Below are 278531 nucleotides of genomic sequence, written 5' to 3' on the forward strand. Positions count from 1 at the left end.
TGCATGACTCCACATGCTTTGTGTCTCCCAGTGCCCGAGCAGTCCCAGGCCATAGTGATTTACACCGGCTGGGAGCGCCACGCCCTGCTGGGCTCCGACATCCGGCTGTCCTGCTCCTTCTTCTCCTGGCGCTGGACCTCGGAGGACGTCACCTTCTCCTGGACGTACAGGCCCGATGGCTCCCGGGACAGCATCTCTGTAAGGCACAGATTCACACACACACATACACACACACACAGACTGCCTATTGATAACCGTGGTACTTAACAGAGGTGTACTGTCAGGTGATGATGCCCTCAAAATAATATGAAACAGTTGGTCACAGTGAAGCCACCTGTAGCAATCGCTAAATCTCTATCAAATCAGACGCATCCACTTTAAAGCTGCACTTGATGAGATCGTCATGGAGCAAACTTAATGTAAGCTCCACAAAAAGTTCATGTTTAAGCTCATTGTTTTGTTTTTTACAGCCCGCGGCTTCTCTGTTTCTATCCGCCCTCATCATGCGTGGTTGTCATCTCCACCTGCTCAGCACCAAGCAGATAAAGTTAGCGACTAGTTGGTGAACATAGTGGAAGATATTTATCTTTAGGATGGTAGATGGTATTGTCCTTATTTTTCCTAAATGATATTCTGTTGTTATGTACTCCCTCTTGAAGTTTTTTTCACATTCAAGAAGAAAATACAAAAGAATCTTTTTGCTGCAACAGAAATGCAGACTTGTCAACAATGGGCTGCGTCTTCTGCAAAAAGAAAACCAACCTGTTATTATTATTCCACCCTCTCCGCCCCTGCCAGGCACGCAGAGGAGGGGGCGGTGAGCTTGATGACACATCGTGGCGTGATTTCCGGATAGAGAGCTCCATGCAAACTATATCGTGCAAACTTGTTCTGTGCGCCGTTAATATCAGGTTCTGTGTGATTTCACCGGGGGCTGATCATTTACGCTGCCGGATTCATGAATTTTGAGTAATTTTTCAGAGCTCTCTAACAGAACAGGAGACTTGCAAATCATCCAAAATTGAATCCCGGTTTAATCCGACAAACACAGGACTGTGTGAACATCTGAAATGTCATCACACACTCGAGCGATACCCAATTTTCTTTTCTGACACACAAGTGCAGTAGACGTGCATTAACTCAGAGAAGGAAACAACAAGCGCACAGAAACTTTCTCTCCGATGTGTAATCCTCTCGCTGCCTCACCCGCCTCCTGCTCTTTAATTTCACTCTCCCTGCCCTTATCGTCCCGCCATCTCCCTAATCTCTCTATCTCCCCGTCCTGACTGTGCCTCCCTCTGTCCACCTCTTAATCTCCTCCTCCACAGCCCGGCCTTCTTTGTCCCTCCCCTCCCCTCTCATTACCTCCTCCCCTCACCTCCATCGCTTTCATCCGTCTCCCGCTGTGCCCTCACTTTGAAACCAGATTTCTCTTCTCTTTTTTTTTTTTCCACCACTTATCTTATGTCGCTCATTTCTCTACCCGCCGGGACGGATTTACGGTTTCATATGTCTATCTGTTTTCATGGTGCATTTGTCCTTTTCTTTACGACATTTTGTCCTTTAAAATGTCGTATTTGATTGCTGGCATGTTCATATCATGTTAAAAGGCTGTGTGTAATTCAGCTATGGCTCATGTAGGCCTCCAACCTTCGATCAGAAGTGTGCTGGACATTTCAAATAATCGTATTTGAATGAGGCGTTCTAAGGCAACAGAAATGTTACAATTAACTTTCATGAACTGAAAACGCACTGCGAAAGGTTTAAAGTTCTAAAACAAAATCATTGACAGACCGGACAACAACACTGTGGTAGAGACCTGTCAATCACAAGGTAGCCCCGCCCCTAAAGCATCCCCTGCTTCATGGTCTGTTTGACTCTAAACGGACCATCATTTACTAAATGAACATCATGCTGTATTGAAGAAGACTTGAAACTAGAGATTGAGACCATAAACTCATGTTTACAATGTTTACTGAGGTAATAAATCAAGAGAGAAGTAGAGTCATTTTCTCATAGACTTCTATACAACCAGAGGAGTCGCCCCCTGCTGGCTAAATAATGCAAGTTTACGTTACTTCCTCATTCGCCTCAGACCTGGAGGGTGCAGACTGACCCCTGCTCACCCCAGTTGTGCCCCTCGGCCTATTTCCCTTAAAATCAATTAGCTTTGTCCGTCATCTCTGAAGACTTTTGGTCGTGCTGAGCATCGTTCACAACTTGTCAATACTAGAGTCGGAATAATACTAAAACAATATTTTTTCCATCAACTCACTTGAACTTCTAAACTTAAGCAGCCACTTAATTATTATTTTATAACGACGTTTTATATTTACATAATATCAAATGAGTGTCATGTGAAAGTTGTTGCTCTTAATGTCACCTGACTCTTTTTTCTTTCAGCTCTAAGAAGTGTTTTTAGCTCATTGTTTTGGTTTTGCAGCCCGCGACTTTGCTGCTTTGTGTCACTCTTTGTGCTCTTTGTGCTCTCATAGCTTCAGTTTCAGCTGCACAAAGACTCATACACTCAACATATGAATCACTACAGGCTGCAGCAACCTATGAGCCTCCAGAACAGAAGCAACATTGACCTAAAATTAAAAACTACTTCAAGATAACCACAGAAAGGCACACTTTAAATGCACGCCATTATGGTGAAGACGCAAGCATTAACGATACAATGCTCGCTCTGTCCTTCTGCAGATCTTCCACTACACCAGTGGTATGGCCTATGTGGACAACAAGGGCCCCTTCAGGGACCGCGTGGAGTTTGTGGGGAACCCGGGCCGCCGTGACGGCTCCATCCTGATCAAGAACCTGGACTACAACGACAACGGCACCTTCACCTGCGACGCCAAGAACCCCCCTGACATAGTGGGCCGGCCCTCCAGCGTCCGCCTGCTGGTCTTTGAGAAGGGTGAGATGGGAGTGAGGGGGGAGGGTGAGGAGGAGGGGGGGGGTTTCCTCAGCAAAATCAAATTTCCCCGGGATGTAAAGTCTATAATTCCCGCATTGTCTTACATCTGTGTCTGCTCATTAGCTTTCCACTGAGCCCATATGGCATATTTTGGTGAATTTTCCTCATCAGAAGCCAACTGTTCTCAATTGTTGTTATAATCATTCCAAACTCTGAAATTAATCTCACTTTGCGCTGTGCATCAGACTAAAGCGAGTACTGTGTTCAGACTGGTCGGCGCGCCGCCTCGCTTAGAATTCCTCGCACCAGTCCCGTTAAATGGAATCAATTACAATTTTATCTCTTTCTCCGTTTGAGATCGCTATCGCTGCCTCCCTTTCACTTCTTTTCTCCCCCTCCTGCTTGCCTTCTCTTCCACCGTCTCCTCCCTTCCCTCACCCTCCTCCTCCTCACTCTCACCTTTTATTCTTTATTCTACCTTTCCTCCTCCCTCCTCTTCATCTCCTTCTGTGTCTCTACTGCACTTGTATTCTTCACTTTCATTCAACCTTTATTTTACCTTTAATCTCTCGTTCCTTTTCCGTCTAACTTTGTTCCTCGTCTTCCTCTGCGGTCCATTTCCTCCCTCCTATGACATCTTTTTCCTGTTTCTCTTTTCCCTCTGAACACTCCCAACCTCTCTTTGTCACTTCCTCCTCTTCACCCTCTGCTGTACCTTCTAACACTCCCTCCTCTTTCTCTTCTCCTCTCCCCCGCCCCACAGTGCCCATCCAGGCCGGAGTGATCACGGGGGCCATCATCGGGGTGGTGCTGGGCCTGCTGGTGCTCGTCGTGGTCATCTACTACCTGATGAGGTTCCTGGTGGCGCGCCGCGTCTTCAGCCTCAGTGTCAGGTCAGTGCCCGGCCTGTGGCTGGCGGCGCTCTGCCAGTCGGTCTTGTGCCAGGGACGGGAGCTGAGGCCGGAGCCCATCCCTGGCACCGACACCTGCGTGGCCAAGCTGGCATAGCCGCCATTCTGATTCAGTTAGGTGTTCCAGGTTTAGATTGGAAGTTAGTCGGCTGGAAAGAGACGGATAATGATCTCTCATTTAGATTTAATCTAAAAAATAAAACGTACGTCCAAAGCAAGATGATTAAAAGTAGTGAAGCGAAAGATCCAGAGTGGATAATCCACCCGATCATGAAGATGATGGGATCCATCATCTTGCTGATACCTTTCCAATCTTATGAGATCTTAACGCGTCTAGCGCCTGGGGACTGTGTTTGAGACGGGGGGCCACTAGATTAAGTCAATGTCGCGATGGCTGCCAGGCAATGCTGCCCCGTGACCACTGGAGGGAGAGATAGATTCGACATCCTGACATTGTCTTTCTTTTGTCCCCTCCAGCAAACATGGCAAGAAAAAGAAAGAGGGATCACAGCAGAGACAGGCAAGTTCTCTCCGCTCCCTTCCTGAACCCATCCCCTCTTCTTCCTCCTCCTCCTCTTCCTCCTCCTCCTCCTCCTCCTCCTCCTCTTCCTCTGGCTCCATCACATGTACACATCCATCTGACAACGGTGAACGCAACAGCTCGGTTTGCTGTCACATTCGGGCGCTAAATACTAAAACGACGTCCTTTTTTGAAACGATTACAATAATTCGGCGTTAGACACGTGCTGTCAGAAGGAATATTCATCCATTCTGTTGCAGAGCAGCCACACAATTGCACGCATCCGACATGACAGTGCATAACGGCACAGTGTTTTTATAATCCAGTCCAAGCAGCTCCAATATGTCTGCACACTTGGCCCGACTCCTCCTCAAAGCACGCACATCAACAACAAAACCACACGTCATTCAAACTCTAATAACTGTGTTCAAGCTGTTAGAATTCTAGCGCCGCCTCATCGTTGGAGGAGCTTTAAAGCCGGTGCCGTCCCTCCTCCAATCTCTCTCTCTCTCTCTCTCTCTCTCTCTCTCTCTCTTCCTGGTGGCCCTCACCCCTCCTTCAGCTCCCTCAGGGGGGCCAAACATCGCAGCGAGAGTAAACAGCCACGGGGCAACAAAAAAAAAATCAAACTACTGTGAAATGGCCGAGCAATGCTATTGCTTGTATTGAATGGGGAGTGGGGAGTGGGGACGGGAGCTGCTGATTTCGCTCACTGGGAGTCAAATGAAAATCACTGGGCCTATTATGGTCTGGACTGTTATCGGTAGGTTTACGCTGCTGCGCGCCAAGGATTTGGGATATATCTCCCCCCCCCCCTCCTTCCTCATGGGAGAGCGATAGCCTCAAGTGGTGGATTAATCAGACATTTTGGTGGCTTGTATTCCTTTGTAAATACAAGGCACCAGGGCAAGTCGTGTTTGATTACTCTGTGGTAATGTGGGGGCTGGATGGTTGCGGGGGTGTATTGTAATCGACTGCACGCCTTTGCCTGCTGATAATGGAGAAAAAAAAAAAAGGGAAGTCAAGGGATTTGGGTTCGAGGCGTTTTCCCTGAATCAAAAAATCTTTGAAATGAGAGACACGCAAACAGAAGATCACAGGCGTTCTTTTTTTGTGACAGCGTGTCATTTAGCCGCCGGTGTATGAGCGAACGTGAAGACGAGCGCTTCCGTCTTGCCCCCCTGTGGCACAAACCCAGAGGGCGACACCGGCGAGGGGGCCAACCTTTCCCTCCGGCCTCCAAGAAGTGCGTTCAGTCGCATCTTCCTCCCTCTTCCTCCCTCTGTCTCCTTCTTTCCTTTTTACTGTCGTGTGACTGTCAGGTTACTCTGGAGCTGCAGTCAGTTGCTCTCAAGTGCCTGCGGTGGGTGACAGTGCATATATGAATAAATAACTCGCCGCCAAAAGGACACTGGGATATTTGACAATGTTGTCATTTACAGTTACTCCTCCTGCAAGTCGTGGAAGACAAATCTTCCATCTGAGCTCACACTGCCTTATTTTATTTATTTATTTCTTACCCTCAGAGCTGATTTCTCCCTTGTACTGTAGCTTTGCCGCACACCGAGGGCTCGTGGGATTTCACAGCGCGCTCATAAGTGGTTGTTTGATCAAATAGCTCTTATTAGGAGGCTCTGCTGACACGACACAATTTTTCTTTTTTTTTTGTATCAGCCTCACCATCTTCGTTTCCTTCAGTTTGCTGGGCTTGCACTACAAATCTCCAAAAGGGCTGAGCGTGAGGGAGGGAGTGGGGGAGACAGAGAGACAGAGAGACAAAGGAACCCTGTGGTGTGTGCTACTCCCCATTAGGTGGAGTTGTGGGAGAGGAGTTCACCCCCGCAGCCACACACACACATACGGAAGCTCACACACACACACACACACTGTACCGGAATGATAATTGAGTGCACTCTGTATCGATCAGAGCTCTCACACACACACAAGCCACCCATTCTTCTTTCCATCCCCCAATTGCCTCCCCTCCCTCCCCTACCTTACTTCACTATACTTCACTCCCTCCTTCGCTCTCTCATTCATATTCCTTTTATCCGGTCCCCAGTCTCCCTCCCTCTCTTCAGTCGCATCCTCCTCCTCCTCCTCCTCCTCTCCCTTCCTTGCTGACCATGTGAAGCATCTATCTGTCTGTAATTCCCCCTGTCCTCTTCCCTTTCTACTTCCCCCTCCCTCCCCCTCCTCCTCCCCACCACCACCATCACCATCACCATCACATCACTCCCTTCCCAGTCTCTCTCCCTCCTCAGGTGTCCGGGGTTCTGATCAGCCCCGGTTCTGGACAGAAAATCACTACCTCTCACTCTTCATCCACCTCTCAATCTCCTCTTCTCACCTGTCAGCGTCTCTCTTTAGTATGCAGCAGGGGACGCAGCCACTTGCCTTCCCAATCTACCTCCCCACCAGTCCCTCCTGTTTTGCCACTGTACCCACATTCTCCTTTTTGAAGTGTGTGCATCCCCTGTAGCGATGGGGGGGGGGGGGGGGGGGGGCTCTGCATTCTGCCTAAGCAGGAGGAGCTCGAGTGTGTTTACAAGGCAGCCCCGTCATTAGCGTGGGGAGCTCTGCAGCACAGCAGCAACTGAGCCTACCGTGGGATGCATAATGGTAAACAATACGATGATGTATGAGAGGATGGAAGTGTGAGCGAAGGTAATGACACCGGATGGGCTGCGCAGCTGCCCCCGTCGAGCCGGATGCTAGCTGCGGCGTGTGCGCCTGGGCTGCCGTCTTATCGGAGCGCGTGCTGCTTTGGCTCAGTGCGTGATTAAAGATGGTACATTTTCTAATGCAATCAGTGGGGGGTTATTAGTGGGGGCTTCAGTGGCTGGGAGCAGCCTCGAGTGTGCTTTCCACCATTGACTAACCTGATGTATTTCAGTCTCCAAACAAAGCTCAGATCCAGCGTGCTCTCTGTTCACTGTCCTCCGGTGTAACACTTTGAAACAGTGGAGGAGTATTTAAAGTACGCGGTGTTGTGCAACCCATAGGAGTGAAGTGTCATTAGGCCCCATCAGAGTATTATCGTGCACTTATGATACTTCTCAATAGGTTAACTCGCAGGTTAATGCGCTGGAATACAGCTGTTGTAAAGTTAAGTGTTACCTTGACCTTATCTCCACTCTGTCCTGTCCTCCCTGATGGATTTGTTGTGCTCAAATGAAGCTTTACTTTACTTCTTTCCTCCTTCCCTTCATCGATTTCTTCTTAGAGATGTTTTTGAACAATATACAGAATGAGTGGGAGTGAATGGGTGAATTATATAAGAACAAGTAAGATGTACGGAGGCTGAATGTGGCACTTCAGGTCCATCACCAAGGCTACAGCAAAATGCTCTATAACGGATTCCTCTGTCATCCTTTAATTATTCACTAAATAGCCCATTTATATGATTTGTGAACAAATAATTCATGTCCAGGTGTAGTTCCCCTCTCTGAACGGGGACGGGTCACGGTAGTGAAGTGCAGCTTTCCTTTCTCATTTTCATGTAGATGTTGGCGTCAACATTTTATCCCAGTGTGTTGATTAACGGGACAGTCAGCATTTACAGCAGGTTGCAATAAGCTGCTGAGCTGCGAGAGATGAGCGTCTTTTCTCTCTTAGACAAGACAAGACACGGCATTTCCCTGCATTTAGTCAGCTCTGCACAAAAACACAGGAAGGAGAGGAAAAACAAACATAATCTGAATAATGATGACACGATCGTTAGTGCGAGGTTAGAAGATGAACTTAAAGCGAGGGCGACTTCGTTTCAAGCATGAAAAGGGCTGGATTTGAATAATTCAAATTATGGAATGTAAGCGTAGCGTTAAATCAGTAAACAGCCTTTTAATGACTTTATGTAACTCATTACACACTGAAATATAGTAATTCAAATGACGTTCAGACAATAATTAAAATGGAACGTAGCAGTTAACGGTTTTAACATTTTTTCATACAAATTGCTTAATCATCAAATCCCAATAAGAACCCAATGTGGTATACAGTGTGTGTGTGTGTGTGATTGTGTGTGTGTGTGTGTGTGTGTGTGATTGTGTGTTATTGATTAATTGTCACTCAGTTGTCACAGGTGTATGGAGCCCGTCTGCCACTGTGTCCCATCCTAACGCATGGTTACCTGTTTTGTCACTCCCTTACAGCTCTGGACACCGCCCCCCCCTCACTTGCTACCCCCTCCCTTAAAAGGACTGTCTCTCTACCTCCTCACCCCTTTTCCGTCTCTCTCTCTGCATGTCCTCCTCTTCCTAAATGTGTTTTTTTTTCTGTCCTCTTCACACAGCTCCACCTGCTAACTTCATCTCTCATCCTCTCATCTCTAACGCTCCCATCTCACCCCTCCTTCCCTCCGTCCTTGCCCCTCTCTCTATCCCCCCCCCCCCCCGCCCCCCCACGCTCCTTTCCTCCTGAAGTGACTCTCCTTCCCTGTTCTCCCCCCGACCCCCTTCTCCCACCTCCCCACAGGGCCCCGTGCCTCCCGCCGACCCCTCCAAGGTGAAGGCGGCCGCCTCGGAAAAGAAGAAGCAGGAGTCACGCAAGGATAAGAAATAGGATTCGGGGTTGGGCTGGAGCGGGCTCACCAGCCGTCTGCTTCAGCCCCTCCACCTGGCGGCGTTCAAGGCCCAGCCCAAGCAACAACAGCAGCAGAGAACCGTAGCCAGAAAGACAGAGAGGGAGGTGGGAGGAGGGGAGGAGGGCCGGGTGCTGATGACCATCGAGCTGGAGCTGACCCGCAAAAATGGGGAGGAGAGGCCCGGCGGCGAGGGAGGGATAGGGAGGTCCAAACCGCTTGGCTTCCTCTCCCGCCTCGCTAACCGGCTCACATTCAAAGAATAAAACAACTGGGAGGCAGGGGGCAGGGGGGAGGGGGGGAGGGAGCCGTCGAGGGCGAGAGAGAGCGGGGGGGGGGGGGGAGTCTACCTGAGACAGCAGAACCACAAAACCTACTACGCACCCACCGCACCGGCAACATGAGTCCCTGAATAAATGAGTCAAATCATATCTGCTCTTGCCACAGGCTGACGACTGCAGACGCAGCTCTGTGGGCCGAGATCTGAGATGTCGTGATAATCTCCTACACCAGCCGGCACCCCGAGTACTTTTGTCAGGTCATAAGATATGCCATTTGAAGCGAGACCCTGAAGACGGCTGGGTTTGATAACAAAATCTAAAAAAGCTGCTCCCCGGGTTTTGCCTTTCTGGTTCCTTTTCATTGTGATCCTATCCGCCGCAGAAAAAAAGCAACAAAAAAAAAAGCTTTCTCCAAGTGCGTCCGATACGCATCACGAATCCCAAGCTGCGGGGACAAGCCAATTTGCTTTTCCGTAGGCGACGTGTCAAACTCTTAACTTTCTCCCTCCACACTGATCTCCATTCTTTTTCCTTTCCAACCCCATCTCTTCCTCTTTCACTGTGAATTTTCCTGACTTTTCTTGTTAATTCAAATTACAGAAGTGATTTATATGCTAACTGCTCTATCCTGTTTCTCTTTCTCTCTCACTTCCCTTCCCTCTTTTTCTTCTTTCCTTCTCTCTCTCTCTCTCTCTCCTGTAGATAAAGGTCTGACTTCTCCATGACTGCTTCCACTCTAGTCTGCTCCCTCCTATTCTGCCCAGCCTGATGCGACCCCCATTATTCCCCATTATCTCTACTCTTTCAAGACACCACTAGCTGTAAGAACAGTCCTACTATATCAGTGGCAACAACGTCAAATTATATTTTACTACGGCTGATTGGAGATCCCCGTATGCACTCATTGGGCAAACTGTAAAACTGTTCGAACGCTAACAATGCACATAACTTCCTTAAGAGGAACCCAAAAGAATCTCCTGAATCCCCCCCCCCCCCCCCTCCCCCTTAATGTTTACGACTCAATCGCACACACTGAGCGGAGCTGTGAGTGCACTCTGGACTTCAGATAGAGAGAAAGGGGAGACAGAGAGTGATAGTGGGAGAGATATATGATTCCTGCTCTCAGCCGGCGTAGATGGAGGTTCAGGCCCTCGAGCTTCGGGGGTGATTCAATCCTCTCACATTTGAGCTAATGGAGGTTGTCGCTGTGTCCCTTGCCCTGGCTAAAGGGGCCTATTTCTGGCACTATAAGAGCACACGGCCTTACTGTAACAGCTGCACATTTTTCTGCTAACAGAGGGAGGGAGGGGAGGAAAAAGAATGACAGAGGTGATCAGGAGGGGAGGGGAGGGGAGGGGGGGGGGGGGGGTAGCCTGCTGTGGTGTTTGTGCCTGAGGGCCTGACTCCGCTTTTCACTCGACGGCCGGTGACTGACGACCTGGAATGACGTCACGGGCCTCGGGAGCCTGACAAAGAAGGGGGCTTACCAGGAGGAGGTCTCTGCTCTCAGTTATTTTAGGTCCAGTTAATCCGCTCGCACGTTTCTCCTCTCCAACCCAGGGCTAATTAGTTTAGCACGCACTGGTAACAGGATATATCTCTCTCTCTCTCTCTCCATCTTCCTCTCTCCTCCCTCCTCCCTCCCCCTGCTGTCTTCACTCCCTTGTTGTTCACTTCTTTCATCTCTGCATCCCATCTTGGGATTCATCTCCCTCTCTCCGTAGCCCCCTTGTTTCGTTCTCTCCGTCTTCACGTCTTCTTTGTCTCCTCCTCTTCCTGTCGTTTATAGTCTAGACTCAGCAACTGCATTATTCCCCCCCCACAGAAAAAAAAAGGGCCTCTACACAATCCACTCCACTCTTTAAGCCTCTCCTTATCTGACTGCCAGGCCTACAGCTCAATGCTCTGCTCCTCTCCGCTCTCTTCTGTCCTCCCTCCCTCCCTCCTCGTCCTTCTTCTTCTCTTTGTCAAACCCGATGACGGACATCTCTCTCCCCTCCCTACGGATCGCCCAATGATCGACGAACGCCCTCTCGCTTGCCCTTCAAAAGGCCTTCCCCTCCTCCCCCGCCCCCCAAAGGCATGTCCCCTGCCGGCCCGCCTTCCCTCTGACCTTCTTCCTCTGACCCTCCACTGTGTTGTTTCTGTTGGTTTCGAATGCCACAGCTCTCTCCTCTGCCCCCCACTGGCACAGGACCGAAACACACGGGCCGAAATCCGCCTATAGTTCTCACTGAAGACGCCAAACATTATAATCTAGCTAGCTCTCTTCCGGTCGCAGATACGACGCGTGTTTTATGTATATGTGTGTCTAGTTAAGAGTGCTAAAAATGAGATTTGATACAAAGCAAAACAAACAACAGTATGTCACCCTAAGTAAAGCAAATAATGTTTTCTGAGACATTTTTTACATGTGTACGAGAAAACACGTGGAGAACATGTTTATCGAGGCAGGGAGGAAATGTAATTGTATTCGATGGAATATGTCATTATATTTCTGACCTTGTGTGTTATGGAAGGTACTGTGTGGCTGTCTCTCTGGTGTACGTTTTATTTCCGAGACGATGGGAAAAGCGAGGTTGTCGTGCGGTGTCGGAGAGAAGATGAAAGTGTAGGATAAGAGTTTGGTTTGCCTCCGATTCAGCGCGATGTGGCTGGGGAGTAAGGGAAAAAAATTAAAATAAGGGGGGGGGGGGGGGGGGGGGAAGGTGCTTGCTGTGGGAGATAGCTTTGGAGGAGGAAGAGACTTATCTGGCGTGTTAAACCAAGCCAAAAATCCATATGTAACACCACAGATAGAGTCGGCTCTTCCCCCAGAGCTTTCTTTTAAAGGTGCTCCTTCCCCAACCCCGAGCCAAAGATGGATTGCGATCTGCGTGCTTGATATGCAGGGTGGATAGTGTAGACTTGAATGTTCCTTTAAAATTCATAACCGCAATGGAGGTGCTAGAATCCACATATTTATAACTGGAGATCTGTTTCACTAGTCGCTGTTTAGCTGTCCAGTCACATGGATTGGTTAGAATGTTTTTCTTCTTTTGCAGCAAAGCCACACAGACACCTGACAAAACAGCATTAAAATGCCTTTTAAAAAAAAAATGTTTTATATGTATTATGAACTGTATTAGTCAAAGTTGCACAATAACCCTCCTTTATTTGAAACGACTGCCGCTTCTTACATTTTTTTTTTTACATTTATTTTAATGCTTGTGATAATTCCAGAGCACTAACAACTTTTGATGACTCTGTATAATGTGTTGTAAAGAGAACGTAAATAAAAAATTAAGGCCCCAAGCGAGGCTGTTGTCAACAGAAGACAAAGTAAACCCAGCTGGAAATGTCTGCAGTCTACTTTCTTTCAGTTCTAGCATTGAGTACATCTGCCACGAATGCCTCTGCAGAGACAAACTTTTATGAACTTTTCATAAGAAAGTCCTCCTAAAAATGAGATATCCACCATTTTAAATATTTGAATACTCTGATGAGGCACGAGCCTTGTTAGCTATCTAAAGACATTTGCATACACAATAAGAACGTTATAGATGAGGTAGTCTGGAGGTTTTTATTGCTGAACAATGACCTTTTAAATTCAAAAAGGAATTCTGTTTTGATACTAAACTTTGAAACATTTGCTTCGTGGCAGCGGGTGAGGAGAAAAATGGTTTCACCTCACCATGCCCTTTGTTACCAAAAAAATAATGATGATGAACTGAAAATAAATGCTCAGTGACCATTTACAACCTTTTCACATTTTACAGGGTCACAAAATGAGGTGTAATTCAGAACGGCCTAATTTTTTCTGACTTAATGGGCAGGCTGGGTTCAGCGAGCATACGTAACCTTTTTCAGAAAGGCGCCGCTTCATATGCAGACTGTTCAGCACAACCACAGTCTTTATCTGGGGACCAGTGAACTGCTCATCTGCAGCACCTGAATGACTGACTGAGGCGGCGAAGGCGTGCCAGTGTCCCCTTTGATGCCACCACTTGGAGTCACTGAAGTCAGACATGTTCAAATCCTAAACTTAGAGACTTTGGAGTTACTTTGTGTAGAATTTATGTGATTATAGCACCCTTTTTTTTAAAGAAATAGTTTGACATTTTTAGGTTAAACATTTGCTTTCTTGCTGAGAGTCGGACGAGAAGACTGATATCACTCTTGTGTGTGTGTGTGTTAAGCTTAGCTTACTGGAAGCAGGGAGAGTCAGTAAGCCTGGTTCCCTCCAAAGTCCCAAAATATGCCTCGCAAAGCTCACTAATTAACATACTGGATCTTCTTTCTTTGTCTTACACACAAGCGGAAAGGTAAAATGATCATTTGTGGCTTTAAAAGGGAGATATGTAACAATATCTTGACGAACAACAGCCGCAGGCTGCCCAGAGTCTCATCGCCGTCGCCTGGCAACAGCAAATAACTCCCCCTAAAACCACAAGATTTAAAATCTCTGCATCTGTACAAATTACACTAGAAAGGTGCACTCAGACGGTCTGAAACCATCAATAAAAATGTTCTTTCAGAAAGTGTGACTCAGCGTCAACAAGAGGTTCTTGATCATCATAACTGAGCACTAAAGATTTGGTGCTGACGGGTCCAGTAGCTCTGCAACATTAGCCCTGGAAGAGATTCAAACAAAAGGAGGTGGCAGTCAATTGGTGCATCTACTGTATGTGCTGCACAGATATTTATGCTGCATTAAATTTGAACTGAATTTCCCAGTCGTACATTTTAAACTAGAACTCCACTTGAAGTTCGAAGAACTCTCCCAATACCCTGACCTGAAAATCCAAGATGGCTGCCCAGTAAAAAAAAGAAATCTGTTGTAATATGCTGTTTTTTTTTTATCACTTCCGTGTTACTTGCGTCCGTTCTGCCCAACTCCCCTCTGTTAACATGCTGCGTCGTTATCAACCGATATTGCTCATAGTACCTGGCTGGAACAAATCCCTATTTTTAACGTGGTTGTGACGTCATTGGCAGCTCCTAATTATGTTTTTTGAGGTAAGCAGCTAGTTTGACTTTGGTCATTTAACCGTGAGAATGTTTATCTGTGACATGTTGACACAGGACAAGTTGTAAAGAGTCATAGGAAGTCAGCAAACCGTCGAAACGTTAGTGACATCAGTGGCACAACAATGTCCAGAGTTAGCTAACATTAGCCACCATAAGCTACATCACAAATACAAACACCTGACCATGTACACTAACTGGTTTAGTGTACTTTATTGCTTATTACTTAGGAGGAATGTGTTATTTCCTCTTTTAAAATCTTTACATTGTTATACAGTAAGGTAAAGGCAAGAATATTAGCTTAGCATAATATTAGCTTTCTTGCTCCTTGACCCATTGAGGTCACATGACCTGTTTAATTACTTCTCCGGTTTCTGTTATATTTACATTTGTTCTTATCTCTGTGAAATAAGACACTTTGCATTTTACACGAAGGACATATGCTAAACTCAAGGGATAAGAACAGTGAAATAAGGACACAAACATATCCTTGAAAAAAATAAAATAAACCTTTAGTGGGAGAGTCCTTGAAAAGGAGACTCTACAGTGGCTCATACATACATCAGAGAACAGAGCTCATACAGGATTAGAGGCCTTGCAATGTGGGAAGGGGGAAATAAACTCTAAAAGCATTGCAACAAGGCATTTGGTACTTATCTGACACGGGATCCTTCACTGCATCTGTTGTGTGGGCGCAGTGTTTGATGACCTGCCTTATGTTCTAAATATGTTGGACTTTAAGCTAATCGCTGGCTACAAGTCCCTTTGAATTCAAGCAGGAGAAAGTTCATCTTTGCATATCAATTAAGAAATGATAAAAACCGGATTTATTTGCAGAACAGAGGATTCGGTCTGTGCTCAGAATCCGAATCGGCTGAACGCTCTTGCCTCCTTCACATTGCTCGAGGGCTAACGTCGGTCCCTCGTTATCAGGTTTGTTATAAATACTGTATGTTATGCAGAGTGCAAGGTTTCATTTGTTGTGTTGACGGCAGTGATTGATGGGATGTTTTTCTCTGTCAAACCCTGTGTGTGTGTGTTGTGAGGGGGGTGGGGAACATATTGAGCAGGTGCAGGTACAAACCTCGAGATTCCCACTGTGTGAGAGTGTTTTACTGGCGTGGGGGGGGGGGGGGGGGGGGGGGGGGGGCTGGATGCAGAGAGGCCCTCGGGATAGGAGTGTGGTAGTGGGGAGTTGCATGGCTCAGGTTACCCAGACAGGAGGCAGCAAGTAGTGAGGGAACGAGGGGGGTGTGCCAGGCCCCAAAAAAAGCCACCAATGTCTTCCACACGTGGGGGGCGGGAGGTCTCAGCTGTGGTGTGGTGTATGTATGTGTGTGTGGGGGGGGAGCGCTGTCCTTCACATTGTAACCTGCCGACGTCTGGACATCCAGCATGGGCAGAGGGGTAAGTTCTTTTCATTTAAAACAAACTTACAGAAATAGTCTGTTTTATTACTCTCCAACCGTTGCTTCCTGTTGTAAGTGAATGGATGAACGTGACTCGGTCTGTGTCCCTGCTGTGGCTTATATACAGCCACAGCATATGGCGTGGACATGCATCATGGAAAACTACTGAGATTTCTAGACGCGTCTGTGGGGCTGGAATTCTCACAATGCTGCTGCTAAAGACAGTAACATCTCAGGATGATAGCTTTTCTCCTCAATAGGCTTTGTTCCCGGCTTGCTGTTTATTTGGGTAATTACGTAATTTTGTTTTTATTCTCTCCATCAGGCCCATTCCATTTAGCTTTATGGTAGGACAGGCTGGTAATCTTCCTCGCGCACAGTGGGGGGAAATTGCTATGCCAGACACATTTCAGGCACTCCACCGGCTCTGTGCTCCCTCTTTGGCTCTTTTTGATTACTTTTTCACTGTGTCACTCGCTCACACTCTCCTCTCGGTCGCTCCGTGGATCTCTCCTTCACCGACATGCACACGTGCTGTTAAGAGGAGACTGACAGCAGCAGATGATTTCCATGATGCACCATTCTTCCAACTGTTCATGACACACACGCTCTCTCTCTCTCTCTCTCTCTCTCTCTCTCTCTCTCTCTCGCTAGCACAAATGAGGAACTCCCACTACGAGAAAAATATTTTTCCCCCCCATATTCAGTGAATGGTTTGCCAACAGTGCCAGGAGATTGAAATGAACCAAGTCCATTGTGCACACACTGATAGCTTGTAATACATGGCTGTGAATGTAAATAGGTAGGCACAATGTGGCTACAAGCATGTGGCTTCTCCCACTTATTTGTTGTATAGGTTCGGGATGATAGCCTACAGACCTGATGTATGGCAATTTCTCTTTTTCACCCCCCCCTCCCTTCCCCAGAATGGTGCCGAGAATGGAGGGAAGAAGAAGAGGAAGGAGAGGAACTTGGAGGAGCTGAAGAAGGAAGTGTCCTTGGTAAGAAAAAACAAGCTGTCACTGCTCCAGCCCACACTCACTCTGCACGGTGATTGATTCCATCGCTGCTGCTCCCAAATTATGCTACGCCAAAGACACCGGGTTATTTAACAAGGCTTTAAATGAAAACACTGGCCCGTAAACAAAAAGGCAATCCGACCTGCTTAGTGTAGTCAGTGCTAGATGAGTTCCAAGCCAGCCTGTCCCCTCCTATCTGTTCTACCACCCTCTGGCTTCTCGTCTTTGTACTTTGAAAGATACTGAATAATTTGTGGGCCACCAGCAGCGTGGTGCAGTGTTTTTGTCTTGTGCAGAGCTGTATCTCTTTGAGGTGCTGTCAAAACGCAGCCAAGCCATGCCCATGAAAACTGGGGTATGTTTTGCTGCGTGCACTCTCTCTGATAAAGCATCTCTTGTCAATTATCAAGTTGGCCTGCGACTGATTAAAGGAAAGAGAAAGAAAAAAGGATGCTGTCAACACTTAGGAGTAGTTTTAGGATTAAGTGTTGTGTTTTGCTTTCATCAGTCTGCTTCATGTACTTCTTCAGCTAGTGATTTCCTACATTTTCCCTCCAGAAATCCGTTAAACAACCACCAGACAATGGCTGATCAATATTGTGTGCAGGGGCATATAAATAAAGCTTAACTAGTGCTGATTGTGGCCAAATCGCTTGCAGCTACGTTTCAGTGTGGTCCTCAGAGGCGATCCCGTTGGTGAAGAAACTGATGGATTTCTCCCTCTCTTATGGGGGAGGGAAGGAAGTAGCCCTTCAATCTGTGAAGCTGACACCCTCCTGACAGCTGGTAGCTGGAATTCTTTGTCACTACTGTACCAAACTCCATTTCAGCTGCACTTGAAATATCTCAGCATTTGGCACAGGAATAACAATACGAAACTGCGACCAAACAACATAATGAACCCAGACAAACAACATACGTCGCTAAGCTCTCCTTTTTTAATAGTGAAAAGCGGTGTTTCACAGTTTTCAAGGGGTCACATTTTTACTTCTGGAGAACAGACATTTTGTTCACCTCTAGTTCAGAGCTGCTTGGAAATGCAGAGGGAGTGGCCATCATTGTTTGACCTCTTTGATCTGACATGGGGAATGAATCATAGATATATAAAGCCCCTGGATCCATGTCAGAAACAGAGAATAAAGTATTTCTGCAGTAAGATGGAGAAGTGTAACGCCTCACGATCTATTTGACCTTGGTCTGTTATTAAAATTCCCTTTACTGCTGCAGCCATGCGGCCTCGGTTCACACAACATTGAATGCATAACTGTAAAGTCATGTCTACAGTTTCCCATTCATGATATGTCAAAGACAAATTCCCGGAGAAATATTTGTAAAGGGCACTTAACGTGACGCTGTTTCTGTTTACCGTTTCTGTTCCCTGAAAGCACAAGTAGAAAAAGAAACTTTTTTTTTCCCCCTCTGCAGGACGACCATAAAATAACTCTGGATGATCTGGGAAAACGCTATGGAGTGGACCTCTCGCAGGTAACGACACACAAGCAGTCTCATTTACACACGCGCGCTCGCACACGACAAAGAGTCGCTGTAATATCCCCCCACGGAGACGTAATCTCTGCTCGTCTGTACCGGCGAGCAACATCCAAACTGAGACCAAACATTACTTTGGTCAAGTTGGATCCACCGCAGCGTCCCCAGCTCACCTTGAGCCTCATTCATCTTTAATCCCTCAATCACACACACGCACACACACACACACACTTTGATACCACAATCCCATACACAGACAGACACAAGCATATCACGCAAGTGTTTATGCTGTAAACACATTTGCTGCTTACCTTACGTTTGACATTGCGGGAGAAATGAAACAGATTGTTTTTTATCTTTTTGAGATAAGTAGAAGATGGGGAGCTCAACAATATCGCCGGCTGTAAAATTGTCAAAAACGTGCTGGATAAAGAGCCAATTTGTGTTTTTTCCCCCCAATATAATTAAATTATAGTATTTCAGGTACTTACATGGATTTTCTTTAAATCAGACCGTGACACTATTAGGCATTAAATAGTGACATTTAAAAAAAATAGAGGTTAAAGACATTGAACCTGAGACGAGGAGAGTGACCCGCTTCATTATACTCGTGGTGTTAAATAGGCCTGGCAGGAATACTTGATGTTCTGCAACTGTAAAATTGCTTTTTAAGCCGTGGTGAAAATGGGGTCGTTGTGTTGTAATAAGATTCACAGCGCATGGAAAAAAATAATAATAGACATTCATTCATGAAAATGACTCCCCCCTCAGGGCCTGACCAACGTCAGAGCTCTGGAGATTCTGGCCAGGGACGGTCCAAACTGCCTGACCCCTCCCCCCACCACCCCGGAGTGGGTCAAGTTCTGCCGTCAGCTGTTCGGCGGCTTCTCCATCCTGCTCTGGATCGGTGCCATCCTCTGCTTCCTGGCCTACACCATCCAGGTGGCCACGGAGGACGAGGCGCCCAATGACAACGTGAGTGTCTGCTTGTAAAACATGCACGCTCGTGTGGAGGCGCACACCTTACATATTAATCACACACACAGAGACAGCTACGGATACAATACAGGTACAGGGGAGACAAAAGAAGACAAACCTGTATGCATCATTACACTGTGTGTTTAAGATGGAGGTTTACATAGAGATACATCGGCATACAGAATATATTGTTCAGACATACTGCACACATGCACACTCCAACCATTCTAATCTTAACCCTACATCTGCTCTCAGATGGTTTTATTTCTTGCTGTTTATTTGGGTGATTTTGCTTTCCGCATTTGTGGCTTATTGTGTGTGATTTTACACCACTTTGTTCCAGTGAGAACTTGCTTTTAGTTCAGGAAAAACATCATGGTTGGGCTGTATTGTTTAGTTTTTTGTAGTTATAATGTCAGTTTGTATTGTTATTGCTTTTAGCGCTTTACAAATAAAATGGATTATTATTAATATTATTAAAATAAGTACATAAACTAAGGTAGTAAAACGTAAACGTAAAGTACAGAAAAGACGTCGCAAACATAACTACGTAACGTAACTTTGAGACTTTGAGACACAAACAGCTGTCTCCCGGTTAAAAGTCCTGTCTGTTTGACGCATCCACCTCCCCTCCGACCCACTATAAGTCGTCTTTTTTTGTCACTTTTTATACTACGTCACTCACTCTGACTACATGGAGTCAAATGACACACAAAAAGCAAGAATGCTGTTGCTATTGCACGCTTAATGACGTAAGTTGTCGTGTAATTCATACGCCATTTGGTGAGATCGGGCTGTTTACGCTTATAGATAGGTTCAATATCATAATATTAATACTAGTATATTTTCATTATATAATATACATTACGATATGCTAAATATATGCTAAAATCACATACACAATGAAGAAATCAATATTTATATGCAATGCACTGTGCTCTAATAGTCTGCATATTATCGAACAAAGCTATTGTTATAGCTATTGAAGTTATTCAAGTCGGTCATTGTCAGTTCCTGGGTTGCTGGTATTTCTTGATTCATCTCTTAATATTGGCATTTAAGTTGTAGATCAATTTCTCCAATTTATCTTCCATTTAAGGAGCATCTTTAGAAACCAAAAATATAAGGATCTTTGTAACTTCATGTGCATTCTTATCAGTTTAGCATTTATTTTGCACTGTCTACCTCAGCTGCTAAAATGCAGTGACGGTGTGAAAACTGCATATTGTATGTGCCAATTTCTGAATAACATTAAATAGATCGAGGAGCGTTTCAGCTCAGCGGGCCTCTTATTATCTCTAATAATGTAGCCCGTGTAATGTTGGCTCCTAAGAAAGATTAATCTTCCAAGATAAACAAATCTGAAATAAAATATTTGTTGTTAATTATATTTTCTGTGGAGGCGTTAACAAAAACAGAGATTTGTCAAACGATAACATCATATGATCATACAAGACAATATCATAATTACACTGAACGTCAAAAAATGGGAAGTGATTTCAAAGCCCTACACATATTAAAACAGATATTTTGAAGACACACTTGCTGTTCATATTAATGCGCTAACTTAAAGGGGAACTATGGGTCCTTTTCCTCATGTTTTTGTGTCTAAGTGACTAATGGACATCAAGTCCAGTATTGAGCTGCAATGCAATTCCTCACCGTCAATATTCTTATTTTTGACATTTGACAGGCTCAGCTTGTTATTATGGAAAGCACCCTACAGAGATATAAAACCTTTTTTCTTCACCTTTCGTCAGAATAGCCAGAAAAGCATGCTGGCTTGCAGTATACTGTGGCCAGATGTAGGAAAACATCCTGGGATATTTAGCATACTGAAATTGACATACTATGTATTGGGACATTGGGCAAAACTAAATGATTGGTGAGACACAATAACAAATGGACCGTTTTATTTTTCTGTAGGGTCCTTTCCATAATGCCCGAGCCTGTCAGAGGCAGAAACAAGCTCTTTCAGTGGACGTACATTGATGGTGAGGCGTTATTACATTCTAGCTCGTTTAGCGGCCGTCTGCAGCGCTCTAGTTTAATACTGGACCAATTTTAAAAAATGTTGTCCCTATTAGTCACTTAGACACAAAAACATGGGAAGAAAAGGGTCCAGGTGGAAAAATAGTGAAGTTACCCTTTACAATAAATCCTAAATCTAATCTTAACTCAAAGGTTAGGAGTCCAGAAAGTGTCACAATACTTCATTTTGGTGACTTTCCTTACCTTTCTTTTCCTGTGGGGAGATTTTTTTGAATATGACCTTTACTTAACCAGGATGGCCTCTCGAGAGCTTACTCTCCTTTTCCGAGAGTCCTGGCCAAAATGGCAACGCAATTAGGTCACTTGACCCAGCACAGAGCCGTCATTCACAGAAGGAAATAGAGTGAAGAAAGACAAGCGAAAAGACACTATCAAACATAAGGCCATTAAAATAGAATTGGGGAAGAAAATCCCATTAAAACCCACCATGACCCCCATTGTCGTCGTCCCCCCCCCCCCCCAGCCCTTTGAGAGTGTGATGTAAATTTAACCACCGACGCTGGAATCGGTCCCGGCATTAGCAGGGATAAAAAACTCAGACCACCCGCTGTTCAAACGGAGCCGAGCAGCCATCCATGCTGCACTTTATGTGTCTGAATCATTATGCAATTATCATCCAGCGCTCTCCCAACCCCAGACAGCATTAAACCCTTGCATAATATACAGTAACATACAGTAGATTGACACGCACATGCGCACGTGGTAATTTTAATCTCCCCCTGTTTAATCTCCACGTTCAGTACAGAGTGTGTACAGCTGGATGCTCTGCTGCTTCAAAAGCCCCGACTGCCTGCAGATTTGGCACTTTGAGCCTTTGCATAATGTACAAGCAGTTATTTAAGAGGAAAATCCACCCTAACAGGGCTGCACACACCTCTGTTGAACTTAATTTTGCAATATATTGATGGATTTATTGAGCCAAAAGATTGCGTTGTCTTCCTCGGGGTGAGAAAATGTTTTACCTTCCCCAGGCTGCTGAAAGCACAGCGGAATTTACATAATTTACTGCCATATTTTAGAATTTATGCTTGCAATCTGGAAGTGACACATTAATTATTTCAATCCTTTAAACTTTAGTAGATTCAAATGTGTCACCTGCCCGGACAGATGTCGAACCTACAATTCCGTACAAGCCGGTGAACAAGTGTCTCCCGAAGTGAGGAGAGACAAGAGAGCTGAGCTGAAATCTGAAGAAAAAACAAAACACGCAAAGACACAACCAGGAGCTGCGAACTGAACGCTGAGTCGGAAGCAAATGTCGTAAACACCGACAAAACATGCTGTTGTCGCTGTCAAATGAAAGCAGCACTTTCTAAAACGGGAAACTTTTCAAGGTTTCAGAATTTCATTTTCCAGGAGTCCAGGACGTAGCGTACAGTGCACCAGCTGGCAAGCGCTTTCATACAAAGTGGCTGCCTGTCTGCTTTGCATCAATGAGAGCTGCACCAATAACAGCGCTTTTCAACTGGTAGAACTGAATATATTCACAGGAAATAAACACCAGAATAAATGTTCCTCGCTTTCACACAGCCACGGGTCTGCAGAGCCGGGCTTCAGCTCAGAAAGCATCTCTTGGTGGTCCCGCGGATCAGAGTGTCAGTTCTCGTTTTTCTGAGTTTGGGAGACAGATGTTCACTTGGACTAACCGTCCAAGATGACAGGAATAGAACACAGAGAGTTCAGCTCTAGGACGGCTTCTTCCTTTTAAATCTCCCACTCAGACTGAGAGCTTCCCCAGGTTTTCTCTTAGCTATTCTCTTGCACTCTGCATTTAAGTTTTTGCCGTTTTAAAACCGTTTCCAGGTTTGTAAATCCCCTTTTCCTACGCTTAAACACACCTTACATGAACCTAACTAAGTCTATAATGACACCGACTCCCCCTGTGGCTTTTTCTTTTTTTTCCCCCTATGTTTCAGTTGTATCTGGGCGTGGTGCTGGCTGCCGTGGTCATCATCACCGGCTGTTTCTCCTACTTCCAAGAGGCCAAGAGCTCCCGAATCATGGACTCCTTCAAGAAAATGGTGCCACAGGTAAGATGATGCATTTGGTGTTTGGTGTAATCGCACAGCTTTCTGAGTCAATAAGCCGTCCCTGAAGTGGGGCTTACACACTCATCTGAGTGGAAACCTAATAAGCTTGCACAAAGGAAGAATAAATGTTTGAGCCAACTTCGGATTGTGAGTGTGTTTGTATAAAAACTCCCCTCGCGTTATCCACCTCAAGCACTTCGATTGCCTAATTCTTTAATCTATTTAGGCTCTTTTCACTCCCTCCTTGTCTCCTTTTTCCACTACCTGTCTTTTCCCTCTCTTTTTCCTTTACATCGCTGCATCTCTTCCTTTCACATACCTCAACACCCTCTGGCGTGTTATCGCTCTTCTTCCTCTGACTAAATCCTCTCTCTGTTCCCAAACTCTCGCTCTCTCATCCTCACGCTCCCTCTCCTCTCCCTTCTCGCCTCTCCCTTTCCCTTTTTCTCCATGCCAGCAAGCGTTGGTGATCCGGGAGGGGGAGAAGATGCAGATCAATGCTGAGCTTGTGGTGCAGGGAGATGTGGTGGAGATCAAAGGGGGAGACCGCATCCCAGCTGACCTTCGAGTGATCTCCTCCAGCGGGTGCAAGGTAGAGGAGGGGTGCTGGGCTCAGAGGGGAGCCTGGAGGTCTCAGTGGGATAACTGACTTTGGTTTTTCTATACTTTAATTTCAATCAATTACTGTTTGTCATGTTTACCATCTTAAGTTAGTGCGTGAGCATGCTAACATTTGCCAATTAGCACAAAAACAAAGTACAGCTGAGGCCGATGGGAATATCTTTGGAACTTTGGATAGCCTTCATGGGAATCCAGTGGCTACTTGTCTTCTTTTGATTTGGGGTTTCAAAAGGTGCAATGTGTAAGATCTGGCCCCATGCGCCAAACAAATAGGGGGCACTGGCTGGATGCTATAGTTGCTACAGCTAACCGTTAACTGAAGGTTCCGTCCTCCCGGCGAAGTAGTCTTCCGGACAAAAGTATTTTTCTTGTTTCTGCCACTTTTAATTTATTCTAATTAACAAACTATCAAAACGGACACGGACACTTTTACCTTCAACGAGACTGACAGTCCCTCGGTGCAGCTCTACTTCTTTGTCCTCCCATGAGGTCAGACTGGGCGCTACAGTGACTCACTATCGCCTCTCGAGGTATGTAAGTGGTATTACAAGTGATGCACAGGCCGGGGCTAGCTGGTTAGCGTGCTAATTTCGGTATAAATATCTCTGCAACACAATACATTGACGTCTTTGATGTGAACACTGTAACCTCTTCACATTCTGTCGATTATATTAGTTCACTTTTTGAATGTTTCAAAATTGTACGCATTGCACCTTTAAAAAATAACTGAGTGAAGCAGAATTCTCTTCATACTCATTAGGTAGTGATAGGGCGTTCACACATTATTACCTTTGAAATTTCAATATTTAACTCAATTTGTTTCAGTGCTTACTGATGCTACAGGATGTCACACTTTTAGCTAGAGTTTATTGCTCTGGATTCTGAAGCAGTGTGATACGACTGGTAATTAATTGTATGTCTCTACCTGTAGAGGGCCGCGGGAAAAATAACCAGGAAACGGTTTTGATATGACAAGTGTGTTGCACTTGTCACTGATGAGTGCCGCTGCTCTCATTTCCACCCTGTCAGTTTTAACACTTCACTCTCTCCTGTTACATCCCTCAGTCTCACAGGGTAACACCGTTGCTCTCCTCCTTTTCTCCCCCATCCCTCTGAAGGTGGACAACTCGTCTCTGACGGGAGAGTCGGAGCCTCAGACTCGCTCTCCAGAGTTCACCAACGACAATCCTCTGGAGACCCGCAACATCTGTTTCTACTCCACCAACTGTGTCGAGGGTCAGTAGGCCACATCTGGCCAAGATTGTCTCTAATCGCCTTTTTTTTGCCATCTGGAGATCAACTTAGTTTTGGCCTTTTCGACCAACCAAGAGTGTATTTCGGTGCGTTCCTCAGAACAGCCATCCCTCCATCCTACAGTAGTGTGTTGGTATTAGATTCTGAATGCATTGAGTGTTTTAACCGATGGGGATTTAATTTGTTTTATTAGTTGCTATCAATCATCGAAGGGTAATGCAGGAAGCATTTCAATGGGATCTTTATATTAGAATCTGCAACATCATCCAGTTTTAATCTAAATTCTAATGTAGGTTGACATATAACGTTTGTCTCTAAAGTGCATTCATCAGGGAAAAAACGTTATTAGTTTTAATAATAGAATTCATTATTTTGGAGGATCCAGTCTGTATTGTATCCAGCCATCATTTGTCAGTCAATGATTTAACTGATGTTCAAAGTTCATTCTTGATCTTGGAAACAGTTGAGAAAAACAAACCAACCCCGAGCTCCATTTAGTAGATGTTCAGGAGCTTTCAATCATATCACATCATCTTCATCAGTAGGTGTCATGACCTGTTTTTTTCTGAGCACTTTAACGACTTCTTGTCTGTGTTGACTTAATATCTAAGATTCAGGATTTAATTGCAACCGACCTCTAAAACCTCAATATGTGGATCAGTAATGAAAAGTATTTATGTGTATACGCTATATTTAGTCTGCTGCCTTATAGTCTATTTAATCTCTCTGTGTGTGTGTTTTGTTAAAGGATATAAAAGACATATTTTCTCTCTAGTGATTTAAGCAGATAGTCTGGCTTTTAATTTTTACAGGTTTTGAGATATCTCTCCCTAAAATTTCTGCTTCCAATCTAATATAATGGAGTTTTTTTTTTTTGTGGCACTCACAGCATTAGAAAAATACATTTTAATTACATTTCTTTTTCTGAAACAATGTCCCGGTTACTCTCTACATGCCACAGATCACTGAAGAAAATAATCCCTGTAAATTCTGCTGAGCTCTGTAGATCACATTATTTGTATTTTACGTGAGTCCGTTGCTGTCCTCACTCACTCACTCAGTCCGGCATATGATCAACCATCAATCACTGGCCAACGTCTGTAATTCTCCTCCATCCATCACCACTCTTTATCCAGCCCATCACCTCCCGATCAGCCAGCTGATGGCTGGACATTTGTTGACAGATCTCTCTTCAACAAAATAAAATAGACATCATTTTAAAAAAGTACGACATCTACCAGACAAACTGTGACAAACGGTGTTTTTAACTGACGCTTCTGTCCAGAGAGACTCACAGTGAATCGCCGCTCCTCTCTCAGGTACGGCCCATGGCCTCGTGATATTCACCGGGGACCGGACGGTGATGGGTCGCATCGCCACGCTGGCGTCAGAGCTCGAGGTCCGCCGTACGCCCATCAACATAGAGATCGAACATTTCATCCACCTCATCACGGGCGTGGCCGTCTTCCTGGGCGTGAGCTTCTTCATCCTGTCAGTCATCCTGGGCTACACCTGGCTGGAGGCCGTCATCTTCCTCATTGGCATCATCGTGGCGAACGTGCCTGAGGGACTGCTGGCTACTGTCACTGTGAGTTGTTTGTGTGTGTGTGTGTGTGTGTGTGTGTGTTTGTTCCTCATTGTTATTAGAGAGGCTCATCATCTAACGTTTTTACTAATTTTCACCCCAAAAAATATCTCAAAGGAGCACTTCACTTTACAAAAGCAAGGTCCCCTTGAAGCAAGGACAGGACAGAATATGCTTCTGGGAATAGTGAACAGAACCATGGCTGAAAGACATAAACTGGCTGCTGTTACATAAACAAACAAAGGTTAAAGACGCGTTGTGTTGAAAATGGTCATCTTTTTTTCTTTCTAATTACATTTTTACTTTGATAATTACATTTTTCAAAATAAGCTTAAATGAGCAATGGTAATGAGTCATGCAACTAATAACATGATTAATGGTTACACTCCATTTAAAGCTGTATTCATTGATTTGTTTTTGATTGATTTGGCACAGTAGCAAGCTGACACGCCTTTTAAAGTTATGGAGAACATATTAGGAAACTATTTTACACAATGTTTAAACATCCAGCACGCACAGAGCAACATGATGCGATACGATGAGGTACGCTACACTAAGCTACGATATGATACGATACGATAAGACACGGTACGATACGATATGATAAGATACGATACGATACGATAAGATAAGGTACGCTACACTAAGCTACGATGCGATGCGATACGATATGATGCGATAAGACAAGATAAGATAAGACAATACACAATAAGATACAATAAGATAAGATAAGATACAACATACTGAACAATATACCTAACTGTCTCCCTGAAGGGGCTTGTTTGCTGAAAAGTAGCTGACTGAGGCTGCAGGAAATGGGGTGGATGAGACTGGAGTTTGTCGGCCTAATAACCAGTCATGAGCTAAAAGAGGCTTAAAAGCTCCGTAGAACTAAAGGGGGGTAATTACAGAGTTGGGTGTTCTCCACAGGTGTGTCCTCTTGAGCAGCTGTTTTCTCATCACGTGCATAAATTTGATCTATTGTTAGCATCAACATATTGATTATTGCAGAACCGAGCCAGTTCGAGAGCCCTCATCTTGTGCCTGCTGGCTCACTGTCATGGTTTAGTGGCACACTCAATGTTATTAGTTATGCCTGTGCTTTTCCCAACACTACTTTACCCTCAGTGAATGTTAACTGTAGTAGCTCTAATGATACTATAGCGAAGCAGGTGATTTATTACCGAGTGTTGGAGTCGCTCAAATGTTGAAGTGAATCAAACTTTTCTCGCAACAATAAACAAAGTTGCTGCTGAGGTGGATGCCAGCTGGCATTTGAAAAGTCATCAGTCGACATTTCACTGGTCACAGAAAATAAATTAACTTCCAGTGACTGGTTTCTTTAGTTGCTTTCGCTTTGAACGCAACCGCGAGTTGTGTGTGGAAATGTTTGTGCTCGTCTGTGCTGCGATTGTTGCTCTGTGAGTAATGTGGTCAGCTTTATTTCATGTGCATTGATGTGTCTCTTGCGACATATGGAATGTGTCTATTCATAGTATTTTTATGTCCCTGTGCACCTGCTGTTAACCAGCCAACCAAATACGTGCATACAGACATACATGCACACACACACACACACGCACACACACAATATGCTGAAAGGCACCTGGACCACGCATGGTTTCACATGCACAAACACTTGAACGCACCGGTGCGTACACATGCTCTCTCCCCTCGCCGACTAACAATCATCTGTCCTCGCCTCCTATCTTCATCCTCCCTCCCTCCCTCTTTCTCTCTCCCCCTCTCCTCCCAGGTGTGTCTGACTCTCACTGCCAAGCGAATGGCGAAGAAGAACTGTCTGGTGAAGAACCTGGAGGCCGTAGAGACTCTCGGCTCCACCTCCACCATCTGCTCCGACAAGACTGGCACGCTGACCCAGAACCGCATGACCGTGGCCCACATGTGGTTCGATAACCAGATCCACGAGGCAGACACCACCGAGGACCAGACGGGTGAGACAGAGGGAGAGGCAGAGATGAAAAGAGAGGGAGGAGTAGGGGAAAGAGAAGGAGTGGAAGGAGAGAGCTTTGGGGAAAGATGGAGAGACTAAATAATAAGAAGGGGGTGATAGAGACTGTGTGGGAATACTTAGAGGGAATGTGATTACCTGCTGAAATTCAACCGTCCAAAGTTCACACCGCCAACCGACGTCGCTGTTTGCACTACCTCTTGGATGAATTGAGCAGCGGTATGCAGTGTGGGCGGCACAACCACCAGCCACAAACATGTCCTTTGCCAGAGTTCCTGAGCAAGACGTCTGCTGCAGAACCAATCGGATTCCTGTCTCCTACCAAACAGCTACAAACCGAGCCGGATTTCAAAGACGCATTTTTAGCAATAACCAAAAGGTTTTGGGAAATAAGTAAAAAACAAACAAACAGGTGTTCTATGCATACCAATGAGTATTGAGTTAGGCAATCATACAGTGAATAGCTAGCAGTGCTGACAAAGGCCGAACGGTTGAAACAGTGAAAGCGCTAAAGGAAAAAAACACAGTGTATTCATTTTTCAGCAGTACAGACTATTTTTTTTGCAGCTGTTGCAAGTTTTGGAGCCTTTCGCGTCCCTTTTTGTCAAGTACAACAACTCCAGCTGCAGTTTGCCACTGTGTACCTGCTGTATGTTGCATGATGCTGTTATATTCTCTTTGCACAACAGCAGGGACAGTGGCCACTCTCTCGTCTGAGCTAAAATAAAAAATGAACGCAACAGAGTGAGAGTCCTTTTCAGTTCAGAACAGGTGGGAGGGATGGAATTTGGATTCGAAATTTCCAAACAGCTTTTACTTTTTGAGACTTTCTAGTTAAAAATGAATGCCATTTTCCAGACTGGGGAATTGAAAAATCACTTCTGTCAAGGAATAAGGGATTGCTTTGTTATTGAGCTACAATATCCAGTGCTACTCTGTGAACCAAGAGTTAAGTCAGTAGCATAAATACTGCATGCACCCCACTTTAAAATAAAGTCTAACACAGCTCCCTCTGCTATTCTCCCAGGTTTGGGTTTTGACAAGAGCTCTGCTACTTGGACTGCTCTGTCTAACGTTGCCGGCCTCTGCAACAGAGCTGATTTCAAGGCCGGACAGGAGAGCTTCCCCATCCTGATGGTATGATTCTCCACCCTACACGAGACACCACATTGATGATTCAGACTCATGAATTATCTGTACTCTCTAAAGCAGTGGGGCGTAACAGGTTTAGTTTGATCTAAGTACATTATAAGTAGCATCTTTTTACATTTGGATCAAACAATGCATGCACATTATTCATGCGACGGGATTTTTGCATACACGATTTGCTGATAGGGTGAAGTTAACAACATCACACAAAGATAAGCAGCGGTGGTATTTAAATAGTTTACTGAAAGTTACTGTGAGGAACTTTTAACTGGTTATGAAACTCTCAATCAAATACCGATGCCTCTATATGACCTACATAAGTAAAGCAGACCATCGGCGAGAAGATTGGCTATTTCTATGTAGTTATTCTTAATGCTTGTCAATCGGACTCACCGGGTTGGATTCCGTGCAAAATCAGACGAAATGATGCAGGTTCACCCGGAAAGTCCTTCAGCTCAGACTCCAAAAAAAAAGCTCACAGAGGACAGACCCAGATTCAGCTTCGCTGCCGCCTTTGAATAATACAGACCTGCAGTCAGAGCTCTTGGGAGGTGGAGCGCTGCGTGCCAGGAGCAGAGCTTCACCTCGCTGCTCCACCGGTCCCCGCTGGGAGCCAACACCGACACCACGCTGCTGGAGGCCCAGGATGTTGGCTGGGCTCGCTGGAGGGAAGGGAGGCACGAGAGAACCAGAACCAAGACTGGGTCGAGCAGACTGCCAGACCCTGCTGCAGTGAAAATGAGACGTTTTAGAAAAGGACTCCGGTGGTTAGTACCACTACCGCTTTTTTCCACTGGGACCGCTAAAATCAACACAAAATTAAAGTTCCTCGTAGGAACATTATATTGGAATTAACATTTGCAGAATGCTAAATTGGACTAAATCTATAACAATGTATATTTTATAAACATCTTAATCTGAAAAGTAACTAGTAACTAGTCATATAAATGTAAGTACAATATTTCTATAAAAGTATAGGTATAACATATTTATAGCTATATAATGTATCTATAATATTCATGAATATACAGCACAGTAGTTGAATAATATACTTAGTTACACCACTTCTGTCGCGAATACAACAAGTAAATAAAAAAGATGGTTTTCAATGCATCATGTTTTATAGATGATCAGCCTCTAAAATAGAGTGAAGTATAATGCATTATAAAGTAGCGTAACACTCAGCGTAATACTGTAATACTGAAAATGTTAAGAACTTCAGAATTATAGACGGTACCGTACTTAAGTAAATATACTTTGCATTCTCTTCTGTGGCCAACCAAGCCTCACCCACATGGCACCCACAGAGGAAAAACAATCCGTAAAAATGATTCATCAATACAATTTGACACAGGTGCACTACACACACACACACACACACACTGGCTTACACGCTCAACCTCCCTCTCTCTCTCACACACACACACACACACACACACACACACACACACACACACACACACACACACACACACACACACACACACACACACACACACACACACACACACACACACAGAATAATCCAAAACACCCCTGGAAATAACTCCCCCACACTGATACCCAAACTTACACACTGCTGGGTGGGTAACTCAATAATATTCCAGTATTCTACCAACTGCTCTCCTCTAACCTGTGCTATATTGACCTGAAGAAATTCTCCGTGTGGCTCACAGCGACAGGGATTACCGCTTCTTGAACCTGCAGCCTCTCTGCCCCTTGAGGTGCCCGGGCATCCTCCCTGCATTAAGTAACAGCCACGTCTCCTGACAGTGCTCAAACACAGCAGCCAAGGCTCCACTACCATTACAAGAACAAGTCTATGTCTTCACCCGAGAGAAGAAAACAGAGCAAATGGAATTTCCTTGATCTATTCATTCATTCATTCATGAAAAGACTCACACAAGGACAAATATTGCAGAGCGTGCGTCCTTGTTTCGCAGCTGTTCATGAATGAATAAACAGGAATAAAGAGGAATCTCATGTCTTGGTTCGGCCCCCGTTGGTATATCGGTCAATCAGCTCATAATGGATTTTAATAAATTGTCTCAGAGAGCCGGATGAATTGCAGTGATCACCATGGAATTTTTATCAAGAGGGATTTCACAGGTTATGAGAAGGTGATTCAAGCACCACACAAGCAAATTTGTCACACATGTTAAAGCCGGTAAACCTGCAGAAAACACAAACAAAGCTGTTCTGCCAAACGGGGATAATTCAATACTGAGCCTTCCAAAATAGGCCTCCTTACTGTCTGTGTGTTGTGTGTGTAAGTATGCTTTCAAATTCATGGATTTCACCTCTGCTCCCCCAAAAGGTGTCAGTAAAAGACTTCTGCACACCACTTTAAAGATGCTAAATTCCAAATTGAGAGCATATGATTGAGGCATTGCCTCCATACGGCTCTCAACATGGCAACAGCTGAGCAGCTAATGATGCTAACAGCACAAACAGTGTAATCAACAGCAACAGTGCTGACAGAGCTAACAGTGTTAACCTGGGGGGGGAAACCCGAGGGTGGGCGTTACGCTTCTGGACGGCGTTATCAGCGGTAACCGCTGTATGAGTGCCGGGCAGAGCGGCGTCCATTAGCTAGCTAGTGGGGCACAACAGAGAGACTCACATGCACTAAAAAGCACGCCTGACAAAAGACAGTGACGCTCTGATTACAACACAAAGGAGAGCGACTTCATTCTCTGCTCAGGTAGACATTACGCCACTATATCTTTACGTAGCACGTAGTAGTTTGCTGCTATATTAATGCTCTGAATTAGAAATTTTGCACCTTTCAACAAAAATAGACACACATAACATATTAAGCAGTTTAATTCCTTCAAGCATAATTTACTACATCCTGAGTAACCACTTTTCTGTTGATTATTGGCAATGGTCTAATGTGTTCCAACAATATTTATTTCCAACATGGTTCTCCAACTCCTGTGTGGGCCTTTATACTTACCCTTAAAATATGCCCCTTAAAAACGGCATACATGGCAAACTAATCTTTCTCCCGAAGAGATTGAACTGCTTTAATCAAATTACTCTTCATCCCCCTGAAGTGAAAAAGAAAACTCAGTTTTGCACTTTCATTACTTCTACATTAGATTGTTACATAACTTTAAAAACAATGTGGCCTATAGTGTTTGTGATGCAGATGATGCTCAGCTACCTGCATCATTAATGAGACCCATAATGGAAGGAAAGAAAGTCCTCTCAGGTGCCGCTTTAATTTGTTAAAGTTCCCTTCCACCGCGGCGTGATAAACACAGGCAGGGAAACACTCGTTTGTTAATATGCATATGTGAGTGACTGGGCTAACGTGCGGCTGTGTGTGTTTCCCCAGAGGGAGACTGCGGGGGACGCATCAGAGTCAGCTCTGTTAAAATGCATCGAGCTGTGCTGTGGGGGTGTTCGTCAAATGAGATCTAGAAACCCCAAAGTGGCAGAGATCCCCTTCAACTCCACCAACAAATACCAGGTACTGCATGGGACTGATGTTGCTGCAGACGCAGGTCTACAATAAAATGTTTAATATTTGAAGTAGTTGTTTTAAAAATAGTGGATTTTGTTTTATTCATAAATATATTTTTGAATTTATTTCTAACTATTGAAATATTGTTTAGAAATCTTTTGTTTCTTAATAAACTTAACTTTGTATTTAATGTATTCTTTGAGATAATTCTGTTAGTGCTTTTAAATTGGCGATATTATGTTTTTTCTAAAAAGAAAAGAGGGAAAATGCATAGGTGTTATTAATACTTTAAGAGACCTTAAATAAAATTGTCAAAGCATAAGAAGCTCTATCATTATATCATTAGACAATAAACAAGCATGTTATGCCTGTTGTTTCCTCATCACAGTCGATGTAGAATCACATGGTGAACAGTTATAAATGTTTTTAAAACTGTCTTAGATAGAACAACAGGCACTCCTGAAGAGTCAAAGTCATTGAACTATGAAAAAGTCATCAGACAAAGCTTTAAAGGGTGACTTCTGTATTGTTTCAAGCTTCCCCTGTATATGTGTGTCTATGTAACTAATGGGGCCAACACTTTTTTAAATTGGTCCAGTATTGAATGAGAGTGCTGAAACCGACAGCTGCGAAAAATTGCTGCAATGTGATCGTATCGGGCAATTGTGCACCAGAAACGTCCACTAGGCTCGGTTTTTTTATTAAATTTGTCCGACACCGTTACTGAAAGCACTCTTCAGAGAAATGAAACTTTTTTTCTTTACCTTTTGTCTGTCAGTCATTTTGTCTTACTAAGTGTAGCTCAAGGAGATATCTTGTTCTAAAATCTTGCGATGTGACTTGTTGTCGGAGTGAGGAGTGCAGAAAGCTTAGCTTAGTCATGTCTAAAAAAGTGTCAATGTCATGACTAAATATTTAGCTGATTTCAACAATGTGGAAGGGGGGCAACTTTCTCGTCAGATTTCAGAATAAGACTTCTCCTTCAGCGAGACTTAGACAAAAACAAACAAGCAAGTGAAAGGTAAAGCAAAATGTTGTATTCCTCTGTGGGGTCCTTTCCATAATGCTGTCAGACATTTATAATAACAATCTGAGTCAGAAAGTGTCAAAAACAATCACTTCTAGTGGACGTACACTGACGGATTACATCGCAATCCGTTTTGCAGCTGCAGCGCTAAATACTGGACACAAAAACATGGGAGAATAGAATCCAGGTTGAAAAATACCCAAGTTACCCTTTAACACCTTGCTCAAGGGCACCACAGCAATTACGTTTTTCTGCTTTCTACTCCCAGTCTTTCCCATCGTGTCTAGAGATTTGAACCAGCGTATGAATAACACAACAGTGATGTTGAAGCATACAAAGGACTTCCTGCATGCATTTTGTGCACCTGTTCTCCGATTTAAAATAGGGACGTCTGTGTTGAGAAAAAAAAAAGCAATTTTGCTCTGGTTTTCTGAGATTAGATATGCTGTGACTCAGATACAAATTACCTGGGGGAGTGTGTGTGTGTGTGTGTGTGTTTGTGTGGGGGAAGGCGTGAAACCACAGGAATACATGTGAGATTGAATGCTCCTTCAACTCAGGTGCAATACATGTGACTTACAATGTGCACTCAGTCAAGTCCGCTTCGATGAGACTTTTATTTCAAACCTCTTGGAAAAATATGACACAATAAATGATTTCTGGTACGACCATGAAAGTCATTGTTGTCCTGAGCCTTTTTACTTACAGGAGAATGAAACATTGTAGAGCAGCAAGAAACAACTAGCCATAAACTACATGTTGCAGCTTGTTTCATAATAAATCTTGTCATGTCCTCACCAGTCTTCCAATGTCCTCCCCCTTTTTTCTTTTTTTTTTAAAGCTCTCTGTCCATGAAGTGGAGGACAATCCCTCTGGTCATATTCTGGTCATGAAGGGAGCGCCAGAGAGAATCTTGGACAGGTTGGTCAATCAATAATGGATCGATTATATGTCTCCCAAGTGAGGTGGCACAGAATTTGTACTTCTTTTTCATTTAATTAAATTTCTTCCTTCTCTTCCAGGGATGTAGTGAATAGAAACTACATTGTCCTTAAAGGCTAACAATATTTTATAATCATATAATAGTTTGTTCTACGACAGCCTTGTCTAATGTGTTATAAACATACCTATAATCTGTAATAATCTACTTATAGCACAGTGCAATAAAGGTTGTAAGCACTCGAAAATATTCATAGTGCGTCATATCAATAATCATAACACATTATAAAGCATTTTATAGTGACTTATAAGGTCAAGTATCATGATACTTTATAATTGCTCGTCGTTTACTGACGTTTTTTTGCAAGGATCATAATGTATTTTCTTGTAATCATATAACCTATTCATAACACGCATTATAATGCAATATAAATATGGGCATGTGAGAAAGTGGAACTGTTTTTTATTATTGTTAACAACTTTGAATCGATCCAAGAAACAAATATTATCTGTGTATCCAAAACCTGAAATAGCTTATTCCTTTGTGCCGTGTACCTCCATTGTTGACCAAAAAAACTATTAAAAACAATGTAGACAATATAGAAAGAATGTTCCTTCATCACCATGAACATGGGAACTGTAGTTTTGAAACCGCTGAGAATCACTACACTGGAGCACAGCTGTGTATTAATACACTGGTGAAAATAGTCCCCAACACTATTCACTCCTCGCCTGCTGTTTTAGAAAATGAGTTACCCTTTAAAAAAAAAACAATTAAACTATGAAGTCGTGACCTTTTTCAGTCGGAACTAATGGAGAGCCTGAGATAGGGTGGTAAAATCAGAGTATTGGGAGAAACACAATGATGGTTTGATGGATTTGGTCCTTTCAGGGAATTTGTTGAAAACCGCAGTCGTATCCGTCAAATGTTTTTGTTGTTGCATATTAATTGCATGAGTGCTTTGATTGAGATGCTGAAGATGTTTGGTCAGACTGTCACAGTTTTTATGAGGTCACACTTACATCACTGTTGGCCCTAGTCTGGCCCAGTTTTCCCAGAATGTGGACATTTTTGCAGTTGGGCGGAGCAAATGAGCGACGCAGTGGCCGTTATTGAAAATAACATGAGATCATAACGAGTATGAAGAGGGAGAAAGTCCACAGAGAGCGGGAGGAGTGATGGATGTGTCAAACAAACAAAAGACCGCTGTTTGTGTCCCGTGTGAAAAGTAAATGTTGACTTTTCACTTGTTACGTATCATTGGGATGCTTCTTACATATAACGCTCGGTAAGAACGTCTGATAAGGGCGGGAATTACTCATTTGCACCAGTTATGTTGTGCCGGTTGTTACGTTGCGTCGTTAGCATATTACTTTTACACAAACTGTGATCTTTTTTTTAACCGTGTAGTTTTTTTGCCGAACCCTAACCAATCATTTCACAATGTTAACCCTGTTGTCATTGTGCGTGGTACGAGGATACAAGACGTATTTATAAAACGTGTTTTTGGTTCAGAAAAGTTAACATTCAATGTGTCCTGAGTTTGTATAAAAGTGCAATGCCAACCTTTTTTTTTTTTGCAGACTGGGTTAGTTTCCCTTCTGGTCAGCCCAGAAACTCATCTCCTTCAACCATTATCATTGACACGATATCCTAACACGATTGCTATGCAGATAGAGATGATATTATTAGCTTTGGAAGCAGTAAGAGTATTATGAACAAATGTTTTACAGGTGCAGCAGCATATTGCTCCACGGCCAGGAGCAGGCACTCGATGAAAACTGGAGAGATGCTTTCCAGAATGCCTACATGGAGCTGGGAGGACTGGGAGAGAGAGTGCTTGGTATGTTTTTCGTTGCGCCCGCTATTATCGGCCTGGGAATAGGTAGTGGAGAGAAGCAGTTGGACACAGCACTTACCTTTTATTATCTCCTTGGTAAAGAGAGCAGTTTAGCCACATGTCCCTGTAAAAGAGTGGACTGTTTTAATTGCAACAGCGTAAATAGAAACGGAGGTTCTGGCACTGCAGTGTTGTAATGGACTGACATGAAGTAAAAGCTGAATTGACCATCGTTACACACAATGTTAGAGGTATGGCTTTTCTGTGTGTAATGTTCTATGTATTATGTTAATGGTCTGGCATTCAAATCATTCCCCCGAAGTTCAACTTTCAATATCTCTAAAGTGTTCAGCATCCAGACTCTGCAAATGTCATCATTGTGACAACCAAGGAAAAAGAAAAGTTAGCTGGCATCTGTTTTAAAAAGTGCCATCGGTAATACTTCTGTGCTATCATCGCTTTTTGTTGGAGTCGGTGTCACTTTTTTTTTTTTCACAACAGTGAAATGTGGAATAATGCAATTTTTGGAGTGAAACTCCTGGACTCATTATTAATAATTAAATCCCAGTCATGCCTCGGGTGATGATGATGATGATGATGATGATGAGCGCTGTATTGTGCTTTACTCTATAGGGATTCAAGAGATGCTTATTTCGAGGGCTGTGGGTCATTAATAAAAGTGGCGGATTCAATTTGTCCAAATCTAACAAGTGATTTGTATGCATACTGTTAGGTAAAGCAGGGAGCACAATGTATTTTCTGAAGATGTCTTATATTGTAAATATCAACAGCAGAGTGCATCCTTATTGTTTATTGGATGTTTTGGACTTTAATCAGCCTAGGGGTGATTAAAGTGCCAGATAAATTATCAGAGCACCGTTAGTTGCAGTGTACTTTAAGGTGTCAGTCAGTTCTGAGCGATCACCTCACGGATCCGTCTTCTTCTGCAGGATTCTGCCACTTGAATCTGTCTTCGTCCCAGTTCCCTCGAGGATTCACCTTCGACTGCGACGAGACCAACTTTCCCACCGAGAAGCTCTGCTTCCTGGGTCTCATCTCCATGATTGATCCGCCGCGTGCCGCTGTTCCTGACGCAGTCGGTAAATGCCGCTCCGCTGGCATCAAGGTAATTGGTTCCACCGACTAAATTTTCATTGTAGTTCCTGCAAAGCCTTTTTCCCCCCGGCTTCATTCATCGGACATTTTAGAGAAATGATTTGCATGTCTGACATCTTTTCAAATCCAAAAGTGCACGGACCACTCCAAGTGGGCCCTGATGGATGATAATTGATGGATGAATAAAGTTCTATAGCTCAGAGGAAACTGCTGATAACATATCCAGTGCAAATACTTAACACAAAGGTAGCCAGAAATGAGTGAAATTACTAAATCTTAAAGCTGCAGTGTGAAGGATTTGGAGGATGCAGTTTGCAACCAACGGAAAACTCTCCCGTTTGGCAAGAGTGAAGGAGAACTACGCTGGCTGACCCCAAAACACAAACGATCCTATCTAGAGCTGGTGTTTGGTTTGTCCGCTCTGGGCTACCGTAGAAAGACGGCGGCGTAACATAGCGGACTCCGTGTAAACGGCTCATTCTAAACTAACGCAAACACAATGATTCGTTATAATAAATGCTACAAACTGGTTTGTAGAGATCCCAGTTTTTTATGTGAAAATAAAAACCAACAGGAGATAAAGGAGGAACTCGGTATATTCCACTAACAATTTAGCAAAATGCGGATTCAGTGCATTTGTTTTCATTATATGTTAATCAACTGCAAATACGCACATAAGCCGGGCCGCAGGAAGGTTAAACAACATGAAATGGATAATGAGTAGAATGAGTCGTTCTAATTTCGTCCAAAGAACTACAAATATGGGAAAAGGATTTTACACATTTCAATTTCAGGTACACAAGTTTATCATGCCTCCTTTGATAATGAAGTTTTGATAGACACACTGTAATTGGCTTAAAGAACGAACTGGCAGAAGTGAGTGAAGATGTTGCTTAAGGGAAGTAAATGGTTGAGTTTATTCTAAAGAAAAAAGGCTACGAAACTGATGACATGTCTGATAAAATGTCAAAATCACAGTAAAGTTTTCTGAGAGTTTTAGTTATAATATATCAGCTTTGTTTGGACTCAGGCGTTGTGTTAACTCTAAATTATGCCATGTCTTTTTTTGACTTGACAAACATCAGACCGAGACCAAAACATTGTCTATAAATACATTTGTAGTCAGAAATGTGGGCAGAATGTTACGAACAGGCAACATTGATGTGTGCTCTTTTATATATATATATATATATATATATATATATATATATATATATGTGTATATTAAACACCTAAACTCATAGCTAAACTAGGATTATAGTTGATATGATTTTAAGAATATTTTTCTCTGAAAATGATATCATTTCACTTCCTGTGACGAGGCGCGTCAACATGCTTCATGTAACTGCTCGGTATCGTCAGACGTTAAGTTCTGTATCGCTGTTCTTTCTGATTGAAGTGGAAGAAGACAATTTTGGACAAACACACATCCTCACCAGAACAAAGCCGCCGTATTTCCTCGTAGCTGAGCCCAGGAGGAAACTAGAGCTCCTGGCTCTAATTACTTTTTATTGGATGTAGTGCTAACGTTTCAGTGAATTGTGCATCCTCGGTTCACAGCATCAGTCTAAAGGCTTTAGTGCAATATATAGTGCTCTCTGCGTGTTGCACCTTCCTTCAGCTCGTGTGTGTTCTGCTGTGGATCATGATGGTGCTGGGGATTTCAGCAATATACCCCAAAAACGACTTTACTTACCCTTTCATACGAGGTTCAGATTCAATAGATATTCAAAATAATGTATTCCTTGCAGTTTATATAGATGCAGGTATGCAGGTGAACCAAAGATCTTACTCTCACTTATAGTTCAGGTCGATGAGTTACCACCAAAAAAGAAAAGGTTAAATTCATAAATGTCCCAGAGAGATTTGATCTGATGTGAGATTTTGGAGAAACTGAGATTGAAACCCATGATACACTACGCTCTGTTGTCAGTTATGGGATTAAAAGAAAGGTTTTTAGTTGTGTGTGTGTGTCAGAAAGGCTCAGCAGTGTGCAAAGTCAAACTAAAAGCACTTGAAACTACTAGGGCTGTACTGAATAGTTTGAAGCTTGACATTGCTGCGCAGCCTTTCATTTTTATTTTTTTGTCTTTTCATAAGATTTAGAATTTGTATTTCTGCACCGTTGCAGATAAAATCAGGCAACACTAATATTTGTAGTATTTGTAGAATTATATCCCCGTGGTGGCTGCGATCCAAACATCTCCAATAACCCAAAAGCGTTTATATTTATTGAAAGAACAACATATTTTTAACGAAATATTCCGCCTCAAACCATATTTGTTGGTGTTTAGCCTTTCAAAAGCAACATTTTCACTGCGGGCATAAACGCTGTTTGCTCGCCGCACACAGAGGGAGGCTTGCACCCGTATTCACAGGGCCGTCCAGCAGCAACATAGCACCACAAACAATTACATTTAGTCATAAAACATGATGCCAGACATTTGAAGTTTCATTAAAAAAAAACACAAAAAGCTTCAAATATAAAAGAAAAGAAATCGGTACAGCACTATAGAAACTAGGAAACATTGTTGAAGGGAAATGAAAATTGCTGTTGCAGGTGTACTGGCTCACTTCTTCGATGAATGAAAATGAGCAGATATTTTGGGAAGCTTTAGCCACCCTATGCAGAGTACAGTTCTTGTATTGTTTTTTTTTCTTGTTTTTGGACTCACAAACCCTCATGTGTAAAGGGATTTTGTCCCAATCACACTACATGGGCGATGGGAACCCACCAATCAAGATGTTTGTTGGAGTGTACTGACAGATTTGAACCCTTAACCCCTAATAGCGCCGCTCTTTTCCCGGTGTAACTACACAACACATTTGGATGACTTATAGGCCCTTAAGGCCCACACTGCGCTGTAGCTCAAGCATGCCGTGATACATGACACACAGATGAGAAACAGAGGGGTTTAATGTGATAACGCTCTGGGATTTATGGGACCTTTCCCTCTGCCGTCAGGTGATCATGGTAACAGGGGACCACCCAATCACGGCCAAGGCCATCGCTAAAGGTGTGGGCATCATCTCCGAGGGCACGGAGACGGTCGAGGACATCGCCGAGAGACTGAACATCCCTCTAAGCCAAGTTAACCCCAGGTGTGTGTCTGTGTATCTGCTGCTCTTAAAGCTAATCTCAGCACCCACTAAAGATATTATGATATTATGTGTAAATCTCTTAAAAGGTCATGCTAAAACAGGCCAATTTCTTTGGGTCATGGCCTACGCGGCAGCTTAAAAGATTACCATTCATATGTCAACCTAAGTTGTAAATCTGTCAGACTAATATTAAGATGTAACAAACAGAAATCGACAGAAATGGTATAATATTGTTTTCTGTGCCAAGAGGTTAAGAAAGAGATAATTTCACTATATTCAGTAGACATCTAATGTTCAAAACAGTGTGATTTATATGCTCAGGCCAGATTCTAGTTTATCTTTAAAAATTCAACGTATTGAAGTTTGGTCACCCCACGTCTACAGGATGTGTGTGCATGTACTCTCACATCTCTCTGTTGAATATGACGCTACAGCCAACAGCCGATTAGCTTAGCTTAGCATGAAGACTGGAAAAAGGGGGGGGGGGGGGAAACAGCTACAGCTTGGCTCCGTCCAAAGTAAAAAAAATCTGCTTACCAGCATCTCTTCCTCCTTAACATGTTATATCTGTTATGAATATTAAGCAGATAAGTGATTGAGCTCTGCCATGAAATGATGTGGTACATACTGTTAACAAGACAATCAGACTATAGCTGTTTCCCCCATTTCTATTCTTCATGCTAAGCTAAGCTAATCGGCCGCTGTCTCCAGCTTCATATTCAACTGACAGATAAGAGAGTTGTAGTTATGTTCTCATCCAACTCTGCATAAAAGTAAACAAGTTTATTCCCCGAAATGTTACGACAGAAAGCATGAAAAAGTCTATTTTGTGCCTGTGTGTGTGTGTGAGAGAAACTTGAGCAGAAAGCAAGAAAATGTCAACTCCTTTGCATAACGGTCCCCGGTGTCACTGACTTCTTACTGTGTGTGTGTGTGTGTGTGTGTGTGTATGTGTGTGTGTGTGTGTGTGTGTGTGTGTGTTTATCTTTGTGTCTCCCAGGGATGCCAAGGCTTGTGTGGTGCACGGCTCGGACTTAAAGGACATGAGCCCCGAGTACCTTGACGACCTGCTGAGGAACCACACTGAGATAGTGTTCGCTCGCACCTCCCCTCAGCAGAAGCTCATCATAGTGGAGGGCTGCCAGAGACAGGTCAATGGACAGGAGTGTGTGTGTGTGTGTGTTTGGGTCTTGTTCAGCTGAATAGCAATGTGTATGTGTTCATATGTTTGAATGTAACCATGTGTGTGTTTGTGATAACGTCTGTCTGAATGCTTGAATGTGTTTGTTTACTTAAGTGTGGAGGAATGGTTGAGTGCGCGTGTGTGTGTGTGTGTGTGTGTGTGTGTGTGTGTGTAGGTGTGTGTCCCTGCCATTTAAGGCTGAATACAGTTTACTGTGTGTGTAACTCTTTGTTAGTGCAGGAGGGTGAATGGATGAATACAGGCTTTTGTGCATGCGTGTGTGTGTATATTTGGATGCGTGTGCAGGTCCATTTTCACTATATGGTTGAATACGAGTGCATATCTGTAAAGCATATTATCTATATAGTCATATATTACACCCTATAGCCTATATATGCCTTAATGTTTAGTATGTGCTCAGCATTCGTGTGTGAATGGTTGAAATTAGACGTGTATGCACTTGCACACAGCCCCATATATTGAGGTCACGCTACAATACACCCTGACTTATTCACTCTCACCCCGTGTGACTGAATGATCGCAACTCAATTCCATTTTTTCATTTAATCTCCCCAGAGCTGCTTTGAAAGGACATTATTAAGACAGAAGGGGTGTGGGGAAAGAGAGGGGAATGGAGAGAGAGAAAGCTTTAAATCACAGTACTTATCGTTCTCTTCTTGACACTTTTTGTGTTGCCGGTCCTTTGCGGGTGCAGGGGGCGATCGTGGCTGTGACGGGCGACGGCGTCAACGACTCGCCGGCCCTAAAGAAAGCCGACATCGGTGTTGCCATGGGGATCGCCGGCTCTGATGTGTCCAAGCAGGCGGCCGACATGATCCTGCTCGACGACAACTTCGCCTCCATCGTCACCGGAGTGGAGGAGGGTGAGTGGAGGGGAAAGAGGATAAATAGGGGAGGAAGGAAGAAAAATGAGCCAGAGGAAGACGGAGGGAGGGGCGATTTAAAAACTTTGAAATTAAAACATTTCTGCCAGCAAGCTCATTTGTCACCTAGACACTGGAGATAATTAGTGAATAAATACCGTACAATTGAAAATGTGATATGAGTATCATTGTGGCTTTCACACAGTATTCAACAGAACTGTAGACGTAGAATGAAGAACAGCAGTGGATGTGGTCACCGTGATGTCTCACATTGTTTTGTGGACTAACGCTTTGAAGCCTCAAGATCAGCATTTGGGTTGTTTGTAACCAGAAGTGACACGAGAAGGTGGAGCTAAGACTGTATATAAGAAGTGGACTGCTGCTGTTATGACCTGTATGAAAGCATACGCTGCTTTATGGTCTATTTGACTCTAAATGGACCATCATTTACTAAATGAACATCATGTTGTATTCAAGTAAACTTGAGATTGAGACCATAAACTCGTTTATTGAGGTAATTTATCAAATGACAAGTAGTTTCTTATAGACTTCTAGACAATTGGACTTATTTTTGCAACCCTAAAGTGAGGCACTTCCACATTGGCTTCACTTTTCTGAACCGGAGGTTGTCTGTAGAATTGTGACTTCAGTCACATGAATTTGGACATCACAGACGAGGCGACGAGGCGAAGGTGCCAATTGTTTTCTCGTGCCTTCGACAGGCCCACAGGACTGCTCTACTTCTTCGTCCTCTGATGTTGGACTGAGGGCAGACTGGACGCTACAGTGACTCACTATCGCCTCTCAGGGTATAAGTAGTATTACAAGACAGGACGAGGCTAGTGGTTTGCGTCCTCCATTCAGGAGATATGTCTGCAAAACAATACATAGACGTCTTTGACATAACGGCAACGCTGTAACCTCTTCACATTCTGCTGAAAACATTATTTAATTTGGTTTCAAGCTAAAACGCTGTCCAGATCCTCCACATTGAACCTTTAAATCTTGACTGACTTGAGACTTGACCTCCTAAAGACTCGTTTACAGATTAGATTTTAAAGGAAAATCATTCAGGTCTCATGTTTTGAACTGTTAAAAACTGGGACAATAAAAATCAATAAGACGGCAACTAAGTGGGGCCTACATATTTTATTTGCATGCTTATGTAATGAAAGGACTTGGTCTCACTCAGCGAAGTAGAACAAACTCTCTCAACAACTTTGAAAGTAAGGGAAATATTCAAATGCTGAACTTGAATCTTGACCTGTAATTTGCTTATTAAGACTTGTGAAGTGAAATTGCTCTGCCCTCAAGGACTTGACGTGAGAGTTACTCTGACAGATTTGAGATTTGACTTGAGGCTTGCCACAAGAGACTGGTATTTAATTAAAGTGTGTGTGTGTGTGTGTGTGTGTGTGTGTGTGTGTGTGTGTGTGTGTGTGTGTGTGTGGGGGGTGCTAATAAGGTCTGAGAAAAAAAAAAAACATTAGTAATGTGGAAATGCTGACACAGCAGTCAAAGTCATTTTTTATTTCAGCCAGTCTGGAAAATTAACGTTAACACGATGAAGCATCAGAAAAAGACAATATGGTGGTGGGTGACCAGTACCCCATCCACAATCTGCACGTCTCCCCTGATGATGTATTTGTATACACGTATCTTGCATCCTTAAGGAGAATCATTTCTCTTCCTTTCATTTCTGATCGCTGCAGGTCGTCTCATCTTTGACAACTTGAAGAAGTCCATTGCGTACACGCTGACCAGTAACATCCCAGAGATCTCGCCCTTCCTCCTCTTCATCTGTTTGAGTGTTCCTCTTCCTCTGGGAACTGTCACCATCCTCTGCATCGACCTGGGCACTGACATGGTGAGCTTGGGGGGGGGGGGGGGGAACAAACGCTCACCTCTCTTTGTTCAGTCCTTCAATCCCTTTGTAGACATGCTGACAATAGTGTTCTTGCATTATGTTAATCAATACGTTTGACTAAATTCCCAGAAAGTCACCACTTTATGTATAGAAAAAAATCCAAACTATCCCTTTAAGTGTATGCTTAGAGGGAGAGTTTCCAGTGTTTGTATTTGAAAAGTTTTAGCTTTTTAGGCAACTACTCAGTTTACAGAAGTTTGACAGGAGGGACGTACGGTTTTAGATTTATCTTTTTATTTTTTGGGTTGCATTCCAAGCACTTTCAAGTGTTCAAAGCTAATTGTTAGCTAATTGTAGTGATTCGTCTCAGTCAGTGGATGCTAATTGTTAGCATGTTGCATGGCTACGGGGAAGCTAGAGGTGACATTGAGGAAACTCCGGTTAATATCGGTGTCGAATATGAGTGCCCCAAGGTAAAAAGAACAAAACATTTGGTTTAATTTGTTCTTTCTGTTGGTGGGAGAAATTTGCTTTTGGCTCACCGCCGACATCCATTTGTTCGAGCAGAACAAAGGCCGGGTGACGCTCACATACAGATTTACATTTCACAGCTCTGCCATTTCCAGATGCCCGTCTCTCCATTGTATTTCCAGCAGCAACAAAAAGAGTTGCTGGCACGCCGCTTGCCTGAGGGGCGTAATCCATCATTGCGAAAGAAAGGAAGCACAGGATGAATATATTCAAAAGGACTTGTTCTGTTGTGTTCATTACTGTAACTTTAATTTTTCCTGCTCTCAGCCACCAGACAGTAACATGCGGCTGAAACTGGTTCTTATACATCTCAGTGTGCCGAAAGCAAAAACCGTAGTAATGAGGTACAGGCATCATGATGGCCTCATATCCAACTACCAAGAGGCATTTCATGTCCCCACAGGTTAAAGATAGAGACGAGCAGCCGGCTAACATTGTTGATAAAGCAGTTCCACTTATTTCACCCAGGTGACATCAAAGATGAACTTCTTTGGTTTTCTAGCGGCGGGACAGATTTGTTCATGTTCACAAATATTTACTTAACTGTCTGAGATCACAGGGACGGTGCATTCTTTATTGGCTGGATTTCTCTTCAAAGATGTGATGATTGAAGTTTAAAAGCACTGTATTTTTGCAACTGTTTTGCATATAAAAACGCTTCCCTTCAAAGTAACATGTCTGCATGTATTTAATAACCGGAGTGAACAGCTGGATGTCTGCTTTGAAGAGTAAGACCCAAAACTGAAGAACATATTTAAATATTCAATAAAGTACCTAAAAAGTGTTTATAGTACAGTACACAAGTATAATTAGAAATTTCCCCATGTCTGCTGCCGAGGTTGTTAACAGCTTGTTAACAGCTTAGTTCAACTCCAGGCAACAGGCTTGAGGGCTCTGCTGAGATTTAGCAGTGACAAGCAGCACTTGGAGTCTGATTATTTTTAGCAGGAAGTGCCATGTGGAAAAGGACGGCTGCAAAAGATGTTTATCAAAGCAGGATGTGGCACATTTAAGAGTGCTTCAAATTTGGATATTGTGCACATACACACTCACACTGTTAGAGGTGTTAAAAAAAAGAGAAGAAAATCAATGCCTTCTCCATCTCCCTGTCTTTTTCAGCGGCTGTGGGTCAGGGGAGGGTAACGCCAAAACAAACTGGATTTGTACACCGCAGAGCATGTGTTCACTTTCACACAGTGCCAAGTCCCCACCTCAAATCCCACCTAAGTCGCAGAGATACCTTGCCCTAAGTCACACATATTGCTCCGGTGCTTACCTGGTAAAACCAGCCAATATAAGATCTTTATTACGTGCAGAGACCTTTCTACCCTCCTACTTTATGAGTGCCTTGAAATTCACTATCAGTCTCTCTCCTCTTGTCTCCTCTCTCCGCCTCTCTCTCTCTGTCACTGTCACTGTTTCGTTTCTTTTATTTCCGTCTCCTTGCCCTTTTTCTGTCTTTTCTCTCCTTCCACGCGGTGATTGAGTGCTGAATTATATTAATGGTGATGTGTCTGAGGTACCCCGTGTCTGGCGCTGTCATCGTGCCTTTGTGCCGTTGCCACCAAGACAAATTCCTGAACATTTATTGCAACGGGGCGAATAATGTGAGCTGATTCTGTGCTGTCCTCCCATCACCTCCAGGTCCCAGCCATCTCATTGGCTTACGAGACGGCGGAGAGTGACATCATGAAACGCCAACCGAGGAACCCCCAAACAGACAAGCTGGTCAATGAACGCCTCATCAGCATGGCGTACGGACAGATAGGTTTGTCCTCTTGTGGCTCATAACCTCTTTGGACCGCAGCTCTTAAACCCGAATCACTGGGACAGGTTTCTTGTAGGGAAGTTATAGTTATAATAAACATTACAGGCATAAAAACAATGAATATTGACATTTATCAGAAATGTTGGCATTTCCTACTGCCTTTGTATCTACATTTAAGGACAGTTAGGATAGACTCTCATGATTTTCCTCTTAATTGTTGTGACATTTACAGCAAATTAAGAGCATGAAGCTATTTCCTACTTCTTGGTCACGTTTCAGTGGTTGGACCCTCTCTTGAATGCATGCTTTTTATCTCTGGTTTTATATGTTTTGGGAATTGTGAAACTCAAAGGCTGGCCCAATTTTATGGGCCGTTAAATAGGTCAAAATATGGCAGGGCTTGACTGGATGGCATACAATTTGAAGCCGACCACGTTCCAAACAGCCAGCAACTCACATCAACTCACATATTTCTTCCAGGAAGACCACCACAGGGGGGAAACTTTTGCAGGTCACATCAAATTACATTTACAATCGGCTGTTCTGTCATTACAGCTTGAAGTCCTGAAGCATCGACAGTGAACGTCTAACTGATGATCTGATTTAGAGTGACACGCAACGACATAAGCGAAATAGAAGTAACAGCATCCTAAAAACAGATGCAACCAGCTGTGGGATCCAATATCCATAGTACCGGACTATTTAGTGTGCCAGAAACAAAATATTTAGTATGTCCCAATACATAGTATGTCAAATGCAAAAATAGCAGGGTGTTCTACTACATCCGGTTGCATTGTACAGTATGCAAGCCTGCATGCTTTTCTGGCTATTCTCACCCAGAATCCTTTGTGCAGCATATGTCTGTCTATGAGGTGCACTGTATGATTAAGTGGTATGTCCCATGCAAATGCATACTGCATGCACAAGTGCTTGCTTTGTAAAGGCAGCTGCAGTACGTACTGAAGGTAAACATTTAAGAAGTACTCGGTTGGGATTGCAGTGCAATTTTCTCCCTCAGAGATAAAGATGTTAACGTCTATTAACACAAACACTGGGTTTCATTTTAGCGGGATAATATGGGGGATTACTACGCATTGCCTCCATCCTTGATCAGTACTGGTGGAGGTTTAGTATATGTTGAAAGACTTTAGCTCTAACATAAGATGTCCATCATGTTGAAAATGTTACGCCCACTCTGACAAAACAACATCCTCAAACATGAAATTAAAACTCACTCCCGGCTATTATGGCAGTCCTGAGCTGTCTGGAGCCATTTACCAGAGGGCAGAGGGAGGAAGACGTAATCACCTGTGCTGTTGTTGAACCAATATTAAGTGCACAGCAGGTGGACTGAGGCTGAATGTCCAGAGTGTCAAAAATGAGCACTTTCCAGGTCAATTTATGTGTCACATTTTGGTATAACTCCTGTTAATAAGTGATGCAAAACATTGGACCACCGGCATTATTAGTGCTGCTGTCAAAATAGCTTTTGCCAAACGGCACTCATTATCTATAAATCTTGCTATTTTCCTACTTACTCTGCAATAAAACTGCCCCCATTGCTACACTGTGATGGGATACAAGAGATGAGTAAAAGAATCCAATCCAACGGCACACAATTTACTCAATGGTGTTGTAGCCAACCATCCATTAGTGTAGCAGTAATTTAGACAAAATGAATGTGATGACTGTTTAAGCAGCACTGAGATTAGTGTCTTCAAAATACCACAGAAGTAAAATGGGTAACATCTTACTATACATTTCACAAATGTTCCAATAAATTCTTCATAGCTTGCTGGTTTTATTTCATTGGTACACTTCTAAATGCTTTAAATGCTTTCATCAATACACAGCAGGTCCAGCGGAAATGCATAATATATATCTTTTCTACGGACGAACATGCAGTTCAACCGCAGTTATAAACTCAACACAAATAGCTAAACTCTAACTAAAATGACTGAACAGAAATGAGTGTCCAGTTTCCCTAAACTAGCACCAAATGACATGGTTCTTTACAAGAAACCTATTAAGAAAATTAATAGGAAATTACAGATCCGTAAAATTAAGTCTTGCTATAAAATGTAACATAATGTTTTAGTACGTCACTGACAACACTGAGAACAGATGAATAGATGACGTTTTGACTTTGATCCCTTGGCACATTTCTTGTTTGTTTCCAGGGATGATCCAGGCTCTTGCTGGTTTTTTCACCTACTTTGTGATTTTGGCTGAGAACGGCTTCCGCCCAGTAGACCTGCTGGGTATCCGCATCAGATGGGACAACCGCGAAGTCAACGACGTGGAGGACAGCTATGGGCAGCAGTGGGTAAGGAGCGGGGACAAAGACAAACCGGCACACCCGTTGAATATGCCCATGCTCACGCAGGAATGAATACAATCTGTGTTTCAACCTTGCAGACCTACGAGCAGAGGAAGATCATCGAATTCACCTGCCACACCTCCTTCTTCATCAGCATCGTTGTTGTGCAATGGGCTGATGTCATCATCTGCAAGACCAGGAGGAATTCCCTCTTTCAGCAGGGCATGAAGTAAGTGAGGGAGAGTAAAAGATAGATGGAGGGTTGTAAAAATCAAGGCGTGTAGTTCGGGAGGCTGATTCACCTTTAAGTCAGTAATTTGTGACTGTAACATTTGCTAAAGATTTCCGTTGATTGTTTTTGAATAGTTTGAACCTCTTTCTCTCCTTTTATTGTGTTCAACAGGAACAGGATCCTGATCTTCGGTCTGTTTGTCGAAACTGCTCTGGCCGCCTTCCTCTCCTACTGCCCTGGAATGGACATCGCCTTGCGCATGTACCCCCTGAAGTACGCTCTTCCTATGCAATATTCTCCACCGAAACCAAAAAATAACCTCCGAAAGACCTGATAGGCTGCCATTAGCCTGTCACTCTCGGCTTCAAAGGAAGTCTGTGATCCTACTTAAACACCATGTTGTTATCCTTAATATTCAAAAAATGTCCGCAATGAATGGAACAATTTGCACTCTGCCCGTGACTCATTGCTGCTCCGTTCATCCCCACCCCTGTTGTATCTCTCTTCCTCTCAGGCCCCTGTGGTGGTTCTGTGCCTTCCCATACAGTCTTCTCATCTTCATTTATGATGAGGTCCGTAAATTAATTCTGAGGAGGAGCCCTGGAGGTAAGCAGTTATTAAGAGAAGCCAAGATTAAAATGGTGCAACCGTCTTTGTCTTGTTAATAAGCTGAAAGGGGGAAAAAGTGATGGTGTACTGATTGACGCCCCTATAGCTCAGGAACCACATGTGGCATTTTCTATCAAGACCTTTTCTCCCGTCCTCTCTATACCTCTCCTGTCCTTATATACACATGTTTAAAAAAAAGTAGACTGTCCACTCCTTTAAGCACACACTGATTGACAAAGTCACCACAGCTCTGGTCTGCTGATCTGACCTGAAGTATCCCAGCATGCATTTGACAGATGGCGACAAGCAGTCGAAGATCAACTTCAATGTCAGTCGAAACAAGCACAAAAAAAACGATATAAAAACAACATAGAGCTGTTTTGAACGGAGATCAAAAAGGAAAGTACAGGTAGCAATTTTACAAAACAATGTTGGCAGTAATTATGGATGATTATTGATGACAATGTGAGCTTTGATGTAATGCTGAAAACATGGATTTAAAAACATGGGTTTTCAACCATGTTGGCCAGCTGTCATATCAACATCTCTTTCATTTTATTTATTTTTTTAGACAAAGTACACTATGCAAATTTTGCAATTTGCATAGTTTTTTCTGGCAGTTTCAAATGTGGCTATTGTCATTTTTGTGCATGTATTATAAAGCAGTAACTGTAATATTTTTCATTTAAAACGTATTATTAACCCCTAGCTTAAACCAATGCAGCTGAACACTATCAGGCTTCCAGCAAGCCAATCAATGCTGAACAATTCTCCGGCTCTCAAAGCTGCAGCCTCCGTAACACTTGACTGATTACTGTTTGTCTTCCAGGTCTGATTCCTGACAACATAGCATGTAAATGCACTGCTGTCTGGCACTTTGCTCAGGAATTCAGTTTAACAAATGAAGCATAAAATCACGGCAAATAAACAAGACAACATTCAGTGGTGAAAATCACACATGACTGAAATCTAATGTGATCTGATTCTTGGGCCAAAGGCTGCATCGGCACTGGATTTAAACCAAAGTCCTTAACCCTTTTTTTAAAAATATATCTTGCTAATGAACAGACGGGTGAAAAATGCAAGCCACTTCTAATTTTGTTGACGGAAGCAGTCAAGCAATATGATCATAGATTATTGCAAAAACGTTTAGTGATTCTCATTCTTGCCTTTAGGTAAAAATAGCAACCCGTAGCAGCAGGTGAAATACAACATGTAGGCAGCAATCTTAATGGACTCAGACAACTCTGTGAACGTGTGTTAAACTTGCACCAGCAAAGAGATTATACCTGTCCAACAGCAAGAGAAACAGTAGAGAATGATGAGAAAGGAAATTAAAGCAGGCTGATGAAGGCTCTTGAGATATGCCCAAAAAGATCCTACACATGATATGGACACACTTCAACAGCTCCAAATCTGTTCACTGCCACGGTGTTTCGGCTGATGGGGGCCAAGACATTGTGAGACAAATACAATTTATCGTGACAGCTAATCATTTCTGTTAATCTCTGTGTCACGGGCTGCTGATCAGACTCTTAGAGTTATAAGGGGATTCATTTGGAAATGTACAGAGACAAAGACAACGAGATGAATACAAATAGAGCGATACGGAAGGTTATTATGAAAACTGCTCGCCTGTCATTTTGGTCTCTGACACGTTCTCTCTCTCTCTCTCTCTCTCTCTCTCTTCCAGGTTGGGTGGAGCAGGAGACATATTATTAACATTCAGAAAATGTCGATTTGAGTTTGCGTGTCTGTGAGAGTGTGTGCGTATGCATACATGAGATATTGTGCGTGCTTGTGGGGGTAGAACTGTGTTTGTGTGTCTGTGTCAGTTGTAATATTGCATGGATCAGTTCACAAATCTGATTATCATAAGAAACAATACTGCTGAAAATAGGCTTTTGATTGTGCTTTGAGTTGACACCTACAGCATGTGCCTTAGATAAACTGTTACCAAAGGCTACAGAAGAACACCAAATGTCGCTCATGAGATGTACCAAATAAAATCTATTCCAAAATATTCCTGGCCATCGTTTTGTTATTCTGTGATTTTGCGGTCATCCTGTTTGGGAGAAGATATTAAACATCAATTCTAATATGTAGGATGCCACATGAATAACTGTAACGTTTTCCAAACCACTAGATCTGCCTTTAATAATGATTTGAATGACACATCAGATTTATATTGCACTTTTCAAAGTTGTCAAAAACGCTTCACTGTAGAATAAAATAATAAAAATGAAGGAAAAAAAAACATGCAGTAAAACTCAAAAGATGACAATAAAATGAAACTAAAATGAGGTAATTAAGCAAGCACCTCTTAAGAAGTGGGAAAGGTGGGTTTTGAGAGCCTTCTTTGAACGATGATAATGTGAGTGCATTTTTTATGTGGTTTGGTAATGAGGGGGGTGGGGGGGGGGGGGGGGGGACGTCTGAAACACCCTGCAACCCCAGGTGAGGTGCTTGGTCCTAAAGACTTGCAGGAGGTTGGCATCAGCAGGCCTCAGGCATCGGAAGGGGGCAGGCTGGTGGAGGAGCTCGGAGAGGTAGGGAGTAGGTTGTTGAGGGGCCTTGTAGGTGGTGAGTAGAATCTTGAAGTTTATCCTTTAACTGTGAGACAGTGGAGGTCATGGAGGACTGATGGGGTGATGTGATCACTCGAGTGGGTACTGGTCAGTAGGCGGGCGGCAAAAACTCTCTGCATACTGGAGTTTATGAAGTACATTGTTTTTGGTACTATAGAAGATACTGTTGCAGCAGTCAAGCCTGGATGTTACAAATGTGTGAGTGAGTGTTTCTGCAGCAGTAAGTGACGGTGAGGGTCGTAGACGGGCAATGTTACGGTGTGAAAGAAAGCTGTTTTGGTGATGTGGTTGACATGGTGCAGGAACCAAAGGGTGGGGTCATAGATGACTTCACGGTTGCGTTTTTGGGTGAAAGGGGTGACGATGGAGCCATCAATATTGAGTGTAAATAACCAAGGTGAGGCGGGTAAGGGAGTCTGGGCCAATGGGATTTTGGGGTTTCAGAACGTTTCTTTGCGTCCATGTTTTAACATCTATTAGGTAAGCGGTGAGGGTGTAGTGAGTTGCAGCAGTGATGCTCTCAGAGGAGAGGAAGAGTTGAGAATCATCAGTGAAACTGGAGGCTTTGGTGGCAGAGGATTTGGCCACCTAATTCACAATATGAATGGTTTCAATGAAACATGAGTAGAGAACATTTGTTCCTGACCATCTTTGCCTCCATTTCCACCTGTTAAATAATATATAAATGAGACTAAATTAATGCATTTTGATGGAGTTGACAGGCTATTTCATTATTTTCATTTCCTGTCATCATACAGAATGTACACCAGCCTTATAAGTAGGCTACAACTACCAGGTGTACTGCAGTTTTAAATAAACGACTATGCAAGAAATTCTGAAAATGTATTTGGCGACCATAATAAAATCTCCTGCGACCCAACTGTGGGACACGACCCAGTCTTTGGGAATGACTTATGGAGAGGATGAAGAGAAGGGGACCGAACACAGAACCCTGGGGAACACCATGGGAGACAGGAACTATGGTTGATTTAAAGTTGTTTGAGATGAACTGATGTCTGTCAGAGAGGTGGGACTGGAACCAAGAGAGGGCAGTGCCAGTAATACCAAGGGGGGATTTGAGGTGTGTGATGAGTATGGAACGGTTAATGGTATCTTGCATGTAACTTTATCAGTGAATGATACACAGGGCCACACCAAAAAACAGGAAAATCGGCAAAGGCAATCATACAGTATCAGTGTATATGCCAGCTAATAAGTACAGTAACGAGAAAATACCAAAGATATGACTGAGGTACTTTAGAAACTGTGTTGCCATTACATAGTTCACCAGAGAGAACTGACACTTGTATTGTTCAAGTGTAAAAAGCCTACATAATTCTTTAACACCCACATCCAAAATGTTATGCATTTATGTAAAACAATCGTCCAATTTATCATTATTTTAAAATGAATACTGGTGCCCCCCTCAGTATCAGTCAGGCTCTGCCTGCGCTCATATTTTCCTGATCCCATCATCCATTATGTATGTCCTTGTGTCTTCTATTCACTGGACACTCGTTACCTTATACTGTCAAAATCGGCAACAATAAAAAATCGGCAGGCAGCGGAGCGTTTCAGAAGCAATGTCAAAACTATTCTAAAAAAATGTTCGAGGGGTTTTAACTCTCATGTAACCAACCTTGTCTAATTTAAGTCCTACGTGGTCTCTTATATTATACTTTATGCAACATTAATATGGGACCAGGCCATTGGGAACCAGTCGAGTGCTGCTTCTGGGCATCATTAACCCCACTACCTAATATCTGGATGAGTGTGTGTAGATGTCTGATTGTGTGTGTGGCTCCTTTAAATAATTATACATTTATTTTCCCTGACAGTGTAAATGGGTGTTGCTGCATGTTTTCCTATGTTTACATCAACCATTTTATTGTTGCGTGCATGGCGTGAATAATAAAATTGGTAGTCCATCTTTGAGTTGGGTTGAATTTAATTTTTTGTCATCTAAAGATTTTCTTTTGAGATATACAAATAATAATAATAATGATATACATTTTATTTGTATAGCGCTTTAAAAGGTACTCAAAGACACTGTACATGGTAAAAACAGAAACAATAAAAGCAATTGCAATATAAACAAAATAGATGATATAACAGTAACTTCACAGGTGCAGTTTTGAATGTTTTATGGGGTTGTGTTGTTTTAATACACTATTCAAATGAACTCAAATATTTTCATTATTGATAAATGTGCTTATTTATTTTGTATTAATTGTTTGGTCTATCCCATTGGACAAAGGAAAACAGAAAATCCTCACAACCAGAGAATGTGTGAAAATGTTGCTATAAATATGAGGTCAATGATTATTCTATTGTCAAAATACTAAAGCTTTAAATGTTTGCTGATCAATTAACGGATGAATCAACAAGGCTAAAAGTTTCAGCTCTAAACTCATCTACAGCAATAATAACATGATCATTATTAATAATAATCATAATAGTAATTAAAATAGTTGTTTTAAGCAGAGAGTTATTTTATTAAAACTTAAATGTAGTATTTGTTTATCTTTAATTCAGCTATATTTGTTTATCTATTGCAGCTGGAAAGGGGAGAGATTTTTGAACTGATATAAGAAGTTTATAAATGCGAATGAGAAGAAAGGTGTTTGTGTTCGTCCTCAGCTCACTCTGACCAAGTGTGACCTTAAAAAACACCCATAGAAGGTTTCAGATAACTTTAGAGGAACAACAACATCCGGATACGTCACTTCCGTTCACTTCTTGTCAAACATGGCGCTCCTCCTAAGGTCAGTACGTCTGTGCTTCCCTAATGTTTTGGGCTCGGGGAAAGTAGTTTTGTCTCGTTTTTCTGAGTTACCATGTCAAAGCTGAGGAAGACACGCTCGAGTGTAACATTGTTTAGTTTGTTTATTATTTTTTATTCAACGTAAATATGGTGAAACTCAGCGCTAGCTGGCGTTTAGCTAGCCGCCCAACACTAGCGTTAGCTGTTTCTCGAGCATTTGAAAGCTAGCAAAGAGTGGACTTTGGCTCTTAGTATGATTAATGACGGACGTAAAAGGTGTCATTTGCTGCCTTTAGCCTTCAAATAGTTGTTGAATGTCCGTAAGCTTCCTAACCGGAGAGTTTGTTCTGGTTTAGCTTGGGGTTAGCTAACTAACTGACCGAATAGCTAGCTACATTGCTACTCCTCTGTGCCTTTAACAACGGTGTAATAACAAAGTAACGTGAGAGTCAAATGTTGGTCGACACTTCAAGTGATCAAAGCGCCTCTCGGGCGTGTGAAGCCAGTGTTTATCACTGTGATTATAAGCTAGCTCATTCCTTCTTTCTCACGATAGAGAGCATAGTTAAACAGGCACATTCCTCATCTCGTAGTCTTCTCCTCGATCAGATTGACTTGGGTTTGCCTGAAAGCCACAAAACTGTAGTTCGAATTGTTCTAGTCTCAGTTTAGGGCTGCATAATACAAGTAATTAAAAGGGTGTTCCAGAAATCATGCTGTCAGATATACCACTTTATAATTGGTTCTGTAATGTTGATTTTACTGTTATTTGTAATATTTTCAGTATAGTTTAATAGATGTAATTAGTTACTGAAATAGTTTGGAGCATTCCTACTATTACAATTGCCCCAGGTAAATTGATATCGATACTGTATGTTTGTATGCTTCTTCTATTTGACTGCAGACACAAATATCCTGATAGTTATTTTTAACACTTGCTTCTTGTGTTTAGGACGTTGGCCCGTCAGGGTGTCTGTCTCTCCAGACCACACTACAGTGTCTTCTTCAGACAGTAAGTTGTGTGAGTGTGTGAGAGAGAGAAACAGAGAACGTGGTTCACATAAATACTACTGCTCATAGTAATGGTACAGATGTATTTTAAATCTTACTATAAATTGTTCTCATGTACTCAAAGTATTTGTTCTGTCTACAGTGCTGCTCCAATGGGAACCACAGCTAAGGAAGAGATGAACAAGTTCTGGGCCAAAAATGCCAAATTAAGCAGACCCATGTCTCCTCATCTCACCATTTACCAGTACGTACTCTATGCCACGCCTCCGTTTATGTTGAATCATTTCTGCGTATTTTTTTTCAAAGAAACTAGAAAATATACTGTCGGGTGGTTATTATCCTTAAACCTGGAGTCAAGAAAACATTTTTATTCCGTATGTGCCTTTTTAATCTGACACTAGTTAACTTTCCCGGCTCAATTTTGTATCATTCTTATGGCTAATCTATGTCGGCGCACAAACTATTGGTTGGTTCTCTGATCTAGTGATTTAAATCATACTCTTTCACCTGTTTTAAATTACTATGGATAACAGCGTATCATTTGTAATATTAATAATACCTCCCCATGGCTTGCTTTTTTTTTTCTTTGTGAGTCTCGACCACTTTGAGTAAAATTGTTGCCTGCAGCTAAAAAAAACATCCCAGAGTCCTTTTTTCCTTTCTGTACTCTGTTGCAGTGATGCAACTTGGCAGCTTCAGCCTAACCTGAAATAAAACGGTTTTAAAAATTCAAGCAAAAGTGAGTGAAGGCTCAATGCTTTGACTTGTGCTGTGAGTGTGTTTCAACCACATACATCTGCCATCATAGTAAATGTGTGGCCTTTTCTTTGTGCTTCAGGTGGTCCGTCCCCATGATGATGTCCATCACATTCAGAGGAACTGGAGTGGGGCTCAGTGGAGGTAACGCATCATTTTTTTCATCGTCATCCTGACTAAATTTATAGATATGCTTCTAAATATTGTTCCTTCTGTAGTTATATTCATTCTTAAAATACCCACATTTTTCCACATTAAACAAATAAACCAAAACCTGCATGATGATACTATGTGTGGTCTTTTATGTTATTGTTATCTAGGTGAAGCTACTGCCTCTGTCAGCTTGTGATTGACCCTGAAAATCCCTCCAGGGCGTTTTAGTCCATCACTATTGATTTCCGCTAAGAGCGTTTACAAACAGAGGATGTTCAATACAATTCAACCTTAAAATCATGTCTGATGCTGGACTGCGAACAGCTTTCATTCATTTGCCCGGTGTAACGGTTGTGGCATCGTTCATCAGTGCTTCTGACCTTGATGAATGTCTTTGATGGATGTTTTACTATGTCCTGTCTTTCTATCAAAGTGGATTATCACTGAAATCCACTCTCTGGCTTCCTTGCAAAGAGGCTGGTAAATTAACACATTTTTTTGGCAATCCCTCGTTATTGTTTAGACAACCTGCCTTTCAAAGCAATTTTTTGCATTTTGAATTAAAAATTCATTTAAACAAAATGCAATGGAGGTTTGATTTTTGTGTTTACGTTGATGTTACACCTGCTGTGCGTTTCAACGAGGAGCGTCTCCTCCGCCGCGTTGCCTTTAATCACCCGGAGCGCTCAGAAAGAAAAGCTCAGACAAAACCATTTAGGCAGCGGCTGAGGAGCCCGTTTGATACAGAACCATTTGGCCTTCATTTAATTTAGTCAGCATAACGGAGACAGTCAGATGTTTAAAACTGACTGGTGGGGTGGGGACTAAGCCAGCAAAGAAATAAACGTCAGTAAGAAGTTTGTCCTTGGCTTATGTTGTATTTCTCACTTATTGTTTTCCTTTTTAAAAAGGCTTGCATGCGCAACACCCATTCACATTCACATCCACACCTTGTCCAAGCTCATCACTTCTGTCTGTGTCTAGCTATCTCAGCCGTTGCCTTGGCGGCGCTGGTATTACCGGAAAACTACCCCTACTACCTGGACTTGATCCACTCGCTCTCCGTCGGCCCCTATCTCATTGGGTTGGCCAAAATCGGCCTCACCTTCCCCGTGTCTTTCCACACCTTTAACGGCATCCGCCACCTGGTAAGACTTTATCATTTGATTTAGTTAGTTATAGCGAATGTTTGTCATTTTTTTTTGCCTAATGTATTTTAGATCCTTTGGTACTATGTTTGTCATGACCATATCTGATGTAGTGTCTGGATTCATCAGATTAATCTTTGCTCGTTTTACTGGTTTTCATAGAGGATTCATAAGATGGTGGTGTTTCTTGTGCTAAATGTTCTTCTCTTTCATTTTGTCCTCTTTGTTTATTTAAATCAGTTTTGGGACCTTGGCAAGGGCTTCAGAATCCCAGAGGTGTACCGCACTGGCTACACAGTCATCGGTCTGTCCATCATCACTTCTGTAGCCGTGGCTTTCTTCCTCTGAGCAGACGAGGAGAGGAGGGGAGGGGAGGGAGTCGAAGGGAACGTGGACTTGCATTCACTGTGGGAGTTTTGTGTATATGGCGTTGCCTACTGCAGGCACTGTTTCATCAAAGTATTAAATAAAGGATTATATTATACTGTATGCGGTAAATGTGTTGTGGTGTTTTGTCCCTTGGAATTAATTAAACTCTGACAGGCTTTGGGGTCATTAAGTGCGGCAAGAGTGCAAAATGCATGCAAATGTGACCCAGTTTATTTCACGCTTGTTCTCGGTGTGTGAACAACAACCGGCGTCCAAAATTAGACGTGTCCTACATGTTATGTCCTTACGTAACTTATCTAATGGAGCTGTGACGTCAGAGTCTTTAATCACCTTCCTTTGCCCTCAGTGCTCAGTCACTCGCCTGTCGGCCGTCTCTGTGTACCAGAATGTGCGTCTGTGTGCGTGTAGAGCGGCTGTTTACTGTGGGCTGTCATTCATATTCTACCTTCTCCACGGCCGCAGCTGCTCCAATACATTTTTTAACATCAGGAAAAAGAGAGGGGCTGAAATGTGGAGAGGCAGCCCAGTGGTGGAAGCCTTGTGTGCCTGCCTCAGGCCTTACCTCCTACTGAGCCACACAGAAGCTACACTGCACCTGAACAGCTTTTGTCCTGCAGTGTGAATAAAAGCAAGCAGTGATGTAATGTCAGATCCAACTCCATTTATGTAGGGTACAGTGCCAAGTGCACATGGGGAAAAAAAGCAACTGTAAATGTTCTTGGGAGGAGGATGCACCCATACTGCTTCGTACCGGCTCGTTGGAGGTAAACGCACACGGAGAAACAACGCGACCACTTGGTCTGGTTAGCTTCAGCAAAATCCGTTTATCGATTTGTTACCGGTGGCTCAAATGGGGGAAATGGTTGTCAACTTGTCGACAAAATTACATTTTGTTCTATGTATTTTTTTGTGAGCCACACGTGTGATCAAAACACATCGCTTATAGAGCACTCTGCACACTATACTGTATAAACAATAACTGTCAGTGTTTATAAAATACAAGTTAATTTAAAGCTTTTTTATTTATAGCAGGTGTTATATTCTCCTCAGAGCCATATCAGCTCTGATAATGGACCAACAACTCCACATTTAACGGTTGCCAGCTCCGCGTAATTGGCAGTGCAAAAACAACACTTGCAAAATGTCTCTCTGTTTGTGACTTTTTGTCTGATTGCAGTGAATTTGGCTTCTCGTGATTCCCAACATTGTGTCTAATCCATATTATAGCCACATTTCCATCTGAGCTAGAGATCCATTGGACTGTAATTTTCTATTGTGATGGACAGGGAAATTGCTCCAACTCTGCAGGGTTTTAAGACTTGATTAGACTTGCTTACAGTCTGCTCACACCAAACCCTAGACATATTTTATTTGTAAGTGTAAAACAGTAGCTGAGGTAAAAAACAAGGCCTGTTCCCTGCAAGGAGGGAGCGCTTTGCCTCGTACTTATTGATGCATTCACAATGTAAGATGTTCCATCGTTTGGTTTTGCACTGATAATATCACCCTTATGATGTTTTGACGAGATAACCCGTGTCTAAGCGATGGGGGATAGACAGCAGGCGCTCCCCTTCCTCTATGAGGCATGAGAGACTAATGGTTACGCCGCGGCAGCACCCCCTACCGGGCGGCAAATTACCATCCACGGGGCTGCGGTCCTGATGCTGAGGGATGCTGAGGATGATGCACGGGGCTGGGAGGGGGAGTATAAACCCGCTTTTGATCAAAAAAATTGTGGCTTAGTCTCTGTGGCGCAATGGAATAGCGCGCTGGACTTCTAATCCAGAGGCTCCGGGTTCGAGTCCCGGCAGAGATGTTGATAAAAGTATTTTTGGATGAGCGATATAGAGCTGTTGTTTTCTTGCTTCTGCAGCTACAACGTCTCTTACAAGGCTGCTCCTGATCCTGATAGGATAGATATATTCAGTCCGACAGTCTGAGATGTGTGTATGTCTGCAGAGGCCCAATGCACACCGAATTTGTCTCTTTTGTTTTTCTTTTGTTTTTCACATGGACGAGCCTTTTCAGCGCGCAAAGGTCAGCGCTTCATTATGCAGATTTCAAACGGGCCAAAAGCCTGGTGTAGCAGTCCCGCGCGCTCTTCCATACCAGCCTATACGGGCTTTATATACGGTCATCACGCAGCCACCGCAGGACCAGACAGCGCCTCGTCGTGTGAAAGTCAGTGGACACGCGTTTCGGGACCTGGGGCTGTTGACTCAATGAAGCCACAGCGAAAGCTTTTCTTATGCAGCGCCAACAACAAAAACATTTAGCGCCTTCCCCGTCCTCGTAACAAGTGTTTAATGACGCCAGATGCCGCATTCCGTCTCCCGTTTGGTTCAGAAACTGAACGACTCCGTTTCACTTTGAACATTAAATGACTCACAGGGCCAGAAAATGGGGTTGTCTGCAGATTTTGTATTGAAGTGTAGACTATAACAACAATGTGGCATGTACAAGTGGAGAATAAGGATTGCTATAGTCATTATGTGTTTTTGTTGTGTTTTTAATTGAGTGAAATCGGACTGGGGACCTGTCTGAAATCCTTTCAAGGGCCCCTGAAGGTGGACTCTAGTTTCTGCATTAAAAAAACATACATTACCCAAATCATGGAAGCCCAGAGCAGCACTAGGCCTACTTATTTTTTTCAGTGTGGAAAGCAGCTGCTTGCTTGAAGATCTCTCAAACGCCCCGACTCTAACTCCTCCCGGCTCCCCATGGCTTGTATTATTTTGTATTTTCTCCCCCCCCCCCCCCCCCCGTTTCAGTGTGTCACCACTGATTGGGCTGTCGTGCGGCTGCCGCCATCCATGTTTAACCCCATCATGCCTCCCCACACACAGACCTAATCCACCAGTAAAACTAATCCATAATCCTCTCTGGCAACAGAACAGCCCCCCCCTCCCCCCTCCCCCCTCCCTCCATCCCTTGGATCCTGACTCCCAAACGGTCAGAACTAAAATTGATAAAGTCTGTATGCAAAACCGGCCATTTACAAGGGTATAAACATTATTATGTATACACGCCATGAGGCTATTATACAAATTTTGACGTGATAAGAGATAAATAAAAAAAAGTCCCAATAAAGTCACTGTTTAACTCACAGATGGACAACAGTATTCTACGGAGATGGTGAAGTTACAATGACACAGAGAAAGTCCCACAACTCCGCCAGGCCAAGGACTCGGTATAACATTACCATATTGCAAATGATCAGGCCTGCGGGAAATAGCAATGGGCCTATCTGTGAGATAGGGGTAATAGCTCCATAATATCAACGATAAGAAACATTACAGGCTATGAGAACCGTGACAATCCACTTGAGATGACCTCTGCTGCTTCATTTCAGTAGATTCAGTTTAGTATCGGCCTAAACCTATGCTACAAATTAGGAGGGCCACTGGACCTTCTCGGTATCAAACCTTTGGATAAATTGAGCAGAGCTATTCGGGGGATCCTACAGTAATGTCCCACCACAGGAGATAATAAAATACCATTAAAGTACGATAAGGTCAGTTTAGACTCACTGTGGAGTGTACAGCGGCATTATGGTTATTTCTCACACTATATCTGATCCATCTCCTCCTTCATGTTGCTCTCAGCCAGTAGGCCCCTGCTCTGGCCCTGTTATCCCGATGGTACGGGCCAAATCGTATTAAAATCCCCTCCCTCCCTCCCTCCCTCCCTTGTCCCCTCCCCTCCCTCTCGTCTTTCAGACAGACTGTTTTTGCTGCAGTGAACGGCAGCCGTGGAGAGAGAGAGAGAGAGCGAGAGAGACAGAGATACAAACACAGAGAGAGAGAGAGTGAGAGAGTGTGTGAATGTGTGTGTAAGAGAGAGGAAGAGAGCGCGCGCGGAGGAAAAAACGCAAGAAAAACAAAGAGTCAGGAGAAGGAGCGAGGAGATACAAAAAAAGTCGATAAAAACAGACTGAGAGAAAGCTCCGGACAAGCGACCGCTGCGCATCAAAGGAGGGACCGTGCTGGGGACCTTTATTGGAGACCAGCGACAACAAAACCCGACTCCGGAGGCGGAATATAACGGTGTGTGTCTGTATGTGTGTCTGTGTGGTTATTACCATACATTGCTTTGCAGTTTATATTGTTGTCCAGGGTTAGGCTGGAGTGTGTAGGGCGGACAGGAGACACCTGTCAGGACTGACGCTTTTCCGTCTCCAGGAATGTGTATGTGTGCGCACTCTGGGTAGGTGGCTGTGTGTGTGTGTGTGTGTGTGTAATCTGTTATGCCTGCCCAGGGAGAGAGCTGTATAATCCCCCCCCCGTGTTTTATAATTTACTCTGAATATGCGTTTTGTTGTCGGGCTGCTCGCGCTGTACCCGACTCCTCTCCCCCCGGCTCTGTTGGCTCTATCGCTCTGCAAAAAAATAAGAAAAAGCATCACAACTGCGCGCGCTGTGTGAAGCGGCCACCTCTCCCAAGCCCTTCGGAGTATCTAGATATCATCCCAGATATTTCTGCAAGTGCGCGGAGAAGGTGTTGGAAAACAAGCTGTGACCGGAGAAACATCGCTCCGGTGGTCCGTCGCAGCGATGCAGGCCACCACGAGCCGCTATTATTGTTATTATAGTCACCGTCACTGTTATTACTCGGCCGCGTAATAAGAGCCGGCCGCACCAACTTGTTTTAAATCACGCCCAGAGTGTCCGGGTTATTTCCCATGGATGCACTTGTTCTAGTTTTGTTTTCAGTTCTCGCCATCACTCAACAGGAAGGGCTGGAGCAACAATAAACACAGCCTACCCCTCCCCAATCCCCATCTCGAGTGCCCCCCCCCTCTCGCCCCCCCCCCGCCAGCCCACTCTCTATCCCCGCCCTAGCTGCCCGCCCGTCCCGCAGGCAGCACTCATGCCACGGTTCTCTCTCAGCGTTGGCAAAGAGGGAGCGTTTCGCAGATGGACCGAGAGCTTACCTCTGCGCAGGCCACTGCTATTTTAAGGGTTGTGCGTGAGAGAAAACAAGAGAGCGTATTATGTGTTTGACAAAGAGAGAGATAGACAGAGAGAGAGAGAGAGAGGACGAGTATCTGGAGACGGACAGACGTGTAGAATAGCAGCTCAGTCTTGTGCAAAGCGCACCGTGTATTCTCAGCGGGAGATAGGTGCATCTTTCTGCTGCTGTTGTATGTGTGTGTGTGTGTGTGTGTTTTCTTATTTTCCTCTTCTCTGTTTTTTTTTTTTCACGACCAACTGGGGGATTGTTGCTTTGCGTTATTTCCAATTAGCGAGAATTACTTGGAGCTCGGTTATGGGCAGTCCAAACATTCGTTTTCCTTCCCTCCACATGCGCACCGCTTGTTAAAGTGGATGAATAAATTCCCAGTAATATCAACCCCCTCCTCCTCCACCTCTTCTTCTTCTTCTCCCCCTCATTACCACCTACACACCACCGCCATCGCATCCTCTCTGCTGTTCTTGGCTCTATCGCCAGCCTGCCCTCCCCTCACCCCCCGTCTCTCTCAATCGCCCTGTATGACACAAGCAGATCGATGAATACCCATAGAGCAACGCGTGAGCAACGGGTGGGCCAAGCGTTTATTCAGCGGCAGCCAACCAATGGCAGGGCGTGCAATTAATGGCCAGGCAGCCTGCCCCAGCTTGTTTTCCTTATCTCTCTCCACTGCTCTCCCGCTGCAGGTGACAATCCAGAGCTCCTCTGCCCTCCTGAGGATTCAGTGAGCCAGGCGGATCTGTGCGCCCGACCATGGCCTTCCCATCAACCCCTTCCGCGTTATGGAGTGTCAGCCTATTGACGGCACTATTCGCAGCTGCGGTTCACAGCAACATAATATATGGTAAGCACCTCTCTCTCTCTCTCCCTCTTTATCCACCAACAGCCTCCTATTCTCTATATCTGGCTGTCCGTCCCCGGGGCCCCTGACCTCCCCGACCCTCTCTTTCTGTCTCCGGTGGTGCCCCTTATCTGTTGACTTGAGTTTTTTTTCGTTGTTTCCTGTACTATGACAAGGGAATCAGACAGCCGTTAATAAGCACATGGGACACTACCACCTCCCCCGGACCCCAGTGGAATTTCTGCCGTTGTTTTTGAGGAATGTGTGTGACTTGCACGTGGGTGCAGGACTACACACACACACACACACACACACACACACACACACACACACACACACACACACACACATGCGTACTACAGGTCCTTGCTGGAGTAGCTCACTTGCCCCCTGGCTTCCTCCTCTCTTCTCGCTCAGTGACATCTTCGGTCACTTGTGTGGAAGTACAAAAGCAGGCACACACTCACTCACGCGCTAGAGTTCTTCTTTTCATGTTGACCTGCTCATCATCTGATGCTGCGCTTGGACTAAATCTGTTTCACAGGTTCATGCAACCTGGAGATGAGCAGTAATCTTGTGCTCTCAAATAGCAACACGGGAGTGTGCACACTTAACACACACACTCTTAACACACAGAGACACATGGCACTCGTCATGGCTGAAACTCAACATTTGATGAGCTGGGTGCGGCTTGAAAGCGGATGGTAAGAGAGGATTTGATGAGAGAAGCACTTTGTAATGATATCATCCCTGCTGTGAGCACCGTGAACAGGAATACACTGTCCAATGTGCTTTTCCAATTACATAACACTCAAGTGTCTGGCTGCCGGTAATACAGCCTTTAGAGGGCAAATCGTGCCGATGGAAAAGAAGCGCATCACGGTTGTCCCTGAATCCATTGAAAATTGATTGACTCAGGTGGAATCCTGCTGGCATGTTCTCAGTACAGTGAGGTTTTATTTGCGCAGAGTGTTTGGCAAAGAACTTTTAAGACGATACAGCAGGCAGGAAGGCTGCTAATAGATGTTACCTGATTTGCATTTGCAGTATACATTTTCAGAAGCCCCTTGCATTCGCTTGTGCGCTCCCACACAATTTGTCAAATCTGAATGCACGGTGCATGCACATGCATGGACACATGCACAGCGTACACGTGTATGCGCCCAGATATGCGAGCTCACGCACCGCATTTACTGTGCTTCCACTTCGTTTATCCACTCAGCTGTTTTTTTTTACTTTCTGTTGAATTATGCATACTTGTGTTTCTGCAAGTTAGTATATGAAATGTGGGGAAGTCAGCGTGAGCTCGCAGTGGTCAGTGCAGTAAAAAGTGAGAAACGATCGGGCTGTGCCAAGAAGCCGGGATGAGGTCACTGCTAAGCAAATGCAAATGGTGGGCCTGCCGAGGCCCCTGAAAGCTGTGAAGAGGAGAAAAGCACAAACAATCTCCAGATTGGGGCGCTGATGATGAAATATCAATCTCTCGTCGACCCCGGCCGTGTAGCTCGTCATTGAAACCCAGGCGGCGGGTCGTTATTTGGGTCCGAAAGCGATTTTGGCTCGCATTCAGACCCGCGTCACATTTGATTAAGGTGTGCTAGCAGGAGGCCCGACCATGCATGACCAATTCCTGCTTTGGTTTCACCTAAGAGCTGTTTTACATTATCATGTCAGTCTAGGAAAGTAATTAAGCCCGGGACGTCTGACAGTGTTTCGGGGATGAGAAAACACGTCAAAGTGTGCAATTGAGAGTAAAAGGGAAGCAGTGCTGACTTGAGTTTTGGTGCGCATGTTGTAAAACATTACGTTGTGGTCTTTTTGTCAGACATTTTTCCAATCAAGGCATAATTAAATACTAATATTAAATACACTGAAACAAAATAACATTTCTGCAGTGAAATCCATCAGAATTCAAATTACAGTTATTGTGCTACTTAGCAACATTAATAAGAATAAGAAGGGAGACTTTTCAGGCTCTTCACTGTCTTCCAGACGTGTGAGTAATGTGGCAAACGGTGGTGACTCGGTGTGCAATGTGGTGAGCTGCAGAGTCCATCGCTCTCATCTGCTCCGGTTCGTCTGAATGGCTGTTAAGTAGAAGATGAAGTAGGGCGGGGTGGGTAGTCAGATAATGCCGTCATAATGGAGATCTCCATGCTAAGAGGCCCTGGAACAGAAGGGTCTACTTAGCATAAATAATTCAATGTTATGTATCACAGAGGAAAAACGATTAGCTCAGCAAATCAATGCAGGAGCAGATGAGCAATCAGAGAGCAGGACTGACCGTCACTGCTGTACTCAGAGTACATGCTGAATGAAAAGCATGCAGGCTGTTTGTCCCCTGTCATCGTTCAAAGAGGGAAAGAGAGAAAAAGAGCTCCGCCCATGAGTTATGGGATTGATTATCATACAGCAACCCACAGGCTACATGCCGGGATGCTTAAATTCCCACCCAATCCTAGACTCCCAGCTCTCCTACTTCCACTGACCCATCTTCATTTGATGTGTGTCAAAGTCAGGGAAAAGGACTGCCCTAACTCTGTCTTTTTTCCTCTGCATTTATCTGTGACCAGGCTTCCTTAGAGCGAGTGAACGAATCGGGGAGACACTAATTGCGCGCCATTTGACATATCCATTTCCACAGCTGGATGTGCAGCCATGCGCTGCGGATGGAAAGTGCCTCTCAGAAGGGCACAGATTAGGCATGCATTTGGCCGGCTGTGCCCTGGTTCTGTTCTGCTGACCCAGTTACCTCGGGGGGGGGGGGCTGCTGTGGTGTGTGGCGGGTCCGTCGGCTTGAGCGCTTTTAGCAGACAGGGTGAAGGGCAGCGCTCGCTGTGGCCTCCCATCAGCCACCTGGCCCTCAACTCCACTGCAGCCTGATCCCAGACCCCCAGGAAAATCGTTGCATTGTTGACGAGAAAACACGCCTAATAGTTTATTTACCTCAGCGACTTCTGCTGGTCGGAACGAGTGAGCGCGGTGCTTCCAGCTGAGGCCAATAATGAATGAGGATTACTGGATGGGAGCAGCGTGGACCAATCGTTAGTGCGGTAAGATTTACAGGCGGGAGGGCTCCGCATGCGTTTGCCTCTGCCAGCGGTTCACTTTATCCTGCCACAAAATGGGCTCCTTTCCCCCCTGGACCAGCTCTTTCTCGCTGGCTCCATGCCCACTTCCTGTGTGTGCTGCTGTTGTTTACTGTTGACTTCCTGTGTGCCAAGATGGGAGAACACTTGGCTAATACACAGTACGGCTAACACACAATGGCAGTAGGCGGTTTGGATTGGAGGCCTCTGCCTGTTAACAAGGCTGACTGATAAGCGGTGACTCATTAACAAGCCGAGGTACACAGAGCCTCGGGGAATTACCGCCTAGCCACTGTGACATTAATAAGAGGCCTAAGCTATTTTTCCATTTGGCTCCACTGGCACCGGGCTAAACCAGTGGTTTTCAATCTCGACCCTGGCTATTTACTGGCTCCAGTGCTTTTCCATTTGTTTCAGCCACCGGTTACCTCGTCTGATTGGAGTGTGGCAGATCAGTATTGTCAATGTGGGGGTTGCACTTAATGACATCCGCTGCTTCAATGGAAAACAGACCGACTCATTAGTTTTCTGCCGATTCATTCAGAAACATCTGGGGAGGAGCCCAATTAATTATTCTCATGTTTATTACTAAGCAATGTGTTTGTTTTTTTTAAAGGAAAAAGACAGAATTCATATCCTATGCTTTTCAATCAATGAGGCTGATGATGATTGTGACACTATATAGATCCAATTAGGCGTCAAATTCCTCAGTGCAATATGTAGAAGCAACTGTCTTACATTTTAAATCCAACGCCACATGACTTCCATTGTCTTGCGTGTTTATTCTTCTCTGATCCTTTAAGTGTTTTGTCGTCCAGATCAGTTTTGTGATTATAAATCAGATCCTGATTGGCTGGCATTAGTTTGCAACAGATTCACATCTGGCAGAAAACCAATTATTTCTCCTGTTCATCATGCCGATTAATTAAGGCGCTGTGGCTGATTGATTAAACTCCCAGCAAAGATCCGACCATGAGCACCAGAGCCCCGGGGAGGATTTGCATCACACATTATGCACATTGCTGTGTCTTCATGTTATCTTCATATAGCTCCTCAGACACGCCGAAACATTACACATGCGTAAGCAACAAGCAGCGAGAGCTCACAGCTCAACAAGGCACAAGTGTTGATAAGTAATTTGTGGCTAAATTAAGCCGAATTAAAATGCAGTGGCTCGCCGGTATCATCGGATCTTAAAGGCATCAAGAGCGCCCAAACAAGACTCCCATTAGACCTCATCAATCTGAGGCAGATCTCATCCACCCTGGCCCACTCAGGCAAAGTGAGATTACGCCAAAACAGATCAATCTCACCTGCTGGCATCATAATAACAGCAAATGTCATTTAGAAACCGCAAGACAAGAAGTGCTCTTGAGATTTCTGCAAAGCGGCAAAACACACTCAGCTTCCTCTCAGGTGCTCTTGGAAGACGCGTCGCTCTGCGGCAACCGAGAGTCGTTAGAATTAGGGGTTCGAGCCTTTGCGGAGCTGTCGTCTATAAACCATCACTTCACAAAGACACCGGCGATTAAACAAACCCAACCACAATAACAAAGACCCGCCTCGGAATAAATTAATTTGCTTCATTTTTACAACAACAAGAGCCCTTATTATCACACTCCGTGCTCAACTGGATTTTCCTTTGATCAGGTCCCACGCTCTCACCAATCCCGACTCTGCCCCCCCCCCTCCCCTCCCCCCTTTTCTCCCATTACCTGCCGGAATTCTCCAACTGGTGTTTTAATTGATTGCTGCAGGGGGGTGGAAATCACCCATCATGTCATTGACGCACGGCTGGTCAGACCGAGGGCTTCCTGGAAAGGTGAATCTGTTTGTTGAAGCACATCACTGCGCTGCGTGAACCTCCCGACTATGATGGGGTGCCGGAAGACGCGAGTGCGTGGCCGTAAAGCGCAGCATTTATATTGATTGAGTCTGAGTGCTGAGGGTTCCCCCTGAGCGCAGGAGCTCCACCAATGAGAGAGCAGAGGTCTACTCTTGTTTATTGCCTGTTTTTGATGATGCCATCACTTCGGGTTGGTGGTAGGGAGTAGGTCTGGGGGGGGGGGGGTGAGGTGGGGGAGGGGATCTTATCGCTGATACCACAGCCATAAAGCCTTTTTAATTCACCTGCGTGCTCTCGTGGGAATTCTCCCGATCTGGTTTCTGCTGAGGATGTCGATGTCCATTCAGTGGATGCTGAGTCTTATCAAGCCTCTAACATAGTACTGTCACATATACTACCAGCGTTGCTGGAAAAGGTATTGTGAATATAACCTCCCATGGAAGTAATTCCCACTAGTATGAATCTTTGCAAAACGTCTGTGTTTACGTTTTATTGCATTCTTACTCCGAATACTTCTGAACATGCTGTTTTGCTGAACGCACGCGGCCTCTGTGTCAGCAAACCTGACACACGCTGCCATGTCACTCCCCCAACCCTCGCTACAATATAACTATAAATGGCTGTTTTGGGGAAATAATTTGTGATGCACTTCCCTGTTTTAGCGCTGCATTGGCCACAGTCGGAGGCAGAGTCTGGCACTTCTGCTTTACCAGCTCATCTAATGTCAAAGTGAATCAGCAGCCAGACGGACAGACCGAGTCCTCGAGGCCTAGTCCTGTCTTGGCACATGCAGCGAAGATTTTGAAAGCATCGACCGACTGATTAACAGTGAGGACGATTTAAACTGACTGCTTTGCAGCGTATCGAATCGGATACAAAGTTATTCTAAAAGTAGATTATTGTACTGAGGCAGTTTTGAATCTTGTTTCCTACACATAGCATATCTTTATTGTTACAGTTGGGAGTTTATTGTGTACTGCGATATGGTTTTAGCACTGATGTTTAGATGTTATTATTTAAGTTTTTGCATTGTAACACAGCCACTGCTCACTGGAGTTCATTTATGGATCCACGGCACTGCTGCACTCCTAATGCCTCCCAATCCCACTGAACCACACTGCTTAAATAGCTGATAGCTGCCATATACATCTGCGACTAAAAGGCAGTCTTTATTATGTCCTCTGAGTTTATACACTACCTGGCGTTTGGTGCATGTGTTTCATCATCATTTATGGCGGCATTGTAATTGGATCAAATTCGTCATGCACCACATGCAAAGGTGGGGAAGTAGTTTTGGAGGTTGCACTGTCAACATAACAAGCATGACGGGTGTAGGATCATTAGACCTGATGCTGTATGGCCTGGGTTTACTTTTCATCGAAGCGAAAAAGGTCGTCTTTTATGAGTCTTTCCTGGAAGGCAACAAAAATGATGACGTGTGGGTTTTTTGCTGCAGTTTTGCAAGTACTGTAAATGCTACGGAAGAGGCGAAGAGGCGAGAACTGGTGAAAATGGAGTGTGGTATACTGTAGGTGTCTTTGGAGAAGCTGAGCGGACGGCAAACTTTGGAGGGAGTTTAGACTTTTCTGCACCGTTTGCAAGATGTGAATACAAACCGCGTGGACGGTAGTTACTCCTGGCTGAGGCTTCATCTTCCTTTTAGGCGGTATAAAGATCGTAATGTGCATTTATCCGCTGTATTAGAAGTGGTTTCCACACAGACATCACATTTTAATGTACATATATTTTCTATCTGATATATTTTAATTAATCTGCTAAAAGGCGTAAATGAGGTCAGACTGCTAAATGTTTAAACAGACAGTGGAGTAAATAGCTCGTTATCTCTCTTCCACTCAACCCTCGCGTCTCGTTTGACATTTTTTTTTCCAGAGCTTTTGTGTGTTTGGTTGATTATGTTCCTCCATCACTGCCAAAGTACAGATGGGTACTCATCTAACACAATCAATATCTCCATTGTTTGAACATCTTCACCTTGGACCTGCTGAATACAGGGATTGTTACCTACTGTAGGTCTGCTTTTCCCAACTCTTCTTTTCTGAAATGGAGGAATTTAATTCCAACAAAGTAGTTTATTGATGAACACAAGAAGAAGCTTCGAGGCTTCTTTCAAGTACACCTTTTCCAGTGAGAATTGCATATATATGTACATATATATATATATATATATATGTACGGCCTTCCTTTTAAACATTTAAAAAGGTCAGGCAATCGATCAAGCAGTCAATCACTGTGATTGAAGTTGAGGCTTCAAACTCGCACACCGCCCGGTGGACAGGTGCAGCCTTGCCTTTTATTCTGCGTCTGGCCCTTGACACTGATCAGGGTATGATGAGCACATGATGAGTGGCTGTGGCTTCTGACGACGAGGCCATCGGCGCGCGGTGTAACCCAGCGCTGCTGCGCCGGTTGAAGACAAAGGCACCAAATAGGCATCTCTAATCTCCCTGCTGAATGAATCCGAAACAAAGAGAGGAGGAACGCAGACATAGAGGCTTGGACACACATAGGATAAGCTGATTACCAGGGAAAGGAGGGAGGGCGAGGGAGACAGAGGGAGAACGACAGAGGCGCGCACGTGAACACGAGAAATCCATACAGTAAGAGGCATGCGGGCCCAGAAGGAGAGGAGAGGGGTAGTCAGGGGAAAAATAAAGCGAGCACACACTAATGATGGGGTGCACAGACCGGAGAGAGAGGATGAAAAGACACAGTGCAGGGAGCGAGGGAGGGGGGAAAAACACACAAGAGAAAAAAGGTGACCGTTTAGAAGGGACGAGCTGTGGCGCTCTACATAGAGCATGCAATAGGAAAATTAATGGAATGCCTATTTGCCTGTGATATCCTCCGAAGGCACGCGACATAATCAAAAACGGGACATTATGCAAATGTCAGGCAGCTACGGCAATATAATCGCTACCTGAGTGATATCACCTGCTCAGCTCACTAGTCGCTATATATACAAACGGAATTACAGCCAATCCAGGTGTACGGGCTAAATATACAGCTAATTAAAATTAATGAGATTTACTTAGAAAAGAATATGCTCCTTCCCTAAGCTGCTTATCCCTGCATGAAAATCTACTACACACACACACACACACACACACACACACACACACACACACACACACAGACACACACACACACACACACACACACACTTACTTCTACCTTTGTGTGAGCTCTCAAAATACACTCACCTCGTTGTGATTCAGTCTCCTTCACTTCACTTTCTCACATCCTGCTAGACAGACTATTAAGAATCCTTGGTACACACACACACACACACACACACACACACACACACACACACACACACACACACACACACGATCAGTCTATCTGTCTGTTTTTCAGCCAGCTTCCCTCTCAAGCAGACTTAAGCATGCTGCTTGTTCAATGAACACACAAGTTCTTAACTGTGTGCACAACCCCCCCCCCCCCCCCCCCCCCCCCACACACACACACACACACATGCATGCATATAATAGATGATCATCCCCTGGGATTCTCAGAGATGCGCACTCACACAAATGTGTAAACATGATAACACACTCACAGAAACAATCTAAGAAAAAAAAAACACATGTACATATTTATGCATGAAGACACTTACACACAATCGTATTCAAATAGAGCTTTGAAGGCCTTCTAGTCTTTACTTAAACACAAATACCCCTGTGAGCCAAGCTGTAGACTGCCAGGCGAAAACATTATGTGTGTGTGTTTGTGTGTGTCCGCCTAGCTATCCGTGTGTACGCAAAACCATGTGTGTTTAGCAGGCCAGCCAATGCGTTCATATATTCCCCTCTCAGCGTACCACTTCTGTATATACTCAGTGTATTCGATATGCAACATTTTGCAAACTGCTTACAGACATATTTTTTTCCTCCTCCATAAGGTGGTGTCCAACCAGCGACGCTTCGTTTCCTAGCGAGCAAAGTGCTGAGTAATTAAACAGCTCTTCAAGGCCTCTCTGTTGAAGGAGTGGGGGGGGGGGGGGGGGGGGGGGGGATTAATCACACACTTTATTAACAGACTTAGGTTTCGGTGGAACGCTGCTTTCTCCACCTCACCACTTGGCACCCAACCAACTTCTGTCTCATCCGACCCCGCGTAAATCCTAACTAGCACGTACAGTATAGCCTACGCGAACACACACACACACACACACACACACACACACACACACACACACACACACACACACACACTCCTCATTTCCAACCCACCCGTCTTGTTCTATCTCCATTTCTCTCCTTCTGTCGCTGCTTCATTTCTCAGCCTGGTGAGTACTTGAATGTCATTATGACTTTTGTTATCAAAAGCAAGCAGCGGGGATGGATTGAGGAGTGCATGCCAGACCTCCCGTTTTTCGGTGTTTGTTTTACACGCTGAGAGTGCCGCAGCATGTCGAGTGCTATTTTGTTTGTTGCTGCTTCTCTTCAACAAATGGACAGGCCTCTTTTTTTTAAAGGACAGATTTATTGACACGGCTCCTGCTGCGAGGCTCGACCGGCCCACGTGGTCTAGTTTCTGAATGGAACCCCCCCCCCCCTACCCCCCTCTCTCCGTAGAGTTACAGTTCAATCGCTCTCCCTCGGCCTGCGTGTCAATGAAGATGACTCCATATCTACCGGCAAATTCGTCCCATTCGCGTAATGCATCGACAGACGGCACCAGTGAACGATATAATTGAGTTAATGAGCTACATGCCCTTATCTGCTGTTCATTCATACAGGAAGCCCGAGGCGTGACGACTATCAGCCTCTTACACAGGCTACTGTATGTTTGATGAGTCCCTTGAAGGGAGAATTTGATAATGCAGTCGAACCTCCTCAAGGCAAACTGTTTTGATGTGTGAAGCAAAGAAAAAGGAGTTTATCCCCTGCGTTTCTGTTTTTTTTCCTTCTTGTTCCTTATTCTACAATGAATATTTAAATATTATTGTGATTTATTTATCGCGGCTCAGTGTTCGGCTTCACTGAGCTATTTTCAGGTTGACATCTTCACTGGCAGGAGGGAGGGGAGGCGTATAGACTCGTACACGGGTGGTGTCACGCTTGACTTTGTGACAGCGCATCGGCGGCGTGCCTGGGAGAGCGTCTTTTTGTTGTTGTTTGAAGGGCTCTGTGACATTTTCTGGTTATTCCCCCACGGGGGCTGAGAGAAGCAGCGCTGGCCTGGTTTCATCAACCTCCCGGTACAATTCACCGAGGTTCTGTTCGAAAAGGACGAAGAGGGAAAAGGACGGGTCATTTACGTCATAGGGTCAGTTGCCGGTGGCAAGATGACTACATGCTGTCATTTCTTCGCATTATTGTGTGTTACGCTTCGGCGGAGAAAACATGAAAACCATGACAACCTGGTGTGACCTGACCACCCCAATGTGCAGGAGGAAATCCTATTTTAAGAATTCAATGGAAAAGGTCGACAGATAGGCATTGCAGAATCTTAAGATATCAATAAATCGGAAAATTTGTTTTGGAATATTTATTTCGCTTAACGCTGAAATTTGCAATCTAGGACATTTGCCGAAGAGAGATTTCATGGGTTGGAGGCAGGTCAAGTATTTGGGTCAAAGATTGTCAGACCAAGTCTCAAGTCAAGTTTCAAGTCCCTGAGGGCAAGTCAAAGTCGAGCCGCACATCTTCATAAGCAAGTTGACAATGAAGACCCAAGTCTGAAGTCTGACCGTCAACACAACACTTTCTTTTATTAGAGTTGTGCTTCTATGGACTTCTATACGATCAGACTTCTTTGAGCAACCAGAGGAGTCGCCCCCTGCTGGCTGTTAGAAAGAATGTAATTTTAAGGCACTTTCACGTTGGCTTCTTTTTTCAAACCCGCAGGTTTGCTCAAGTCTTAAAGTCGCACATCAATGTCGCACGTTTGAGCCCCACTGTAACCATGCGTCCTGTGAATGTGTCCATAGCCGAGGCGCTAGACTCCACTAGCTGCTCCGTCATTGCGTCATTGTCCTTGGCTCCGTTTTAGAGCATCAGTTAAATGGCCGACATGTTAAGATGTGCAGTAATTCCATGTTCAAAAATCCAATCATTTTTACTGGCATTTTCAGATTAACTCCAGCCCGCATGTCATAAATTGACTGGCACATATTCCCCTGAACAATAGAAGTCTGTCACAGCTTATGTAGACACAGCTACCAGTGGTTATAGGGGGACATGCTACCGTTGTGAAGGAGTGACAACAGAAGGCAGGAGGAGGCGATGTCGGTCTCTCGCTGAATTGTCACTCTGCCTCTTTCAATTTGGTTCATCCTCGATAAACTGCTGCTATCAAATTTCCTGTCAGCGTTGAATCACTTAAGTCCCTCCAATCAACTGATGCTGCGCTGGTCAAAATGAAAACTGAAAGCTTCACCTGAATCAAACTTGACTTTTTTTCAGTTTCAATGAAGAAATACCTGATAAAGGAGCATTCATCGGTGTGACACTGTCAAACATTTATATCAGCAATAGCATTGTATGCAGGGTCACACAGGAATAGCCAGCAGAACCCGTTTAGCTAGTCATAAATACCATTTAATATTCTCATTAGCTCCTCTCTGAATATACAAACACATGCTGAGATGTGCAAACAATCACACAAATATCCGATTAACAAAGCTACAGTGGCTCATGTACTCTATTTGAAAAGCACCTCTCTGTAGGGAGGAGAAAGAAAAAAAACACCATGCTTTTATTTGACAAACATCATGCGCATTATTCTTTCTCCTTTGAAAACACTCTGAAATAGGACCTTTTTAAAGCTCCTCTTGGATAATACTGTAGTAAGATAAATATTAATAATTCACAGTGCCAGACGTGATAGACAGTACGATAAAATAACTATTTATACAGCAGTTTCAAAGTGAAGTCACAAAACCTCTTCACTGTCAGAAAAGTAAATCCATTAAAAACTAGAAATGGAACGGTGATGCAACACCTGCCATTTGTCGGATGATTTGTCCCAAAGCGCCGCATACTCTTTTTTTTTGAGCGCTGGCGGCCCGAGGGGGAATCCCTAACCACGACAGTGTTTGTGCACAGATCTACCCACAGAGAGAGAGAGACAGGGATGCAGCAGATTTCATGCAATACATGAGTCGTTGAGGCCAGTAGAGGACGTCGGTCTTTTGGGTCTTTGCTTACCGAAATGACAGTAGTTCCTATCCAGAAGGGGAATATCCCAAGTTCACTGTTTCACCTGTCATCTCAGAGCCTTCAGCGCAGTTTCAAACATCTTCACAGTCAAATAGTAAGTTTCCTTTGGTTAACAGACAAGCACAATTGACATCTATATAATCTTTTATTTATCTTACACTCCTACTCTTGGTGTGATGGAGAACTTCGTTTACCGGCTCTCAAGTTATGACACACGGAATAATGTCTACCTAAAAGTATGTCCAAGGTAACTGGGCTGGATGTTTGTCTTCTGAGATGTTCCACCTGTCATCTGTAAAAGCCTTCAGGTCAGAGTTTGAAACAGGAAGTTAACCTTTCATTTACAGTACCATCATCTGTATGAATAAGAGTTGCCATAGACAGTGATTTCTCAAAATTCGTGTCCGTAACGTTTTTTTTCCTGACCTTAAAAGCCCGCACTTCATACTTGATGTGATAAAGAACTCAATTTACAAGGATAGGTTTTGTATTTGAGCTTTTGTACGACATATAGACGTTCACAGAAATCTGCTTTTCATGATTGAACAAGACTGAGAGGCAACCTTTTTGATAAAGTGCCATTTTGGACAGTTTCTTGTTAATCATTGTGCCGTATCAACATCAGGGTTAGCAATTATGAAACCACATCCCAATTTTAATGATTTTATTCCATCCTTATAGGCAACAAACATAGCAACATTTCCAAAAATACAAAAACATTTTTCTCCCATAATCAGGACATGGTCGTTATAGATGAGAGCACTATACAAGAAGGTTGCACTTCAACATTTCCAAGCTAAATGCTAACACCAGCATGCTAACATGCTCATGTTTAGCAGGTAAAATGTTTACCGCGTTCACCATTTGAGATTAACGCGTTAGCGTGCTAATATTTGCTGGTATTTGATCACAAACCAAAGAATTAGACAAAATTGAAAGTTCAAACCTGATGATGGCACCTTCGGGGGAACATGAACGTTGGTACCAGATTTCAGTTGTTGAGATATTTCAGTCTGGAACAACAGATTACCGCCCTAAATTAAAACTCAAGTAAATAAGAACCTTATTCTAGAAATGCCAGTGAATCTGAAGGACCAGCAATGCAAATACAATGATCATAAAACAAAGACCACTAATATTTGCGCTCATCACAGCAACATGTCGGCGTCGTCCTCCTTTCTCACTTCCTCCCTCAGAGTGTCAATCCCGCGCCCAAGCCAACAGACAGTTGACAAATTACCATTTGGAGCGGAACCCGGCTTCAAACGCGATTGGGCTGGATTTGAGTCTGCTCTCCCGGCTTTGGATTTGAATAGAATAGAGTCTGTCCTCTTCTTCTTCTTTTTTTTTTGCCTTCAGAGAGCAAGATTAGATAGAGGAAGGGATGGGAAGAGACACAAAGAGAAGGAGAGAAGCCGAGTCACAGGAGACAGAGGAGAAAAAGGAATACAGAGCAAGAGAGAGCATCCACGGGTCTTTAAAATGGCAAAAGCCTTAAAATAAATCTAAATTTAAGGCCTTGAAAAGGGTGAAAATGTGTGAAACGTCCGTATTAGAGGTCTTAATTTTCCACCACTCTATACGTTTCTTTGTCCTGCGTTTCTCTTCTTAGTTTATTTCAGACAGAGCGGGCCAGGGTTAGCAGTACAATAGGCGGTGTAATGTTTTATTCATAATTTCTGCTTTAGTAAACGAAATTGGACTTCATGTTCCTTAACAAATAATTTCATGTTACCCTTTTTTGGTACACCGGCCATTTATAATTTCCGAATTTTTATTAGCTGTTCTGAATCACAAATAAGTTGTGTTTGGCAGCTTTATAGTGTTCTCTTTGTCGCATTGTAAGATCCGTAAACTCTCGCCACATTTTGACAATAAAGTAATTACCGAGAACAAATGACACTATTACCAGAAAAGATTGTCAGCCTCCAAGGACCGCTGTGCTGCAGCGTCCCATCAAGTCAGACTTTGCAGTAAATCTACAGGATTGCTATCAACACAAAGAGATGATGATACACATTCATGTGTTATTGATCCGGATTTTTAGCTACATGTACGTTTTGGTTTGTCTGTTGTAATTTATTACGTTTATAATGTAGGCACACCACATCTATTCCCACCTGTCGGTCCTGTGGGAGGAATCCCTCCTCTTCTCCTGAGATTTATTTTAATTTTTTCCACCGTTGAGAGTTTTTCCGTATCCGCTGCGAGGGTTCAAGGACACAGCGAGCTGTACAGCAAAGCCCCCCGAGGCAAAGTTGTGATTCGTGATATTGGGCTGTACAAACAAAACTAACTTGGCTACATATTGATTTATTAATCTCATAGCGTTTACTTTTCAAATACCTACCTCACATTCTATAACTCTGTACATTGTCCATTCCACATTGCCTTGACATACTATTTATTTGTTACGACAGCGTGTGGCTGGTGTTGTTTTCACCTTGTGAAGTCTGTGTGTGTGCGTGTCGTCGCGGCACAATGATGTCCCGGGGACACCGACTATCGGATTCTATCACAGAAGTGGTTCTTAGTGCTTTGTCAGGTGTTTATGGTTCAGTCTGTCTGTGAGCAGATGGCGTCACAGCCGTGCACGATGCAGCCCTGAAACTTTACAAGTGTGGAGCTGAGATCAAAATGAGAGTGGTTCGAGTAAGAGTGCGGAAGTAGGGAAGGTAGAACGTTGGGAAGGGGTCATTGACCCCCCGCCCCCCTGGTCTGATTTAGCGTAGTGTCTGGTGTGATCCCATCGGTGAATCTTTTATTTCTATTTTTGATTCATTTAGATTTGATTTCACGTTGTCTGTCTTTTACTTTTCAACGTGCATATGCTATCTGACGTTCTTCTATTTCCAACAACTGCGTCCCAACTCTGTCCCCTTTCTTGTTATTGTTCAGATACACTTTTTTTTTTACCCCTAATTGGTCCCATCTTCAAAAGTGACATTTAAGTGCTTTTTTCTCTCCGAGCTTTGTATCTGTAAATTTACTCATTTGGTCGATGCTTTTGTCCAAAGCAACGTACAAATGAGGTACAAGCCAAGCAACAGTACATCTAAGAGAAGCCTTTAAGAATAAGTACCGCAACGCTCAGTTCAATGTTCCACCTGATACCAGTGCACGAAGTAACACATGAATGCAGGTTTAAAAGATTTAAGATTTAAAACCTTTCAATTTGTTTTACATTTGTTTTATTTGTTGACACTGAGACGGCAATTTCAGGTCCGCAACGCGTTGTTGCGACGGTCATTTGTCTTCATTTGTCTTCATTTGTCTACATTTTTATTTCCTACATGAGTGATCGACTAATCAGAACATAAGTGATGGATTAATAAAGATGAAAACAAAGGTTAGTTGCAGCCCTACATGTGTCACATTTAGAATAAACACAACAACATTTCATTTCACCCCCCCCCCCCCCCCCCCCGAGTGGCAGCAGGAGATTCATTTGCTCGTTAGCGAGACTCATTAGCCAGAAAGTGGCTTGACGTCGTGATCTCCGGTAATGTCGGTACTGTGATGTCAGTAATCTTTGCACTCCTCCGACCTGCTTTCCTGCCGGATGAGTCGCTGGTCGGCTCACTTCCTCTGGACATCTCGCATTGGTGTTCGTTTCTTGCACTTGTGGTTTGATTAATGTGCAGTTTGCCAAGAACATTTCCGGCCGCTGACATCTTGTTGGTTAATTAGGACAAATGTGGAGGGGTGTCAATACTGGGGCGCTCGTCTTTGCCGAATCAAATGAAGTATCTTGTGTTTTGGGCTGATGAGATGTGCACTCTTACATTCAAATATTGCCTCTCACTTAAAAAAAGAAAATCCTAAGTTATTCTTTCTGAAACCTGCAGAGAGCCTGCAGAGGTAGAGACAGAGAGACTGCTGTTGCGACTTGAGGTCTGGGTTATTTCAGGATGGTTGTCTAGCAGTGTAATGTGGTTTGGCCCTTGTGTGTCTCGTCAGGAGGAGATATATGGCTGAATTTGCCTTGAGTGGCCTGCTGGTTTCTGAATGCACGCGCTCTGGTTTTTCTGCTGTCTGATTGCTATTTCAAGACTTTTCTCCCATTTTTCTTCCTCATTTTCTCCTCCGTGTCACCCTTTGTCTTATCTTCCCTGCTTCTGCTTCTGCTTCTGATTGTGTCCTCCTTTCTCCTCCCTTAATTTCCCTCCCTTTCCCTTTGTGTTTGTTTTCCTCCTCTTTCCTTTCTCTCACAATTTCTTTTGTTTTTGGCCTCTCTGTTTCCTCTTTTTTTTTGCTATCTTTGTCTTTTTGAAGCTCTCGTCCCTCCTTTCTTTTCCCACTTTCTTTTTCTTTCCCTCCTCTCTTTGTTTCTTCTTTTCTTCCCTAACCCCTTGGTATTATCTTTTTCTTCCTTGCTTTCTTCCCTTCTTCCAGTCCCACTTCCTCCTTTCAACTCTTCCTTTCTTTCCTTTTTTTGCTCAGTGACGTTATTTATTTCTCTTTTTCTTTCTGTCTGCCTTCTCTTCTTATATATCTTTATTCCTTATATATTCTATATTTATTTCTCATCCCCTCTCATCACTTTTAAGTCCCTTTCTCTGTTTTCCTCTCATCGTCTTTTTCCCTCTCTGCTTTCCTGTCCTCCCCTTTTCTCTTCGTCTTCTTTATCCACATCTCTCTCCCATCCTGCTTCCTTCGCTGCTCTCTGTTTCTGTGCTTGCTGTTTTAGCATACTCTGCAGGGAGCGCTCCTGCGATGCCAATTATATTGACTGAAGAAAAGGAGAAAGAGAAAGGGGCGGAGGGAGGGTTGGAAGGCCTGTGCGTGAGTGCACAAAAACGCACAACTACACACATTCATGCCGACGGAGGGAACGAATAAGACGGGATGGAGGCTCGAGAGTACAGGAGAAGGAGGAAGGAGAAGAGGAGAAGGAGAGGAAGAGGGGGATGATGAAATAGGGCGAGAGCTGGGAGGAAGAGGACAGAGAAGAATTGGAGGAGAGCGAATCTGTCTGTGAGTGTAATAGTCTCCCGCTGTCGAACCCGAGGGAATTCACCGACTGCAGAGGGGAAGAGAGGTGGAGAGGCATAGATGGAGAGAGACAGAGTGAGGGGGAGAGAGAGGGAACGGGGGGGAGGAGATGTGGGGTGCGATCACAGCAGAGAAGCAGATAGAGAGATACACAGAGGGAGAGAGAGACCGAGAGAGGCGAAACAGAGGCAGACGTGCAGGAAAAGAACAATGACTTCAGTCCTTTTCTCTCGGAGCTCAGCTTGTAGCGCTCCACTCCAGGCAAATGTGGCTTGTGACATTAAATAAGATTCAGCGTCATGACTGAGTGTATGAATGGAGAGCACAAGTATATCATAGTAATGTGCTGCTGCACAGCGGCTCAGCCCGGAGAACTACTTGTAGCCTGTCGGTGCGCTGGATGTTTACACTGTATGCACTTAGGAATATTGTCACTCGTGTGTGAAAAGGGTCCGAACGCCCCCAAAAAAAACACCCGAGCTGACGAGCCGTGCAGATAGTCATCAGTACAGTGGAGGTGAATGGGATTTCATTTTTGGTTCTCACAGCTTTGAAAAATACTTTAAAATAAAATCTACAGGAGTGTGTCTTTCTAGAATAGTGTCCCCATTACTCTGGATAATCCACAGACCTCATTGTGAACAGTTCTCAATAGAACTACTTTACTCCAAAGAAGTTCCATTCACTTCAGTAGAACCGAGGTGGCAGCAGAAATCTCACAGATTGATGCGTCAAAACTGGACAAATAAATCCACAAACCATCAGCATGGTGAGATAACACGAGCGCTAAGTGAGAAAACATGTCTTTTGTGTGAACTGATCCTTTCACTAGCGCTGCGATAGCTGTGGAAGGGTTTCGTGCTCGTTTCTCAACTTTTGCAAAATTAGATGTAATCGTTGCAAACCTGTTTGGGGAACACAATCTGTTCTTTCGGCAGGTGCCCCCGAAACAACATATATGTTAACAGTCGGAGGACAAATGGTGTCAGTCTGCTGACAGGGGCGTCAGATCACATTTATTCGGTGGGAGCTTGTTGCTACATTTCGCTGCTGTAACACCTGTCGTGCGTTTATAGAAAATGACAGTAAGCACATAGTGTATACTAATGAGTGACAAATTAAATTTGTGCAGAAACCTGTTTCCATACAGAGTACGCAGGCTGACTGAATGTGTTGATGAGTGTGAAAATGATGTGAATCATATGCTATGGCCTTTGCTGTCACCAGTTTCTAAAATTGATGTGTGTATACATATATATATACATATATATGTATAGTTATGCAGAGACGGCGCTTGGCAACCGTTATCGTTAAAACGCCAAATGAGGGAATTTCTTTTAGAAGAATGGCGTTCAGAAGCAGAGAGAATCTATGACGGTGAGCGCTGAAGCTGAAGGTAGGACGAGTCGTTTTATGTTGTTCCCAGCCCCCCCCCCCCCCCCCCATCAGTTTATAAATACTTAGCAAGAGATGATGCACAGCGAGCCGGTCATTATGGCGAAATGAGTCTTGAAGGGGTCTTGAATCACCCCGAAGGGGTTCGCCTCGCAATAATGACCTACTGGCTGTACATTATCCCGCTTATTACACGGCTACTTACTAAAGATATCAATAATATGACACAAATTATTGACTCTAAAATAAAATAAATAAGATAGTCCGGAGATAAGAACTTTTCATAGCAGCGGTCTGCTGTGGAGGCAATCACAGCCCGTAGAGTGCCGCAATTGACCAATCAGAATCAAGCTGTGTAATAAAAAAGGATAACGGCCATTCCAAAGGAAAGAGAGACTCCTGGGATGGGTTGGAACATTTCAAGGAAACTTCTACAAAAACCCATCAGAAATATATCTAAAAAAAGTCCGTTCTGTCATAGTTCCTGACAGTTTTAGATTGGCTCACATTAGTTTTTTCGAATGGCATTGATGGTACAGTGCGCACACATCTGCACACGCTACCGTACATCCATCATGCATCAGTGCTTGTGCGCTACGAAGATGTAGTGGAGGAGGTTCTGTGTTTACTTGGCTTTTTAGCTTGACATATACCTATTATGATAGGAATTTATAGAGCACATTAGGGACTGGATAATAAATTGGACAGGTATTTGCCTTTTTATGCCAGATTTCAGGTAGTTGCTGCTGCCTGGATGATGGTTACTCCCCGTCCACAGCTGCAGAAAAATCTGTCTGGAATACCTGCAGCAAAATGTCAGTCTTGAGCATTAATTCCTTCTGTTTTGTGTTGTCAGAATACATTTACCATCTCAGGGTCTGGTACATCCCAGACTTCGGCCTACCGCTGGATCAGAGTAATGTGTCAACTGATCTTAGGGAGCTGCTCATAGTCTTATGGTGAGGAAATGACGGCTAGTGCTCCGTAATGGTCTAAAGTGATGCTTCAGAGGCTTTTACACCCTGGCAAGAACACAATTTCCACAGAAATACTGAACGGTGATGAATTCAGTTCCAAGACATTGTTTGAATAAATTACAGTTAGCAGTATCAAATGGATGTCAGATACATTAAGTCTTTTGAGGGATTAAAGCGGGGATTCTGAAAGCACATAGGTTACATAAGTGTTGCCTTGTCTCATGATTGACAATGACTTCATTCTTTACCCACCTATTCACTATGTTTACTGTAACATCACTACCGCGCATTATCCTCGGTATCTATAGTGTGTGTGTGTGTGTGTGTGAGCGCGCTACACCACTGCACTCGCATTTTAAAAATCATTAGGGTCCTGGGGTCGTTAATGGAGATTCCAGGAGATTTCTAGCGAACTCATAAGTGGTTTCATTTCACTATCATTTGCGGTTTATTAATCCGGATGAATAAGACTGGATATGCTGATCACAATGAGCATGTTTTCCACGCTAAAAAAAAGAAAAGAAGGAAAGAACCCGCTGCCATAAGTTTCAGCCACTTGTACATCCAAGTGCGACGATCCCATGCCCTTAATGGTCATCTCTCGTGTCAAGTAGGTCACCAGATGGTCACAGGGCCGCGCCAATTCTCCGATGTTGGCGGCCATGACAGTTAGGACCATGTGGAGTGGCTCTAATCATTCAATTAGCCCACGAGGGGCGCCCTGACGATGTCCGCTCCGCCACGCCACTCAGCGTGCACGCAGATAAAAAAACCCGACACTGTCCAGCCTCTATTGTTTCACTTGTCTATGTCTGCGCTGCCATTGTTGGAAGCGGCGAGGCCCCATCCCCCCTCCTCCTCTTCCTTGTATTCTTCATCTTCCATTCCCTCGCTTCGTTGTCCCATTGATCTCCATTGTCTTGATTGGGAGTGACAAACAGTGGGGGCCGTCTGAAAGGTTGCGTTCGTTAGTGGCCGTTCGTTTGTTACAAGATGTACACACATTCCTGCAGACATGATGGGGGGGGAAGGACAGGGGGGGGTTTACACACACTCTCATACACTGAAGGACACACATATTCCAAAAGTGGTCCCTGGAGAAGAGCGGCAAGCTAGGTTACGAGCAAGAGAGCATTCCAATACACTAACAAGTGGAAAGGCATCCTGCACACACACACACACACACTCTCACTATACTCCAATCTTTGGTCCACATTAAGATTTTCCTTCTCTTAGCCCCGCTTTGTCTTTCTGTACTTTTTCCAGGGAGACGCACACACACACACACACACACACACACACACACACACACACACACACACACACACACACTTCCAAAAACACTCTTCGTCCTTTCATGCCATGTTGCCGAGCAGTCAGAGACACAGAGAGGAGAAGAAAGGAGGTCTGCCTGTAACAAAACATCCAGCAGAACATCCAGTCTCATGTAACACTGCAACAATTACACGATGAGAAGAGAGAGCGCTTTCGTTTGCGATTTGAAGTGGAAGCAGCCAGGCAGGAGAGTTGACATGAAACCAAAGAAGCTGAGTTCAGTAGCACCTGCAGGTATCACAGTTTGTAGTGCGACTATGAGGACGGGCTTTTTTTTTCCATCGTGCAGGGAAAAACAACGTGACGTCTTTTCTGATCAAACCCGTGCTGACAGTAGTCATTAAGAGAGGTGCTGGAGCCGAATCAAACTAGCTGGTACGACGTGTTGTCCGATCACATCCAAAGTTAAAAGGGTTCACCTTTTCCCGAACGGTCCCACTCAAACCATGTGGGGGCAAAAAGCCTGTAACTGTAACCTCCTCCTGCTGCATCCTGATCCGTCTCCACGAGCTCTGTGTCTCTGCGTGTCTTTGTAGTCTTCAGGTGATGAATCGTATACAAATGGGGATAAAGGCGCACACTTTTCTACAGTCTCTCTTCAAAGGCTCGATGGAAGAAGTGGTTTGAAGACTGGAAAAACAAAAGGCTTTATATTTTTTTGAATAAGCTTCTATTATCCAGTATCAGTAGGTCTCTAGAGGTCGCGCTTCCTTTCACTCATGGTAAGGACCGTTCCGTGGTACTTTGATGTAAATGATCTCTAATTTAAAACCTTTCTAGTTCCTTTAATGAGGATTATGCGTCCTGTCTCTTACTGGAGGATTTGGAAACGTTGTTTGTGTGCTGACAGCGCTGACTCTCTCATTCCAGCTGCTCGTCTTGGACGTTGGACAGTTTTTGTGTTTGTGCTTCGCTAGCTGTTGATTTTGGCGAACGTCACCCATCAGCCACCAGACCTATAAAGCCCTGTTTTTGGTTGGTGCCGCAGGATGACTGAAGTGTGCGTGTGTTTACGCGTCTGCATGTGTGCTGATGGACGACGAGGGGCAACTCCATTTCTTAGGTCAGGCTTCGGGTCACCTCGGTTGCCCTGGTAACCCTGTTCTGGCTGGGTTGCTTGGCAACAATCCTCTTTTGTTCCAAATGATTTAATTTGAAGCATATCTTCCCTCGTCACCCTTGGCTCCCTGGCTCACCCTTCTCTCCCTCTTTCTCTCCCTCGCTCCCTCTCCTCCTTCATCCTCCTCAGCCTCTCTCGTTCCCTAAAAGCTTCAGGACTCTTCCTGCTTTTTCTAATCTTGGCCCTTTCCGCGGGCGTCGAGAGCGCTGTCCTTCTTGTGCCCGGTGTAGAAGTCTCTGCTGTTATCGGAAGGTTTTACGGCTGGATAGGTGTGTGTGTGTGTGCATGCTATAGAGCTGTAGAGGTAAACAGTGTGTGTGTGCGCCTCGCCTCCTTCAAGGTACAGAATGTGTCGTCTGTTGTGTGTTTGAATCAGATTTACAGCTGGACTTTATGGCAAAAAAACAATATCAAAGCATCTATATTCGAATATATATATATATATATATATATATTTGACACCTTCCATGACACCCCCGTCTATGATGCATTATGAACGTACCCATAATGCATCATAATCTGCTTACACTGGTCATTGTTTGCTTTAAGTAATGTGAAAAGATATCCTTAAATCTATACAAACACAAAACGTAAAAGTAATTATTACTTTACAACTACTTAACAATGACCACTTAAAGTAATTTACAATCATAATGTGTCATGCATATAATGCATTATAACATATAATGAATTACAACTGTGGGAATAATAACATAATAATAATAAATGTCAGTGCGTGAACAGCAATTCATCATTGACCTTATAAGTCATTGTTTTATAATGTGTTATGATTATCGTTATAAGTCATTATGACATTTAAGAGCTTCTACCTATAATTCATACAATGCTATTAGCAGATTATAGTGCATTATAGGTTTGTTATAATGCGCTATAGACATGGGTGTCATAGAAAGTTAGAACAAATACACTGCATGGCCAAACGTATGAGGACACACAGACATGTAATTGTTGACCCTGAAGTCCAAAACCCCGGGTATTAAAGGAATACCTCACCTTCAAAATGACTGTTTGTGTATCAGTTACTTACTGTGAAACCTTGAATTCAGGGAGAAAACGTTCTCGCATTTCTCCACGGTGAGCGTCCTTCATCCTTGATGAATTGAAGTAAAGGAGGCCAAGTTTAACGGCAGCAAAACTATCAAACTGTATCCAAACATCCGTTTGACAAAGTGTTTTTTTAATTTGAAGATTTGGGGCGAAATGTGTCTGGAAAGTAGTGAGTGAGCGTTCGACTGGATAAACACGACTTGGATTATACTGCACGAGTTGCGACAGTGTTCGTAAACGGATGCTTCGATGTAGTTTTGCTGTTATTAGACGCGTCGCCCATTTTCCTTTGTTTTTTTTAATCTCCGCTCACCGTGGAGGCATGAGAGAAAAATGAAAGGGAACGCAGGCCGAGGAATCGACATACAGATGGTCATTTTTGTGGTGGGCGAAGCGTTCCTTTAATCTGCCGCTGTAACATCCTCCTCGTCTTCTGGGAAGCCGTTCCCTCAAGATATACTGTAACCGGTCTGCAGGGATTTGCTCCCATTCAGCCCACAAGAGCATTAGCGAGCGCGACCGCTGATGTCGGGCACAAAGTGAAGTCCAACCGCTTGACCTTACTTTGTGCACAGAGGCATTGTCATGTTCGAACAGGACCGAGCCCCTTCTCACAGTGCTGCTACAAATTAGGAACCGCACGGTACTGTCTCCAATGTCATTGCACCCCTGCAGCATTACGGTTTACATCAATTAGAACTAAGGGGCTTAACCCAATCCATGAAAAACAGACAAAGCGTATGTATGATATGACATTTTCTCCCTCCCCAATGACTTTTGTTCTACTGTAATGCTTTACGTCATACATGTAAATCACAAAAAGAACAAAACAACTTCAATCATTAAGTTTCTTTGTTTGTAATCACGGTTTGTTCTGTGTCATTAATCTAGATAACTGAATTTGGTGGCATCAGGATATGATTCCACTGAAGAAACAATGATGATAATAAATTATCACCCAGAGTGCGCGCGTCACATTTCATGCTTCTGTGTCTGCGTGATTGTGTATTTCCCATAGAAACCTTTTTTTTTAACAGCCATCTCGTTATTATTGCTGTTTTGAAAGATGGGTGTTGTCTGCTCAGAGGTGGAGAGAGAGAGAGAGAGAGAGAGAGAGAGAGAGAGAGAGAGAGAGAGAGAGAGAGAGGTTCTCTGGTCCTTAGAGGATCCAGTGATCTTAGTCAAAAGGGCAGACTTCTGGTAATTGACTACTCATTTCTTTAAGTGGCCTATTGGCAGGGGCAGCCAGTGCATTTGCCAAAGCATTAAAGATTTCACTCTCTTTATCTTCCTCTGTGTGTGTGTGTGTGTGTGTGTGTGTGTGTGTGTTAGTGGTTGAGATGGACAGATAAAGCTAAAGTTATCTTTTTTTCGTATCAAATGATGATTTCTGGCTGGTGAGGTTTGGAGCCGTGCGTGTGAACTGGTAAAGGGATCTTCTCTTTGAAATCAAAAACATCTCTCCATCTCTCCATCTCTCCATCTCTCCATCTGTCTGTGTCCAATCCGTTCATTTTAAAAGAAGCTTAGCTGGCACAGCTGTCAAATAATGAGCAATAATACCAAAGCATATTTGTACTACATTACATTTACTGTACTATACAATGAATGCATCTGAGTATTTGGTACTCGACCGATTAGCGACCGAGTAAAGCATATCTGATATTTAGGTAGAGGTTCAGATTTCTTTAAGGTCTCAAGCAACACCTTCCTAACAAGACCTCGTTCTGTGCAAACGTGCTTTCGGAAGTTCATTTAAAGTTAATATGAAGCTTCAAACAGTCTTAAAGCCAAGTCAAGTGGGTGACTTTGCTCTGACAGTTGCATTTGTGTTTATTGCTGGTGAGTTTTGTCCAGCCACAAACCTCTCTACAACACAACACAACAAAATAAAAAATCAGATAATAATGCAGAACAACTCGATCGCCCGACAAGAGCGCTGATGGATGATACTGCAAAAACCCGGGGTTACATTCAATGCCAATTTTTCTTTTTTTTTCTCACTTTCTCTCCTGCATGAAAGTCGGACACCCATCCTTTCTGCCTCACTACAAACAGGCCACGCTATTTCTTGCGCCGGATGTAATCACGAGGTGCAGAATCGTCCAATGTGAAACTAACTCCCAGGATGCACCGGCTGTGCTGAACCGGCCTTACTTGATATCGTGCCTTTCGTGGTGCCACAAAAAAAACAATTGACATGTAGCGAATCTGAGGCTTTGTGGGCTGTGGGGTGTAACGCAGACTTGTACATGCCACTACCGGGAAGAATCCTGCCACGGATCAGCGAAGGGTACCGAGGGAAACAAACAGAGAGGGCGTTTCATACAAAGAAAGGCCTGAAATCTAGTAGATACACATTCGGTTCGACTGAGGAAGGCAGATTTAGTCGCCCATCACTAACAGTGAAGTCGCCTCACAAGGATGATCACCTCTGATATGTATGGAGAGGACTCAGCATGCTTATTGTATTAAGATGGCCTATCCTTTAAGTCTTATCAGCACTCACTGCTTGCTCTTTCTCTCCACCCCACCACTTCCACATCATGTTTTTTTCAATCTTTCCATCTCTCTGTCTCCTTTCTGACTCTCTGTCCTTCCACTCTGCTCTACTTCCCTCCATCTCGCTCTCATTGTTTTTTTTATGCTCTTTCAGTCCTTTTGCCCCCTTTTTCTAAGTCACCCTGTCATCTCTCCTCATTGGTCTCATCTATCTATGTATGCTTATTTCTGCTATGTCCTTCGCTCACCTCTCTCTTTCCCTCTGTCTTTGCTCTTTCTCTCTGTTTCTCCCCTGTGTTTTCCTCCATCTCTCTCTCTCTCTCTCTCACCGCCCCGACTCTCTCTGTCTTTCTCTCTCTGGCAAATCATTATTCTTTTTCTTTTGTCAGCAGTGATGCTGCTGCCCTTTTCTGTGAGCTGAACCCCTCCTCCCTCCCTCTCTCTCTCTCACCCCGCGCTCTCTTTTCTTTCTCATAGAGCTGTTCCAGTGGCAGGGTGGGGCGGCCGGCTTGGCGCCTCACTGCTACTGCAGAGATACTGCTGGGCTGTGATGGGAGTGGTGTGTGTGTGTGTGTGTGTGTGTGTGTGTGTTTGGGGGGGGGTCTAGCTGGTGGAGGATGAGGATGAAGAAGCAGTGGGGGAATTGTCTGAGCTCTGAGCTAACTATGTTTGACAGGCAGCAGAGGGAGGGTGGGGTGGCAGGGTTGGGGGTACTTGATGGGGAGCAGGGTGGGGGCTGTTTTGGGCTCCCAGAATCCCCCGAAAACCCTCAGCCCTGAGGAAAAGAAAAGGGCGGGCTGGAGGAAAAACTTAGGGCTAAGGAGTTTGTTTGTGCTAAGACAGCCGACGGGGGGGCGCAAATCCCAAATACACAGGCCAATCCCACTCCCCCCTGACTTCCCCACCCACCCACCCACTCACCCACCCTCACCTCTCAAAGATTATAAGTGATTTTTGTGGCGCCTAAGAATGACAATTGCTCGGAAATCAGGCAGAAAACAAAGAATTTCGCAACACCGGCTCCACACGGTGTTGCGAAATGTGTGTTGGTCTCAGTTAAAAAGTATGAGAAACATCTGCAATATGAAGCATTGCAGATGTTTCACGTTGTTCATTCATTCACTGGTCAAATTTTCTAAAATCTGTCTTGGATTTTCATCGTTTGACTCACACCAAGCGGAAAGGGGGTGGGGGTGGGGGGGAGGGAGGAATGGAGGGAGGGATAAAAAACAAAAAAGAGCGGGGAGCTTTTAGAGGGTAGAGGTGGGCAGAAGGGCACGCATACACACATATACTTATAGATACACACACACGCACACACACATTTACCCAGGGGGATGGGTGGTGGTCGGGGACAGCTGGGCCTAGATGGATGCTGTGGGGGAGGTGTGAGTGTGTCTGTCTTCCCGAATGTGTCCTCTTTGTGTGTTTGCTTCATGTTTCCACTGTATCTAATGTATTTTTAAGCACATGTTTGTGCGTATTGGTGTCGCTCTGTAATAGTAGCTGTTGTTTGTGCTTGAACATGCATGTCTTCCTGTCTGTATGTTTTATGAGCGTGTGTGTGCGATTCGGGGGCGCGGTGGGGTTGGGTTGGGTGAGGGGGAGTGCGGGGATTGTCAGCATGCTTGCAGTGTGTGCCAGTGGATGCCTCTGTGTGTGTGTAATGGTCTGTATCGCACCATGCCATATCAAACCGCACACTGTTGGCTGAAATTCCCATCAAATGTGTACAGCGTCGCCAGCACCATGACACATGGCTCTGTCTGTCACACACCACAGCGCCGCTCTCTCTGTGCCGCTGCAACAGAATATGGATGCACACGCACGCCAGCACACACACACACACACAGACACAGACACACACACGGACACACACACAGCCTCAACCACATGCAGATAAAAAGCATCTCATAAATCACGCAGATACTTCGTCCCACATGCTGCACAAACAGATAAATTCCTCCCTGCAAAACAAATACAACTGCATGCAAACACACACCCACACAGACACACGCACACGCACACGCATGCACGCACACACATCGATAACAAGCCACTTTAGACTCACACGCTCACACATGTGAGGAGACGTGTATGTACTTTACTAACATTGAGATAATTACCTCCTTGCAGAGCAACCTATACCCTTTTGTGCAAACACCAGCAAATACACACACACCAATAGCAATCTCGTCTCACACGCACACACACACACACACACACACACACACACACACACACACACACACACACACGTAGCCCAGACCTACATGCTGAAAGTGCACGTACACACACACACTTGTTTTACAGTAGATAAAGTTCATTAACCTGCCGCTAATTAGCAGCAACACTGTAAAGCTTCCCAGGGAGAACGAGGGAGGAAAAAAAGGAGGGAAAGAACGAATTAAGAATGCCAAGAAGTAAACGAGATTATCAGGAATGGGGGAGGAGGGGGGAGGAGGCTGGACAGAAGGGCAAAGAGGTGAGGGAGGACGAGAGGAAACCGAGCAGGACATTGGGGCAGATGGAGAGTAGGGGGGGGGGGGGGGGAGATGGAGGGAGACAGATGGAGGAGGAATGAAGAGAGGGGGACGTGAACATGGAGATGGTCAAGGTGGTTAGAATTGTTGTTCTTTTCGAGGAGTGAAGGAAGCGGTTTATTTTATTAAAGGAATAGTTCAATCATTTTGGGAAACACGCTCTTTTTGCTCTGTTCCCGAGAGTACGAGCGGAGGTGCAAATTTAAATTCCTTCTCGCCTTAAAATCTCTTTCCCCACAGGCCGCCTCAACAGATGTCTTTGAAACAGACAGGGCACCTCAAACTGCGATAAAGGTCCATTTCTACTCTCTCTATTATGCATTTCTAAACCATTATGGTTCAACGTTTGCAAAAGCTTTCCAAAGCTTAGAAAAGCTAGTTTTCTTTTTTTTATGCATGACATCATCCCGACATAAAAGTCTGAGCAGCAGGTAGCAGGGAGAAAAACACTCATTCGGAAGCAAACCAGGTAGCAGAGATTAATCTGCTGTTCGTTCGCTCCATTAAACATTAGAAAACTGTGAAAAGAGTCCATCACAACATCATCGAGCCAAGCGATTTTTAGACATGATCCAAAATGTGGGCGACTCAAACGGTCATGAAAAGAGAGAGCAGCAGTGGACTAGACGTAGACTAGACGTAGACTAGACGTAGACTAGACATAGACTAGACGTAGACTAGACGTAGACTGCACCTGCAACAATAAAACCGGAACTACTCCGCCAGGATAGAATGAATATAATTTGGTAACAGGAACCGAGTGGACCTTTTTAGTTTGAGCGCCTAATTCCGTCTAAAGCTACAAATTGTCGTTTCCGTTTTCGTTTGTAACCGACAAACGAGAACACGGTGTGATAATTAGATTTGTTCCCTCGTGATAGTGAAGGAACTCCTAATAGTCAGTGCTTTGTTGGTGTGTTTTCTCTCTTTGTACGGGTGTTACAAAGTGTTTGCCACCTGCATCCAATCTTAACGCTACATTAAACACGCCCTGTATGTATTCGCGCAGGCTTGAGATGGATATCGATCGTATCGTCTAACTCCCAGAAAGAAAGTAATTAAGCCTCTTCTTAAAAAAAAGGGGGATGAAACTATTCCTTTAAGTTTTTCCATTTTTCTCTCTACGTTTTTTTTTTATCATGTGAGGGCCCTCGAGGTCCTCACACTGGCTTCCTCCCTCCCGTTTTGTTCACACACGAACACTTTACCGCCTCATTTTAACACCCACCCTCCTCTATATACCCTTATCCATCCATCTTTCTCTCCCTCCTCCTCCTCCTCCTCCCTCCTCCTCCCTTGATTTCATATCCCAGTCAGCGCTCTACCCCTGCGCTCTCTCTCACCTTGTTGCCGGCCGCGGGAAAGTGTAAATTGTGTTGCTTTAAATACCCGTGTCTTCGGTGGGCTTACACCTCGAGTGGAGGGGAGGATGCGAGGCGAGAAGAAAAAAGAGCAAGCCACAGTGTTTAACTTAGCGTCTGCTAAGGATAGATACGTCTCCCTTTTCATTTTTGCAGTGTGTGTTTTAGCCTGTCTTAACCGTTCAAACTCTGGCTGAACTTCATCCCCCCTCTTTTAACTTTGCTCTTAAGTAGCTTCAACGGTAAGAAGAATCTGTATCTGAGGCTTATGGGGGGTCATGCAGCTGGGGAGTGACTCTGTAGTGTTTGAGTAAACCAGTATGGACCGGTGGATGGTTTGGGAGTTCCTTTAAGGACAGTTGGATGCGTTGTGACATTTGTCAACCACAGAGAATTTGATCTTATTTCAAACGAGCCAATTTAAATGCACGCTGCTGCTAACCCCCTTCTGGACATATAATGAATGCTTATGTTCATTTGAAATATTGCTGTCACATTTATACATTATCATGCAGTCAAATTCTCCAAGTAAATGAAGTTATCTGTGATTAATATTTGACCGACGGGCCTAACAAGGTTGCTACCACGCTCATATACTGTTCATCAAGTGATTTGTAAGCATTAGTGGAGCTTTAAATTCAAGATGCGGAGTGCTGTTTTATCATCATTAAAACATATTACTCAATAAGAGTGAGATTAACCTTTATTTATTAGCCCACATTAATTTATATAGAAACTTTTTGTGAGCCACTACACACACACACACACTCTGTTCTGTTTTGCCACTGAGCTCCACTGGGGATTAAAAGGCACTCCAGCTGTGGTAATGAACAAGCCACGAGTGCTGCAGGGTTTTTTCTTTGCCTGTTAGATTTACCCCTGCCAGTCCATGGATCGAATCTGCAATCTTCCTGCCACCTTCCCACTTATCTAACCTTTAGGCCCTCAGTGCCCAAGATCAATCATTTGAAAAGGAAATAAAAGACTTTGAAATGACCAAATCGTCACCTATTGCCACTGAATTTATGGAATCTATCCTCTCCAGCTCCTCTGGACCTGTGGGTGGGTCATTATTTATTACAAGGGCGAGCTTAGTTTAAGCCCACAAGACTTTATGTAATTTCTGGTGGTGTAAACATAATGCAAATTAGATGCAGATGGTGTTATGCAGCGTTGAACAAATGTTTTGTTTCTGCATACTTTGAGGATATCTAAAAGGAGGTAGAGGAAAATGGCAATGAGTTGAGCGTGGAGAAGGCTGTGTCTGCCATTCAGTCCAGTGATGATATGAACTCAGTGCTGGGATTTGCTGCAGATGAATATTACATATTCTGTAAAAGAGCTCTGTAAAAATGTGTCTACCTTTCTCCCGTACGTCACTGAAGAGCCACTAATTGACCACTGAACTTGCACAAGTGTCACTCTGAGCCTCCAACACAGGTTGTTCTTGGTCAGAAATGCCGGCTTCCTGCGGCGGCCCGGAGCTAAGACAGAAGTTTGGCTAACCTGTCGCCGCTCATTGCGGTTGGCTTGATGATTGATGCACTGGGACAGCAAGTTTAGCCAAAGTGTTCATGCCGAGAAGAGGAGCTCTTGCGATCAGCCGCAAGAATTAGCCCAAGACGCTATTAAAGGAGACACTAATCCTCGCTGCACTTGACCACACATTCAGCCCTTAGCCATCATGGTGCTTAGATAAACTAACCACAAGGTCAGGGCTGCAGTAAAACACCACAGAGGTGGAGGGAGTGACTTACTCTGACACGCAGCGCTCTGGAAGTCTCTGAGTGAATCCTGCCTCTGAATCCTCTCAGCCCAGAGGCAAGCCGCAGACTTTTTTTTTTCTTCTTTCTTTTCTAACAACTTGTGTTTTTCTGAGATTTTTGAACCGGCCATAAAACTGGCTTTAAAATGTCAAAGAAAGATACTAAAAGTTGCCGCCTGCCTGAGCTCATGCTCTGAAAATGTGTGTTTTTGATGCCGCATGCAGTCGGTTTGCTCGCCTCCACTTCTGCATCCTGTCGTCACACCTTTCATGTCTTGATGGGAGTTCCGCCCGAAACGCACTTAAACAGATGTTCTTCCTGCAAAAAAATAATAAAAAAATCAATTCCACCGCCGGTGCAAGGATGTGATAACGCTCCACGCCGAATATAAACCTGTCTCCCGCTTGACAATTTGGTTCCAATTAAACTATTTATACACGCCATATTTTCCGGGGTGAGGACACCGCTTTAGGGCATTTCTTCTTAGGAGATGTTCCCTCCGTTGGCTTGGTCTTGATGTCAATTATGCCATGTTTTTGTTTTTGCTTAAGATTAGGTTGAGCGAGCACTGGCACGTTTTGAAGCGAGCGGGAAGGGAGGGGAGAGCTCAAAGCATGGCTCTCATAGCCGCAATAACTTAACCCGGCAAAAAGCACAGTAAAGCGGCCGGGCTCGGCATTACTTACTAATACGAGGGGCTGCATATTTCAATATACATCCCTTATTCTGATTCACATAATCGTCTGCCACCCTCGCTGAATCCAAAGAGCGGAATTAGCCTGCACCGGCACCCGTTATCAAGGGAGCGCTGTTAAATACCATGATTTGAGCCAATTTGAATACTGTTACACACCCAGTTCACTGTTCAGTGGTTTTGTGGTGTTCCAGCCCCAGCCTTTAGAATCAATTCATTATGCTGGGTCATTTGTATTCTCTTTCTCTTTCCCTCTGACCCGCTCATTTCCATAATGCCTGTCCCGTTTGAGCTCGTGCTGAAGCGGCCGATACATATGCATGGCGTTAGGAACCGACACGGATATTGACAAAAGAGGGCTGCGAAGCCATTAAATGTATGAGACAGTGCTCTTGTTGTTGCTCTGACCTGTCGAGAGCCACTCGCCGCCGCCGCGGCCTCTTCATCTTTGCTGGTCCCTCAGGTCCCGCAGTCTCTGGGCGCCAGCGCTGCTCCTGACTCATCGCTCTTACATTGGCCTCGCAGACATACAACCAGATCGCCATTTGTCTGCTTTTTCTGTCCCTCTGACAGCATGTCCCTGTGCGTGTGTGCGTGTGTGTGTGTGTGTGTGTGTGTGTATGTGCGCACGAGTATTTGCTTTCAGGAAAGACAGATAGAGATGTATGGATAATCTGACAAGCGGAGAAAGAGACGGGCGGGGGGGGGGGGGGAGTTAGAGAGAAAGAGAGAAAGAGAGGGAGCGATGCAAGTAATGCATTTTGTGGGTTCATTTGATTTGTGTGTTGGTCTGTGCTACTCTTTTTGCTTGTGTTTTCATATAAGCCCAGTGTCTCTGACTTGCCTCTGTTTTGCAGTTATATCGCTCTGTTTTATGATTATTCACCCCCCCCCCCCCTCTCTCTCTCTCTCTCTCCCGTTACCTAGACGACGACCCCTTGCAGCCAGTGACCTCAGATGAGACGGTGTCCGTGGGGGGGACTGTGACACTGACCTGCCATGTGCCCGAGAGCGATAACTCCTCACTGCAATGGTCCAACACGGCACAGCAGACCCTGTACTTTGGAGAGAAGAGAGGTGAGAGGGGGGGGGATGGAGAGACTATGAAAGTTTCAATAAAGCAACCGCACAAAATACATTCATATACAACTAATTGGCTTTGTCAGGTATGTTCTGCTGTTAGAAAACTATTGGTTAGGATACGGACAAAGTTAAAAGTTAGCATCCCTTCATGTGCTTCATGTAAGTGTTAATTTTTTCAATAGTTAACAAAGACCACAATCTCTCTATTTATTGTTTAATCTCAGTAATATACTTCAATTTCCAGGAGAGAGTGAACAGCATGCAGATACTTTCAAAACGAGTTAACTAAAGCTCCATTTACACGTCAGTTCACGTGTCACATCTGTGTAAAATCCAGCTGCAATTTGATGCACTTCTGTTGACACTGAGCAGCATACCTGCATCCCTGTTGGCCAGATCACAGATCTGATTTCAATCGGTTTTGGTGTTTCCAGGCTACGTGCAAATCAACACAGGCCTTTCTCCAGTACTACGAGTGTTCACATGCGTTCCTTCATGCCCCCACGTATACAGAACATTAAGAGGTTGAACCAATCAGGGATCAGATGAATGTCACAACAGCTTGGTGCGCCTTCAGTGTCGTGTGTTAGAATCTCTTGAGCAGATATGACAGCTTGTTTCAGTGCCACTTCAGCTGCCGTTATCAGAAGGGATAGACCGTTTAGAGGCTATACTTCCACTTTACTGGGCAGAGTAATGATAATATATGCGTCTTGAGGAGACAGATTTATCATCATCTAGATGCAGTCACACTTTTGGTCACATAGCTATCCTCCAATCTGCCCCAGAAGCATGAAGCAACTACATGTAAAAACGGGGTCTATGTTGATAAAAAAAACATGTTTTCTACAAAACATATTTGCTAATGCACATCCGCTTCTCATGAATGTAATTGTCAGGAGACAGGGTTGCAATAAAGATGTTTTTTGCTTTTTCATCTTTTCTGAACAAGGCACTAACAACTACTTTGTACTCACTGGGTCAGAAGCTTTGTTCAAGAGAAAAAGCCCCGAACAAAGACATTAGGGAACTGAGAGAGCAAGCGACATGTAATATTGCATGATTCACAAAGTGCTCAATATGTGCAACAACTTTTAATGAAAGGATGAAAACAAACCTCAGAATCTGACGGACACAAGTGCTTCAATGTGTCCAATTCAAACAGCTACTTTTATTAAAGATAAAATGTCTCATTAATACATTTTTTGCTACCCGATGGACTTTAACTGGCTGTTAAGCCAAACCGGCTTTTAATGATGTTTTGAAAAGAGAGACTTTCCACTCCTTGGCTAAATTGTCCAGCATCACACAACAGACCCTGTATTTTAAAAAGAAAAAAAGATGGAAGGCTAGCGGTGTGAACAAAAATAAAAACTGACACTGTAAATGATGACTGACATTATAAATATGGCGCTTTGGTGCTAATGATTACTTTTGACTTGTTGGCTCAAACCCATGGTTCAAAACATTGTCAGGAGTGAAAAGAAGCATACACAGCACCCGGTTTGAGTGTAAGGACCAGGACAACATTACGAGGCTATGATTGCAATAAAAACACGTCTCCTCTTTTTATTTGACATGATGAAAAAAAAAAGATGCCCCTAAAGGGGGATATTTAAAATCAAATCATTTTAAATGTTAGCTCCAACTTTTTCTAGTCTGCCTCTTTTCAATAGTCCAACACCACACAACACTTGTGAGTGAAAAGAGGAGCGAGTGGTCCAGATGGAAGGAAGGATGGGTGGGAGAGTTGGAGAATTAGATACAAGGCCGGCGAGAGAGCTCGAATGACTCCCTCGTGCACGAATGCAACACTTAACAGCAGAAGGGAAGCGATGGAGTTAAGAAAGACGAGAGTAGACGGACACGGGCCGAGAAGTTGTCATTGCAGAAGGCCAACAGACGATTTGGAGCACAGAGAGGCGAGATAGAGAGAGTGAGGGAGGGAGTTGGGGAAGGACAAATGGAGAGATCAGCGAGTCTTTATTCCGGATGGAGCTTCAACCACAGTAGAGAGGAGAGAGGCACTTCTCTGCAATGATAGAACACTTAAAGGCTGACCTCTACTTTGGTGGGAATTGAGAAATGTAGTGGAGGAGGAGGAAGGGGAATGGGAGAAAATAGGAAGAGGAGGAGGAGGAGGGAGCAGAAACTCCCCACTGCAGTGGTCCAACATGCACAGCAGATGCTGTAGTTTGGAAAGCAGAGAGTTTGAGAGACTGAGAGGGGAGGGGAAGATGACGGGAGTTCAGAACTCAACCCTTCATCCATGTCTTCTCTTCTAAGAGCAGCATATGGAGAGAGAAAGAAGAGACATGAAGGTCTTGGGAGTAGATAGAAAGATAGTGGAGGGATGGAGTTGCGTACAGTACAAAACTGACAAAGGACAGAGAGAGAGAGACGAAGGAGGAGAATAATTATAAACAGAAGGCAAACATTTTTATAGGAAGAGAAGCAGATGGAGAAAATGAAGGAAGGAGAAAGAAGAGAGCGTTTTTCACTGTAATTAGCTGTTGATATAACGAAGAAAACCTACAGTGTTAAGATGAACCTGAAACGCAGCAGAGCATTGCAAAAATAATAAATATTATTTTGAGTTTGCTCGCTAGTTGCCCACAATTGCGGCTAACGTTAGCAGATGTTGGGGTCCGTACCCCCAAAACATGGGCGACAAAGGTCACTAACTTTTGGTTAAGTTTAGGCACAACATTTGCTTCAGGTTAAGAGAATCATACTTAAAAGAAAGAATCCTCACTTAAACCTGCATTCTTTGGTGGCAGCGTAACAAGCTCGAAGCACAAAACTGACATTTTATCACCTTTGGTAAACTGTTTTGGCGGAAGAGATGAAGATGAAGATGCAGATTTTTAGAAACAGAAGCAATTCCAATTTACAAATGTACTTCCAAAATTCCCTCTCCTTTCAGCTACATCTTGCTCTCCGCCCACTCCCTAGAGGAAGTATCCAACTCTTTAGCAGCTAGTTGCTATAACTCTTGTTTGCTGAGCAGGTAGCCGACAGTCTGTTTATTATATTAGTATATTTCTACTGGAAAACAACTGGCCTGTTATTGTTGGAAACTGCAGAGTTGGGGGATAATTCTCTGTGGATTTCTTTCACATTACACATAGAGATTTGATGTATTCTTTATATGAAAATAATGATTAGTGCAGCTTTAAATTGAGGTAACGATCAAGGTTGAAAGAAACCACCATTTACTGTCATAATCACAAATATATTTGTATAATGTTTGCTGTTTTAATAAGATTTGTTTATTTGCCATAGAAAGTCATTTTTCGAAAACATTCTGCTCGTTTGGGTTGAAATGGAACTTCGCCATCTCCCGCACATGACGCACAAAAATTCTTGCTCGTAGTTTACTGTAATTGTCCAGCCAAGAAGGGAAAGTCAAAGGAAGGACAGACAGATTAAGACGGTGAAAAATAAAATAGGATGGAGGGAATCGCAAAAATGAGGCAGAAGGAGGGAAAAGAGTGAATGAAAATCCCTCAGTGCTTCACTTTGGAAATGATGTATCGAGATGGAGAAGTAAATCTATGCAGTTGGCCCGAACAGCAAAGCACAGACAGTTTTTTGCTTCAGAGCGGCGGCAGCAAGAGATGGAGGGATGACGCTAGGGCACACTAGAACTGGAACAAAAAAAGGAAAAGAAATAAGCCAGTTGATTGTCGAGCGGAGGAGAAGAAAAGGAGAGAAATTAGGGCTCTTCTCTTTCTCTTCTTAACACTGCACAGCGTGCACTGCGCTTTGGAGAGTCGGGACAAAAAAATTGGAGGGGTGGAAGGGTCGGCAGGGAGCGAGGGAGGGACGAACAGCATGATGTGAGATAGCAGAACAAGAAGAAAATGATGAGTGACAACTCCTCACAGTGATGGCCTCCACACTGCAGAGTAGAGACTGTACTGCTGCGAGATCAGAGATGGCAAATTCAGAGAGCAGAAAGACAGGAGAGAGAGAGAGAGAGAGAGAGAGAGAAGAACCAAAGACAGAAGCCGAGTGCTTTTCGTCACTCATTAATTTAAACGTAATCTAAACAGATGTCCCTGTTAAACAAAAGAACTACATACATGGCCAAGAAAGTAGGATCATCATCACAGGCTTAGATAGAGAAGAAGAAGAAGAAGAAGAAGAGGAGAGGAGGAGAACGGGTGGTGAAGAGAATATTACATTACACTACAGAGAAGAAATCAAGGACAATGTATAAATGATGCAGAGGAGATACAGGGAATGAGAAGTTGGATTTAATTTATGTGTTAGAAAAACATTCGTAATCACAAAGAATGTGAAAAAAAAAACGCTGAAAGAAATCAAAGCCGTGGCTGTGATGTATAGAATGTTGATTTTGCTGAAATAATCACAGGGTCACATCGATTCCATCCAAATCTCCGTGGTAGATTGAAAGCTTAAACTGACTTTTATCATTATTCAGACAAGGAAAGCCATTGATATCAGTTTAATTTGACCCTGCTTTGCACAGATGAGATGCAGTACAGAGAGATGGAGGACCCAGCAGAGGAGGGAACACAGTGTGGGCACATTCTTAAGAGGCTTTTCCTTTTTTTACATGGAAGTGAATAGAAAGATTTAAATTAGAAAAAGAAAGTAAAGGGACATAACTGGCATAGAAATCCAGCCTGGTTCCAGTGGAGCAGAGCTAATGAGAGTTCTGCAACTATAACTGGCTAGATGAAGATAAAGCAAAACAGGAAATTAATTGTTAAGGGACACAAAGCTCAGTTGTGTTTATTAAAGCAGATACAATGAAAAAAAAAGAAGCATTTTACAGTTAATTCTGTCCTGTGTTAATCTCAGTGTGAACATTTACAGCGAAGAGAACCTGTCATTCCATGGCGAACACAAATGATCTGATAGCTGTAGCCAACACGGGATATTTTAATACGTTTTAAAGCCTTAATTCTGGATAATTTATTTTAAGACCCTTTTAAGGACCCACAGATACCCCGGAGGGAATGTGTGGGGGTGGATGGGTGGATGGATGAGGGGAGGAAAGAAAAGACCCAGTGCTGCTAATAGAAGAGATTAAACAGAGAGGAAAGCATGAAAACAGATGGGTTCCTACATTAATGCCAGACTACCAGGAGACAGAGAGAGAGACACATTGGGATAAAGAGATGGACGCGAGGGAGATAAAGACCGAAACTTAGAAATCAAGACAAGGAAAGGGAAACAAACAAGGGCATTACATTTACATATTTGGCTTTTAGCTGGTGCTCTCATCCCAAAAAACGACTGTCTTCTCAGGAGTCTCGATAGCTTCAGAGCGAGTCGGTAAGAACAAGTTTGAGCGCTAACGTTCCACTTAACATCGTGGTTGAACCGCAGGCTCCAGGGTGAGCTCGCTAGAGTAGTTAGCCCAGCCAGCAAAAATACTCATAAAAACCACAGAAGAAAACTGTCAGTAAAAGGAGATAAAGCATCCTGACAGACAGTTCTCATTCTCTATGCTTCATTCTGAGACTCTGACCTATGAGGAACACACCAGGGTGCCTTTGGCAACCCTGATTATTTTCCCGAGTAGTCGTTTTGTCTATAATATGTCAGAAAACTGTGAAAATTGTCCATCACAACACCAGAGCACAACATGATGTCTTTGTATTCCTCATCTTCATCGACCGGCAGTCCAAAATGCAAAGACATTCAGTTCACTATAAGTTCTAACAAAGCAAGAAAATGTTGGCACAAAAATGACATATAATTTAATATTGTAATCCCATTTCTAACGGGTGTGCTGTGTGTTGTACAATGGTGTCCTCTAACCGTATTAGTTTTATATTCTCATATGAAATGCCTGACTGAGGTTACTGCACTGAAATGTAGCAACAAGTTTTCCAATTTAAAAGACAAAATATGTTGTTTGTGATCTGACGCCGCCGTCCGCAATTGTATTCCAACCGTTTTGGGACATCTTTGCCTTTTCTCTTACGCAGCTCCCAAACAACTTCACAAAGATTAAGTTTCATTTTGTTAAAGTTTGAAGAGAGAAGCATGAAACTCACAAAGCAAAGAATCAGTTCACACAAAAGACATATTTTCTCACTTACCGCTCGTGGTATCTGACTGTGCTGATACGTTTACATGCACTTGTGCACAGTGTGTGTTTTGGTGAGTTAAAGACACCTTCTCCACCCCTGAAGTTGTATTTTGTTCTATTTCATAGAGACGTTTAGCGAATGAATTAATGAGCTAGTTATCATCTAATGGGCCAGTTGTATAAAACCCAAACTTAAGTTGTGAACCACATCCCTGTAGATGCTTGAGATCAATTTCTTTCTTTCTCATGACAAATGTTTGTCCTGATATGTAACATCAGTAACAATTTACTAACTTCTTGACAAGCCACACAACAGTAGGACAGAAGTGGACAATACGCTCACACCAACAGTACAGTACAGATGTCGACACTAAATATGGAGAAAAAGATGACTTTCCTCCGTTGTGAAAGGATTATGTGACAGTAGCACTAATTGGATGCTGTATATTCACTTGTTAGCTAACGATTAACTTTCAGCCGGAGAAATAATGATTAATAAAGATATTTGTTTTGGTCCGTTGCTCGTGATTAAAAAATGTGATCTTCAGGGAAAACTGGGTCAGAAACCTTTTTTTCATAATTTAAGAACCAAACCGACGTCATCAAGCTTTGAATCTACGTCACGTTTCCATCACACTTTCCTTAATTCTGCTAATCTCCTTTCTGTACGAGCAAGAACCATTTTATATACATTTTAAGCCGCATTCGTTCACTGAAATGTAATGAGTCCAGGAACACGTGTCTCACACAGAGAGGTGTAGTGTCATGTGCGTATTTTACTCAGTAAACAAGGATGAAAGTAGAATGAAACACTCACGATATGAGGTTTAGCAAACACAGCTCACTCGAAAAAGAAAATCTGGATATAAGCTTTCAGTCTGGCTATAATTCTATTCATTTGTCATGTTCCTTCCTTTCCATAAAAGTATATAAGCAGACATCAGACAGGCCTCAGTACGATTTAACAAGGTAATGGCTCTCTGGTGATTTATAAACCTTGGTGAACGGGGAAGCTCTTGCCTAGCGCGAGGATATTGAGTAGGCGGACTTTTACTGTGGTAAAAATGACTGTTGTTGTAAATCATTTTATTAAAAACCACGCAAAGCACTTTTAAAGTTTACGGTGTTGAGGACTCTTAAGTGAACAGGCACAAAAAAATATATTGAAATTGATGGTCAGATCCACACCGAGCCTCTCGGAGACCGAGACACTACTCCACATGCGGGGCGGGAGATGTGTGTTATTTTCTTTTGACATTTTCTGAAAAACTATTGATCCACGTCGCATCAGTCAAAGTTTTCTTGGTGTCTGGGAAGGCTCTCTGGAGAATGTATTAACAGCCATCACAGGATTGAAAGACTGCAGCAGAGACTTTTGAGATCTAACACCTGAAAGAAGGCTTTCTCTCCCTTATCCTCTTCGTATCACCTGAACTCTATATTATTCCAGATGTACTTAAAATAATCACGTGTAATGGTGGACAAGTGCAAGGACAAGAAAGAGGATGGAGTACAAAGAAATCAAAGTAAAAAAAAAAAAAAAAAAGGCAATTTATTTTTTGGGTTAATGAAGTAAATGTATGAAAAAGATCTCGTGTGATTCAGAAATTTGCCTTCTGCTGCTCACCCACAGATATAAAAATAGAAAATCACATAACCAGGCATAGAACAGGCATGCATACATTGCATAATACTGTATTTGCTCCACACAACCATTTATTCCTCATTTGAATTTTGAATACAAATACTGTGACATCATTCATCTGATGTTCAGCCTGCACATCACTTGAGTAGGTATTTCATTTTTTTCCCTCGGGCTTACTTGCTTTGTTGCAAATAATGCTTTGAGCGTGTCACACTGGCTGGCGAGGGCCGCTGCTCTGCACCGCGGTCAAATGGCCGTTACCGCCGATAACGCTATCCTGAGCGTCGTCACTTAGCGTGTGGCGCTCACCATCTGGTTCCCCCTCAAGATAAACACGGTTAGCCTCTGGCTCAGCATGTTGAGAGCCTTGTGGAGGCAATAGATTTCTAATTGAGCACCTTTATATTTCACCCATACAAAAACTGAAGTGTAAGCGACTTCCCGGAGTCTTAAAAAAAATGGACAGAGCCGTGGCAGCTGTTTCCCCTTGTTTCCAATCTTTAATCTAAGCTAAGCTAAGCGTCTCCTGGCTCTAGCTTCAAATCTACCGGACAGATATGAGAGTGGTATTGATCTTCTCATTTAACTCGCGGCATCAAAGCAAATTGGCTTATTTCCTAAAATGGCTAACTTTGTCTTCAAACTAGCCTCTTGTACAAGGGACATCCGGCCTATATAGATAAAAGAAAGAAAACAAGCGGCACACACACACATACCACACTGTCAAACAAAGCAAATCAAATCAAAGCGCTACAGGGCATTAAAAGATATCAAGAAGAGGTAGTGACAATATTTCCCTCTTTACTATGCATTAGTGTGAACTTGTGACTTGAAACATGAGCAGCGGAGTAAGTGATGGCACGCAGACAACCCAAAGCGGCAGAAAGAAGCAGCAGGCTGATAGTGACAGCCATTATGATAATTGCTTCTTTGGCTTCTTTTCACTATAAAGGTGAGGAAAGAGAAAATCGTCTGTGCTTCAGCATTATGCACTTTACTCTGTTATGCTTTCTTTCTAATCCTTTTTGCGCCAAGCAGAGCAGCCAGCATGAGCAGTGTCTTCTCCAGGTAATCTGGTTCTTAGGATGTGTCATCGGTCAGTGTTATTCGCCAGAAATCCCCAACGGACTTTCTTCTTTTTTTTTTCTTTCTCGCTGCTGTAAATACTACATGGCAGGATTTCATTGGCATGGTGCTTGAAGCTAATACACCGTTGGGAACATTTCTCTCTCAAGTTTCATCTGGAACTAATGCCGCCTTGCTTCAATTTGCACCACCGTGGGCAAAGTTTGGTTCATCTCGCTCCTTCCATTGAGTCTGCAGACATTTTGCGCTGCCGCCTCTAAATGATTATTTTTTAATTCTGTCTGAAGGAATAGGGCAAGAGAGATGAGTGGATTGAGAGGGAGAAGAGGGCGGAGGGGAAGGGGAAGGTGGATAAAACAGACAGAGGTGTGTGTTTATCAAGTGCTTCATAGTCGGCGCACTGATCCACGATCAATTGACGCTCTCAGATCAGTTGGGACGGAATGATCAAGGGAAGCCTGCGGTCACTGAACCCGGATCAGCTGTCGGAAAGGACGGATAATTAGGGAGCTGGAGAGAATATTCGCAAACAGATGGGAGGATGGAGGCGACATGTGTGGAGGAGAGAGAGAAGAAGAGAGGCTGTCTGTTTGGACGTGTGTGTCAGCTAAATGCCTAAAATGTAAAACAAAAGGAGAGAGAGACAGAGAGACAGAGAGACAGAGAGAGAGAGAGAGAGAGAGAGACAGAGAGAGAGAGAGAGTGATGAGAGAAGGAGGGAGGGGGAGACAGGAGAAGAAAGAAAGGAAAAAGAACAAAGCAGGAGTGGAAAAGACATTTGACAGTTGGATGCAAAGACAAATGGACAGAGAGGGAAGCAAGAAGGGGAGGTGAAATGCAGATTGAGGTTGAGGCAAAGAGTGAGACGAGGACATAACAGGATGCAGAAGCTAAGAGAGAGATAAAGATAGAAATATAAAAATATTGGCCTGTAACTGATTTACTTTGCCTCGGCAGCACAGGTTTCTCCCCCCCTCTCGTGCCAATAAGTCAAATTTCAATTTGAGCGAGTTCTCTGCACAGCGCGAACTTAGTTGGAAAGGCATAAGGAGGTAGGAGGCAGATGAAAAAGGAATATATGTATGTGCTCTCAGTATGTGTTGTGAGAGAATTCCCCCTCTTCTTGTATGTTTGAAGTTGAAAGAGCATGAGAGAGATTGAGGGAGGAGGAGGAGGTGGAGGAGGAAGGCGATAGGCGAAAATAGCTGCTGTGACCAGATCAACAGTTGGACCTTTGGGGAGTATCGAGTCTCGAGTTTGAGCTGCAGACAAGAACCGCTATCTGGCCAAACACACACACACACACATACACAGGCAACAGAGACATGCAGACACACTTTCAAACACCGACGTACAAAAAGGTTTGTAGGCTGATAAGCAGATCCTGTACTTGATATGTAATCAACGCACAAATGCTCCATCTCCTCAGCTCAAAGCCCTCCTGACACCACTTATAACCCTCTCACACGCTCGATCATATGCACACACGTAGAATTGCAAAGTGGAAGGAGACGTTGTTTGAAGAAGTTTCTCCTCTCGTGGTCGATTCCCATTTTTATCCTCACTGGTTCCTCAACGTAAACCCAGGGGTCTCCTTGATTACCTAACGGCACTATAAGACTGCCGGGGATGATCCACTGTCGTTCCAGCCAGTGTGTCAGTGTCTCCGAGGTGTGTTTAGCTGTGTTGCTATCTTTTAAGTGTTAGCTCTACCGTTACCGGAGCAGCATGCATCTCTGAGGCATGACATTTACTTGCCTATACTTTTAAACAACTGACACAAAATTAGTATTGACTTTGTCTTCGTGTACACAGAGTAGTTTTCTTCTCTCTGATTATCATGTCACGTTTCCCCCCAATGTTTGTGAAGCTACATTTTTATCCTGCTGAAATCCATCATTCAGGAATCAAAAATCAAGATGCGGGAAAGTGCAGCTGGTGTCTGTTACCGCAGCACTCATAAATGAGTTGCACCTGTGTTTTTAATTTTAAATCAAAACATTCTGCTTGACATCTGGAAACAATGTTTCAAATTTCGCGTTCCAGTAAGACGCTTTGTTTCTGAAAACCTAAAATTATTTCAATTTTGTTTTTTTTTTGTTTCTGCCTGGTGAGCAGATGGCGTTAAACACCGTGACGCCCATGAACCTCGGCTGACGTTGCCATGGAGGAGTCAGATGCACAAAACACACGATTCAAAATGCCCCGTTGTTACGAGCTGTAAAAAAACACAATACTACAGCTGCCGAATTCAACCAAAAGTGAACTTTTTTTAAACTATTATTGTTTTTGGGAACTTTGTCAGGTAGTAAAGGTCCACAGCCAGACTTGTGGTTGATGATGTGTGTTGTTATCTCTAATCGCTGTATTTTCTTATGCAGTTTTGTAGGAAGAGTTTAATTTCGACTTCCTTTTTTTATTAAGCGTGAGAAGAGGAAACTAGAACACAAATTTAAAATGGTTTCGAACGTTGAAAGTTGTGAACTGCAAACTTAGAAGTTTAGAGTTTCATGTCCATCCAAGCCTTGGAAGTGCTCCAAATGGCAGTCGCCTGACATGCTCGATGAGAAAATAAAAATAAACTACTCCCCTCTCTCTAGCCACACAGATACACACCTCATCGGTTAATCCAGTTTATCTCAATAATCAGAAATTCATTACATCCCTCAAGCAAAGAAACAAAAGCCAAACAGCAGAGTGTGACCTATTGGCGGACTATTTATGTTGCTCATATCGCAGGCTAAACAGCGCTAAGGCACATGTACCATTTTCAGGGGCGTCCCGATCGATTCGCCCCCGTAACTAGATATCATATCGTTTCTGAAAATCCATCACACCTGTACTCTCGAGCAATATACATCGTTTATAATGAAAAACGAAAGAACAAAAAGAGAAAAAAGCCTGGAGACAGAAAAGATTAGAAATGGGGGAGATGCAAGAGAGAAAGATGGAGAAGAACAAGAGAGAGGGAAAGAGGGGAGATGGAGGAGAACTGAGGGGAAGGGAATTAAGGAGACTGATGGTTGAGAGCAGGGTCCAAGGGGCATGGATAAGTGTGTGTGTATGTGTGTGAGTGAGTGAGTGAGTGACCGTATGCCTCACATACAGACACACACACACACACACACACACACACAAAGAGGGTTGCTCATGAAGACAAATGTAGTGACCTTGCTTAGTGATAAGTCATGGAGATAAAGTAGTGTTGGATGAAATAACTGAAAAACACCAACAGAAACAGAGGTGTGTGTGTGTGTGTGTGTGCGTGCGCGTGCAATAGAGATAGACAGGTGAACAGACAGATGGGAAGATGGAGAGACAGGGATATAATATTGAGACAGAAGAAGATGAGGAGACAAACAGACACAGATGTGGCTCAATACTGAGAGAGGCAAATAAACAATAAGATATGAAAACAGACAGCGACCACACACTATTAAACTACACACACGCCCACACATATTTGGACTCGTCCACACAATACACAAAGATTTTCAGAATAAGATGACATGTTGAGGAATGAGAAAAGAGCTGACGGAACTAATTTGCATTGAATTCTTTAAGAATTAGCCTGCTGGCTAGCTAGCTAAAAACATGATATTTTATTTGTCAGAAGGCTGTATTACTGTTGATAGAGTAGGAGAGGATAAAACCTTAAGCGCTGTTACAAGAAACAAAAGATTTAAAGCAAATTTGACAATCAAATAGACATCACACAAATGAAATACTGCAACAAGTCAGCTAGCGCGTTAGCTGACTTGTTGTCTCTGTTATTTCCAAAAAGCACCTTCTCTGGTTGTAGAAATAAATCAGATTGTATAGAAGTCTCTTGATTAAATGACCCTATTTTACAGCTGGGTTTATTACCTCAATGAACATTATAAACATGAGTTTATGGTCTCAATTTCTAGTTTTTGACATGTCACCACAGCGTTGTCTCGTCTGGGAGTTGTTTTCGTCTTTAACCCTTTCACAGTGTGTTTTCAGTACATGGAAGTTAATTGTGACATTTCGGTCACATAAACACGTCTTGTTCAGTGTTCGGTTGTACTCCACCCTCTTGTGTCACTTCTGGTTCCAAAAAAACAAGATGGCGACGGCCGAAAGGTCAAACTCGAGGCTTCAAAACTGTCATCCACCAACCAGTGGACGGTGTCACAGTGACTACATCCACTTTTTATATACAGTCTCTGACTGCAGCCGACAATACCTCAAATATAGCCGGATGCCAGGGAAAAGACTGAAATAATGCCCACGGTAACTTAAAACGACCGTGAATGTGCGAACAAATCTATAGAACTATTCACTTTACTTGACCCGCAATAGTTTTTTTTATAGGTATCTGCTTTCTTGTTAAGTCATTATTTGCGGGGAGCCAGCTCTGCACGATGGCGCCAGAGAACAAAGCTGAAAAGCTTTTACCGAGACAGACAGACAGACAGACAGACAGAGACAGACAGACAGACAGACAGACAGAGACAGACAGACAGACAGATAGAAGTCGAGATAGACAGACAGATAGGAGCGCAGGGAGACAGACAGCAATCACACCGCACAAACAACCGTAGAGGTCAATGCTATCACGGAAACGAGCGGGTTATTTCGTAGCATTTCATCATCATCTATCTCGGTCGCTTGTGCTTCTCTCTCCCCCTTTCATGGCTGGATTTCTCATTGATGACAAAGCCATTTATGTCTCTCTTATGTTTCTCCCCCGCCTCCCTCCTCCCTCCTCCCCTACCCATTCCCACTGCCTCTCCCTTATTCGCCTTGCTATTTATGCTTCCTCTGTTTTATTTTTCAGTTTTTTTTTTCTCTCACACTTTCTCTTGTCTCTCATTCTCAATTTGCGTCTCCTCTCTTTACTCCCCTCTCTGTCTCTCTTTGCCTTGTTCGCGCTCACATCTCAGCTATTTTTTCCTCCTCTCTCTCTCTCTCACCTCGTCTTCCTCACTCCTCCTCCTCCTCCTCCTCTCTTTCCCTCTTACATCATTTTCTCTCCAAACATCTCACCCCGCTCCCCCCCTCCTTTCCATTTTACCTTTCTCTTTCTCATGATTTAAATTCTGCACATCATCTTTCCTACTTTCCTCTTTCCCTCTCACTCTGCCCTCCCCAACCTTGGTCGCCCTCTTTTACATGCTTTCTTACTCTCTTCCCACCTCCCTTATTTTTTTCACTACTTCTCCTATTTCATGTCAATGTTTCTGTCTCCAACTTGCGCCTTTCAGATTCTCGCTAATCACGCTCCTTTATCATTTCTTTCCTTCCTTTCTTTGTCATACTTTCTCCCCCTATCCCCTCTTTTCCGTTTTCCCCCTTTCTCAGCCTTTCCCTCTCCTCCTCCCCTTTTCCTCCCTCTTTCAACCTTTTCTTTTATCCTTTCTACATCTTCCTCTTTCGCCTTTTCTACCTTCCAATCCTATCATCCCTTTTACCTCCCTACTGTCTCACCTCTTTGCACCCTCCTGTCATCTTCCTCCCTACTTCACCTGATTTCTTTTATCCATCCGTCATGGTCCCTTCCCATCTCTCTACCACCTTCTTTTATAAATCCTTACATCCTCTCATGTTTCCTTCTCATCTCTTTCTCCTTCCCCCCCTTCCTTCTTATGTTGCATTCCTTCCCCCCCCTGCACGGCTCTCTCCTCTATACTCCCCCAACTCCCCCTTCCGTCAAGCCCTCATCTTGTCCGCCACTTTTCGTTCTTTCTTTCCCCCCATCTCAACAATCTTTCTGTCCTTTCTACCTGACTCGTACTCTGCCTCCTTTCTCTGCCTCCTCTTGCTCCTGCTTTTTATTTTTCTCTCTCCTCTTTATTGCGACGAGACACCTGTACACGGCAAAATATGAGAAAACCATTAGAAATCCATTGTAATATTAAGAAAATGTAAAATGGATTACTCTGTAGTAAAGTTAGAAAAGTTAAAAGCAAAAAAAAAAGATCCTGAAAATCAAATCAAGTAAATAGATGAAATTTTTTTTTTAAACATACCTTATACAACTTAAATCTCTTATTCATAAAGCTGATCAATTATCTATGCACATTTCTAAATATTGATATGTTCCTCTTCTTCCTTCAGCGCTGCGAGATAACCGCATCCAGCTGCACCACTCGACACCCACCGAGCTTTCCATAACCATCGCCGACGTGCAGCTGTCCGACGAGGGCGAGTACACCTGCTCCATCTTCACCATGCCGGTCCGCACCGCCCGAGCTACTGTCACCGTGCTAGGTGGGTCACACACACACACACACACACACACACACACACACAGTACATGTTGACACTATCTCACACACTGTGCATATTGGTGGTGGAAAGCTGTTGTCTTGATGTTGCCAAAAACAGAGGTTGAGACTTTTCCAGACCTTGAAACGCACCCTGGACTATCAAGCATATTTCTACTTATTTGTAAAACTCCCTTTACTTTATTAATTATTTCTACCTCCTGTCTGTCCTTGAAGGAGAATCCCGCTCTCAGAGGCCCAGCCAGGTTTTCTTTCCTATGCACACTTTTCTAGAGAAATGCTCTCTGTTCTCTCCGAGGCCTAATGCTGCTGAATGATACCCTTGCCTTCCTTGTCTTCGTACTCCAGCGTGTCTCCTTTGGGACTGCTTGACGGCAGTACAAATCAGCTGGACTGCAGTCTATCTTGATTTCTCTCCCGAACCTGTTGGATTGTGACAAATCTAAATGGATGATTCAAAGCTTTTGGCATCTTTTTCTTATTTTCTCCTCACTTGTCATGTTGTTTATAACAATTTCACAACTATGGCCTCTTGTTCGAGTGGGTTTCCGACTACACACAGAAAATGTGGGCCCATTAAATGACAAGAGCAGTTTATATTTTTAGAATGATGAAAAGGTGGCTCACATTCACCTTGATACACCGCTGTGGCTTTGTGCTCGCCTGATCTACCCTGCAGAGTTTAGAGCAGAATGAGGTTTGACCCTCTGGATGGCCATTGTAACTGTGACATGCTAGCAGAGGCTGCCTGTTGGCATGAGGCAAAGTACTGCCACTCCAGCAGTTTAGTGCTGCACTTCTATTAAGTTAGAGGACTTATGAAAGACGGATTATAAAATAATGTCTGCAATCAATGCAACAATGGCTGAGATATCCGGTCTTGTGGTATAAAGGCCTTTAGTCACCGGAGGCTTCTTCTTGCCATTGATTTGCACGTCAATATATTTTTTTCCCCGCTGTTGTTTTTATCATGAATACTTTCACATGGAACACAAATATTACGTGTTAAAAGAGCAAGATAGTTATTTTTTGGAACACGGTTGATTTTTTTTTTTTTAGCTTTTGTTCCGCAAATAAAGGCATCAACCACGTTATGTGTAGCGGATATACTCACAGCTTACAAATGGGGAGGTTCTGTTGTTCGAACCAAAACGTCAACCTTGTCAAAGGCAGAGCGTACCGTTCTTACCTTTCACAATAAAAGCCCTAGACATATACAGTACACTATGTCATCTTTACCAGAGGGAACTCAAATCAAAGCATTTTGCTAAAAGGAAAGTCGATAAAATATTTTCCAGTAGCAAAGGCTAAATAACAGTTAACCTCAGACAGACTGCCAGACGCTGCTTTGGGTCAATGGGAGCCTGGTAGTTGGTACTTTGCCTGCTTGCATCTATTCAAAACTGTTATTCAATAAGTGTTGCAACTGTCGCAAATTCGCATCCATGCCGGTGTGAATAGTGTGAAACATTCGCAGGCGAGTATTTTGCCTTTTTGTCTCGTCTATTCTTCACGCCCCTGGTGTGCAAAAGGCCTTGAAGCTGCAAAATCACTGTATGCTTTATGTTTCCCATAATGTATTTCATTTTCATCTTTTTTGTTAGATCCCGTACTCCTTATGAAGAATAATCAGATTTTCATGTGTAAAATTGAGTTTCGCTTAAAAGTAAAAACTGAAGAGTCAGATTAATTGGATAAATTGAGAAAAATTAATTAAAAAAATATATATATTCCCAAAATTATCCCTTCTGTGGACCGTAACGTTATGACTCCATAGCCTTCCCTGTGATGCCTTCATCCAGTTTGATCCAGATCCTTTCTTACTGCCTTAACCTATGTGTAAGGGTGTGACCTCATATAACTCTTGTGTGGAGATGAACCGGCTCCACTCATCTTCTTTGGGATGGATGTTATTGCTTCCCCTGCAGCCTGCGATAAATTGTGGTCATCCTGTCAGTGGTGAGTGGGCCTGTTTATCGATTGGATATTGGGCTAATCGGCTTTGGACCCTCACAAACAATCTTTCAAGTATAGATTTTTATTAGTCGGGTTGTTATTGTGTCTCAGTGTGAGCTCATTCTGGCCATATTTTGTGGTTTTAAGATGAGATGTTTTGAAGATGAGAACAAAGCATTGTGCCTGGCAATCCTGTAATGCACGAGCTAATGGCCACACAACCACAATAGAGACTTACTGTATACATGAGAGACAGCTGGTGGGATATTCCTGGGAGGTTGCGGTGGGCAGATATATAGCCAACATTTCAGGGCGTCCAACGCCACTTTTAAATTACTCTGCAATGAAACTGAGTCATCCTTTGTGCTGCTCACGAAAAAACCTACATCCACATTTACTTAAACTCACCATATGATACAGACATAGAATACATTTGTGATATATAAGCTTATTCATGATATTGAGGAGGTATTGTTTATTCTGTGTCCTCTCAGCTTTTCTAAATGAATACACCATTATGTGCCGACATGTTCTTGGATTAAAAATCAGCTGCAGAGAGTTTCTACCTAATTCACTTGCACCAAGTGGAAACAAGAGATTAAAATTGTGATATTTGGGGTGGGGCCGGGTGGCTGACGACGGCTGTTCTGTAGCTGAACGGCCGCATTGTTGTTCCCCAAATTTGGGGTTTGTCTGTCCAGAGCCGTGGAAGCATACTTGAATAAATCATTTTGTTGATATTTACTCAAATGTTTTGGCAGTGCTGCAAAGTATATTGAAATTAATTAAATATAGTCGCCCTGGACAACGGCATTAGCAGAGCGCCTGAAATGTTAATGCGATGTTGTGTGTGTGTGTGTGTGTGTGTGTGTGTGTGTGTGTGTGTGTGTGTGTGTGTGTGTGTGTGTGTGTGTGTGCGTGGGGGGGGAAGGGAAACGTGTGTGTGTCGAAGCAAGGGTGAAGGCGGGTCTACATTAGCTCTTTAAATTCAAATTAACATCAGAACTCCTCCATATTGCTTCCAATTGTGCAGTAATTGTGAGTCAAGCTTTTTTTTTTTTTTTCATCGCGGTAATTGAGGGCTGTGTTACTGTATTCTGCGTTCAATAAATATTTCATGACCCCTGAGAGGAAGCAAAGCCATTAAAAATGTATGGTTAGATGTCTAAAAACGCATCGACCCCTATGGGAAAATCAGCTGAAGACATCGAGTTTTGGCACAGCAGCGTTCATGTGTGTTTTATTCTTGTTTTGACATGTGCGAGGTTTTGACAGACACAGACACACACCAGCGCATAACTGCTGAGCACGGTCAGTTTTAAATGCTTGTGTGTCTGTTGGTGTAAAATGTGTGGCATGCCTCTCCGCTCTCTCCTGAGCCGAGCAGAGAATAATTTATAATGGCTTTATTCTCTTTTATTCTCCTTGTAGAGGAAAGGGTCTCGACAGGGCTTCTCCAGCCAATTCTATATGTGCAGTATTATTCTCTCATTAATATTCAGCGCTCCTTTACTGCCAGAGAGCTTCCGCACACAGTGCACTACATCAAATACTGCTACATTAAAAATTGACCACATTTTTTATTTTTTTGATCTATACCTTGGTTATTTCACGGCATTTTATATTGGTATTTGGTCGGTTTGCTTGTCTGTCTGCAGGGAAAATATCATTTAATCTAATGCCACAGCAACTACAGAAACCCTAATCTATCCATCTATCCATCTATCTATCTATCCATCTATCTATCTATCCATCTATCCATCTATCTATCTATCTATCTATCCATCTATCCATCTATCTATCTATCTATCTATCCATCTATCCATCTATCTATCCATCTATCCATCCATCTATCTATCCATCTATCCATCTATCTATCTATCTATCTATCCATCTATCCATCTATCTATCCATCTATCCATCTATCTATCTATCCATCTATCTATCTATCCATCTATCCATCCATCTATCTATCCATCTATCCATCTATCCATCTATCTATCTATCCATCCATCTATCTATCTATCTATCCATCTATCATCTATCCATCCATCTATCCATCTATCCATCTATCCATCTATCCATCTATCCATCTATCCATCTATCCATCTATCCATCCGTCCATCCGTCCATCCATCCATCCGTCCATCCATCCATCCATCTATCCACTTCTTCACTTCCCTGAAAACTTGTAATATTGGAATTTCTGTTTTCTGGCCTGACAGAATGTCACACGTTTCAATAATTGGTACACCATCTTGTCAATTTAACTGAAAATATATCGGTTTCCCTCCTGGCATTCCTTCATGACTCGCTCTCCCTTCTCTACCTCTACATTTCTGTCTAACCCTCTAACTCTCTCGGTCTCTCTCTCCTCCCTTAATGGCGCTCTGCGGTAGCCGGCAAACCGAATGTTCATTATTTTCAAAAGCAGAATGACAGTAAACTCCGCCAACACTTGGAGAAAAGTGACGCCCACAACGGCTCCAGATGGAGCACGGCAAGAAAGGTTTCATTCTCTCCACTCTTGCCTGCGACCATGATGGTGGAGAGTGGATTCTGAAATATTTGGCAGACCGGAGTCGTAGATTCCTTCTCCCGCTTTTATATGCAACTCACGCTCCGAGTGAAAATAGCAATCAGGCTAAAATGTGTCTTATTTTAACCGACTGCTGGAATCTGGAAGAACACCTCTGTGAGAGGAAGATACATCATGATAGTTTGGTTTGGCTCAGTGCTTTCTGGTGGCTCACTTGGCTGAAGCCAGTTTGAATCTGACCTTTGTCTAACTCCTTCCCTCTGTCCTTTTCTCTTTTTCTTGCAAACGCTCACACAAGTGCCCCCCCCCCCCCAAAAAAACCCATTTAGTCCGACTGAGTCATTCTAACTCCCATCTTTGCTTTTAACTAATGAATTCTGGGAGTCGTATTTAATAATCTTTGCAATAAGTAATTTGCTTGACATTTTGGACTGACCTAAAGTACTGAGGAATGAACAGTCACACAATGCCACAGCGTTACGAGACTGACTTGAATTGTAGAAATGCCAAGGCTGTCAGAGTTAATGCAGAACTCATGTTCTTGGTTTTTACGGCATTATTATTTTTCTCATCGAATTAATTGCATTTCCATTTTCATCTCAGTTGGCAATTGTTGAAATGCTTGATATGAGTTCCACAAGCAGTGACATGTTAGGTTATGATTTTCTACATTTAGCTTCTGTTTATGTTTAGTTTTTCAAGTCTTACCAAAAATGTGCGTTATCTGGAGACTGATATGCACTTGTAGAATCTGAGCTTTTTGTCGTGCATTAATAAAGTAGTAGTAGTATTAGTAGAAACGGTGATGGTGAGGTTTTTAGGCGACAAAGCGTCTTGGTTATGTTAGGAGAAAACATCACGGTTTGGCACAAATTAACTATGCTTGTTACACAACTTAAGCTGCGGAGGTAACGTCTTCTGACTCAGTAATGCAGCGTCACATAACGTCGTCTGTAAAAATAATAATAGATATACAGAATATAATGTTCCCTGAGTATAAATCCTGTTTGTTAGACCCCTCCCAGCTGTCCTTAGTAGATATCTTTGCTCTTATTACAACGTCAGATGCTCTGAGCCCCTAATAAAAGGTGCGAATATGTTTACATTAGTGTTTGACTGAAGCCCGCTAAAGAGTGCCTCGTGCCCAGGCGTTGATATTTGACGCCTTGGGAGTGAACATGTGGCCGGCCCTTATTACAGTCAGCAGATCAAGTGTTGACAAGAAATAACCGATCCATATTAGATCTAGTTTCCTTGACACAGCAATCCAGCAGAAGGTGACATCTTTTTCCAGTGCCTTCGAAATCTGTAACAAATGACCAATAGAGAAATGATGACTGGTTTCTGAAATGCCAGCACTCTGCAAGGTGTGGTAAACAAACACAAACTACTGGGTTACAGTAAGGGAATAGATTGCGGTCATGCTGATATTTTGGTAGAAAACAGGATTCAAACAGCGCCCCCTAGTGTTGAATTCACAAACAGACCTCCTCCCTAAGAGGATTCGTGATGCTGTAGAAACGTTAAGCTAATTCCGCCTCTCCTTCTGAGAGACAATGGTAATTATTTGCACTGCCTTAAGTGGTTGTCAGCAAAACATAATAATATTCTAAAGCATCGGTCCTAATGGACACTGATGTTTATTTTAAAATAACATTTCGGCAACAAGGCAATCCAAAGCGATTTACATGACACATCAAAAGCATCGAGACAAAGTGCAAAGGAAACACATAATTAAAGTAAAATTAAAAACGATTAAAAGCAGTCATTAAAGAGCCAAGAGAATTACAAAAAACGGAAAAGTCTTCAGCCTTGATTTAATAAATAAAAAGTGAGAGTTGCAGCCGACCTGTAGCGTTCTGGGAGTTTATTCCACTTATATGGTGCATAGAAACTGAAAGCTGCTTCCCCATGTGTATTTGTGACTTGAGTGATGATTTGGGTCAACATAAAGCTTAACACTCATTAGAGCTGCTGTGAAATGACCATTTCTGGGGCTAACCATTGCAAGCCTGCATCATTATTATACCTCGAGCTGGTTTTCATCAGCGTTTCACAATTGACCTGATAAATTCAAGCTCATCTGCTGTATTGAGGATGCTCTATAAAATGTTGCTGTTGATATAACTTTGTATTTTTTTCCACAGCAACTTTGCAAAAACATGCAGCACTTGTTAGCGCAGCCGTTGGCCTTTCTGTTAAGCTTTCCTCTGGCTACAAGGTGAACCCTGCAGCATGAGAGTTTTCTCTCTCTCTCTCCTTTGCTAACTCTCCAACTCTTGCCCTCCCTCATTTTCTAGGTGTGCCCGGTAAACCTCAGATCTTGGGCTTTGAGAATGCCGTGCCGGACGGGGGCAAAGTCACCCTGACTTGCACCAGTACAGGCAGCAAACCCCCCGCCAGGCTGCGCTGGTACAGAGGAGACCAGGAGCTAGAAGGTGAGTGTGTGTGTGTGTGTGTGTGTGTGTGTGTGTGTGTGTGTGTGTGTGTGTGTGTGTGTGTAGGTGTGTGTGTGTGTGTGTGTGTGTGTGTGTGTGTGTGTGTGCATGCATTGCGGGGTCAGAAAACGTGTGTTGGACGTGTCTGTTGTTGTACTCTGGCTTGTACTCATGCTGGATCTGCGCGTGTGGTAAGACAGCACATTGGTGTGCTATGTGTGTAGGACAGTGTGTGTGTGTGTGAGAGAGAGTGTGCAGCTGCGAGCATTTTGTGTAATAGTGCAAGTATGTGGCTTGTGCTTGTAAACAAGTGTTTGTGTGTTTGTGTGTGTGTTTCTCTCTGTGCTTAAGTGTGTGTGTGTGATCCTGCAGTAATCAGTGTGAATGGGGATTTGCAAGTGTGTATGTTTGTACACAAGCTGGAATTTGTGCGCATATGGCTCACGTATGAGCATTTATATGTGTTTTTGTTTGTGTGAGAAAGTAGCTTGTGTGTGTGTGTGTGTGTGGGATCATGCAGTGTGTGTATTGTGTCCTTGCCACATTGCCTGCTGTCTCTCTGTGTGTCCTAAACCTGTGCCTGCATATGTGTGTGTGTTTGCACGTCTGAGAGCACGCTGCTTTTGTGCCCGAGTGCAGAAACATGCCGAGAGTGTGTTTGTGCCCTTCTTTCCCATCATTCCTACATGTCCCGATCCTGTAAATGTGTGCCTATGCATGCATCCAGGAACTGTGTGTGTGTGTTTGCTGTTATTGTGGTTTGAGCTTGTGTTGATGCAGAGTTTATCTGTGCAAGTGTGCTGTGCTGTGTGTGTCATCCGTTGAGCTGCAACATATCTGCTGTACGGGGAGTGACACAACGGAGAGCGGGAGATAGCGTGGGTCGAATCTAGCCGGGGATAACGACAGAATCCAGCAATGAAAGGCAGGGCGGAGGAGAGGATGAAGGGATGAGGTCGAACAGAGAAACGGAGATAGAGAGAGCTTTGCATGAGGGTCAGGCCGACTGCTTCTTTTTTGTTCCAGATAAATGGGAGAAATGAGCAGGGAAGGGAAAGGCAGAGGGAGCGCAGCGAGGATGTCATGAGAGGACAAATTAGCCGGCTTCTTTCTTCCAGATAAACTGAAAATCAAGGAGACGATTGGCAGCCTCTGAGTCACACCAGTGGTATTTGGCAGTGGTAGCGTTTCTCCAAATTACAGCCATGTTTCCCGTAATCCTCCCTGCCTCTTGTTGCTTCATCAGTCAAAGGTTTCCTGCTTTGCTTTACCGAGCAGAACAAACATGTTGGAAGTGTGGTTTCTGTCGCCCTTTTTGCTCCTTCCACCATCTGCCCTCACCAGAAGCTCTACAAGCTTTAAGCTGTGTTTGCGCTGGAAGAACAGCGCCCTCTGTCTGTCTGAGCTCTCCAGCAGATGTCCCGCTAAATCTGTGCACACCTACGGACAGGTAGAGCTTATTTGCAATGGGCTTTTCGACAGTAATCATATAATTATAATATTGTGATAATATGATAATGATTTATTGATGTGAGAATGCTACACTCTATGCACCTTTGTAATGCAAAAATGCCCATCTTGTGTCCTGGTGTCTTGGCAGCGTTGGTGTTGGCTATAATTATGGATTGAAATGAATCGAAAGAATGGACTGAAGCTACAAAGAGAAGCAGGAATGGGAGAGCTGCCCGCCGGAGGACAGATTATCTGGTCGTTTTGTTGCAGCCGAACTAGAAACAAGGGACTGAGAGAGAAAGAGGAGGCTGGAAATTCAGATTGGTGCTTTTTTAGAGATGATTGGATTTTGTGAGTTCATCCAAAATACAATAAGATACTCTTTACCTGTAATGATATCACGTCATGCAGATAGCTTGGTTTTATTTGTCCAGTTGTTGAGATATCTGTATTTTGGCATTACAGTATAAAGGGGGGGGGTGAATTCAAATGTCTCCGTGGTGCGCACCACTTTGACTTTGTTTTATGAAACAAAATGTGCAGAAATGTGTCTAATATAATCCACTGACCTCAGTGTGAAAAGCTTTCATAGGAAACCACTTCTGCTGAGGATTAATCCGTAAAGTCAGGAGACTCCCGTGGGACAGATGTTTAACAGATGGGCAAGATTGATCAAAGGCCCTGACGTTTATTCTCTAGAGTGGGTCAAGCTTCAAAAGCACTGGATTCATACCTAAAGCTGAGTTCACTCTGCACAACTCGTCTTATAATTTGTTGTGTTTTTCACACTACTACTATGACTGACCAGCGACAGCGGGGTCACACACTACCAGAACGTTTACCAGGAGGAATCGTAGATGAGTATTCCTGGGCTCCAAACTACGATTTGTCACAAAAAACACACGCGAGAAGTGACACGATAAACGACGTAAGTGATACCATGCATGTTGTCGTGGACACACATGTTCAGGAAATAGCCTGCTTTACACACGTCTTTACTGTTTATAGCCCGTTTCGTCTTGGTGCAGTAACAACTTTGGTTTGCGATGCCAAAAACATACACAGTAAAGTTGCTATTGTTACAGGCGACTCCTCGTGCCTTGCTCTCTCGTTGACTGTAGCTCCCCGACAAGTCCAGTTAGTTAGCCTGCTACATATCTAGAATGTGTCCTTTGAACAGTTCACACATGGAGCTTGAGAGGCGACTTGCAAGCGCCGAGCCAACACCGATTTGTCTCTGATCGGGCCTTTTGTCAGGGAGCTCCTGACAGCAAGTGGAAAATCAGGGCTTTAGCCGTGTAGTGTGAACACGGCATAATGCAACTTGACAGCGTCTTTCTTTAGACCCCCCCCCCCCCCCCCCCCCCCCCTCCCCTCTCCCCCAATGTCTCTGAAAGTCCATTCTTTTTGTTAAAAAGTTGTAGTAGCCCAAGTTGAGCTGTTTTCTCAGACTTTTATACCCTCAAAGTCACAGAGGACATTCTACAACTGTTTTCACAGGCTGAGCAGCACCCCTCAGGACTGTGTGCCCCTTTAAACGTAGCTTATATTCTGCAATATATTTCACATTTGCCATGCAAACATATTGCAGAAATGAATAACTTGTTGCCAGAAATCTTAGCAGTGAATGTTAAACAAAAAAACCCAGTCAATTGATGTAATCCCGGGTTTTGCTGAATCAACAATCTTGTCTGGGAAATGGGATGCATCCAAAGCAACGGGGACACTGGCTCTGTTTTTTGTAATTTGGGTGAACCGAGCCTTTAAAATACAGCGAGAACAGAGAGAAATAGAGACGGACAGAGAGCGATTTGAAGGACATCAACTCGATGTGAATGATGGTGTGTTCGAGGCCTCGCCCAGCCCGTCCTGACACCACACAACCCCGATCAGTCATTATTGGAACGGCACACACACACACACACAGTCACACAGTGCTCATCTCATCATAGTATGGTGCACGTAGGTGTGTGTGTGTGTGTGTGTGTGTGTGTGTTTGTATATGTGTGTGTTAGAAAGAAGAGACTTCTGCTGCTCACCACTGCTTCTCTGACAGCTTCACTGACAGTAAAAAGAAAGCAGCAAAGAGAAGGAGAAGGGAACGAGGGCGACACAGATGTAGAGAGGGTGTGTGCGAGGGTGAGGGAGGGAGAGAGAGGGTGAGAGAGAGAGAGAGAGAGAGAGAGAGAGAGAGAGACGCCTTGTATCAAGAAAGTGACAGAGAGGGACCGCAGAGAAAACAGAGAACAGAGAGGGAGTGAATGAATGAGCGGGTATGTGTGTGTGTGTGTGTGTGTGCATAAAAATAGCTGGAGCAACTGCGAGGATACTGAGAGGCTGATGGAAGCAGCAAAGAGAGAGAGAGACTGACGGAGAAAGAGAGAGCAGAAGGGGAATTAAAAAAAACCACAGAAGAAGAGGCGAGAAGGCTTTGCGGCTGAGTTGGAGCGCAGACTTTGGGGTAGAGGACGAAGCAAAGGGGGGTGGTGGTGGTGGTGGTGGGGGGGCCGTTTTAAAGAGGAGGGGACACTGGTGAGCGCAACAGGAGAGAGGGGAGAAAAAGGAGGGAAGGCTGACGAAACGGAGGGAGAAATCCGGAAAGAGGATTTAGATAGAGAGACGGGGGAGAGGAGGGGGGAGACGGAGAGCGAGAGCGAGAGTGCGGGAAAGGGAGTGGTAATTGAGAAGAATGAAAGGCTAAGAGCTTTGAAGACTGTATTAGTTGTACTGTGTGAAAGGGCTATGGATCATTTAGTGACATCGATGTATTGGATTGAGGATAATGGGGATTTATGGTGGCACTTAAGGCCATACGGGCTGAATACCGGCCCAAATTGTCATAATGCAGGACATGGGGCGGACGGCGAAGGGTACGTGGGCGTGTGTCCGCACGGAGCAACGGAAAGAGACATCAGAGGGACGGACAGCTGCGGAAGAAGATCCTTTCAGAATGCAGCGACAGCGTTAACATCTGACAAATAGTGAAGCAGAAGAAAATGCAAAAACACTGCGTCTCAAAGTTTACTTGGGTTAATGTCATTAGTCCTCCTCCACTGCTGGAGATACCGTCCTAGCAGCTACACACGTTCTCCTGCTAATCCAGTAACAGGACTACTTAACTTTCTTTCCAAATTAGATGACCTCACACGTACGCTCGAATCAGACTCGGACCGCTTTCGCCTGACGTAATCCGATTCAAGCTTAAAAGTGATGACCGTTTTGATTATTTTAAAACCTTCTCTTTATCCGGGGAAGGGCTTTTGCCGAGCATGCATGGCGGCGCTGTTAAGCCACGCATTGCTGCCTATTCACCTCGGAGACGCCAAGCAGAGCCAGAGTCTTCTACTTTCGGCAGCTCAGCAGCTTCACTGGAGTAGCTGGGCCTTAAGCGTCTTGTTCAGTTGGCAAAGTTGTTGAATATAATGAGTTTTATTCACTTTTTCCCTTTACCTTTCCACAGTGGTCCAACTGCTCATTATGTTATGTTATTCTGATCCAGAATAGGGCTGCAACTGGTAATACATTTAATAATTCATTCATTAACTTCACATCTATTTGACGTTTTGTCCATAAAATGTCAGAATGTAGTTAAAAATGCTCATCAACATTCACCAGAGCCCAAAGTGACGACTTTAAATGACTTGTTTTGTCCGACCAACAATCCAAAACCCAAAGATATTCAAGAACAAGCAGTAAAACGTCACATTTAAAAAGTTTTGTTACTTTAATTTGCATCAATGAAATGAACTAAGACAAGCTGCAGATTCTTACCTCTGAGAGGCACAGACGCGCTAATGAACGTCGTTTCTACTTTATAAAAGTTTTGAAATGGTAGCTTGATTAACAATATTGGTGTGGACTTTAGCAAAGATTGCAAAAAAGTTCTACTGCAATAAATCTTTTAGCAGCATTTACGGCATTAAAATTACAATTTGGATGGATAATTTCTCCCGCACATCAGTGTTCCAGCGTCTCACAAGATATCCCACAAAGCACCGGCAGATTCACTTCTGTGATTATTAAAACTACATTTTACATCTCGTTATGCGACTAAATGATTTGGGGTTCCAGCCACTAATTGATTATGTGATTCAGCTCTAATCCATAAACTGATGTCACAACAAAGCACACTTCTCCAGCCTTGAAGGCCCAAACAAGCTGGACTCACTAACTGCTGCATCCACTTGTTTGATTCTACTAATATGATCGTTTTACGGTGGATTGCACGCTTGAGGGTTGAAGCATCAACAGCACCGGCTCCTCATCTGCATCCCATCACCACCTTGGGGGGAGTTAGTCTCAGGGATGTGCCGGTTGCCCACCTTTTTATTCGAGGAATGGAAGTTTTAATAAAAAGTACAGACATCCTATTACATTTTTAGGAGTATTGTCGAACTAAAATATTTAAGAGGGAGAAACCCCCACACACACACCGCTAATGCTGGAATAATATACTTCATGATGTATCAGTAATTAATAACTTTACTTTGAGGATATATGTTTTTGTAATTATTAGCTATTTTTGTGAACTGTAAACTTTTGAACTGTTTTCGATAGTAATGAATCACGTGACAAGGCAACGACGTTAACCAATCATTGTGACTTGAGGATGTAGTTTACATTAAACTAAGTTCATTTACTGGGCTGTGAGCGCTCTAACAGAGGCATGTGTATAAAGGGATGACGTATTTTTGTAGGCCAGCCTGGAAGTTAGCTTCGCACTGGTTCCTTAGACAAAAAAGCCAACGGGATTCTTCCATTGGATTTTGGATTATTACATAAAATAAGCTCTGTTACTTGCACATTTTTGTTAAGCAACATAATCTTCACAAATTAACACTACTTTCATGATTTTTGAAGCGTAAATACAATCGCCAGGAGTAAAATGCTAACGTACGGCTATAAAAGAACTAACGGTCACATGACTTCACGTCACCAGCACTGAGCTACATGGTGTACCTCGTGTACCTCGTGTTCTCGTGTTCGTGGTGATGTTTTACAGTCTCGTTTAGCTACTATAGCGAGGGCCTTTTTTTTTTAGACACGTGAAAGCTTCAAAATTCACAACTCGGGTATTTTAAACGTTACAATCACTTAAGCTTGTGTTGACCACAGACCTTGTTTCGGGGATCCATTCACAAAACCCATTGACTTCGAGACGAGGGAACTGGAAGTTTAAAGGCTCATTCCTGCAGCTCTCTGTATCTACGCTTCTCTGCAGATGTGTCTGGCTTTTAATTTATGCTGACGGATGAGAGCTCCGTTTCTTTTATATCATTTCTCACAGCTTTTATTTTTACCTCCACAGCCTCACATTTTCTGTTGCATGGTCTGTTCTACAATCTGCTTGTCAACGTACAGACCTGTTCACCAGCGTGTACAGCTTTCTATATTTTGCACATTAATTGATTATTTGGCTGCTTTGGAGCAGCAGAAACCAGCTCATTCACATTCAATCAGCTTATACAGATGTCATATGAATGTCAAACGTGGTGCAGAAGCAAACTTTTGCCTAAATAGACGTCCAGCAGATAGGTAGCAGCATTGTCATTCATTTGGAGTCGTGGTCGTGAATGAATGCAAGTCCAATATCCACCGTCTTTCATCTCTGTTTTGGTCTTCAGGTAAATATGGAGCTGCTAAACGCTCCTCTACGTTCACCAGCTGGCCGTTAACTGTGTCTGTCTGCCGTTTGGAGTTGGACAGGTAGTGTGCAGTCTGCATATAAAAATGATTCTAGCTGCTTTTAATACCGTTTAAGGTTTTCAGTTTATTTGTCCAGGTTTTGACTTATCCCTAACACAGAGGTTTGATAATCGTGTTTTAGGCTCAAAGTATAAAAAAAGAAATAGACAAGAAATCAGCATCGACCTCTGTTTCCTGAAACAGCACCCTGATGACTCTGGGTTAGAAATGCACCGAAAACCATTATTATATTAGATAACAAGAGAGTACATTTATATATATTTATATATGTATATGTAATTTATTTGTTATATTTTGTTTTACGTAGTTAAGAAAGCATTGTTTAAGTCAAGCCTGATGTTGCCTTACACATAGAAGAATGACCCCAGTCTCTTCCACACAGTGAGGCACAGCTTGTTAATTAAACACTGGTATCGTATCGGCCGATACTCAAAGCCCAGGTATTTGTATCAGGACTTAAAAAGTCTAATCGGTGCAAGTCTACTCTGCGTAATCCACAAAACACACTGGGCACAGTTTTCTTTGGCACTACTTCTTAACAGAGACGTTTTTTTTAGTATGAAAAACTGTTCTCAGCCTGTTCTGTGGATTAAGTTATTAAAACACCGGGATGTGAGGAAAATGTCCTTTCCACTGCTGTGTGCAGCACAATTGAAATTTCATTCAACTCCATTTTAAATGCGTAGAGACGGGGATATCAAAGACGAATATCTGAAAACCTCGACGGGAAGAAAAACTGCTTTGGCTGAAACATGAATTTGTTTTGCAATTTGGATGAACTGGCCCTTTAAGAGAGGGAGTCTGTTAGTTACCTAATCCAGTGTGACAACATGTTGCTGCTTCCCAGCCCGATACGCTTGTTGCTCCACTTGCACCTGACATGCAAATCTACTCTTAATTATCGAATAATGAACTGAGGAAATGTAAATTATGAGGAAATGTGATCCACAGCTGTCATGTGAAAAAAATACACCTAAAGCGACTGCATCTTTTTTCTTTTCTCAGTCACTTCCATGACTTTTTTGACCTGAAAAACGTATTAAAAAAAAAAATACTGACAACAAACAGGATGTTTTATTCATTCCCAGGTCTGGTTTTAGAGATCCACGGTCTTTAATAAAGGCTGTATACTGTCTATGTTTGTGTGTGCAGAGAGAGAGAGAGAGAGAGAGAGAGAGAGAGAGAGAGAGAGAGAGAGAGAGAGAGAGAGAGAGACGAAAGGACTCGTCTGAGTGGCGTAGGATTATTGAAATGCACCTGGAAGGTAAACTAATTTTCTCTGCGGGTCAGAGGACTGGTTATGGTAATAAAACGAGAGATGTCATTAGATTCAGTGGTATTAGAAGAGTTCTCTGTAGGGGAGGAGGGTGTGTTTGAGAGTGCAGACAGAGGAAAAAGCGTGTGTTTTCCAATCTTCTCCCCTGCCATTATCTCTGTCTCCTCTGTGTATATGTTATTCATAAGCTTGACCTACATGTGCCCATGCTTGTGTGTGCAAGCCAGAGTGTGTGTGTGTGTGTGTGTCACTCCACGCAAGAGAAAGTGATAAGGTTCTGGTCCACTTTCCAAGATTCACCAACCACTTTCACGGTCCGACCACCCAGTTTTATGTTTTTTTTCTTCTTTTCTTACAATAGAGTGTGAGATCCGGATGACGGTCTCCGCTGTGTTTATGCTTTCATACTTGGTGTAACTCCGGTGCTGCCGCCCCACAGACCCGCTAGCACCTGCACGGTTCTTCCTTTTTTCCTCTTCCCCCTGCACAGACCGCTGTGGCTGCTGCCAAAAAATGCAAAGGGAGACGACATCAAACGTCTCAATGTGAAAATCTGTGCATATTATTACTTAACACTTACATCATAAAAGCAGACCTGTTTTATCGCTCTACAAAAGAAACAAGCGTGGCTGCAACAGATTGCCGTTAAGATGCTGTAGATTCTCGTTATTTGACCCAAAAAACAAAAATTCTGTGCTCGGGTTTAGTTGCTTCCTCGTACTCCGTGAACGAAATACGAGCTGTCTCCTAAGCAACAGCAAGTGAGTCCAAAGAAAGCTGGACTTAGCAACATTAGATCTTTGGCCTCTGTCGTCCCTTTGGTGTCCTGCTGCATGAAACATCACAGGCTGGCCTGGTTAGAAAACACGAGCGTGCTGTGAGCAGTTTACTGATGCTACATTACAGGAGTTCTGGGTACTGAGGGAACTGAAATTTTCAGCTCACTCTGGCTGCCATTAGGAGTTAACAACATGCAACATTGACTTTAGCAGCTTTGAAGATGCCATGAAAGAGCTTTGAGATGGACATTTCTCTGTACGTGTTTCCTCATGGACAAGGATGTTGTGGCAGAGTGCACGACTGACAGGATTTGATAACCTTATTGACCGTGTCAAACTGTTCTCACACAGTCTGGAGTTGTTATTCAGACCCTGTCACACGTGCGTACGTTTAAGTCAATTCGACCAAAATCCCAGCACTTTGGAAAATGGAGCATGTTATGGGCTGCAGCTAACGCTTGTCTCAAGATGAGCTTTTTGATTAATAGATTAATAGCTTAGGCTGTAAGATATCAGAAAAGAGAGGAAAACACCCATCGTAATTATTTCAGATCCCAAGATGGTGTTTTCAAATCACTTCAGTTCAAAAACCTACAGATATTCCACGGGCAATGATATAAAACGTGATGTGCAGTAAACACACACATTTAAGAGGCTGGAGGTTAAGCTAAATTGATAACTTTACAACACATCAATGAATTATAAAACTTGTTGATACATTTTATGTTGACCTACAACACCTCAGACCTCATGTGGCTCCTGCTCGTCCGAGTTCCCTTGAAGGCAAAGATGGACCTGCAGGTTTTATACGATGACTTATAGGGTCGTCCTGAAATCCGTGATGGAATTTTATTGGATAAAACATTTGTGTGTACACCATCGGATGAGTCAGCTGTAAGAGAAAAGGTGTGATATTGCTTTAGAAATGTGAGTAAATGCACTGCTAGACGCACAGAGTCTGTGGCATATAATGACAGATAGCAGCGCGAAACACCCAGGGGCACAAGGTAACCGCACAGAAAAGGCATTCTTCATTTAATTGGAACAAATGGGGGTCATTGCGGCTCTGCACAGTTCTACAACATTAAACCATCCTAATTACAGTAAAGGAACCTTATTCGGTGCCTTGGTGTACGTGCCTTAGTGTATGTGGGTTTTTGTGTGTGTGTGTGTGTGTGTGTCTGCGTTGTACTGGTGTTGATATTGTCCCTGGTTAAGATGCAGACACCTTCCTCTTGACTGTCCCTCCCCCCCTCTCTCTCTCTTCCCTCTCCACCTCAGGACGTCCAGACGTGGTGGAGTCCGTCCCAGACGATCCCACGTACAACGTGAGCAGCGAGCTCACCCTGGAGGTGAGCCGCAGCGACGACAACACCCTCATCACCTGCGCCGTCGACCATCCCTCTCTCGCGCCGGGGGACAAGAGGAGCGAGCGCGCTCTGCGGGTGTTGTGTGAGTCAACCGGTTGAAATTGGGGGAGGAGAGGAGACAGAGAGGATGCTGGGGGAGTAGAGGACAGACGGACGTGAGAGGGGAGATGCAAAGTTAAACCTCAAACTGCTGTTTTTTAACATTTCCGCCTTTACTATTCTCCTTTATTAGGCAGCGGAGTCACATTTTCCTCCTTTGCGGTTTGATCTCTGCTCCAGTAGTTTCACATCAGCTACCTGTAATACTGACCACGCAGGAATTTAACCTTCCTCTGCTGGCGCACCTGATCAGACTTGAGTCACTGTGAATAAGAGGAGCAGGTTTATTATCTGAAATGAAAACCATAAATGGAGCCACGTCGGAGTCTGTGTCGGTGCTGCCACCCTGTGGGCGAGGCGGCAGCACTGCATCGCTGAGGGAAGGTGATGTCGTTGTGTAAGGGGGGTTATGTCATGGTGGGAGGCAGAGAGACGGGGACGCCTACAGGATGCAGATGGGAGTAGATTTCAGACGGGGATGAATGAGACTGTCGGTGCCTGTCTGCGCGCTTATGAGTCCTGTGTTATGTAACTATTATGTCTGTGTGCGTGTGTGTGTGTGTGTGTTTGTCTTCTACTTACAGATTCCCCTAATGCGCAGATTGTGCCTGAGAGCAATCTGCCGAGAGAGGGGGAGAAGTTTCATCTTAAGTGTTCGGGCAACGCCAACCCTGAGTAAGACACACACACACACGCACACACACACGTACGTCTCATTCACACCATGTCTGCACACTTTCAAACACACAATGTAGACACCACATGCACACATACACAGTCTCCTGCCGACTGACAATCATTAGCTCGTGTTTTTTACTTCAATATAACTTCAGGCAGTTTGCGACATAACTAAGACGTTCTTCCTCTCATGCTCACGTTTCACTGGAGAAAGACGACCTAATAGTACACGTGGTACATTCTGTATGCCACAGTGGTTCATGTGGCAACTCTGTATGGTGAACGTTGCAAATGTAATTCACAATTGAGCTTCAGTGAAGTGTTTGTTTACTGGAGATTGACAAACACATCTTCCTACCAGTCCTACCGGCTCATACGACTCGGTTTTATTCTGACCTGCCACCTCCATGGTCACGGTCTGGTTTAAGCAACTAACTAACCACCTAAATGGTGAAGGTTTCGGGTCGCGGTTAGAAGAAATCGTCTTTGGCTGTTGGCGTCAAGGTCCCACATTTTAGTAGATGCTATGACATGCTACTTCCACCTTCGCTTATTCGTAGGACGACGCAAGGTCGGTATCTTTTGATTATTCAAACATGGCACAGATTTTTCTGGTGAGGACCGTTCCTGATGGACAGTCAGTTTAGGGTTTATGTAACTTGTCTTTCTCACAGTGCTTGTAGACTTTTTATCGCCTCTTCACGGCCCGTACTCATATCATCTCTCAATTCCATCTCTTGAACCACTATTGTTCGTATGCCTAGTGAATTACCCGATAGACCATCATTTATACAATGCCAGTGCTTCCTCTCTCACAGGCCTTTTTCGCTCTTACTAATGTACCGATGGAAGCCCTGACTCTTAATAAACAGAGCAGGCTGGGTGCTGCTGTCCTTGCCCCAGAGGGTGTCAGTAGATTTCCAGAGGCACTGTAGACCAGCATGTGAAGACGCAGACACACATGTAAACAAACCCACATTTAGAGACTGAAAAAATGTGTGGAATTACGCATCGCCACGTTTCGTTTCTGACATCCACTCTTGCAAGAAAGCAATTGTTCAAACATGACACGTACACACACACACACATGGGCGCCGTTAGCGGAAAAAAAAACATCTGCTTGTACAAGCTCTTGCGTGTTCACTGATACAGTGTGTACACAATAACTCCGATACTCACAGACACAACAACCTGCAACCCTCCCCGTCTTAAGTCCTGCCAACCCAAATGCACTGTTTCCCTGTGGCCTTTCTGCATTATAGATGAACCTTCAGCCAACCAGCCCTATCGATCCACTCTCCTCTCCCTACCTCCCTCCATCCCTCTATCATCAGTTATCTCTCCGCCGCCGTGTCACTCACGGCTCCTTCGCTCCTCTCCGTCTTGTCACGATGCCTCCTTGCCCTCCTCCTCTCCCCGTCCTATCCTATAACTCTGCTCTATCTCTCCTCACACCTTTTTCCCCCCCTAAACTCCCCATCCCGCCTCCTCCTCCTCCTCCTCCTCCTCTCCCTCCAGCTCTTCTCTCCTGTCACCCTCTCTCCTCCCCTCTCCCCTCTCTCCTCCCCTGTCGGCTGATCACAGGAGTGGCGAGGAAGAGGAATAGGACTAGCCGGTTAGTTTGATTGGCAGGTGGAACAGATAGGGGGCGGGGCAGGAGGAGGTGGCTGTCATGACATGAACGTGCTTTAACAGGCAATAAGGGAGTCGATGAATTATCGACAGCAGAAAAGCAAGGCGTGAACAGTGTGCCGCGGCCCGGGGTTCAATTCCCACGGGGACCACCTCTATGCTATAATGTGTTTATTTGTGATACACCCTGGATGAAAGTGGCCAGTGAATTATGAATGTTCTATACAAAATGTAGTCATGTTCGATGCTAATAAATGCTTCTCTGTAGTTCAAAATGGCCCTGACAGTGCCAGGGTTCAGCTCCCGCTGGGATCCCGATACACAGAGAGGTTTTACATAAAGTGTACACTGAGTGGCAGAGGCTGTATGTAGAAAGGAAAAATAAGGCTATAGAGAAAAGAGAAACTGTGAGATTGCTGCAAAAAAGAAATGACAAGGTAAGGAGAGGTAGAGGGGGAGAGAAAACAAACCGACAGGAGACAGAGAGGTGGAGAAAAGCGTGGGCGGAGAGGAGACGGAAAGATTTGGTGACAGGCAACGAATGACTAAGTCAGAGAGGGAGAGCAAACAAGAGAAAGCGTGTCTGTGTGTGCTTGTGCTAGAGAAGGGGAGCTGTGTGCACTGCCGCTTGTGGATGATCTAGTGTCCAATCAAATCAGATACAGGTTGCCCCACGGAGCTGTCAGTCAAAACCCAATCACCGCGACGACACCTTTCCACACGACACGCCCAGCCGCTCGGATCCCTCTCCTCCCCTCGAGCTGCCCTCCCCAATCAAACTCAGGGAACGTCACACTCTGTTCCGTGATACACACTATTTTCTCTCCGTGGTCACATCCTGTCAGGTTCAAAAGAATAACTTACCGTATCAAATGCAATACTGTGTTTCCTTGACGCCCGGCAGCAAGTGCTTTCTAATAGAAGAGAAAGGAATTTGTGCTCGACATTCTTTTTTTATATTTCCCGTTTATTCCATCAGCACCGCCCGGGAGTGCTAGCGTCACATGTCTGAGCTTGAATCATTTAACCGAGACGTTTCACATTAGAAGTTAAAAAGCCTGTGCATAAACGGAGATCTATTGCGTGCAAGCTTCCTCGTGCGAGCAAGGTCATGGCCGGGGTTAGAATACGGCAGGTGACATGTAACAGGATTACAGTAATCTGCAACCTGTAAAAAGATAAGGCCGGCCACATGCTATGTTTCTCTTGCTGTTAACAACTCCCACGAAGGGCCAAAACCAACAAGGACGGTGTTACTCACAAGTAGAGCTGTCACAATGTCAGACTTTCTCTAAACGATCATCGGAAGTCATGATACCGATATCTGGCTCAAAAATAATGATAATGCTACCAGTCATATTGATCTGGTCCTTTGTTTATGTTGTTACATTACACCCACAATACTAAAATAATGTGGAGAGTCTGTAATCATAACTGTATATGTAAAATGATTCTTTGTATGTGTATTATCAACATGATGTCATTCTTCGTTTTTAAATGTGACAGTTAAGGTCAATGCCGGTGTAAAGTCTGATGAAGTTTATTCTGCTCCAAACTCATCAATGAGCCACATTATGGCACTCGGTGATTCTTGTTATGATGGTTTATTTTGAGTCAAATGTACATCGGCTGTCGCTAGTGCAACCAAATGTGTGTTAATAATCCGCAGCTCAAAATAGTCCCCAACAAAAGCACTATTTGTACTCCTGTTGCTAGTTCTCAGCTCGTTTAAGAACATAGTATGCCCTTTTTTTGAAAACAACACATTCTATCACCTTATAAAGTTTTTATAGCCAACGAGTATGCAAACAGTGGCTTGTTTATTTACACAGCTGGCAGACACAGAGCAACATTAACATTAAACTGCTGGCTGTTAAAGCAAGAGCTGAGAAAAAGCTGAAACACTCCACTGAGGTGAAGCGCGGCGCCGGACGATTAGTCATTTCATCCATTGTTTTTATAAAAAGATTGATTGGAGCAGCTTTAAATATGTCCATCTTCCGGAACCAATGGCCTTGGGACTGAGTGGCTCAGACAAGGGTAGTAATGAGAGTTGGTTTGTTGAACATATAAGAAGAATATAACGTAATACCAGCGCCATCCGTTAATAACCTCTAACTGTAAAAAAAACCTCATCAGACAACAGATAATGTTGGTAGAAATAACTGTTAAAAAGGTTTTTATACGTTAATATAATTGAGCAAAAACACCCAACAGCGCATTCTTTACCGTGATAATAATTACAGCTGGGAGAGGGAGGAATATGCACCTCCAAAGTACCCATAATTGCAATAACGAATGTCTTCAAGCGTATCATGACTTTTGTGCAGTGTTTATTAATGCATGCGTGCTAATTGAGAAGCTTCCACCTAGGCAGAGCTCGTAGCCATGAATATAAACGCTGATTTTTTAGACACGCATGCATGGTGGGAGTCATCAGCGTGGTCTGACCAATCAGCTTCCCGCACTTAAACCACCTGCTGTAATACAGCGATTGACTTTTGAGCGTTATGTGTAATAACACTGCACCAGTTACAGCCCGTGAATGCGAAGTTAATTGTTCAGTTAATTGCGTATCATCCAACATTTGGAGGCGGTGTAATACAACAGCTGACTCCGTTTTATTGCAGGTAACCAGACGATGTAGCCAAACATGACCATGCCACGCTTGTTTTAAACTTCATGGCTTTAAAATGAATTTGCCTCAGGACAGCTAACTGAACGCTGAAGCTCTTTTTGTTCTTTTTCTTTTTTCTTTTTTTTTTTAGCATTGTTAGGATTTATATTCCTAAAAAAAGACACGTATTCAAAAACTTTGAGCTTCATACTAAGTCCACATTCTCCCAAGTGTTTGCTCAGCAGCAGGTGTCAAGGGAGCAGACGATGTTTCTCATTAGCTTTCAATTTTGCCCGGCAGCATCAACAGACAGAATTATTCGAATTTTTAGAAGCTTCCAACTAGAATTTAAGATATTGGTCTGAGAAGATGTATTGTTCGTGCCTTTCCAAGCACAAAAGGCCACCTGGCCCCCATCACGAGTCTACAGATTGCACCTTTAGGTGTCGCAGAGGGTTTTTTCCACGTTTCCAAGAGCGATTAATCAGTCCAGCCCATTCAGGTCTGTCCCCGTTTCAGTCTCCCCGTCATTGTAATTACTGTACAGCGCTTAAGGACTCGTACATTTACATAATTGATTCTTTTATCAAGACACGTCTCGCTATCTCTCTCATACACAATCTGTTATGCAGAATGGATTTTCTTTTCTCTTTTTTTGACGCAGGCTGATTTGAAATGCTGATCTTCGTTCTGTTGTCTTCTTCTCCCTCCATCTCTTTTAATCTCTTTTCTTTTTTTTCCAGCTGTGCCACTCCTCCCAACCCCGCCCTCCTTTCCCTCATTTTCTTCATCGTTCCTTTTTTCTCCCACTTTTTACCGTCTGCTGCTTTCCTCAACTCTGTCCATCGTTCATTCTCTCCCTCAGTCCCTTCTCTAGTTTCTTACTGCAACATCCATCTCTTTCTCTTATTTGTTATCACTTTCTCTCCTCCCCTGGTTTCATCTTTTCTTTTTTTCCATCTTCATTCCTCCAAGCCTCCCCTGACTTCCAACCATTTCTTTTCTTTCAATTTATACTTCACCCTTGATCATTTCATCATTTTTTTTCTTTGTCCTGCAGCGCTTGTCATAGCTCCCTTCTCCTCTCAGCACTTCGCCCTCTTTTGAGTTTTACTTTTACTTAGTATACTTTTTTCTTTATTTTTTTTTTGAATTTGCAGAGCATGTACAGTTCAACTCGGTACTCATTCTTTGTGTCTTCTCCTTCTCTCTCCTGTCTCAACAGGCCCACCTCCTACATATGGGAGAAGAAGGACGGAGAGCTCCCCCCGATGGCCAAAGTCGACGGTGCTTTCTTGCACTTCGAGAGGCTCAATAAATCAGATAATGGCGTCTACCTCTGCCTTGCCGACAACGGCATAGGGAACAGCCAGGGGGAGTACACACTCCTGGTGCAAGGTAATAATGAAAAGTGAACAGCGGGAAAGAAGAATGAAAAATGTGTGGTGGGGAAGAGGGGGGATGTCTTCTTCTTTTACTTTTCTTCATCACGTTTCTTTATTTCTGTCGTTTGTTGTGGCTTTTGCTTGTACTTCCATCTTTTTTCTCTTCTGATTTTCTTTCGTTTCTTTCCTCCCGTTATTTGTTTGTTTTTTTTGTTTTTTTTATCATCCAACCGCGCCACCATCACCAACGCCACCGCTTGCCATCCAACCGCTTTTGCTCGTTCTTGCGCTTTTTTCCCTTTCACTATTATGTGTCCCGTTCGTTCGATCCGTGGCCATTTTTGCGCTTTGCTTGCTCACGCCCACTCCTCCTCCTCCTCCTCCTATGCCTCCTCCTCCTCCTTCCAAGATCCCTTGGACCCAGACTCCCCAGACACCACCCTGTCCTTCATGGACTCTCCAACCTCTCCCTCTTACTCCACCTCCTCCCTCCCAACCTCCTCTCCTCATGACGTCTTCTCTAGCTCCAGCTCTGTTCCAACTTCCTCCTCCCCTCCTGACCTCTCCTCCACCTCCACTTCCTCCTCCCCTCCTGACCTCGCCTCCACTTCCTCCTCCCCTCCTGATCTCACCCCCACCTCCACCTCCACTTCCTCCTCCCCTCCTGACCTCACCCTCACCTCCACCTCCACCTCCTCCTCCCCTCCTGACCTCACCCCCACCTCCCCCTCCACCTCTTCCTCCCCCGACCCTGCCGCGGCTGACGCGTCGACCACCATCTCCGAATTCTCCACCACCACCCTCTCCAACGCCCTCTTCCCCGACCTGCCACTCTCTCCCTCCTCCTCCCCTCCTCCCCCTTCCTCCGCGAGCATCGCTCCGTCCACCGGCACTCCCTCCTCCCCCTCCCCATTCTCCTCCCTTACTCCCTCAGTTTCCGTCCGGCTGGATGGAGTTTACACTTTCACAGGTAAAACCATCTGAGTTTACACACTTGCACAGACACTTGCAAACAAAAGAGATGCGAGAAGCTTAGTAATGGAGTGGAAAAACAAACACCATTCAAGCTACTACTTTTCTTCTTTCTTTTTTCTCAATACACAAACTGTGCTTGCATCGTGTAGCAGTCAAGGATACTGGGAGTTTGTTTTACATTCACAAACACACTTGCAGACACAAACACATACTGAAAGCTGACAGCGAGAGAAGAATTGCAGAAGCACAATGAAGGAAAAGTGCATTCGTGTGCCCGTTTCACAGCTGTTTCATGTCTATTTTTTTTCTTGTTTTCCTCTTTCCTCCTGTTGATAATCCCTAACCCCACCCCGAACCCCCCAAACACACACTCCTCCACTCATCTCACCAACCATCCATCCATCCACTCATCCATCAATCTAAACATCAAACAACCCATCTACTCATCCACTTGAGAAGATGCTGCCGACAACAGTGCAGGTATAACTTTTCCACCAGTCATCTGTCGTTCTGACTTCCTGTCGTTCCCACTTTTCGTCCACCTGTCTGTCTGTCTGTCGACCTGTAGGTCTGACTGTCTGTAGCTCTGTCTGCTTTTGCTGTCACTCTGGAAAAAAAACACAAAAAAAAGGGACACTTTGAACTTCAGAGCGGAGGGATGAATATTTCAGACTGCTGCCCACGTAATGCTTTGTTGTTGCCCATACATGCAGGCTCAATACACACACACACACACACACACACACACACACACACACACACACACACACACACACACACACACATGCACATGCACATGCACACACAAATATTCAGATTGGGCACTAACATCTATCTACGCACACATGAGCATGACCCCTTAAGTGGTACAAGTCATATACACGGTGTTCCACTTCCTCTTTGTGTGTGTCTCTGTATATGTGCGTTTTGTCTGTGTGTGTGTGTGTGTGTGTGTGTGTGTGTGTGTGTGTGTGTGTGTGTGCTGGGTGGGGTGGGGGTGGGGGTTCCAGGCTTGGAGGTGTTCTTGGGTCTTGTCTGCTTTCCTTTGATGCTGACAGCAGGATTTATGGGCTCATTCTCAGTCTCGCCTCGTCAGCATGCCCCTCTCACCTCCACGCCGGCCAGCCAGAGTGTGTGTGTGTGTTTGACTTTCTGTGTGTGTGTGTGTGTCTCATTCTGACTGGTGCTCAGAGTCTCCCCTCTCCCCACCACCCCTCCCCTCCCCTCTTCTCTCTGTTCTCTGTCTGTGGCTGGCCTCTGGCTGGCTGTTGTCATGCCCCTTCACTTCGGTAACTGGCTGAAATGTGACTGTTTTCCTCCAAAATTGGCCGTTCAGTCCATCATTTTGTGTCCCAGCTGGTTATAATGTGTTCCTTCCCTCTTCGGTTTCAGTTCTGCCTTCATTTCTCTGCTTGTCAGTGCTGTTGGGTGTATAAGCTAGCTGTTTCCCCATATGCCCGGTTGAGTCCTTGTCCCTTCACATTGGTTTGACCCCTGAAACATTCACAGAGTGCAGTCTCTTCTTTCCAACTCCTTTTCCTTTACATTCCATCTTTAAAAAAAAAGAAAAAAGTCTATTTTTTACGGGATGACAAGTGCTGCTTTAGAGTTGTGCCTTTCAAAAATGACACCCAGCGTCTGATCCGGTTTGAAAAGTCAGGCGAAATAAATGATGTATCAAATTATTTCTGCATAGATTGCTTTCTCCTCTGAGGGGCGAGTAGCCAAAGTGAGGCAAACTGAAAATATCAAATCTCTGCTGTTGGGTGAGATACTTGCATCTCAGCTTTCTAGAGACGAGGAAAAGGGATCTTCTTTTCAGCTATACGTGTACAAGTATACACGTATGTTTCTACTAGTATAGAAGTATTATATTGACAATACATTTTTAGGTACTCCTTCAAAGTAAACATGCATTATATATGAATGCAGATTATAATCAAGTGAGACTTCTCTCCTGTGCCAAGCGAGTTTTCAGGTGATTATACACTAAAGAATACACATTTATTTATATTATTTTCCATCTCAGCCCCTAAATGCTACACACGGTTCCTTTTAAAGGATAGTGTGCTTTTTTTGGAACTCAACGCTTAAATTGTCAGACAAATACAATTTAGATGTTTGAAATTACAGCCTTTGATATATTAAGTACAACTTGAATGCTTTGAGTAGCACTATTTGTTGTTTTCTTCAGTACATCAAGTAAACCCAAATATACTAGAGTGTACTTTTTTGACACAATGTACATGTGTTCAAGTACTAAGTACATAACACAAGTGCATGCCGACAGACGGCTGCATTTGGGTTATAAAGCGTCACTGTGAAAGAACCAATCTGTCAATGATTTGTGAGCGTTTTGTGCTTTTGTATACACTAAAAGTAAACTAATTATACTTTAGTATGATCAAAAAAGATTGAAAATCCAACCAACTAATTATACGTTAGCATAATACTTAAGTCTAACACTAATACTAATCATACTTTATATTTAAACACACATTAAATGGGGCCTTTTTTTATTAACTACATCAGCAGTTTCCCAGAAACTTTAAACACAAAGCCATGGAAACTACATTTATTTTAAATTAAAAGTACATTAAAGTATATCTGCTTTCAGAAAATATTCTTGAGTATACTGTCTTTAAAATTTGGGATCCACCGTGGCTGGATTCAACTCGCAGACGATTGAATCAAATGCTCACAAAATCAGAATCGGGGGCTTTTGGGGTGCTGGAGCAGTTGCCCCACATTCCCTGGTTGCTAATCCAGCCTCGGATTCCTCTCGACTGAGTGTTTTCAGAGCGTCTCAGTCCTTAGAAGAGCACAAAGGGGGGCAGTGATTTCACCCGACATCAGCAGCCTTTGTTCCCACAAGGTCCTTACAAGTGCTCGGGACTTGGTGGGTCCACTTTGCAATCCTGTTGCATTTTAGTCACGAACAATCTTTAATGAAGGGTGACGTGGTGGCCCCCTATTTTCTTTCGCCTGGCTTTTTTTTTTTTTTTTTTTCATATCCTTGTCTTTGTCTTCTGAAGGTTTGCCGCTGTGCCGGGGTATTATATATTGACAAGTCTTCTCCGCTCCCCTGTTCTTTTCTTTTCTTTCTGCCTTCTCTCTGTCACTCTCCCCATTATTCTCTCTTTCTCTCTCTCTCTCTCTCTCTCTCTCTCTCTCTCGTTCTCTGTTTCTGCTGCCTTTCATCATCTGTCTCCCGTTTCCACCAATATTCATACGTCTCCCACCTCCTCCCTCCGCTCTAAATCTCTGTCTCTCTTTCCCTTCTCTCCCCTTGTTTATCCCTTTTTCTCCCTCATGCTCTTATCACTCTTTGTCTCTTTCTTTCTTATCGATTCTCCCCTTCCCTTATCTTTACCACACGACTGCCATTTCTCTTCTCCTTTCTCCTCTCCTCTCCCAAAAACCCTCTTCTTAAGACCCCACAGCCATGTCGACTTCTTCGGGTGTGGACCACGCCGTGATCGGAGGGGTGGTTGCTGTTATCGTCTTCATCCTGCTCTGCCTCCTCATCGTCCTCGGCAGATACCTCATCAGACACAAAGGTCACCTGCTCACACACCCACACAGATACACGGGGACGCACTCATGCATGCATGCATGAGCGTACGCCGAGATACACTGGCATAAATATGGATACATGTGCGTACCAAGATTGGATCTCACACGTACAAACATGCATATGCATACAAATGCACAGAGATGCAAATGCACTCATACCTATATGTGCATAAACCTATTTTACTCTCAAAGCATAAATTGAATGAAAGACAATAAGTGAATGTTTATTCATTGCCTTTTTATACATTTTAGTTCACAGCTTCCTGTGAGATACGATTTCCTGACGCGAGCGAGATTTCAGCAGCGTAGTTTACAAAGTCAAATATTGGGAATATTGGCTTCCTGTTCGTGATGTTGGTTAGTTTCCCTGTTGCTCGTGTGCTCTGTGCGTGGGAGACAACAACACAGTATTTCTTTTGTCTTTCGTTTCACTCTTATTCAGTTCTCAAAAACACCCTTTTTAAGCACGTAAACAAACAAGAACAAAGCTAATTCAAATGTCTCAGCTCCAGCCGGAGACAGGTGAAATTTAAAAGGCACTAAACGCGTTTCAGCTCCCAGGTGGCTCGGTTGATAAACACTCGCCCACCTCCCGCCGCCCCAGTGCGCCACAGCTGGTCCAGAATATTGAACACTTGGTGGCCAGTGTTCACAGATGCCAAGTCTGTGAGGGATCGTGTCCGCGTCGCTGCACCCAGTGACTCCCTCCAGGTTGGTTGATGCGCCCGTGTAGAGGAGGGTAGGATCTGGGGGGCGATAGCGTGAAGCTCCTCACTGTCTGGTGACTAAATGTGTACGAGTTTAGGGGCCAGCAGAGGAGCGAGCAATTACACGGACCATAGTACATGAAAATGGGTCGTTCCCTGTCATTTCATTGCCATTATGTGAGAGTAAATGCAGATAGTTCTCACTAATGAAGCATAAAAGCAATCGATGAAACAACTAACAATATGTGCACTTAGAGGATAGTCCTCAGAAAGCAATACTTTCCAAGGTTTTTACCAAAGTTTGGATTTCTTCAAAGGTCCCGTACTGCAGCAAAAAAAAAGACAGGCGCTAAAACAAAGCGTTTCAGACGGAGGTTTAATACAAGTATACTCAGACAAATAAAGTGTTTTATGAACATTGAAGCAGGTTAACACGTTCTATAACCCAAAATACAAGTATGAACATGAAAATAAGTATGTCTCCTTTAAAAATAGGTTGGCCAAATAATCAAACTCTTATTTCAAATGTCGAGAATGCCCTTTCATGCTCACCTAAAAAAGCGAGGTATAAATGTAGAAATATGATCACTGTGAACGCGTCTAGGTCGACTCGGTATGGATCGTGTTTGGTCACTGGTGGCTGTAAAAGCCTCCTGTAAGTGAGGACTGTTCGATGCTTATTCCTTTTAAAAGAATTTGAATTTCCCAGTTTGATTAAACTCTTCACTCGCCGACCAGTGATGAGACGTCACCGCTCAGTCAGAGAGAGTTTCATGTTTACAGGACTGGCTCCGCTTTGCTGCAGCCCATCTAGAAACAGCAGGAAGAAGCTGTGAAGTCGCTCTTTGAATCTTAGCAAGAAAGTCACCTGTAGAATATGGACTCCCTGAAACACGGGACGGGGTTTTACTTGGATGACAAAGGCTTGTCATTGAAACGCTGTGAAAACTACTGATATATTATAACCTATAGATGTCTAAAAATGTTCAGCCCAGTTTTTAATCTATCCATCTAAATGTCTGTGGACCTGCAGACACAGGATTGTCGAGTAAATAAAAAATAAATCATTTGACTTTAACTGACTTTTTCCTTAGTTATGACCAAAAAAAAAACCCTCTTCATGGACAAATCCTGTACGGTATCCAGATAAACACATTGTTTTTATTAGTTCTCTGGAGTTTTTGTGTCCTAGTGTTCCCACAAACTAGAGAAAACTTTACTACATAGTAATTCAACAACAATAGAGAAGAAAAAAGCATCAAAGGTTATCAAAAGCACCTGAAGTTATAATTTAGACATCATATTGGAACATCTCGCCACTCCACTGTTTATAACAATCCGTGGCCTTTTGTCTTTTTGTCCGTTTGACTTTTACTGCCTCGGCAATCTTATTTCTCCTTCCTTTGTCTCTCTCTCTCTCTCTCTCTTGTCTCTTCGACTCTCTCCTTCCACAGGAACGTATCTGACCCACGAGGCAAAGGGCTCGGACGACGCCCCCGACGCGGACACGGCCATCATCAACGCAGAGGGAGGCCACTCCGGAGCAGAGGACAAGAAAGAGTACTTCATCTAGACAGAGGACGGGAGGAGGAGAAGCTGAAGGATGTGGATTAGGGGAGAGGGCAGGAGTGAAGGGGGGGAGGGGGAGGGGGGAGGGCAGAAAAACAACCTCCATTTGTTTTCACGACGCTTCAGTTCTTCACTCGGTTGGAGGGATGATGGGAGGGGAGGAACTGAGGGCAGGATAAAGAGATGCGTTGAGCTTCAGCTGGTACGACCCTCTTTGCATTGATACAGGGAAGTGAGAATTTGCACTGACATACGGATGAACTGAAGTTACACTAACACACACACACACACACACACACGTATACATACACGAGTCAGTTTTGGGGGAAAACTCTTCTCACGCGGACTTGAATGCTCGTAGATGCCCAGATTAACAAGCACGAGCCTCCTTCTGTACTAACACGTCTGAATTCTTTCTGAATGACACGTTAACACACTTTCACACAAGTATCCTACTTCTAACTGTCAGCGCCTCGAAAAAGCAAAATTGTAACTCACATTCCGGCATCCCGGAGCTGATACTTCACTTGTCACACCTCGCAAAACCCGTCTCCTCAACATTTAAACCAAACCGACGCCGTCTTTTAACATTTTTGTTTGTCCTCATTCTTTCCATCTAACAAGGCAGCATCCCTCTGTAAACACTCTGGTGGCAGACAAATCCATCCTAAGTAAATTATTACTGACAAACATAATCTCTCCTCTCTCTCTCTCAGTTTAATCTTTTTCATGCCATCAAACCTCTTCCTGCATCACCACACCACCCCGGTACAAGCCGTTGACATTTCCCACAACGCAGCACCACACAACATGCAACACTCATGCAACAATAGCATTCCCCGCCTTGCGTTACCAAGCCAAGGGGCATCAGTATACATATATAAATATATATATATAGAATTATATAGCATTCTTTTTACTTGACAGAAAAATGTTTGGTGTGCTGTAAATACACTCTCTCTTCTCTCCTTCCTCTATCCCTCTTCTCTCTCTCTCTACATCTCCCTGTATCTCATACAGTCGGTTACTGCATTACAGTGACGTATATACTCAACAACAAAAAAAAAAAAAAAAAAAAAAAGCCTGCCTGTTTTTATTACATGCGTGGAAATGCAGAGTTCAAAACTATCAATATCTGGGAAAAAAAATTAATAAAAATAACAACGATGATGTTGCGATGAAAACTAACCTTAACTGCAAAATATTTGTACGAGGAATGTTTTCCTTCTTTTTTTTTTTGGTTTCTTTTGGTTTTCGAGACTTATGAGAGGTTTTCTCTCGTCAGCGTCTCGGTGTGTTACTGTCAAGTGTTAACAGTTTACAGTGTCTGTCGGTTCGTTAGTCCAGGAGTCCACACATCGAATGTTTCCGACTTGTGTTTTTCGATTTTGAGGTTCAAGTTTTTGTTGCTGTCTCTTTACTTTTGTTTTCCCGTGCGCCGCATCAAAGTGTCGAACACCCCCCCCCCCCCCCCCCCCCCCTCCCCCCTGCTTTGTCTGCCCTCTGCTCCCAAACACTGAACTGTAGCAAAAACCTCGGTCGAACGCGGCTTCGGATAAAAAAAAAAGGTGTCAAAGTGTTTGGTGTAGTTCTCCTGGAGTAGCACCGCCCCGGCGCACGTGGTCTTCCTTCCACTTGGCCCCGCTGAACGTGCCGCGCTCCACTCCGCCATCTTTATTTCTCCCCCCCCCCCCACACCGCAGCAGACCACTCGTCTTGACGAGGCCACCCGGCGCTGTATCCATTAAGCAGTGACATCATGACTTCCTCTAAGAAGTTGGCACCGTCGCTGCTTCTGGGAGGTGAAAATGCTCGCTTGCTTTTTCACTGCGGGGCCAAACAGGACTGCCTACATGCATTATAACGAACTTCCTGGCAAAAAAAACAAAAACAAAAAACCTTTTTCTTTCTCTCTCTGTGAGTGTGAGTGTTATTGCAAGCAGGAATCATTCGCCAGCTTAGCAAAAGGTTCCCATAAATGAACAGTGTTTTATTAAGGTTGGGAGTTCGCCTTGGCGCTGGCAAGCTCCACTTGGCCCGGTCATGGAAATTGATTGCAATCTAACTAAGAGGCTCTGCGCTCCAGACTGTACGCATGCCAAGGTTCTTCTTTGTGGGCCGGATGCCTGAGCTGGAGTCTGGGCAGCACTAACACTGAAGAAAGTCATTTAGGAACGTAAATGTCCTCTTCCTCTTTCTCTTTTTTTTCCTCCTTCCCTCCGCTCCACTCGTCCATTTCTTCCCATTCTTTAATCAATCATCTCGTCTGCGTCCTGATCCACCTTCACCCCGTCTCTCCTCCTCTCATCACTCCTTCCCCCGTCCCTTCATCTCTAATCGATGTCCGGTTCTCCTCGCCGGTCTCCGTCTCATTGCGGAGTCCGTGGACGTACGAGTAGCGGCGGCGTCTCTCGGTTTTTTGCTGGCGTGCGCTGAAGGCTCTCTGCGGCACTTTTTTTTAGGGCGGTGTTCTTGAGAGGAATCCATTTGCTGTTGTCAGTTTACTTGTCGACGAATCATGTCTGTGGTAGTTTTTTTTTTTGTACACCCCCTTTTTTTGGGAACGTTCAGGGATCGTGCTTTTCGTACCTTTCCCCGCATTGTTGTTAACTGCTACCTAGCTAGCTACTTTAAAAAGCAAGTGGGCCCGGCTAGTGTGTCTATAAGCTAGCTATACTACAAAGGGTCACGCGACCTGAAGCAGGGTCAGCTGCTGTATTTTGACTTTTTTCCCCCCTAGAGCTCTCGTTTGGAATTTGGGGGAGGGGCGACGCTGTCGTAAACTTGGCTTAACCCGTGTTCTGTTGGAGACTGTTTGCACCAGACAATTTGAATATTTCAAAGAATTCAGAACCCTGTTTATTCCCATGTTTGCGCTACAACACCCTTCAGCGTTAATAGCATTCTTGTCTGCAGACCAGAGGACATTTGGGCTGAGTCTCACAGAGCTCTTTGTCCGCTTTGAAGAGTGACCTTTGATTTGTATCTAAACGCCCAGTCTAATTCTGCTCCGTGACTGGAGAAAAAAGAAATACCTGCCTCATGCTCAACAAAGTGTAGTGTCTTTTCAAAAACTAATGGACCTGTATTTGCCTGTAATTTATCGTCCTGTCCTTCGTCTTAGTTAATGTGCTAGCATGTAGCTTGCATGAGAAAAGGTTGGAAGTGTAGATATAGCGTTGGAGATGAGGAGTGCCGACGAGCATCTCTCCTGAGACAAGAGCGGGGCGGTCTGCCCCGACTGACCTCTGATCTGCAAACATAGCCCGTGTCCCACTGGATGCTACTGAGGGAACTGAGGAAGTAGGACTCGCTCTGCTGCTCCCCCACCGACGCTGCATCAAACCGGTGTTAGGGGTGCGATGGCGTTGAAATTGGGACGTCTAATTCATATTTCACCGCGTCAGTGCAGTAATGACTAGCTGTCACCAGATGCCAGCAAACAGCAGCTTTTCTTTACCTCCCTCAGTCAGACCGAGCTCTCCTGCCCCACCACTCGACTCTCGCCTCCTCTTCAGGCAGTCGCACACTAGCTGCCAGTCATCTCTTTATTTTAGTATAAACAAATTGATTTTTAAATTATGTTTTGTAAAAGGTGTGCATACTCTTAAATGTATCACTTTCAGTTCAATTGATAATCATTGTCTTTCTTTTTTTTAAATTAGATTTTTCCAAATCTTGGAGGTTAGAACATTTGATTTTCGCATTTTATTGTTTCAACAACCATTTTTTTCTCTCTCTCTCTAATTTCATGTATATAGTGTTGCCTTTATTGGATACTCTTACAAGCGCAACCATACACACTTTGCGCACACACACTTTGGGTACATACACATCCACACACATATCTGGGTATGCACGGCAGGCATGACGTCTGTGACTTTGGTGTATTTGTGCATATGTGTGTGTATGTGTGTTTGTGTATGAGTGTGAGGTGTGTATTAATCGACCCAAACAGACCCCGGAGACACTCCTACGTGTGTTGCATTCACAAAAACGTTATCATTTCGATGACTAAAACAGCGTCTTTGTTCTCAGAATTATTATTTTGGATGAAAAGTCTTCCTTTTGAATAAATATCCATATCACATGAGAATAGTGCTGTCATGTATGTTAATTTGTACTATGGCTGATGTCATCAAGGCGAGACCCAACCGCATGCCGTGGTGGGTCTGCGTCTGTTGGATGTTCATACAGTATTTGTTTTTCTTGTTTGTTTTTTTTTGGTAAAATACCAGTTCAGTTGTTGACTTCAATAAACATGCATTTGGGTTAATTTCACCCGTCTCGTCATTGGTTCTTCGTGTTCAGGTTGATCGGTTTTCCGCCTGGATTGGTCCTTTTCTTGTTCTGTTTCTTGTTCTGTTCCAAAAAGAAACAACAAATCTCACTTGAAATATGCTCATCAATATCTCCAGAAGTCTGTGTGCATTAGTAATCTGGTATTGTTAATTAGTGTACAAAAGACTGTGAACATCATCTTTTCAATGAATAATGGACATGATAAATACTCTCACAAATCCACTAACAACTCAATGTAAGACTTTAAATTGGTAACAGGTTCTAAAAATCTATATGCAGTTAATGAAAATGTCCAACAGAGGGCAGTAGAATGCAAAAGTTCAAAGTCCCTTTGAAACTAAACAGGTTGGTTGGTTGATCTTATTATTTTCTAATGGTGATTTAATAATGTTTTCTTTCTCTCACAGACAACAAATATACATTAGTCTGTGGATGTTTCTGTCTTTCTTTCTTTCTCCCTGATTTCCTTAGTTCTTCTTATCTTTTCCTGCCTCCACTCCTTCAGCATGGACTGTGTTTGGAGAATACTGTTACTACAGGTTGATACTAGTCTTAAGGTTAATAATCAGACTTACATTGCGCACATGATACTAGAACAGCACAAACTAAATTCACTTGTATACAGACTCGATTTACAGCGCAGGAACACTCAATTAAACATAATACACAAAATACATCAAAGTCCTATAGATAGAAAGAGGTTTTTAAAAAAGTGAATGTTATTCACTCGGGACTTTTGGGGCTCTGTTATTGACAGTGATGCCTAATCCCTTTAGCTATGTGACAAGAAATGGTACTAACAGCGACTTCACTCAGAAGCTCTGGCTTAGGGGCCTCCTGAGCCCTTGGGCCCCTGGGCCCTGTAGGCTCTTTCGGTAATCCACCCATATGTGTAAATGGTCACAATCCTCATGGATACCCACAACTCAGTCCAGCTGTTTGAGGATAAAAGACTTGTTTTTGCACAGCTTGTTCTTGAATACCGAGTTATTCCATGCACAAAAAAGAGTTTGCTTATTGCTGAGACTTTATCAGTTTTCACCGAACCAAAGGGATCTGATTAAAACTGAACAAAATACGTGCTTACAAAAGTGTGCAGTGTCAAAACTGAACTCATTTGAGAGATATAGCACAATTTGGATTAAAACACTTATTTCCCCAAATGTATCTTCTGCAACATATTGCTATTTGCAGACTGTTAAGTCATCTGTAAGAACATAAGCGCTTGATTAGCATTTGATCTTTGACGTTTATGGAAAAGGTTTTATCTGATATCAAACTTCCCTAAAAAGAAGTCACTCTAAACACGCTATTGAATGCCGGAGAGTAAGTTCCTACCAAAAAATTATGTATAAAACAGTTTTATAGCAATAAAAAATATAGCAAAATAAAATCATGTAAGATAATAAAAAAAAAAGATTTAATATAATGACGATAAAGGTTAACTTAGTGATCTAAAGGTGTACAAAACAGTAGCGCTACAATTCAAAAGCCTGATAATAAAAACAATAACTGATTACTTTCATATTGACTGATGGGTCTTGTCATATAGCAAGTTATAGAATTTGTTAATGTCTCAATATTCACTTTCAATATTAACGACTTAATTAATAAAAAACATTGGAAAAATCTAAGTTTGGCAAGAGACCATTTTTTGAAAAAAAACAATTGTGTTGTATTTGTTGAAATCCCACTTACATCCTGACAGCAATCAATACATTTAATTTGGCCTGAATGTAATGATTGGACGGGCTACCTGGCTGTCTGCCTGCACGGAGTCTTCCGTAAGCTGCTAGCTTAACAGCTGTGAGTACGAAGGTGTTTCTTGTTTACGTTCATTATGATCATTTTGGGGGAGTGGCTACAGAGGGAGTCCTGAAGGGTTATATGACATATGATAATATACCTGCAATTTTCTGATTTGCCCTTTAATGTATCATCACTACAGTTTTGTACGAGAATTTATTTCAATCTTATAAAAGATTGACAATCTGCTCCAGAATATTCTATTTAAAGTGAGTTTAAAGCACTTGATGATTTCAGGTTTTTGTTTAGTTTGATATAATGAGGTGAATATTTATGTGTAGACCATATGTGATAAACATTAAGATCATCATTTTATTTATTTATGGAAAGGAGAAGGACCTTATTCCAACAATTCCATTACAAAAAAAATACAGTATTTATGTATTTAATTTATGTAGAATTTGCTGTTTATGTTTACTGTTCATTGTATTGGTTATTCTTGTTTCGTTTTCCAATTTGGCAATTTATTACATGTTTGAAATAAAACAATCGAATCATCGAATGATTTTAAGTTTCCATGTTTAAAACGCAGTTCTCGTTGCGCCCGCTGGAGCGCCCTCCTCCTCCTCTCTGTAGAGTCCAAAACGGAGATTTGGAGCGTGGAGGAGGTGGAGGAGGGAGGGGGGGTGTGCTACTGATTGTATGAGAGGAGGGGGGGCAGAGAAGGAGCGAGAGAGAGAGAGAGGGAGAGAGAGAGAGAGAGAGAGAGTGTGTGAGAGTGAGAGAGAGAGAGAGAGGGAGAGGATGTTTGAATGGGAATCTAAAGCGCAGAGAGGAAAAGGGACTCAGACAGAGAAACCAAGAGAGAGAACAGACAATAAAAAAGTGGAGACAGATTTATTTTACGCACGGGAAAAACAAGGAAACGAGTAGAGGAAAGGAGAGGAGGAGAGAGGAAGAGGTTTTTTTATCCTCTAAATGTGTCTTCTTTCACTCTCATGACTCTAAGAGGATTCCAGTTAAATTCACCCGGTCGGGAGGAATTGATGGTGTCTTTTCGGGGAAGCAGAGCCGTGGGGAGGAATCTGAATGCGCTCGGCTGAACCATGCCAGCCCTGTGGATCATAACTTTGGCGATCACTCTGAACCAAGGTAAGATCAGTGTAAACACACTCTGTCTGAACTGGGAAAGTTCTCTAGTTAATGTCCGGATTGTCTCTCCCTTTACCCTTCCTCTTCACCCTGTTGTGTGCGGGCGTCTGTGCGCTCTGTGTATTTCTGTCTGCTCTGGCAGTGCGTGTGTTTGTGCGTCTCCATGTCTGGCAACGCGCGCGCGCGCTTGTGTGTAAATGTGTTATGTTGCAATGGATTTATGCTGCCTGGACATCATCATCACAAACCAACAGGCGCTGAAGGGGGAAAAAAAGAGTCGCGGGGTGTTCAGGGTCTTTGCTCTGCTGGGGGAGAAAAAAAAAGAAGAAAGAAACGACATTTAGAGTTCAGACACACGCGAGACGCGTCGCGTTGATTTTTCTTCATTTTGCACGTTTGTGAGAAGAGATGTGGAGCATCTGCACACGACATTGCTTTGACGTGACCTTTGAAACGCATGAATAGATAGATTTGGATGACACAAACAAACGCAGTGTGGGTCAAAGGAGGAAGTGTTACAAGCACGCGCACGAGCTAGCACAAACACACAAACACACACACACACACACACACACACACACACACACACACACACTGCGCATAGCCTGCCAGCCTGGGGATGATTGATGAGGCGAGGATCCAATGCACAGTCTGGTCACCTGGCTTTAACATGAGTCACACCGGATCAATTTCCATCACACACACACACACACACACACACACACACACACACACACACACACACACACACACACATACACATACACACAAATACAAATGGCATGCACGCTCCAGGCACGTGCATTCCTGTAATCTCAATGTGTGAGAGTGAAATAGTGTTCAGTAAAGTGCAAGTGTCCCTCGAGAGCGAAAGTTGGTGTGTGTGTGTGTGTGTGTGTGAGAGAGAGAGAGAGAGAGAGAGAGAGAGAGGGAGAGAGAGAGAGAGAGAGAGAGAGAGAGAGGGAGAATAGAGATCAGGGCATCCTTCTTAGTATGCAGGTAGAGTCTGGCGTGCTCGTGCTCGTGCCCGTGCGCGCGGACCCGTTGCAAACGTGCAGGTGCCAAGAAAAATTCATATTATATCGTAAAGACGGAGACATATTCACTGGACTGGAGGAGAGCCCCATTACTAATATTAATGCCCCTTATTATCGATCACCTTGATAGATTTCCCTCCCTCTCTCTCTCTCTCTCTCTCTCTCCCTCTCTCTCTCTCTCTCCCTCTCTCTCTCTCTCTCTCTCTCTCTCTCTTCACACACACAAGCCTCAGTGGGAGAGAGGATGAGTGTGCGTTTGTGTTTGAGGGAAGTCCGGGCTCCAAAGACATAGATGATTAATTGAGGTGGCCTGATGTGAACAGTTCAACTGTGTGTGGGTGTGTCTGTGTGTGTCTGTGTGTGTGTGTGTGTGTGTGCGTGTGTGTGCGTGTGTGTGCGCCTGCCTGCCTGCCTGGTTTAGCACCTGGGTCCCCGGTGCCGCAGGCCGCTGGTGTGATAAACCGCAGACGGTGATCTGCCCAGACAGACAGTCCGAGGAGCTCCCAGGCTGGAGCAGGTCTGACCACCTGAGAAGAATATAATGGAATAGTATTAATGCTTTATTTATAAAGGTCGAATAGAGCGATGCACAAGGTGAAAAAGATCTGCTCAAAGTCTGAGCATCTTGGATTGAAGAACGGATGCTTTAGTCTTTTGATGAGAATAGAATGTGTCAAGTTAGACTGTCTGAGATAATCTATCAATGTGCTATAAGAGCTCGGATCAATTAGGGCCAAAGCTGCTGAGTATTGGTTGTAGCCGGCTGAAAGAGTAGAGCAGAGAGAGTGAAGTAGATTAGGAAAGTTTGATTATTCTAGCTAAAGAGAATCAAACAGAGCAAGACCAAGCAGAGCAGAAAGAGAAAAGAACAAGGCAGGAGAGAAGTGAACAAAAGAGAACAAAGCAGAACAGAACGGAGCAAAAGAGGAGAGATGAGAACAGGAACAGAACAGTGAAGGAACATAAACGCACAAAGCAGAACGGATCAGAACGGAGGAGAACAGGGCAGAAACAAAAAACAGAAACAGAGCAGCGCAAACGCGACAGAACAAATACAGAGAAGATCAGAAACGGAGAGCGGAGAGGAGCAGCAGATCAGTGTCTCCAGCTGAGCCGGTGTAAGCCTGTAAATGTGATCAGAGTGAATCCGTCCCCCCTACATGCAGCAGCCGCAGCCTAATGTGTGTTTAGCCCGTTTGGGGTCTTCCAGGTGTCTTCTGCCCGCGTCTCTCTCTGAAGAAGCAGCCCTGATTTACTGCTCGGTCCAGTGGTGCGCCATGGTTTCCCCAACGCAGGCCGACTACATCTCTGTGCGGTTCACTGCGCGTCCGCAGGCCTCTGTAATTACCTCTCTGCCCTGTATATGTATATGTGTGTGTGTGTGCGTGGGGCCGATGTGGTGCGTTGCCGCTGTGAGACGACACTGTGCTTGCCAGCGTCGCTCTGGCCCACAGGCGAGGGAGCCCGTTTCTCAGAGTCGATTCTTGAACAGCACTTTTGCTTGAGCTGAACATTTTCGCGGCCTGATCGTGCAAGCGAAGCAAGCAAAGCAAGCAATTCTTGCACTGCAAGCACCTGTCCCACCCCCCCCCCCCCCCCACCCCCCCCCCCCCCCACACACACACACACACACACACATACACATACACATACACACACAGACTTTCTTTTTCTCCCTTTTCTCCCCCCCTCTCCCCCTCCCACTCTTTATTCCCGTCACAAGAATGGAGCAGAGGCGCAGATGTAAAGAGACAGGCCAAAAGACAGAGAGATGGAGGCAGAAAGAGACGAAGAACGGAAGCGACAGCGGGGTTCAGTCCTAATCTGTTGACAAGAGGGGATGTTTGAGGATAAACAGAGGCAGAGCAGCAGCGCTCAGGAAGCAGGGAGAGAGAGGGAGAAAGAGGGAGAGAGAGGGAGAGAGAGGAGGCCCTATTGGCTTGAGTCTCTTCTTCAACAGCGACCCAGCTGGACCATCAATGTTTGATGGTTTACACCAGACTGGGCTCCAGGGGCCTCCTCTTCGAAATGCTCAAGTCAAAGGCAACTGGACTTGCTTTTAAATTCTTGAAAACGTTTCACTTCTCATCTTCACGTTGCTTTTTGACTTTGCACTTTTGAGAAATACCAGTCCATGACCTGGATGACCGAGAGACTCAACACACACCACGAGATTGATTTATTTCCACCAGCACAGCGACAGATTGTGTGAGATTGTCTTTGATCGTTAGTTTCCAGCTCCCCACTGATACGCCCTCAAACAGTTGTGTAATTCCCTTCTGAATCATCTCACAACAAGAATGTCCTCAGACGGAGTTTATGCGTTAAGTCAGAACTGTTTTAGCATTTACAGCATGTATAGATTCGGAAACATGCACAAGCATGTTTTTTATGTCTGTGTAATGACCCACTGCTTCAATAAACAGATATTATATATTATTGGACACATTAGTGTCTACAATGCACATTGAAAGATAAGAGTGATGATTTCCAGCTAGTGATCTGGGGATACCCAGTGTTGCATAGGCGGGATAACCTGTTTTTTTTCGACCCCGAGGCAAAAATGTGGCCCCTGTTGACACCTGCTCCCACTACCAACACTTCTCTCTGTGTATTATGTATGCAGCCTGGGGATTTAAGGTAAAACAATTAAACTGATGTGAGCCATTGGAGCACGATGTGCCATTTTAAATAGGGACCTTGTTTAAGGTCACGTTCCGATCAACAGTAGCCTTGCGTGGCGCATGAGTGGTGAAATGAGACAACCCGGTCTTTTTTTATTTTTTTGGGCTGCCTGGATCAGAAAACATTTGATTCAAAAAGCCATTCAGATTTGGCTCCCTCATATGTGCGAATGCTGGCTCATTAGAATAAACAGCCCTCCGTCTGAGTATCTTCAACCATGGCTTGAGAACTACCTTTTCAAAGATGCGTCACATTTTTATCACCGCCCAATCAGAGCAGACTTTTTCAGACGGGGGGGGGCTTAAAGAGACAGAGAGTGAATACAGGGTTAATCAGACAGACGGTGTTAGAAAGATAATGTGTTTTTTGAACATTAAAGCATCTAAACGTGTTCTAGTCGAAACCCAAAATGTAAGTATGAACCAGAAAATTAGCATGATGTGTCCCCTTTAATAACGCAGACCTGTTTCTGGTCTGAACGTCAAGACAATCAAAAAAATCTGTTCCAATTATGAGGTCATTTAGTGGTGGATTGTCAGAAAAATGTGCTGTTAAATTACAGCAAACAAAACACAAAGTGAACTTTGGGCTCCTGAAGGTCTGGGGGAGGGGCCTGCTTTGAAATGCATTAAAAAACTATTTTATCAGTAGACCAGATGTGATGGATGGTCAAGAAATTGAGGACAGAAGAAGATAAATATGAATTGAGGCCCCAAATTAAAAATTAAAATTCGTACTCTCATTGTTGTTCAATATACAAAGCAAGTGGACACGTTCTTCTTCCTGGTGGGTTTTATCATCTGAAGCACCACTGATGAGCATTTCTTGCATGAGCGGCTTCAGGATCAAACCTCCAACCTTGGCCATTAGTGCCATACTGTACTGATCGTGCCACAAAAGCAAATATAAAAGGCTGACTGACTCCGTTGCTCTAATTGGGTGGAGAGAGAAAAAGAAAATCCACTTCAACAAACGCTGTACTCTCAAATGAAGATAATTAAAAATGGCATGACAAGTCTTGTTTAAGAGCAGAGCGGAGGTTCAAACAACACGGCGGCGGCGGAGTTAAGTGTGTGTGTGTGTGGGCCTCATCCCAAAGCCCTCCAGTACCTGACAGATCTGATATCCTTATGGAGAGGGAGGCATAATCGGAGCTGACAAGGAACAGCAATTAAAATAAATAAATAAAATAACCGCCACAATTAACCGCCGCTTAATTCACCACGATGCCCCGATAATCTAGTAATCAGTTAAAGTGACATCGGAAAATTCCCCCTAACCTCTTCTGCACGGGCTGATGTGTGTGTGGGGGAGTGAAAGACCGAGGAGTACGCAGATCCTAACAGAGAGCGTCGGCTGGTATTAGGACTGACACCCATCAATCTGGCTGATATGTCAGACTGAATGAGGGAGGAGGAGGAGTAGACCGGGGAGGGAGAGGAGAAGACATGCAGAGAACTAGAATAGAAAGAAAGTAAAGGAAACGATGAGGCGAAAAGAAGAAGGAGAGAAATTCAGAGAAGTTAGAGGAGTGAAAGAAGAAGGGAGATGGAGTAACAGGCCAAAATGGAAAAAAAGGAGCGGGAGTAAGGGAGCAGAAAAATAGAGGAGAGGATGATGGGAGAGCACAAGAAAAGAGGAGAAGGGCAGGATAGGAATCCAGGGGAAAGGAGGAGCGGAGATGAGACAGGGAGGATTAAAGCAGGAGGAAAAATAGAGAGGAATGGGAGCCAACAGGAGTGGAGGTGGTGGAGGAGAGCCAGGCTGAAGAATAGGAAAGGGAGAAATTGGGTAGGAAGAGGGCAAAGGAGTGAAGGAAGGCAGCAGAGCAGAGGTCAGGGGGAGTGGAGACGAAGGGAGTAAACATTAATGCAGGGAGGGCAGAAGGAGCAGTAATGAAAAGAAATGAGGGTAGATGATGGAAGAGGAGACAAATAGAGGAATTCGAGAGGAGAGGCATTTGGGTGTGAAGAAGAGCGTGAGTAAAGGAGGACAAAGAGGAGCTGGATGGTCAGAGGAGGTGTGGAGGGGAAAATGGAGCATGAATGGAGGAGAGAGGAGATAAGAAGACAACAGGGAAATTTGGGTAGCGGAGGAGTGGGAGAGGAAGATGGGTAAAAAAAAAAAGCGAGATTAAAGGAGGAGGAGAGCCGGGTTGGGGAGATTTATGTGGCGAGAGTTGGAGCGCAGGAGCATGGAAAATAGAGGAGAGAAGAAAAGAGGGGGAGAAACGGGAGAAATTTGGATGGGTGGAAGAAAAGAGTTGAGAGTTGAGGAGGAGTTGAAATGGAGGAAGGAACACTAATGGACGGAGTGATGCAGTATAGTGTGGGAGGAGGAGTGGGCGCTAACTGGAGTGAAGGAGGAGGAGAGGCGGGTTGGGGAGCAGAGATTTATGTGTGGAGAGGGTTGCAGCGAGGGAGCAGAGGGAACCAGCCAGGCCTATTATAGATGGGGCTCTCCTGGGAGACCAGGGCCTGGAGTTTTCCAGACATTTCTAGCATATTTCACCGCCGTTCCAAGCGGCACGCTGCAATGCACAGAGCTCCGCCCCCGCCAGAGTCCTGGCTCTCCAAGGAAAAATAAAGTGGGTCTCCTTTCTCTGCGTGAGCATTCAATAAAAGTGATAAAAGGCTAGAAGGAGCCCTTCTTAGCTTTCTTTTTTTTTTTTTTTGGAAGGGAAAGTGAGAAACCAAAACTGGCCACCCTCTCCAAGGAGAAGCTTTCAAAGAAATGCAGACATCAAGCATAAAAGCATAAAAGCGCTTTCACCTTTTATATGAGGGGAAAGTGTCAACAAAAAAGGTCTGCGAGATCAAATAAGCTGAGCGTGGAGGTAGTTTGTGTTTCTGCCTCTCCGGCGCTCTGTTTCTTTGTCTGCCTGTGTTTCCTCTGAGAAGGCTCGTGTGTGTGGAGGTGAGAGAGAACAATTGAACGGGCCTCCCACATAAAATCCATTCACAGGCTTGAGGATTAGGAATGAGAAATTGTCCGGCGCAGTGAATTAACTCAATCTGATCCATTACAAGATCGCTATCACAAGGTTTCCCCTCTGCCCTGGATTATGCATGCTGCTCGATATGTGTGTGTGTGTGTGTGTGTGTGTGTGTTGCAACATCCCATGTCATCAATGAAACAAAAATCAGTTCAAGTCCGGCTTTGAGACCTTTGTTGAATGTCATCCGTTCTCTTTCCCGCCACATTTCCTGTTCATCACTCTCCTGTACACACTATGAGAACGATGAAGTGCAAAATACCCCCAAAAAGAATCGAAAGTATCAGAAACTGTCATGTGCCGAAAGTTGGTATCCAATATCTGTCAATATCCACAAACTGTTCTTCAGTCAGATAGTTCCTGATTTATATTGAAATTGTAGACTTTATGATTTTGGGGTTTTTCATAATAATTTACTAATAGGAATCACACTGGCATCCATTTTTATTTTTTTTATACCTGTCTTTATATGTTTTCATCATTGTAAGCAAACACACCTCTTAGTAGTTTTAGATTTAAAAATAGTTAAAATTAGTTTACTTCTCTTTATTTCTTATAATTACATTTATAATATAACATAATAAGATGTAATCTGACAAACTAAGTAAGCAATTACAATACACTACACTCAATATAAAAATCCTCCATCGACTCTAATTAGCTTAGCATTCTCTTCATTTTCAGGCTGGTTTTGTAGCGAGTCATGCTAAACGTGTTATAGTGAAACTCGTTACCCGATGATGTTGGAAGGAGATGAACGTTTCTAAGGAAGGAATACTGAATGTTTTTTTAATGGATGGTAACAGCTACCCGGCTTTACAGGAACAGTGTTAATGTCATCGTCTTCTGTCTTGACCGGTGACGTGGTTCACTTTGACATCTGTGATCTGTAGTTTATGTTTAACCTGTTTTCACTGCTGAATCAGTGAATCTGTTATACCTTCTTTCTGGAATTGCTTTTTTTGTTTTTTCAAAAATGAGATAATAGTTCCTCAGGGAGTGCAGTTAGTGACAGTGTGGGCTCCGTGGTAGCTCTGACAGTAGCAGCCGGGATGTGAGTCTTAGCGAAGGGAATCGTGTTCTGTCTGTGCTGCATATGTCGCCTTCACTGCCTGTCGCAACCAAGTTAGTTAACCAAACAAGTTACAGATTTTTTTAACTTTTAACTGTTTACTATAAGTCATCATTGTGTCTGGTCATCAGTCCGTCATCACCCTCTTAGCTACTCGATTAGCTTGCTGTGTTTTGATTCATGTTGCACGTAGCTGGCTAACATGAGTATGACACAAGGACTAGACTTTCTTTAGAGGAAGGAGAGAAGATAAAATAATATCCAAACACGATAAACCTTTATTTCAGTTGGCTTGACTGCAAGAACATTGTCAAAAATATGAATGGTCTGCTTTGACAAAGCGCTTGAGGAGCCCTGCCATTCCACTTTATATTATATTAAACTGTATATACTATAAGTCATTCCTTTCATCCTCGTCTAACCAGGCAGTTACTAATTCTATTAAGACAACATATCTTACTCAAACTAAGCTCCAGTTAAAGGAAAAGTTTGTAAAATGTAATGATTTCTCTTACGAAAATCCAATGTGTGACGATCGTAATCCTAATTTTATACACCCTACAGACCCAGTATCCACTGGCTCCACTCTTAATTTAACATTTAGCGCCTTCCAATCTTTCCCACAGAGGCTTTTCCCAAACTTATTTCCCTTATCAGTAACTGTACTCGTGTAACCAAATGATTTTGTTGCGAGGGCACCGCGACCACGTTTTCTTTTTTTCTCTCAACATATCGCTCTACCCCTTTTATTTCTTTCCCTTTGGTGGATTTTAAATGGTGATAAAATAAGCAGCAGCGATTTAAAGATGGAGATGGACAACATGATTACGGATGATGAAAGCCGGTATCCATCACCACCCACTCTGTTTGTGTTTCCATCCTCCTTCTGTCTGTCTATCTGCCTGTTCCTCCTCTCTCCCCTCTAATGTTTTAATGTAAGTCGATAACTATCAGGAACTGATAACACCCCGGGCTCCGCTCGGCTTGGCGAGGCTCGATGAGGCGAGGAGAGGAGAAGGCGAGAGCAGGGCTGGGTGAGGTGTGGGGGGGGGGGGGGGTGACACTATCTCCCCTCAGTGAAGCCTGATATGCCCGGGTGCAGGGGAGATAAGCGAGCAGCTCTCAGCGGTGGCGGTGGAGGGGGACAGTGACGTCACGCTGCTTGTCTCTCGTTTTCCGTGGCGGTAAATGAAGTTATGGCGTCACAGGTGGCGATTATGTCACAGTGAGATTTGTCATTGTTCTGGGAAGGAGATTAGACCGTGAGTGTGTTTTTGAGTGTGACTTCAGATTTTTGCACCTTGTGTGTGCGCTCATGGTTGTTGGTAATATTTGACTTGTCATAGTGGGAAAAGTAGAAGTATGTGTAAAAAAATACGTTCCCATACAACAAATCTGCATTGTCAATAACATATTTTCTTTTTGAAACATGACAAATTTGCTTCTAATCAAAGCCCATAGAAGTCCGTACAGGGACATCAAGGTGAGGGTGGATCAAACAAACACAGGACTTGCACCCAGGAGACTGCTGTTTGTGTCTGATGTGAAATCAAAAGTAGACGTTGAAACGTAAATAATATATCGTGCATTGAAGCTCATACCATGATGTTTAATTCCAACGGAATTGTTGTTTTGTTTCAATTTATGGTCAATCACACAATTTTAATCTAGGAGTAAATGTGGTTCCCCTGAAACGTAATTGAGAATGCACTTAAGTTGTATAGAGAGAGAGAGAGGGAGAGAGAGAGGGAGAGAGAGAGAGAGAGGGAGAGAGAGAGGAAGAGAGAGGGAGAGAGAGAGAGAGAGAGCGAGGGAGAGAGAGGGAGAGAGGGAGAGAGAGTGGGAGAGTTGTCATTGGAAAGAATTGTGTCTTTTTTGTGTATACTTCAAGAAAGGCACTGTGTGTGTTTGTGTGTGTGTGTGTGTGTGTGTGTGTGTGTGTAGGTGTGTGTGTGTGTTTGTGTGCAGCAATGAGAGAGATTCTATGGGGGGGTTCTCTCGTCTCAGCTAAGAGAGATATTCTAGGTTGGTTGGTGTGTGTGTGTGTGTGTGTGTGTGTGTGTTAATCCACAATGTACGATGAGAGCCAAAGGAAAATAAAAGAGTGGGTCTGCTTGCTTGTGATTGAGGCAAAGTAAGAGAGAGAGAGAGAGAGAGAGAGAGAGAGAGAGAGAGAGAGAGAGGGAGAGAGAGAGAGAGAGAGGCGGGGAGGACGAGGGGGAGGACGAGGGAGATGGAGCAAGTGAAAGAGAGGAAGCGAGGTTGCAAAACAGAGCGTGTTTGGGAGAGCGGGAGAAAAAGATAATTTCTTAGCTCTTCTTTTAAATAAGTCTGTTTCTATAGCAACCATCCAACCAGCCGCTGGAGAGAGAGAGAGAGAGAGAGAGAGAGAGAGAGAGAGAGAGGGGAAAGTGGGGGTGCACCAGAGAGACAGAGGGAGAGAGAGTTACCATAGCAACGAAGGAAGAGGGAGAAAAAGGACTTGGAGAAACTTTGAAAAAAACACACATATAGGGAGAAAATGTAAAAGGCCAGATAAGCAAAGAAAGAGTGAATTTACAACCGAGCAACGAAGGGTAACTGTGTTGAGCAAGTTAATTAAAAGATTGAATTAGTCATTACTCATTGAAAAAGTGATTCCATTACTTAGATATGAGAGCAGGATTCAGGTTGTAAAAGTCATCGTTTATTTAGTCCTCGTTGTGCAAAAGATGAAGATGAAAAGAAACACACATGGTTCTTTAATTAAAAAAATATGTAATTGGCAATGGCTGAAAGCGGCAGTTAGTTGGGAGTGAGAATGTGTTGACACCTTTAGTTCATGATCTTAGTTTAGATAACACGCTATTACAGTATTTTACTAATGAAAGTTGTTTTATTTGATGGACTTCATGGGTTTTATTTCTAGAGATAAGCCAAACGCCGATGGGGTTGGTGGGCAAGGAATGCAATCTATGGATGCCCGAACACCAGTAACACCAGTAACACCAGTAACACCAGTAACACCAGTAACACCCATTACTGCAGCAAGCCTAGTTGTACGTAGCTACCTATGAAGAATGCCTCCATTCTTAATCCCTCCAAAGCTCTGATTGGTTGAGCGTTTCTCTGACTGGCAGAAATAACCACAACACCCCCCCCTCTATATTTGAATCACTAAACAAATAGAGAAACAGACAACGGAGATGTGGGCAAAGATTCAGAGGTCTGGAACCATGTCTTGGCAACAATAAATAATTCTGAACTTGCTACAGCTCTGATTTATGCATGTTACTGGCTTCCTCCTTATAGGAATGACAGCTGGGGCTTATGGGAACAGCATACCAAACTGCTGTGAAATATTTCTAAGAAATAATCGAAACTGATAGCAATAAGATGAACCTGTAGTATTTTTAAATAATCCAGGAGATGATTGTGTTCCTATTTTGAGGAAAACCATTCAAGATAAACTTGAAGGTTTTCAGACTTGCAGTCTTGAAGGCTAGCAGACAAACCGTATAAAATCGCTCCCCTCCCTATAACATATATAATATATAATATCAAAGTAGTCCAGAATTACTGGGATTAGTTATTGTCATGCAATCGTAATCCCTTTCACTGCCCGTCAAAAAAGAAAAGTTAGCACTGTAAATGTGAGATAAAGACAGAGCGAGCCGGGTAATATGGCTGCACTCTATAGAGCCAGCAGAGAGAGAGAGATATGAGCTGCAGCGATAATACAGCTGCAGCCTGATTGTCCATTCTCAGCTCTTGACCACACCTGACCTCCATCACTGTGTGGAGAGGACGAGTGAGCAATGAGAAACACAGACGGGGAGACAGAGAGAGCGGGAGAGAGAGAGAGAGAGAGGGAGGGAGGGAGAGAGAGGATTGATTGGGAGTCCCTGAGTTCAGACAGCTCCGACCACAGAGGCCTCGATCTGTTTCCCCCGAAAGTACTGCAGCTACACTGTGATCCAAAATAAGAGTCGACACGGGGTCACGTGGGAGGAGAGAGTCCAAATACTTCATCCCACGCGCACTGATGGTATAGAAACTTGAGTGTGTGCATATTCTACATCTAACGGACCTCACAGCCGAGTGACAAACGGACCAATGGTTTGAGCTTCGATATTTATTCTTTAGTTCGGGGAACATTATATGGTGAAGATGAGTTTAGTCCTCTTAAGGGAACCATAAACCGACCGTGTCACATAGTAAAGTATCATTTGATGCCTGTAGCACAAACCAGACGTGACACGCAGAAGACGAAGTCACGGCACAGGAGCCTGGATGGGCCATCGGAGTGAACGCCATAAAATGACTGGTTTACTGGACCGTCGGCGTGCATTAGTGCTGTGAAATAGGACCGGCTGATCAGAGCTGTACGTACAAGAATCTATGATAGGTGTCACGATACGGGGGTTACAATCAATGTATTGCAATATATTGAAGTGTGTACTGAGTTCATCTTTCATTTAAACTATTAATTAAAACGCGATACAGTGTTTGCGAGAATCAGTACTGTATCACGAAACATAATATAGCGTTTCTCAATATTTGTAATATTATCTTACATCCTTGATGTAAGATGACAACTACAACTGCGACACAAATGAGTCCATGGTGATGTTAGAGTTAATGGCACTACAAGATATCTAATATCATGCTTGAATAGTACTTTGTAGACACTACACACTAATACTGCAAATTGTACATCACATACTTATGTTAATCTGTGCCTCCATGTTCTATCTGCTTCTCCTGGTGGTTTAAGTGTGAGCGGAAGGGTTAAAGGTCCGTCTCTTTAACAACTTCCTGCAGCTCTTCTGCAGCTCTCGGTGCTTGAAGCACATTTAACTGAACTCTGTGAATACAAAAGCAGCTCAATGTGCTCCTGAATCCTGAATCACTCCATTGACCAGCAAGTCTGAAGCGTTGTTTTAAACCCCCTATAAGTGGATCTGAGCGATTAAAATAACCATTTAGAGATCAGAATATGATGCAAGACATAAGCTGGTGAACTTGAGTTGTGCAAGCTTTATAAATAACTAGTGTATCGTTTGTTTTCTGGGCTGTACTGTAGGCTTTTGTGCTGCTGTTTAAAAAAAAAAGCTTTTCGTAAGCATCTCCGTCATTTCTATTGTGCGCTGCGTTACAGAAGAAAACTGTTCCTCAGCATCAGTCATACAATTTGAATGCATACAAATATACATCATTTCCTAATAATTTTCCTAATGAAATAATATTAAACGAGCAATATCTTGCCATTGCACCAGTGTGTTTTCATTGTGTTCCTCATCATCATCATCTCACTTTGTTTCTAGACACCAGTGGAAAAACTGGTAGAAACAAGAGATACTGTCTTTTTAGACTTTATACTCTTTCTTACAAGAGTTGTTTTGCAAAGCACACCAGCAGGCTGAGAATGATTTTTGTTTTAAATTATTAAAAAGGTAGTATATACTTTCATCAAACTTTTTCCAACATAAAATGCTCCCTCTGTAAAGTTGCTCTGTAAAGTTGCCTCCTCTGAGTGTGTCTGCGTGACTTTTCAGCCTCGATTGAATCCGACACTGCGCCTCTGCCTTCATGAGCCGCAGTGTTCTTAACAGCACAGAAAAGATCTTGCAGATTTGTCTTTTTGAAACGGCTCACATAAAGTAAAGCCGTTATACACTAGACGGAGCAGGGTGAAATTAATGGGGTTTGGAACAAAAGGTTTTGAGAAAGATTTCCTGACTATTCCCCATGCAATTACTTAATCCCTTGTAATTAGTCTCCTTGTTTGAAAAGGAATATACATTCTCCGTCTCCCCATATTTTCCCTCTCGAGTTGGAAGATAAAATTGCAGACAAAAACAGCATGAATGTCTTTTGTGGAGCGTGCTGCCTATAAACATCCAAACAGTCTGGCTTTGAACAGCAGTTATGCCATATATTAATGACTTGCATTTGTTATACTCAACTTCACAAGGATAATTATTTTCCAAGAGGAACGGCCATTATAATCAGTCATAAACATGGTCCAGCTTTCCTGCATAAATTAACCTTTTTGAATTTAGCTTCAGTGCACACGGGGGAGAAAAAAAAGAAGTGTTTATCACTTTCTTCTTTTGCTTTTATGGACAATCATTGTGTGGTGAATCCACCGCAGCAGATAATGAGGAGCACATAGTCATTTCAAATCTGGCTGAGCCCGCACAGGACAGCTGTCTATTTTAAGCTATAGCTGCTGGCCAGCGAACCATTAGCCTGTTTTACACCGATAGCAAATAGCCATTAGGCGTAACGGCAAGCCAGTTAGCCAACAGCCATCTGCCGCGCGCTGCAATTATGCTGCCTTGAAGTGCTGTTGGAAATATAGTAATTATGAGTTGAGCATGCATTAATGATCCAACACAATGGTAAATACGTCTGGGAAAGGGGGAATTCTCAATGATACCTGCGGTAACAATCTGTGTTCTGAAGAGCGTGCAAGCCACGCGAATACTGATGGAGTTCGTAAGGATGCACTTATTGTGTAAAATAAAACAAAGAGCAAAACTACTTATTTAACCGTTTCCCTTTTTTAAAATTTTTTTTTATCGTACGGTCCAATAAAAGCGTTTTAATGCTCCACGAGGTTACATTTGCATCTGAGCTCAGCTGTAGCGGCTCTTGATGAGCTTTGAAAGCAGCAGACGCCAACTGGAGTAGGTTTCCCATTAGCTGCTCGCGCTCTGTGCCGTTCCCCATGATGCGCTCCGCTCCGTTCAACGACAGTGGGCTCATTGAGACCGCCACTACTAGCTCTAAGTGTTGATCCGCAGGCTGTGTTCGGTGACTCTTTTCCTGGCAATGACAGTCGCTGTAGTCAGCAGCACATTCAGGTCAAGCAACTTGACTCATTTCGTCACATTCTGCCACAAGCCTTGTCGCGTTCACAATGCTCTGATTAAGTGGTACAATAGTTGCAAATCTGCTGGCGTGTTTGCTGAAGAGTAATTACTGGCGTCTGATAAGCGTTCTGGGGAAGTTTCCCAGCTACATGATTTCCACCGAGGCTTTATCTCAATTGAATGTGATTGTCTTTTGCCGAATTGGCTCAGCCATGATCCTGGAAACTGGCCTTGTCTCGCACACATGATAAGACAACAGATTGCCTTGTACGCCATCCAACCAAGAATAATGCTGCAAGCTGTAATAATTTACACCATCCGTCAGGGTTTTTCCACAACTACATGCCTTCTTCCTCACGGACACGAAGCTACTGCCGGCTGGCAAAGTCTGAGAATCCTACATGGATGCATAGTGGAGGAGGCACTAATTGGCCACATTGACGCGAGCTCAGGCTTCTCGTCGCCACATCACACAACGCAAACACGGTGATGCAAATCCGGCTGTAGCGCCGCACGCAGACGGGAGATTGGAGGGAGGGATGCTGGGATGTGAAGAACGAGGTTTCCCACTTCCTTAATGTGCCTTTTGTGCTGATTTGCGTGTGTGTGTGAGTGTGTGCGTGTGTATGTGTGTGTGTCGGCCTCGCTTCTCCTCTCTCAGGATCCCTTCGTTTGTGTTACCATGGGGACGGCATGCTTTCTATATCTCTCCCCGCTTAACCCCCCCCCCCCCCCACACACACACACACACACACACCACCACCACCACCTCTCTTTCTCCCTCTCTCCTTTACGCACTGGTTTCAGTGTTACCATGGCGACAGACATGTCTGTCTCCTCTCTGCCTGCTCACCTGTCTCACTGGGTCGGTCTCCATCCGTCTGCCTGTCTGGCTGCCTGTCCGTCTCTCTGTCTGTCTCTCTGTCCATCTGCCTGCCTGCCTGCCTGCCTGTCTGTCTGTCTGCCTGCCTGTCTGTCTGCCTGCCTGCCTGCCTGCCTCTGGGTGTTTGTGTGCCCTTGGCATGCCTTCCCTTGTTTACTCTTAGTTTGTTTGTCTGCGTCGTTGTCTGTCCGGTTGTTCTGTCCCGTGTCCGTTGTCCTCGTGCATGTTTGCTTTCTGTCCCACTCTCTCTCTCTTTATTTTATTTTTTTGGGGGGGTCTCTCCGGCTGACTGCACGCTGGTGTGGCCACCAGGCTTTCCCACCTCTAATCCCTCCTCTCCTCTCCTCTCCTCTCCTCTTTCTGCTCTGCTGCTCTGTTGTTCCCCCAACATCAACATCTCTCCCCTCTTTTATTTCATCTTTTTTATTTAACCCCCCCCCCCTGACTCGATTGTTTGTTCCTACATCAGAACAGTATCCATTGAATGTCACTGGGAGCACACGGAGAGAGAAAAAAAAAAAAAAAAAGGAGGGATTTAGGTAATTTTCGCAGACGGCAGCTGTTGCTATGGCGACACAACTTTTGGATTTGCAGCGGAGAGTGAGGGATGAATAGAGGGATAGAAGGAGAGAGAGAGAGAAAATGTGTGAGGATAGAAAGAAGAAGGGAGGGAGGGGGGGTTCATGCTGCTACATGCTTTCCCCAAAATACAGACATTTATAGAAAGAAAGCATCACCTGAAGACAATCGTTCTTCAGCATCTAAAGCCCATATGAGATCCGTTCAGACAAACAGGACCAGCTCTCCTCGCTTTTATTTAGAACTGACATCATTCGTATGAATTGTATGCCGTCAATCACGCTTGTGAGAGTGCTCGCCAGCTTTTCCAAATCTTGCTTTCCAGATGAAACCCATCTCTCTCTCTTTTGCGTGAGGAGAGAAACACTTCATTAAGCTCTCTGTGGTTCATTCTGGCTTTGTTCGGCCTCTCCTGCAGTTTTTAACCAAAAAACAACAAGCAAAAAATTGGATCATCATCTTAAGTCCATCCGTCAGTAAAATAAAGAGAATCCCAATGAAGCCAAACCAACATCTCGTCCCCCATAACGCGTCTTCTTCTCTGTTTCTGTGAATCGTGTTGCAACGTGTTTGTCACTTCCCTCAAAATGGTGAAAATTTCATTTTGGATTGAGACCCCCACTTGTGTGCGTGCTAATGCATTTAGAAAAACCACTTTATTATAATATGCGTTTGAATATTCATAGTAGGCAGGCAGGGAGGGGGGGGGGGGGATGGAGGAGACTGGAGCCTTTGGGTATTGATGTAGAGCTGTGGAATTAGCTGCGAAACTGCTATTGATTCAAGCTGTGAGGACTGGAATATGAAACATGGTGGCGAGGGGGGGGGGGGGGGGGGGGGGAGAAGGGCAAAAGACCTTATCAATGAACTTGGAGAATGAAAGAGGGAGTGAAAGAGAATGAGGGTGCTCGGTGGAGGACGAAAAAAAAAAGAAAACCCAGATTATAAGTCAGCAGAGAATTGAATTAAAGGGAGACCGAAGGAGCGAGTGGTTGAAGAAAGAAAAGAGAGATTATCAAGCGACACAGAGGGAAAAATGAAAGAGACAAAGTACAACAAAACTAAAGGAAAGAAAGAACGAGCACAAAGGTCGCATGAAAGGAAACGAAAAAACACGACGGAGGAGCCAACGGAAACACAGAAGAATGAAAGAAAGATCAAATAAACGAAAGAGCGAGAGAACAGGGTGAGGGGTCAGGGCGCTTTAGCCTGGAGACGCAAGGCTACAGAACAATCCTCCTCCCCCCCCCCCCGGACGCCGCAAATTGTTGATGGGAGGACTAAGTTGACAAATGTCAAAGTTTACATTTCATTATGGAAGAGGATGGAGAGGGAGACGAGGAGGAGAGGAGGAGAGAAAGAGAAGAACAGGGGGGGTGGAGGGTGAGGGTGGGGGGAGGAGGAAATGCCATGCATTCCATTAAGTGGCCAGAAGAGGAAAAAAAAACAGAGAGAGAGAGAGAGAGAGAGAGAGAGGGGAGGAAACGAGAGAAATACAGGAAACGGAGGAGGAGAGGTGGAGGGGGACCACCATAAAGACAGGGAGACATAGAAGGCGGGGGGGGGGGGGTTATAAGCGGAGGAATGAAGTGCTCGATTCATCGCCGCCTCAACAGTGGCGCTGACCTTTTGAAAATGGAGTTAATGTTAGACAAGGCAGCACTTGACATTCTGACGGCCTCCATGTTTGTTCTTTAGTCGTCAAGGCGGAGCCTCACATTACGCACCGCCCTTTGCTGATCTCGAAAATTGCAGGGCCTCTCGATAAAGGATGCTACGTTTACATAACAGAGTTTCACATTCTGATCTGAGAAGACAAGGCGGGAGATAATCTGTGTTTGTGAATGTTGTGGAATCCTGAAGCCAACAACGAATTGATTCTGACAATTGCCGGTGAAGCCGAAGCCTTCCAGTGTGCTTTAGAACTCCGCCGCTGCCCAAAATCAATTAAAAACACATCAGTGAGCATCACCATTGAACTACGTAACATGTTCCTTTATTACCGTGAACGTGGGTTATTTTGAATTGATCCTGAGCGCTCTCTCCTATTTCCTGCCGGAAACGACCACTAGAGCACAAATTGTGTATTGATCCGCAGCTGAAGATAGTCCCCAAGAAATACACTGTTTACTTCTGTTTGAGTAACGTTTGGTAAAGACTGCAGTGCCCAGCTGTCTTAGGAAATTACCTATATGTTTGACCCCTTAAAAGATTTGCATCTTCTGTTAAGAATGAATAGACTTAAGGCTGAGTGTGACACATTGTTGGTCTTTTCATGGGATTTGTTGACACTAATAATCACTAATGACGTAATAGATCAGGATAGGGAACCTTTATTGTTACCCTTAATTGTTGTGTTTTTTGGGAACATAACAAGGCAAAAGTACTTGGGTGCATGAAACTTGTGACACATCTCTGTTGCAAAAGTACTGCCACTGACCAGGCTCACTTAACTTTTCAGTTTCACTCATTTCAATGTGGAAACAGTCTGAGGAAGGCCAGGGGGACAAAATGACTGTGCATGTCTTTTTTTTTGGGCAGGCCCTGACCCCTCTGAGCTGAAAGAATTGCATAACTTTTGAGTTTTTTAATTCTTTGGAAAATCAAGGACATAACCTCAGACATGGTCAAAGGACTCAAAACAAGGTTGTGTTAACTTCAGAAATGATTCAGGAGATCAAGGTTGTCTTTCACGTGACTCTGTGATGTGATGATGCTAGAGAAGAGCGCACATTGTGCCTCAAATCTAAATGTGTTAGCATCATCTTGAAGAGCGTATCCTAAATACATGTTTACGTTTCAAGCATCCTACATCTTCGACATTAGACATAATAATGATAAAAGCAACCAGGGATGCACAATACAACCTTTTCTTCCTCTGATACCCAAATACAGAGTAGTGCGATGTTGATTACCAATCTGATTTTAGAGCTCTTTTTCTAAAAAAGATTCAAAAAATGTGTGTAACTAATTCAAATATAAGCTAACGAGAGGCTGTGACGATACTTCTATACTTCATACATGCTCTTTCGGCTGTTGAAAGTGTAATCAATAAAGTTTAGAAGGTTTATGATGTATTTGCTTCACTATAGTGGATTAATTTCAAAACAACACCAAATCACCGTCTTTCTCAAATACAGCTATTCTCAACTAGAGCACCATCTAGTGGGCTGCGGAGGTAATGCCAGATCGTTAGACTACATTTAAAAAACAATGTCTTTTGGTAATTTATTAAGCTTTAATGTTATTTCTAAATATGCTCACGATTATGATAATGACGAGTTTGATTAACTCGACGCCAATCACGAGATCTCATAGACGTGTTTTGCCACAGTTAGCTAGCTAACGTTCCCTCGGATCATAATGGCAGAAAGGAATGAGTGAGGGTAAGAACAATATTTATTTTTTCTCCTTTATTTGATCAGGTGGTCCTCTGGAAAAATAAAAGGGTTGAGGGCCGCTGGTCTAATACATGTAACAAAGGGTGCAGACCTTACAAACAGCACTTAGCTGCTGTGATAAACACAGATATGCTGATGCTGCATTCACTGTCCTCTGTGTGTCCACATGAGAAAGGCCTCCCTCGTTTTAATAACATGCTTCTACATCTTTTCAAAACTGCGCCGCTCCTCCACGTTGCTAAGAGTTCCTCGTTAAACAGATGTTAAATCAGTCGTCAAAATCTGGGGCATTGTCCTCTCTAAAGCTTTCTTAAACTTGTGATCAAATGTTATCCAACCATGCACAGTTGCAAAACAACCTCCCACTAGGGCAGAACATGTTGGAAAGATCTGTAGGAGAGAAAAAACAACAACCTCTTGTTTCACAGTAAAGTCCCACCACTCCTTTCTTATTAAGAGGCGTTCATTGTGAAGCACATGCAGGAGGCGGTGTGGTATCAGTGGAAGCTTCAGACACGTTATCTTATTAAAGCCAAAACTGTATTTTAACATTGGTAGAGCGGTGACATTTGGCCGATACCCAGTCCTCTTAAAATGCCAGTATCATCTTAAAACGCCGATCAGTTCATCCTTCTCTGCCTAGAACTCAACCACTGCAGTCTAGTCTTTTGTACATCCTTCGTTTTGCAACCAGCTGATGTTCTAACCTTGAATCAAAAAAAGATGTCAGCAAACCCCCTTTCATAGCTGCACTGTTACTGTAGCGGTTCCTGCTCGGGAGGAGAAGAGAAAGCTTCATCGCTGGAGCCCTGTAGCAATTTCCTCGTAGGATTCAGGCCAAGATGAGTCAGTATGAGACTTGGGGAAAGCCTTGAACAAATGTCACGGATGCACAGTGATTCTGGTTGTAACAGATTCTCCGCATTCAGAGATATCTCATCGAAGCCGAGGCGGAGAGGAAGGTGTTTCTTTCACCCAAATAAGAAGTGTTTTCATACTTTCTCATGTTGTGGAACGTGCATTGACTCATGGACTCGCACTCGCAGCGTAACAGTACCGCACATCATGCTGCTCAACTCGCACACTGTCTAGTTCTGGACATTCATTAGCTTTCATGTTTTTCCAGCATCTTTTTTTTAATTTAGGATTTTGACTAGTTGGACTCGCGAGTGGATCAATATTTACAAACTTATATAGACCCCAAAGTTTCCAAAGATACCAAATATGTCAGCTTAGATTTTGTGGAAATGTGAATAAATGATGCACAAGGCAGCAAGAATATTTAGAATCTGACAGCAACAGTGCGGACATAAAAACACACTGCATCTTGGGATGAATATTTCACTCAATATGTTCCTCACGGAGCTTCGGCAAAGTGTACACAGAATATATGTAATATACAGTGTGGAGAAGATTTGTTTTCTCATACTTTAAAGAAAGTTTTGGCCGATATCAAGAGTTAAAGAGGTTAAATGATCTTACATTGACCTCTACACGATCAAAACGTATACTGAAAGGCACTGTAAATGATGTTAAGATGAACAGGGGATTTTATGCTTTATTGGAAAAAGGAAAAGAACAAAACGTGCCTTCATTCTAATGTTTCTGATAGTTGCGCTCGTTCAGGAAGTGAGCTATTTGTGATTCACATCTTTGAGTGTTTGGTATCTCCTGTGTGCGAGAGTGTGTTCAGAGTGTGTGTGAAAGGGTTTGTGGGTAAACACAGGAACAGGTTTGTTTGAGTGTTGGAGAGAGAAAAAAAAAAAGGTTTTGTGAAATGAGATAAAGAGATCTGAGTACATGTGAGCACACTAACTGCCATATGCAGTGATCAAGGCAGCATGGGACCAGCTTGAATACGAAGATTACTTTTTTGTGTTGAGTGGTATAACTTATCATTGTACTCTTTCAGGTCTTATAGTCTTTTATTGATAACTTTTTTAAGTTTTAGTTTTCTACTAAAAGTGCAAAAAAAAGGAGAATATCCTATAATATCTAATTATTCAGGATGAGTTTTGTTTTACTAATTTAAAAACAAATCAATTAGTGATTTTGCAGTACTTGTACTTTACTTGGGAATGTACATGTTTTCCTACCAAAGGACCAGAGTGTACTACATTTAAAAAGGAAATATTGTCATTTTAAATCCACGACAGTTTACCGTGTCTTACTTTGTAACGCATAAAACACAAACAGTATGGCAAGCTCATGAAAGCTGATGCATCGCCATAACGAACCCGACTAATTAACAGTGCCACCTGAACTAGCTGCTCACATGTTGGAAGCAACTTTTCACCACCGATTATCAGTATGCATTACTGCCCTCCACATCAACCCTCTACTCTTGGAATGAATGTTCGCTCCGATGGAGCACTCGATGCAAACGATATCAAGACCCGCTCAACAGAACGAAGCTCCACAGCTCCACTGGTGTTCAAAACACTGTGGATCTTCTATCTGGGATCCCATCGGCTATCGGTCTGACGACGGATACGCCTCTGGGGGCAAGGGGCTGTATTTCCGTGGTACATGTGTAGCTAGCGGATATCCGGGCCAAGACTTATTTTTTTGGAGCCCTGCTCGTTATTCACAGTTTGAGTAGCAACTTGAGACGACGTGTACGACCGGCATTATTTCACAGGTAGCCAGTTTATAAAGCTAAACTTAAACCAATAAAACATCGTCAGACTGTAGCAGGTGGATTCCCAGATTGTGTTTCTGCCAATGATTTCCACTTATTTTGCTCTCACCACGTTTACCTGTTTACCTGCAATCAACCAAAGACGGCTCGTTTGGGATTAGTCAATACTCTACGGACTACAAACCGGAATGCTACCAACATCTTGTCCCGTTGGCGACAGATTCTACATGTGAATGCAGAATCTGTTTATAGAGATTCGTTGATCTTTATTGGATCAATAATTAAACGCTGAAATAACTTCCTCTCTCTGAAATAATGAGTCTTACTTTGGATAACAGAGTTCATATTGCTGCTCTTACTAAATCTCAGTTTTGAATGCAGACTTGTCATCAAGTAGTTTTACTTCTTGCTACCTAAAAGATCAAAATACCAGAACAACTGTATTGTTCTGCTTTCAGACAACAAACGTTAACTCTCAAGGCAGCACGGAACAATCAGTTATTTGAATTCAAACTAACATTTGAATTCAAACTAACATTTGAATATACAGACGCTAGTTAAAGGTAAATTACACTCTCAGACAAAAGACTTGGTGAATAAAAGGGACCATTGTACTGGTTTACTTTGTCTGTGGACACACATGCTGCTGCAAATCTCCTCTTGAAGCACTGTTTTATGTAGTGTGTAAGTGTAGTGTGTGTGTGTGTGTGTGTGTGTGTGTGTGTCGATGGTCTGATTTGCTGCTTCCCTGCTGATAGTCCTGTGACTGGGATCTACTCCCTTCAGTCTCCTTCGCATCAACTCCCTCATACTTTGTCTAATGAAAAACCTTTTGCCCTCTCTCTCTCTCCCACACACACACACACACACACACACACACACACACACACACACACACACACACACACACACACACACACACACACACACACACACACAGATGGCAGACAGAGATAGGGCCAACATTCACTGATACACAGAAACACAAGTGTGTACATTATGGGTACACAAACAAAAAAAGAAGCAGTTGGAGAAGCCGACACACTCAGGATGTCTGCTGCCGACAAAAAACATATACTTCACGTACATGTGTGAAGTGCACATACGCGCTCTCGTCCCACGGCTCCGCATGCGGGAGCAAAGAGCCTCCTTTCAAAAGCGAGTCCCCCCCCTCCAACTCCACAGAGATCGCTCTCGTTTCCCTCCTCCCTGCAGCAGTCGGTCACAAAAACACGATTTCTCTCACTGATGATTTTAGAGTGAAAAAAAACAAATGAAAAATTCATCAAATTGGAAGAGAAGTCCAGGATATTTTTTTTTCTTGAAGAGGTGCCGATGGAATTGAGTGTGTGTGTGTGTGTGTGTGTGTGTGTGTGTGTGTGTGTGTGTGTGTGTGTGTGTGTGTGTGCGTGCGTGCGTGCGTGTGTGTGTGTGCAACAAGAAATGGAACTGATGCATCTTTTCTATGTCACTGCTAATGTTGCATGTCACATGAACCTCCAGGGGTCTGCAGTCTACACACACACTCACACATGCATGTGTGCACACACCACAGAGGACTACATACACTAATTATTCACACACACACACACCGCACACACACACACATGTACTTCCACCTATACACACAAACACAGATCACACACACAGACTCTTGCAGACACTCAAATGCACCAGAATCTTAATGCATACACACAAACACACTTCATGTCATGTTCCTGCTTGGCATCATGGGAGTTTAAACTCTTCCACTCTGCCCATAAAAAGGAGGATTACATGTATCTGCTGTTGGAATAGAGTGAAGGACATCAGTTCTGCTTGTCATAACACACGCACGCACGCACACACACACACACACACACACACATGAAAGGTGTACAGTATGTATACGTGTATGTGGTTGTGTATTTGTGTGTGCTAATGTGGAGGAGCAGAGGTTGACCTCAGGCTACCAGCTAATTAAAACTGAGAAATGAGGGAGGGAGAGAAAGAGAGAGGGAGGGAAGGTAGCCTAGAACAAGAGTAGTTAAGAGAGTAATTGAAGAGAGAGAGAGAGAGAGAGAGAGAGAGAAGTAGGAGGAACTGAGAGCAAAGGACTTGAAGGCAAAGAGAGAGTGAGAGAGAGAGAGAATTCCGTTTTCTTTAGATTTTCTGTATTTCAATCGAGGGTCTAAGGACAGAGCCTGTTGTGTGCTGCACAGCTTGGAAAACCCTCTGTGACGCCACTTGTGATTTTGTGCCACATGAATAAAACTGTGTGCACAAATTACCAATTCCTACTCCCAAATGAATCATTTGTGCTAACGAATTGATTTAACACTGAACAGCATTGTTCAAATTTTAGCAGCAAGTTAGGATACAAGAGTCCCCCATGCCTTCTACAAGGACACATAGAAGCGTTTCTGGATTTGACGCCCCCCCAACAGCAGGGCGACATCATTTGTTTGTGCATTTCCAACCGTTTCATTGTGTGACAACATTATGTTTAAAGATTCGTCAGGTTAAAGCTACTGCTAGGAGCCTCAGTTTTCCGTTGGTGTTAGCGGTCCCTCTGGACAAAAGCGGTAGTGCTCCCGAGCACCAGAGTCCTTATAAAAAACCTCTAATTTTACTGCAGCAGCTGGGTCGATACGGCCTGGCCTCGTTGATGGTCTCCTTTACCTATGTAGGTCACATCAGTATTACATTCAGACTGATTCAGGTTAAAATCTTGTAGTAACTTAACTTATAATGGAATCGCACCTGTTCTTCCACTGGCTGCAGGGATTTCCCCCCATTGATCCACAGGAGCACGAGTGAGGCACTGATGTTGAGTGACTTACAGGTTCATCCCAAAGGTGTTTGATGGAGGTTTCCGTGCAGGCCACTCAAGTTCTTCAACACCGAATTGGAAAAAAAACATTTCTCTATGGACTTGGCTTTGTGCCCAGGGGCTCTATCATGAGTCAGAGTTGGACTAATGCTCAACATAATACTAAAATATGACTATATGTTTTCACAGCCTATACAGCGCAGCATCGGGCCTATAACGATATTGTGTAATGTGAAGAAATGAAAAACCTCAATTCCACAGCACCAACTTGTGGTCATGAGTTATTAATTTGAGAACAACAATAAAAATCCTCCTGACTCCTGCTGGGCTCCATACAGGAGTTTGATAGAGTGAAAAATGGGGCGCGTGTGTTGAGAGAAACAAAGAAAGCAAGAAAGAGTGAGGTCTGCAAATCTTAAAGACTTAAAGAAACCAGTTGTTTCATTCCATGCAAGTCTTTTTGAAATTGTATATCCAATGTTTTTTCATGATTAACTCTGTGTTACATGTTATTTGATCCAACATAATGCCAGTCAAGCGTTGCTGAATTGAACTGAATCTAATTGTGGACATGAGAGTGGGGGAAAGATCACTCAAGAGACAGAAGAAACATCGTTCATGTTTTATTCAGACAGCAAATATACAATCGATGTCTCTTTATATAATTCATGATTGCTTTTTAAATATTTCCCTGTCAACAAGCCAATTAGCAATTTTAGTAGGCAGCGTGTTTGCAATTTTGATCATGTGTTTCTATCTTTGCGTGCGCTTGTTTGTGTCTGTTTTCAAGTGTTTGTATATTTCCCCCTCGCTCTCTCAATCTGTGTGTGTGTGTGTGTGTGTGTGTGCACATGTGCAGACACTGGTTTTGTGTGTGTGTGTGTGTTTGAAACAAGCAGACCCTGCCAGACAGGCTGCTGGGTCTGGTCAAAGGAGAGCGGGTGTATCGAGGAAGAGGAGGATGGGAAGAAGGAGGGGAGGAGAAAGAGGAGGAGAGTGCGTGTAATGTGTGTGTGTGAGTTTGGGTTTATCGGACGGGGGGGGGGGGGGGGGGGGGGGGGGGGGGGGGGGAGGAAAGAGTGAAAAGCCTGGATTGAAGTTTGATCTGTTTGTTCTCTCCCCCTTGTCCCACTTACATGTCCCTGTGGAGCCCAGAGAAGGAAGGCAGACTGGTGTGTGTGTGTGTGTGTGTGTCTCCATGTGCATGTGTGTCTGTGCACGTCAAACGCATCGACACAACCTCGAAAAAAAGAGCCAAAACAGATCGAGATAAACAGATAAATAGACGGATTGAAATAGACAGACTGACAGCGAAACGGGGGAAGATAAGAGAGAGGAGACATGAGTTGGAGAGGGCACAGAGATAGACAGTGAAATGAGTTTTAAGAAAATCACACACACACACACACACACACACACACACACACACACACAGCAGCAGCAGCAGAGAATGATTGACAGAAACCAACAGACACGCCTACAGACTGAAAAAACCCCTGATGATCGGAGAAAGAGAGTGACGGAGGGAAAGCGAAAGACAGAGAGACACAGTGATCTACAGCAGGATACAAATCGAAGCAGGCAGCAGAGAGACCAACAAAAAGACGGACAGACGGACCGAGTGACAGTCACTTGCTCTGTTTGTCTGTTTGTGTCCTCGGCTGCTCCGTTAAACACCCTGCGACCAACTGGTTTGGTCACAAACATTGGTTTTGCCTCGACAGCAGTGATTCATGAGGAAAAACCCGCCTCGTGAGGACTGTTGTGTTTGCTGTTCTGAACTCTCGGCGTTTGGCCGTGTCGGTCCTCCTGTGCAGGGAAATCATCTGCAGCACAGCAAATGATGCATTTTCTCTTTGTTTGTGTTTGAATAAAGAAGTCAAGTAGCAGCCAGCTCAGCTTAATGTTGCAGCCAATGATGAAAATGCTTTAAAATGAAGAAGAAAAAAAAAATTGCTCCAATGTCTATCGGAGGCTGGCACTAAGGAAACCCATGCTGCGTCCCAATCGTCCATGTAAAGTCTGCTTTTCTAGTCTGTTAATGTCCTGACAAGTTGACAAAAGCCATGCAAAAAACGTGTTATCCCTTGCGATCCTCACGAGCCGTTGACGGGCCTCTCCAATGTTAAATGCAGCATTTAGATGATTTGTCTTCCGCAGACTCAAGGGAAGTCAAGAACTGTAGTTTGTCTGAGAGGGCTTTGCAATCAGTATATCACATGATCTTATTACACCCTTAAAACAGCGATTTGGATAAGGAAACGTCTCAAAAATAAACCACCAAAACCCAAACTTCAACTCCAGGACATCTGTGCTGGCTTTGTGTCTGTCTTTGCAGCTGTGCTTTTCCTTCGCTACTGCTGCTGTGATGGAGAGAGAGAGAGAGAGAGAGAGACAGAGAGAGTAAGAGAGAGTAAGAGAGAGTAAGAGACGGACACTTTCCATTCAGAGCAGTGATCCAACCTATTAACTTAATTCTGCCCTTGCAGCAAATTTCACTAAAACCACTTTTAAAAATGTATCTTCCCAAAGACAAACTTAATTCAGCCTAATTATGAAGGCAAAGAGAGTCCAGCTCCAGCTTCTAAATAAAAGCAGAAAAGAGAAAATAATGTGAACGGCCAAAGAAAGAAAGGCTTGCAGTGTTAACATAGTCTAAGAAGTCACTATAGATTAACACAAAACACACAAATCTTGAGGTTTTTCCACGTAAAAGGAATCGCTTAATCTTCTCATTTGTTTAACAGACTAATACAAGCTGGATTATTATTCCAACTTTCTGTAACATTGAGAATTAGGATCATTGATAGGCTCAAACTCTCAAATATTACCCTAACACATTGCTCTTAAATTAGGCATTAGGCAGGGACTACAAGGATTCCCTAAACTATATAACTCCACATGCCAGATCTAAAACATACAGTATGTGACAGAGTCCAAATTAGCACATACAGACCTGAAAGGCCCTTTTCATAATTTACATTCTTTGCAGTAGCAAGATCAGATCTTCAAAGTCTGTAGTAGCTGAGGTATCTCGAACTTACATCTGAAAAAAAAGATGAATGTTGAATGCATGCCGGGCTGTGAAGTTCTGACACAAAAGGGCCTCCAACGCACGGCTTTGCCAAGCTTTCACCCGCTCTCAGCGCAGCTCTATTATCTCTACGCATTAAGACGTGTACCAACTGCCATAGAAATGTCAGGCAGTCCTTGTGGGAAGGAAAAGGGAATTTTAAATGATTTTTTTGAAATGCAGGGGAAAAAATAAAATGCAAATTAGGTGTGTTTCCATCAGACGTGTTGAGGAAAATAAATTGAATTTCCACACGGGCTTTCAACAACTGATTTCTATGTGGCAAGTTGTTATCGTGCCTTCGTGTTGGATAGTGTAAGGGATGTGTCATGGCTTTTTATTTTGAAGATCGAGGAATGCACTTTGCGTATACCGTTAGACTGCAGCCACACTGGAGCATTATATTTGGGAGAGAACACAGGGAGGTCACGGTTTACACAGAACATCTCACGAATAATTTTTTTAACCTGCAGACCTTTCTTTTTTATCTCGAGTGAGCATAAAACTTGACATTTACATTTGGCTTTGCTGCTTCTTGGAAGGAAGCCCAGCTCCTGTTTCGTGCTGCATTACTGCGGTAACTCCATGAACATTTACTCATTACCACTGTAACTCATTAACAGTTAGATTTAACTGTAACATTTCATTCGGGAGGCAGCAGCGCCTCAGATTTATCCTTCAACTTTTCTTTTTTTTTCTCCATCATCATTGAGATTAAAGTATCCTCATCCCTGTTTGCAGCTGAGTTTTAAAAAAAAATATTTTTGTCATCTTTTTCACGGGGCTACAGCGAGGTTATTTCTCTCTTCACCGTTTCACTTCGCAGCAGAATCTCATCTCCTCTGCCTCAGTGGAGTTCACATCACCGATTCTTATTGAAGGGGAAATCGCACAGCCATTGCTGAGCGAGGTCGTTATTTGGATAATGACTAATCTGCTCCCGATTTAATTCCATTCCTCTGATCCGACGGCCAGGTTGGAGTCAGAGGATGCGGCTAATGATGTGGCTGCAGCGTTGTCTGGGAATGCAGAGAACACACACACACACACACAGAAGATATTTGCAGACATTCACTCGTAAATCACTCACTTGCTCACGTACTGTAAGCCCTTATATTCACGAGTTCTCTTTAATGTCACGGACTGAAACACACATTTGACTTTAACCCCATGTACTATTTTTTTCCTCTTAAATTGTCCCTTCAAGATACCCAGTAATAACATTTTTCCCACATTATTCCACACCGACATTTAAATATTCTGTATATGCATCCCAGTGCTTCACTTTTAGTGAAATATTCAAACAAGACATATTTTTTATGACTGCTTCTATTCATCAAACGGAGAAAATTAACTGTAGTTGTGTTTCTAATGTTTTATGCACGTTTTGTTTTTAAAGATGACATATTTCACGCCTCTGGAAACCTCTGGATTTGGCCCAGATCCTAAAGATTAGTTTTGAACAATTCTTGGTTTGAGTTCACTTTTAAAATTGAGAATGAAGACATGCACTTGAGCTGCCTCGTGGTGTAAAATGTTATTGCATTTGTGTTCTTTTATTTAACCCTCCTGTCTTGCCGTAGTCAGTCCTTTTTGTTCCTGACTCAGGACATGCTGCAGTTACTTTCTTCTTTGCACCTTTGGTCGCCTTTGAGGGTCTAAATCTGTAAGTATTTCTGTATGTAGCATGTACTTGTTTACTTTGATATATTCTTCGTGTTTTTTTTTTAAGTCTAACATTTATGTTGAAGTAATATATGCTAATCGCTAAAGCATTTCTCTATTAACACCAATGTTAAAATTAGCTGAGATGCTAACTAGTGGCTGGCTGGCTGAGGGCTACCAAACGGAATTTTGTTGTATCACTACAATGACAATAAAAACCTCTTTATCTTTATCTTTAGTCCTCCAAGCCTTATGGTAATAGTTAACTGTTCTTATGTGATTGCTATTCGAGTTGTATATTCATGGTCAGCTAAGTTTCCACAGTTTCCACAAAAAGGAAGGATTCTAACTAAAAGCCCCACACACTGCTCCGGTGTCTTGGGTCTTTATTTTGAGGACCCGATGTTAGCTTTGTGCTAAGCTAACCAGTACAAATGAACCTGCGCAGTGATGAACCTACAGAATATGTTCATCCAACTCAATAACTCTACAGACATTTTTTAACATAGTTTGGATTTTAGGACACATTTACCGCTCGGTTGCGTCTCAGCACTCTCAATCTTGTTTCCAGCAGAAGTAAGCAGCTGTTTTTAGCAAAAAATAAAGTTCAGCTGGACACAGGACTGTTACTCAGGAGGCTGCTAGTCATGTCCCGTATAAAATCAAAAGTCAACATTGACTTATTTCAATACGTCCGTAACTGAAAAAACGTATTTGTTCTAATCCATAGTGTTTTATTAAACTTTACCATAACCAAGTACTTTAGTCGTGTTTTGGGTTTTTGAAAATCTACAATTTTAACCACATGCTTAACTGCGACCACAATCTGGGTAATTTAAAATCCATTTTAGTTGAATGGGAAGGTCATTTTGTAGGAGACAGGGGTTATACAACAACACACTCTTTGTACTTTGTACTTATGTACTTGTAAGGATCATTCACACTAACCTCAATCTAAACCCAATTCTAATCCTCATCCTAAAACCAAATTAAAAAAAACACAATCAAATATCCAAAACCTTGAAGTAGCAAAAAACAAAACAAAGTGGCCTAACTGTCACTCTCCAAAAATGTCTCCATTGGGTCCTCACATGGATAGAAGTACAAGGAGCCCCCCCAACACAGACACACACACACACACACACACACATGTCCATCCATGCACTTGGTCTAATTTTTATCGAATGCAACATTCACAGCATTGACCTGCTCACTCATACGCACTCACTCTAACATGCACCAAAAAACACACGCCCCCCCCCCCACACACACACACACACACTATTGCCCTCCTCTTCTCACATGCTTTTTCACTCCATGCTCATTTGGTGATGTTAATGCCAGCAGACATGTACAGTGTGCTCTAACAGTGGAGGGAGGGGAGGGCGTGTGTGGGTTTGTGCATGTGTGTGCAAGTGGGTATGTGCAAATGCGGGTGTGCGTACGTGTGTGTGTGTGTGTGTGTGTGTGTGTACTTACCGCTCTTAAAAACCAATTAACAGCGCACAGCAGCAGCCGCCCCCCTCCTCCAAATGAAGAGGTGAATTAAACATCACCAAGACCAGATGGAAAGAAATCAGAGAAAAGAAAGGGAGAAGGATGAATAATTGAAGACGGAGGGGATCATAAAAAAAAGGGGGAAATAAAACTGAAATAAGAGATGAAATGAAATGTAAGAAAGCAGAAGTCAATTAGGGAGACTGAGAGAGAGCTGCAGGGAGAAGCAGATAGGAAGAGAGGGGAGGGGTTGCCGCAAGTGTGAGTGTGTTTGTTTTTGTGTGTGTTTGCGAGCATGTGCACACAGTGTTTGTGTGCGTCTCTCCTGCCTATTTTCCGGGAGTCTAACTAACGCAACCCAGTTGTTTGAAGTCGACAGCAGCGCAGTCAGGATGGTTGCAACACAGCGATGATTAGACCACGTTCTCTTTCACAAAGCTGAACTTCAGTAGGACTCCCAACGCCGTTCTGTACGAGTGTGCGTTTCGACGTACGCACGCCGGTGTGTCTGTGTGACAGTTAATAAGCTCTGAACCAGGGGCGCATTTCCAGAAAGTGATTCGTGAGCAAACGCAGATCAGTCACAGTTCACAAATGAGTGTTGTCTTGGATGCTCATGTGTGAGTGCTCCAGTACGGCATCTTTTTTGATTTAATTGATAAACTGGTGAGGAACTATGACTCATGTGTCAGGTCAAAGTTGTAAGTGCCATATTGTATGTGTAGAACACATCTGGAGCTTCATAGAAACACATGTATTAGTAAAAAGCGATTTTGAATCCTCGAGTTTACCATTTTGGACGACGCCATCTTGTTTTTTACAATACAACATTTTTAGGCCAGCAAAATGTTATAAATAACTGTCATGAACTGAAAACAAATTTTGCGAGCTCTGGCTAATTCTCCGCTATAGCGCCGGCCCTCAACTCTCAGAAAACATGAGAAAGACGCGAGATGGCTCACTCGTTAGCAAAGTCCATCATCGATTCTGGACGCGGCGATTGTGTGATACTGATGAAGCAAATTGAAATTGCAAAGATTTCACTGAGAGAAAGAGACAGACAGGCAAACAAACATCAGATCAGATGTGATCCTGAAATGTTTGTGTCCCAGCAAAGTCAAGTTCTGTGTGTGTGTGTGTGTGTGTTGTGCAGTATGTGTGTGTGGGCAAAGGAAAATGTCTGCATTTGTATCCAGCCGTCCGGTCTTGGAGTGAGTTTGGGAGTGTAATTGAGTATATTTGCGTGCGAGTGCATTTAGATTTGAATGTGCGTTCAAAGTGTGTGTGTGTGTGAGTGTGTGTGAGTGATTTGGTAATTGTTTAGTTTTTGTGTGTGTGTTTGTGAATCATGCATGCAGTTGTCTCCTTAACTTTAAGCTGTGTGTGTGTGTTTGTGTGTTTGTGCAGCAATACTTTAGTAATTGCCCCTGGATGAGCTTGTAAATGTGTGTGTTTGTGTGTGTGTGTGTGTGTGTGTGTACGCCTGTGTGTGATTTCCAATAACTGCTCGGTTTGCTCAGCATCTCCTCTGCGGTCGGCGTCACGCTGCTCCTCTGTTCTGCTGGAAGTGTTTGTGAGGGAAAATAAAAGCAGCGTTTTGGTGGAGGGGGGGGGGGGGGGCACTGGGAAATCACTGAGCCACTGTTTACAGCAAACACTGAGCGTGCAGGGACACACAGTGACAGAGTTATGATCTGGGTGTCTGTCCCTCTGTGTCTGTCTCGCTCAGTCCCTCTCTGCCTCTCTGTCTGCTCTCGTGTTCGTCTCTGTCAGTTTAATGCCGTGTGCTTCGGGGGCATGAATGTTACATGAGCGATATTCCCAAAAACATCAAAATAAACAAGGCAGCGGTAAACATATCGTCCCACAGGAATAATGCGGTCGTCCCTCTCGGCCAATCAGAAACAAACAGGTCGCTGTATTCTGACCTTTGTATGTAAATGACTGCAGGGACACGTGGCTTTGTAATGTGACACAAAAGTCAGATTACTTTTCTGGAGTAACTTTGTGTGTGTCTGCTGTGTCTATAGCCTCCCTACACTGTCTAACTGGGACCTCCAATGTACTCCTATAAGGATGTAAACTACACCATTCAATAAACTATCCAATCAGATCAACATGTGCTGCATGCCGTGTCAAACTGTGTATCTATAATTCATCTGTCCTGTCTTTGCGGTCATATGATGACATTCCTCGTGCAACACTTTTCCCAGCTTGCGTTCTCTTTCATGTATAAGACCAAAAACAGCAAAAAAACAACAAAAACAAGGAGCTGCTTTGCGTTGTGTTTCAGATCCACGGGGGCAGAAACGAGCACCGCACACTGTACACGCTGATCCCAAATTGCGGCTTATAGGTCCTCCAGTCACTAAAGAAAAGCACCTTGCAGGACGACGTTGTGCCGTGTTCTTGCAAAAGAGGAAGCCGGGTTCAAACTTGCGTTTTTTAGCTGGAGCCCTTTGCGTGTGCACAGTCAAATGAATGAGGTGGCTGACTTTAGCTGTTGTCTGCGTGAAAGTGGCCCAAGTCTGTTTCTACCCAACCGCAAGTTAACTTTGAACATTTGAAAATGTTGTATTATAAAAGACCATGTGAATGATGATTTACATAGAGAAAGAAAGGCTGTTAAGAATTGAAGATGTCGTATTTCCTTTTTTTTTTTTTTTTAAACAAACACAGGATATTCAGCCAGGAGATCGGTGTTTGTGTCCCCAATTGTTATTTTGAAGTTAAGTGTTTGATGTACATATGTTACATTGTTTACGTTTTAAGTACAACTTTGATGTTTTTCCTGAAACCTAACTTAGTGGTTTTGTTGCCTTACTTCCTGTGAAGACGAAAGTTTATTTTGAAAAGCATGTAACGAGTATATGTTGACACGCCGTCACTAACACGTCCAAAACTGATGCCAGGTGGGTAACTAGAGCGTCATAGTTTGAAATGTAAGGCCACTGACCAAGCTAGCATCAGCAATTGACAATTGAAAGTTGAAATCCTCTTCTGACTGACCAATTGTGCGACCGCACAGAACCTGAGCCACTCATTATTCAGAGAATGCTTCATCAACAAAAAAACATTTCCACTTTGAGAAGTATCAAAACTTTTCATTCCAGTGCTGAGGATTTGTGTTAGTATGGTTTTAATGAACCTCCTCATTTCCATTCAACTTTCTGAGTACAATAGTGAGCCTGAACATGCTTGAAGTGAAACCCAGCGACGGAGGAGCCTTTATTTTTCTTCTCCTTATACTGGTCTTTTTGTGTCTCTCCATCCTCGCTTATCCTTCCCTTTCTCTCCTATTTCTCTGTGGTTTACTCTTTCTCTCCCCCATCCCTCCCTCCCTCCCCCCCTCCCACACTTTCACTCTCTTTTCTCTCTCTACAAACACCTTTTTTTCTACTCTTCTGTCCACACTTTGCCCTTTGCTGCCTTTTCAGAAATGGCAAATATATGCACACGACATACACAACACAACAATGAGAGATATGTATGCAGGCATGCGTGTAAACACGGACAATGCTCACACACACACACACACACACACACACACACACACACACACACACACACACACACACACACACACACACAGACACACAGGGTGCTCTCTCCTGCCTGAGAGTGGTGTGCGGTAGTAGAAATGGGAGCGAGCTGTAGCCCGGAGGCAGAGCTGGGACGTGAATACACGGAGAGGGTCAGCAGGGCAGTTTTTGGGGGGCGGGGGTTAGGAGAATGAAGGCTTCAGGGTGTGGAGGAGTGCAGTTTGGGGTTACAATCCTCACAAACTGTCCTTTCATTTCTACATATGGAGGGTTTGCTGGCAGGAGATTGTATTTGGCCTTTGGTGGCCACGTTGGCGGTCTTAAGCTCTAAGGCAACAGCGGGCGCATTCCTCAATGAACAGTGGGACCCTGTCTGATAAGATGACAAGACGTCAGTACAAAGAAATACAATATCGACCGGCTTTACAATGTTTATCAAAGACATTTCCCTTATTTGAACCTGAATTCCAACAAGAGCAGTGAATGAGAGGTATTCTTTGAGTGAGCAGTGTTGCTCATTGTTGCCTGGAATACCAGTTTGTTAAGTTCTTTCTTTCTGATCCTCGAGCCAACAGAAAGCTTTTCAACTGCTTGGAAAATGTGAAGCTACCTGATAAGCTTCACGTCTGTCAATCACAGCAAAGAAAAGTGAGCTAAAGAAATGCTGTGAGACACTTAAGAGCAGCAACAATGACAGTTTTTATTGACGGGCGTCAACACTCGGCAGCAAGTTTATCACATTGAGATTGGACGCAACAAAAACCTGGTCAGGTTTAGGCAACGAAAGTACTTTGTTTGGTTAAGGAAAAGATCGTGGTTTGGGTTAAAATGCTTGTTTGTTACGTAACTGGCATAATGACCCGAACTCCAACAGCGATCTCCTGAGTGAAAGTCTGTTTGTTTGACACAACCATCCACGTGAGTGGGTTTAGATTGGAGCAAGCTGCGGGATTTGACGAGTTGGTGATGAGAAATTTGCTGGGAAGTTTGGTACAGATATGAATGAATGTATCTCAATAACATTGGTGACCTTCTGACTTTCCATCTAGCACCATCAGGTCGAAATTTCAGTTTGTCGTTAACTTTGGTTTATGACCAAACACCTGCATAAATGATGACATTCCCGTCATTGTACTTTGTGTTAACAAACAAGTTGAGAATATACTTTCTTGCAAGCCAAGAAAAAAATATATTTTTCTTGAAAGCGTCAGAGCATATACTGCGTCCTATAACAGAACTTTATAACCACAAATAATAAAACTGCTAAGGCAAGTGACATTTACGTGAAGCGAGACAAAGAGCCTTTCATAAACCGCGTAATCCAACCCAGACTCCAAACAAGTCAGACTAGACTTAAAACCTAAATATAAAATCATCTCACTTACTTAGAATTACAGTTTTTTGCAGAGCATTAGGTAGAAGCATTTTGGAGGAAATGACAAATAACATACTTTGTGATTTGGTGTTGTCTGTATGGTGAGTCCGTAGTGCTCTGCTGGCATCAAATGATCCACAAAATGTAACTCGGCTGGTGTGTATGTTGCCTCTAAGCATTCTGAGGGCAAATTCAAACCCGTAAGTTTGTAACTTCAGTAACTTCCTGAGAATGTACGACTAAAATCAAGAGTTAGACTTTAAAAACATGACGGGATTGTCAATCAAAATCATATTCACTACTAAGCTTTGTTAGTCACCCAGGATTTAACTTTTCTAGTTCAGCTCATCTATTCCAAGAGAGTCAACTTCTTTTCTCTGAATACTTCAGCTCATATATAATGTAATATGTGGAAATGTGTTTAAAACTATGTGTATGCTTAATACTTAAATGGTGAGAGTATAAATGGAGTAAAGAGGACAGTGTGAATAAAAGATATTAAAGACATAAAAGATAATATGTTTGGACACTGAGGCTGTTATTGTGAAGCTCCGTCTATTGTACCACTGGGTCATTATGCAATGAAAGGGAGAGAGAGGGAGATAAGATACACCTCACATCATCCCTCAGGACAATGATGCAAGGTAGAAAGGATGAAGAGGAGGAGGAGGAGGAGGAGGAAGGAGGCTGGGAAGAGACAGACAAACAGCTGCAGATGTAGGGAAAGACAGAAGACAGGTGAGGAGAAGTTAGATGATAGAAAAATAGTTCAAATATATGCAGAGAGATTAATGTAAAAGAGGAAGGAGGAGAGAGAGAGATAGTGGAGGACTAGAGAGGAGAAGCAAAGGGATGGTCAAGAGAGACGGATAAAAGATGACTTGCTTTGTTGAAAAAAAAGAGAGAGAGAGAGTGAAAAGAAAGGAGGATGGACAAAGTTAAACAAGTCAAGAGAAGAAAAAGACACACAAAGGAGGAGAGACGGATAGGTATGAAAGAAACAGAAAGAAAGTGAAGGTGGCAAGGGAGAAAGAGAGAAGAGGTGAGCACATGGCAAAGGAGATAGACATGGAATGTGTGTTTGTGTGTGTGTGTGTGTGTGTGTGTGTGTGTTGGGGGGGGAGAGCGTGGGTATCCCGTAGGGTTAATTACATCTCTGTTCTCTGTCAGTGCGGCTCTCTCCTCCGCGATTTGAGTCCCTGCTGCAGGCTGACAGGCCACACACACACACACACACACACACACACACACACACACACACTAACAAATCCACACAAATATATACCCGCATACTCATAAACACAGATTAATACACACACACACACACACATCTATGCACATTCAAATATCATGACACACAAACAGAAATGTTCTCTGTCTCCTCCTTTATGTCTTTCTGTCACTTTCTCTCTCTCGCTCTCTCTCTCACTCCCTCTCTCGCTCTCTCACTCACTCACTCACTCACTCACTCACTCACTCACTCACACACACACACAATAACACACTACAGTCTGTCCCAGGAGACGATGCGTTGTTCTGCGCAGAGTTATACACGAAGAAGAGGGCCCTTACTCGTAATAGCTGTTAATTTTGCATAAATCATGCATGACATGACCCACATGTAAATCACTCATGTCAGCAGGATATCACATCCCAGCAGCTCCGTCTTCTTCTTCTCTAAAGGAAACAGCAGCCGCTTCCATTTTCATTGTTTTCGTCTCGGCTCCTCTGTTTGTCTTTGACTCCCGAAGATGAACGAGAGAGAACGACGCAGACAGCTTTTTCCTGTCAGGTTTAAGGAAGTTGAAATTTATATTTTGGCTCCTTCATCTTGTCTAACTTATTATGAATAAATGAAATACATTTAGGACATTCTGCATGCATGTGCAGTTTGTGCACGTCATTAGCGGATCGGCCCATTTGCCATTGATCGCATTTTGTGCTCGTAAAATATCGTAGAAGTGAAACCTGAGTTGTATCATTCACTCAACATGTCTTGTAACTGCATTGAACCCAACTATTCGGTCCTGTGTGGAACTAAAAGTCAATGTTATTAGTTGAAATATAATAAAAAAAACATACTTATTTGAAGCCAAACCATAATGTTTTACTAAAACGAGTAGTTATGTTGCCTAAACATAAGCAAACTGTTTTATTGGGGTTTCGTTTTGTTTCATTTGACTATTTTATATATATATATATATCACAGGAGACAATACGTTTTCCTCAGGATTTAGGATTAGTTGTATGGGAATGTCATTTTGTAGAAGACAGGGAAGGTCCAACCATATTCAAACTGATCGTATTTGACTGTTAAGACATCAGTGCAACGTGTTGGCTCTAACAAGAAGCCATCTCTCTCTGGTGAGCTAACGCCAGAAGTAATTATTTTATAGCCCTCAAAACCTGTTTAGGCACAGAAATAGGGAAAGATAATACATGTGAATAAATGTCTAAACCGAAGATTAGCATGTTTAAAAGCCTACGAAGGATTCAGAGCAAGCAAGAGCACGAGTAAAGAGAGACAATAGGGACTTCGATTTGAGTTTACCGACCTGATCCCCGGGGGAAGACTTGTCTATAACCTCTGGGAGCCAAGAGAGCAAAACCTTGCTCAACACAAAACCCGATAGATTGTGCAAATGTTTGAACCCGCTGAAAAAAAACCCTGTAAAACTTCAATAGGTCTGTATTTCAACATCACATCATCTGCTTTATGTTTGACTACAAAAAAAAAAAAAAACGCCAGAAAAAAGCAATTGTTCCGTGTTTTGAGGCGGATTCTCCCTTGAACTTCAAAAGGATGGAACAACCATCAGCTCACAGTCACAGCAGTTGTCTTCTTGATTCAGTATTCAAAAGGAAAGTTGATGAAACATCAAAGTGCCTCTTGGGAAGTCTGAAGATTCTCGTCTTCAGTAAAGGAGCCTTCTGCACAAATAGCATGACGGGTCGTGTAATCCTCCTGACAAATCAGGAAATCTCCCTGTTGTTTGCACCTTTGTGGTTCAATCCCACAGAGACGTGTCCCTCAGAGCCACGGCCGGCTTTATTAACCAGTTATGCCTTAATTAGCTAATAGGATTGTTTTAACCATGATCCAAGAACAGAATAGCCCGCGGGAAGACAAACACCAGCTCTGTGGAAGTGTGTCTTTATGTGTGTGTGTGTGTGTGTGTGTGTGTGTGTGTGTCTGGATGTATCCTCAGCCGTGTGACTCAATGTGCAATTGAATGTGCGTGACAGACTCAGTGAGGAGTGCACACATTGGGTGTGATTCAACGTTGCACGTGTGCAGGAGCGTCTGTTTGTGCGAGATTCAGTGTGTTTGCCTGTGTGCTCGTGCACGTATGCGTGCACGTGTCATCTAAGGCACCCCAGTCTGCCGCTTCTGCCTTAATTAACGCGCCTTCTCGCAAGACTTTCTCTGGAATATGAAACAATTTTACCTGATGATGCAAACAGCTGAAAACAGCGCCGGGGCTGGCGCCTCGCCTCCTCCCCTCCTCGCCTCCTCGCCTCCTCACCTGACACTTTACTCTTTATGCGAGAGCGTTAATGTATGCCGGCGCTACACTTGTAGTTTTTATATCCGTGTATTTTAGCGGCACTGCATTAGCCAAAAGGCTTATTTTGCTGGAGGAAATGTGTGTGTGTAAGCAAAACCCTTTGTACTGTGTGATGAAAAAGAGCAGGCTGTGTATCACAGCTTGGCAATGATGTTCTTGCAACACACACACACACACACACACACACACACACACACACACACACACACACACACAGACACTTTCACTCACACGTTCCCACGCAGAGACACACATAAGCCTCAGTAAAGTCCAGGGAAAAACTTGAAACGGGGGCAAAAAAAAAGAGACAAAACAGAGGCAGAGGGCCAGGAGGAATGACAAATATGCAAATTTGAGCAATTGAGCTTTGGGTCCAGTTCAAAAGAGAAATGATTAAAATGATTTGATGACATAAAATCTGTGAGTTCTCATGTGTCCCTCCACTATAAGCCAATGCTTATTTCTGCATAAATGCAGGCAATTCAATTCAAAACCTTTCCGTCCCGTAAGAGAAATTTCCCTCACAGACTGGGTTTATATTAAAAACACTCACAGTGAAAACTCATAATAAAAAAGAACAATAAAAACACCATATACACAATAAAGACGCATGACAAATCACCCCAACAGCCGCCACACGGACAAGCACTAGTCGATAAGACCGGAGAGGGACTGTGTAGCTCGATACAGTGCAGTAAAAGATGGCAGCTCAGGGCCAGGTCACAATGAAAGGAACTTAAAATTGATTTCCCTCTCTGTCCCTCTGTTGCAGTGTGGTGCATTCGCTTCTCTCAGGAGCCTGCGGACCAGTCGGTGGTGCTGGGAGAACGGGTGGTGTTGTCCTGCCTGGTCTTCAACTACAGCGGCATCGTCCAGTGGACCAAGGACGGCCTGGCCCTCGGCGTCGGAGAGGGTCTGCGAGGTGAGGGAGGGAAAAGAAGTCCTGTAGTGGGAAAGAAAGAGAGAGAGAGAGAGAGAGAGAGAGAGAGAGAGAGAGAGAGAGAGAGAGAGAGAGAGAGAGAGAGAGAGAGAGAGAGAGAGAGAGAGAGAGAGAGAGAGAGAGAGAGAGAGAGAGAGAGAGAGAAAAAGATCCCTCCAGCTTCACCAAGCTGGAGGGATCAAAGTGAAGTGAAGAAGGGGAATAACTCAGCTACGGTTTCGGTTCAGTTTTGACTGTAAGAACCCTGACAAAAGCTATTACGGTTGAAAAGTGTAGGGTTTTTTAACATTAAGGGAATGAACACTGAACAGAGAGAGAGTTAAGAGCCAAGAGGCGTGTGAGTGACAATCTGGGCAAAAATGAGTCCTGTATATCATGCTGAATTAGAGAAAATCCCTCACACTGCTGACAAAAGCAGACGCACATTCCATTTACATTTTTAAGCCGACACGCACATCCAGTATGACTTACTGCGAGTCCAACAGTAGAATACACTTCTTTTCAGAGACGGGGGAGCGTCACATGCAGCCAAAAGTGAGGAGAGTCAAAGAGTCAGAGCCCAAAAAGACAGAGGAGAGGTTTTCTATCTGCGTCGAGGAGACGGTCAAAGGAACCTGAGAAGTGGCAGAACAAGAGGCCGGGAGAGGACGAAGAAAAAGAAAAAACGTCGTCCTCTACTGACCTTCACCCAAATTCTACAAAATATTCACACAAGCTTTTGACCATTGTGGCTTACTGACTGCTGGTATTGACATCTTATGACTGCAGCTGCTAATAGCTCTCACTCTTTGACTGTGGAAAAGAAAATGATCATTCAGGCTTTTATCTGTAAACGCGTCTCTGAAAAAGAACTGAGAAACTCCACGGAAGGATGATTATTTGAGGCCCTCTTCGAAAGCTGCAGTCGGTGACATTCATTCAAATATTCTTTGATAGTAGAACATGAGACAAAATGCAGCTTCCTCCTTCTTGTAGTGCTCCTGAGGAATGCCACTGTGCTTGAACGAAAACAATCAATCTGAGCCGAGGAGCCTCTGACCCACTGAACTCAAACTAGGCAGCTCTGATCAAATATTAACCAAGATTCTGTTATTGCCTATTTCTCGCCTCAATTGTTTTCAGAGACATATTTTAGCGTCCTGTTTGCTTAGCTCGGCTTGGTTTTGGCTCGACTGTTGTTGTTGTTGTCAACATGCCAGACGGGACATTTGACATTTCCTCATTTTACTAGAATATGTTTCCACAAATATTTGAGGCAATGCAGTAACAGAATCCTGATCCGTGTTTGATCGTCGCTGTTGTAATTTGACGGTTTGGTCGGAGTTAAAGAGCTCCACGAGCGTTAAGAGACTCCTCGGCTCTGATTGGTTGTTCTTCTTTGGTTGCGGTGGAATCTTGCAAATATCATTAAGAGCACCGATCATCTACTGTCAAATAATTGTGACAGTTTTAGCAAATATGACAAAAAAGTTATAGTTGATTTAAGTCACCGACTGTAGCTTTAACAGGTCAAAAATATGATTATTGTTTTATCACCTGCCACCCCCTCTACCCAAGCTTTACTCTCCTCCCCTCCAGCCCCAGATATACTGACTCTAGAAGCCGCTTGCCCTAAGCCATTACTGCCTTACACAGCCCGGGCACACTGCAACAGTCTTGTGTTGTGAGTGTTTGATTGTGCTAAAAGTTAATTTCCCGTCATAGAGGACAACAGAGAATGAATCTGTTCGTCACTCAGGGTCTTGAGACTTTTGAACAGATGATGTGTTTTAGACGTAGTGATGGAGAAAATACTCAGATATTTTAGGACCAAACGTACAAGTACTTATTATGCGCAATGGCACATTTCAGCATTGTATTTATTGATGCATTAATGTGCACATGACTTAAATGTTGCAGCACGGTAGTATTGATCAATCCAATTCAATAAATATGTAATCTACCAAGCGGCATACGGGAGGTCAACAACACCTGCTTATCAATTAATATTCTTTGAGAGACCCTTTTTATATTCTTTTTTTTAAATTGTGTTCATTGTTTATTCATGAATGGATGACTGTTTTATCCATCAATGGCTTCTGATGTCTTTGATGATACAGTGAGTCGCATTGCTCTGGTGTTTCTGCTCTTCTTGTCAATCAAACGGTGACAGGACTGTGACATCTTGGTTCTTTAGATGTTGTGTTGGTGAAGATGAAGTCTCTGTCTGTGACACTACAAGGACTCAAACTCAAAATGTCATGAATATAAAGTATTTATTTTCCAAACTATTCTTTTTTCCCCCTGAGAAACGTATTAGACAAAGCTTTTATCACCCGCATGAAACCATAGTTTTAAATAATTTGCTGCTAAGGGATCAAAAAGAAAATGTGCAAATGTCACTAATATTTATTTTAATGAAAAATCTAGTAATATACTCAACAAAATGTAACATTATAAAGGATGAAAAAAAAGTGCATTAGCTTCATACATCCACCCACACATCCAGTCATCCCACACACACACACACACACACACACACACACACACACACACACAGACAGACAGTCACTCAAGTGATAATCTGACATGTGATGTGAATCTTGTGTTCAACTCAATTTAATTCACAGGTTCAGTAAAGGTCAGCACACCCCCCCCCCCCCCCCCCCTTCTCCTATTTCCTGCTCCTCCGTCTTTCAGACTTCAGCTCCATCATCACTCGCTTTATGCATTTCCCAGACCCCCTTTTATTGCTTTTCATTTCCCTTCCTCTCCTCTCATCCCTTCCACCTCCCTCTCTCTTTATGTGGGTAATGCTCTCTTTGTCCTTGCAGCCTTTTGCGAGCATGGCTCCGACGATAAACACGCCGGCGTTTGATAAACATGTTGTCCTCTCTGTCTCTCTTTCTCTGCTTTTCAGCCATCCATCATCCCCTTCCGTCCATTATTTATCCTTAAGTTGTCTGTGCTGCCAGTCCTCCCCTCATCCTTGACGGATACCGTCTCAATCTTCTGCTTTTCACGATCGCAATATAAACAAGAGGTCATGTCGATGTATGGAGGAAAGTCTGTAAGTTGTTAATATTTGTTCCGAAAGATCAAATGAATTAGCTCTGATCCAAAGGGGGTGTTGTTGGTGCATGAAACATGGCGTGTACTGGTATGTGCCCTGTATGATCTACATGCTGTTGATGACAGTGTGGGAGTGCAGATTGTGCATTAAATTCATACCTGCAGTTTGCACACCCACACACACACGCAGGAGATCTGCGTTCATTCACCGGCAAAAACAGATTTCTTTTGTCCACATCACGTAGTTGTGCATGTGAATATCAAATACATGAAATATAAAGTAAATCCTTTAAGTATGAAGACATATACATGTGTGTATCATGTTTACGTCTATGCAAATACCTTAAACACACATCTACTCATTATCTGCAGGCATTAGTGGCGGTGTATTGTTCGTCCTCAACCTCCTCCTCCTCCTCCTCCTCCTTCGTCTTCTCCTTCTCCCCGGGGTGCTTTCACCTCTGTGGTTGCTATGCTGCGAGGTGCTGGAGTGGATGATGTAATCTCCACTAATACTTTTGTCCCCCCCCCCCCACACACACACACCATTCCCTCCTTCCTCCTCCGCGCACCCCAACTGCCCGCCTGCCTGCCTGCTTGCTTACTTGCCTGCCTTTGCCATCTGAATCCATGATGTCATGTTCGGATTGGGCACGGAGGATCAATGAGTGCCCCCTAGTGGGACGTCACGCTCAATTATGTCTTTGTCTGAGAGGCGAGGGTTCAAACGGAGAGAAAAGGGGGTGTTGTAATTGGAACGGCGCTGCCTGTAGTTCTGCAGTTTGTGTATCTTACAGGAAACTGATGGGGCGTCATTGTATCATGTATATGTGGCGATGTTTGATTAGTTTCTTTGTGCAAAAACCCTTCAGCTGTTTATCTCCGAGTGTGTGCGAGAGCTCCTGCGTTCATTACCTTCCTCTGTGTTGTTTGTGTTGAGGACGTACTATCATGATGTCCAGAGGCTCAGCTGGTTAATGCAAGAAAGGTCTTCAAAACCTCTGAAATGAATGCTATTAATGCTAAATGCTATCTGCGCGTTATGATAAAAAGCTTTGACATTTTCCCATAAGTACAACATCCCATTTGCTGCTCTCTGTGTCTGATTGGTGTAATGCAATTGTGATTGAGCTTTTATCCGTTTCATAAGAGCTTTTATATCTGATTCATGTTGTAAACAACGTGAGCAGAGGACAGAAACACAGTCGCTGACGTTGAATGGAAGAAGATGACGAGTGGATGTAGAGTTGTTTCCAAAGGTTTTGTGTTCCTTTTCCTATTGTTTGCGTTCCTTAAACTGAGAAAAACAACAACATGACAAGCAGCTCACCAAAAATTTAGATAAATATGTATCCTCACTTACAATTAGTGGCATCTATCTATCCAGATAGTTCCCGTTTTATTTGCCAAGGCTGACATTTCTGCCTCAACTGCAGTACGATGGAGAATGCTGCGTTCACAGCATTCAAAAACAACTTCTACAAAAAGGAAAATTAAGATTTCTTTCCCTAGAATGCAAAGCTGTTTATAATCCACAGAAGACACTGAACAGTTTTCATCGGGACTTCTTTTTGTCAAAACCTGTTTTACATTGTACAGTGGATTCATTTTGATAAATTGATACATTTTGGATAAATACATTCCATTGCATATTCCATAATCCAAACTTTTCTAGCCTAAACTTTCATGGCAGAAATTGAAGATTTGGGACAGCTAAAAATGACGTGATGAAAAATGATGTCAATTAAACTGTGCTCCCACAGATTTTAAGACATTCTTCATAACAAATAATATGGTAATAAGGGAAAAAATGCCAGCTCTAAAATGTGATCCTGGAGCTTTCTTTCACCTGTGAATCTACATTTCCCCTGTGCATTCACATTTTTATCTAGTTTTCTCGACGAGCAGATGGAAATAAAAAGTTTTTGTTTTTTCACTGTTTCTACCTGCAACTTATCACTCAGTTTCTAAACTAAATATGATGTTATTTTCCAACACAGATGGTTTGTGAAGGCATTGCTGTTATGATGAGTCGTGACTGTGATAGCAGCGCGTAATGTGCCTCTTCCTTCATGCAGGCAATCATTAACAGCAGGTCATGTTTTCCGGGTGGTACCACTATTTTTAAATTACATTCCAGAAGTTAATTTCCGAAACTCGTCGAGCTTTTCTGACCTGCGAATAAAACGTGGAACTAAAACAGAAACTCCCACAGGTCCATGTATCACAAAGTGATTGTTTACTGGACGTCTCTCCATCCATCTAACCTGTAAACCCGACGTGTGTCTCCTGCAGCCTGGCCCCGGTATCGTGTGCTCCGGGCTCTGGACATCGGCCAGTACAACCTGGAGATCTCCAATGCCGAGCTGTCCGATGACTCTCTGTACGAGTGTCAGGCCACAGAGGCCGCCCTGCGCTCCAGGAGGGCCAAACTCAATGTACTCAGTAAGTGAACTGGCTGCAGATACGTTTTATTTGAACCGTCACAGTTTGAGCAAAGGACCGTTTCACTCCAAGGAGACCAGAGACGGTTATCCGATCAAAGAGAGAGAGAGGGAGCTTCACACTCGGAGGCACCGTTATGGATGAGCAGTGTGGTTAAAAGTGCACGATCAATTTAGATGCACACGTGTTGAACCGGCTCAATGCTATTGACTGTATTTGATGCATCACTCTTGCAATAAATCTTGGGTTGGGCTTCATATCCGTTTCCCTCAGATTCCAGCATCTATGAGTTTGTTTTGAGTTGTCAACAGACTCTTAATATTACAACAAAACACAGATTTTCATTGAAGCTGCAAAATGTAAACACCCATTTTCACACAGGCATTAACTGTATCACCTCAGTCTTGTGACTACTTACCAAGAGTATCTTAACTTTAGCCATAACCTAATATTTAGCAGGAGGTTGCTCTTGATTGTGCAGTAATGAAATATATAGAAGAGATAATGGAAAAGAATTTAGAGACTACCAACAGCAAAAAGGTTAAAGGTACAGTATTTCTGCTGTATTTTCAAGGAACAAAGTAAAGTATGATAATTCATTTTTTTAGGAAATCCTATGAATTGAAGGAATTCACAGTCTTCTGTTGTAAATCTGCCCAGTTGGAGATTATTTTCTCTATTTATATGTACATGTATGTCTGTATGCATGAGTGCACACTTGCATAAATGTGTCCCTTTTAAAGCTTGGAACTGTGCGTGTCTCTTCTCCAGTCCCCCCTGAGGACCCGGTGGTTGAGGGGTCCCCGGAGCTCCTGCTGATGGCCGGAAATCCGCACAACCTGACCTGTGTGACCCGCGGGGCCAAGCCTGCAGCACACATCCAGTGGACCAAGGATGGAGTCGCTCTGGAGGGGGCCTACCAGTCCACGGTGACTCACACACACACGCAGACACACACACATGCACACATGCAGATAAAGCCATGCAACATAAAACCATGGAGAGATTATTACACTAAAATGAGATCTGTATAATCTCAAATGCCTAATATAGTGGCTGTGAAAGAGTTTGTAACAGAAATTCTAGTACCTACAGTCTGCTCCTGAATACCAGCCACTCTCAGTCTGGATGTTTGTTTGTTGATTTGCTTTTTGCCGTGGGCTCAGCAAAGGGGAATCACTGTATGAACGCCTCAGGCCGCACATCACCCCTGGAGTCCTGCATTAGGGAAATACAGTATGCAGTGCAAAGTCAGCACAAGACTTTCTTGGTTCTTGGTTGACGAAATGATAGAAATCTCGGCAGGTTGGGACCATTATTACAATTGAATTATATTTGATGCTTTTAAATGTTTTCAAATTGCAGGAAGGAGCATTTTGTGCTTTGAAACAACTTGGAAACTCTAAATTTCCCCTATGGCTCAGCTAAAGGATGGCGCTACAGTCGACATTACCGACGCAGCATGCTGCTCATGTTTCATCTGGTAGACACATATGCCCATATGTTAAAGGAATAATGGAAAGCTCTTTTAAGGCCAAAGCTCCTCGGTAGCTGAGTGGTTACAGCTCATGCTGTATAAATGCAAAATCTCAGGTTCGATTCCAGCCTCGGAACCTTTGCTGTATGTATTAACCCTCTCAGCGACCCCATGTTGGCCCCTGTCAAATAGAGCCCGAAATGCCAAATATGATTATAAAAAGACTTGTTGAAGGAATCATGGCTTTTTGGTTTCTCTACATTTAAAAGGATTTAAAAGATGAATTAAAGGTGATGAAGTTAGTTATGGAAGATTATACCTGCAGTTAAATAGATGTGGTATTTTACTAAACTACGTATTCACAAAAAGTAACATACATACTGATTCTGAACACATTTACATAAATAGACGTCTTGATCATAATCGCTTCTTCGTCAGATGAATCTTGACCCGATCCAATTAATACAGTGATTTTTACTTGCCTTGCCTACGCATTCCCTCCCTATCAAACCCTATTTCCACACTTTATGGTCGTGACACAACTTAAAACATACACGGATCCAAGACATATTTAATTAACTCACACAAACATCCCTGTACTTCTATCTTTGTGAGGACCCTCTATAACATGATGTATCCCCGAGCCTGTTAACTTGACCTTAACCATCACAACTAAATGCTTAACTCGAACCCTTACCCGAAACCTAATTCCAACCTGAACCTTAAAAAGAATTCTTAACCCACAAACAAGCCTTTGGAGAAGTGAGGACCAGCAAAAATGACCTAAATTTCCAAAAAAAATGTCCCCACTGTGTGGTTAAAAACTTGTCCAGGTTCCTCACTACACACACATATATAGACAGGAACTGTACTAGGTGACACTTGCGATCACAGTGATATATTCTGCACTCTTGTCTCCCACATTCACACTTTTCACACTCCTGTATATTCTCCTACACACACACACACACACACACACACACATATGCACACTCGTGCGTTCATATGCACACAGAAGCAACAGCAAACACTGACTCACGCTCGGATGTTTTTACATCTCTTGCAGCCAGTTTTATGCCCCACACACCTGCTCATACATATTACATGCTGCTCTTATGTGATTGCGTTGCTGACCACACATCTACATGGAGGCCGTGCACACTTTCTTGACAGATTTTAGCCGCATTGCAAAGCGCCTCACCTCTAGAATTCAACGAGACCGGATTTTCTTGTTGTGCAGAAAATATGATTTATACGTTCTGTTGTACGGCTTCAACTGAGAACTGTGGTCATTATTGATTCATCCATCAATGATTGTCCGATTGCTGGAATTAAGAAATCCTTCAATCTGTAAAATGTCAAACCGATCAGTCAAACGTGTCTGATCAATAACCAAAACCCAAATATGTATTTCGTCTAGAATGATAGAAAAGTGAGTGACTGATCAATAACGTGATTCAGCTTTACTGTGTTACTTTTCTTTTTCTCTTTAGTATTCACCTCTCATTTTAAATGCAAGGTCCAGAGTCATTAAACGTCTGAATTATGATGATTAAGTTCAAGAACATGGACTTCTATAAAACTGCTCCTTTGACCTTTCCAACGTATTTGTTCTGTCTTCCATCATGTCTAAAAATGTTTTTAATTTTATTTCTAACTCCAGATTACTGTTTCTATTTCCATGTTGTGGCTCTCTTGGCTCCTTTACTAACCTTCCTATGTCTCTCTCCTTTCTCCTCCCTTTCTCCTCTCTTAACTCTCCCATGATATTTCCTGTTTCCTCCTTTTGTCTTTGTCCGCTTCGTCCTTCAACATCCACTGCGCTCCTCCTCCTCCTCTTTGATCTTTCTCTGTTTGCTCCTCTTCCTAAATTCTACCGTCCTCGTCTCTCGCTCCCTATATCTTTGCTGAACAGGAAGTGTTGCCAGACAGGAAGAGGGTGACGACCAGGAGCTACCTGCCCATCACACCAGCAGACACCGACAGCAGCCGCAACTTCACCTGCGTGGCCAGCAACCCGGCGGTGCCGATGGGCAAACGAGCCACTGTTACCCTCAACGTCCACCGTGAGTTGCCCTTTTATCTCTGTCGAGGTGCATAGGTGGGGCTGTTCTTGTGTTGGCACGTGGAAAAAATAGGATTTTAATTGGATCAACAAAGTATTTATGACCAAAAAACAACACATATGCTGCATATTTGCATTTACAGCCACCGTTTTTCACCATTCTCAAACTTGGGCTGGTTCCAGGTTTGATTTGAGCCGTTTGCGCTGATTTGGCACATATCGTTGGAGCCAGTGATTTTCTCCTGAAGCAAGTTGAGCAAGTTGATTTTCTTCAACATCTGGAAAACCTGATACTTTTTGTGCGATAAGAGATTTTAATCGTGTCCCTGGAGAAATAAGGAATGCTTGCTCACAAGCGAACTGCACTTTGAATTTTCAATCAAGAAGATTGATGTGTTTTTCCAGCCCAGTGTCGTTAGTAATTACTGGGAGAATAACTGCAGTAACAGTAGATGTAGAACCAGTGCTGCGTTTGTACAGAAGGCTGTAGAGAAGTGGGGTTTTAGAATACCAGATTTTATTGCGAAATGCATCATTTGTTGTGACTTATTTGTGTGGGAAATCAATCGTCTTGCTGCTTGGCAGAGCTGAAACACAACAGTGATTCAGTTTATCTTTGGTTGTACATCAAATATGTATCTCTGCCTGTGTAGACCCTCCTACGGTGACCCTGTCCATCGAACCTCGCTCCGTCCTGGAGGGCGAGAGAGTCACCTTCACCTGTCAGGCCACTGGCAACCCTCCCATCATTGGCTTCAGGTCTGGATTACATTTTACCTGAATTTATCTCTTAAGGTACGATGTGTATCATTGTTATTAATGACACAGGTGGCCGTCAAGTGACCTGCAGTAAACCTCTTGTTGCTCCTGCACGTGCTTACACGTCCACAGACACAAGCCAGCATCCCGGGCATTAGTCAACAGTGACGTGACATTTCATTACAATCATATATCATATTTAGCATAATTAATCTGTAATATACTCCTTTACTTTATTTTCTCCTCTGTTTTCATGAAACTAACTAGCTTGCCATTTGCAAATTACTTTTATCAGCTCACATCACGAAGCAACCAAAGTAGATCCATAACCTTAGCTCAGCTTACAGTTAGTTTTGCATCGCTCTTGGCTAGTAGAGAGCCATCATTCATACTGTAACATATTTATTGTTGGCTAAAATTGACGCAGTCATAATGCATTTCTATCATGGATCATTAGCGAGCAAGCACGCTAAGGTTAGCCAGCTAGCTGTAACTTAGCTGTACACCGCATGGATCATCAGCCCTGGGAGTCTTGATGTATTCGCTGACGTTATCCACTCGAGAAAGCGTTTTGCTACGTTAGCTACACGCGGTTAGCGCTGTGGCGGCGCTGGAGAGAGCCGAGGCACTCAGAAACTTGCATAAACGTTTAATACATGCACATTTCTTCACATTGACTTTATTCCCTAAACATTCTGTTCTATTTGTCAAACAATCAATACGTTACTAACTTTGACAGCATTGTTCCAGTTCAGAATGGTCGATGTTATTTGGGGACACTGTTTCATTTGATACCCGCAGTCCAACATCAGGGGCCAGATTGCAATTCTGTTCAATACCGATAGATTTTCTTTCATATATTCCAATCTGCTTGTAACCACCGTCTGGAGGCGATCCTGAATTGTAATTTCTGCTTGCAGAACGGAATTAATGAAAGTATTGAACAGTTCAACAATTAAACACTGACTTTAATCTTAAGTGACAGCACTGAAGCGTTGAAATCGCTAAATGCTGGACTTAAAACGGTGGTTTTAATCTGAGTTCTGAGACTCCTCCAGAGGGTCCCAGTTTGGGAGCACTGCCAGGCACTTAGGCACTAAGCCTATTGAATGTATATTAAAATGTCATCTAATAGCAAATGTGCAATATGGTTATATGAGTTTTTGAGCAATATATCTGGATAACAGAAATGAAAAGAAATGCATTTTCTTTAGCTTGCAATCATTCCCTCAGGTTTTGACATAGAGGATTTTCAAACCATAGTTTAATAGCTTTAAATGGTAATATAACAACACTTATTGTCTAGTAGTGGAAATCTAACATTTGGATCACCACCAAAAAGCACATTATGCTTTTGAGATCTGCTGACAAGGATTTGAAATACTTGAAAACTTGTTAAACGGCGACGTGTTTCTCTGTCAGGTGGGCTAAAGGTGGCGTGCTGCTGGAGGGGGCCAGGGAGAGTGTGTTTGTCACCACAGCAGATCACTCCTTCTTCACCGAGCCCGTGTCCTGTCAGGTTTTCAACGTCGTGGGAAGCACCAACGTCAGCATCCTGGTGGACGTGCACTGTGAGTATGAGTACAGACACTCCTGAGCTGAGTGGGACTCTGGTGATATTTATGTGCTCTAATATATATATATATTTGTCAGTATTTGTTTGAAGAGCCACGCCGCATTTATTTTGTTGCGACATAGTATTCCTGTATTGTGAAGAAAAGAAATACAATTCAGGTCAGTTCAATTCAACAAAGCCTTGTAGCATTCATTGTCAAAACCTATATATAAATATAGTACATGGAATGAGACAACTAATAACATAGTTATTAATAATACAAAAAATAGTTTGAAAAATAGTTTGAAAAATAGTTAAATCAGAAAAGGAAAGAAGGAAAACGTTTTTTTTAAATATATAAAATGGAGAGAAGAGGGAAATGTACTAAAACATGTCTGACTTTCTGAAAAGACGTTAAATTCTCATCATCATGCACAGTTTCACCAAGCAGAGTTTGAAAAAGTTTGAGTCTATCAAGTTCTTTGAGGCGCAATGTATTCTCAATTTATTTTTCACATTTCTGGTATTTTATTAACTTCAGGCTCTTGGCGATCACCGAAGTCTCTCTTTCATTAAACTGTGTCTGCGTACAGGGGTTTTAAGTCTCACCCTCTCTTTCAGTCGGCCCGATACTAGTAGTGGAGCCGAGGCCGGTGACGGTAGATGTGGACTCTGACGTCACTCTGAACTGCAAGTGGTCTGGGAACCCCCCTCTCACCCTCACCTGGACCAAGAAGGGCTCCAGCATGGTGAGAACGAACCACTAATCCTTTCACCTTCAACCCTACGTTTTTATACCATAGCCTGATTTCAGTTTTTATTTCACTAAAATGTCACATATTTGAATGTACACAGAAAGAAAGAGAAAGTCTGAGCACCAAGTGTTGGGAGTCGATTACATTTCGAGAACTACGGTCAAATCCTTCTGAAAACCTCAATCCCAATCCAAATACATTTCCAAGACCTAGGCTTCATAAATGTTTGCTCAGTCGTACCGCACACGGTTAGAAGCGAGACTCCGTCTTCATATCCTAAATCTTTTATTCATGCCTAACAAGTTAAGGAAAGCTCCAGGAAAACAACTAATGGAGCCTGCTGAGTAAATCAACATGTTTTATGAATTAAATATAGATCTCCCTCCCTGTTCTGTCTGTGGTCTGTCTGTCTCCTACCCACACTCACAAAGCTACTATCCTGCTCCTCGTGCGTACTTATACTTGTTTCTGTGTGTCCAGGTGCTCAGCAACAACAACCAGCTGTATTTGAAGTCAGTGAGCCAGGCCGACGCAGGCCAGTATGTCTGCAAGGCCATCGTGCCCCGGATTGGTGTGGGAGAGACCGAGGTTACGCTCACTGTCAACGGTCAGTTACTATCGAATTACTCCGCTGTTTACACACATCAGCAAAAGTTTCTAAGAAAACGTGAAGAACGGATCTTCTTATACACAGGACAGCCCTGCTTCTGTGTCAAACATGTGAATAATAAAACCACATGATGTGTTTGTTTAATCTATAATCGTTCTGTACATCATGCATTATGTCTGCATCCGTCAAACAGCTGAAGCCTCTGAATGTACAGAGTAGAGCACAGTACGGGCACCCGGCCTGATTCATTGAAGCCCAGGCCTGAATCAAACCCCACTGCTAATGTTGTATCCCTAAACAGGCCCGAAGCCAACGTTTCAATGTCAAAACTCTCCTCGAGAGACCGGATCTTACTTAATAAATCAAAAGGGATTCACCAAGAACACAATGACGAAAAGCGAGTTCGCAAATGCTCCTTAAATCTTCCCCAACTGACAGAGTGCGACATTCATTGGCACGTCCTTGAGCTCGGTGAGCTAGTGACTATCTTTGCACTCGTTCACTTACCAGACAGTATTATGCTAAAGGAGCTGTATTCATCTATGGGGTCAGATCAGTCTCACTATTAAGGATTCATAAATGTTTTAAATGACTGGTACCACAAATATATTTTACCAGTGTATATATATACATATATGTATGTAAACAGAATCCCCTATTAAACAAATAAGATTCATAAATACATTTCTGATGCACACACAAATATATATATTGTTGTAAATAAATGTAATAGAAACCAATAATTCCTTTCAAAAACTCATTTGGATATTGTTACATTTAAATACAAACTGTTGAACCTGCATTTACAAACTGCTTGTCATGTTTACACTTTGTGTGCGTTCACAAATGCATTTTTTTCCAACAGGAAATGATCTGTAGCCAATCAGATGTTCTCCTCCGTTTATAACTAATCACATGAGCACGCCCGGAACATCCAGTTAAAACAATTGTGTTGCGGAGAACGGCAAGAATTAGACTATTTTATCTTTGGACAGCGTTCCCATCACCTGTTATGTTGCAGGTATTTTCTGCTGGCCTCACCTAATTTTCTCGTCCTGCTCACGTCCACTAAAATAACATCTGGTTTGCCGTCTACCTGATTCTATCTGAATGCAGCGTATGAAGGCAAGTGTACTTGGAAGACCTTCTGATTTGTTGTAGTAATCATCTTTTTCTCTCTCTCTCTCTCTCTCTCTCTCTCTCTCTCTCTCTCTCTCTCGTCCTGCCTCACTCACTCAGGGCCCCCCATCATCTCCAGTGATTCAGTCCAGTACTCTGTCAGAGGGGAGAGAGGAGAGATCAAGTGTTACATCGCGAGCACCCCCCCACCTGATAAGATTGTAAGTCCGTCCTTGGAAGTTGTAATCTGCTGCAGAGGTTCTTGACCTTTTCAGATTGCATCTGCCTCAAACTGAATCCTGATCGCAGAACCTCTTTGTGAAACAAACCTGAAAACAAAAAGATCTTTTTTACTTTCTCTGTTCTTGCTTACACTTGTGTGACGCAGCTTAACGATTGGCACAAGGGCCATTGTTCTCCAACTGTGTCACGAGCGTGCGGAGAACAATCTGTTCTTCGTCTGTGGTGGAAGGTGTGACTCATCAAAAACAGCTGCTGTAGTGTCTGGTTGAAATGAAAGAGGAGACGCACAGTGCTGATATGTTGGGCGTGCAGCAGATACGATCAAGAATTCATGAGAATGTGGCTTCTAGTGTTACTTATAGTAATAGTTTTTTAGTTATCTTCGCCATGAAATTGTCAGTGCAGCGTCGATACTATCTTGATTTTAGTAGGACTTGGACCAACCAGCCGAAACCGTTCCAATTCAGTGGTCCCTTGCAAAGTGGTAACCATCTAAAAAAAGCGTTCACACACATTGCCTCACCAGCAAACTCTAATGCAATATCCTCCTAAATGTGCCGTAACTGCAGAAATATACGTTGTTTTTTTCGTTTCTGTCTTTTCTCAAAGTCGCTGAGTGGAATTCTTGATCGATAGAAAGTGTCTGTGCATTATATAAGTTACAAAATGATATCTGATATAAACCTTAAACAAAAAGAAATACCATTATGCCCACAAATCACCAAAAAAGAAGCAAGTAGCAACGTTTGAGTTTGACGGCTAGAATGAGTGAGCGAGAGTGTGGGGGTAAAACAGACTGAAATGAGCGGGAGAGAGATGGAGGGAGAGTAAAATTCTGTACCTTTCAGCGTCAATTATCCAATTGTGCAGTGCCAACATGACAGAAATCAGAGCTTTTAGGAAGCCTCAGCCCCCCGCTGCACTGGCAGAGAGCTCAGAGCGTATAATGTGATACGACATTGTAGTCTCGGCTTAATGCAGAGACACAAGGACTTATGAAATATGGAGTATGATGCTGTGTGTATGTGTGTGTATGTGTGGCAATAGGGGGCAACGAGAAATTGAGAAAGGGAAGAAATCACAGACAGAGGTGCTGCAATAAAATCATTGTGAGAAAAAAGAAAAGAAAGAAAGGGAGGGATTTTGAGAGGCAGACTGTGGAGACAGAAACGACGCATTATGTAAGATTGTCAGAGAGAAAAGGGAGAGCGGATTTTGGTGTGTTTCTTTCATTTCTCCCTCATCCGCTCTTGATCACATTTTCATTTTTTTTTCTTCAAAAATCAGGTTAAAAGGTACATTAGCCTAACATATGGCTCTATGTATATTTGATATCACCATGTTCCATATTTAATACCCTCAAAATTCTACCTCAGCAGATTTTAAGTAGAAAAACCTGCTCGAGTTTTTATCGCTCATGTACACTTGCTGCACTCTGTGTGTGTTTGTGTGTGTGTGTGTGTGTTGTGATTTATTTGTGAGGAAATTCTCTCTTTCCCGGCCTGAAAACTTTAATTAGGCTCATAGTGCACCAGGAGAGAAAAAACTACACATTTACCAAGGTGTGAGAATGTAATTTGTTTTGCTTAACATGTACTTCCTGCCCACATTCGCTTTCGTCTCCTTTAACCTTTAACACCAGCCCATCTGTTTGCTGAATGTTTACTTGTGATAATATAGATTGTGTGTGTGTGTGGGGCCGTATATGAGTCGATTGTTGTTAATACTACAAAAGAGAAGATAATGTGAAATTAGCATTATTGATCCCTGAGGGGAAATAGGGTGATTGCAGCTGTAAAAAGAGCAGTTTAGATAAAAATCAAACAAATGAATTAAACATGTTGGAAATTGCGTCTTCATCGCGCCAGCTCCTACCAGCTTGAAGGACTTTTCCTGCCGTGTTGATTAAGAACAGATTTATAGATTTGCAAATGTTTTAGTGTACAGATTTACCAAGCCTTTGATCTTATCTGAATTCTAAATTGATGTAAACCTGCCTAACCATTTTAATGCAATCCTTTTGAAGCGGCAGATCACACATAGAGAGAGCGAGAGCGAGTTTTGCCTGCAAAGTGCTCCCTGCCTGGAACCATTGGTCACATATATGTGTTTATATAACCTTATATACCACTTCTTAAACGCATTTACAGAATGATTTACAACTCACAAAAGGGACCTCAACAGCATCTCAAAGGAAATATAAAATACATAGTTAATACATGTGTAGGTATAGATAAAAGAAGAGTAATTAAAGACGACAAAAAAACATTCATAGGCAAAGAGATTTAACAGTTGATACCAACTTGGTTAAAGTTACTTCAAGGACATATCATTTTGTTTTGATTTTGGCAGTCACTGTGGATAAAAGTTGTTGTGTTACTGAGCACCAGAGTCCATTTATAAAACCTCTAATTTTACTGCAGCGGGGTCCGACAGTCTGCCCTGCTCAGTCCTGGTCCTGGTTCTGGTTCTGGTTCTGGTTCTCCCATGCTTCCCTTCCCCCGAGAAGAATAGAAGTGTATCGTTCCATCCTCCCCTCTATTATTTGGCCAAGTTCCTGGACCACCGTGTCAGTGATCGGAGAGAGACTAGAATCTAAATCATGCTTCTTAAACTGTGTGTCTCAGGTTTGGGCGTGGAAGGAGAACGTGTGGGAGAAGGAGAAGGGCACCCTGATGGAGAGGTACACCGTGGAGCAGAGCAAACCTCCGTCCCAGGGCGGGGCCGTCCTCTCCACCCTCACCATCAACAACGTCATGGAGTCTGACTTCCACTCGCCCTACAACTGCACCGCCTGGAACGCCTTCGGACCCGGGACCATGATCATCACCCTGGAAGAGACCGGTATGGAAAAAACTACAAAAAAGGGGGAAATAACTGGGATTGTGGCAGTTAATTATGACAGTGTATCATGTCACAGTTAGTCGCACAGTTAATGAGGGCATTTTATTTTATGGTGTTTATCATCATAAAAGAGCAGATCAAGAACATTAACATCACTTGTTTTATCACTTTAAAAGTTGATGAAAGTGTTTTTGGCAAATGATACAAAGGCCGTAAGGCTTTGTAAATTAACTGATAATTAAGAAGTGTTTTACCAACAGGCTCTTCAAATACCGCTGCTAGGTCAGTGTCCCTACACTTCAAAGTAGTACGCTCTATGTACCCCTCTAACGAGTGTCAGTTTAAACTCATTACATGCATACAGTCTCTTGTTGAAATAAACTTCCAACCTTGGTTTACTTAGTGTTTTGGTTTACGCAACAACTACTTGGTTAGGTTTAGGACAATATGATGGTTTGGTTTAAAATAAGTGTTTGTTACGTTAAACATTTTTTTCCGTACGATAAATTGACATGTTGTTTTTGTCATGAATACTTTCACACAAAATGCGATTATTACATGGCTTAAAAGCAAACATTGCAAAGGCAGCGCATACCAAATCCACTCCTTCCGTACTTACCTTTCAAAATAAAAGCCCTAGACATATACACTGTGTAACTGATTACCAGAGGAAACTCAAATACATTCATTGTAACTAAAAGGAAACTCAATGGAATAGATTACAGTATAGCTTAGAATACAACAGTTTACCTAAAACTGACTTTTACCTGAAAAAGTGCTGCAATAGTGTTTGTTAAACCTTAAAGTACGAATACATCGGTGACATAATTCAAAGTCCTCTACTGTAATACAACAGCACCAGACAGGGAAGGAGAAAACTACATGAAGCCAGCACACAGTAAGCAATTCAGGTTTCAAAAATATATTTTTAAAATCTAATGTTTTCTGAATGTCTGAGGAAACTTCCACATGTTAGCTTTAATGTCCCAGAGAAAGATGCTCCTCTTCCTCAAGTGCCCTTGAGCAAGATTTCCACGCATGTGCCCTCAGCCGGACGTCAGGCGACAGGATTGAGTGTTATAAGTCCATTCTGGATGGTTACGCATTTTATTGCGAGGACTTGCTAAGTCACATTACATTGAGAAAATGATTTCTTCATGCTCTGTCAGTCTTATCTGGCTCTTATTCTTTCAGCTTTCAAGCTTCAGAAAATCTACCAAGACATCTTTGAGGGAGAGAGAGAGAGAGAGAGAGAGAGAGAGAGAGAGAGAGAGAGAGAGAAAGCTGTTTTTATCCCTTGTTCGACTTGCATGCCTTATCAACGTATATGCAGCCTTCAGAGATTCAATTTTAAGCTAGGACACACGATTTATACTTAAAAGACACAAGATCTGTGTGTGTTTCTCTAACAAAGAGGCAGCAGTTGTCCCTCAAACCTGATCTCTGCTTGTGTTTGTTTCAGATATTGTTCCAGTGGGAATTATCGCCGGTGGTACGGTGGGCTCCTCCATTCTGCTGCTTATGTTTCTACTGGCGCTCGCCTTCTTCCTCTACCGCCAACGCAAAGGCAGTAAGTGAACACAGTTGTTCTCTAATGTATGTGTGTATATGTGTGTGTGTGTGTGTGTGTGTGTGTGTGTGTGTGTGTGTGTGTGTGTGTGTAGGAGCATGCACACACACATACTGTATGCATCCATCAGTCTTTCCTTCATCCACTCACCCTATCTGTCATTCTGCCTCTCCACGTTTGAAGGGAAAGAACATGTGCCAGCTGTATAGCATTTTATTCAAATGAGATTAATTTATATTCATATAATATGGCTAACTGCCTTAAAACGCCTACTGCACTCTTTGCATTCTACTGACACGGAAATGTATGATTCTTGTTTTAATAAATTGTATTTATATGGCGCTTGTACACTAGATAAAGTACATACATAACAGAACAGAAAACAAGAGCATTTAGAGGTGAATAGTACTTAGTGCATTAATTCCTATATGTTATTTCTGCAGCCGACAGCAATCCAATTTGTATTTATCAGCACAAGCCACTCTTCTCCAAACCAGAGAGCTGAGAACAAGCGGTGTCTTCAAGTTGTTTCGTCTTGAGCTGCTCCACAGCAAATAAAGAACTGGGAAAGACAATGAAGGTGACTGGCAGAGTCCCCAGAGGGATTTTCTGGGGATAAGTGTATATCTTCTGGTTCAGAGCTGATAACACCACTACAGAAAAGATACCATTTGGAAATAGAAACTCAAACAAACATCGTTGTGGCTCCAGATAAGCTGTCTCTCATTTGCGGCGCGATGCTGCAGCTCAAGACTTCACAGATTTAAATCTTTGCTTTTAAGGTCTCTGGCTGCTGGAAGAGAGTTGTTCATGTTGACAAATATTGACTGCTCTGTGCTCGGGATATATAGATTAAGATGAGAAGTTTTACCATCTCAGGTTACACAAAGCTGAGTCTGTAGGCAGGGGGACAAGATTTTGGTACCAGAAGCATTCTGATTTCTGTTTGTAGTCTCAGTCGTATGGATGGTTGGATGCAGGTAAACAGCTCGTGTGGACAGCAAAATAGGCCGAAGGCAATGGCCGAAATGCAATCTTGGAACCTACCGGCTATCGTCTGAGGATGATGTCGCTTTTTATTGGTTTAAAATTTGCTTTAGAACTGGCTCCTTGTGAAACAATCCGGTCGGTACACGTCGTCTCTCAACTCCAACTAATATGTGAAAGTGCTCAGCCATTACATTGTTTCATGGTCTCCAGCATTGCACAGATTCTGGTCTATTATTCTGTAAATATTTTCTTCTTGGAGTAATAAAAAGAAAACCTATCTAGAACTGAACGTAGTGGAATGTATTTTACATAACTAAAAGCCTTTTAATGAAATGACATCAAATATGTTTAATCTCTACCTCCGTGCATATTTAACTTTCTGCAGCTGTAGCTTTTATGTTAATGTGACGCCACTCAATTCAGACTTGAGCCGCGGTGGAAGTGTTTCTGAAATATTACTAGGTCATACAGTAATAAGATCACAGTCGTGACATTTATGTAAAAATAACTCAAATATGAGACAAAACATGTATATTTGCCAGCACATTTATGTACAGTAACAAGGTACATGTCTGAAAGGGGCTTAAAAGGCTGAAGATTTACCCTCTTGCTCAGAATATTTGACTAATCTTTCTGTCGCATGTAGACCGAAACAAAAACACAAAGAGAAAACTAAACTGGAATACACGTTAGCTGAACCTTTCTCATCCCTTTCTACGAAACCTAGAAGATATATTATTAGTATTTAAATGATGAGGCGAGTTCACAGTTCAGTGACCTTAGTGGTTCTCAAACTTTTTTCAATTGTGTGTCCCCTTTACAAAAATACTATTTCAGCCAGTTCCCCCTGAGCAGCACAAAACGTAAACATAATCGTGAACATGCGGCAGTTTACAGTTAACGAAAAGAGGAATATTAAAAAATAAAATGTGGTTTATTGAACTTACATTTACATTTGTTTGTTTGAACTTATTATAGGAATTATGCACGACTTTTCTTACGAACTCCCTGCAGTGCTCTAAAGTTCCCCTCGGGGGGATGGTGAACAGGCCGATTGCTTGGCCGCTGGGAGTGCTGCTTGCAGCTTTGTGCAGAACTGCTCTATTGCTCAATGACTCCAGGGAAGTGAAGAATAGTTTGATTCTAATGTTAGCAATATCCAGCATCCAGCACCAAAAGCGCAGACTTTGTTCAAAGTTTGTTAATATTGAACGTGTCATGTGTCCAAATTGCTCCAAATTCGACGCATCACTGCCTTTGGTCCCCAACAACACACCCACCAGAAGTGAAGTAGATCGAGAACAGTGAGCGGTTCCTGAGATATGCGAAGGACATATCCACACACACACAGACAGTCAGATGGACTGACACACAGACATTTATTGCTTTATAGTTTGATAAGAGAATCCCACAGTGTCTTTTGAAATCGCCAATGTCAGAAATTCAGAAATCCTACATATACACTAAGGGCTTTAAACTGTGTAAAATAGCATGAAAAAAAGACTGGCTTTCAGTCCAACTTAAATGTGTGGATTAAAAGAAATAATCAACAATCATGAGACCTTTTGACAGAAAGATCTGCTACAAAATATGCTTCTTCATTTCCTGATGCCTTTTTTCCCTCTTTATGAATTCTGAAGAATATAAAAGGGACAAGGCAAATAATGGTCGGGACAAAACAGAAGAAAAACAGCATTAAATAGAATAAAGTCTTGTTGTTTTTGTTGCTTTTTTAAAATAAATCATTCATTCATCTTGACCCAGAATATGACCAGAGGTTGTGTTTCTCTTTCAGGTCGCCGGGGTGTCACCCTCGGTAAACCAGACATCAAGGTAGAGACAGTCAACAAAGAGACCCACAGCCTGGAGGAGGAGGCGGCCGACGTCTCCACAGCAACGCGGATGGTCAAGGCCATGTACTCAGTGAGTAGACACCCATTTGAGTCACCGAGGGCCATGGAGAGGAGGCGTACGGGTCAATGGGCTTAAATGTACAGATACACCGACCCAAAGGGCGACTTGGCAGGAGACACACACACACACACACACACACACGCACACACCCTCTGCTTGCCTTCAAAAATACATGAAAATATATGTACACAAACACACTTGACCCAAAAACTAAAAAGCACATATTATACTGTACAAATAGCACAGATACACCATAAATTACACCACATGCACATAAAACCTTGCAAATACACGAAAACTAAAATTGCACACGCACAGAAGTACCGAACATTAACACAGACTCACACACACACACAAAGACACACACTCTCTCGTTAACATTGTGTTCCTTTTAGAAAAGCATTCAGCCCCCCGATGTCCTGGAGAACCTAATCGGCGATGCTCCTTTGGAGCGGTTTTTAAAGTTCGGTCCAAAACCTTTTTCCAACAACTAACCGTTTCTCAACTTCCACTCTCTTGGGATGAAAAACCTGAAACTCTGTTTTCCTCTCCCCTCCCTCTCTTCCTCCTCCTTTCCTTTCTCACCCTCCCTCTTTCCGTGTGTGTGTTTCGTTGTTTGATGGTTTAGTTTCTGCCCTCTGTTTCCCTCTCTCCCTCCACTCAGCCGTTCAAAGACGACATGGACCTGAAGCAGGACATCAGGAGCGAGAGCGACACCAGAGAGGAGTACGAGCTCAAGGTGAGGCGGCCGGCCGCTCACACAGACATTTTAGCATTTTCAAATTTGATTTGACTTTTTTTCGGTAACATCTTGTATCCTGCATGGTGCACATGACGCATCATATGTTATGAACTTGTGTGGTCATCATTGTCATATCATCAAGTGCCAATTTACCGTTTCCTATTTTTCGTTTCAGGTTTGCACCGCAGTTAAAAGCTTGGTTTTCGTAACAATACCACTTTTTCTCAATCCTTGCCACTAAAGTTCCCCCAAAAGCAGCTGTTGTCTATTCTTCATGCACCATTTGTAGGAATCTGCCAAGTCAGAGCATTATCAACCCCTCAAATTATCACAAACTAACCAAACTGAAGGAGGAAACAAAACATTCAAACATTCTTGGTGTGAAAACTTTTATTCCGGAGTAAACTGCACAGGTTAGCTTCCTGTCACTTAGCATTGGAAACCACGTGTATCCTGGTAAAATGAAGTTGAATCATAATGTATCGTGTCCATACACATACTGTCCACCGCATCGCTAACACACCATTACATTTTGGTCGTAGCATGAGCAACAGCACGCCACCGACGTCCAACATCACCTAACATATCATCCTGCAATGTGACTGATAATTACATACAGACAATAAGAGAAGTTTACAGCGTGATATAACACAAGGCCAAACTAACTCAAGCACACACCATGATGTTTAGGTGTCTTTACACAGCCCAGCGTTGTTGCTTCTTATCATAATATTAAACTTTTCTCTCTCTAATCACAGGATCCAACCAACGGCTACTACAACGTCCGAGCCACCACCCACGACGAGGCTCGCCCCCAGTCCCGCGCCATCCACTACCAGGGCGAGTTCCGCTCCCCAAACCCAAACATCGGACCGGCCGGTGCCACTTCCGGCGGACCCCCAGCAGGCGCCAGCGGTGCCGTTCCCCCCAGTGGAGTGCCAGGCTCAAGGGCAGGCTGCTATGACCCCCGCCCACCCTCCAGGATGTCCCACGCCACCTACGCCCAGTTCAACACCTTCACCAGGGTGGCGCAGAGCCAGCAAGCACCTCCCAATCCAGCTCTTCAATCGCCTGGTGATTACCCCGGAGACTGCGGCCTGCTGGACAGCACAACCCAGCTGGCCTATGACAACTACGGATACCCCTCCCAGTACCCCAGCTACCGCATGGGCTTCGCTCCGCCCATAGAGGAGGGGCCAGCCTATGAGATGTATCCAACAGGCCAAGGGACCGGCCTGGGGCCAGGGCCAGGGCCGGGGCCAGGACCGGGGCCGGGGCCAGGACCGGGACCGGGGCCAGGACCGGGACCGGGGCCGGGGCCGGGGCCAGGACCAGGACCAGGGCCAGGGCCAGGTCCAGGACCAGGACCAGGGCCAGGACAACAAAGTCCTGAAACAGGGCTGGGGCAGTACGGAACCTCCACTCGCTTCTCGTATTCGTCTCCACCCTCTGACTATTCCCAAAGACACACACAGCGGATGCAGACTCATGTTTGAGAAACAAACACACACACACACACACACACTCTTTGACTTGCTTTTTTAAGCTGCAGTACTTATTACACATAAAACATGAATATATAAAAGACACATTCAAGAATCCATTTTCTTTTTTCCATAGCATCCAGTGCATGGAATTTAGGTTCACTTCTTGGACCAATGAAACACAACAACAAGTCACAGCAGTTAGCAGCGTCTCATATAAAACAGTTCGCAGCAATGCATACAACACGTGCAAAGCGACAGTCACACACATTTGCGCAGACTTTCTGTTGCGTGCAGTGTTTATGCTCCAACAAAAGAGAGTCACAATCAAGAGAAAAGGATCAAAAGAGAAGAAGAGCACTTTTGAAGACGGGAAGAAGAAAAGCGCCAGAAGCTTTAGGAGGAGCAGAGGAACCTGTTTGTTCTTGCGATCCTCGTCGCGCTCTTGGTTCATCTCCCTGCATCAATCTTTCCTCCCACACCATCTCTGTAAATAAGTGCAAATGGAGATTTTGGCTCATTTTAAAGTTATTTCCTTGTACAAACCTATACAGTGTGATGCAGTACAGTGACCTACAGCGAAACTCCATGCAATCCACACTTTTTGCATTTTCTGACTCTCACATATTGCAAAAAGAAAAACACACACACACACACACACACAAAGATCTTTAAAGACGGGGCAGCTTGGACTATGAATATATTTGGCACTTTTTGATCCCTTTTCCTCACTTAAACCTGCCCAGTGGCCATTTCTTACAAGATCTCCCTTGATTTAAGTGGGACAGAGCTTCTTAAAGTGGTACAGTTAGCGACCAGAGTGCCAATGCTTATGTGCCAACACACAACTGTCTTCTTTTGTAAAGAGTGGACAGTGAGTTGGTCTGGACTAGGAGGTTTTGTACGCGCCACAAGTGAGAGCAAAGGAAAGGAGTGGTAGCAAGCGTCTCTCTATGCTCATTCTCCTCCTCGCCTCTCATTTTAAATCATCATGATACATTTCTATACTCAACGTTTCACTTGAGGTCAATGCTGTAAACAGTATTTGTGATACGAGGTGTGGAGGAAGCGCTTTTTCATTCCACGAATTTCTGCAATTTGTACAAAAAGATACCTCCCCTACCCTCAAGTGTCAAGAAGTATGTGTTTCTCTCACTTGCACAGTAGAAATAGTTGTTTTTTTTCTCCATATTTATACCGAAACGTCTGGAAAAAAAAGGCATTCAGAAACATTTTATAGTATTTTTATAAGGAGTTGTGGACCAAAGGTTCAGCGTTTTGGGTGAAACTCACTTTTTAATGTGTATGTGGCGACGTGATCGTTACTGGAAGCGTTTTGAGTTTCTTAAAAAAAAAGAGAAAGCGATGGATGGTGTTTTTAAAGTGGATGTTGTAGACTAAAATTAGAAAAATGTGAAGATCTTCATTCCAAAAGGATAAATATCCAGCATCTGTGTGATGGATATCTCTGTTTGGTGTGAAACTCTTTCTTTGACTTCCAGTCTTCTGACCGGTCTGCCTTTTTCAAACGTCGACGACATTCAAAGCGATGGACGAGAGAACAAGCAGCCGCTCACTTTGAGCTTCGTGAGCAGTGAGAAGGTTCAAGTGTAGTCTAACATATCAAAATGAAGGTTCAGAGGGTTCTATCTAGCTCATACGGTACTTTGTACATTTATATGTAAGTATACTGGTTTGTTCACTGCAACAGAAAATCTGGTGGTATTTCATGTCTGAGATTTTTCCATTATTTAGATTTTGTGTCAGCGTGGGTTCGTGTGATTGACCTTTAACCCCGCAGGTTCATAATGATCAGCGTTTAAAGTGTTGCTACTAACCTCTAACCTCTACTGATGCAGCTACTGTACAAGTCTCGTGTTTTAATGAATCTCCACCGCCCCACGACCAAACTACTTTCCACCGAGAGAGAAAATCAAATTAGTCTGACTAGTGAGCTCTTGTAACATCTGCAGTAATAGTTTTGCCTACTTACCCAACACCAGCGAAGTCTAAACTCACTCTATGATCAGCAAAAGCAGCGAGGATGCTTGTGTAGCAGTTGAGAGCTGCTGAAAAGTTGGAACCATCAAATGATTTCATCTTTTCTTGACTGATATGAACATCTTGATGAGTAATTATGAGCAGGAAGTTTGCTGAAGGAAGAAAAAAAAAAAAAAAAGTTGTGTCAGATATTTATTTGACAGTTGCAGAGAAGTGAAAATGTTAAACTAGTTTTGGTAGCTACCGGGGAACTGGTTTGACATTTTCTTGATGTGTCACCTTTACTCAAGGGCTCTTCTGCTTTATTGAATAGTCAAAGTAAAGAGCGACTGTCTGCAATGAGTAGTCACCCTCTCGTATCTCTGCCATACATTTCCGAGCTGCCAAAAAAAATTGATAGCCGATGAGACGGCGCTTTACAAAAGACCGGAGGTTGGGAAGTGAAGCCAGATATCTCAACGGCTCGAGAGGTAATCATTAAGTCTTTATACTTATCAGCCACCCTATCAACCCTTCACAGATACAGTATATTATGGTAATTCTGTGCTAAGGGGCAGTAAAAAAAATGGTATTTATTGCCCCTATTTTGAATAAACACTTTCAGAAAGGGGGCCGCGGCCACGCCGTGTCTGATTAGAATATCAGATGGAACCTTGTAGCTCCAAGGTCACCATATAAACCATTTCAGTTATGGAGAGAGAGGAACGGCAGATGGAGCACCCTTTTAAATTTATATGGTCATCACAGCCTTGGTATTGCATACTATTACCTCTTTACAACCTTTTCACAGAGTTGTAGCCGTGCAGTATTTTGCATCTGACTTGAAATGTCGTTATAACCTTGTGTAGAATGAGAAAATTTGACACGGAAGATGTACTGAGGCCAAAAAATACACGGCCTGGCCCTCCAGGTACTAAGTCATTACTGTTTAACTGTTGACAGTGGGGACGTAAAAATATGTGAAAGACAATAAGCCAAAAAGATTTTTAGATTTGGTTCAGTACCAAAAAAAAAAAGTATGCAGTTTAGAATGCAATCTGGAAGTGTTTACTGCACTAAATTGTTATTTTCCCTCTTCATATGTACCTCAGATCGCAGTGTGATACACGTCACTCGCTCCTGTGTCGTATTAACAGCCACCAGAGGTTGAACCTTTTCATGGGAAAAGAAACCGTAACAAACCTTTCTCTCATAGCTTTCTTCCAAATTTTCTCCGAGCCGATCACATTGAGTAGGTATAGCAATCTTAGCTTGCATTAACGTGTATATGTTGGGGGGTAGGGAGTCCGTTTTTCGAGAATATATAGCTTCATGAGTTCATGACATCATCCTCATTTATTTCTCTTTGAAAATCAGTATTTTGAATCTTACTTTCTTGGTATTACTTTGTGGTGTTACCTCGCCGGTGGAAGAAATGACTGTGGTCAAAAGTGTGTGTTTGAACTTTTTATATACAGTATTTTATCTTGTTTTGTATGCATCAAATCGAGGGGGTTCTGATTAATCAACCCAGTGAGAAAAAAAAAAAGGGAGGGCATGTGTGTGTGGCCAAAACGACTTCTCATCCAGGCCACAAATAGCCAAAACTCTGTCTCAACTAGGCCAACCCAGGCTTGAACCAGGCCAGACTCGCAGCTAACTGCTCTGTTCCATGCTGTGCTGCGCTGCGTCATCGCCGGCCAAGACTGACGGGAGTAGCTCGGATTTAGATTTTTACCTCGTTGGAGTCTTAAGTGAATGCCAAAAGACTGAGCAGCATCAACTGAGCAGACAAACAAATGCAGCAGCCATTTGTGTTTCTCGTGTTCGTGTATGTTCATAGGTGACTGTGTGTGTGTGTGTGTGCGTGCGTGTATGTGTGTCTGTGTGTTTGCAGCCTGTATCACCAGTGTGTTTTCATACCATTATAAATGTGTTAGGACCACTGGACTGTAGAAATTAGGGTTTGACTGATTGTTTTGAGCATATTGAGGATATTATCCGCATATTTCCTCAAAGTTTTGTGAATGGTTTTGATTGTTCCGAGCAACCGCTACCGCACCTTCCATGGCAACAAAAAATGGCATGGGAGGGACCGTTACGGCACAGGCAACTGATGGTTTTGCCTGATTATTGATATAGATTATTGATATATCTATTGGAAATTTGGAGGAAAAAAATTATGCTATCAGTTCTTTTTTTTTGGCAAAGGAATTACACAAAATACGAGTCTAGAGGAGTCTAGAGAGCTAAAGAAGCAAAACAAAATGTCCATTCGGTCTGATTAACAAGTTGCTCTCCTAAAGTCTGAAGGATTTGAACTTGGAACATCCTTAAAGAGCAGCAAAACGTAAACTTAACCTACATTTCCCTCCTGTCAAGGAAAGGAAACGCTGTATATTTGCTGGATTTGAGGGTGTTAGATATTGTTGGGAAAGAAACCGCATCAGTCAAACCCTAGAATGAAGCAGGACAGCTGGTAAGACAGAGTGAAGGAGACATTGCGTGGCCTTAAGACACGAGCAGAGCTCGTCCCTCATCCAGCTGCTGAGCCTGTCTGCTCTCTGAAACGGCTGCACGAGTGAGCAGGATTAATTGATGTTCAGTTTGGTATCGCTAAGCATATGAAGACGATGATCAGAACAGTGAGAAGGACTTCATATTGCACTTGAAAATGTGGAGGTGTGCATGTGGGTGAGAGGGGGGACAGTGTGGGTGTTCACATAAGCATATATTCTCCATGCTCCAATTCTTTATTTGTATCCCTATATATTGTTCACATGTGTATTCATGTTGAGTTCTACTTTATCCCTAAAAAAAAACTGTACAAAACTTGCAAGATATTATTCAAATTTCCTTTTAATTTCATGTTTCATTTCTGTTTTTGTTTTCAAATTGTATGTAATTATTTTTCCACAGTATTACAGAAAATAAAAGAAGACACAGCTTTTCATAAGAACAGCAGCAAAGGCTCCTTTTTTATTTGCATTTATGTCTTATGTTGAAACCTAGTTTATTAAATTACCTTTTGTATTTTTAGAAATGAGGCTCCGGGATGTGGCACAAAAAGATAAGTTTTTCAGCTCTTTACTGTGAATGAAGTACCGCTGTTTATTTAGGTCAAACCATGAATGGCTGAGCCCACAACAGTTGTTGTGACAGTTACTCAGCTGAGGTGGAAAGTAAGTAAGTGAGTGTGTGTCTATGTATAGCACACAGACACGAGGGCATGTAGTGTTCACTTGAATGAGAGTGTGACAGTGGAGCTCCACTCTCTGCTCTCATTTGAAACTCATCCTCTTCTCCCCTCTACTCTTTTTCCTCTTCTCCTCTTTCTTCCCCTTCTCCTCTTTCTCTCCGCCCTAATCTCTTTAGCGTTCCTCTAATGCTCTGTCTTTCTCTACTTACTTTTTGTCTCTTGACTTATCTTGTCACTGTTTTCCACATGAAATATTGTCCTTGTGTCCTCTGAACATCTTTCCTTTCTGCCTTCCTCTGCTCTCCTTCAGTCTCTTCTTTGCTCTTTCTTAAAATCATCCAGTCAGTCTTCTCTCATCTGTCTAACATCATTTCCTTTCTTCTTTGCCTCAGTCCCTCTTTCTTTCTTTTGCCATTTCCCCACCTTTCCTCTCCTCTCCTCTCCTTTCCTTTCCTCAGCCATGCATTTGCTTTTCCTCCTCTTCTTCTCTCCTGACCTGCACTTGGCCCCGTCTCCTACCATCTCCCTCTTCTCCATCTCCTCCTTTCATAATGTATCCTCTCCTCCCCTCCTTTCATATCTTCTACTGTCATCTCTTTCCTCCCCTCTCTCCTCTCTTTTTACCTCTTCCCTCCTCAGTCTCATCACTTCTCCTTTCCCTGTTCTTTTGTCCTCTTTTATTGCTTAATCGTCTCATTCCTTTACCACCTCTCCTCTTCCGTCTTTTTCTTTCACCTCTCTCTTCTTCTCTCCTCACCACTTCCCTCTCCTCCTCCCACATCTCAAACCTTCTCCCCGTCCCTCATCTCCTCCTCTACTTCCCTAAGCTGTCCACCTTACTGTGGCTGCATGAAGTGGATAGCTGGGCCGTCCTTCAATCAGAGGAATCGGCGGTTTGATCCCCGGCTCAGGCTCCACTGGTTGCATGTTGATGTGTCCTTGAGCAAGACACTTAACCCCAAAGCTGCTCCTGCAGCTGCAGCCTACGGTGTAGAATTATAAGTCGCTTTTTCTTTGTCCTCAGTCCTTCTTTCACCTCCCCTACTCCTCCTTTTCTCTGTTCACCTCTTCACCTCATGTTGTAAGTCCTCCTCTCCTTTCCCTCTCCTCCTATTTCCTCTCCTTATTCCTCTTTTCACATCTTCTTGTCTCTACTCCTCTCCTGCCTCATCATTGTAGGACTCCTCTCCTCCCTCATGTTGTCAGTCTGTCTCAAATCACTGCAACTTCCTCTTTTTTCTCCTCAGTCATCCTCTCACCTCTAGCTCTTTAATTTCCCCAACTTTCTCCCTTTCCTCTCCTTTCCTTGCCTCTCCTCTCTCGATTCTTCTCCTATGTCACTCTTTCACCTCTTCCATCTTTTTCAAATTCTACCTTTTCAGACCTTTCTCTCCCCTCTGCAACCTATATCTTACCCATCTTTGTGTCATTTCTTCTCCTCACTCCCATCACCATTTGCCTCCTCAGTCCTTCTCTTCTGTCCTCTCCTCTGAATGACAGGGGGGGGGGAAACGAGGAAGGAGACGAAGCCAAAGCAAGAAAGTAATAAGAGATATGTCGGGGAAAAAAAAGAAAGACAAGGACAGAAGACAGATAGGACGCAATACAGCCTCCGTTTCTCATCTTTACTTGGTGCGTAATAGTGATGATCCTCTCCTCTTTCCTTCTGCTCTCATTGAGGAATAATGTCTGGAATAACCTTCAGCACTGCACTCCCGACTCCAGTGGACCCCCCCCCCATCCACCACCGCCCTCCTCTTTCTCCACCACCAATCACTTGCATTTTATCCCCTTGTTCACATTTGAAGCAGTCGTTGTATGGATTATGGCCCCTCTCATGCTTGGCACCGCACTCAGACCCTGAGATATATTATCATATTAGTGGAGAATGATGTAATGCATTTCAAGACATTTGTCCTTCGCACACCCTCTGTCCCTCCGCAGATGATGTCACTGGCTTTGTGTCTCCGAGGCAGAGAAGTCGTCAAGTGGGGTTTTTTTGTTTTTTTTTGTTTGATGCTGTCGCCATCTTGTGGTGGGAGAGCGGTATTGAGCAATTAATGGGAAGAAAAGGGAACGGAGTAAATTAGGATCTAGGCAATTATTCATAACTCAACCAGAGGATAATGGGACTCATAATAGATGTCCTTGGCTTAACTGTACTGATGTGGTCTGTTGGGTCAGGGACAGAACAATGGAGCCAGACAGTTTGGATATGACTAGATTACAAATCAGGGTTTGACCGATATGTGTGGGAGCGTGTTGCCAATGACAGGATTGTTGGAGGAAAGTCATTGATGGCAGTTTCATGTCAACAATCAAGACATTTTAACTTGACCATGTTCACAATAAATATGTAAAATGAAAAAAAAATAAAAATAAAAAAGATTGTAAAAAGTCAGTGCTCTCCCAATGGCAGCACAGAGTTATAAAAGAATGATGATAACCAGGAAAATAAAATGTATGAAAATGAGAAAAAACAGAAGAATATCCAGGCCGGACTGTGTAATCCAATCAAAATATCACATTAGAAACGGTTTGACCTGTAAAGCCGTTTAGAAAACTGGTTATTAACTATTTCTACAATCATTTAACTTTTTTGATCAGGTCAAGCAATCTACTATAAAAATGATACAGCTACTTTTATCATGCTTCACATGGATTCAGCTGCCTGACCACTTTCCTCAATCACAAAACAACATGTTGAGTTTATAGAAAAATCAAGATCATCCACTTCAACCCACTGACCAACCCACAAGACATCTGTTATGACATGCTATAGTACGGCAACATTTTTATGACACTGCCTATAATGCTCTGACATTTTAATGAACATGTTATACGATGACTTTTTTCGACATACTATACAAGTACTTATTTATGACTTTATTCAACAAGCTATACTATGACTCAAGCTCAACTTTGACTTTTTATTACTTTTTCGACATGCTGTACTACTTTTTAAAAAGGAAATTTGACATGTTATATTGTGACTTTTTTATGACTTTTTTTGATATACAATGCTCAGGCTTTTTTCATGATTTATTATTACATACTTTTATTATTTATTATTACATACTTTTTTTAGACGTACAATACACTGACTTTTCAATGATATTTTTGTCAGAAATTGTATTGATAACAATATCTGACTGAGAAAGAGGATGGGGCCGTTGAGAAAGGTCTGGAAGTGCAGGTTTGATGAGGTGGCAGGCAGGAAGTGGAGGAGGCAGGCTGTACAGCAGGGGTCTCAAACTCAAGGCCCGCAGGCCGAATCCGGCCCGCCACGTCATTTTATGTGGCCCGCGAATCCGCCAGCAAAAAAAAAAAAATTAAGTTAAAAAAAAATTTGAAGTTAGACTTAAACACACAGTCAGAAGCAGCTCTTTGGCTGGTTACTCTACATTTGACATGGAAATGTATTGTGAGTACATTGAAGACTACTTTAAACGTGGCTTTACAACACATGAAATACTTCACGTGGATTGTGCAAACACACCCTTGAAAGGATTTTAAGCATTGAACAAAGTTAATGTAATAACTTGTGTTTGATATTTGTCTTTACTATTTTCTTTAAAAGTTTGATCTTTGATAGAGTAATGTGGGTCTCTTAACCCTAAATTAAAAGGATTTAAGTTATAATAACAGAAATGTGCTTAAATATATTTTTACATTTATATGCATGTACAATATTTTTACACTTCAATAAACAATAATCAAATGCAGAGACAGTTATTTAACAATATGTTTGGAGAAGTTACATTTACACAGTCTTACATTTACAACCGGCCCTTTGAGGGAAACATGATGCTGATGTGACCCAGAGTGAAGATGAGTTTGAGACCCCTGCTGTAGAGGATGTCTATGAGACACAAGGAAAAACTGGACTGAGCAGGGCAACAAACACACTAGATAATACACAAAATGACGGCCTTAAATGTAAACATTTAAATATCAACAGTTTAAAAACAGTATGAAATGTGTTTGAATCCAAATTGTGTGTCAGTTAGATTCATATTGCCTGATTGATTCCTTTTTATCCTTATTTAAATTCATACCTGACATTCTAGTTTTGTTAACAATTGTTGTTTTGTATAATGCAAAAAGTCGTTTTTGTCATGGCTCTTGCAATAGTATGATGATGGCGTGGTTTTAGTTTCCTGTGTTGTGTGAACCACAACCTCTGACAGTGTTTCCAGTGTGAAGTGTTTTTCTGTTGAGAATCCCAGCACGAATCTTTTTATTCTGACTTACACTGAAGAGAGAAGAAGCCGAATCGGTCAAACAAAGAATGACAGATTCGGCTTTGATGCGTCATCTGCATTTTAATGACATACAAATCACTCTTAATCTTCCCCAATCCCCAATCCACAGACCTCAAACCCATTGAGCTGAAGAACAAATCATTCTATGCTCCACTTCAGGTAGGAGCGCCAGCAAGATGTCTTCCAACAGAATACTCAATCTTTGCACTTATCGTGCCAGTTTGCAGTGTTATCTATCTGCTGTCTTTCCCCTTTTTACAGATGAGTTCAAGGAAGCAATTTAAAGGATCAAACGCTGCCTGCTTATTTTAAAGCAGACTCCTGCCCTGCCGATGCCTGGCCTCAAACCAGAGCATTTCACACTGGTTAGTTTATAGCCTAATCAGATGCATTACTGGATCTAATTCTTTGTGAAAGAAAAGGCTTAAGCAGCATTAACACAAAGAAAGAAAGATCTGCCAACAGTTTCCACTGATCAGCCAGGGATTTTTAGACCATGAAACAAATAATCCATCTTCAAATAGAGAGAGAAAATGCGACTTGGATCCTACTCTGAATACATTTGCATTATACATTGTTGATACAAACGTGTGAGTCAACATCCACAAGAAAAGATCTTTATGAAGTCAGGATTCATCACTGTTATCCACTTCCTGTATTCATGTCAGTTACAGTAGACTTGTTCAATATCTTTTATCTTATTATTTTTTATCCTATTATTTTTTATCCTATTACTTATTATTACTTATCTTGTTTTATTTCGACTTGCAAAATCATACATATTATACATATACATATAAATAGAATGATTACCATGTAAAGATGCTTGTGCAGGTTAATCTTTCTTTGGCACGCATTGTCTGTTTTCAGTGGAAACATTTCCAGTTTACCACAGCCATCTCTCGTTTTACATTTACCAAAAGTGGTGAATATAGACCTCTGAGAAAGGAAGTGGTTATCAATGCAAGTGCAGTGAGCTACCATGATTCATGTGTTAAAGTGAAGCAAAACATGAACTAATACAACAAATACACAGACAGTACAAATTACAGCAGTTTCTGAGTGAATGTTTTGTCCTTTTTATTCTGTCAAATAATGCTTTTGTCCCAAAGACAAAAGATGAAAAATATCCTCAAAGGTTCTCTATAAAATGTTCAGCGCATTAATATCAACTATCACTTTAAACTGGTACACAGCATTTAATTTGTGGTAGTGTAGTGTCCACCCTCTGTTTCACATTGAGTTGCTGTTGTTTGTACTTTTAACGCTGTTAGCACCGAAACCACCATGTTGAGAAAATATAGTGCTAATACTCATTAAAACATGTTTAAAAGAAGCCTGCAGGATTAGTTGAAACAGATAATTGTACTTTTGTTCATCATCTTTTCGTGGACTTATATGTTCAACTCTGCCTTCTTGACAAAGTGTTGAACTAAATTAGTCTTTAAATCAACAAGCAGATGTCAAGCAGTAAAACAGAGTTAACTTTAGAGAGAAACTTCAAAAAGAGGAGCAAATGTCTTCACACCCTGAGCGAGGTTGTGTGGTTTTGTGGTTTTGACTGAACGAACACAACAGTGACTGAAGCCCTGTGGTTAGTTTTTTGGAGCAAAGTCAGTCTCAACTTTAGTCTGATGAAGAGCAGTTGTGTGCAAACATCTCTTAGGTGCAATAAATAAGTGCTGATTGGAGCCCTGCAGCGTGCAAACTATTTGTTTGTTAATTCCAAAACAGAACACAGATTATTGCAGCGTGTAGTCAGACAGGACAAGCGGACAAAGACTCTCTCATGTCTATCTTTGTGATACTGGGGCTGCTGGTCTGCATTGAGGCACAAGGTAAGAACACTGTCCACTAACATGTTATCAACAGATACAGCAGTGATGCCTGAGCAGAACTCATTATTGTGACTCGTGAACTGAACATCATGAAGTCGCTTCAGATTTGATCTCATGATTAGCAACACTTGTCAGGAGGAGATTGATTATTAATTGATCACGTATCTAAGAAGAGAGACTGATTCCTGAGAACTAGAGAGAAAGTTAACACAAATTATATTACATTTAATTTGGGTCTGCTTTGTTTTGTAGATGTTTTTTAAAGTGATGGACAGGTGTAAGACTTAAAACATACGTAACATACGTAAGTCCAAAAGTACATTTTAAGGTAATAAAGATGGCAAATAATTCTGCTTCCTAATCTAAAACAAATAGTTTTTTTATCAAGTTTTTTTTTCCAATGCTAAAAAATTAAAGTCAAAGCCTCTGCATAAAAATTTAAGAAAAGTTTTACATCACATTAATTTGCAGACACTTTTGTCTAAAGCAACTCACAATTTTCTCTTCTGTTCGGCCAGCTGCCGGTATTTTACAGTATATTACAAAGATTTGTTTTTACAGAGTAATTGGGTAAAAGGAAGAGAAAAGAGTAAAAAGGTGAAAGAAAGTCCTCTGTTTTTCATAAGAGATAAAAAGGAAATACTTCGTCATGTTCAAAATAGAAACTCTGATCAACATCTTGCTCTCAGTGGACTTAGTTTCACCTGTTAAACTCTTCTTTCCTGAAGCAATCTGTGACACCAGACAAAGCTGATGTAAAGCATTTGAAGAGAACTCTTCCAATCAATGATAAGCTGAAGGTGTTTAAACTGATGGTTCAATGTGTAAGAAGTAGGGATGGAGTAACATTCAGTGTTGACCCATTAATCATATATTGAGTGTGATGTTTATTGTATTATGTGTCTCCTGTTTTTACAGGGCCCAGTGCTGTGACTACTGTGTTTGTGAAGAAGGGAGATGATCTGATTCTGAATGTTGATGCTGATGCTGATGTTCCTAAGAATCGTATGTCTGTTGGCTGGACATTCAATAAGACCCTCATGGTAGCATTTTCACCTGATGGACACCGTTCAGTACATAATAATTTCACTGGAAGGATTGAATTACTTGTGAAAAAGTTCTCTGTGAAATTGAAGAATCTACAAGAGGCAGACAGTGGAGTTTATGATGCAACAGTGTTCACGCATGACGGAGAGCAACCACTAGCTGAATACAAGGTCACAGTTCAAGGTGAGTTTGTTCACATGTCAGACACTGATAGAGAGTTTCTGCTGCCATGTTTCATGAATTCTTCACAGAAACTTTCAGAAAAAACATTATTTACAGGAACACTAAATGACATAAATAATTCAATAACTCATTTATGTGTTTGGTGTAGAAACTGATATTTTTCTCCATTTCTGCATTTTTCAGTACAGAACATATAAACCAGCACTTGAACGTGATTGTTTCAATTAGCACACTTCAGCTAAGCTGAAGAGTTAAATAAACAATGAATCAACATGAAGCTATTATGCTGTTTTACAATGTACAATGTTGTTTGTAAAACACAGATGCATTCCACAATGTATGTATTTAGAAATGTAGGAATTAAAAGTATTTGAGTAAACTACAAAGTACATAAACTGTTATCTGAACTGATTAGTTCCTGTCGTGTTGTAGCGTCACAGTCTGAATCTGTTGTGTCAGATTTGTGATGAAGCACCTGTTTCGTTGTGTTTCAGGTTCAGCAGCTTCCTCTGCTGGTTCATCTGTGCACCTGATGAAGATCGTGGTGTTCTCTGTGGGTCTTTGGTGTAGAAACTGTTATTTTTCTCCATTTCTGCATTTCTTCAGTACAGAACATATAAACCAGCACTTGAACGTGATTGTTTCAATTAATACACTTCAGCTAAGCTGAAGAGCAAAATAAACAATGAATCAACATAAATCTATTATGCTGTTTTACGATGCACAATGCAGTTTATAAAACTTAATTGCACTTTTCAAATTTGAAATGAAGGAATTTCAGTATTTGAGTAAACTACAAAGTACATAAAATGTTATCTGAACTGATTAGTTCCTGTCGTGCTGTAGCGTCACAGTCTGAATCTGTTGTGTCAGATTTGTAATGAAGTACCTGTTTCGTTGTGTTTCAGGTTCCTCTGCTGGTTCATCTGTGTACCTGGTGAAGATCGTGGTGTTCTCTGTGGGTCTGATCATCATGGTGTCTGCCGTCATCACTGTTCACCTCATGGAGAAGTTCAAGAAGCACAAATAAACAAATAGTTGTACAGTATGTTTACATTTTAGCTTCAGCATGTTTTAATCTTTAGGTGGAAGCAGTTTCTGCTAGATGCACCATTGTTGGAATCTTGTTAAAGCTTCATACTTATCTTGTATTTTTGTGATTAATTGAACCCTAAAAATAAGAAAAATAAAGCATTTAATGCCAATCAAGCTTTTCTTTTCTTTGTTGTTGTTCTTCATCTTCAGCACAGCTCAAAACTTTGCAGAGCAACATTTTGAAGTTTACAAGTATTTGATTCCCTTTCTATCTTCAAAAACAACACAATGAGATAACACAAGAGTCCTGCAGTCTGTAGCTTCAAATCACACCAATCGTGTGAGGCCTTGAAAGTCCAAACTGTAAATCGTTGCTCGTTTATGAAATAATTACAGTTCTTCTGCGTTGAATTCTTACTGTGATGTTATGTGAACGTCTGGACAGGTGAGAAAGTGAGATGAAGGCTCAACCCCAGGTACCAAAGCTGGGGCTTCCTGCAGGGACAACAACATCTTTCTCACTCTCACACATTGATCTTTTTTTCCCACATTTACTTCGTGGTAGCGTAGTGCCCACCCTCTGGTTCCAGTAACGCTGTTAGCATCGTTACCGCCATGTTGAGAGCCATGTGGAGGCACTAGATATGCTCTGAATTTTTCATTTAACACCTTTATTAACTATGCTGCAACATACAAAACTAGTTCCTCTTAAGGGAATAAATAAATTAACAAATATAGTGCTAATACTTATTAAACATTTGTAAAAGAAGCCTGCAGGATTAGTTGAAACAGATAATTGTACTTTTGTTCATCATCTTTTCGTGGACTTATACGTTCAACTCTGCCTTCTTGACAAAGTGATGAACTAAATTAGTCTTTATATCAACAAGCAGATCACAAGCGGTAAAACATAGATAAGAGAGGAACTTCAACAACAGTAACTCATTTCTTCACATCCTCAACAAGGTTGTGGTTTTGACAGAAAGAACACAACAGTGACTGAAGCCCTGTGGTTAGTTTTTTGGAGCAAAGTCAGTCTCAACTTTAGTCTGATGAAGAGCAGTTGTGTGCAAACGTCTCTTAGGTGCAATAAATAAGTGCTGATTGGAGCCCTGCAGCGTGCAAACTATTTGTTTGTTTGTTGCAAAACAGAACACAGATTATTGCAGACAAAGACTCTCTCATGTAGGGCTGCAACTAACGATTATTTTAATAATCGATTAATCTGTCGATTATTTGTTCGATTAATCAATAAATCAGATGAAAAAATTAAAAACTAAAAATACCCCATACTCCCTCAGCACCCCCCACAAGAACCCCTGAGGGACCCCATCGAAAGCCTTCTCCAAGTCCACAAAGCACATTTGTGGACCACCAAGGAGCTTTTTGACTACCTTAGCGACCTCCGCCAGGGATATGGGTGAGCCCCCCCCCAGGTCTTCAGGCGCTGCCTCCTCTGCAGAGGACATGTTGGTCGGGTTTAAGAGTTCCTCAAAGTGCTCTTTCCACCGCCCGACGATGTCCCCTGTCCGGGTCAGCAGTCCCCCCCCCCCCGCTGAGAACAACCTGGGGTAGGCCCTGCTTTCCCTTCCTGGGCCGTCGAATGGTTTGCCAGAACCTCCTTGAGGCCAACCGAAGGTCCTTCTCCATGGCCTCCCCGAACTCCTCCCATGCCCGAGTTTTAGCATCCGCGACCACCGCAGCTGCAGCCCTTCTGGCCTGCCGGTACCTCTCAGCTGCTTCAGGAGACCCCTGAGCCAACCAGGCCCTGAAGGTCTTCTTCTTCAGCTTGACGGCTTCCCTCACCTCCGGTGTCCACCACCGGGTTCTCGGGTTGCCGCCACGACAGGCACGGATGACCTTCTGGCCACAGCTCCTCGCGGCCGCGTCCACAATAGAGGCTTTGAACATGGTTTATTCGGATTCCATGTCCCCAACCTCCCTCGGGATGTGTGAGAAGTTCTTCCGGAGGTGGGAGTTAAAGACCTCCCGGACAGGGTCCTCCGCCAGACGTTCTCAGTTCACCCTCACTATACGTTTGGGCTTGCCGGGTCTTTCCAACCGGTTCCCCTGCCATCTGATCCAACTCACCACCAGGTGGTGATCAGTTGACAGCTCTGCTCCTCTCTTCACCCGAGTGTCCAAGACATACGGCCGCAGATCAGATGATACAATTACAAAGATGATCATTGATCTCCGGCCTAAGGTGTTCTGGTACCAGGTACACTTATGAGCCACCTTATGTTCGAACATGGTTTTCGTTCTGGCCAAACCATGGCTAGCACAGAAGTCCATTAACGAGACACCACTCGGGTTCAGATCGGGCAAGCCGTTCCTCCCAATCACCCCCCGCCAGGTTTCTCCGTCACTACTAACTGCAAAACAAATTCTGCTTCTTAATCTAAAACAAATAGTTTGTTTCTCAAGTTTTCTTTCCAATGCTAAGAATTAAAGTCAAAGCCTCTACATAACAATTTAAGAAAGGTAAAAAAAAAACAATATTGACTGAAATCTTTAAATAAAAAAAAATACATAATACCAGGATAGTAAAATAAATGTTACTATAATGTGAAGTCTTTACATTCATTTGCAGATACTTTTGTCTAAAGCAACTCACATTTGTCTCTTATATAAACACACATGAAGAACAAGTTGACGCTCTTGGTCAAAGACACTTTGGCACATCGACAAAAAGAGGAAATGATGAAAGCTGGTGAACAATAGTACGAGTGAGAGAAACTTTACTCCTCCCGTAGAGTAACTCCCTCAGTAAGTCTGTGGAAATAGTCGCTAACTGTCTGATTTACTAAATGCATTCATAGCCTGTCTGAAGCTGGAGGAACAATAGTTTGGGTAAGAGGAAGGGAAAAGAGAACAAAGTGAAATAAAGTCCTCTGTCTTTCATTAGAGATAAAATGGAAATACTTTTTCATGTTAAAAAATAAATACGAACTAATATGAATACAATAATTGAATACAATAGTTCTCCCACACAACTTCCCTTCTCTGTTCTCTACACTGGCTACCTGTAAGAGCTCGCATCCAGTTTAAGACTCTGGTGCTAGCCTACAGGGCAGTGAAAGGTACAGCTCCTTCCTATCTCCAGGCCACGGTCAAGTCCTATATCCCCGCCCGACCACTTCGCTCTGCTGCCTCGGGGCGATTGGTTGCCCCGTCGCTCAGAGGTCCCTGCGGCCGATCGACCCGGTCACGGCTTTTCTCTGTCCTGGCCCCCCAATGGTGGAATGAACTCACCACTGACGTCAGGACAGCAGAGTCGCTGCCCATCTTTCGGCGCAGGCTGAAAACCCACCTCTTCAAGAAGTGCTACCCTGAGCCTTCCACTTAGCACTTATTGTACTCGTATTAGCTTGTTGCAATTATTATATTCATATTAGTTTGTTGCACTTATTGTATTCCTTTGTTTCTGCACTGTACGTTTGCTCTGGTTTATGCTCTTAGATACTTGTTTCACAAAGGAGATGCACTTATGATTTCTGGTGACTAGTAGTTCTCTTGAATACCGATGTTGAATAAACTTATTGTAAGTCGCTTTGGATAAAAGCGTCTGCTAAATGACTGTAATGTAATGTAATGTAATCTTTTATCTTATTATTTTTATCGTATTACTTATTATTACTTATCTTATTTTATGTAAACTGCAAACCTTTTTTCCAATTACACAGTGGTCGCCAGAATCATACATATATATATATATATATATATATATATATATATAATTAGAATGATTACCATGTAAAGATGCTTTTGCAGGTTTATCTTTCTTTGGCACGCATTGTCTGTTTTCAGTGGAAACATTTACAGTTTACCACAGCCATCTCTCGTTTTACATTTACAGGAAGTGGTAACTATAGACCTCTGAGAAAGGAAGTGGTTATCATTGCAAGTGCAGTGAGCTACCATGATTCATGTGTTAAAGTGAAGCAAAACATGAACTAATACAACAAATACACACACAGTACAAATTACAGCATTTTTTTAGTTAATTTATTGACAATAATTGTAATGTTTTGTCCTTTTTATTCTGTCAAATACAGCTTTTGTCCCAAAGACAAAAGATGAAAAGAATCCTCAAAGGTTCTCTATAAAATGTTCAGCGCATTAATATCAACTATCACTTTAAACTGGTACACAGCATTTAATTTGTGGTAGTGTAGTGTCCACCCTCTGTTTCACATTGAGTTGCTGTTGTTTGTACTTTTAACGCTGTTAGCACCGAAACCACCATGTTGAGAAAATATAGTGCTAATACTTATTAAAACATGTTTAAAAGAAGCCTGCAGGATTAGTTGAAACAGATAATTGTACTTTTGTTCATCATCTTTTCGTGAACTTATACGTTCAACTCTGCCTTCTTGACAAAGTGTTGAACTAAATTAGTCTTTAAATCAACAAGCAGATCTCAAGCAGTAAAACAGAGTTAACTTTAGAGAGAAACTTCATAAAGAGGAGCAAATGTCTTCACACCCTGAGCGAGGTTTTGTGGTTTTGTGGTTTTGACTGAAAGAACACAACAGTGACTGAAGCCCTGTGGTTAGTTTTTTGGAGCAAAGTCAGTCTCAACTTTAGTCTGATGAAGAGCAGTTGTGTGCAAACGTCTCTTAGGTGCAATAAATAAGTGCTGATTGGAGCCCTGCAGCGTGCAAACTATTTGTTTGTTAATTCCAAAACAGAACACAGATTATTGCAGCGTGCAGTCAGACAGGACAAGCGGACAAAGACTCTCTCATGTCTATCTTTGTGATACTGGGGCTGCTGGTCTGCATTGAGGCACAAGGTAAGAACACTGTCCACTAACATGTTATCAACAGATACAGCAGTGATGCCTGAGCAGAACTCATTATTGTGACTCGTGAACTGAACATCATGAAGTCGCTTCAGATTTGATCTCATGATTAGCAACACTTGTCAGGAGTAGATTGATTATTAATTGATCACGTATCTAAGAAGAGGGACTGATTCCTGAGAACTAGAGAGAAAGTTAACACAAATTATATTACATTTAATTTGGGTCTGCTTTGTTTTGTAGATGTTTTTTAAAGTGATGGACAGGTTTAAAACTTAAAACGTACATAACATACGTAAGTCCAAAAGTAGATTTATGATAATAAAGATTGCATCACTGTAGGCCTGATGAATACAAAAATGAAACACTACTAACTGCAAAACAAATTCTGCTTCTTAATCTAAAACAAATAGTTTGTCAATTAAAATAGTTTTTCAATGCTAAGAATTAAAGTCAAAGCCTCTGCATAACAATTTAAGAAACGTTAAAAAAGACCAATATTGACTGAAATCTTTAAAATAAAAAAACATAATACCAGTATAGTAATAGAAATGTTATTATAATGTGAAGTCTTTACATCTATTTGCAGACACTTCTGTCTAAAGCAACTCACATTTGTCTCTTATATAAACACACATGAAGAACAAGTTGACGCTCTTGGTCAAAGACACTTTGGCACATCGACAAAAAGAGGAAATGATGAAAGCTGGTGAACAATAGTACGAGTGAGAGAAACTTTAATCCTCCCGTAGAGTAACTCCCTCAGTAAGTCTGTGGAAATAGTCGCTAACTGTCTGATTTACTAAATACATTCATGGCCTGTCTGAAGCTGGAGGAACAATAGTTTGAGAAAAACTATAATTAGGTTCACAGTATAGTTGCTGTTTTTAAAATGATTTACCGTAAACACGTTTATAACAACGCTGTTATTTCTAAAGCAGATAACCGTAAATATGTTTATGATATCTCTGTTTTTTTATATTAATTTACTGTAAACAAAAAACAGTTCTCAACTGGGAAATTTACAGTTGGAAAAAAACCATACCATGACGTCTTATACATTGTCACTTTCTTTTTCACGGTGAAATTCTGGCAACCACAGCTGCCGATATTTTACCGTATATTAAACAGATTTTCTTTACAGAGTAATTAGGTAAGAGGGAGAGAAAAGAGGACATGGTGAAAGAAAGTCCACTGTTTTTCATAAGGAATAGAAAGGAAATACTTTGTCATGTTAAAAATGAAAACGTTGAAAGACATCTTGCTCTCAGTGGACTTAGTTTCACCTGTTTAAAGAGAACTCTTCCAATCAATGATAAGCTGAAGGTGTTTAAACTGATGGTTCAATGTGTAAGAAGTAGGGATGGAGTAACATTCAGTGTTGACCCATTAATCATATACTGAGTGTGATGTTTATTGTATTATGTGTCTCCTGTTTTCACAGGGCCCAGTGCTGTGACTACTGTGTTTGTGAAGAAGGGAGATGATCTGATTCTGAATGCTGATGTTGATGCTGATGTTCCTAAGAATCATACAATTGTTGACTGGCTTTTCAATAAGAACCTCATGGTAGAATTTGTATCTGATGAACGTGCAGTAGTTAATGAATTCATTGGAAGGATTGAGTTTCCTGTGAAAAAATTTTCTTTGAAATTGAAGAATCTACAAGAGGCAGACAGTGGAGTTTATACTGCAGTATTGGCAACGCGTGGACAACGACTAGCTGAATACAAGGTCACAGTTCAAGGTGAGTTTGTTCACATGTCAGACACTGATAGAGAGTTTCTGCTGCCATGTTTCATGAATTCTTCACAGAAACTTTCAGAAAAAACATTATTTACAGGAACACTAAATTACATCAATAATTTAATAACTCATTTATGTGTTTGGTGTAGAAACTGATATTTTTCTCCATTTCTGCATTTTTCAGTACAGAACATATAAACCAGCACTTGAACGTGATTGTTTCAATTAACACACTTCAGCTAAGCTGAAGAGTTAAATAAACAACGAATCAACATGTAGCTATTATGCTGTTTTACAATGTACAACGCTGTTTGTAAAACACAGATATTCCACAATGTATGTATTTAGAAAAGTAGGAATTACAGTATTTGAGTAAACTACAAAGTACATAAACTGCTATCTGAACTGATTAGTTCCTGTCGTGCTGTAGCGTCACAGTCTGAATCTGTTGTGTCAGATTTGTGATGAAGCACCTGTTTCGTTGTGTTTCAGGTTCAGCAGCTTCCTCTGCTGGTTCGTCTGTGCACCTGATGAAGATCGTGGTGTTCTCTGTGGGTGTTTGGTGTAGAAACTGATATTTTTCTCCATTTCTGCATTTCTTCAGTACAGAACATATAAACCAGCACTTGAACGTGATTGTTTCAATTAATTGATACACTTCAGCTAAGCTGAAGAGCACAATAAACAATGAATCAACATAAATCTATTATGCTGTTTTACGATGCACAATGCAGTTTATAAAACTTAATTGCACTTTTCAAATTTGAAATGAAGGAATTACAGTATTTGAGTAAACTACAAAGTACATAAAATGTTTTCTGAACTGATTAGTTCCTGTCGTGTTGTAGCGTCACAGTCTGAATCTGTTGTGTCAGATTTGTAATGAAGTACCTGTTTCGTTGTGTTTCAGGTTCCTCTGCTGGTTCATCTGTGTACCTGGTGAAGATCGTGGTGTTCTCTGTGGGTCTGATCATCATGGTGTCTGCCGTCATCGCTGTTCACCTCATGGAGAAGTTCAAGAAGCACAAATAAACAAATAGTTGTAAAGTATGTTTACATTTTAGTTTCAGCATCTTTTAATCTTTGGGTGGAAGCAGTTTCTGCTACATGCACCATTGTTGGAAACTTGTTAAAGCTTCATACTTAACTTGTATTTTTGTGATTAATTGAACCCTAAAAATAAGAAAAATAAAGCATTTCATGCCAATCAAGCTTTTTTTCTTTGTTGTTGTTCTTCATCTTCAGCACAGCTAAAAACTTTGCAAAGCAACATTTTCAAGTTTACAAGTATTTGATTCCCTTTCTATCTTTAAAAACAACACAATGAGATAACACAAGAGTCCTGCAGTCTGTAGCTTCAAATCACACCAATCGTGTGAGGCCTTGAAAGTTGTTTTTTTTTTTTTTTTTTTTTTCTGCATTTTTCATAGTTTTCAGGCATTGTACTTTAACGAACTCCTCCCACAGGAAGACAATCGATGTTGATGAAGGGAGTTGCTGCGGAGTTATAAACAGCATAGTATAGGATGTCGAAAAAAGTCATGAAAAAGTCAGTGTACCATGTCGAAAAGTCATAACTTTACTTAAGTTACTTTACTTTTAAAGTTGCTTTTTTAGTTACTTTACTTTTTTAGTTACTTTTTTAGTTACTTTACTTTTTTAGTTACTTTTAAAGTTACTTTATTTTTAAAGTTGCTTTTTTAGTTACTTTACTTTTAAAGTTACTTTTTTAGTTACTTTACTTTTTTAGTTACTTTTAAAGTTACTTTACTTTTAAAGTTACTTTTTTAGTTACTTTACTTTTAAAGTTACTTTTTTAGTTACTTTACCTTTAAAGTTACTTTTTTAGTTACTTTACTTTTAAAGTTACTTTTTTAGTTACTTTACTTTTTTAGTTACTTTTAAAGTTACTTTACTTTTAAAGTTATTTTTTTAGTTACTTTACTTTTTTAGTTACTTTCAAAGTTACTTTACTTTTAAAGTTACTTTTTTAGTTACTTTACTTTTAGAGTTACTTCTTTAGTTACTTTACTTTTAAAGTTACTTTTTTAGTTACTTTACTTTTAAAGTTACTTTTTTAGTTACTTTACTTTTTTAGTTACTTTTAAAGTTACTTTACTTTTAAAGTTACTTTTTTAGTTACTTTACTTTTTTAGTTACTTTTAAAGTTACTTTACTTTTAAAGTTACTTTTTTAGTTACTTTACTTTTAGAGTTACTTCTTTAGTTACTTTACTTTTAAAGTTACTTTTTTAGTTACTTTACTTTTAAAGTTACTTTTTTAGTTACTTTACTTTTTTAGTTACTTTTAAAGTTACTTTTTTAGTTACTTTACTTTTTTAGTTACTTTTAAAGTTACTTTACTTTTAAAGTTACTTTTTTAGTTACTTTACTTTTAGAGTTACTTCTTTAGTTACTTTACTTTTAAAGTTACTTTTTTAGTTACTTTACTTTTAAAGTTACTTTTTTAGTTACTTTATTTTTATTTGAAAAACTCTTATTCCGTATCCCTGTAGTGTTGATTCAGAGTAAGCACTGCATTAATTACAACACCTTGCACATTTGGAAAACCAAAACTACACATATCTTTAATTTCAACCAACATATAAACAGTACAGTACACTGCCTTACAGGTTTGGCGAATAGAAGTCTGTGTTCAGTGCATAATGTGCATGGCATGGGAGAAGATACATTCATCACCAGGTTGACCACAGCTGGCCGCTTCACTCCTCTGTGTCGGAGCTGTCTGCTGCGTCGGTGTTGTGGGTCAGCATGTAGTTGTCGATGGAGGGGCAGTTGTGGATGGAGTAACGCAGACGCTCAGCGAGGATGACCTTGCTCGTGTAAGGGGGCAGGCGAAACAGGAAGAAGCAGGTCTGTGCAGTAGGGAGGCCGTTGACGGGCTGTAGGACATGATAGGGGGAAAAAGTTTAGTAGTTTGTACTATTGATATGTTTGCCCTCGTCAACAGGCTCGTTATTTCCGTTAGCGATGACCTCACCCTATCAACCTTGATGATTTGGAACTTCTGCGTGATATCAGCTGGGTTGGAAGGCAACCTGGACCGGCCAGAGACGAAACGGAGGAAAAGCACTCGCTCCTCATTGGTGAACTCCTCCAGGCTACCTAATGTTCATCAGGCCTTATCCCGCCTTTCTGTCCTGCTGTAAAACTGTCACCTTACTCTCCTGATATCAAAGCCTTTTTGTACTACTGCACCTGACCTGCATATAGTTTGATTTATTTTAGGTACTGAAGTTGTAAAAGTTCCTTTTAAAAGAAAATGCCTTTTGTAAATAGTAATTACTGCAATTTAAATATTTTCCTTTATTGTTTTTATATTATGCATATAAGAACATGAAAGTGTATTTTATTACAGACGTATTGTTTTTACCTTGTTTTCATCGGTCAGTTTATGTATTGGATGCTTCTGGACTTCTGTGTGTTCAGTGAATTATGTGCAAATGCAGTAAAGAAAAGAATTTAATGATGAAACCCAATTGTGTTTTTTCAGTTTGTTCTACTGGGGTTAAAGTCGAAAAACAGTCAAAAAAGTCATTCAATCAGGAGAGACTTCATTAGAATTTCACAATAATTTATTACACATTGTACAAATGTGAATAGTGCAACGTCTTTGGCGATTGGACTCCATCCTGAAGGAAGACAATCGATGTTGATGAAGGGAGTTGCTGCGGAGTTATAAACAGCATAGTATAGGATGTCGAAAAAAGTCATGAAAAAGTCAGTGTACCATGTCGAAAAGTCATAACTTTACTTAAGTTACTTTATTTTTAAAGTTGCTATTTTAGTTACTTTACTTTTTTAGTTACTTTTAAAGTTACTTTACTTTTAAAGTTACTTTTTTAGTTACTTTACTTTTAAAGTTACTTTTTTAGTTACTTTACTTTTTTAGTTACTTTTAAAGTTACTTAACTTTTAAAGTTACTTTTTTAGTTACTTTACTTTTAAAGTTACTTTTTTAGTTACTTTACTTTTTTAGTTACTTTCAAAGTTACTTTACTTTTAAAGTTACTTTTTTAGTTACTTTACTTTTTTAGTTACTTCTTTAGTTACTTTACTTTTATAGTTGCTTTTTTAGTTACTTTACTTTTTTAGTTACTTTTAAAGTTACTTTACTTTTAAAGTTACTTTTTTAGTTACTTTACTTTTTTAGTTACTTTCAACGTTACTTTACTTTTAAAGTTACTTTTTTAGTTACTTTACTTTTTTAGTTACTTTTAAAGTTACTTTACTTTTAAAGTTACATTTTTAGTTACTTTACTTTTTTAGTTACTTTTAAAGTTACTTTACTTTTAAAGTTACTTTTTTAGTTACTTTACTTTTAGAGTTACTTCTTTAGTTACTTTACTTTTAAAGTTACTTTTTTAGTTACTTTACTTTTAAAGTTACTTTACTTTTAAAGTTACTTTTTTAGTTACTTTATTTTTATTTGAAAAACTCTTATTCCGTATCCCTGTAGTGTTGATTCAGAGTAAGCACTGCATTAATTACAACACCTTGCACATTTGGAAAACCAAAACTACACATATCTTTAATTTCAACCAACATATAAACAGTACAGTACACTACCTTACAGGTTTGGCGAATAGAAGTCTGTGTTCAGTGCATAATGTGCATGGCATGGGAGATGCCCTCGTCAACAGGCTCATCATTTCCGTTAGCGATGACCTCACCCTATCAACCTTGATGATTTGGAACTTCTGCGTGATATCAGCTGGGTTGGAAGGCAACCTGGACCGGCCAGAGACGAAACTGAGGAAAAGCACTCGCTCCTCATTGGTGAACTCCTCCAGGCTACCTAATGTTCATCAGGCCTTATCCCGCCTTTCTGTCCTGCTGTAAAACTGTCACCTTACTCTCCTGATATCAAAGCCTTTTTGTACTACTGCACCTGACCTGCATATAGTTTGATTTATTTTAGGTACTGAAGTTGTAAAAGTTCCTTTTAAAAGAAAATGCCTTTTGTAAATAGTAATTACTGCAATTTAAATATTTTCCTTTATTGTTTTTATATTATGCATATAAGAACATGAAAGTGTATTTTATTACAGACGTATTGTTTTTACCTTGTTTTCATCGGTCAGTTTATGTATTGGATGCTTCTGGACTTCCGTGTGTTCAGTGAATTATGTGCAAATGCAGTAAAGAAAAGAATTTAATGATGAAACCCAATTGTGTTTTTTCAGTTTGTTCTACTGGGGTTAAAGTCGAAAAACAGTCAAAAAAGTCATTCAATCAGGAGAGACTTCATTAGAATTTCACAATAATTTATTACACATTGTACAAATGTGAATAGTGCAACGTCTTTGGCGATTGGACTCCATCCTGAAGGAAGACAATCGATGTTGATGAAGGTAGTTGCTGCGGAGTTATAAACAGCATAGTATAGGATGTCGAAAAAAGTCATGAAAAAGTCAGTGTACCATGTCGAAAAGTCATAACTTTACTTAAGTTACTTTATTTTTAAAGTTGCTATTTTAGTTACTTTACTTTTTTAGCTACTTTTAAAGTTACTTTACTTTTAAAGTTACTTTTTTAGTTACTTTACTTTTAAAGTTACTTTTTTAGTTACTTTACTTTTTTAGTTACTTTTAAAGTTACTTTACTTTTAAAGTTACTTTTTTAGTTACTTTACTTTTAAAGTTACTTTTTTAGTTACTTTACTTTTTTAGTTACTTTCAAAGTTACTTTACTTTTAAAGTTACTTTTTTAGTTACTTTACTTTTTTAGTTACTTCTTTAGTTACTTTACTTTTAAAGTTACTTTTTTAGTTACTTTACGTTTAAAGTTACTTTTTTAGTTACTTTACTTTTTTAGTTACTTTTAAAGTTACTTTACTTTTAAAGTTACTTCTTTAGTTACTTTACTTTTAAAGTTACTCTTTTAGTTACTTTACTTTTAAAGTTACTTTTTTAGTTACTTTACTTTTTTAGTTACTTTTAAAGTTACTTTACTTTTAAAGTTACTTTTTTAGTTACTTTACTTTTAAAGTTACTTTTTTAGTTACTTTACTTTTAAAGTTACTTTTTTAGTTACTTTACTTTTTTAGTTACTTTTAAAGTTACTTTACTTTTAAAGTTACTTTTTTAGTTACTTTACTTTTAAAGTTACTTTTTTAGTTACTTTACTTTTTTAGTTACTTTCAACGTTACTTTACTTTTAAAGTTACTTTTTTAGTTACTTTACTTTTGTAGTTACTTTTAAAGTTACTTTACTTTTAAAGTTACATTTTTAGTTACTTTACTTTTTTAGTTACTTTTAAAGTTACTTTACTTTTAAAGTTACTTTTTTAGTTACTTTACTTTTTTAGTTACTTTTAAAGTTACTTTACTTTTAAAGTTACTTTTTTAGTTACTTTACTTTTAGAGTTACTTCTTTAGTTACTTTACTTTTAAAGTTACTTTTTTAGTTACTTTACTTTTAAAGTTACTTTACTTTTAAAGTTACTTTTTTAGTTACTTTATTTTTATTTGAAAAACTCTTATTCCGTATCCCTGTAGTGTTGATTCAGAGTAAGCACTGCATTAATTACAACACCTTGCACATTTGGAAAACCAAAACTACACATATCTTTAATTTCAACCAACATATAAACAGTACAGTACACTACCTTACAGGTTTGGCGAATAGAAGTCTGTGTTCAGTGCATAATGTGCATGGCATGGGAGAAGATACATTCATCACCAGGTTGACCACAGCTGGCCGCTTCACTCCTCTGTGTCGGAGCTGTCTGCTGCGTCGGTGTTGTGGGTCAGCATGTAGTTGTCGATGGAGGGGCAGTTGTGGATGGAGTAACGCAGACGCTCAGCGAGGATGACCTGGCTCGTGTATGGGGGCAGGCGAAACAAGAAGAAGCAGGTCTGTGCAGTAGGGAGGCCGTTGACGGGCTGTAGGACATGATAGGGGGAAAAAGTTTAGTAGTTTGTACTATTGATATGTTTGCCCTCGTCAACAGGCTCGTTATTTCCGTTAGCGATGACCTCACCCTATCAACCTTGATGATTTGGAACTTCTGCGTGATATCAGCTGGGTTGGAAGGCAACCTGGACCGGCCAGAGACGAAACGGAGGAAAAGCACTCGCTCCTCATTGGTGAACTCCTCCAGGCTACCTAATGTTCATCAGGCCTTATCCCGCCTTTCTGTCCTGCTGTAAAACTGTCACCTTACTCTCCTGATATCAAAGCCTTTTTGTACTACTGCACCTGACCTGCATATAGTTTGATTTATTTTAGGTACTGAAGTTGTAAAAGTTCCTTTTAAAAGAAAATGCCTTTTGTAAATAGTAATTACTGCAATTTAAATATTTTCCTTTATTGTTTTTATATTATGCATATAAGAACATGAAAGTGTATTTTATTACAGACGTATTGTTTTTACCTTGTTTTCATCGGTCAGTTTATGTATTGGATGCTTCTGGACTTATGTGTGTTCAGTGAATTATGTGCAAATGCAGTAAAGAAAAGAATTTAATGATGAAACCCAATTGTGTTTTTTCAGTTTGTTCTACTGGGGTTAAAGTCGAAAAACAGTCAAAAAAGTCATTCAATCAGGAGAGACTTCATTAGAATTTCACAATAATTTATTACACATTGTACAAATGTGAATAGTGCAACGTCTTTGGCGATTGGACTCCATCCTGAAGGAAGACAATCGATGTTGATGAAGGGAGTTGCTGCGGAGTTATAAACAGCATAGTATAGGATGTCGAAAAAAGTCATGAAAAAGTCAGTGTACCATGTCGAAAAGTCATAACTTTACTTAAGTTACTTTACTTTTAAAGTTGCTTTTTTAGTTACTTTACTTTTAAAGTTACTTTTTTAGTTACTTTACTTTTTTAGTTACTTTTAAAGTTACTTTACTTTTAAAGTTACTTTTTTAGTTACTTTACTTTTAAAGTTACTTTTTTAGTTACTTTACTTTTTAGTTACTTTTTTAGTTACTTTACTTTTTTAGTTACTTTTAAAGTTACTTTACTTTTAAAGTTACTTTTTTAGTTACTTTACTTTTAAAGTTACTTTTTTAGTTACTTTACTTTTTAGTTACTTTTTTAGTTACTTTACTTTTTTAGTTACTTTTAAAGTTACTTTACTTTTAAAGTTACTTTTTTAGTTACTTTACTTTTAAAGTTACTTTTTTAGTTACTTTACTTTTCAGTTACTTTTTTAGTTACTTTACTTTTTTAGTTACTTTTAAAGTTACTTTACTTTTAAAGTTACTTTTTAAGTTACTTTACTTTTTTAGTTATGTCGTGTGTCGTTATGTGACACACTGAATTGGATTTACACGATGTGGTCTATACTTGATATAAAGCAACATAATGCATGTTTGCGCGTGTTCTCTAGCGCCACATAGTGGATACAGGAACTGGTGAAATATTTGCACTACATAATTTCCAGTGTCACACAGTCCAATCATTAAAAATAAGTCTAACTTGTGGGCTCGCTGTCTGATGGTCGCAGATATTTATGGCCGCTTCTGCCGGCATCCCGCCAGTACCTCCGACGTGCGGGAGGATACGAGGGCCCGTACATCGCTGCTTGCAGCTTTAATTATTTTTGTTCCTGTCGTGCTGTAGCGTCACAGTCTGAATCTGTTGAGTCAGATTTGTGATGAAGCACCTGTTTCGTTGTGTTTCAGGTTCAGAGGGTTCCTCTGCTGGTACATCTGTGTACCTGGTGAAGATCGTGGTGTTCTCTGTGGGTCTGATCATCATGGTGTCTGCCGTCATCACTGTTCACCTCATGGAGAAGTTCAAGAAGCACAAATAAACAAATAGTTCTCTATCAGCCAATCATACGCTCTTATCTAGGAAAACTCAAACGTAAAGGTTCCCTGTGGAGTCTGTGATCACTGCTGGCACTATACAGCAGTTCTATTTGTTGTGTCCCTATTTAGTTTGTGCGAGCCCTCAAGTACACATTCCTGCCACTGATCTCATGCTATACCACTGATCCACAGCTGGTGGCAGTAACACACCAGGAAGAGACAAAGAGGTAGAAGACTGAAAGCCAGCAAACAATGAGGTCAACAATTTAGGGTTTAAAGTATTTATAAAATCAGCTTTGCAAATGTTTCATGGTGAGAGAAATGTATTCAAAACGTGGACTCAATGATGCAGTTTGATGAGAAAAACTTGATGTAAACATTGTTTCTTCACAAGAAAGATTTTTGTTGATTATCATTGATTATAACAAATATCACTGTTTTCACTTTGTAAATAAAATGATCGCACAGAGATGAACATGTCAAAATGTTTTTGGAGGATGTTATCTTGAAAAAAAAAAAAAAAGTAACTTTCTATTAATGTATGATCAAGACCAACAATATACAAGAAATAGCCTTAATGAATACACTGTATATAACACATAATTGTCTGTTTGTATGTACAGTATGTTTACATTTTAGCTTCAGCATGTTTTAATCTTTGGGTGGAAGCAGTGTCTGCTCCATGCACCTTTATTGGAAACGTGTTAAAGCTTCATACTTATCTTGTATTTGTGTGATTGATGGATCCCTAAAGGTGACACTGACCCCCTCTGGTGTATTGTGAGTTTTCAGCAAGGAGTCAATCAGTGCTATTGTTACAGTAAACACACTCGACACACTGAGTTCATGACAAAGTATATTATAGAAAAATAAAGCATTTAATGCCAATCAAGCTTTTTTTCTCTGTTCTTCATCTTCAGCACAGCTAAAAACTTTGCAGAGCAACATTTTCAAGTTTACAAGTATTTGATTCCCTTTTTATCTTTAAAAACAACACAATGAGATAACACAAGAGTCCTGCAGTCTGTAGCTTCAAATCACACCAATCGTGTGAGGCCTTGAAAGTCCAAACTGTAAATCGTTGCTCGTTTATGAAATAATTACAGTTCTTCTGCGTTGAATTCTTACTGTGATGTTCTGTGAACGTCTGGACAGGTGAGAAAGTGAGATGAAGGCTCAACCCCAGGTACCAAAGCTGGGGCTTCCTGCAGGGACAACAACATCTTTCTCACTCTCACACATTGATCTTTTTTTCCCACATTTACTTCGTGGTAGCGTAGTGCCCACCCTCTGGTTCCAGTAACGCTGTTAGCATCGTTACCGCCATGTTGAGAGCCATGTGGAGGCACTAGATATGCTCTGAATTTTTCATTTAACACCTTTATTAACTACGCTGCAACATAGAAAACTAGTTCCTCTTAAGGGAATAAATAAATTAACAAATATAGTGCTAATAATAATTAAAACATTTTCAAAAGAAGCCTGCAGGATTAGTTGAAACAGATAATTGTACTTTTGTTAATCATCTTTTCGTGAACTTATACGTTCAACTCTGCCTTCTTGACAAAGTGTTGAACTAAATTAGTCTTGAAATCAACAAGCAGATGTCAAGCAGTAAAAAATAGCTTAGAGAGGAACTTCAACAACAGGAACTAACACCCTGAGCGAGGTTTTGTGGTTTTGACAGAAAGAACACAACAGTGACTGTAGCCCTGTGGCTTCAGGTCAGTCTCAACTTTAGTCTGATGAAGAGCAGTTGTGTGCAAACGTCTCTTAGGTGCAATAAATAAGTGGTGGTTGGAGCCCTGCAGCGTGCAAACTATTTGTTTGTTAATTCCAAAACAGAACACAGATTATTGCAGCGTGCAGTCAGACAGGACAAGCGGACAAAGACTCTCTCATGTCTATCTTTGTGATACTGGGGCTGCTGGTCTGCATTGAGGCACAAGGTAAGAACACTGTCCACTAACATGTTATCAACAGATACAGCAGTGATGCCTGAGCAGAACTCATTATTGTGACTCGTGAACTGAACATCATGAAGTCGCTTCAGATTTGATCTCATGATTAGCAACACTTGTCAGGAGGAGATTGATTATTAATTGATCACGTATCTAAGAAGAGAGACTGATTCCTGAGAACTAGAGAGAAAGTTAACACAAATTATATTACATTTAATTTGGGTCTGCTTTGTTTTGTAGATTTGTGTGTTAAGTGATGGACAGGTTTAAAACTTAAAACGTAAATAAGTCCAAAAGTACATTTATGGTAATAAAGATGGCATCACTGTAGGCCTGATGAATAAAGAAACTAAACACTACTAACTGCAAAACTAATTCTGCTTCTTAATCTAAAACAAATAGTTTCTCACGTTTTTTTTCCAATGTTAAGAATTAAAGTCAAAGCTTCTGCATAACAATTTAAGAAAAGTTAAAAAAAAGAACAATATTGACTGAAATCTTTAAATAAAAAAACAAAAAACATAATACCAGTATAGTAATAGAAATGTTATTATAATGTGAAGTCTTTACATTAATTTGCAGACACTTTTGTCTAAAGCAACTCACATTTGTCTCTTATATAAACACACATGAAGAACAAGTTGACGCTCTTGGTCAAAGACACTTTGGCACATCGACAAAAAGAGGAAATGATGAAAGCTGGTGAACAATAGTTTGGGTAAGAGGAAGAGAAAAGAGAACAAAGTGAAATATAGTCCTGTCTTTCATAAGAGATAAAATGGAAATACTTTTTAATGTTAAATATGTAAAACTCTGATCAACATCTTGCTCTCAGTGGGCTTAGCTTCACCTGTTAAACTCTTCTTTCCTGAAGCAATCTGTGTCACCAGACCAAGCTGATGTAAAGCATTTGAAGAGAACTCTTCCAATCAATGATAAGCTGAAGGTGTTTAAACTGATGGTTCAATGTGTAAGAAGTAGGGATGGAGTAACATTCAGTGTTGACCCATTAATCATATATTGAGTGTGATGTTTATTGTATTATGTGTCTCCTGTTTTCACAGGGCCCAGTGCTGTGACTACTGTGTTTGTGAAGAAGGGAGATGATCTGATTCTGAATGTTGATGCTGATGTTCCTGAGGATTTTTATAATGTTGACTGGAAATTCAATAACACAGCCATTTTAGTAAGATTTGCACCTGATGCACCTAACCGTTTACATCCTAATTACACTGGAAGGATTGAGTTTCCTGTGAAAAAATTCTCTGTGAAATTGAAGAATCTACAAGAGGCAGACAGTGGAGTTTATGCTGCACGAGTGTCAACGCTTCAAGGAAACAAACCACTAGCTGAATACAAGGTCACAGTTCAAGGTGAGTTTGTTCACATGTCAGACTCTGATAGAGAGTTTCTGCTGCCATGTTTCATGACTTCTTCACAGAAACGTTCCCCCCTCAGGTCCAGTGTCTCCAGTTGAACTGACAGTGGACTCAGTGGACTCAGTGGACTCCAGAAGCTCAGACTCCTGTAACCTCACTGTGACCTGCAGTACACAGCACTCTCACATCAGCAGCACGTTTAGATGTGTCAACCGAACCTGCAGTCAAGAGGGAGGAGAGCAACCAGAGCTCACAACCTCTGGTGCTTCTCTCCAGCTCTACCTGTTGAATAGCTCCATCATCTGTAACCATAGCAACCACTTCAACTGGACCAAAGACTTTAAAGTGATTGAACACTTTTGCCCCCAATATGCTGGTAAGACTGAAAGACAAGACGACTTCCTGATAACAGTTTTGTGTTGAAGAAAATGATTGTGTGTGTTTTAAATGAATTAGTTCTGAACATGTCTGAAGCACCTTGTCAGGCTGCAGGAGTGAAATACAAACTCAACTAGAAAACACAAACAATGTTATTTACAGGAAGGAACACTAAATGACATAAATAATTCAATAACTCAGTTACGTGTTTGCTGTAGAAACTGATATTATTTTAGTTCCTGTCGTGCTGTAGCGTCACAGTCTGAATCTGTTGTGTCAGATTTGTGATGAAGCACCTGTTTCGTTGTGTTTCAGGTTCAGAGGGTTCCTCTGCTGGTACATCTGTGTACCTGGTGAAGATCGTGGTGTTCTCTGTGGGTCTGATCATCATGGTGTCTGCCGTCATCACTGTTCATCTCATGGAGAAGTTCAAGAAGCACAAATAAACAAATAGTTCTTTATCAGCCAATCATACGCTCTTATCTAGGAAAACTCAAACGTAAAGGTTCCCTGTGGAGTCTGTGATCACTGCTGGCACTATACAGCAGTTCTATTTGTTGTGTCCCTATTTAGTTTGTGCGAGCCCTCAAGTACACATTCCTGCCACTGATCTCATGCGATACCACTGATCCACAGCTGGTGGCAGTAACACACCAGGAAGAGACAAAGAGGTAGAAGACTGAAAGCCAGCAAACAATGAGGTCAACAATTTAGGGTTTAAAGTATTTATAAAATCAGCTTTGCAAATGTTTCATGGTGAGAGAAATGTATTCAAAACGTGGACTCAATGATGCAGTTTGATCAGAAAAACTTGATGTAAACATTGTTTCTTCACAAGAAAGATTTTTGTTGATTATCATTGATTATAACAAATATCACTGTTTTCACTTTGTAAATAAAATGATTGCACAGAGATGAACATGTCAAAATGTTTTTGGAGGATGTTATCTTGAAAAACAAACAAAAAGTAACTTTCTATATGATCAAGACCAACAATATACAAGAAATAGCCTTAATGAATACACTGTATATAACACATATTTGTCTGTTTGTATGTACAGTATGTTTACATTTTAGCTTCAGCATGTTTTAATCTTTGGGTGGAAGCAGTGTCTGCTCCATGCACCTTTATTGGAAACGTGTTAAAGCTTCATACTTATCTTGTATTTGTGTGATTGATGGATCCCTAAAGGTGACACTGACCCCCTCTGGTGTATTGTGAGTTTTCAGCAAGGAGTCAATCAGTGCTATTGTTATAGTAAACACACTCGACACACTGAATTCATGACAACGTATATTATAGAAAAATAAAGCATTTAATGCCAATCAAGCTTTTTTTTTCTTTGTTGTTGTTCTTCATCTTCAGCACAGCTAAAAACTTTGCAGAGCAACATTTTCAAGTTTACAAGTATTTGATTCCCTTTCTATCTTTAAAAACAACACAATGAGATAACACAAGAGTCCTGCAGTCTGTAGCTTCAAATCACACCAATCGTGTGAGGCCTTGAAAGTCCAAACTGTAAATCGTTGCTCGTTTATGAAATAATTACAGTTCTTCTGCGTTGAATTCTCACTGTGATGTTATGTGAACGTCTGGACAGGTGAGGAAGTGAGATGAAGGCTCAACCCCAGGTACCAAAGCTGGGGCTTCCTGCAGGGACAACAACATCTTTCTCACTCTCACACATTGATCTTTTTTTCACACATTTACTTCGTGGTAGCGTAGTGCCCACCCTCTGGTTCCAGTAACGCTGTTAGCATCGTTACCGCCATGTTGAGAGCCATGTGGAGACACTAGATATGCTCTGAATTTTTCATTTAACACCTTTATTAACTATGGTGCAACATACAAAACCAGTTCCTCTTAAGGGAATAAATAAATTAACAAATATAGTGCTAATACTTATTAAAACATTTTCAAAAGAAGCCTGCAGGATTAGTTGAAACAGATAATTGTACTTTTGTTAATCATCGTTTCGTGAACTTATACGTTCAACTCTGCCTTCTTGACAAAGTGTTGAACTAAATTAGTCTTTATCTTAACAAGCAGATGTCAAGCAGTAAAAAACAACTTAGAGAGGAACTTCAACAACAGGAACTAACACCCTGAGCGAGGTTTTGTGGTTTTGACAGAAAGAACACAACAGTGACTGTAGCCGTGTGGCTTCAGGTCAGTCTCAACTTTAGTCTGATGAAGAGCAGTTGTGTGCAAACGTCTCTTAGGTGCAATAAATAAGTGCTGGTTGGAGCCCTGCAGCGTGCAAACTATTTGTTTGTTTGTTGCAAAACAGAACACAGATTATTGCAGCGTGCAGTCAGACAGGACAAGCGGACAAAGACTCTCTCATGTCTATCTTTGTGATACTGGGGCTGCTGGTCTGCATTGAGGCACAAGGTAAGAACACTGTCCACTAACATGTTATCAACAGATACAGCAGTGATGCCTGAGCAGAACTCATTATTGTGACTCGTGAACTGAACATCATGAAGTCGCTTCAGATTTGATCTCATGATTAGCAACACTTGTCAGGAAGAGATTGATTATTAATTGATCACGTATCTAAGAAGAGGGACTGATTCCTGAGAACTAGAGAGAAAGTTAACACAAATTATATTACATTTAATTTGGGTCTGCTTTGTTTTGTAGATGTTTTTTAAAGTGATGGACAGGTTTAAGACTTAAAACGTACATAACATACGTAAGTCCAAATGTACATTTATGGTAATAAAGATTGCATCACTGTAGGCCTGATGAATAAAGAAACTAAACACTACTAACTGTAAAACTAATTCTGCTTCTTAATCTAAAACAAATAGTTTCTCAAGTTTTTTTTCCAATGCTAAGAATTAAAGTCAAAGCCTCTGCATAACAATTTAAGAAAAGTTAAACAAAGAACAATATTGACCGAAATCTTAAAAAAACCCCAAAAAAACCATAATACCAGGATAGTAAAATATATGTTATTATAATGTGAAGTCTTTACATTCATTTGCAGACACTTTTGTCTAAAGCAACTCACATTTGTCTCTTATATAAACACACATGAAGAACAAGTTGACGCTCTTGGTCAAAGACACTTTGGCACATCGACAAAAAGAGGAAATGATGAAAGCTGGTGAACAATAGTACGAGTGAGAGAAACTTTAATCCTCCCGTAGAGTAACTCCCTCAGTAAGTCTGTGGAAATAGTCGCTAACTGCCTGATTTACTAAATACATTCATGGCCTGTCTGAAGCTGGAGGAACAATAGTTTGAGTAAGAGGAAGGGAAAAGAGAACAAAGTGTAATATAGTCCTCTGTCTTTCATTAGAGATAAAATGGAAATACTTTGTCATGTTCAAAATGAATACTTTGATCAACATCTTGCTCTCAGTGGACTTAGCTTCACCTGTTAAACTCTTCTTTCCTGAAGCAATCTGTGTCACCAGACAAAGCTGATGTAAAGCATTTGAAGAGAACTCTTCCAATCAATGACAAGCTGAAGGTGTTTAAACTGATGGTTCAATGTGTAAGAAGTAGGGATGGAGTAACATTCAGTGTTGACCCATTAATCATATATTGAGTGTGATGTTTATTGTATTATGTGTCTCCTGTTTTTACAGAGCCCAGTGCTTTGACTACTGTGTTTGTGAAGAAGGGAGATGATCTGATTCTGAATGTTGATGATGATGATCCTGAGGATTTTTATATTGTTGACTGGAATTTCAATAAAACGGCCATTTTAGTAAGATTTGCACCTGATGCACCTAACCGTTTACATCCTAATTACACTGGAAGGATTGAGTTTCCTGTGAAAAAATTCTCTGTGAAATTGAAGAATCTACAAGAGGCAGACAGTGGAGTTTATACTGCACAAGTGTCAACGTTTCAAGGAAACCAACCACTAGCTGAATACAAGGTCACAGTTCAAGGTGAGTTTGTTCACATGTCAGACACTGATAGAGAGTTCCTGCTGCCATGTTTCATGACTTCTTCACAGAAACGTTCCCCCCTCAGGTCCAGTGTCTCCAGTTGAACTGACAGTGGACTCAGTGGACTCAGTGGTCTCCAGAAGCTCAGACTCCTGTAACCTCACTGTGACCTGCAGTACACAGCACTCTCACATCAGCAGCACGTTTAGATGTGTCAACCGAACCTGCAGTCAGGAGGGAGGAGAGCAACCAGAGCTCACAACCTCTGGTGCTTCTCTCCAGCTCTACCTGTTGAATAGCTCCATCATCTGTATCCATAGCAACCACGTCACCTGGTACAAGGACTTTAAAGTGATTGAACACTTTTGCCCCCAATATGCTGGTAAGACTGAAAGACAAGACGACTTCCTGATAACTGTTTTGTGTTAAAGAAAATGATTGTGTGTGTTTTAAATGAATTAGTTCTGAACATGTCTGAAGCACCTTGTCAGGCTGCAGGAGTGAAATACAAACTCAACTAGAAAACACAAACAATGTTATTTACAGGAACACTAAATGACATAAATAATTCAATAACTCATTTACGTGTTTGCTGTAGAAAGTGATATTATTTTTGTTCCTGTCGTGCTGTAGCGTCACAGTCTGAATCTGTTGTGTCAGATTTGTGATGAAGCACCTGTTTCGTTGTGTTTCAGGTTCAGAGGGTTCCTCTGCTGGTACATCTGTGTACCTGGTGAAGATCGTGGTGTTCTCTGTGGGTCTGATCATCATGGTGTCTCCCGTCATCACTGTTCACCTCATGGAGAAGTTCAAGAAGCACAAATAAACAAATAGTTCTCTATCAGCCAATCATACGCTCTTATCTAGGAAAACTCAAACGTAAAGGTTCCCTGTGGAGTCTGTGATCACTGCTGGCACTATACAGCAGTTCTATTTGTTGTGTATCTATTTAGTTTGTGCGAGCCCTCAAGTACACATTGCTGCCACTGATCTCATGCTATACCACTGATCCACAGCTGGTGGCAGTAACACACCAGGAAGAGACAAAGAGGTAGAAGACTGAAAGCCAGCAAACAATGAGGTCAACAATTTAGGGTTTAAAGTATTTATAAAATCAGCTTTGCAAATGTTTCATGGTGAGAGAAATGTATTCAAAACGTGGACTCAATGATGCATTTTGATGAGAAAAACTTGATGTAAACATTGTTTCTTCACAAGAAAGATTTTTGTTGATTATCATTGATTATAACAAATATCACTGTTTTCACTTTGTAAATAAAATGATTGCACAGAGATGAACATGTAAAAATGTTTTTGGAGGATGTTATCTTGAAAAACAAAAAAAAGTTACTTTCTATTAATGTATGATCAAGACCAACAATATACAAGAAATAGCCTTAATGAATACACTGTATATAACACTGCATGTGGTCCTATTTACAATAAAAAAATGTACATTATGTTTCAATGTTAGTTTCAGCATGTTTTAATCTTTGGGTGGAAGCAGTGTCTGCTACATGCACCATTATTGGAAACGTGTTAAAGCTTCATACTTATCTTGTATTTGTGTGATTGATGGATCCCTAAAGGTGACACTGACTCCCTCTGGTGTATTGTGAGTTTTCAGCAAGGAGTCAATCAGTGCTATTGTTATAGTAAACACACTCGACACACTGAATTCATGACAAAGTATATTATAGAAAAATAAAGCATTTATTTCCAATCAAGCTTTTTTTCTCTGTTCTTCATCTTCAGCACAGCTAAAAACTTTGCAGAGCAACATTTTCAAGTTTACAAGTATTTGATTCCCTTTCTATCTTTAAAAACAACACAATGAGATAACACAAGAGTCCTGCAGTCTGTAGCTTCAAATCACACCAATCGTGTGAGGCCTTGAAAGTCCAAACTGTAAATCGTTGCTCGTTTATGAAATAATTACAGTTCTTCTGCGTTGAATTCTTACTGTGATGTTATGTGAACGTCTGGACAGGTGAGAAAGTGAGATGAAGGCTCAACCCCAGGTACCAAAGCTGGGGCTTCCTGCAGGGACAACAACATCTTTCTCACTCTCACACATTGATCTTAAATGTATTAAGATCTAATTACTAATACCTTGAATTGTGATGTTACAAAAAGCAACTCTTGAACGTGCGTGATGCTTAGTAACATTTATTCATTGTTTTGCAGCAGAAAAGTTTGTGTTTTGGAGAATCGTTCCATATCAGAGCAGGTCACATAAACTTAAACATCAAAAGCTTTGGCAACACTTAAATAGAACTAGAAACTTTACTAATTGCAGTATGTGGAACACAATTCCTCGCTAATTGTTGAAGGACCTGGCAGGCTTCTCCACCTGAGCATACAGGCTCTCTGGCTGAGTGCCTCCAGTCTCAGTGGGTATCAGGGATCCAGTGTGAGGTCCCACCATGCTGTAGGTGGAGGTCGGAGAAAGACCTGAAGCATCATCTGTTGGACTCTGATCCGGAGGTTGGGCTGCTGTTGTGACCTGGAAAATAAATCACAAACATCTTTAGCAAACGCTGTCTGATATTTTAACGTTACACGTTATTTTTAACGTGGGTAAATCTCCCGAAAATGATGAGTCTGTTTTTCACAACATTATAATGAATTTGTATCTAAAATGCATGAGACTACTACAAAATATATTTTCAGGCTCTTTTCATGAAGAGCTGAGTTCTCAGGAATCTGTTGGCTGAGAGAGCACATCACACTGCAGCTAAAGCACAAGCACATAAACAAAGCTTTGACAACACAAAGTACGTTAGAAAAAGACATTGCAAATGATAGTTTTTCTGCGTCTCTTGACTTGTTCTAAGATTGAAAGTTAAGTTTGCAAAACAACTAACACACGTGTAGACAATGAGCAGATCTCACCTGAGAGTCTTCTGCTCACATTGTTCATCGTGTAAGAAAATGCAGAAGTGCAAAACCATCGGCTCAGCAGGAAGTCACATTTATGCCAAAAAAACGAAGCAAAGGGAGGAGACAATACAGCTGTGATCATGAAGTAGATGTGATGCAAATAAAAACCTGTGGCCTAATTTAAATGACATTGTTGCAGTATTTTAGACGCCAGCATGGGATTAGATATTTGTACGAAGAGTTTTGAAAACCCAACATCATTTGGAACGTTTTGCTGTTTTGCAAAGTGGAGAAACACAATGATTGCACAACTAAGACACAAGCAAACAACACACACACACACACATACACAGCAGAAAGAAACACAGTTTGAGTGGACTAATTGCCAGACGAGACCAGGTTTGAATTGATGGATCGTTTCCTCAAATGCGGAGAATGAAGTTTAAAAATTAAACTTACTTGAGGAACTTCATAAACCGTATTCTCGATGCTCTCTCTTTCATCTGCAGGTCAGTCAGAGAAAAGAAAAAAAAACAGCTTTAAAGATATAGCTTTACATTTGAACTGTTTTACAATTACATTACTGGAGCTGCTCTAAATTGAGTCCAGCTTGGTGTCTAAATTACTCCATCCTCAAACAGCAGCACACTAAAGCCTCTATGTGTGGGATTAGATATGTTGGGATGTTGGGGATTCTTAGAGGTTGTATCAAAACAATGTGCTGCGGCAGACAGCAAAGCATGCAGATACCTCTGGGACCTGAGCTGGGATGCTAAGAATGAACGGGCTAAAGCATAAAGACTGCACCAATTTTTGAGGTAATTTATTTTTTCAATGAAAAGTACATTTTGGTAATATATCACATATCTCTATCTATCTATCACAAAAACGTATTTCCTTTTCTGATGCAAGCATCCAAGGACAGACGATGTCCTACATTGTACAGATTGCAAAGCCCTCTGAGGCAAATTTGTGATATTGGGCTATATCAATAAAAATGTATATATATATATATAGGGGCTTTAAGTTACACAGAAGTTTGGCACAACATTGCCATGGTAAATAATGATCAGTTGTGGATTTCCTTACTGTATACTGTGTAATATTGCAGAAGATGAACTTTAAAAATTGTAAAAATATAGAGTAAACAAATAGGATTTTGTTAATATTACTTGTAATTATATATTTAAATTGTTTCTTGGACTTACGGTTTCCTCTCTTTCTCTTTCGATGGTAAAGAAACAGGACTAACAGACCAACAATGACGGGAATGATAATTGTTATAATAACAATCAAAAGGGTAGGGACAGGAACAGGGTCAGGGTCTGTAGAACAAAAAAACAAAACAACAGATGAGAAGAGTCGGCCTGATTTTATGCAACATGTTGAGAATGTGTCACAGTAGCATCACATGTTCCCAGCCCGTGCTTTTGACAGACTGCAGTTTTATTATGCAAATGTCTCGGTAACCTGATCTGTAGTAAGAAATCATTTGATTTATTTAAAACACTCACAATTTAACACTACCAACCTTCCAAAAGTCCCTGAATCAGCTAATTTAAATACCACCTGCTACTAAGTTTTACAAGGTCAACCTGGTAATATTCCACTGACCATTTTGTAGTTTGACTCAATAACCTACGAGCTATTCATGCAGCCGCTAGATCAGGGTTTGGTTGTTTTTTTGTGAGGGTTATACTAGGTTTCACTTGAATAAACGTCAATTTAAAAAATAAATAAAATAAAATGTTAAACTGACTTTAAACCCATTGAAACAAACACAAGTTATTGTTTTTCCTGCGCTTCACAAAAATGAATAAATAGCAGTTCAAAGTAAAAGATGTTAATCTTTAGATGTTAACAAGAAAAACATTAACAAATATTAGGAGTTCAACCACATTTGTAACAAACCCAATGTATTAATGTATTCACTTAGAAGTGTAAAAGATGTAATGAAAACTTAACACTGTGCATTATAATCAAGAAGTCTTCTTGTCTTTCAGTCTTACCAGCATATTGGGGGCAAAAGTTTTCAGTCTTGTTAAAGTCTTTGGTCCAGTTAACCTGGTTGCTATGGTTACAGATGATGTGGCTATTCAACAGGTAGAGCTGGAGAGAAGCACCAGAGGTTGTGAGCTCTGGTTGCTCTCCTCCCTCCTGACTGCAGATTCGGTTGACACATCTAAACGTGCTGCTGATGTGAGAGTGCTGTGTACTGCAGGTCACAGTGAGGTTACAGGAGTCTGAGCTTCTGGAGACCACTGTCAGATTAACTGGAGACACTGGACCTGAGGGGGGAACGTTTCTGTGAAGAAGTCATGAAATATGGCAGCAGAAACTCTCTATCAGTGTCTGACATGTGAACAGACTCACCTTGAACTGTGACCTTGTATTCAGCTAGTGGTTTGTCTCCTTGAAGCGTTGACACTCGTGCAGTATAAACTCCACTGTCTGCCTCTTGTAGATTCTTCAATTTCACAGAGAATTTTTTCACGGTAAACTCAATCCTTCCAGTGAAATCAGGAAATACTAAATGTTTTCCACCAGGTGCAAATCTTACTACATCGACCGTCTTATTGAATTTCCACTCAACAAGTGAAAAATCCTCAGGAACATCAGCATCAGCATCAACATTCAGAATCAGATCATCTCCCTTCTTCACAAACACAGTAGTCACAGCACTGGGCTCTGTAAAAACAGGAGACACATACAATAAACATCACACTCAATATATGATTAATGGGTCAACACTGAATGTTACTCCATCCCTACTTCTTACACATTGAACCATCAGTTTAAACACCTTCAGCTTATCATTGATTGGAAGAGTTCTCTTCAAATGCTTTACATCAGCTTTGTCTGGTGACACAGATTGCTTCAGGAAAGAAGAGTTTAACAGGTGAAACTAAGCCCACTGAGAGCAAGATGTTGATCAGAGTTTCTATTTTGAACATGACGAAGTATTTCCTTTTCATCTCTGATGAAAAACAGAGGACTTTATTTCACTTTGTTCTCTTTTCCCTTCCTCTTACCCAAACTATTGTTCCTCCAGCTGTACACAGGCCATGAATGTATTTAGTAAATCAGACAGTTAGCGACTATTTCCACAGACTTACTGAGGGAGTTACTCGACGGGAGGAGTAAAGTTTCTCTCACTCGTACTATTGTTCACCAGCTTTCATCATTTCCTCTTTTTGTCGATGTGCCAAAGTGTCTTTGACCAAGAGCGTCAAATTGTTCTTCATGTGTGTTTATATAAGAGAAAAATGTGAGTTGCTTTAGACAGAAGTGTCTGCAAATGAATGTAAAGACTTCACATTATAGTAATATTTATTTTACTATACTGATATTATGTTTTGTGTTTTTTTATTTAAAGATTTCAGTCAATATTGTTCTTTTTTTAAATTGTTATGCAGAGGCTTTAACTTTAATTCTTAGCATTTGGAAAAAAAAATTTAGTTTCTTTATTCATCAGCCCGACAGTGATGCCATCTTCATTACGTTTAAATTTACTTTTGGACTTATGTATGTTTTAAGTCTTAAACCTGTCCATTACTTAAATAAAAATCTACAGAACAAAGCAGGACCAAATTAAATGTAATATAATTTGTGTTAACTTTCTCAGGTGAAACTAAGCCCACTGAGAGCAAGATGTTGATCAGAGTTTTACATTCTATCTCTTATGAAGAACAGGGGACTTACTTTCACCTTGTACTCTTTCCCTCCCTCTTACTCAAACTATTTTTCCCCCAGCTTTAGCTAGACAGGTCATGAATGTATTTAGTAAATCAGACAGTGAGCAGTTATTTACACACTTACTGAGGTAGTTATACTACGGGAGGAGTAAAGTTTACATATGTGTCGTATAGGGACCGATGTATTTACTCCTTTTCAACATGGGGCTATACTGCGTCTCAAACCACCTCAAAGGTGTTCCTTTGTATCACAGACGTCTTCTACTGTAAAGGTTATAATATGAATATGAATTCAAGGCAGAAATGATAGAAAATGTCTAAATGAAAACTAAAAGGACTTAAAGAGAGCATTCCTTCACCAAGGAATCAAAATCCTCTAAATGTGTCACTTAAATAACACAAAAGGTTTTAGAATGTTTACAATCTGTGTCTGGATCCAGATCTTCATCAAAATATGGATAATATTGAATAATCTTGTTGACTAGCTGAGGGCAACGATATTTGAAAATGTGCATTCTTGTTCAAAGCTCTGATACTGTTCACTGAGACAGGCAACTTCCTGCCTCAACTTCCTGCCTGTCTCAGTGAACAGTATCAGAGCTTTGTACAAGAATAAACTGCACATCATTAAACTGCTGTGTGTTTCTACGGTACAGAAGCTTTGACTTTTAAAACAAATACAAAGACGATCAACAACCAAAAATATATATAAAATAAAGTTCTTACCTTGTGCTTCACATGAATTCAGCAGAGAAACGATAAAGAGAAGTGCAACCAAGTGCTTCATTCTGCAAAATGTGCTGCATGAGGAAGTGGTGAGGTGATTTTTGAACCGTGCGCAACAATTTTAACTTCTGGGGAAACTTCCGGACAATCAACTTTGACAAGTTTTAATGAAACGAGAGTTCCAAATAATCCCATTTCTTAAAAAAAAAAAAAATTTAATTCTTTGAACACCACAAATGAAACCATGTTTGTGTCCATATGATTGCCATGGCTCTCATATTTTATCAATCTAACATCCGGAAGCTTCGACTGCTTCTCTGTCCTCCTCTACTGTACATGTCATGAAACAAAATACTGCCTTTAATAACTCAAAATCATCTTTATTAAACCAGAGAGATTTGTCTCATTTGATCTCTCCATCTGCACTTTAAACACCATTAACATTCCAGAGCTTGATATTAATTCAATAAAATGTTACAAATACATACAATTACCAACATATTTAAATCCATCATACTCATCCTTGCTTCATCATTGTCACACATTTCCATCAGAATAAAATCAATATCAGAGACAAGATTACTTTCACATTCTCAGCACTCACCTCTGATGGTCCTTCTCATGTCCTTGCTGCCTCGGCTGAAAAATAAAAGGGGCTTCGACAAAATATTCGTTGTTAGTTAAATGTTAGTAACTCGAGAATTATGTGGACGCAGAGAAGGCTCCAACTTTACACAGAAAGGAGAGCTTCTACAGTAACATGTGCAACCCACAATAACAGGATGGGCATTTATATTAAGGTCGCAGCTGTTTGTGATTAAACATGTTCTCATCTTCTCGTTTGTTTAAAGCCACTGAGACAGAGAAACTGAAAATCCAATTAGCTTTGTAGGAAGGAAGCGTCTGCTTCAAATTCAATGATATTTATTGTGTAAGTGTTTTTAGTATAGTATCAAAAAACATATCGTCCTATGGCAAGGACCCAAGTTAGGCAGCTACTCCTCCTACGGTGCAAATGTACATCATGTACTTACATAAAGTGCTAACTGTCTGTCAATAACAGACATAACAGAAAAGAAGTAATGCCCACACCACCAACAGACTCAGTAGAGGCCATAGAGCACCTTGAACACAGTATATTCAATCTGAAGTGACTACATTCCAGTTGTAGTTCTACATTAGTTTAGCAGAAAGTGCTTCACCTAACATTTTACAGTGCATTGCCATGTGCAATACATATAATTGTCATTTTCTCTATGTGTCTTTAACTCAAAGTCTTCCGTCGTTGTACAACAGGAAATGTAATAATATCATGAGAGTGGGTGGGGATCTTGTGAGTTCTGTAAAAAATGTCATCACTCATTGGTGTCTAAATAGAATAAACAGCAAAACGAGATGAAACTCAAAGTCATAAGACTATTATAAATGTGTGGAACATACACACGTGTGTATTAATCATGATTATTATAAAGGAAGTATTGTAGGTTCTACCCAGTCTTGTTTCCTGCCTTATGACTCATGTGAACTCTCACAAGTTGTTCTCTTTGTAATTTGACATAAAGTAAGAAGGGGAAGACCCAAACACGAGAACTGGGTTTCCTTTCATTTTCCACAGCTTGTTTAGTTTAGTTTTTTTTCATGGGGGGGGTTCTGGGCGAATACATATTCCCACCTGTTATTTCCTTAGTTATAAAAGTGTATGCAGTATATGTGAGGCGCGTGTGCACTCGCCACACTCAAATGTAAATAGTAGTTGCAGTCAGGCCGTGTGTTATGCATACAGTCAAACCAGTGTAAAACATGCATCATCCCAGCAAACGTATGACACCTTTTCAGCTGACCATACAGAAGTCCACAGTCTTCCATATTCCCTTTCTGTGTCATCTGATGCTACTACCTAGATATCTCTCAGTCTAAAAGTCAGTGTCCCAGCTGTTTTGATATGACGTTTCGTTCCTTTGCTATTACCCTTCACTTGTCTCCTTCCTGTTTGTCTCTTTGAAGCGCTCCCCTCACACGTTGCTGATGCGAACACTGAGAGGAGCGTCTCTCCCCCGGCCTCGTTCCTCCCCTCTCTCCCTGTAACTCTGCTCCAGACGGATCTTCTCTGGATCGGACACCTCAGGCGCAGCCCCACCCCCGTTGCTCTGGTACTCCTGCTGCTGGGGGCTGGATGGTTTGAAGACGGGCGTGGTCTTGGTCTTGGCCACTTTGTCGAAGAAGGCGAAGTCCGCTACGTATTTCCCCGATGGGGAGAGGGAGACCACAGGGGGGAACTCATAGCCCCAAAGAATCTCATCCGGCAGGTAGGAGGTGCGGACCTGGCAGGTGGCGGAGGTCGGCTCGACTGTGGCGCTCATGATCACCAGCAGCTCGAAGTCTGCAGACTCTGGATCTGTCCAGCCCCCACCTGGTGGAGGTAAATGAGATGGGACACATTACAGAGAGATGTAATGAGAAGAGGCAGAACAATGGCAGAGAGGAAAGACGAATTTATACAAAGTTTAAAGGTACACTGTGGATTTTCTGACCACCAGTAGTGCGGTAAGAGTAATTTTATTCTGAGCGGGTTGTTTGTATCTTGAGAGGATGCACATGTATGATTGCTCAGTTGACACAAATTCCTGCCAATGGCTCCGCACTATTGCACTGATCAACTGTTTGTGAAAAGAGAAGAAGAAGAGGTCTGCAGAAAAAAAGAACTTAAGAGAAGGAAGAGGAACAAAGGTTGGAAGGTCAAATAAAGCATAAAGTGGTTAAAAATAAAGTGGTTCACGCCAGCTGAGCTCACAAACACCTCAAAAGAGGAAGTGTAGGCCTGGTATGCAGGCTATTATCAGTAAAGAACTCTTTCTACGTCAGATTTTATTTTAAAAAATCTATACGTTTTACGCAGAAATGTTGCAGTAGGTAGCAGAACACAGGTTTACATTAATTACCCCTCATCATTGTTACCATTTGGATGAAAGGGAATGCCAGCCCCCTTGTTAGCAGAATGACCTAAATTGATGCCCCTTGTTAACCTGCGATCACTGGCAGGAATTTAAAGAGGCTGAGGTCAGCCTAGGCCTGTACCGAAAACACCACCTAGTGCTTGGAGGCATATTACACTTAAAAATAAAATTAAATACATGGTTCTTACAGATGTGTATCATTGGTTCTGAAGTAACAGACATATTTGTAATTGACCCTTTGCTAAGTCCCCACCTCTCCAACGAATGCTACCGGGAGTGGTTGGAAAGAGATATACAGTAAAACTTTACGTTTTTACGTAAAAACCTGTGGAGCATTAGCATATCATCAACTAGCTTTACTAGCGTTACCACTTCTATGCTACGCTAGCTACTGAAGGTGTACTGAATGCTGCTTTTGCTTTTTAATGACTAACACTGTGAATAAAGACCTACTCGGCTTTACAGGAGTGGTGTTCCCTAATTTTATAGGCTTCTGTCTTGATCACGAGAGCAATTCTCAACTGCCTAAATCCGCCTCCACCCCTGTTAAAAATTAACAAATCGCCCTACTGACCACTAGCCCCACCCACCAAATCTCTTCTCTCTCTATCATCTCACCATCTCACCATCAAGCTTACCCTTGGCTGCCCAGGCTCGCAGGGGGCTGTTGTCATCGATGAGGTGGTAGAAGGTGAGGGGCAGGATGAGGAAGGGGCTGTCGCTGGACATGTCCACTTGGAACGGCACATTCCTCTGGTCCAGACGAACAGTCTCGCCTTCCTTGGTCAGAGACGTCTGGAGCAGTTTTCCGGTGACCTGTGGGGGCATAATATGAACAATGTGCACACAGTTTGACAAATTGCATATACACATCAAATCGACACATATTATTGTGTATTATAATAGTGTGACCTGTTTAACTGCTCTACAAACTAGAAGGTGGTGGACTTATCTGATAATCTACACTCTCTATCTCTAGGCCCACTTACCTGACACCCGAGCAGGAGACTCTTGCGCATGTTGGCCACCCTGACCATCAGGCAGGGTCGTCCCTCGTGGGTCGACACCACAGCATGCTGGCTGAACTTCACCGTCTCACCTCGCTTCTTTGGCCGAGCAACCTGAGCGGAGAAATGAGTTCTGGTTTTAGTCTAATAAACTTTGATAAGACTCGTGTAAGAGTCTTGCACTCAACATGGGGACAGATGAATGTACATTGCATGAATATGCATGCAGTCGTGCTTTAAAGTAGCAGAGCACACATCTGCTTTCACTTGAAAATGCTCAAGATCCATAAATCTATATTGATCTATGTATAAATAGGTTCTCTGTGTTCACTGTATCTTCACTTTGCAGCTGTATGTTTCATGCATTGGCTACCTTGGCGAGGAAGGTACCAGTGATGAAGATCTCCATCAGCATGGTGATGACGAGCTGGACGATGAGGAGGATGATGGCAGCCGGACATTCCTCAGTGATGCAGCGGAAACCATAACCAATGGTCGTCTGGGTCTCCAAGGAGAAGAGGAAAGCTCCCGTCAGGGTCTGCATCTGCATCACACAGGGTGTGTGGTTTGAAGGTGGGTCAAACTCTGGAGGTTGAAAAAGGCAACAAAAGCCCATTCAAGTTATTCTGATGTCTTATGTTATTATTGCAGATAACAGTTTGTGTTTGTGTTGAGTTGAAGTACAACTAAATATTTACAGGGCAGAGAATCTAAGTGTCTGCCTCAAAAATATCCAGTTGATATGTAACATTAAAAAGGACCTTCTATAATTCTAACTATCACATTCAGCAACAAAAGAGGACGTGGGGGAGAGCAGGTTTCTTGTTGAAGATATGAATTGACTTCCGCAACAGCTTCCTGTTTACACCACTGCTAGAAATAACGCTCACCCCCAATGGTTTCTTTTAAACAGATGTGTTTTACTGTTTCCAGCCATCCCTGTAACACTTCATGTAGATCAATCATCACACCACCCTTTTAGTTGTCACATTCTCACTAACGGTTTTTCAACCATGTTCACATCTCTTTCTTTGGCGCGAAGCATGATGGAGATGTGTATTAAAAGCTATTTTAGCATTTCTAACATTCAATATTCATGACTGCAAGGAAAACATATATCCTTTTAAACATCTTTTTTTAAAGAGTTTAATTTAACCCTCGAAACCTGCTTTAGCAGGACTGTGTGGGTGTTGTTTGATCTGATTTGACTGGCGGTGGATCAAACAATCAACCAACTGTCATCGGAGTATGATTCAAACGCAGCCTGAATCCTGATTGGTTAATGGAAGAACGTCTATTGCAGCTAGTTTCAGTTTTATTGATGAGTTTTTGAGATATCTGTGTGATATCTGACCCCAGTGCAGTGAGGTTGGAAATAATTTAGGTAATGCTTCTCGAAACATTAGAAAAAATACTTAACTTACGTAACAGTAATTGCAGAAACAACGTGTTGGTGATTTAGGATAATGCTTGCTGTAGGTTTTGATTGGAACTCCTTTCTACTGAAGATATAGTCCCTATGAAACCTGTGTACAGTGAGGTCAGTGGATCATCTACAGTAGAGTGACCCCAACATGTTTTTTCTGGGAAGACACATTAAACTACCCATCAACCATCAGTATGACCTGTTAACCTATGACCCCCCCCCAATCTCACCAAGTAGGTCTCCGTGCACCAGGGCCATAAGATACCACAGCACCCCGAATAGGAACCAAGTCCCCGCAAACGTGGCCGTGAACAGGAAGAACTTGTAGCGCCACTGCATGTCCAGAAACGTTGTCCAGAGGTCACGCATGTACAGGGCACTCTGCCCGCTGATGTGCTCGATGCGCACGTTGCTACGCCCATCTTTGGACAGGACACGCCTCCTCTTCCTCAGAGTCCCGCCCCCGCCAGAAACGCCGCCACCCAGCAACGGTTTTAAAACATCGGTCTGTGTCTGTGAGTGGCACACCTTCTGAGGGGAGGAGCTACGAGAGGAAGGCGGTGTGGCAGATGTCATCTGGAATAAAAAAGAAAGAGGAGTTTAATCATTTCTCTGATTGACTTGTTCAGGGTCCAGTGCTGTTTAATAGGCTCATTTGAGTTTAGAGTTTGATTTTGGTTGGAAGGATTGTTAAATATTTCTTTAATATCTTATACAATAATCACAACATCAGCAGTGCCTCACAATGTGATTTAGATCATGGTGACTTCCCATGCGGGGAGAGATGGTAACTTCCCACGATGACTGTAGGTTTTGGTAAATTTCCCTGCAGCTCTCGTTCTCATGTTTCATCTCAAGGGAGCCTGATTATACTTGAAACCAAACCTGTGATTGATTATATTTAAAATATGTCTCAAAATAAAATAAAGCAACTAGCGGACATCAAACTGTAACTTTGAATTATAAAGCAAGAGACCAAAGTTGTAATCAGCAAAACAAGTCAAAACTAACTTGAGAAGCCGTGCACACCCACGCGAGTATTTTAGAATTCTTTTGGGCAAATAAAAATACTTCAATGCAGAAGTGTGGATTCCAGCCTCTTAATTTAGACCCGAGCCACATGATTGCTTGTTAGTCTGAGTTTGTTGGCCTACTAAACCCAACTTCCACCCAACACGGACTTTGTTGCCCTTTATATTACTTCACATGTCCTGGCTCACGAGGTTATATACAAATTGGTTGAGATAAGAACAGTGTATGAGAAAAGCCTGAGGAGGTCTAACCATCCAGAACAATACGTAAAAACACCTGCGTGGGAGTATTGTGTGTGTGTCGTGCTCAATCTTTTGGTTTGGTTATGACTATGGAAGTGTCTGAAGACAAAAGTCTTTAATAGCTGCTCCGTGTGCCGACACTCAAAGGCACAGCCAAAAACACCTCCATACACCTGGCTAAACCCTGCGAGAGGTGGGCATGCGTGTTGAAGTGTTGGTCTTGGAAATTTAGAAAAATTGTTAGAACATGAGAAAGCTGGGGGCGGGGGGATTTAAAACGCTTTTCAATGTAAAGGGTATCGAGGTCCGTAGTTTGCCCTCAGTGGAAAGACCATTAAAAGACGAAGAAGAAGTGACATTAAGTTCTCAAAATATAATCTTGTCATGGGAAGGAAGTTGCACAACAAGAAGTGTGGAGTTTCAATTAATTTTGGCAACGCTGGAGGAAGAAGAGGCACTGCCAAATTGGTTTCAACATCTTAAACTGAAATTGCTGCAACACATATATTTAGCAACTTCTGCTTGTATAACTCCCCTTTTTCTTTAGAATATACAGCTAATGACGAAACTTGTTTTTCTCTTTCTTTCAGCTGTGGTATAAGACTCAAGTCATTTGATTAAAAGGTGATAAAGTCCAAGTTCAGAGCGAGGGGCTATCTGTGATGTATATTAAAAAAGAGACCTCATAACCTAATAAAAGCTTTTTTGTATGTCAGTGACTAACTTTCTCAGAACCAATTTGTTTTCTTGTAAACATGTAAACCACGTGACAACCAAACCAAACACGCCAACCCACAACCACACTAGAGAACAGACATAATGAAACACTGAGAAGAAAGAAAATAAACTGTGTGTCAGACCTGAATGACACTCGTGGCCAATTGTCTATTAAAATATGTCATTAAAGATGTTTAAAACAACTGAAAATGTTTTAAAGCCATACTAGTAGTTGGTCTGTCCACCATGTTGCTTCAGTGAAATATCTTTACAGCTATCGGATGGATTTCAATTCAATTTTATTTCGACATTTATGGTCCCCAGATGCTGAATCCTAATGACTTCAGTGATTCCCTCACTTTTCCTCTAACGTTCTACCGAAACTTTAATCCCTCTTTCAATCAGTTTTTTTAAATGTTATAATTACTGCCTCACACATCGTGCGTGTCTGTAGATTCTTGTTAGGTCTCGATGTCAGGATACAGTTATTGATAAGAAGTGTGAACACCAACAAAAAACAGTTCCTGTTCAGCTGATATCTTTGCGATAATGACATATTTGGACAGACAGGGGAACTAGCAACATAAACAGAAAGCATTTGAGAATTTTGTAGTGCATTTGTGATATCTAAAGGGCAGATTCTGAATGCCAAATCCCATGTATTATTGTCTTAATGTAGGGGAAATTAACTGCAAATATTCCCACAGTAATATATGTGTTTTTAGAGCTTTACGCTGTGGGATGTTTGCATGAATGTGTGCCCTTGTCAGAACATTCAGATGCAGTCCACCCCGTCACACACAGACACAGTTACTGTATCTCCACACATCTGACACGCTCACTTACGTCCAACAAACCATGTCGGCCAGTGGGGAGAGGATAACCCACAAGAGAGGACGATAAGGAAGAGGAAAGACAAAAAAGAGGGAAGAATTAGAAAGAAGATGTACTGCATCGACCAAACAAACCGTCCACACAGAGTCTCATTTGTCAGCTGGAGAAGAGAGGAGAAACTTGAATGAATCAATTAAGGTAAAACATCTTTGTCTGTAAGTCAGACTTTTCAGCCTTTACTGTTTATTCTAAGCAGAGTGGCCTTTAGTGGACAAAGAGGGAACTTCTGACTGGTAACTGGAGACGCTGGTAAGAGTTTGGTAGGAAAAGGGCCAAGGTTTGGCTTTCTGGATGCCCCGCTCAGGACTTTATTCAGACTTTCTTTATTTGCACCAAAAGGACCTAACCCAAAGAAAAACAACCCTGGACCAGTATCTATATACTGTTGCACATATAGTGGAAATCAAAATAGCTTCTATGCAGAGTGCTGAGCATGGATTACATAACCAATCAGCTTCAATTACATCACACATTTGTGATTATGCAAGGGTGAGCCCCTCAAAGGCTTCACCCTCTCTTCTCCTGACACTCATACACACTCACGTCCCAGAGGGGGAAAACACAACAACACGTACATCAGATAACTGAAAGAGCAAACGGGAATAAAGGAGAGGGGAAAGGAGGGAAATATTTAGGACCAACCTCTCCAGTAGGATGTATTCCATCTCCATGGCACCGTGACAACCTAACTGTACTGCCCTGCCTCAGTGAGCCGAATGCAAAAAACTGAATCAAAACTTTTTCTTTTGCCAAAGGGGCGCTGAATGTGTTCCCGATCTCCCTTTCTCTCTCTTTTTCTACTTTCCTCTTTCTCTCTCCTTCCTTCTCTCTCTCCACTGTGTACACAGGAATGCTTTGTTAGGAGCTGAGATAAAAGAAACAAAAGACACCATTGACAAAAACGACTCTGTGCCCATCCGTGTGTGTGTGTGTGTGTGTGTGTGTGTGTGTGTGATTATGTGAGAGTGGGATTGCAATTACATGCTTATTTGTGCATAAGTGTGACTGTAGGCGCACATGTGTGATTTTGTATGCATGCTGTGTGTTTGTGTGCAATTATTTGAATGAGAGTGTACAATTATATTTGTGTGTGTGTAGGTGTGTGTGTAGGTGTGTGTGTGTGTGTGTGTGTGTGTGTGTGTGTGTGTGTGTGTATGTGTGTGTGATGAGTGAAAGGAAAAACGAGAGAACGGAAGAGAGGAAGGGAGAGAGAAAAAGATCTGTGACAAAAGGCCCTCGTTAGTATTCTGGAGTGAGGAGTAATCCGCCTTCATCTCTCCCTCTCTGTCTCCCCCTCTCTGTCTCCCCCTCACTCACTCACACACTTTTTCTTTCTCTCCCTCCATCAGCTTCGCTCTCACCTTTCATTCATTCTTCTACTTCAAATAATTTCACTCTATCAGCTTTAACAGTAGGCACGAGGTGTCGAAATAGAGATATAGAATGAAAAAATAACTTCCCAATCCTCGTCACATGAAGTGTAAACATTTGTTTAATGAAAATGACTCTTCTGAACCCTCCATCTCCTTGTTTCCTTCTCTTTTTCCTGCAGTTCATACATCAGATTTCTTCAATAGTTGTTCCTCCTGATCAGATACTTTACAATATAATACTCTGGTAATGATGTATTCAAGGTAAACTTGAATTAAAAAAAAATTAAATTAAAAAGATACTAATATAATTTAAGAGGGTTCTCAAGGGAGCATAACTCACTTCTTGATGGATTTATTGATTTCATAGGAAGACTGAAACACACCGACTCTGCACAGAACCAACGTCTCAGAAACACAAATCACTTGTTGGTTATTTTTAGTTTCCCACTTTTGAACCTATAAGTGCAGTGAACCAGACAATGAGAGCGCTAAACACTGAATAAATGACAGTCTACTCACGTTGTGAACTGATTTTACATTTTTGTTTATCAATAACCTTTAAAGATTCACATTATTATATTTGCCGCATTTGGAAATCATTTCTGTATGTGTATTTCACAACCACGGGATAAAAGTGTTTGTCGAATCTGATGCTCTGATTGGATGTGAATAACTGATAAGATATTTAATCTTTAATCTCCAAGTGCATCCTGGGAAACTTTGCACCAAACTCTACAGATGTCTCTGCACCAAATTACATCTGAGGACAGCTTCAAACTCGCCACAGTTCATAATGCGATCATTTTGATGCTATTTACTATTTGCTAGTCATGTAATTTGCTTATTACATTTTTTCATCAGCCTACAAAAATGAACATTGTGCCTCCACCGGTAAGAGTTGGTCAATCAGTGTAAGATGGCCTCTGTGAGCTGAAATGTGATTTCACATTCATTCAAAATTAAAGATTTGGCCAAATTACAAAGATTTTTCAAATAGTTTGACATTTCAAAGTATTGTTACTGTGAAATATAACAATTATCAGAGGAAAATAGAAATGATACATTAGCAATACACAGTAGTTAATAAATGGAAGATGACATGAATCAACGAATCATTAATAGTAAAGGTGTACTCCAAAGTGGAACGAAGAAACTTACCATGACTGTATTAGAAAGAGTTTTCATTTCTTAATTTAAGAAACAAATGTATTTTGTTGCCATGCAAAAGTCTTTATCTATTCCTCAGGTATTTTCATTGCACTCTGCTGACAAACTCATGTGCTTACCTTTACAGCTGGGATGTAATCTAATTGACTCGTGCAGAGAGCAGTTAGGAGCCCGGAGCCTCAGCCTTTCATCCACATGTCAGCTTTGTCGCCATACGCATCCTCACACGACACAACTGGGACTGTAAGTCTGCGAGAAGAGTAACTTCATTAGCCTGTTGTCCTGACACACCATCGAGGAGAATTAATGGAGACAGTTATTGGCTCATCGGGCTCCTGTTTCTGACCCGAAGCCCGGTCTCACTGCTCGCAAATTCTTCCCAAAGAGACAAGACTTGGCTTTATAAGAGGCATCTCTCTCTCTCTCTCTCACTTTTACTCTTTCCCTCTGTCTCTCTCTCCCTCACCCCTGAATTCCTGTTGTGTCGCCCTCACGTCTGTGTAATTGCTGTAATAATTGATCGCCACTCCCCCCCCTCCGGTCTCAATTCGGGATCAGAATAACTCAAGGGACCACATGTGCATGATACTGGAATTAGCTTCAAAATACAACTTTTTATTTTTCCAATAAGTTTAGTTGTTCTCTCCCTCACCTCCCAACTGAATGCACAAAGTCCAAAAAAGAGCACAGGAACACACGTGGATAGACAGATGCACATTTTTGGGGCCTCACATGCAAATTCTCCAAAAATGCACTCTGGCACACGTGCACACGCCAACAAACGGCTCCAACAGACCACCCCCTGCAGCACACACACAAACACGTTTTAAGGGGGCACCACAGAGCCCCCTATTCATAACTTCTGTGGCCGGCGTTTGCTGTGTCCAAGAGCGTCTGTACGGAGCGTCCTGTTAAGCTCTAACACATAAAGAGGGACGTCCGTGAGGTGAATACGGCCTCACTCTGCCTCGGGACAGGGTGACAAAGCATTATTTAATTGAAAGAGGGAGAGGTGGAGGGAGTTGTTGAGGACCAAATGTGCTAAAAACCTGACGCAAAATTCAGGAAAGGACTATTTATAATATATATTTTGTGGTATTTATGTGTTGTTAAACAGCCATGTGCCTACAAAACACATTGAAGATAGAAAAGATGGAGGCAGGTCTAATGTCTAACGGAGCAGCATCCTCGGAGCTGGAAAGGATTCAGTTTCCTGCTCAAGAGCACCTCAGTAGAGAGGATGTGTAACTGCATGTCAACAGAGGAACTTGAACTCTCGTCCGAGGGCCCTGACACATCAAGCTCAACTCGAAATAAGTCGCAGACAATTAGACTCAACTTATGCTGTCTCACTTCCTGATTCCTGGTTAGAGTGCGGGTAAAGTTCTCAGTAGGGTGGGAAGCAGTAGTTCGTGTTTGATACCCAGAAAAGGGAAGAGTCAGCATCACGGAAAGACAACGTGAACCACTGATACTGTGTATTCACACCAGTTTGTGTTAACAGTCCCTCGGTGGCTCTGAGAGCTCAACACACTGCAAGTTTGGAAAACATCTTCATCAAGTTGACAACATATTCAGGAAAAATGTGACAAAACACAACTAAATAGAGAAACACGCTGCACGTGTTTTAGGAAGGAGGAAGAGGTGGATGGTCGGGTCAAACACAAGACTTTGCCTCAGGACACCACTGTTAATGTTTCCATCTGAAACCATCAGTCAACTTTGAATTATATGAATTTACTCCGTAGCTTAAATACTACAACAAACATAATTACTTAAAGCCAAACCATGATGCTCTACTCAACCTAACTGAGTTGTTTTGTTGTGTTTCTTGTTATGTTTAGTTTCAACATGTTTGAAACTGCGACAATTGAGAATGCAGTCTAGTTACATGGGAGCGTAACTTTGTAGGAGACAGGGTTCTTTAACAGCCATCATTTAAATAGCAGTCCAGCCTGTTTTTGCATAAAGTTGGAGCACTTTATTTTATTTTTTTAAGAATTGTCAAAATCAAAGATTCAGACGCCGTAATATTCTGATTTTACCTGATCCCCTTGCGGGATTAATAAAGTATCTATCTATCTATCTATCTATCTATCTATCTATCTATCTATCTATCTATCTATCTATCTATCTATCTATCTATCTATCTATCTATCTATCTATCTATCTTTCTTTCTTTCTTTCTTTCTTCACAGCTGCTGATGCTCCACAGCTCAGTGTGTCAGAACTCTTGTGATCGAAAGCATTCACTCACCACACCATCGCAACAAGTTTAGTTTCTATTTCTAAATTGATCTCTACCTTCATGAGATTCATTCACTGAGTCTAGACAATATATTCTTAGCCCCGACATACAACACTGAGGTCGGAGGGACAACATGTTCTTTCAGTTCCTGAGTCTAAATGTGTTATAGCAACTAAACAACCCATACCAACACTTCTGTAATTCCTTTTAAACGTCAGCTAAAAAACACACAAAAACTCTAAATTGACTTGTGCGATTTGATTCAACCCTGGAGAATATAATATTATTCTAGTCATCATTGATCTCTGATACTTTTTGAAGTTGTGTTACTCTTTCTCATCTTTTGTTAAAGCACTTTGTAAGTGTGCGAGGAAAGGTGCCGTACAAATAAAGTTCTGATCGTTATGTATTCATGTGGACGAGACTACAGCTGCTGTTGATACGTCCATGCAGTGTCTTGTGAATTACAGGTATAGAGGTGATGTTACGGGGAAGCTGGATCAAACGGGCCGTGAAGAGAGAGAACAGTGTATGTTCCGTTTTGCTACATGTCCTCATGACAGCTCTTACTGTGGTAATCAACTATGTTGAGTCATAGTTGGTCAACGTTTACATTTACTCAACTGCTTCCATTTGCTGCTACTTTATACTTCTACTCCGCTAAAGTTGATCTGCAAATATCATACTTTTTACTCCACTGCGTGATTTATTCAATAACTTAAGTTACTTTGCAGATTACGATTGTTAACACAAAATGTAACCACTGAATAGATTTTGATGTATTACGTATTTCTTCATGTCCAAAGAAGAACTCACAAGCTCACTAGAAGTTTATAAGTTGATTAAACAGCTGCAACACTGAAGCCATACACACATTCATGTATCAATAATTATAAATCAAAAAACATGATTGTGAAATACGCTATTCTTCATAATGAGTACTAATTAAAAATGATTCCGCTTTAACTTGAAACAGAGTACTTTATACAATGTGGTAATTTCTATTTGTAATTAAATAAAAGATCTCAGTACTTCTTCCACTTCTACATTTCTTTAAAAGGTACTTTCATTCAATAAAAGTAGGTTTTGGGAACCATTTGAAGATGACATTTTGACATATATCACTAGACAGCAGGTGATACATCTATATGTTACAGTAAAACACAGATTTGGCCACATATCATAAAAACATTCAGAATACTGTATCTTTATATTGGTCATTATGTGATCATGCTCTTACTTGGCCTACAGTGAGTCAACATGAGGAGCTTGACATGAGATAATCAGCATGATTTTGGTGTGATCATCCCTCAATGGAGAAGTTGATCCGTCACTCAAAACCTCAAGAATCTTCCACTAAGAGCCTGTACGTATCTGACTGAGTTATTGCACGTGATAATATCTCATACCACAGCCCCTCTTGACAGGAACATGACAGGAACATGTTGTTTACTCACTCCTAAGTGAGAATCAGCTGTGAAACCACTTTCTCATGCAACATGTGAAGCAGAAAGGGGAGGGAAAAGAAGGCTGCAATGTCTCTGTGTGTGTGTGTGTGTGCGTGCGTGCGTGCGTGCGTGCGTGTGTGTGTGTGTGTCTCAGGGTCAGTAAGTGCTTTTGGCTCATGTCACTGGTGGTGTTGGTGGACTTACCTCCGTTTCATTCATCCTTAGAACTCTCTTTCTCCCTCTCTCCAGCCTCGAGCTTTTTCATCCCGTCTCTTGCATATTTATTTGATGATCGGCTCGCTGGTTCCCTCCTTCGCCGGCCTCGGTGTCCCAGTTGAGGAGAAAACACTGACATGGGGTTAGAGAGAGTTCAGAGAGTTCAGAGTCCATCAATCACAGACTCCATGAAGTCGCCGTTGGTTCAAGAACGCATCTTTGTTTCATTCGTTCATTCTGTTTAACATCCAATATGCAATTAACTCATCAGCCATCCATCAGCCTTTCATTCCTCTTAGATCTGCAAGTTTCTCCACCTAGAAAAGATAAAGTAGTGAGTTCTATAACTTATGGCAGACATTTTTATCTCATGTTGCAGGACTGAAGTGAGCTCCCTCCCACAGCATAAGGGTCTAGATTTAGACGGTCTGTTGTTGGGCTGTAGTAGCTGCATAAAGCCTGGACTTATCATTTGGATGGATGATGACTACTACTATGTATTTATTTATTTATATATATCTTATTTATATATATATATATATATATATTCTTTTTTTTCATTGACCGATGTCGGTTCTTAACTTTCTTATTATTGCTTATTTCTATCAAGACCACTGAGATTATTAGGATTTGTAATACTCTCTTCACATTGATGTTTCTACATTTTATCAACGTCTTGCAAGTTTGATTTCGGCCAGCAGATGGCAACAGATAACTAATTTAGTTTTCTTGTCTTTTTTCATTTTCAGGAGTACTTCCTCTGTGTGTTTTAGTGTGTCTGGTTGTGGTTGTGTGTGTGTGTGTGTGTGTGTGTGTGTGTGTGTGTGTGTGTGTGTGTGTGTACTGAAACTTCCCAGACATTCTCCGGACGACTGTTCTCTTCTTTCTGGTGTGAACAGGGCTTCAGTCTGCTCACCTGAAAGGAGACGCACAATCATGGGGTCAGATTTGTGGTAAAAAGCAACAAATACAAAACAAATACAAGCTCAAACGAGTACATTTCCAGCTTGGGGTTGTTTTTTTTCTGAAAACTTTTATATAACATAACATGTATAACATTTGAATTTCAAATAGCATATTCCCATATTTATTTTACTTTCAATCTTAGATACATAAGTGTTTAATACAAGAGTTCAGGAGGCTGATGCTGCAACTAGAGTTGCTGAACAAATGAATCTTTCAGATCAAATCAAGCTGAACTCAGAGTTGTGAATCATTGTCACTGACTGAATCAGCAGCTCTTTGGATTGGAGCTCCCCTCACTGGTGACAGAAAGCACCACAGCTCACCTGTGATACACAGTGTGAACGGCCACGACAGTCACAGAAGCCATCGCGGTGCAACGTCTCTGTTGCAGGCTGAATATTACCGAGTTATTAACATGATAAACGGGGTCTATAAGGGTCTAGTTTTATACTGAACTGAACAAAAGCCTCCATTTGGAGAGGCTGGGTCACAGAGCATTCAAGGTTAGAGAGGCTCAGGGGATACCATAGTGAGGATGCCGCATGTAATTGCAAGTTCAGAATGCTGCAGAGAAGCGTAGCAGAGAGCAGAGCCCCGGGCGACTCACTTTACTCTCTGTTCACAGTCTTCCAGATTTACCTCTACAAGACTTTCGAGCTGTTAGATTTTGTTTTCAAGCAGTACTTTTGAGAAAGATCTGAGGAAACCAGGAAAAAAACAAATGAATGAACCTCTCTCTCTCTCTCTCTCTCTCTCTCTTTCTTTCTTTCTCTCTTTCAAGTTCTCACTTAGATTACTTGAATGTCATATATAATTCTCATATTAACATCTGTACATGTATTATGAAAAAAATGCCAATATTTACAATGTTATTGAAACATGTTAATGTTTAGCGTGTTACAAGCAAAGCTGACGTGTTAAACAAGTTCATATTTGAACCTGCTGGAGGTCCTAAATGAAACGTTAGGGGATCACCCTGTCTTTAGGAGTCATCCTCTGGGAACCATGAATGCCTGTATAGTCCATTTTATTAAAAATCCATCCAAAAGTTGTCGAGATATTTTAATCTAAACCAAAGTGATGGATCGGCAGGCAAGTTCCATTCCTTGAGCCGCGATGCATTCAATAGCTCAATGCATTGACCTGAAGTCAGAGGATCAGGTGGAGCAACACAATAAGACGACCCAGTTTGTTTCCTGACAATAAAGGTGAAATTGCCATTAAACATGCTGGCTGTTTGCACACCTACACAGAAACAAGTGATACAAATGGCTTCAGTTTGCAGCTTAGAAACAGCAAGAAAGATTGTGAACCTGCTGTTTCATTTCTTATTATGTAGCTGGAGCTTCAAAGAATATGATGTTGTGTAATACTAACAGAGGTGATGACTTCAGTCGGACTCGAGTCATAAATGTGATGATTTTAGACTTTAGACAAAACCAAAAAAAAAGAGCTGCATCTCGATCTGGAATTTAACACCAGTGACTTTACTTGGACTTCAGCCTTAAAAATACTTGATAACTTCCCCCAAGCCCCCCAAAAAAACATTTAAAAACTGCCCCACCAATCAGTTCATTTCCTGAATCAAGTTACTGCTCTTGCAAGATGACCGATCTTTTTATGATTAAGTGCACTTGTTTTAACGAATACATTTAATATATTATACCCTGTTGTTGAAACGGCATTGCATTTGGTGACTTGTTTAGGATTCAAAACTCAAAGTTTAGTATTTGGGGACACGACTCTGGACTTTTCTGCCTTGACTTGGGACTTGGCTTATAGGACTTGAGCGTCAAAGACTTGAGACTTGGTGCCAACTGTGATGACTTCTACACTCATCAGAGAGCAGAACAATGAGCAGGAAAGAGGAAGAAAAGAAGAATTCAACCAAAAACACCACCACTAACAGAAAACTTTAAAAGGTGTGTCTGGAGTTTTTGACACTGTGTTTCTGCAGGCTGGAGTGTGCAGTACGAGCTGTACTAATACAGTTACAGTAATAATAGAGTTTACATGGAGATGCAGTTCAGTAGCAGGACAGCTGGCCGGTGGAGACAAACGGGATTTTTCTTTCCTGAGTGTAAAATGAGCTTTTGTATTCGAATGTGTCGTAAAAAGGACAGTTGATCTGCAAAGAAACAAAATCTTCTATGTGCTCTGTTGTTTTTTTGTTTGTTTGTTTTGTTTTTTATCAATGCAAAATGTTTCCACTTGTAATTAGTTTGCAGCGTGAGAGCAGCAGGCTTTGGCTGGCGCTTCAGTACGAAGGGGCCTGACAACTGTGTGAATACAAATCAGTGGTTACATAACAGTTTGTAACAAGAACACTGGCTGCTCTGTGCTGCTGCACAGCAGGTACATGAAACAAAACACACACACACACACACACACTTATATACTGTGTATACACATGCCAGCATTGAAAGGGAACTATAAGTACATGTATTTAAATGTACTTAAATACTATTTTAAGGCATCGTTTAATTTATTATTCAGTATTGCAGCTAATGCTGCTTCATCGTTCTACTCCACTGCAATTCAGACGGAATTGAATTTACAATCCCTCAACTTAATACATACTTAACAGTTATTTGTATACATGTGATTACTGGGAATTATGTGTCATTGAAAGTATGAAAATGAGATCCTTTTTGAAACCAAGTAAATAATAATTTTACAATTTACATCTGGTCTCGATATTTTCTGAAAAGCTCTGTATGCTGCTTGTAAATAGAGAGGAGCTATTTATATGTCCACCTACTTTTCAAGTCTAACATTTTTGTCAAAGTAATATTTTTCTCATATCTTGTAAATTACTATTTAAAGAGCACGTGTATTGTCAGAGATGATGCTCAAACAGTTTTGTCTCTTTTTGTCTCCAGCAGTATTGCATCAGCATGAAGAGCAACACTACCACGTTGTGAGTGAGAAAATGCGGTATGCTGCCTTCAGGTACTGTCGGAAATTCTACAGTTAATCTACATAAGTGGTCACGCAGGGTAGCTACATAATGAAATAAAGCGGCAACACAACAAACACAAGCGGAAGGATTATAGTCCAAAACAATAATTGATGATACCGACGTGTCGAGTTGTGTTTCAGAAGTGTAGCTAACAACAAGTATTTTAGTGGTATGTGTTGCTAATTGGATTTTTTAGTTTTGTATGCTTGTTATTTTTCATATAGATAGATAGATAGATGTATACTTTATTCACCCCCAGGGGGAAATTAGTTTGTAGCAGCAGCAAATGAAGTTACAGAGTAAACATAACATATGAAAGATGCTCAATATATATACGATACAATAAGATAACAAAGCAGAATATAATGAATTTAAAGAAAATGTAAAGAAAATCAAATGAAAAAATAAAATAAAAATGCACAGTATATATATTCGCTTTGCACATAAGCAATAACCTCTTAACATGAAGGACACAACTGAAATAAGGTATCCTACACACTGAAGCTGACATATACAGTATGTTAGTAAAAATGTTTTAAACATACAAT

General features: G+C 42.3%; 9 protein-coding genes across 15 annotated transcripts in view; 7 read left to right on the top strand and 2 right to left on the bottom strand.

Moving 5' to 3' along the window:
- mpz (myelin protein zero) overlaps positions 1-9203 on the top strand; it is a 10904-nt gene extending 1701 nt beyond the window's left edge. Inside the window, exons 2-6 of one of the 2 annotated variants that reach the window (XM_079172616.1) lie at positions 32-198; positions 2704-2917; positions 3681-3810; positions 4306-4348; positions 8503-9203. In XM_079172616.1, the coding sequence (XP_079028742.1) occupies positions 32-198; positions 2704-2917; positions 3681-3810; positions 4306-4348; positions 8503-8655 (707 nt within the window). In that variant the 3' untranslated portion in view covers positions 8656-9203. The remainder of the gene's footprint in view (positions 1-31; positions 199-2703; positions 2918-3680; positions 3811-4305; positions 4349-8502) is intronic. The other variant, XM_079172617.1, reaches the window with a different exon arrangement.
- A 6333-nt stretch (positions 9204-15536) lies between these two features.
- On the top strand, positions 15537-52677 carry atp1a2a (ATPase Na+/K+ transporting subunit alpha 2a). The gene is made up of 24 exons (XM_079173578.1): positions 15537-15625; positions 16554-16628; positions 18072-18131; positions 18906-19109; positions 23081-23194; positions 23652-23786; positions 24934-25051; positions 26389-26657; positions 28411-28609; positions 29654-29763; positions 33119-33253; positions 35116-35195; positions 36948-37057; positions 38005-38180; positions 41136-41272; positions 42273-42423; positions 43171-43339; positions 45052-45206; positions 47382-47505; positions 49686-49831; positions 49924-50054; positions 50229-50330; positions 50572-50663; positions 52360-52677. The coding sequence occupies exons 1-24, from the start codon at positions 15614-15616 to the stop codon at positions 52386-52388; spliced, it is 3033 nt and encodes a 1010-aa protein (XP_079029704.1). The 5' UTR covers positions 15537-15613; the 3' UTR covers positions 52389-52677.
- A 3304-nt stretch (positions 52678-55981) lies between these two features.
- sdhc (succinate dehydrogenase complex, subunit C, integral membrane protein) lies at positions 55982-59563 on the top strand. Its single transcript, XM_079172647.1, has 6 exons — positions 55982-56019; positions 56971-57030; positions 57172-57273; positions 57868-57929; positions 58923-59086; positions 59327-59563. Exons 1-6 carry the CDS (start codon positions 56003-56005, stop codon positions 59432-59434), a joined length of 513 nt encoding a protein of 170 aa, XP_079028773.1. The 5' UTR covers positions 55982-56002; the 3' UTR covers positions 59435-59563.
- A 3721-nt stretch (positions 59564-63284) lies between these two features.
- Positions 63285-144084, top strand: cadm3 (cell adhesion molecule 3). Its single transcript, XM_079172703.1, has 11 exons — positions 63285-63522; positions 65134-65291; positions 98094-98243; positions 113138-113290; positions 120103-120240; positions 130735-130905; positions 131507-131597; positions 137075-137247; positions 138669-138689; positions 141644-141769; positions 143947-144084. Exons 2-11 carry the CDS (start codon positions 65201-65203, stop codon positions 144063-144065), a joined length of 1233 nt encoding a protein of 410 aa, XP_079028829.1. The 5' UTR covers positions 63285-63522; positions 65134-65200; the 3' UTR covers positions 144066-144084.
- Positions 144085-151215: 7131 nt separating this feature from the next.
- On the top strand, positions 151216-215522 carry kirrel1b (kirre like nephrin family adhesion molecule 1b; the record flags this gene model as incomplete). Of its 4 annotated transcripts, none has more annotated exons than XM_079172486.1 (16): positions 151216-151261; positions 191720-191869; positions 197234-197383; positions 198155-198312; positions 200776-200926; positions 201579-201684; positions 203107-203255; positions 203861-203988; positions 204475-204601; positions 205844-205944; positions 208594-208810; positions 210273-210380; positions 213166-213293; positions 213913-214023; positions 214785-215259; positions 215386-215522. In XM_079172486.1, the coding sequence occupies 16 exons, from the start codon at positions 151216-151218 to the stop codon at positions 215520-215522; spliced, it is 2442 nt and encodes an 813-aa protein (XP_079028612.1). The 4 variants fall into 4 exon arrangements, with proteins under 4 accessions (XP_079028612.1, XP_079028613.1, XP_079028614.1 ...); XM_079172487.1 differs by having other exon boundaries at positions 215398-215522; XM_079172488.1 differs by having other exon boundaries at positions 213949-214023.
- Positions 215523-246092: 30570 nt separating this feature from the next.
- On the top strand, positions 246093-249668 carry LOC306705845 (uncharacterized protein). Its single transcript, XM_079172710.1, has 4 exons — positions 246093-246346; positions 247423-247731; positions 247817-248113; positions 248431-249668. The coding sequence occupies exons 1-4, from the start codon at positions 246298-246300 to the stop codon at positions 248559-248561; spliced, it is 786 nt and encodes a 261-aa protein (XP_079028836.1). The 5' UTR covers positions 246093-246297; the 3' UTR covers positions 248562-249668.
- A 642-nt stretch (positions 249669-250310) lies between these two features.
- LOC306706289 (uncharacterized protein) lies at positions 250311-253969 on the top strand. Its single transcript, XM_079173300.1, has 4 exons — positions 250311-250510; positions 251719-252027; positions 252113-252409; positions 252723-253969. The coding sequence occupies exons 1-4, from the start codon at positions 250462-250464 to the stop codon at positions 252851-252853; spliced, it is 786 nt and encodes a 261-aa protein (XP_079029426.1). The 5' UTR covers positions 250311-250461; the 3' UTR covers positions 252854-253969.
- LOC306706288 (uncharacterized protein) lies at positions 253722-260204 on the bottom strand. Of its 3 annotated transcripts, none has more exons than XM_079173299.1 (6): positions 259936-260204; positions 257284-257598; positions 256920-257198; positions 256119-256235; positions 255370-255413; positions 253722-254533 (listed from the first exon to the last, which is right to left on the bottom strand). In XM_079173299.1, the coding sequence occupies exons 1-6, from the start codon at positions 259952-259954 to the stop codon at positions 254348-254350; spliced, it is 960 nt and encodes a 319-aa protein (XP_079029425.1). In that variant the 5' UTR covers positions 259955-260204; the 3' UTR covers positions 253722-254347. The 3 variants fall into 3 exon arrangements, with proteins under 3 accessions (XP_079029425.1, XP_079029424.1, XP_079029423.1); XM_079173298.1 differs by lacking the exon at positions 259936-260204 and adding an exon at positions 259332-259567 and having other exon boundaries at positions 253722-254520; positions 255366-255413; XM_079173297.1 differs by lacking the exon at positions 259936-260204 and adding an exon at positions 259332-259565.
- A 1109-nt stretch (positions 260205-261313) lies between these two features.
- LOC306706410 (ATP-sensitive inward rectifier potassium channel 10-like) lies at positions 261314-274161 on the bottom strand. Its single transcript, XM_079173487.1, has 7 exons — positions 274044-274161; positions 270263-270392; positions 264949-265294; positions 263666-263877; positions 263275-263406; positions 262924-263101; positions 261314-261741 (listed from the first exon to the last, which is right to left on the bottom strand). Exons 3-7 carry the CDS (start codon positions 265292-265294, stop codon positions 261344-261346), a joined length of 1266 nt encoding a protein of 421 aa, XP_079029613.1. The 5' UTR covers positions 270263-270392; positions 274044-274161; the 3' UTR covers positions 261314-261343.
- Positions 274162-278531: the final 4370 nt, after the last annotated feature.

Source organism: Pholis gunnellus, assembly GCF_910591455.1.
Source record: "Pholis gunnellus genome assembly, chromosome: 14".
NCBI lineage: Eukaryota > Metazoa > Chordata > Actinopteri > Perciformes > Pholidae > Pholis > Pholis gunnellus.

Bases quoted from the DNA above. Each gene is read 5' to 3' on its own strand.
- atp1a2a (XM_079173578.1), top strand. The intron at 23,787-24,933 runs GTAGAGGAGGGG...ATCCCTCTGAAG, and splicing joins TCTCCTCCAGCGGGTGCAAG to GTGGACAACTCGTCTCTGAC. The intron at 50,331-50,571 runs GTACGCTCTTCC...TCTTCCTCTCAG, and splicing joins TTGCGCATGTACCCCCTGAA to GCCCCTGTGGTGGTTCTGTG.
- sdhc (XM_079172647.1), top strand. The intron at 57,031-57,171 runs GTAAGTTGTGTG...TTCTGTCTACAG, and splicing joins TACAGTGTCTTCTTCAGACA to TGCTGCTCCAATGGGAACCA. The intron at 59,087-59,326 runs GTAAGACTTTAT...TATTTAAATCAG, and splicing joins TTAACGGCATCCGCCACCTG to TTTTGGGACCTTGGCAAGGG.
- cadm3 (XM_079172703.1), top strand. From the start codon at position 65,201: ATGGCCTTCCCATCAACCCCTTCCGCGTTATGGAGTGTCAGCCTATTG. The intron at 65,292-98,093 runs GTAAGCACCTCT...CCCGTTACCTAG, and splicing joins TCACAGCAACATAATATATG to ACGACGACCCCTTGCAGCCA. The intron at 98,244-113,137 runs GTGAGAGGGGGG...TTCTTCCTTCAG, and splicing joins GTACTTTGGAGAGAAGAGAG to CGCTGCGAGATAACCGCATC.
- LOC306705845 (XM_079172710.1), top strand. From the start codon at position 246,298: ATGTCTATCTTTGTGATACTGGGGCTGCTGGTCTGCATTGAGGCACAA. The intron at 247,732-247,816 runs GTGAGTTTGTTC...TTCCCCCCTCAG, and splicing joins ATACAAGGTCACAGTTCAAG to GTCCAGTGTCTCCAGTTGAA. The intron at 248,114-248,430 runs GTAAGACTGAAA...GTTGTGTTTCAG, and splicing joins CTTTTGCCCCCAATATGCTG to GTTCAGAGGGTTCCTCTGCT.
- LOC306706289 (XM_079173300.1), top strand. From the start codon at position 250,462: ATGTCTATCTTTGTGATACTGGGGCTGCTGGTCTGCATTGAGGCACAA. The intron at 250,511-251,718 runs GTAAGAACACTG...CTGTTTTTACAG, and splicing joins GGTCTGCATTGAGGCACAAG to AGCCCAGTGCTTTGACTACT. The intron at 252,028-252,112 runs GTGAGTTTGTTC...TTCCCCCCTCAG, and splicing joins ATACAAGGTCACAGTTCAAG to GTCCAGTGTCTCCAGTTGAA.
- LOC306706288 (XM_079173297.1), bottom strand. From the start codon at position 259,392: ATGAAGCACTTGGTTGCACTTCTCTTTATCGTTTCTCTGCTGAATTCA. The intron at 257,599-259,331 runs GTAAGAACTTTA...CTGTTTTTACAG, and splicing joins GAATTCATGTGAAGCACAAG to AGCCCAGTGCTGTGACTACT. The intron at 256,236-256,919 runs GTAAGACTGAAA...TTTGTTCTACAG, and splicing joins CTTTTGCCCCCAATATGCTG to ACCCTGACCCTGTTCCTGTC.
- LOC306706410 (XM_079173487.1), bottom strand. From the start codon at position 265,294: ATGACATCTGCCACACCGCCTTCCTCTCGTAGCTCCTCCCCTCAGAAG. The intron at 263,878-264,948 runs GTGAGATTGGGG...TTCAACCTCCAG, and splicing joins GGTGCACGGAGACCTACTTG to AGTTTGACCCACCTTCAAAC. The intron at 263,102-263,274 runs GTAAGTGGGCCT...ATGCCCCCACAG, and splicing joins GTCTCCTGCTCGGGTGTCAG to GTCACCGGAAAACTGCTCCA.